Source organism: Plecotus auritus (genome assembly GCF_963455305.1).
Source record: "Plecotus auritus genome assembly, chromosome: 5".
NCBI classification, from domain to species: domain Eukaryota; kingdom Metazoa; phylum Chordata; class Mammalia; order Chiroptera; family Vespertilionidae; genus Plecotus; species Plecotus auritus.
Window position 1 is genome coordinate 31605738 of NC_137776.1, and position 273542 is coordinate 31879279.

Here is a 273542-nt window from a genome sequence, read left to right on the forward strand (position 1 = left end):
TCTGTATCTTTCAGTTGACAAGTAGACACGATGATGATAGTTCTTCAGTCATCTTACTGAACCCTTATGTATCTGTTATATTATTAATTACAGTTTCATCTAAACAGGTTACCAGTCAAGTTTCCCTTAGCTTAGTTATCACTTTGTCACTTGTAGTTCTGTGCAACAGCAGCTTACTTCTGCATGCTGGCTAGAGGACAGGCACAGACATCAACCTGCCTTGTTCTTATGGAAGCCCGATTTACATTTGCTGATTACAAAACCACCATGGAAACAGAAAGATGTAGTAGAATAAAAATATTATACACTATGAGTGCTCTGAATATAGTAATTGACCAGGATGTTGTATAAAAGGAAATAATTGGTAAGCGACAGTCAGGACAAGTATTTGAAATTGATTGGAATGTTTTACTTGTAAATATGTTGATGGCGGATCTCCAATCTTAGTGCACACAAGAATCGACTGATAAGCTTATTTAAAAGACAGGTTTATTGGCCCCATCCCCCAAGATTCCAATTCACTAGGTTTTAAGTAGCCTCAAGAATCTGCATTTAAAATAATATTGGATATAAGTTTTAAATTGAAAAAGCATTATGTGCATAAGGAAAAAAGTCAGACCTACCCAAGTCCCTAAACTTAGCTCACCAGAGCCGACCACTATTCATGTTTTCGTGTGTCTCCTTCCAGAAATGTTCCATACATATAGAGACCCTGTGAATAACTTCCTTTTGTTGTTAACAAAGTACAATTGGGAGTACATTATCTTGCTTTTTTCTTTTGGCAATCTATCTTGGATATTATTTTCCTATTCTATATATAGATATATCTTTAAAACAATAGTTGCATAAGTACCATATTTTATTTAATACTTCCCTAATGATGGAGAATAAAAATGTTTCCAGTCTTTCATATAATAAACAATAAATAATAAAAAAAATTCTGTTCATCTGTCTTCGTCCATGTGTAGGAAAATATTTTAGAAATGCATTCTTTAGATTAAGAGGTGTGTGCATTTTAAATTTAATAGCTGGACTTGGCAGTTTGGACACCCTGGGTGATTCTCTCCAGGTGGTTTTATGACCACACTAATAAAAACTTCCAGGGGCCAGAACCAAACAGATAATCATCAGTTACACTTTAGGAGTTTTCCTTTTAAGGCCAAAAAATTAGAGATTTTATACAAAAACTCACTGACCATCTTTAAACAGGACTACATTTATTTAGTTGAACATAAATAAAAATTACTTGGATACATGAGGGGGAAACTACGAAGCACATAAATACACAATTAACCTTTTATAATATCTTCAAAGAACTGTAAATAATAACATTTTAAACAGGAAGTAATACATGTGCTATAATCCTTTATAGCATTCTCTATTATTCTGTTGTCAATGTGAATATTGCAGGCAGATTTTACCCTATTTTTGTAAAATGAGAACTTCTGTGTGGTAGAAATCACCACAAACAATGGAGCAGGTTTAACTTAGACATGATACTAAAGCCAGGTCATTGGATAAAAGTTGATATTTATGATCGCATAACCAGCAGTGAGCATCAAAATGCATTGGCTAGAGCACCATTCAAAATCTTGAACACTGCCTCTTGTTAATTTGGTGTTGTCAGAACATGAAAGTAATGAAGTTCTGTGGTCAGTTGTAAAACACATGTTTTTCCATCTAACCATCCTAATTTCATCATATATAGATTTAGAAAGAGAGAAAGAGAGAGAGAGAGAGAGAGAAAGAGAGAGAGAGAGAGAGCATTGCCTCAGCATTTAAGATTACCTTTATCAAAATAGAGAGCTGAGTTCTTTAACAGCAGCCAAAGCTGTAATGGTACTAAATAGGTGTTGAACAAAATGGAGTGTGCCATGCCATTTATTAACTAGACTAATTTACAGGCAATTCTCGAATCATTGGAGGTAACATTGAGTGTGTATACTAGCCATGCTCTTGTTTCTCCTTTTCATTAGCTGCCTTTTATTATTATTGTTATTTTCAGGGTCCCTCTCATTGTGCAACCCCTCCCACTAGGCATCAGGGCAGAAAATAATGAAGATGAAAAAAAGGAAATTTATCTCTATGCAATTACATGTCAACAGCTCTGGAGTGTTTCATAGAGTAGGACACTGAAACCACTAGCCAAATTAGGCAGGGGGTAGCATTCTGTGTTTCTAATTACTAGTATCATTCCTGCCTCTAATTTACCAAGGATAACTGAGAATGGTCTGTACTCACTCTAGATAAATTTGACCCAAGACACTGGGCAATGATATTAAAGGATTTTTGTGTGTGATAAGCAAATTGTGAGTAGAAATTTAAACAGTTCTAAAATATGTGTAAACAAGTAAGGCAGCCAGAAATTTCAAAATGATTCTGGGAAGAACATTCTGCAATCTGAAAAATCTTTGGCTTAGAAAAATAGAGCTCTCAGATAAAGGAAGAGAATTTGATGTCATGGATCACAGTTATCTTCTGTAGGAAATAGTTCAGGAGACTTTTTAAATTGTGTATAGCTCAGCCACTGGAGAGGGGCTATTTGCTACCACTGCTCCAAGGTCAGGTGCACAGATACCCACACCAAGGCGACTCCGTTTATTACCCTCACAACATCAGTCTTAAATTCTGGATTTGTAACACATTTTACAAATGATTTAACCACCAACTTCATATCAACCCGCAATTAGTTCTCTATTTTATTTACCAAGCATGAGAACTCAGAAAAAAATAATTTTATAGGCCCCAGATTGTGCTCATAAACAAAGAGGAGGATGATATGAATTAAAGTGCTTGAATCATAGCCCTTGATTCAGAAGTTGTGAGTACAAATACACTTTCACTAAGGAAATTGTTATTTAGGTTTTTGTCTTAGGATTCCATTTATAACTGGATCTTACTGGATTAGGATTGATGGCAAATGCTTTTCTTGGAGGAAGATTGAGAAATTGTACTCCCTAGCTGCAGAATTCTTTCATAAAAATAGAAATTTTTTCTTTAATTGTACTATATGTATTACCTTTGAAATTAGATCCTGTATTTATTTTACAGTGAGAGATCAATGGCTTCCTGTGACAATGAATTTCTGAAATCTAATCATATTCTTGTGCTTAAAACCCATTTATCTGTGAGCTTTCCAGAAGCATTTAGATGTTTTATTTTCACTTTACACAGTACAGGCAGACCTCACAGATATTGCAGGTTTGGTTCCAGACCACTGCAGCAAAGTGAGAGTCACAATAAAGCAAGTCACAATCCTTTTGCTGGTGGAGGGTCTTGCCTTCGATTTGTAAAAAACACAATATCTGTGAAAAGCAATAAAATGAAGCACAATAAAATGAGGTCTGCCAGTAGTTGGGCTGAAAAGCTTTTATCCCTTGTCTCTGTTTTAAAAAGCTGTATCTAAAACCCTAGTCCCAGTGGATGGCGAGAGAGAGCGGTTTTTATGAGGGCATTTCTACCAATTACTAATAGGCTGTCTTTGAAGGACATTGTCACTGCCAAACGCGTGAAGTCCTTATTACCGTTCATCGCTTCTCCCCAAGTGGAAGAAGGCAGTGCTGCTCTTACATGAAGCAATGATGATGGCGTTTACAAATGACAGTGCCAGTGACCGTACAAAAGCGCTTTCCCACGATATGTCATTGGCTCCTCACAGCGACCAGGCGAGGTAGGCGTGAGAACCACAAAGAAATCTCACATGAAACATCATGTGACACTACACCTGTGTGCCACCCATGGATTTCTTTCTGGATTGTTCTATAATCTGAATACATGGTTGAATCAGTAAAAAGAGTATTCCTACCAGGTAAAGTAAACCACATATATAGAAGGAAAAATCATATTTTTGTGTGATGTCGTAGATCCACCCTACAAAACAAAAAAGAATATATTCAGTGTAATATAGTTGCTAAATTAAAGCAAGCACTTATTGTGACTATAAGTATTTCTATAATTTACACGTATGTCATTTAATGCCTTAAACTTTTCCTTTATCCCTTTTTAAGTCTGGGCTGTATGAACCAGAGTCCTCAGTACCTGGGGATGGGTGCATTTATCTTCTAAGCCCTAGGGACACTTTTTAAGGCACTGTAACAGTAGCCTGGGGAACCCACGCTGGAGAATCTTATGCTCATAGCCCTCGGGGTAATTCTCAGGCAGGCACAAAGCCAGCAATGAAAAAGTGAATCTAATGATTTTGTTTTTTTACAAATATAAATACAAATCTTTTCCAAAACCTTCAAAACAGTTTTGAAGAAATTTCTAGTGTATATCAAGAGGCTTATGAGAAGTCACTTGGGTTTTCTGTCATTCTGAAGTGTATGAGGGTAAACATCAGTTTCAGAAAGAATTACATTTCCCAGGTTCTACAAAATTCATATTTACAGCTATAAAACTTAACATTTACGAAACTTTAAATTGCCAAATAGCCTTAAATGTCAATTAAATTATCAGTTCCTTTTAAATAATACTCTAATACTGTAATCTAATACTTTCAGATCATAATTTTACTGTTCACTCTATAAAATACTACAGTATTTCATTGATTCTAAGATACCATGAATTACGTTATTCATTCCTACCTTATGTATCAATAAGAAAGACATATCCTTGTCAATTAAAATATGACTCAATGTTTTGTAGGACTTGGTAAAATGCATTCTGATTTCAGAGTTGTTAAACATGAAAAAGAAAGTCTCAGAAACTATGCTATAAGATGTTTCTTTCCCTTCAGTGATTAATTCTAAGAGTCAATCACACGCCATGGTTCCCACATAGCCAACTATGCAAACTGAGAGGATTAAGCCACACACAAAAATTTTATTTATGGTAAAAATGTAAGCATATAAGCATTTACCTTTTCCATTTCAAGTGCATTAATTAGCAAAGGCATCAGAAAAATATAAATGATTTAATGACCAAACATAGCATTTCATGGCCACATTTCAAAATATGTTTTAAAAACTATATTACTGGCAAATGAATGCATAAATGCAATTTATCCTTCTCCCACCAACAAATAACTACATAAAAGTAACTGTTAAAGGAGGAGCCAGCACCTCCGACTTCCTGGTAGTTCTCCATATCACTTTGTTTACTGTACCTAATGCACAGTGTATGTGTCTGGATCAGTCATGGTAGTCATAAAGAAAAACAAACACTTAATAGCATTAAAAATTATAATTTTTAACTACCCCAAAGCTATACATTCTGGATATACTTTAAGAGTTAACCAAGTTTTGAGTTTGTCATTTGATTAAAAAAAGAAAATATCAGACTCTTTCCAGGTGGCTTAGTAAAATGCTCTATTGTCTTTTCTTAATCTCCAATTTGAGACAAGAGGAACAGAAAAGATTAGACATATAATCTGAAAATAATGACTCTGCCTCAGAACTAAATCAGAAAGGCGCGCTGACATACGAACAAAAAAAAAACACAAAAAAACAAACTTCTGCTCAGTGTCACCATTTGGCCACCGTAGACCACTGTGAATCATGACCAATGAATGAGTCCTTTGCAGATAATGCAGAGAAGTCTGTATATGTAAGTGGAGTATACACACAACAGGACTATCCATAAGTGACCATTTAAAAACATCAATAACTATAAATGAGGTTCTCATACTCCACTCATCCCAGAGGAAAGACGACCTTGTAATTTTAATAGTTAAATCTTCACTTTTCATATGATCAACTGACAGAGTAGAAAATGATGGCTCTAAACCACAAACACCGCTAGCTAAAAGGAGTTGCTGAAATACCATTGCTGCTTAGCACGGACCTCAAAATAGGACAAAATCCTAACTGGCTGGAAAATTAATTTGTTTTTAGTTCAGACGATTTACTTTTTGGGTGAGTGGTTAATCTAAGCTCCAAGGCTCTGTGATGTGGCCTACCCACCATTCTCCCTTACTGCCCTGAGCTGACCATGAGCACAAGCCATACCAAATATTTTAGAGTTTCAAACACATTTCTCTTGGCTCCTCATCTGTACATGTACTATTCCCCCTTCTGGAGGGTATAATAATAAACACCATCACCCTTAGAACACTTTCACATCTCCTTCCCACCACACCATGCTCCCTCTTGTCTCTGCAGACTACAGAAAATGTCTGCTAAGTATCCTATATAATAAAAGCCTAATATGCTAAGTGTCCAGTTGACCAGTTGGCTGTTCAACTAATCAAAAAAAAGGGTAACATGCTAATGATATGCTAAGGCTGCTCAACCGCTCAATATGATATGCACTGACCACCAGGGGGCAGGTGCTCCAACTGGTAGGTTAGCTTGCCAGATGGGCCAGGCACGCCCTGGAGCCCTCCCGCAGTCCCTCCCCAGCCCCGATTGTGCACCAGTGAGGTCCCTGGGCCTGGCCTGTGCCCTCTCGAAATCTGGGACCCCAGTATTTAAAAGTTACTTATTTAAAAAGTAAACCCAACTTCACCAAACAACTTAACAATACAAATTGGATGAATAGTCCCCAATTTTGTGTTCGATTAATCCCATAGGTTTCTCCAATCTACCTTTAGGATTTCTTTTTAAATGACTCTGGATCCTTTTATCTTTCTCTGGCACCTCTAGTTTGCACTCAACTCAGTTTGATTCAGATGCAAAGTAAGTCACGAGATGCTGTACTTGACCATGTGCTTTGACCCAGCAACATGTGGACAAAACTCTTCAGAAACCAGAGGTTTCAGACAAGCTGTCCTTAACCATCTCCCCCTACAGGTCTGATCCTGGTTCCTTGGTTTGCAGCCTGGGATCCTTGGCAACTCCTGATCCAACCATCAATTCAAATCAACAGCTTCAAAGTAAAATTTGGTTCCCTATAAAATTGCATTTCCTTTTCATTTGAGTCTGTCAAATGATGAATGACAGCTGTTTTTCTTATTAAATGCTTTCCCAGCTTTTGGTGGAAAACATTGCAAATTGTTATTAGGTGTTATATTTCAAGCAATTGGAGGAAATATGTGTAGCTTCTTGGTCAGTTAAATCTGTTGGCCGAGTTTGGCTATATTTTATACTGGAAACATCTAGAAAATCTATTATTATTACATCTTTAAAGGAAAACTGAATGCCCAGCAATATTATACATGAATTATCCCAAGAAGTTCATGCTGCTAAGTGACATGGTGAAAATATCTGTTCAATGTCTTTGGTTATACATTCTTCTCCTTAGTGGAAATGTGTGATTGCTACTAAATTGTACCAGAATTTTTGATGCCAGTAGAAACTGCTTTGCAAAATGAAATCCACCTTCATTTCCAAACCCATTTTAAAAAAGGTGATGTGAACAGTAATTTACCTTATAGCAAATCCAGCTAAGTAGTAATTTCTATCCCACCTGAAATTTCTAGCAAGATTTTAATGTTATTGAGTCGCTCATATTGCCAGTCACTTCTGAACTACAATGCATAAAGGCTGGGCTTGCACTTCACTGCAGTGTTGGCTTCTTGGCCTGGAAAGTCAATGACTTAGACACAGTGCAGTTAGCCAGTGATGTGTTCAGCGTTCCTTAGTGCGTGGGTTCGGTGGAAGGAGAAGAAACAAATAAAAAGAAGCAAAGTCTTCTTTAGGCTGCTGGCCTTGACATGCACATGAGAACATTGATTTTAGCATCTCCATAGCAGCATTTGACACACCTTCATAGAAGGTTCTGCACCACTAATAAAACGGTTTCTACCATCATGGTGAACCACATTCATCTAGAGTCCACTTCTAGGGAGGAACCTTGAAGCAGGTAGAGATAACGTCTGATGACTGAAGACTGGGTATAACTAACTCCCTGGCTTCTTCTTCATTTTTTAATAATATATGAAGCCTTTTAAAAGATTTTAATTTAATTTTTTATTGATTAGAGAGAGAGAGAGAAATATCTATCGGTTGCCTCCTGTACATACCCCAACTGGGGATTGAACCCCTAATCTGGGTATGTGCTCTGACCAGGAATCGAACCCACCACCTCTGGTGTATGGGATGATACTCCCACCAACTTAGCCACCCCAACCTGTCTTCTAGCTGCAATTCCTTTCTCTTTCACTCAAGAAAGTGCACTAGAATTCAAATGAGTGAGAAGGACATGACCCTAGGAATGGGACAAGGAAACCAAGCTGGCAAATTTTGGTGCTTTAATTAACATTGATCATGAATTACTTATGCAGCACCTCATAGCTGTGTTGTGATGCTGCTCTTGAAATCTGGTGGTCAGTATAAAGATAATCCCAGACTGACCATTGGAAGCAGAAAGTACCTGTGGATCATGCAAAGGACCATCAATGACAGATTCCATTTCCACATACAATATAAATGAAGGTCCTCCAACAAGAGGGTAGGTGAGCCACAATAACCTCATCCCCTTAATGAATTTTTCAGTTTAATATCTCTGGAAAGTACCATTGGTTGACTGATCCAACACCCAATCCCAATTCTTTTCTCTTTTTCTTCTTCTTGTACAAAGGCTGAAAAGAAAATACTCCAATTCTCAGTCCCCCTGGAAGCTTAGACTAACTGTGCGACACAGTCCTGGCCAATCAGATATAAGTAGAAGTCTGCTGGAATTGAGTCTTTTCTTTCTTCCTCCTTCATATTTAAATGAGAATGTTGTGGTGGAGCCCTATCATCTAGTCCCACTATCATCTAGTCCCAGGACTCTAGATTTCTGGTTACATGACACAATTAAATCTCTGTTTAAGCTACCATTGGCAGGGTGTTCTCTTATAGCCAAAGGTTTCCATGACTGATAGAGAATTCTGTACAATGAGATCAATGAGCAAGTTCAGACTATTCAGCTGCCAATAGTTTACCTAGAAATACTGTGTCTGCGTCTGTGCATAGGCAGAAAAGAGGAGCTGCCTGATCCAGGAGTTCCCGTATATAGCCTTCAAATTTCCTAACGTGATTCTTGGGCCTTAACCTTAGTCAGCCAGTTGCCAGTGCTATTAGCCATGCAGCCAAAATTCATGACTTCTTGAACTTCAAATTGTGATGGGGACTTAAAGATGGGTGTGTCACCATAAGCCTTCCACCAGTGGGTTCCTAGGACAGGCAATAGCGATAGGATATGTAGAAAGAGGGGGAAGGAAGGGACGGGGAAGGTTTTGTCCTGCACCCATGGGTTCCCCACCCACTGGGAAGAGGTATTCCTGCAGACTATGTGAGCAGGGACATCTGAACCGCTGAGGCTCTACCAGGTTAGTTTAAAACACTGCTCACAACCTCTGGCAGCTATGACAATTGCCACCTGCCCTGGCCTGGTCACCCTGATAGCCATCTCCAGACTTTGGCCTCAGTCCCTGCCTTCAATCCTTAGATAGAGGGTAGACCCTGTCATCTTTCCCCAGTACCTGGCCTCTTGGGGATTGAGTCTACCTGCCCAACCCTTATGTGCCTTTCCACAAAGTGTAAACCCGCCCCATAGGAGGCTGCAGAGAGGTACCTGGCCTGACACAGGACTTCTGGTATGCCCATTTGCAAAAAGCAAATTTTCTGTTGAACTGAGGTGAATACATGTGAGAGAACTTATCTTAGATGTCTGTCAACTAAGCCTGAGGTAAGCAGAATGCTCCAACTTTCCCCAAATGCCCAAGTCCCAGTCCCTGGAACCTGTGAATGTTACCTTACGTGGCAAAGGGGATTTTGCTGATGCAATTATGTTAAAGGCTTTGAGATGGGGGATTATCCTGGATGATCTGGTGGACCCAATGTAATCATGGGTGTCTCCATAAGTAAAAGAAGGAGGCAGGAGAGTCTGAATCAGAGAGAGATGAGAAGATGTTGTGCTGCTGGCTTAGAGGTTGGAGGAAGGGGCCAGGGGCCAAAAAACCAGGCAGCCTCCAGAAGCTGTATAAGACAAGGAAACGGATTCCTCCTTAGTTCTGCTGAGACCTTGATTTTAACCCATTGTGATCCAATTTAGCCTGACCTCTACAACTGTAAGATCATAAATCTGTACTGTTTGAAGCCACTACGTTCAAGGTAATTTATTCCAGCAGCAATAGAAAATTACTACAGGGCTAGATCCAGCCCAGAGATGTGTTCTGTTGGATTTACAGTCTTTTGAAAATCTGAAAATGTCACCTAAGTGTTCCAGTCTTAGTTTCTCTTGGGAGACTACAACCCCAACAATAGAAGATCAGGCAATAGTTCTCCATATCGCTTGGTGACAGAAATCAGCTGGAGCTGGGGAGAGGCTGCACCCTTCAGTCCTGGCGGGGCTCTGCACTATCCTGTTGTCTACCCACTTGACTGCTGGCAGCTTACTTCATAGATGAGGATCAAAAGTTCATGTGCATTCTACATGAAAGAATGACCTTTACCTTGCTAAAATGTATAAGTGAGAAATTTGGGGGCAGGAATGAGAAGGAAAAAGGCGTGTACACAAATGGAAACTTCTTTCTTATTTACCTTGGACTTCATAACATCGATGAGAATACAACCTAACAATCTACATGCACTCTAAGCTTTAAAACCTTATATGGTTGCCTGACCAGCGTGGCTCAGTGGTTGTGTGTCGACCTATAAACCAGGTCAGGGTTCGATTCCCCATCAGGGCACATGCCCGGGTTGTGGGCTCGATCACCAGTAGGGGGCATGCAGGAGGCAGCCAATTAATGATTCTCTCTCATCGTGTATGTTTCTTTCTCTTTCTCCCTCTACCTTCCTCTCCGAAATCAATAAAAAAATTAAAAGTAAAATAAAATAAAATAAAACCTTGTACATTACCTGCAAAAGGTGGTCCCAGCAATGCAGAGATGCCGTTAGCACAGATGATGATGCCATAGGCATTGGCCAGGTGCTCAATCCCCACCAAGTCTTCAGTCACTACAGGCATCAGGGAGAAGTAACCACTGGAAAAGCCTATCAGAGCGCAGATGACTGCCAGGCTGGCATATGTGTGCATCAGTGGCAGAAGGAAAATACTGAGCACAAGGGTGAGGTTGGCCATCAGGAAGACATTCCAGACGCTGATGCAGGGCAAGTCCGCCACGATGCCCAGGATCACTTTTCCAAAGATATGGACTATTGCTATAATTGACGTCAGAGGGAAAACGTCGTTTTGCTCTGATAAATCATACAAATTGACTATTTCTGGGAGGTGAATGAAAGGGATGACAAAGCTGCTGTATGCAAACAGAGCCCAGAAAATAAAAGCTACAAACACCCTATTAGTAAAGAGTGAGGCTGCCCCAAAATAACCGGAGTACCATTCCTGGAAGCCCTTCCTGACCCTCAGGGTCAGCTGGCTCACCATCTTCAGCACCCGAAAGGCACACATGTTCTTCCTGTGCCCGGCCTCCTCTGGGCACGCCTGGTCTGCAAGGTCACCCAGGGTCTCCTCGCACCCGGGACTGCCCTCCTTTTCATCTGCCCTGCCCAGCTGTCCACTGGACTTAACAGATTCTGTGGAGTGAGCAGGGGGGACTTGCGCATCTCTCCCTGCTGGGTCCTTTCCCTCCTTCCCAGGAGAGAGGGGCCTCATGAGCGCCCCGCAAACACACAGGTTTAAGGAGACGGCGCCTTGGATGAACATCGCGTTCCGCCACCCATACTCCGCGCACAGGTACTTCAGCAAGACCGTCATGAGGAAGGTGCCAAAGCCGGTCCCCGTGGTGCTGAGGCCCTGGGCAAGGGCGCGCCTTTTCTGAAAGTATCTGCCCACCATGACCACCGCCGGCAGGTAGGCCATCCCGCTCCCAAAGCCTGCGCGGTTGAAAGGGGAAGAAAAAGCACACAGCACAACATAAATGGCCATCTCCAGAATCGGCAGCATTTGAAGATCATCTGCATTGCATTATCTTTGTCTCTATGCTATTTGAAAACAACAACTAATACTTGTTCAAAAATAGCTCGGTGGGTAAGTACCAAGAGGGTCATCCCCAAAGTTTCTAGCCCATCAGTTCCCCCAACAGGCTTTGCAATACAACTTATTTTGATAATAGAATAAGATCAATTCTCACATCAGAATGGAAGCTCTGGAGCAAGGCCGTGCTTTCCTGTCATCCCTGGTACTGTCTCTGACTGCCCACAGTTATTACATGAGCTTATAGGACAGGACTTGGGATGGTTATTCTGGCTCAAGCCCCCCATCAGTCAAAGCTCTGCAAATGTCCTGCCCTGTGAAGGACCCTGGAACAATTATTCACCGCTCTTAGGTTTAGAGGATGGGCTTACAGCCCAAGAGGCGGGTGGAGGAAGGAGGCTCAGAAGGGAGAACATCCTGTGGTTCCAGGTCTGGGTGGTGGGAGAAAAGGTGTCTTCAGAGCCAGGCTTTAAGACAAGGGAGCCCTGGCAAAATTGAAATTTGTCCAGACTTCCTTGGCTAAGTAAAATTGCTCAAACAGACATTAATTTTCTGCTTAATAAGAGAACACTCCCACCCAATTTTAATTGCTGAGGTGTTAAAAATAAAAATGCAGCCAGACTCAGTGGTCGTTGGGGGCATGCAGGAGGCAGCCCATTGATGTTTCTCTCTCATCGATGTTTCTATCTCTCTCTGCCTCTCCCTTCCTCTCTCTCTAAAAACAATAAAAACATATTTTTTAAAAAGAAAGATACAAACAAATATGTCTGAAATGCTTTTAGGAATAAAGGATACCAACAAAGTTTCTTTCAAACACAAACTGTACAGCGATATAAATATATATCCATCACCTGCCTTTGCAGTATATTTTTGCATCTAACTCTTTTCTTTCAAAGCCTTCTAATTTTCTTCCTACTTCTTTGGATCCATAAACATTCATTGACTAAATAAATGGATGAATAAATAAATAAATAAATAAAGAGATATTTGAGGATCAATAAGCAATTAACTGCAAGAAATAAAATTCCATTTAAACAAAGAATGTAACAGAAATCTCTAAATGATGAGAATAAGTCTCAAGTCCTGGTTATTAGGATCAAGTCATAGTCCATATAACCAAACACGACCAGATCAATTGCATAGGGGGGCCCACATGTCTGCCCAGAGACCCCAGTGTGTCTCAGTCTCAGCAGAAAGAGTGTTTATCTCCTTACCTATAATACAAAAATCCTGTGCGAGCTCTATTCATTGGACTGTTACGAGGACAAGTTTCTAAAAAAGCCTGTAGTCAAAAAAGAAAGTCAGCTGGTTCTGGTTCATTTAAGAACAACTGTACCAGTAAGAAACTACTTCTTATCCGTGTGAATTCTGCTACCTGTTGATAAAGGAAATTATGGCTGGGGAGCTATTTGTCAGAACGAATATGCAAACCGTGCTGCCTGGCAGCCAATTTTTACCTCTCCACTGGGGACTACCACTCTAACTGTGCTCTAGATTTGCTTTTTGGTCTCTACATGTAGATGGTTTTGCTGCTATTTCATTAATTTGAACAGGGCTAAAAGACAAAATGATTATTCTGTGATTCATGCTCAATTCTGCAGTTTTTAAATGAGAATGTTATTAATTTCCTGAATATTTAACCTACATCTGTATTTTTACCCCCCTTTTCCTGTTACTTATAAGAGAAAGGATAGTGCTTAGAACCAGGTATGGAAGATTTAATTAAATTCTATTAGTGAGTGCCCTGTTGGTGTTGCTCAATGGGTAGACTGTCTGCCTGTGATATCAAGGGGTTGTGGGTTCAGCTCCTAGGTCCGGTTGGGGTGCATGCGGTAGACAACCAATCAATGTGTCCCTCTCACATCGGTGTTTCTTTCTTCCTCCCTCCCTCCCTCCCTCCCTCCTTTCCTCGCTCTATTAAAAAAAAATCTATTAGACCAAGTACAGTTGTTAGATTGTTCTGGCATACTTAAGGCATATTTAACATATTAAAAAGTATTTCCTGGAGGATAAAATGGGGGTGGGGGGCGGCGATGGAGGAGACAGAAAGACAAAATACTTTAATGGGTCCCTTTTCTGCACAATAAAATGTATTGCCAAAATGCCCAATCAAAACATTTAATGTCAAATTAAAATAAAATCGATATGCTTACCAGCTGTCACTCCGAAGGTAATAAAGAGATAATGAACGTTGGCGGCATAGGCACTCAACACCCAGCCAAGCGAGTTCACGAGTCCTCCGATGATGGCCGTCCCGCGGCAGCCACAGGTGTTAATGAACAGGCCGATGAAAGGTCCTGCCGCAGAACATGGACAAGGGGATTGTCTAAAAGCATTTTATTTTCCTGCTTGCTTAGTAAATCCTCATATAAAGACAAAGAATAAAACTTTTCTAGGTCTAAAAACTTTTCTAGGTATTTCTTCTTCTTTTTTTTTTTTTTTTTTAGCAAGAGAAAATAACCAAATTTAATACATACATATGTATGGAAATCCCGCATACATGAGAGAGTCAGAGACCCCACCTGACCTGAGAGGTTCAGACAGAAAGGGGGATCTAGGTATATAAGACATTCTGAGCTAGGGGGGAGGTAATGCACCTTGAGGACTACAAAGGGTCAAAACCCCATTGCTTTATACGAAAAAAGCCTTCTAGCATGCAAAGATGGGTTTTAATAATTTCACTGGTGAGCACAAGGTTCTAGGCTTTCAAAGAAGGTAGACCTGAAATAGATAAATTGGCTCATTCTCTTAACACAGCAGAAGTCCTAAACTGATGTAGGGGCTCTATTCAGCCTGTCCTTGCATTTTGTTTATCCCAAACAACAAAAAACTCTTAGCTGACTGTGTACCCAAATATGTTTTTAAAATGTTTTGAATGATTGGTCACATTTAAAATTAAGAGAATTAAAAAAAGTTCAGTGGCAGCACATTATCTTCCCACACAGCTCGGGTCAGCTGGAGCTATGCAGTAGCTGGTCCCTTTAGCTGCATCACACCCTCTCTAGCTTGCCCAGTCTCCCCTTCGTTTTAAATCTGGCCTCCTTGCCCTCATTTACATGAACTGTTTGGCTTCTGTGCACATTTCAGCTTTTGACTCCAAACCCAAAGGGAGTACAGGAAGGGGGTTCTCAGGACTCCCAGGCTTCAGGCAAAGAACCTATAGCCTGTTGTCATGAGGATACCAGATGCAAATCACGCTGAAAAGGACTCGTCAGACTGGACCCGTCAGGCTATGCATTTATCACACCATGTGGAGATTCAGGAAAACGCTCGTTATGCAAGATGTCCCAATGCACACAGCCATACAGTATTACATGACACACGTTCTGATTGCTTACTTTACTATGATGCTCTAGTTTTTGTCAATCCTCTTTGTTTTCTTCCTGATTTTGTGGTAATTTCTGATGTCACTGAAGCCTAATGATCAATGATTCCTTGTCCATATAGCAATCCAGATTTTAACAATACAGTACAGTATGAAGCCATACTCAACATTCAGTAAGATGGCACATTTTAAACATAATCTTATTTTTTTATCGTTATTATATTACATAGTTTCATAACTGTATTCAGGTGAAACTATGCAGGTTAAAAACCTGCTGAACTCTAAGGAGCTTCCCCTTTTAGCCCAAACTGAAAAACGTTCGGTAGAGTTCTAACTATATTCATGTGCGTATTTGGGTACACAGTCAGCTAAGAGTTTATTTTTTTGTTGTTTTTGTTTTGATCTAATGGTTTTGAGAGGGCCTAATTCTAAAAATTATGAAGGTAAAGACTTATTCACTTAACCCTATCACATTACAGAAAATAATTCAGTCGATAAATCTCTTAGAATAGATTTAATATAGTAAATATATCTAGATAAATATACTTCTTTAGGTATTATACAATAAGCACATTATACAAATATGTAAACTAAGCATATTGATAAACATCTGGGAGAATTATTGGGAACATCTGAAATTCAAAGTTGAAGATATTTCTTTGATTTCTTTACAAATATTTTTATTTTTCTAAACCCACAGTCATTTCACTACTTGAATCCAAAAGGAAAGGCTAAAAAGAGAAAAATGCATGACTCATGGCTTTGCTGTTAATAGGCCTTTTAGGATCTGAAAGGCCAACAGATCACAGTGCAGTAGCATGAACATATTTTCTACATTACAAGAAGGCCCAGAAGCAAGTATTTCTGCCTGCTTATGAAACTTGCATGAAGAAAGCATTTGAAGAAAAAGGGGGAAACCAAGATGGCGGCATAGGTAAACACCTAAACTGCTGCCTCGCATAACAATTTCAAAACTACAACTAAAAGACAGAATGGACACCATCCAGAACCACAGGAAAGCTGGCTGAGTGAAAATTCTACAACTAGAAGGAAAGAGGAAAGCTCACAGAGAATTGGAGGTACGGCAAAGGGGCTTTGTGCGCGCAGAGAGGAAGGGCGGCTGAGAGCCTGGCTGACTTTCTCTGGCAGAAGGGGGAAGGAAGCTTCCGACCGCACTGAACCCCAGTTCTGACAGCACTGAACCCCAGTTCCGGGCGAACCCCTGGGGACCCACGCTCTTACGGGGGGAGTCTGGACTCTCGGGCGGAGACTCGGGAGCCGGGGAAGGCGGAGGACTGAAAGTGCCCGCGCGCGCGCGCCAGTTCGCACAAAGGCTGCGGAAGTTGCCACAGGCTTTCCCTAGTGAAAGGGAGTCAGAGGCTCCTGACGGCACTGAGCCCCAGTTCTGACCGCAGTGAACCCCAGTTCCAGGCGAGCCCCTGGGGACCCACGCTCTTGTGGGGGGAGTCTGGACTCTCAGGCGGAGACTCGAGCTGGGGAAGGCGGAGGACTGAAAGCGCACATGCGCGCAAGGGCAAGGCTGACAGGAAGCCAAAACTGAGACTCCACCCCATCCAAGCTGAGCACAGAGGCTATTGCAATTTGGCAAGTCTAATCCTATAAGGCTGTCTCCAGCACCGAACTTCTCCCAGCATAGACACAGCTGATCCTTACAGCAAACTGGCCCAGAGGTCAATTCTTCCCAGTGATACCAACAACAATCAAGACTTAATTACAACAAGGCTGTACACACAGTCCACAAAGGGGTGCACCAAGAGTGTCCACCTCAGGTTAACTGGGGAAGCAGACCCACTGGGCCATATTGGAAACCTAGCACAAATATCTACCTTACCAACTCAGGGAATCAGTGAAAATGCGGGGTCAAAGAATCAGATCACAAACGAAAGAAATGGAGGAAAACAAACGACTGGATATAGAATTCAAAACCATGGTTATAAGACTTTTTAAGAATATCCTAGAAAAGGCCGATAAATATAACGAGACCCTCGAAGATATGAAAAAGGACCAACTAGAAATTAAACATACACTGACTGAAATAAAAAATATTATACAGAGACCCAGAAACAGAATAGAGGAACCCAAGAATCAAGTCAAAGAATTGAAATACAAAGAAGCAAAAAACACTCAACCGAAAAAGCAAAAAGCAAAAAAAAAAAAATCCAAAAAGTTGAAGATAATGTAAGAAGATTCTGGGACAACTTCAAGCGTACCAACATCAGAATTATGGGGGTGCCAGAACAAGAGAGAAAGCAAGATACTGAAAACCTATTTGAAGAAATAATGACTGAAAACTTCCCCCACCTGGTGAAAGAAATAGACTTACAAGTCCAGGAAGCCCACAGAACCCCAAACAAAAGGAATCCAAAGAGGACCACACCAAGACACATCATAATTAAGATGCCAAGAGCAAAAGACAAAGAGAGAATATTAAAAGCAGCAAGAGAAAAACAGTTAATTACCTACAAGGGAGCACCCATACGACTGTCAGCTGACTTCTCAACAGAAACTATGCAGGCCAGACGGGAGTGGCAAGAAATTTTCAATGTGATGAATAGCAAGAACCTACAACCAAGATTACTCTACCCAGCAAAGCTATCATTCAGAATTGAAGGGCAGATAAAGAGCTTCACAGATAAGAAAAAGCTGAAGGAGTTCATCACCACCAAACCAGTATTATATGAAATGCTGAAAGGTATTCTTAAAGAAGAGGAAGAAGAAAAAAGTAAAGAGAAAAATTATGAACAACAAATACATATCTATCAACAAGCGAACCTAAAAATCAAGTGAATTAAAAACCTGAGGAACAGAATAATCTGGTGAATATAATAGAATCAGGGGCATAGAAAGGGAGTGGACTGATAATTCTCAGGGGGAAAGGGGTATGGGGGGTTCAGGAAGAGAATGGACAAAAATCATACACCTATGGATGAGGACAGTGGGGGGGAGGTAAGGGCAGAAGGTGGGGTGGGAAATGGGTGGAGGGGAGCTAAGGGGGGAAAAAGGAGAAATAATTGTAATAATCTGAATAAAGATTTATTTTTAAAAAAAAAAGAAAGAAAAAGGGGGAGAAATTCCCAAGTGCAGATATTCCTGTCTACAGGAATATTACATATCAAAAAGCAATATGAATTGTTTTACTGATAGAAACGTTTATTAATAATGGTGTCTGGTTTTGGTTCATCGACTCTCGCCCAATTCAAGCTGGAGCTTCAGTCATTTATGATTTGTAGACGGGCAAAGTCAGACCCAGAAATGCCACGAGTGACTCCTCCACAGTTACAAACTATAGATACATCAGACCCAAGCTTTCTGACTGTTCTGTTTTCTAACCATTGTTTATTGATGGCCAGCAGCATCTCCAAGCTTGCACTGCCATTTCAACAAGATGAGAAGAACTCCCACACAGTCTAAGGAGACGGGGAGAAGACTGAGATACAGTCCTTTGGCTATGATTCCCACTTTTGTAGAGGGATTCTGTGTTTTGGAATGAGATTATTCATCATCAGACTCTCTCTTCTCCAGAAGGAAATCTGAATCTCAGCCCATTTCTCACACAATAAAGTGTTATGTTGTTGCAGGGAACACCCAGAGGAAGTCATGATTTCTTGCCCATCCAAGCATCTCGTAGGTTAAAAACAGTTCAGGTGAGGGCAGAAACAATCTGAAGACAGCCTTGGCATACAATCATAGATGAGGTTAGATATGAACTCCTGGTCTCTTGGACTAACAACCCCTCATGGCAATAGGCGTTAGGAGCCTCTAAATCAGTGGCTCTCTGCCTTAGCTGAACATTGGAGTCATTTAGGAGCTTTTAAACAAACACCTCCCTCCCCCCAAACCCTGATGCTTGGGTCTCATCCCATGAGATCCTGATGTAATGGTCCAGGTGCAGCCCTAGCATTATGGTTATTAAAAGTGCCCAGGGGGCTCTGATGTGCAGCCAGGACTGACCCCACTGCTCTAAATCTGCTTAGCAAGCCAGTGACCTTGTGCAGCCCACAGAGTCCCCTAATAACATGGCTTCCACCAAGAATTATTCTGAGAGCTATCACAAAGTCTGCTGGAAACCTGAATAAGATGTTAAAAATTGGAACCTTCTGCAGAAACTGGCAAAATCCATGCTAGCAAAGAATGAAAAACAAGAATGAAATCATTGAATTTCCCATGTGCAACTCACTGCCCAACAGAGAGATGGCTTTCAAGTTTGTAACATAATTCACAGATTTTTTTTTAATTTAAAAGAGATAACCCAATTGTGCTTATAGTGATTAGAAAACAAAAACAATTTGTATTTATCTACTTCAGATGTATTTTCAGTTCTCATTCGACATCGTGGCGGGCAGTTTGGTATAGTGGGCATCATTTTGGAGTCCAATGGACTAGGTTTAAAGCCGGTCCCGCACATACTGGCTGATCAACCTTAGGTAAGTTACTTAACGTTTCTGAGCATTGCATGTCTTCCTGTCAGGTGGAGATGATGGGCTGGCCTCCAGTATTGCTGTTGGATCAAATCAGATCATGTACATAATATTGGTGTGGCATGTATTAAGTACTAAATAAAGGGGACTGTTCTTGATGGCTTCTGGCTTGGAAAAACACTCAATGCATCTGCAGCTCTCCTGTACCAGGCAGCTCTAGACAGTGAACAGCCATTTAGGGTTATGATAGATAGAATAAAAGACCTTTTGTTGATATAACTATGAGCTTTGCTGTGTTATGATTTCTGAGCCCCACAGCAAAAGATGTTTTTTAGGTACCTTTTCTGTAGAAAGGTTAGTCTACAATCTGAAGTTCCATTGTCTGGAATTCAGGGATTCTGCGCTCTCAAACAGAATTCTGAATACAGTTATCTTCCAATTAAACTGAAGATAACAATCGCATTTCACCATCATTACAAGTTAAGTGTTGTTATTTTGAGGATCAACTTCAAACCTATATTCAGTCATTTCAGGACTAGTTTCTACTGCTTAAGACAGCCTTATCAGGTATTTTGGAAAATGTTGTGATATTATATCCCCTGGCTTTTTGCTGAGTCTTCATTTTTGTTGTAAACACACACTTCCTAGATGGAATCTATAAGTACTTTGTTCAACCTCTTAAAACTTTATTTTTTAAAAGGTAAAAAAACCCACCAGGATTTTAAGTATTCTAGAAGAACAATTTTCTTTTACTGTCTTATTGAGAAGGTAGATTTACATCCAACACAAAACCAGCACATTCCTTACATCACAGTAAAACTTGCATTTTTTGTATGCAAGTTTTGTAGTCCTAGTTTTACCCAACGCAGGGTTGAAGAAGTCAGTTCATCAATGTTATAGGCAAATATAATTTCTTAACATTTCTCTCACACACATAATGATGCCCTTATTTAATTTTAAAGCTAGGTCAGTATTAATGCCCTTAGATAAACACACACATCCCACCCACATCTTGGGAAATAACAGTTTGTCCTTGTTTTCTCTCATTAGTATTATTACTGTATTAATATCATGTGTATTGCCCAAAATAGCAATAATTGAGTGCCAGCCAAGATCAACAAATCTCTGAGTTGGATTCAAGTGATTACTTGTTAATGTAGAAACCACTGAAAAGTCACAGACTCCCATCAAACACACATATGCTTGTCATACACATACTCTCAAAAAACCAGAAAAAGATTTGAGGCCATTTATGTTTCCAGTATAAAATATATCACAAATATTTTAAATTAAAAAAAACTGACATAAAATTATGGTTGTTCCTTTCAAGTGGAGCAAGTGAACATTAAGGTATAGTGGTAGATTGTTAGAATTAAATGAGATAATGTAAAGGAAATAAGTACTGGTATATAATAAGTACTTATTGAATATTAGTTGACAGTGAAAGTTGTTTAGTTCCCAAAATGAAACACATTAGCTATAATAACATATTACATTTATAATAACTTTCTGGTTTAGTATTTCCAATTGGATAAGAATTGGTTTCATAGATTGCTGTATGGGTAGGCTTAACTAGAAAATGCAAGAATATATTACTATTCCTCCCCATTTGCTATATCAGTAACTTTCCTAAAAATAGTTTAATAGATTTTCCAATAGTATATGATCAATTTCAAATTAATTAGAACTATGAAATAAGATTGTTAGTTGACTTTTATAGTGTTTTCTCTAAAATTTTTATCTTTTATAAATATTCATAAGTGTTAAATGAACAGATATTTGTAATGGTATATAATTGTGTTACAACAGTTAAGAAAATGGAGCTTGGGGCAAAAGAGAGTTTTAAAAATGATCAATTTAAAAAATACTCCAAGTGTTCATAATATTCAAATAGCAATATCATACAAAAGGACAAATATTGTATGACTCCACTTATATGAGGTACTTAGAATAATCAAATTCATAGAGACTGAAAACAGAACGGTGGTGGCCAGGGGTTGGGGGAGGAGGAATAGGGAGTTACTTTTCAATGGGTACAGAGTTTCAGTTTGGGAAGATGAAAAAAGTTCTGGAGACGGAGGGTGGTGATGAATGTACTCAATGGCATTAAACTGTTTACCTAAAAATGGTTAAAATGGTAAACTTTATATTATGTACATTTTACCACAATAAATAGTAACATCACTAACATTACTGTTTCAACAATATAAAACATTACTTATGTTGGGGAATTGTCATTTTATAACTATTCAGTTTTATAATAGGTGACAGGCGAACATACCCACAATCAAGGTGATGCCCATGCTGAGGGAGCTGACCCATGCGGTCAGGCCACGGCTCTGATGGAATTCTTCAAGCCATTCCACATTGAGGACCCCCAGGGCCATCTGGGAACCCATGATGAGGATGTGCACAAAGAAAGAGGAAAGGACCATCATCCAAGCCCATCCGCCATCAATGTTTGGGTGGGATTTAAGTGTCTTCTTATCTTTGGGGACATCTTCAAAATCATACCCAATATCTTCATGACTTGTATACATTTTCCAAGATTTTCTGAAATACATATGACAAATCATTTTATTGAATATCAAAACAAAAAGAATTTTTCACCTTCTTTGGACAGCTCTACCTCCTCATCATAACCAAAGTGGTCCCATCATCGTATTAGACCTTCAGATGAATCTTTGTCATCATGCAGATTTGGGAACACTTCTCACTTTTTCTCAGGACCAAGTGCTTTTCTGAAAGTTGTTTAATCTTTAAAGTCACTCTATATGTAAGTATTATAATCCCTATTTTAAATATATGAAAATAGAGAAAGGAGGCAACTTTCCCAAAGTCTCATAGGTAATAAGCAGTGTGGTCAGACAGGAAATGAAGGTTTGAATCCAGCTATTTCTGACTTTAACGCTCATTCCTAAGTCACTTACTGAGATGGATGAAAAAGATATCAGAGAAGGAAGACACCTGGGCTTAGGCAGGCTTGTAGAGTAGCTTCACCTTGGTGGGGCCCTGGCATAATTCTGGTTTTCATTTTGTGGATCCAAGTGCTCAATAGAGCCAGAATGGATTAGCCTCAGGGGGACTGACTTGTGTGTACCCAACTCAGGAGAGATTTACAAAGTAGAAGTCAATTAACTATCTTACAATGGAAACACAGCTCTCTAATTATGGTGATTTGTGCTTTGCATAGATACATCTCTCAAGATTTTCGAACACGAGGAAGGAGGCTGGATGGAGCTGGGAGGGGTTGATGCTAAGTCAGGGAGGACTCTGGTTTTGTTTTATTTTTTAGGATGCGAATTAAGAGGGTGCATAAGAACTGAGGATAAGGAGCAAAAGAAGCAGAGACAGAGGGAGGAGAGAGGATGACTAGTCTTGAAGGTGGTGGGGACCAGAGAGTTGGTCTTGATCAGGGGGAGAAACTTATCCTCCTCTGAGACTGGAGAAAGTAGAGGTGGACAGAGATAAGATTGTGAGTAGAGAGGGTGGAAAGTTACACCTACTGGTCTAATTTTTTTGGTGAAGTAGGATGTTTAGGTCATTGGCTGAGAATGAGAAGGATGGTGGTTATGAAAAGGCCTCAATGTTCAGGATAATGGAAGAGACTGTTGCCTACTACATATGGAAATGATTGTTGGGCAGTTCTAAATGGAGCTGGGTCCTGCAGCACACCATTGCAAGGCCACAGGTAGTGGAGCACCAAGCACAGAGCGGCAGGAGCACTCCGCCCCCAAAGCAAGCAATTAGGTGGAGTATCATCCATAGAGAACTTTAAAACAACAATTGACTTAAAGTTGCTCTGCTTTTTTATGTTCAATATGTGCCAGCAGTGCCCTAGATGGTTTGGCTCAGTGGATAGAGCATTGGACTGAAGGGTCCCAGGTTCCGTTCAAGGGCACATGCCCAGGTTGCAGGCTCGATCCCCAGTAGGGGGTGTGCGGAAGGCAGCCGGTCAATGATTCTCTATCATCATTGATGTTTCTATCTTTCTCTCCCTCTTCCTTCCTCTCTGAAATAAATAAAAATATATTTTAAAAAATATGTGCCAGCAATTCTAGACAATGTCACTAATAAAATACTCCTCTCCAAAAACATCTTCTGCTGGTCAAAGTTCCAAACAGTTATGTTTCAATGTTATACATCTGTAAGCTTCAAATTAGGATGTTTTATTACTCATCCTTTTTTAAGCATTGTATTCTACACAGAAATTATTTCAGGGAACCGCTGGTTATGCAGTTGAGCCCTGGCACAGGTGTGGCCCAGCTACACACACTTGTTTTGAGAGTAAATTCCCAAGAGTGCAGAGTTGTTGGAGCTCACCTCGGCTCAATCTGGGTCTGTGGTCCCTGCATTGCCACATGTCACTGCAGGACATTTGAGTGAACTGTAACAGCAGTTACTGTGGAGATGAAGACCAGAACTCAAGTTACTTCACCCTTCTTCCGCTCTATATGCCCACCTGAAGATTTTATTTTTGTTTAAAATTTAAAATAGCAAAACAGAGTACAAGAGCGAGAGGTGAAAAACTTTGGTTTGGAAAGTAAAATTTGGAGTCAATACATGAAATGGTTTGCTCAATTTGAATAATGTCTTGAAAGCGAAAATCTATTCTTTTTTAGCAATTAATTTATAACAGAAGAACAAATAAAATCATAATTATTACAGACCATTACAAATGATTATTGCTGAAAAATCATTTTGTAGCAATAAAGGATGATGGTATAAAAAATGATCCCAAATACACTGGGAACACGTCCAACTGTGGGAATGTCCCAGGTGTGTACTGACATGAATGGGGAGGACAGAGAAGCAGACTCAGTGAATTGCAGAGCCTCTTTCTGTATGCTCCTAATCACCCCTAAGAATTGTTTTCACCTTTTTAAAGGTCACATGACCTGCAAAATCTAAAATACTTACTTTCCAACCCTTTATAGCAGGGGTGGGGAATGTCCAGTCCTCGGATGGTATAAGGCTTGCAAAATCATTTGGTCTGGCCTTGCCACAGCAACCGCAGGCAGGACTCAAAATTCAATAAATCTAGGAGCTTTTTCATAGCAATATAAACTTGTATTAAGTGAATTATATTAATCGAATGATGTTATAAATATCCAAATGGCCTTTGACAGAAAAAGGTCCCCCACCCATGCTTTGCAGGGAAAGTTTGCTGATCCATGCAATATAGCATTGGTTCTGGTTAAGGGTTTGTCAGGGAGACATGGGCTCCAGGAAACCAGGATGCCTGTGGAAGAGCAATGTCATGGATCTGTCTTGGAGCTCATCTTGATTTTTCCTGTCTCTCATACCTCATTCTTGTATTTTATCTTTTAAATGATTCTATCTCTTAAATAGCTGTCCAGTTCTCAATTGCCACACTTCCTGCTCTCGGCCAGGGTCCTTTCCACTTCTCCTTTATCCAGACTGCTGTCTTGCCATATAATTTTCCCACCTCATCAAATTATCTTTAGGATCAAGTCTCCCACCCCACCCCCCCATAAGGCTGCCAGGTTCTCCTCCTGCACATCTGCCCACCCCCACCTTGGCCTGGTCCCTCCTCCTATCCCCTGACCTTAGCATTTTGCTGTCCAGCCCTGTGAAGCACCTGCAGCTCCCCACACTTGGCACAGTCTCTCTCTCTCTCTCTTTTTTTTAAAAATATTTTTATTGAGTTCAGACAGGAATGGAGAGGGAGAGAGAGATAGAAACATCAATGATGAGAGAGAATCATTGATTGGATGCCTCCTGCCCACCCCCTACTGGGGATCAAGCCCACAACCCAGGCATGTGCCCTAACCCAGAATTGAACCCGGGACCCTTCAGTTCCCAGACCGATGCTCTATCCACTGAGCCAAACTGGGTAGAGTGGCACAGTCTCTTTTAAGCTTTTGTGTGTGACTTTCTCTTCTTCCCTGTTTCTGGAACATGCTTCTCTCCTTCTAACCTCCTGGTCCTCTTCTGCTCATGCTTCAAAATTCAACTAAATTATAACAGTGAACCCAGAAATAGTAAGAAAAAATTCTCCACAAACATGTCAAATATCCAATATTAGATAGAGTAGGTGTTAAATAAATCAGTCATGGTATAGCTGTGCAAAGCAAGTCCACCATTGGAAATCAAATCACACTGAACTTTGAAGACATAGAAAGTGTGAATTATACATAGGGGCTACAAAATGGGACACATGTTATGACCCCTTTTTGTTAAAAATATGTATCTGTAGGAAAGAAGACTAGAGTGAAACAAAGAAAAATGGTGGTCATTATTTTTTGGATGACAGTCTTACAAATAATTTTTGCTCTTTTTAAAAAAATCTCATTGGTAAAAATACACACTAAGTAAACATGCATTAACTTTATAAGAAACTAAAGGTCCCTTTGTCTTTTAAACACCATCTGGGTCAGCTTCCTACCTCCATAGATTAGTGACTAAATGGTAAAAGAGGGGGAAACAGAAGAAAGACAATTAATCCAATAGCCACTTGCCTTGGGAAGTCCAGTCTGTGGTGGACTCTAGGCTTGTGTGTATGTCTGCTACCACCTGCCTAAGGATAGAAAGGGATGGGGAGGTCCCTGAAGATCTACCATAACCATCTGTGTTTCACACCTAAGTCTCTCTAAAAGTAATTCCTGTTTTGACGAATCACAGTCAACTTTCAATCTAGAACTCATAGCCCAGGAAATTGTTGCACTGTCAGAAGGCCAAGAGGATGAACCTAGAAAGGGCTCTGAGGGTGTTTGGTGGTTGTCCTCCCTCAGTCCCTGCTGGCTGTAGGCAGAATCCCAAGGGACCAGAAAGAGCAGTTGGACAACAGGTGTGACTGGCCTATCCTAATATATAAAAAGCCAGGAGCTGTCATGACTGAAACAACCGGACGGACGACCAAACAGCAGGCTGCATGTGGAGACCAGGCTGGCAGGGGGGTTAGTGAGGGACGACCAAACGACTGAACAGCAGGCTGCGTGGGGCAACCAGGCTGGCAGGGGTGGGCAGTTGGGGACAACCAGGCTGGCAGGGGGGGCAGTTGGGGGTTACCAGGCTGGCGGGGGGTGGGGCAGTTAGGGGTGACCAGGCCAGCGGGGCTTGGGGCAGTTGGGGGCAACCAGGCCAGTGGGGCAGGGCAGTTGGGGGCAATCAGGCTGGCAGGCAGAGGTGGTTAGGGGTGATCAGGCTGGCAGGGGGGGGCACTTAGGGGCGATCAGGCAGGCAGGCAGGTGAGCAGTTAGGAGCCAGCAGTCCTGGATTGTGAGAGGGATGTCTGACTGCCGGTTTAGGCCCTAAACCGGCAGTCAGACATCCCCTGAGGGGTCCCGGATTGGAAAGGGTGCAGATTAAGCTGAGGGGACCCTCTTCCCCCCTTCCCCCCCCCCCCCGTGCATGAATTTCGTGCACCAGGCCTCTAGTCTATATATATAAAAGGCTAATATGCTAAGTGTCTGTCCGACTGGTAGCTATGATGTGCACTGACCACCAGGGGGCAGACACTCAATGCAGGAGCTGCCGAGCTGCAGTAACTTGGCAGCAGCGGTTCTCAGGTGACACACCCCTAAATCAGAAAGCGGGGAGCCTGATTCCTCACAGGGCTGCGCGATTCCACCTTCAGCTGGCCATGGGTTATGTTGTTGCTGGAGCACTGTCGGCCCCAAATCTGGGTTACTGCACACTTGCGTTTGTGTTCCACACCCTTTACGACAGCAACTTTGCAGAGTGCCCTTTCACACTCTGGGACTCTTCAGGGGAGAGCCAGTTTCGCCTGATCCCCGCAGGCCGGGCTGAGGGACCCCACCTGCTGGAGGGACCCCCACTCACTCTACAGATGCCCTTCAAGCCATGGCGCCACCCCAGGTGCAGCTGGCTGGGGAGGGACCAAGGGAGGTTGGCTCCAGGGCGTATCCGGTCTGTCTTGCCCAGTCCCACCCCGCCAGCCACCTTCTAATTAATTTCCTTTCAATGTGCACAAATCAGTGCACTGGGTCACTAGTGTAAGTAATAACATCTTTTTTTTTTTTAATATATTTTATTGATATTTCACAGAGAGGAAGGGAGAGGGATAGAGAGCTAGAAACATCGATGAGAGAGTAACATCGATCAGCTGCCTCCTGCACACCTCCCACTGAGGATGTGCCCGCAACCAAGGTACATGCCCTTGACCGGAATCGAACCTGGGACCCTTCAGTCCGCAGGCCGACGCTCTATCCACTGAGCCAAACCGGTTTTGGCAGTAATAACATCTTTTACAATCAGTGGGACAATGCTCAGCTGTTTCATAAAATAAAACAATACTATTTGACATTTTCCTAAAGTCCATCTACATAAGAAACACTTTTGAAATAGTAATACAAAAGTTATAGTTTTCAACCCATGAGTTGAAATAATCATTTTTTTTCTTTTTAAATATATTTTTATTGATTTAAGAGAGGAAGGGAGAGGGAAAAAGAGATAGAAACATCAGTGATAAGAGAGAATCATTGATTGGCTGCCTCCTGCATGCCCTCTATTGGGAATTGAGCCCGCATCCTGGGCATGTGCCCTTGACTGGAATCAAACCTGGGACCCTTCAGTCGCAGGCTGATGCTCTATCCACTGAGCCAAACCAGCTAGAGCAATAATCATTTTCTTAAGCAATGTTAAGAACTTCATAGTCTTAGTGAGTTATTTATTTTATGGGTGAAGAGATGCAGTTGTCATTGAACTGTTCTGATATTTGCAGTTTTATTTGTCATAAGTAAAGATGTTGAATAGCATTTAATGGACCGGTTTTATTCAAGAGGCACAGCCGTGCATGTAGACTTTAGTGTCAGATGGAGAGAGCTGCTGGAGGTGGGGGTGGGTAAATGAAGTTCTGTCAGGTCCTCAGGAGGTCCCTGAAGATCTACCATAACCATCTGTGTTTCACACCTAAGTCTCTCTGAAAGTAATTCCTGTTTTGACGAATCACAGTCAACTTATTGTCCAACCATGTTCACTAAAAAACAAAAGTCAAACCCTGGCCGGTGGCTCAGTTGGTTGGAGTGTTGTCCCATACACCGAAAGGTTGTGGATTCATGCCTGGTCAGGGCACATGTCCAGGTTGCAGGTCCTTCCCCAGTGGGGTGCATGCAGGAGGCAGTGGATAGGTGTTTTGCTCTCACATGGATGTTTCTCTATCCCTCTCCCTTCCTCTCTCTCTAAAATTAATTTTAAAAGTTCCCTTTAAAAAACAAACAAAAAAGCCCAAAAGTCAACAGAAGAAAAATGTCTGTCTATTCCACCAAGTTTGCTTATAGCATGTTAGCATTTCTATAATTATGAGTTAGAAAGAGTTGTTTGCATATTATGATCCTCCTGTGCACCTGGAGAAAAAGGGAGAATTAGGAGAGGTCTCTGGACCACTCTGCCCCAGGCTCCAAGTCTTTCTTCACCTTAAGGCCTTCAAGGCTCCCTCCAAACCTTCCCATGTTCTAACACACATGTAAAATGACAACATGCATGTGGCATACAGGGGTAAATGGAGGCATGGAAACGTGGGTCTTCCACTAAGGGTCAATCTATAATAAATATATTACCCATTCTAAGCTCCCCTGTTGGAAGATCATTAGGACTTCACACTGAAGAAAGCGAAGGAAGTAAATGGAAAGATACTATTGGGACCAATAGTCAACCTTCCATTCTCCCCAAATGTGAGTTCATGAACGGTGAAAAAGAAATCATAAATGGGGGAAATGAAGTAACACATCAGAGATTAAAAAGGAATTAAATTTCCAGAGCTCTGGTACCAGAGTACTTCTCATAAGCAAGTGGTTCATTTTTAATTTGGCTATTGTGATGATGTGAGCATGCGGTGAGCTCATAATAAATAAGAAGCAAAGAGGAAAGTGCCAAGTTAAAATTAAAATGACAATGTTCTGCAAAGGTGGAGAGAGCACATTGGCAGCAGGTTCTTTATTAGATCCCTGCTGAGGCGGAGGGTCCACCTTTTTTTTTTTAAATATATTTTATTGATTTTTTACAGAGAGGAAGGGAGAGGGATAGAGCGTTAGAAACATCGATGAGAGAGGGACATCGATCAGCTGCCTCCTGCACACCTCCCACTGGGGATGTGCCCGCAACCAAGGTACATGCCCTTGACCGGAATCGAACCCGGGACCCCTCAGTCCGCAGGCCGACGCTCTATCCACTGAGCCAAACCGGTCAGGGCCGGAGGGTCCACCTTAACTTGCTCTGTAGAAACTTTGCCTCTAGACCTGGCTGCCCAGGAACTGTTGGGCCTTTGGACCGGCACTTGAGGCCAACGGGCTGAAGAGACTGGAGCAGCCAAGGCTGGTGCTGAGCTTGTGTGGAGAAGACAGCACAGGAGGAACCGGAGGGACCCCGGCTGGGGAAAATAGGCAGATAAATGCCTTCTACGGGCCAGGCACTGCGCTGGGTGGCTTCACCATGATCTTGTCCAGTTGGTATTAATGTCCCATTTCACAGAGGAGGAAACTGAGTCTATTTGTCAAATGGAGGCAATGAAGTTTAGAGAGGACAAACTAAACTAGCAGGTAGTGGAACCCAAACTGGAACCCAGGCCTGCCGGATTCCAAAGCTTATTTTACATCCCGCCCCCGTTCGTTCTTGTCTCCCGCCGCGCCTTCACTCTCACACTCACACTAAACCACAAAGAAGCCAGAGAAAGGGAAAAGGAATCTTTCTAATGGCCACTAATAACCCACACTCATCCTTGCTAAGAGGCTGAATCAACTTTTCCACGGAAAGAAAACGGCTTATCGGGTAAGCAGAGTTGAGCTAAAACAACGTCTGTGGCCTGGGCGGCATTTGGCTCCGAAATGGCCCTCCCGGGTCTCTCGCCTCATTTTAATCATCCCCCCCCCCCCTTTCCTCCCTGGGAGCCTTGATCGGAACCGCTATAGGGGTGGGGGGACCAGCATCTGCACGCCTTGAGCGGCACCCAGCCTCAGCGCCCCCTCCGAGCGCCGCCCCTGCCCCCCTCCGAGGTGCCCAGAGACCCCTCATCCCCTGGCGCGCTCGGAACCCGCCAGCTCCACCGGAAAGCGGCGCGGATCGCAGTCCCGGCAGGATGCGCACCCCCGAATGTCCCCTAGCCTCAGTCCCCGATCTCCCCTCTGCTGGAGGCTGTGAGAGAAGACGGGAAACGGGACCGGGTGCGGGGCAGAGCCGAGTGTAGGTTCCGAGGGGCGCCAGGCCCCTGGACGGTGCGCGCGGGACCGTGGCCACTGGGAGAGCGAGGCGCTCAGCCTCTTGCCCCGCCGCCCAGGTGGCCTCACCAGCAGCTCAGGAGCCCCCCTACCTCCCTCCCCAAAGGCTGCCTGGGCGCGACCACGGCACTTCGAGCAGCCCTGCCCTCGACCGCCAGGCAGCCGTTCCCGACGCTGCCCAGGGTCTGCGCCGCCTCTTCCCGAGGGTCTCCGGGGTGCCACCCACAGCCCCCAATTCCAAGATGCCCCCAGGGCCTCTCCATCTCCCGGGCCCGCGGTGCCGCGCGGCCTCGGGATACTCACCGCCCAGGGCGCGCAGGGCTGCGGCCTCACTGGGCTCCGGGCCCGGATCCCTGGACTTGCTGTTTCCCTCGGAGCCCCCTGAACTGCTGGGCGTAGAGATTTGTTGCAGTGTCGCCTATCATCCTGGATTTGTGGGTGCCTGCGGCTCGGCGCTCCACCCGGCTCCGTGCGCTCGGTGTGGGGCTCCGGACTCCTCTGTCGCTTGATGTCCGGCCAGGTGAGCGTCTGGTGAAGCTTTGAGCTCCAGACCTCGGTCTTTAAAAAGGGTTGGTTTGGAGGTAGCCCGAACCTAACCTGAGCTCCCTTCCAATCAGTGCAATTTCAAATCTCCAGGCTCGTTCATTCCTGTACCGGCTAATTCTGGTTTGGCAGAAAAAAAAATTGCAGTCTCCTCACGTGCACACTCTTGTGGCCGGTCGTAGATTATAGCTTTGGCTGAGGCTCGCTAATGCTCTGCACGTTTTTATTACTGAAGGCGAGGACCTGAAACCGAACCCAAGATGCAGGTGAGAACAGGAGTAACTTCCATTTCTCTGAGATAGGTGACCCGTAATGAAAAAGACCCCCACCCAACTCTGGGCCACAAAATATGGCAGTTTGTAGATGCAAGACAGGACTGGCAGTATTCTTGGCCAAGGAGGACTGAAAAATCCCTTATCCTTTGTCCCATGCTGGGTCCCACGGCTCGCTGCTTTTTCTCCAGTATCTGACAGTTTGTTGTTCATTACCTTCGTTCATGGGCACCAGACACAAATTTCATTTCCATGTATGACTCCCCTGTTCCCAACACAATGATTCGCCAATGCAAAAATTTTAATACCTGTGAGGTGAATGTGGGAATAAAGGAAGCCAGGGCTATTTTACTGTAGTAGTTTCCTATTGCTGGTGTAATAAATTATCACAAACTCAGTGGCTGAAAACAGCACAGATTTATTATCTTGCAGTTCTGGAGGTCAGAAGTCTGAAATAGGTTCTAGCTGGCTAACCTCATGGTGTTGGCAGGGTTGTGTTCCTCCTGGCAGCTCAAGGCAAGAGCCACCAGCTCCTTGGCTCATGGCCACTTCCTCTGTCTTCAAAGCCAGCAATGTTACATCACTGTGTGCCTTTCCCCTATAGTCACACCACCTTCTGTCTCTCCTATTTTCCCACTTCCACTTTGAAAGGCTCTCGGGATTACACTGGGCCTACCCACTGGTTATTGGGTTATTGGATAATCCAAATAATCTCCCTGTTTTAAGGTCAGCTGATTAGCGATCTTAATTCCACCGGTGACCTTAATTTCCCTTTGCCATGTAAGGTAACATACTCACAGGATGCAGGGATTAGGCTGTGGACATCTTTGAGAGACTGTTATTCTATCCACCCACAATTCCTTTCTTTCTTCCTTTCTTGTTTCTTCTTCTTTTGCAAAAAAGAATAGTCACATACATTTCATATAGCCACTTCTTTAAAATCTTGATTAAAAAATAATTGAGAACATTGAGAAATTGTGGCTAAGTGAGGACATTTTGATGAGACACTGGGCTTATGGGTCCAAATGTTTTACGTTTGCTCATCAGAACATGAGCAATTAGGTGCTTAGTGTTCTCTTGGGCTGTCCTCCAATACCATTCATTCCAGCAAGGCTTCTGACGGCAAGTCAAGATTGGGGTTCCTGGCAAACATATCAAGTTCAGATGATTCATTTTGTTTTAAAAGAGGTGTGTAAGGCTTTTAAGTCTGTTTCCCCCCCCCCTCTGAAATCTAATAGATTTATTGAGGGATAATTGATATAGTATGAACTGCACATATTTAAATGTACAATTTGATGAGTTTTAGCATAAGTCTGTGGAACCATCACTTCAAATAACTCCAGAATTTTCCTTGTTCCCTTTGTAATTCAGTCCTTGCTCCTCCACACACCCAGGCAACCTCTCATCTGCTATCTGCAATGCTTCTACTCTGAAAGGTACTTCACATCTAAAATGTCTCTTAGGAGGCTTTTCTCCTCCCTAGCTTTACTGAGATGTAATTCACAAATGAAATTGCATATATTTGAAGTGGACAGTGTGATGATTTTATAAACATATACATTGTGAAATGACTACCACAATCAGGTTGATTAACACATTCATCACTTCACATAGTTACCTTTTAAAAAATATATTTTTATTGATTTCAGAGAGGAAGGGAGAGGGAGAGAGAGATAGAAACATCAATGATGAGAGAGAATCATTGATTGGCTGTCTCCTGCACACCTCCCACAAGGGATCAAGCTCGCAACCCAGGTTATGTGCCCTGACTGACAATTGAACCGGGGAACACTTGATTCCTGGGCTGACACTCAATTGCCGAGCCACACTGGCCAAACTATTTACCTTTTTTAGTGGTGAAAATGCTTAAGGCCTACTCTCAGCAAATTTTAAGAATACAATGTAGTATTGTTAACTATAGTTACCAGGCTATACATTATATCCCTAGAACTTAAAACTGGAAGTTTGTACCCTTTGACCTACATCTCTCCATTTTCCCTATCCCTCAGCCCCTGGCAACCACCGTTGTATTCTCTGTTTTTATGAGTTTGACTTTTGTTTTCAGATTCTACATATGAGTGAGATCATGCAGTCTTCTCTAACTCATTTCACTTAATGTCTTACAATTTCATCCATGTTGTCACAAAAGGCAGGATATTCTTTTTTTTTTTGGAGCTGAATAATAGTCCATTGTATACAGATACCACATTTTCATTAGCCACAGATCCATTGACAGGCATTTAGTTGCTTCCATATCTTGGCTTTGTAAATAATGCTGCAATAAACATGGACATGCAAATGTATCTTCAAGATCCCGATTTTCCTTTCCTGTTAAAGGCTGTTCTGATAAATAATTTGTTTCATCTGTGCTACAACGCAAACAAGTCTTGAAAGCATAATGATAAGTAAAAGAGGTCAGTGTTATGACAACACAGTGCATGATTCCATTTATATGAGATGTCCAGAATAGGAACATCTATAGAGACAGAAGTAGATTGGTGGTTGCCTAGGGCTGAGGGTGTTGGGCAGAAAATAGAGACTGCTAATGGGTATAGGGCTTGTTTCAGAGATGGAAATGCTGTAAAAGTGATTTTGGCGATGGGTTGTGCAAGCCTGTGAATATCCTAAAAACTATTGAATTGTAAAAATACAAACCAAAATCTAAATTTAAAATCTCCCCAAACTGATGAGTAGACCATATATGAACCAGTCCTGAGACTGGGTTATCATTTATAAGTATAATGCTGAATCTACTTCTCTGTGCCTGAAGTCCAAGATACAGTGAATCTTCCTTAAGCAATAATTTTCATGCAGTCATAGTTGTGTTGTTCCGGTTACACATTTGTTTAATGCATACACATAGAAGAATCTACCTGTTTTAAAGTTTATCAGCCTATCTGCTGCTTCGTGGTACCTGCATTTGTCTTGCTGCCCAGACATACCTGTCAGATAGGCAGGCTGCAACAGAGCTCTCATGGTTTCCTGAATATCTGGGGCATGAGATCCTATGAGAAGGCCCTTGCTTTTCAATAGGGGTGTTCTAAGCAAGATCATGAGAGAAGTCCCAGCACTTCAGATTTGAATTTTCTTGCTGGTCTAGGACCTCCCCAGACTTTACCTCGAAGCACGAACAAAACTACTGCCCCTAGTAGTTTCAAACCTACATTTACCAGGAATTGAAATTCAAAGAACAGATCAAGGTGATTAGATACAAAGCAAACTCAGAGACATGTTTCTGTCTTTACATTACATTAGTCTTCAAGTTTTTTACATATTCCTTTCTGATAACCAGTATGCTTATGTAGTAGCATATGATTTCATAAGAGTAGAAGGTCTAAAAATGCCAGATCTGTTACTAACTTGGAAATTAAACACTTTCTCACACCTGGGTCTTAATACAATCCCCATGGACCAAGGCTTGGTTCATGGGGATTGTATTATAGTTTTGTTGATTAATATTATACATTATTTGTTTAACTTTTATGAAATCAATGATGGTATTAGCAAATCATTAAAACTTTTTCCAGCAGCTATAGATTTTTCTACTTCTTTAAAAAATATTTTTTTATTGATTTCAGAGAGGAAGAGAGAGATAGAAATATTAATGATGAGAGAGAATCATTGATCAGCTGCCTCCTGTATGCCTTACAGCGGAGATTGAGCCCGCGACCCGGGCATGTGCTCTGACCAGGAATCGAACTGTGACCTCCCAGTTAATAGGTCGATGCTCAACCATTGAGCAACACCAGCCAGACTAGATTTTTCTTCTTTTATTTAATACCCATTTTCTTGACAAGTTTAATGTAGCCCTTACTGGTTTGGCTCAGTGAATAGAGCATCGGCCTGCAGACTGAAGGGTCCCAGGTTTGATTCCAGTCAAGGGCATGTACCTTGGTTGTGGGCACATCCTCAGTAGGGGTGTACAGGAGGCAGCTGATCGATGTTTTTCTTTCATCGATGTTTCTAACTCTCTATCTCTCTCCCTTCCTCTCTGTAAAAATAAATAAAAAATATTTAAAAAAAAAGAAAAGTTTCATGTAGATCAAATATTATTTTAAATGCTCTCAGGTTATTCAGTAATGCCTGGTGAATCTTTCTGAGACTATAAGAATCCTCATGTACTGGTATATTTATATACCAAATGTATGTTTTATAGGTTAGGATTTAAATTTTATTATTTCTCTTAAACTATACTATTTTTAACATATTTTGAATGTCAAGAAATGGATCATTGGCATTAAACATCCATGCTCAATACTCAAAAGTCAACTGCACATCATATGCTTTGAGAATGTCAATAATAAATAGGATAAATTTGGGACTCCATGAATATGGGTGCGAAATATTTAACACTTCCTCTTGTTAGGTGTGACCACAGTGTGGCCTTCTTTGCAGTAACAAATGTTTCTAATGTAACCAATTGAAGATATGAGATGTGGATGCTGCAAATCTAAGGGGAAAAAAAGGCTTTGGTTGGAGCACTTGAACCATTCTCTTCTTGTGGGACAGGTTATATCTGGTAAAATTAATACAGGATAGTCTTAACCAGTTTGGCTCAGTGGATAGAGCATTGGCCTACGGACTGAAGGGTCCCAGGTTCAATTCTGGTTAAGGGCATGTACCTTGGTTGCGGGCACATCCCCAGTAGGGGGTGTGCAGGAGGCAGCTGATTGATGTTTCTCTCTCATCGATGTTTCTGACTCTCTATCCCTCTCTCTTCCTCTCTGTAAAAAATAAATAAAATATATTAAAAAAAATTAATACAAGGTATTGTGGGATGATGTATAGTTTAAGGGAGACTCAGTAGACAGTTTCTTTTACTTTACACAGGAGGAAGGTAGTTCTCTTTTCTATGATCATTTTTGGTGGATTTTGTATACTTCTACCCTGTACCTTTAAGCTGGACAGACAAACATAGGAAACCTATTAGCCAGAGCTCAATTAGAATGAGCTGCAGCTCTTCAGCCCTGTTATCACAGTGTTCTTGAAAACCTCTGCTCTGTCTTGCCCTTGACTTTGGACTTCCTCCATTCTGTTTGCTACCTCACTCCTATTGACTTGGCCTTGTGACTCAGGTCCCTAGTTTTTCTCTTCACCTTGATAGTAAATCTTCCAGCCCCAGGCTGTTTCTGCAACCTTGTTCACCAGGCCAGTTCCCAAGCTGGGCCTACCCTGGCTCCTTTGCAAGAGAATATCAGATTATTTCAATGTATTGTGAAGGCTGAGGCCAGCATTAGGAAACTATTAGGACTGTGTAACCAGTGATTATGAAAATCAAGGAGCTGGCCTCTTCCTGGTTGCGAAGTGGCAGAGCCTCTGTGACAGAGGCCAAGAACACACAGTGCTTAGGTGTTCAGGTTGTGAGGTCAGTCATATTTGAGCTGGAAGCGCAGCTTCTCTCTTCTGCATCTGTGTGACCTGGGCATGAGCCCTAGCATGGGTCTGATGACAGTACTCATCAAAGGTTTATTGTGAGAATTAACTAAGATAATGCATAGGAAGCACCATCTTGGCATGTAATGAGGGAACTTGTTTCTAAAGTAGCAGTAATGGTGTCATCCAAATCCATTCCACTTGGGAGCAAAAACTGCCTTACAGCAGAGCCCGTTTGAGAGGCAGCATACGTTAGTGGTTGAAAGCATGCACCCTGGAGCTTCGTGGCCTGGATTCAAATCTGAAGGTTCACCACTTACTTCACCTCTTAATGAGGTCACTAAACATCTCTACATTTCAATGTCATCTTCTGTAAAATGGGAAGAAGAAAAAGGAGGAGGAGGAGGAGGAGGAGGAGGAAGAGGAGGCAAGTGTTATAAAGTAAAATTCAGTAGGCTGGGAGGAGTGAGGGGATGGTTGCTCTGTTCTTTTGTACATTTAGGATGGTCTTGACAAGTGGTAGAGTTGCTTTTCAATTCCACTTATGATAGGACACTTACTTTTAAAATAACACTTAAGTGAAATGCTGAGTTCCCATAAGAAAATTATCAGTAAATAATTGTTCAGGAAGATGCTTTGCAAATAACTGACATTTGTCTGGCACTTGCTACTTTTAGGCTGTGTCAATGTTCAGCCTTGGCTGAACATTAGAATCACCTGGGGAGTTTTCAAAATTCCAAATGGTCAAACCATACTCCAGGCCAACTGCATCAGAACAATGTGCCAAGCAACTGCCCACCCCCACCCCACAGGGGATTTGTTTTCTGGAGAAATTGAACTACAGAGTGTTCACACTCAGCTATCAGGCAGGACAGAAGGTGTGAGCTGGAGGACTGACTGAAGTCTGCTCATTGGACAGTGAGACCTTCCAGCACTTTTCACCTGTCCAGACACCATCAATCTGGCTTATAGTTCTCAAACAAGAGACTGGAAGATCCTTTCTTGAAGAAATCAACTGGGTCTAAGAAGAGTAATTTGCAAATAATGATATTTTGAGGATGCCCAATGAAAAAGTTGCCTTTCTACCCAATCATAACCAGCAAAACTTGCCCTTTGGCACACTCTTCCCTGCCCATGAGTTTCTAGTCAGCTTTCCAACAAAGGACTATAGAAAGAAAGTCCAAATATATGCACACTAAGTTAATTGCATTCTAAGAAGTTGGTTACAGCAGTGGAATTGAAGGATGGTCCAATCATGAATTAAGTAGGTTATACAGCAGTAGTAGCTGGCAGGTGGTACCACTCACCTGGCCCATCACTGGGCTGACAGTGAGCCTGGCACTGAGCTATCTCTGTTGAGAAATGAGCTGCTTTTACAGGATTCATGCCCATGCTATGCAGGCATTCTTGCTCTCTGTAGAAATTGGTGTAGGAATGAACTCATGAGCTAAATCATGCTAGTCATCCCTGTCCTAGCTCTTTGGCTGTAACTGTTGGGAAAGAGGCATTCTCTGCTGGACTTGCAAAGCTGGTAGAACCCAAGCCTGATACTGCCAGGGGGGTCTCTTGCTATCTCATGGAGCACAGGGGGTGCACTATTTAAGGTTAAAGTTAGCACAAGAAGAGATCCAAGAGTTGGAAAAGCAAGGAAATGATGCTTTCATTTAAGCAGTTGAGCCCAGCCGTTCTTCCCAGAATCTTCCCGTGCTTTTCTATTACATGAACCAAAATGTGCTCTTAAGCCCGTTTTAATTGAGATTCATCCCTTGCAAGTGTCAGGATCCTGAATCACATATGGCCACTGTGCCTTGTATTACAATGGCATCCATGGCTCTCATGTGTGATTGATTTTCAGTGGCCCCAGGCCCAGAGTGGCCTTCAGTAACATACGGGGCACATTTGAATGAGGCCTACTCCTTGCTGTTGGGTGTGTCAGAAGGTCCCTCTCTGTTCCCAGGGACCTTGGAGAACATCTTCTGGTTTGCTGCTCTTGTCCTCTCTACTTCTATCTCTGGAAATCAGACCTTCTCTAGTTGCCGACAAAGAAACAATTGCTATGGGAAAACATCTTTTCACGTGTTCAGTCCAGAACCAAGGCTCATCTGCTTCTTTTTCCAGAAAAGCTCCACCTTGGGGATTAAAAGGGTATGTCTGTCTTGAAGTTTGCCTCTGGGCATTTTAATCAGCAGCAGTGAGAAGCACAGAGAGGATGAGATTTGCAGGGAGACATTTCTTGAACTGGATAGAGCAGAAGAAAGTCTCAGTATGACTGCCTGAGGTTCAGAATTTAAATGACATGTATGAGCAGGAACAGTGCAGAGCAAAGTTGTCAAGGAAATTAAGAATCTTTGGAGTACAACTCACTCTGAATGCTGTGGCCCACCTTTCCCTTCCTGCTGTTCCTCTCCAGGTAATGCCTCACTCATTAAGTCACAGAGGTCAATTTGTCCTTTAATTGTGTCCAACTGGCTCTGTTACACTATTTACCTTAGACTATTGGAAATTATATTCCTCATCCTCTGGCCAAACTGCCACCTCCTGAGTCCTCAGTGTCTTCATTACCATAATTCATTTCAGAAGTAAATCTCAGATCATGTTACACCTCTGTGGAATCAAGTCTTCCACTTGAAGCACCCACACCCCATCTCCTCCTCCTCTCCCAACCTCAGCCCCCACCATATAGTCCATGGGACTCTGCATGTCCTGGGCTCTAGCCAGACCAAATCCTCCTTCCCTTAATCACCTCAGTCTCTGCATAGGGCCTTACAGTTTTCTACCTGTGTGCCTTTTGTCATATAATTCCCTTTGCCTGAGATGCCCTTCTCTCCTTTCTATACTTCAAGGAACCCTTGACTCTATTCTGTCACTCAGCAAAGATGTTCTTGATAACCCTTGAACTAATCTGTTGACATAAGACGTAAGAACATCCAAGCCTATAGAGAATTTATATAAGAATTTATTTGAACCAAACTGAAGACAATTGCCAGGAAGCACTATCTCAAATACATCAGAGAATAATAGTTTTGCAGCTTCTTTTATGTCCTTGTAAGGTTCATGTTGGGGGAGGGGAGACAGGGTACAAGTAGACCAGTAAACAGATGACCTAACTTCAGATAGTGATGAAAGCAGAGAACTGATAAGTGAAAACACAACAAGATGGGACTTGGAGGCTTTGAGATATATTTTGATCACTCTTAAATGATGCAAGTTGTAGATGTCTTGCCTATTTTCAAGGGTAAAAAACATTTTGCAAAGATGAATAGATGAATGAACAATGAGTTATCACATTTTCCCAAGGGCTGTGTTTATTTTAATTGGTTCTGTAATCTTAAGAAAATCTTATGATTCAGTGGATTTTAGGTGTCTGACAGAAGGTAGGTGAGAGAAGGATATTTTGAGACAGGACTTTTTCTGTGTTTCCCCTCCTCCTTCATTTCATGTGCTGTGATCTCAGGTCAAGTCTGAGTTCTGATGAGGTGGTCCTCAAGTTCAGACATTTAATTCTGACCTAGTCTCACAAAACATGTGAGATGTTTTGCTCTCACATTGATGTTTCTCTCTTCTTCTCTCTCTCCCTTCTTCTCTTTGTAAAAATCAATAAAAATATTAAAAACTTTTCTCCCTTAAAAATCACCCTCCATGGATTTTATTATAGGAGAGGCATTTTATTATTGGATAAAGGTATTTAAAGCATGAGCTGTCTCTTAGTGTAATGGAGGCATCGAAGGGAATGATGCCTGAACAGAGCACCCAGGGGTGAAGGAGGCCTAGGCCAGCGTGAGCGTTCAGGGAGTGGGGGTGAGATAGAGGAGTCACAGAGGCAAGCTTAGTCCATGTGATTTGTCCAAAACTGTTTCCCAGTTCATTTTGAAGACAGCAAGGCTAAGGTTCATCTGGTATTTACAGGATGACCATGCAGAGTATCAACATGTTGACACATTTCTATCATGGTTAATAAATAGGAAAATAGCTGCTTCCTGGCTCCTCACTACAAGCTCCCAGTCCTTGCCAAGTCTGGGTCCATTCTGACTGGTGGGTAACTGCCTTACCAGATATGACATATTTTGAATATCACTTAAAGGATACTTAAGAATGCTGTAGGAATTAGCTATTATTCTTTATTATGTATTTAGACATTTAAAATGACTGAGTTAAACCATTTGTTACCAATTCACACTTTCTGAGTGTCTGCTATGTGTAAACATCCTGATGAAGTCAACATGCTGGGCCAGATAGCACACAGGAGAGGCCCATGTGCCTTCTCAAGGACTCACTTCATCCCACAAAAGCCCAGGTGCTTGCATGTGTCATTCTCTTGTTTCCCCACAGTGAAGAGAAACAGGAAGAGGGAACACAAAAAAATGATACTGTGAAAGCCCAGACAAGGTCTTGCCTCCACTCTCCGGGGACCTGGTGGGGCTCTGGTCCAGCAGAGCCACTTATCAGGAAGCTGGGAAGCAGGTGCCATGAAGTTTTCCCCTCTGGAGGTCTTGAGGTCCAGAGCCACTACAGTGGAAGCATAAAACTATCAAAGGAGTTAACCCACAAGAGAGGCCAGTAGGACCGATTTCTCAGGGTCTGGTGAATACTGAGGCTTTCTGTGTGTGTGTGTGTGTGTGTGTGTGTGAGTGTGTGTGTGTGTGTGTGTGTGTGTGTGTTGGGGAGAGGGGAGGTGGATGGCTGTGTGGCAGAGTCTACAGGATGGGGGCGCCTGACATGGCAGCAGAAATGGGCCAGCATGACTCAGTTATTGCTCCCTCCTATCTGAACTCTGTTTTCCCTAAAGTGCCCAACTCTCCTTGGATGAGCTCAGTGCAGAATGTCATAAAATGAAGGTAATAGGTGGAAAGAATGAAAAAAGAGGCAAAGGGGAAGAAACACACCATTGAAGTTCTTTCAATGTTTTTCCTTGCTACTAGCCCTTTGAAAGCTTTTTTTACTCCACCTCCGTGCCTCTTAGAGAGCTGGTGCTCCTTGTTGAACGGAGGCCCTTACTCTAGGGACTGGCAGGCATCAGCTTTCATCTGCCTCATTATGGAGATGAGAAAATTGGCCTTTCCTCTGCTCTTGCTATGAACACGTTTTAATGTTGTTCATTTTAATACGTGGAAGTTGAAACAAGTAGAGCTCTCTGGGTTCCTGCTCTCCATTTGCTGGTGGGGGTGGGCCAGTATGGAGATGGGCTCTAACAGAAGCTGGCCATATAGGGACCTCCTCTGACTTTAGGTCACCTACATTCTGAAGGTCAAGGAGGTCAGAGTTTTCAGCAGCCCGCTCCTCCTTTGTACATTGAGCTCTCCATGCCCATCCCTGGGCCACCAGTACCCTTTCTCATGGACCTGGATATAAAACTAATTTCAGACTCAAGTTCAAACTGTTAAAGAACCACTTTGGGGGATGTAGGCATTTTGAAGGTTAATTTATCAAAGAATCTAAGGGTTGAAAAAAAATGCCAGAGATTATCTAAGCCAGAGGTCATCACATTGAGCCAAATCCAGCTTAACGCCCATTTTTGGGAAACCAAGTTTTGTTGAAATAAAACATCCACTTATTTATAAATGTTTTTGTGCTATAAAGTAGCAACAATGGCAGAATTGAGCAGTTGTGACAGAGATCATGTGGCCATAAGGCCAAAAATATTTACTACTTATTTACTCCTTTTCATACAGAGTTTGACAAACTTAAACCAACCAAACCCTGTTCACCTCCCTACATGTGACCAATTTTTATTTATTTTTAAGTCTTTATTGTTGAAAGTATTACATATGTTCCCTTTTTCCCCCATTAGCCCCCTCCAGCCTGTCCCCACCCCCCCTGCTCCAGGCCTTCACCACCCTATCTATTGTCTGTGTCCATGGTTATGCATATATGCATACAAAGCATATGACCAATTTTTTCAACAGCAGCTGTGATGGAGAGCCACTTCCTGTTGCTCACTTCCTAACTCACTAGTTGTTTTAAGATTCCTTTTCAAAAAAAAAAAAAAATATATATATATATATATATATTTTTTTTTTTTTTCAATTGATTTTCAGAGAGGAAGGGAGAGGGAGAGAAAGATAGGAACATAAATGATGAGAATCATTTATCTACTGCCTCCTGCACGCCTCACACTGGGGACCAAGTCAGCAACCTGGGCATGTGCCCTGACCAGGAATTGAACCACGACCTCCTGGCTCATAGGTCGGTGCTCAACCACTGAGCACACTGGCCAGGCAGAAGGTTCCTTTTTATGTTAAGCTGCATTAGCTTTCTTGGTTTTCTTTTTGCTGTCACTTTCTTGGAAGACTAAAAAGGCAGATAATTCCAAAGAGCTCTTCATTTCTAATGGTAGAATTACAAAGACTTTTACAGAAAAGAGAGTTGGTGAGAAGGAAAGCAACTTTAGAAGTTTTCAGACCATATGACATAGCTATTTGCCTTTTTTCTACCCACTTGGAAAGTCCACTCTCAAAAATTTGGGGACTGAATCATACCAGCCTTTGGAAGTGGAAGCAACCACAAACCAACATTCCCTTTTCAACCCTTTGAAGGGGGTCCCATCATGGCTGTGATCCACATATATGGAGAGTGTGAAATAATAAAAGAGAAATAATTATGCAAGGGAAGAAAAGTGTCTGAAATTTTGTTAATTTCAGGTTTTTACTCATATACTGTTCCCTTTACTATTGCTGTGTCGCAAATCACCCCCAAACTTAGTGGCTTAAAATAATCATTTAATTTTGCTTGTGATTTAGTGGGTCGGGAACTCGGGAAGGGCTCAGCTGGGCAGTTCTGGTTTGATGCTTCTCATAGGGACAGTCAGATGTCAGCCAGGCTGGACATGCTAGATGGCACAGTCACATAGCCGACTACTGATATTGCCTGACAGCCGGGCTCTCAGCTGGCACCTCCACTGGCCTCTCCAGCTTGGCAGCCTCAGTTTAATTAGACTACTCACATAGCAGCTTGGAGCTCCAAGTACTAGTGTTCCAGAACACGGTGAAGGTGTTCTCTATTGATTGCAGAAGTCATAAGCCCACCAGGATTGGGGTGGGGAGGGGGCATGTAGTCCACCTTTCTTTTTTGAAAGATTTTTAATTGATTTTTAGAGAGAGAGGATGGAAGAGGGAGAGGAAGAGATACCAGTAAAGGAGATCAACCTGCAACCCAGGCATGTGCCCTGATCGAGAATTAAATCAGCAAACCAACTGAGCCACACCAGCCAGGACTGTAGTCCACCTTTCAAGGGCAGGAGTGACAAAGCCATGTGTAGAAGAACCGGTGGGATGGAAGGTATTGTTGTGGCCATCTTCGGAAAATGCAGCCTACCACAGGTATTTTCCTGGAATGCCATTCCATGCTTCTTCAGGAGCAGTGCCACATCCAGAATATGACCCATGAGGGAGAAGCTTTATTCTTTTTTTTTTCCTTTTAAAAATATTTATTTATTAAATTGACTGGGGTGACATTGGTCAACATGAACATATAGGTTTCAGGTGTGAGTTTCTATGTTACAAGATCTGTATATTGTACTGTGTGCCCACTATCCAAAGTCAAATCTTCTCCTGTCACCTTATATTAGGACCCCCTTCTCCCCGATCCCTTTCCCTCTAGCAACCACACACTGCTGTTTTCGTTCATGAGTTTCAGTTTTATATCCCACATAAGAGTGAAATCCTATGGTTCTTAGCTTTTTCTGACTGACTTATTTCACTTAGCATAATGTTCTCAAGGTCCATTCATGTTGTTGCAAAATGGCACTATTTCATCCTTTCTTATGGCTGAGTAGTATTTCATTGTGTGTATATACCACGTCTTCTTTATCCAATCCTCTATCGAGGGACACTTTGGTTGTTTCCATATCTTGGCCTACCATGCATAATGCTGCAATGAACATAGGGGTGCATATATCTTTGTGAATACATGATTTCGAGTTTTTTGGGTATATACCCAAGAGAGGGATTGCTGGGTCATATGGTAGCTCTATTATTTTTTTGAGGAATCACCAGACTGTTTTCCATAGTGGTTGAACCAGTCAATATTCCCACCATTGTGAATGAGAGTTGAGGGAGGAGCTTTTAAAAAAAGGTTTTCTCCACTTTCTATTCCTTAGCCCTCTCTTCTCAATTGCTTCCCAGCCCTCCATGAATAACAAGGATGTGAATGAACTGTCTGGGGAACCCTGGATTAATTTGGTTTTGGATATTGATGGCAGTGCCATTTGGTTCCATTGTGCTTTGATGCAATCATTTTCTCCATTGCATGATGCTTAACAGCTTTGTTTTTCTGATGTTACTAGAGGCCCGGTACACAAAATTAGTGCACGAAAGGGGGATGTCCCTCAGCCTGGCCTGCACCCTGTCCAATCTGGGACCCCTTAGGGGATGTCCAACTGTCCGGGCCTAACCGGCAGTCGGACATCCCTCTCACAATCTGGGACTGCTGGCTCCTAACTGCTCACCTGCCTGCTCCCCTGCTGGCCTGATTGATGCCTAACTGCTCCCCTGACGCCTGATCGCCCTCAATTGTCCTCCCCTGCAGGCCTGGTTGCCCACAACTGCCCTCCCCTGCAGGCCTAGTCCCCCACAACTGCCCTTCCCTGCAGGCCTGGTTGCCCCCAACTTCCCTCCCCTGCAGGCCTGTTCACCCACAACTGCCCTCCCCTGCCGGCCATCTTGTGGCAGCCATCTTGTGGAGGCCATCTTGTGGTGGCCATCTTGTGATGATGTCGTGCGAGGGCGTCAGGCCACCTAGGCTTTTATTATATAGGATATCAGGGTTGGATGACAATAGAGGTTATCTGGAGGATCTTTTGGAAAATTTCCAGGTGAGAGTATTTATTCTTCATCTCTTCCTTCACTAGCCCTCTGCAGGAAATTGTGTTATCTGCTCCAAGAAGGCCACCTGATCCTGAGAACTCTGGATAGTTCGGCCCATATAATCTTTGCATAGGTCCCAGTACAGCCATGAACAGCATGCTTACCTTTCCTCCCCTTTCTCCCTTTTCCTTGGCCTAACAACCATCCTATTGGTTCTTAGAGTTTTTGTTTTGGGAAAAATACAAAACAATGTATTTTTATGTTTATATATTTCATGTGAAATATATAAACATAGGAATCATGTTTAAATATTCCTAACCAGTACCAGAAGTTTGAGTGTTTGGCAAGCCATCCAGAAGAGACAGGTAAGAGCCAGTAGGGTAAAAAGTGGATTATTTACTGATAAGTATCTCATTCATCATTTGCATATGACTAAGTTGTTTTGCAACTTAATGTAAATCAAGTCTATATCAAAATTAAAGGTATAACTTACCAAAGAGAAATAAAATTAGCAATATTTTAGGAAGGCATTAGGCAACTCTGTGTATATGTGTACATATAATGTATGTACACCCACCCCATGCACTGTCACATGGCCTATGTGGAGTTTCCAACCTCCAACTATTGGGAACTTGCTGTGTGTTAGCACGTGAATGTGAACTTGCTATGTCAGCTAGTTCACCGTCTATTTGGCTTTCCTCCAGTGGCCCACCTTCCCTGGCAGCCCTGCGTTAGTCGTCACCAGTGTTCAGATGATCCAGGCAGCAGGTAGAAGATGTCACCAGGGGCCTGTCAGGCCCATGATCTATCTTTGCCATCCCAGAGTTGGAAAGGCATGTTCTTATGTTACAAATGCAACCAAGCATTATTTGCACTAAAAACACTGCAGGTATTTATTTAAAAAGCTTTCTGAGCCCCATCCTGAAACATTCTGGTTTAGTAGGTCTGGCATGGGGACTAGGAATTGTTCAACATCAGCTGCAGAACCCAATTTGCCAAGTGCTCTGTCCATTCCAGCTGACCTTCATGAGAGGTTCTGCTTTGTGCTCGGCACTTGAGTACAGGAAGCCTAACTTGGGTTGCTGTTACATTTATGAACCAGGAAGCCTTATTAGATACCAAATCTGCCAGTGCCTGGATTTTGAACTTCCCAGCCTCCAGACTGTGAGAAATACAAGCCACTAGTATTTTGCTATAGCAGGACTAAGACATCCTCCCACACCCTTTAAAGTAGCTACCTAGTCTCTTGTTATGACTTCACCCCCTTTTTAATTCTCTACATAGCAGTTATTTGATATATTTCTTACATATTTGTTGGTGTATTTCTCTTTCCCACTTATCCTTGAAATACTGTGAAAACTTCCCTATGTAAATTACCTTTGGATCCCCAGTGCCTAAAATGTAGTCTGGCACATATTGGCAGTCAGTCAATCTTTGGTGAATGACAATGACGGGCAGAAATAAGTGTTCTAGCAGTAGTTTTAAAGAGTGTCATACAATGCCCTAGCCTGTTTGGCTCAGTGGATAGAGCATCAGCCTGGGGACTGAAGGGTCCTGGGTTCAATTCTGGTCAAGGGCACATGCCTGGGTTATGGGCTTGATCCCCAGTAGGGGGCATGCAGGAGGCAGCCGATCAATGATTCTCTCTCATCACTGTTTCTATCTCTCTCTCTCTCTCCCTTCTTCTCTGAAATCAATAAAAATATACTTAAAACACACACACACACACATACACACACACACACACACACACACACACACACACACACACACAAGGGTCTCATACATGTTCCAGCAGTAGTTTTAAGGAGTGTTTTGGAAGCACAGAGGAGAGGGCATTTTCTGGTTTGATACTCTTGACACTTTATCAGGTAATTATTTCCTGAAACTGTCATATGGAAGGAATTGATGAATGGCTCTTATGTGCTCTGTGACATGGTCTAAGATAAACAGTCTCCTGACAGAATCTAAATACACACCAGTCCTCCTGCCAATAATCATCCATTACTAGTTGCCACCAGAATTATTTCTCTCTTTTTGAAATGGTCTAAAATCCACCTCAGCTCTCCTGCTGTAAGGCACAGAGCATCCTTCACAACCTCACTGTGTTTTCATGGCCCCAGTTTCCCTCACCCACTGCCCCTTCCCCACAGCTCAAAGGCAGGTTTCAGATTGTTGCCTCTCAGTAGTTGTAGGAGAGGGATTTTTTTTTATGCTTTTCAACCCACAAATACATCTCCCTCAGGGGAATGCCACCTGAATTCCTAAATCTGGGCTGCTTCTGGAACTTCTACAGTCTGCCTATGGAACGCCATCTTCTCCATTTTCTCTTAGCCACATTTTGTCCCTGGGGTATTTACCCTTGCTCTAGTAGACCACAAAGTGTAGACACCCTCTTGTTGTCTCTGGCTAGATCCTGCCAGGAGCCCTGGAAAGAGGCCCCTGCTACTTAAGGTGGGATCTATAGATGGCAGCCTTGGCCTCACCTCAGAGCTTCTTAGAACTAGAGACTCTGAGACCTCCGGCAGCAGAATCTGCATTTGAACTCATTCACCAGCCAATGAGCATAAAAGTGTGAGAAGCACTGGTGTAAAATACATATTTGTGTTGTCTTTGACAGGTGCAAAAGTGCTATTGGGACTCCTGTACCTGTGAGACACAGCCCAGGATCATCTGGTTTACCAAGTATAGCAGGCAGTTGGGTTTTGGCAGCCTGACAACCATCCTCCAACAAAGAGAAGAAGATGCTGGCAGCTGGGAGGAAAGGCATGCAACTAGGATAAATGGAGAGATCAGAGGGAGTGTGGGCAGAGCATAGATTCCTCCTGCCATACTTCTCAGAGGAGCAGACTGGATCTAATTTGATCTCTCCTGATTTTACCCATGATTGCTCATGTTAACCTCCTCTGAGAGGAAGTGAAACACTCAAAACACTCTCTTCACTAGCAGCCAGCTTACCAGCCTTAAAACAATTGTGACCAGGTTGAAGGAACAGGGAGAGACAACGTTAGCAAATCTAATTTCTTTCTCAAAAAGTAAGTAGTCTGTTGCTAAAAATGTTTACTAAGTTGGTGATGTGTGAATGTGCATAGGTACTTAATTGTGTTTTAGAAAATGGTGCATGTAAGTTTTGAGGAAGTAAATGTTCCCTGCTTTTCTTCTTTTGGGGGAATCTCCCCAAATTACAAAAATAAGTTTCAATAATAATGCATTTGATTTTTTTAAAAAAATTAGATTTATTTAGGTATAATTTACATACTGAAAAAATTACCCTTTGAAGCATATAGTTCTCTGAGTTTTAACAAATGTTTATAGTTGTACAGTCATCACCACAACCAAGACATAGAACAATTCCATCAAAACAAAAAGTTCCCTTCCACCTCTTTGTGCCTTTCTCTTCCCCACCCTAACTCTTGGCAACCACTGGGCTGATTTCTGTCTCTAGAGTTTTGCCTTTCCAGAATATCATATAAATGAAATTACTCACTTGGCATCTTTCATGTCTGGTTTCTTTCACTTGGCATAATGTTTTTGAGATTTACCCATATTATGCACGACAGTGGGTATTACTATAGTGTAACCATTCCTTTTTATTGCTGAGTAGTAATCTTGGTATGAATATACCAAGATTTGTTTATCCATTCACCAAACATTAGGATGATTTCGACTTTTGGGCTATTATGCATATTGCTGCTGTGAATATTTGTGTACAAGTTTTTGTGTGGATATGTTTTCATTCTCTTGGGCATATATCTTAGAATGAAATTGCTAGGTCATATAGTAACTCTTTTTTAAAAAAATTTCTCTTTAATTAAAATCTACTTACACCTATATTTTACTTTTGAGATATAAAAATAAGCAAGTGCTTCAGTTTAAAGTGGGAAAAGATTGTCAGTGGAAATTCAGAAGAGGAAAAATATAATAAGCAAATAAATACATGAAAATTAAACACTACTGCACTCTATAAGGTTTGTTTTTTTTAATGGGAATTAAACAGCAATAGGACATAGACAGAGACTTTATTTGTGTTGAAACGTTATCTGTGATGAGGGTTCTGGGTTGAGAGTTTTTTGGGCATTCTCATGCTCTGTTGGTGGGAATATATGAAATAATCTTTTGGGAGGGCCTTTGGCAACATGAGTCAAAAACCTTTTAAGTAGTACACAATCTGACTCAGTAATTTTACATTAGACAGCTATCTTAGGGAAATAACTATGTTCTCTAATATTTAGGATACTCGATGAGAATTGTTTATATAATATGGAAAAACCCAGAAACAATGTAAATGCCCCACAATAGGGGGTTGGATGAGTAATTTAATGTCTGTCCTTATAACAGACTACTCTGAAACAATTAGTAACTTTGTGAAAGTGTATTTATCTTGAAAAGGAAGGGTGGTTGTGATGTATTTTTAAATAGGAAATTATAAACAGTATGTACATTTTTAAATAAAAATAACTACATGAGTCATTTAGGATTCATTTAGTTACAAGTAATAAAGCACTCAATTTATACTGACTTCAACAAGCAAAATTTTTGGTTCATATAACTAGAAGCTCCAGAAGTTAAGACAGATATTGGTGTTAATTTAATTTAGCAGCTCAGAATGTTCTTCAACTGAATTTCTTTTTATATCTCTTTTTGCCTTCTGCACCATCTGCTTTCACCTGAAAGTGATTTTTCTTGTTATGGCAAGATGGCCACCAATAGTTCCCAGAGCCGTTTTGTTCAAACCCTGAGGAATATCTCTCCCCCATCCTTTAACAGTAACCCTAGGCTTCCATCTGATTGGATCATCTTGATCATGTGTTTTTCTGGGCAACTAGGGAAATGCTTTGTATTGCCTGGCTTAGGTCTGAGTTAGGTGCTGGTCCTTAAAATAAACATTGTGCCAAGGTCATATGATTATTGAAATTTTGTTTAGTCAAATCAGGAACTAGTCAGAGCTGGGGATAAGGTTAATCTCTATAAAGTTGCACGAATGTTCCACATTAGTGTGGGGTGGAATGGATGTTGAGAGCTCATCCTAAGATTCACCTCACCACAGAAAAAAGGCTGGAAGGATGTTCAACAAAGTGCCAGCTGTAGTTATTTTCAGGTGATGGAATTATAGGGAATTTTACATGTTCTTTGTTATGCTTGTCTGCATTTTACATTTTGACAACAAACATGTAACTTCAAAAAGAAACAAAGGCTATAAATATGAGGAAAACCTGGTGTGTAACATTTATAATTAGTAGCTTGAGGGATTTAAAGCAGACATGTTGGTCAATAGGAACTATGAGTTTTCAGAATGATACCAATTGTGCTTTGCAGAAGCTTCTAACTTCCTTTCTCTTGCTTCTGTTATGAAACTGTGGTCATTTCCATAAGAGTAGTCTGAGATCTTTTAAGGTTAGTTTGGCTTCAAACCACTGGTTGCAATGGCTTGAATGTTCCCCTTATGTTAGGGTGGGGAAACCTTTTCGCTTTCTCTAGAGACATTTTTTCCCTGTCACCTTTAAATGCCATCAAGTGGGTCCCAACCCCAGAAGGGTACAGAGAGCATGCCTCTCTTTGTAGAGGGATACTGTGCACGGAAGGGGAGGCGCTGGCCCCGGGTTCTTCTGCTTCCTTCTTGGAGAGAAGAGGCTAAGTGTTCTTTCAGGAAGTGACTGTCTCTGAGGTCCAGCAGCTCTCTATGCGGTGAATCACCCTGTGACACGAGCTGCAGGCACCACTGAAGGGGCCCCAGGTCTGAAGGCTCAGGGTTCTGGGAGAATGTGAAATGAGGCATGTCCCTTGATTCACTTCTACTACCTGCTGGGCATTGGGAGTTCTTCCCGGGATTCACAAAGAAACTCCTGCTGCTCTTCCACAAACTTTCTCCTGGGAAACAGAACTCTTTTTTTTTTTTTTTTCATTGGCAGGAAAGATCTCCACCGGGAAAGTAAGGTAAGGATTTTTTGTGTCAGTCTAGATATCTCATTTCTCACTTTTATTTCTGTGTGAAACTGGTTCTCAGTGTTACAGTTTCGGAAACTTGATTTCATCTGATGGTGCCCTTCTGGAATTAGTCTATTGTGATGGTAAGCAATAAACTGGCATCATTATGAAACTGGTTTCATGATGAGAGATACACTTACTGAAAAGATCAGAATGCTCCAGTGTGGTCAGGGCACTCTGTATCCATAGGAAAATATGTGGGAGAGGAAATGAGGCCAGAAGGTGGACACTGGATGGTCTTAAGGTAATATCATTCACACCCCACCAGAATGTAACCTTCACTCAAGTACGGACTTTTTTTTGTCTTGTTCGATGTATCCACAGCATACAGAACAGTTGGAATCACTCGACACATATGTGGTGAATGAATGGAAGGCCGGCTCACTGGATGAATGAATTGTTATTATTTTTTATAGTCACTGTCCTCTGAGAAGTTCTCTCTAACTTTTCTAGGAATATTAGATTCCCTCCTTTGGGTTTCCATGGTACTTTGAATAAAGCACTTTAATTATAGTATTCAAACTATTTGCTTACATAGCTATCTTCCCTAAATGACTGTGAGCTCCACAAATGTAGGGATTCTGCCTTATTTTTCACTTAACTAACTGGAGACACTTCACAGTACTCTGACACATAGTAGATATTCATTGAATAAAATAATAATACTGTGGCAACCTCCTGAATATCTCTCAGCTAATGGGATCTACTTGTTCAGTGTATCAGGATATTCCACTCAACAGGACCTGTTTTCTCTTCAATGTTGGTGATGCATTATTAACTTACTACTCATTGCTTCCAAGTGAACAAGCATCCTTTTATTTTCAACTGTCATTTCAATATCTCTCTGTTGAACCAACAAATACACTGAAAGGTTTCCATGGATTACATTTCCAGGATCAAATTAGTCACCTCCTGATGTTATACAATGAAGCACCGTACTTAATCTCATCGGCAAACCATCTCCACGTCTAAAGGTAGGATGCATTGTTTCTACAGGGCCACCTTGACATAACACATCTCTCCTGTGCTATGTGATTTCCTACAGCTCTGGTCACAAAAAACTGAAGTCTCCAGCCTGGTCCCCACTCACTCTGGCTCATCTCTGTTATCACCTGCGGTCCTCTGTCTGGAGGTTGCACTTCCTTCAATAGGTGCACTTGCCTTCTGAGCAGGTGTTATTTCCTTGGGGGCCAAGATATGTATGGCACCACCCTGAAAACTCTGAAAGAGCAAATGGTTTCATATGGACCCCCATCCTGTATCATCCAGAAATAATATTTGATGTTTTAAGACTAGAAATTTAGGAAGTCAAGTGGCAAACACACGTTTAAGATCAGGACAGACTGAGAGTCTGAAACAAGGTAAATCTTCAAGTTATATAAAATTGGTGATAACCAGGGACTAGTGATGTGAGCCTCTTTCTTTGTCAGAGTTTGCTGTAGCCAAGAATTCTATAGTCTCTGCTCTTTTGTGTGGCCTGACCTAATGGACATGAGTGGTTTGAGTGGCCAAGGAGTGGTGAAGAGGAATTCTATTGGAAGGTTTTTTGTGTGTTGGAGCAAGTCTCACTAGATCAGAGTGATACTGCCATGCATTTGTTGGGCACACACCACTGTGGTTGATATGTTTCCACCTGATTAAGGCCCACCCTCACCTCCCAGGAGGCCTTGCACCCTGCACTTGTGTTGTTGTTGGATTTATCCAGTTGTGTCCTACACTGAGAATCCCTGTGATGACTTCTCATTTGTTCTTTAATGGGGTAGTTTCTCCATACATCTATATCCCGACGGTGTAGAGAACCTCTTAGTCATTTGGGTAAATCCCAACATTGGCCAGTATCTTGATCTAGCTAACTGTCCCCTTCAAACATGTGTTTGCTTAAATTAGAAAAGTCCTTGCCTGTTTTCCTTCTTTAGATGTTATCTGCAAGTTTCCATGAATAGATTTGCCCTCATTTCCTCCCCACAGTACCAGCCTTTGTTATTTATTTATTTATTTATTTATTTACTAGAGGCCTGGTGCACGAATTCGTGCATGGGTGGGGTCCCTTAGCCTGGCCGGCGATTGAGGCCTATCAGGGGGCAGGCAGGCCGGAGGGGAGGAGCCACAGGAGGTTGGCTGGCTGGCTCCCCGCCACATTGGGGCCCAGGGAGATGGGCCGTGGGAAGTTGGCCGGCCGTGGGGAGGGGCCATGGGGAGGTTGGCTGTGGGAGCGCACTGACCACCAAAGGGCAGCTCCTGCATTGAGCATCTGCCCCCTGGTGGTCAGTGCGCATCATCACGACTGGTTGACTGGTCATTCTGGTTGTAACGGTTGCTTAGGCTTTTATATATATAGATTTACTTACTTATTTGCAGTGTGGTTTTCTAGAGGGTGTCTTTACCCTCCTCTGTCATTCTCAAGCAGCCTTACTAAACTTTTTGGTGTCCTTGCTTCTTCCAGAAAGCTTCTGCTAGCTCCATGTCTGTACTGCCTGGGACTTATCTCAACCTTGCCGCTCTGGTTTTCCATGCAAGAAAAGGAACACTTTCCCCAGATCCTCTTCTTGGAAAAAGAACTCACCTTTCTCTAACCAAAGATTTGTGGTTTGTATACATTTTCTCCAATTCACAATATATAAAATTGATCTATGTTTTTGCCATCTCTCTCATAATCAATACCTGTGTTCATTCCTCTCCCACTTCCAAATCAATAAAGTAAATTTTTTGAGAACAGAGGCCATATATCATTCATCTTTGTTAGGCCCAGCATTTAGCACAGTGCCTAACATATGTGGGTGGGTGCACAATATGCTTATTAAATGAAAGAATGAGTGAGTGAATGTATAAATGAAGCAATAAGGATATGGGCATGCATTTTAAAACGCTTATTAAAGAGTTTTGGATCACTCAAAAGTGGTTTAATGATAATTTAGCTAGGGTTTTCAAAGTTAATAATTTCTTTGTCACCAATACTTAGAAAGTGAGGTCTTTTGAAAAAATACAAAATAGAGTTACAAATAATGTTTGCAAAAACTAGCATTAGTGACAATAATATATTTTCTATTTGGCAATAAGTCCATTAAATAAAAAGATAAATATAATGATCACATTTACTGATAATCACAAGGATGAATATTGAAGCAGCCATTTTCTCTATAAATATGATTTAAAATTCTATATTCATTCTATAAAACAAATATAAATGATACTGAAATTAACCAAGAACTTTAATAACTTGGCATAGTGGACTTTGCTATGAAAAAATACAATTCCATCCAAATGGGAATAGAGAATTTGCTGTGATAGGTGGGCTTATATCTCTGCCAAAGGACCTTTATACATAGGTTCTGGCAATAGAGAGAAAACATATAAATAATTAAGTAAAAGTTCAAGTTAATAATCAATTATATGCTAAGTAAAAGTTCTCAGAGCAGGCCAAAGGTTAAGGCACTCCATGAGTTTCCACTTTCAATCATAAGATTTATTTAAAATCATACAGTTTTCAGGTCTCAAAAGTTGACTTTGCAGGACATGTATAATCTGAATGATGCAAAGATACCTAATAAAGAAAGGGGTATTTTAAAAAATACGTTGTTTTAAATGCTTTCAGAGAGGAAGGGAGAGGGAGAGAAAGATAGAAACATCAATGATGAGAATCATTGATTGGCTGCCTCCTGCATGCTCCCTACTGGGGATTGAACCTGCAACCCGGGCATGTGTCCTGACAGGGAATCAAATCTGTGACCTCATGGTTTGTAGGTTGATGCTCAACCACTGAGCCACTCCAGCTGGGCAACACAGGGGTATTTAACCAAGCAATGTAAAGTGTATATAGATTTCAAAACTAAAGGAATTCTTTTTCAACAGTGAAACAAATCACAGCATATAAAAAGGGTTAGTAAGAATAGCTATCATTAAATTGCACCTTAATTTGGGAAATAGAATTAAACTGACAGAAGTTTACAATAATCCTCAGTGCTGAGTCAGAGAGAAAAAAACCAAAGTACTTCTTGGAATCTGTGATTTCTGCTTTGCCAAGATTGCACTGATGATGAAGCATTTGGTTTATGGCTGAAGCCAGGTGTAGTCTGTGAGACAGAGAGGGTATGTCTTGTTGTTTAGGATGGGGCAACTGTCTTATCTGTGCAATGAAAGAAAACCATTGGCTCAGGAGTAGAGGATTACCTACTAGCAAAACACAAAACTTGCCCTAACTGGTTTGGCTCAGTGGATAGAGCATTGGCCTGCGGACTCAAGGGTCCCAGGTTCAATTCTGGTCAAGGGCATGTACCTTGGTTGCGGGCACATCCCCAGTAGGGGGTGTGCAGTAGGCAGCTGATCAATGTCTCTCTCTCATCGATGTTTCTAACTCTCTCTCCCTCTCCCTTCCTCTCTGTAAAAATACAATAAAATATATTTTTAAACCCGCCCACCCCCCCCGCAAAACTCACCATTTGGCTGCTATGTATTATTTTGTAAGCTTTAATAATGTTAAAGTCATATGCAGGTAAAATAACTTTGCACTAGCTTAATAATTGTAGTCATGCAACATTAAAATAGCTAGAGAACAAAATAAACTGAATAAAATAGAAATAGAGGCATGGATACATGGATCAGACTGACAGCTGTCAGAAGTGGGAAGGGGAGGCTGGATGAAAGAAGGTGAAGGGATTAGTAAAAGAACATATAGGCATAACCAATAGACACAGACAACAGTATGGTGATGGCTAGAGGGAAGGGGGTAAGGGGCTGGGTAGGGGTAGGCAAAGGGGGAGAAAATGGGGACAAATGTAATAGTGTCAACAATTAAAAGAAAACCTGGAAAAAATAGCTTCAGCACATTTCAAAAGTAAATGCTACAAGACAAGCTCTTGTTAGAGAAAAACCAAACGACCAAAGACAAAAATACCTCTCAGATTCTGGGGAATAGGATTGGCAATGAATCATTTTCTCAGCAGCAGAATGGTGGCTGTTTGTTCTTTGTGGTTTACAGGTATCAGATTGACCTTTGGCATTCTGGAAAGATAGGGAGGAAGAGAGAATCCATCTGTTTACTACCTGCTAGGTAACTGTCAGAGGATTCAGGAATGTGTAAGCTCCATGACATCAAAGACTTGGTGTGTGTGGATTACTGTGTGTCTCCAGCTCTTAGATTCATGCTGGGGGCACAGAGGTAGTTGGAAATTACCAAATATCGGTCTCTGCCACGTCCGTTCCTTGGATAGTCCCATGCCAATGCAGCGAGCTCCATCCCAGTAGGATTGAATGACTGTTTATTCTAATCAATGTACCATAATTTCATATAAATTCGTTGTTCAAGTTTCTATGGTTCAGAAAAAATGTTATGTTACATATGACACCATTATAGTTAGTGAGTATGGACCAGTCTCTTCCTGAAATCCTGGGAGGGCTCCTGTGCCTGATTTACACCTGCAGTTAGGGCAGTGAAGAGCGTCATGAATTTGTGCCCGCTTTCTTTACACAGATCTCCTTGTTACTGCAATCAGTTGGGTCAGACACATGTATCATGATCTAACTCATAAAATGAAAAAAGCTTTGTCACTATTCTAATGAGATACCTTCTTTCCAATACTGTGTTCTTAAATATTTATTCATATTGCAGGTTTGTGAATTTGTATCACCCTGCCCAGGACCATGGGCAGCCTGCTGTTTTAAAATCTCAAGGTGTTCAGTGAAGGTGCATGTGTACATTGCTTTTTAACATGTGTTTTAGATAACTGAGTAGTTTAGAAAAGGGCAAGCTTTTATTAAAGCAAAATAGTGGGTCTTTAGAGTCAGGAATCCTATGAGTACTTAGAAGACTGTCTGTAGATCAAAATTTTGTTCACAAAAAAATTGGAAGACAAAGCTGGAGGATTTCCCTTTTATAAAAAAATAAAAAAGGGCAGGTTAACACTCAAAAAGTCAACTGCCTGGGAAAGCACTCATTAGGAAAACGTGTAATTTTTCTGTCTTAAGAAGTCACGGGATATACCTACAGAGGCTGTGTAACCTCACCCAGCTCTCTGCATCTCCTCTGAGAGCCTCTTCCAGATGCTTAACAATCATGGCTAATACTTAGAAAGTGCTTGTTCTTGTGGTCAAATGCCTGTGCTCAGGAAGCACTGGTTCCTCCCTCCCTTCCTTCCCCCTCTGAGGAGAAAAACAGAGGAGATCCCCTAGGCTTCACCTACTGAAGTGTTTTTTTTAAATAACAAGGTACAGTGCCAATTAGACCAAAGGAAAAACCACATTTAAAGGGAAGGGGGCATGCTTATTGTGGGAGAGAAGGTCTGGTCTTTCAGAGAGGGTTTAAGAGCCATTTTGGACATGTCCACTTGTCCTCATTGGCCTCTGCCAGAAGCCACTGAGCACTTGAAATCATTTCTGAAGTTTGTTCTCAGCTCATGAGTTCTTCCCATTGGGGGCAGGTCAGACACTGGCCCTGATGGTGGCCGTCACTGCCTGATGGACTGTGAGCATCCGGGAAGGGAAGGTCCTTCTTCCTCTCAGAGATCAGAGATCTTTCCTTCTTCAGAAATTCCCAGGTGTAGTATTGGGCGGATTCTAATAGGACCCATGTGAAGCCATTCTCAGATATAAGGAATAAGGGGGTAGCTGGCAACTGCTTTTCCCTGCTGTATCAGGATGCTAGGGCTGCCATAACAAAATGCCACAGACGGGTAGCTTAAACAAGAGAATAGTGGAGGCTGGAAGTCCAAGATCAAGGTGCTGGCAGAGCTGGTTTCTCTGAGGCCACTCCCTTTGGCTTGCTTGTAGGTGATCTTTCTCTTGCTACCTCTTTATATGGTCTTTTCTCTGTGCACATACATCTCTTGGGGGTCTCTCTATATATATCCTTATGTCCTCTTCTCACAAGACACAAGGGCACTGGTCAGATTGGATTCCTACCCCGTCCCCGCCCCTCCCCCCGCCGCCACCTCCCATGGCCTCATTTTACCTTAATCATCTCTTTGAAGACTCTATCTCCAAATCCAGTCACATTTGGAAGTTCTGGGATTAGAGCTTCAAAATATGGATTTGGTGGGGACATAAATCCAGATCATAACATCATAACACATTTTTTTCTCTCTCTTTTAAAAGAATTTGATTTACACTCTTTAATATGGTAGGTACTTTTAGGAAAAAACTCAACAGACAACAATAACAAAATGTCATCTCAGAAATCAGAAGAGCTAGGTTTGAAGCCAGACTTCACCATCACCCAGCAACTCCCTGAGAAGTATGGAGAGCCCTTCACAGCCTTTAAATATTGGCCTTCACTGACATGGGGGCACCTGGCCCAGAGCTGTAGAGAATGGGCCCTGGGGTTGGACTGCTTGGTCCAAATTCTAGTATCACGGTCATGAACTAATTAACTCTGGCCAAGTTACTTCCTTTCTCTATCAGTGTTTTCTGAAAAATGTGAATAATGATAGTGCCTACTTTATAGGCTTGGTGTTCATATTAAAGAAGTCAGCCCCCACTAGAGCCACCTCAGTGAATAATCAATACATGCTATCTATTAATATATTTTGTCTGCCACCATTAGGGCCAGTGTCATAACCTCTTTTCATATGCTCCCTTCCAGGCCCCCCACTCAAGTTAGCACACATCCAATACTCTCTTGACTTTCTTCTGAAGTGAGGTATTTGTTCAGGAATGGTTGCTTTGTGAACCCTCAGGGGCGAGAGAAGCGGGAAATTCTCCCCGCTCAGTGACCAGATCTCATGATGAGGCCAAGGGGGCAGTTACTCCTCCAGGAAAGGGATCTGCCTTACTCGGCCTGAACTGCCTGACCAGAGGGGCACAGGATGGAGAGGAAGCATGGGGCCTCCACAAATTCATCAGCAAAGCCAATGCCACTAGCACCATCTTTGCATACAGACAAGAGGATAAATCAATACCAATCCAAGGAGAAAAGCAAAGGTTACATATTTGGAGTTTGCTATACCAAGGGAGGCAGCCATCATCACTTAGGTTTTGATGGAGACTGCAAGTCAGACAAAGGAGTGGGAAAGCTTTCTAGTGGGAAAAGGGAAGGATCCAGGTTTTCCCTGAATGGCAGCTGTGGTCCTGGGGAAGTTCTAGTTCTAGGCAGCCAACTAGAAGTGGGTGTCTTATGTGATTGGTTAGGGGTACATATTCGGCTTTCTCTGGTTGGAAGCAGGGACAAAAATTAAGGATGAGACCCAGTCCTGCCCTTTGCACACATCAGCTTCTTTTTGTTTTGTTTTGTGTTTTTTTTTTGTTTTGTTTTGTTTTGTTTTTTAGACAGTGGTGGTGGCCGGTTCTGATTTGTAAGGGCAGTTGTGGTTATAGTGTAATTCTTTGCTGAAATCTCTTAGCACCAGGGTTTTATTTAAAAGCTGAAGCCAAAGTAACATTTTGGGCTAGAAGGAAACAGGTATTCCCCATTTTAGAATTTCAGAAGAAGAAAAAGGCTTTTAGAACTGTCCTTAAGTGGAGATAATATGAATAGATGAGGGCTTATTATATGGGTTTGGTTGCCATGAGCTCTTGATATGCAAATATACCTCTGAAAAGGCATTTAAATTTGGAGATTGAGAGATTCTTTCTGGCTGCATGATCCTGAATACATTACTGATCTTTCTGAGGTCTCATAAATAAAGAAAAGGCAATGATACTAGCCCTCATTGATTTTGTAGATTTGCAGCCCTCCTGGAGATTTCATGTGTACAAAAGTATTCTGAGCCACCTACCATGCTAGCAATGCCTTCATTGTGCAAATCTATCATTGGCCCAGCTGCCTGCTCTGCAGACCTCTTATCAAATGCCACTAGGCAAGCAAGGGTGGGCATCTCATGTTGGCTCTTAACCTATGGCATCTGCTACTCCCAATTTTAATCATACAGGGCTTGCAAAATAAATTTTAAGCCTTGAATTGGTATCAAAGCCCCCAGTCTATCCTTGGTCTTCTAAACAAGCCATCACTCCACCCAAACCAATCTATTCATTGTCCCCTGAACATACCGGGTACGGTCCCATCTTGGCTCCCCATGGCTTTCTGTTGCCTGGAATCTGTACCTCTCCTCTTCCCTCCCCAACTCACCCTTGACCCTGCTTTGCTTTAGTTTTCATTCTTGAAAGGTCAATGCAAGTCTCACTTTTTCCAAGGAGCTTTCTCGCACTGCCTCAGTGATCCATCTATTTCTAAACAACCCTCCCATAGCACACCTAGCTTCTTCATGCTTTTGGTAAATGAATAATAATAGACATGATGTTTCTGGTTATTATCTAATTACACTAGAGGCCCGGTGCATGAAATTCGTGCACGGGGTGGGGGGTGTTCCTCAGCCCAGCCTGCACCCTCTCCAATCTGGGACCCCTCTCACAATCCAGGACTGCTGGCTCCCAACTGCTCGCCTACCTGCCTTCCTGATTGCCCCTAACCGCTTCTGCCTGCCAGCCTGATCACCCCCTAAACACTCCCCTGCCAGCCTGATTGATGCCTAACTGCTCCCCTGCCAGCCTGTTTGCCCCTAACTGCCCTCCCCTGCAGTCCTGGTCACCCCTAACTGCTCCCCTGCAGGCCTGGGTCCCTCCCACCTGCCTTTCCCTGCAGGCCTGGTCACCCCCAACTTCCCTCCTCTGCAGGCTTGGTAACCCCTAACTGTCCTCCCCTGAAGGCTTGATTGCCCCCAACTGCCCTCCCTTGCAGGCCTGGTCCCTCCCAACTGCCCTCCCCTGCTGGCCTGATTACCCACAACTGCCCTCCCTTGCAGGCCTGGTCCCTCCCAACTGCCCTTCCTTGCTGGCCATCTTGTGGTGGCCATCTTGTGTCCACATGGGGGCAGGATCTTTGACCACATAGGGCAGCCATCTTGTGTGTTGGAGTGATGGTCAATCTGCATATTACTCTTTTATTAGATAGGATAGAGGCCTGGTGCACGGGAGGGGGCCAGCTGGTTTGCCCTGAAGGGTGTCCCGGATCAGGGTGGGGGTTCCCTTGGGGTGTGGGGCAGCCTGTGGTGGTTTGCAGGCCGGCCATGCTCCCTGGCGACCCAAGCAGAGGCCCTGGTATCTGGGGTTTATTTATCTTCTACAGTTGAAACTTTGTAGCCTAGAGTGGAGCCAAGCCTTCTGCTTGCTCTGTGGCAGCAGCCATTTCTGTTGGGATTTATGTATCTTCTATAATTGAAACTTTGTAGCCTTAAGCGGAGGCCTGGGCCAGCTAGGGCTGCAGAAACTTGGCTTCCTCCATCACCACGGGCAACCCTAGCCTCCTGCTCTTTCCAGCTCCATGGCTGCAGCCATTTCTGTTTGGATTTATGTATCTTCTATTATTGAAACTTTGTAGCATTGAGTGGAGGCCTGGGCCGGCAAGGGCAGGCAGAAAGCTTGGCTTCCTCCATTGCTGGGGAAACCCAAGCCTCCCTCCTGCTCTCTGTGGCGTAGCCATCTTGGTTGGGTTTATTTGCATATTCACTCCTGATTGGCTGTTGGGCGTGGCTTATGGGTATAATGGAGTGATGGTTAATTTGCATATTACTCTTTTATTAGATTGGATTGTATTCTGCATCTTCACTGAACAGGAAGCTTCTGTATGTTAGCAATGGTGTTTTATCACCTTTAAAAATATATTTTTATTTATTTCAGAGAGGAAGGGAGAGGGAGAGAGAGATAGAAACATCAATGATGAGAGAGAATCGTTGATCAGCTGCCTCCTGCATGCCCCCCACTGGGTATAGTGCCCAAAACCTGGGCACATGCCCTGACCAGCAATCAAATCATGGCTACCTTGTTCATAGGTCGATGCTCAACCACTGAGCAACACTGGCCGGGCAGTGTTTTCCCACTTTTAACCTTACTATTGAGGATTATATGTTGTGTGTTTCATGGCTCGATGAAGATTGGTTGAGTGAAATGATGAACAAGGTGCCACATTGATTAGTGTGTTAAACATATTGGAAAGCCAGAGGAAGTAGTTCTTGCTTGATCTCAATAAATAGTTGCTTGAAAGCACTTCAGATCAGGATGGAGAGCGGTTGGTAGTTTCATCTTTATTATAGCTGCAGCTGCAGTAATTCATGGGGGAAGGAACAGCTTTTAGAATTTTATTCTAAAGGAAGCACAATGACAGTCACTCATGCTCAGTGTAGGGTTTCAAGTCTTAGAATACAGATAGGCCAAGCCTAGCTCATTACTATTGGAGAGGTGTTGTCAAATAAACTAGACAGGTGTGTGTGTGGGGGGGGGAGGGGGACAGATGAGCCCCACCAGGTGCAGGGAAGTCATTTCAAGCAAGAATCCAGCTGGGATGCTATAGCTGATGACAGATTCTGGGCAGAATGGTGTGTGGGGAGCAAGACTGAATAATGAGGAATATAGCCCATCAGCTGGGCCAATCCCGCAACACTGAGCCCAGGAGTGGGTGTTGTTGGGAGGCCCAAGGAGACAAGGAGGCCTCCACCATTGTAGAGCCTGCCAGCAGTGACCACCCTAAGTTGGGGCTCAGATGCTGGGTTTCAGGTCCTGACAGGGGGCCTGGCAGGATGAGGTAGACCCTGTCCTAGAGAGCTTAGGGTTCTATTTATGGCTCCAGCATGGGAATAAGATACTATATCTGGGATAGAGGTGGAGACAATCTTGTTCTCAAGAGTAAGGTAAAAACCCAGATACTCCAGGTCCAAGTTTAGAGTTGGCCTCTGAGGATGTGAGTGAGGATGACTGTAGATATAAAGAGAAAGGATGTGGAGCTTGATGATGCTGTATGGCTGTGATATAAGGAACCGAGGACCAGAGAAGTGTGGTGATTTCAATGTCCAGTCACATTCCTTGTTAGCAGTTGATCTAGGCTTAGAGCCCAGTTCATGTGATGCCCCCAGGCCAATGGTAGAGAACTTATTTCAGCTTACCAGGGTTTTCAGTGGGGTCCTCAGTTTCCATGGTGGTGCCCTGAGGCCAGTTACAGGGGTGTGCTCTGGGAGTGAGCGATTAGGAGGAAGCATTCAATGTGCACAGATTGCACTTTTCTGTTTATTATTGAAGGATTCTTATGTAAGATTTTTTATAAAATATTTTTATTGATTTCAGAGAGAAAGGGAGAGGGAGAAAGAGATAGAAACATCAATGATGAGAGAGAATCCTTGACTGGCTGCCTCCTGCACCCACACTGGGGATTGAGCCCACAACCTGGAATATTCACTGACTGGGAATTGAACCCTGACCTCCGGGTTCATAGGTCAAAGCTCAACCACTGAGCCATGCTGGCTGGACTGGTATAAGATTTTGATTGAAAAATACACAGCTAAAAAAAGCTTGATGGTGAGTTTGACAATGACAGTTATAATTTCTATCCCTCTCTGAAGAGCTGGAGGGTAGAGAAAAATAGATGCCTGGAGCTCAACAGCATGACAATATAAAAAAATAAAAATCCATCAGCATAGGAAAAATTCTCCACAAAGGGTGACAATACAATAGGCAGAAAAAAATGTGTGCTTTCACCAAGGGATTTTGTAAGGAGCTATGACATTTTAGATTCTCAGGAAGTTGCAATAGTTGTGTCTCCATTGTGACATGACCTTTAGGAAATCAATAAAATTTATTGTACCTTTTCAGGGTCCATTTTATATACTTTGAACTCTAGAGGCAAGAATAAAACCATTTGAGCTAGGTCAAATAATATATGGGTGCGTTATGTTTTTAGAACCCAAGGACAGAAAATGCAGAGCATCTCGGTGGAATCAAAAGTCAAGGTTCTTCTCTTTGTTGTGCAAGGGCTTTTATGGCCTCTAAGGGGTTTTCTGGCCTCTATTATTACTCATATACCAAAAGCATAAGGAAGCTAGGTGTGCTATGGGAGGGTTGTTTAGAAATAGAGGGATCACTGAAGCAGTGAGAGAAAGCTCCTTGGAGAAAGTGAGACTTGCATTGACCTTTCAAGAATGAAAACTAGAGCAAATATCTCTCCCTTTCTCTTTCTTCTACTCATCTACACTCCATAATAACTGGCAGGTCACTTATATGACATCCCACTTGGATTACATTCTCTATGTGAAAATCCTTGGGTCAAATTTTTTAGAGACAGACATTAACTCAGCACAGTCTACAGAATGATTTTCTATAACCGATATCTCTACATCAGGTCCAATTAAGTTTGATGGAGGAAGAGGTGATGTTATAGGTCATGAGGAAGCAAGGCTATGGTAGGCTCCTGACCTTGGATGCAGGTGGGGAGGCAACAGTTGTTGTCTCTACAACAGACTTCCACAGAGACAACAAAGATCCTGTACTTTGGAGGGTTCCCCAGGCTATCACAAAGTGTACTATTCATTGCTGTGCATGTTTGAGAATATTTTAGAAGCTACCAGACGGCTCTTACCATTTTAGTAGTCATAGTCCATCAGAAATCCTGAGATACCAGCATTTCCCTAGACGGTCAGTCTTCCAGCTTCTTCACAATAGAAACAATATTCCTACAAATGGGGTCTAGTTGTCAAGTCAAATGACATTAACCAAAGAAGACCTCAGGGAATGTATTCATTTGGCTTTACATTAGACATAAACTTCCTTGTAGTGGTTGAGAGAATGGGCTCTGGAGTTCTACCAAATGCAGATCCTGGCCTACTAGGCAATAATCACACAGCCTGGAGCAGATTAGTTAGCCTCTCCAAATCCCCATATCCCCGTTTGTGAAAACTACATGGTGGAAAAGAAAATAACCTCCAGGGTTTGTGAGGAATATGCCCTGAGAACAATTTTGATCCCTAGAAATTACTCAGTAAATATTCCCCAGGATTGTCATCATTACTGTTAATCTCCCTTTCATGTCTTATGGACTCAAATGAATTCAAGTCTCCACATCAATGACTTCTCTGCCTTCTTCACAGCTCTTGCCCTCACTTCTTCCCCAGATCTTTGCAAGTGCTAAGTGTTAACAAGGGCTTGTTAGTTAACCAATCGACTTCAGCAGTGTTGTGATTTATGCTTTGAACTTAAATCATTCTTACAATCAAAGATGGGAAAGAGAATGCATAAGGAGTAGAAGCTTGACCTGATTTTGGGCAATTTGATGAGTATAGAGAGCATGTCTTTCAAATCCTCCTTTTAGATGATTTGAATGTATGCCTCTCTCCTGAAATAAAGAGAAGGCCCCTGATGATTTCTCCAGTTTATTGATCCATGTCAATAAGATCTAAAATTGTCATCCTCTGTACTGAAAAACATGCAATCTGTCCCTTGAGACTGTGCACAAGATCAGAGAGCTGGAAAACCACAGGAGATGCTTTAAGCTAGATTCACTCTTGTTCTTCTCTCCTTCAGGAGCCAAGTTGCCCTGATGATCATGAACTTGACTTCTGAGCACTGCAACATCTCAGATTGGCTGAGGCTCGAAGCAACAGTGAAGGCCTCTGTGTACATGGTCACTTTCTCCTTTGCCACATTCATCACGATCATCATCATCGCAATAGTGGCACAGAATTCAAAACTTAGGAAAGAGGTCCGATACATCTTCCTTTGCCACCATCTGCTGTGCATCTCCTCCTATTGTGGCCTGGGAATGGTTTTCCAAGGGATGCGGGCCCTGACAGCCAACAGCCCTGTTCTGATGTGCTGGTTGGTGTTTGGGGCCCAGATAAGTTTTGGAGAAGGGATCCTCTTTACTCTGGCCTTGATGGCTGTCAACACTTACCTGGTCATTTGTTGGCCATTGAAATCTCTGTCCTTTGTAGATTCAGTTAAGTATAGAATCCTGGCTGGGACTTGGATAATGATTATACTCAAGAATGTTTGCTTATTCGTCATAGAGGGCACCAACTCCACTTCGGTTGCTGTTTTAAAATTAGAGCCCCTTTGCCCAGTGATTTTCAATGGTACTCCTGCCAGAGCCATTGGCATGATTTTCTTTCTCCTTCCTCTAGCTATAATTCTTATAAGTTACTCTCTAATATATCAAGAAGGCAAATGTGCTGGCCATTTTAATAGGTCAAATATCAAAGCAAGGAAAACAGTCCTAATTCATTTTTTGCAGATTGCCTTACATGTAATACCAACCCTGATATTTATAGGTTTGGGAAAGATGTGTGGAGTGTTTTTCTTTGCTTTAAATCTGGTGCTTTTTGGAGTCTTTTCATTTGGCCAGTGTTTTAATCCTCTGATCTATGGGCTCTGGAATACCGAGCTGCAAAGCAGATTATGTTATTGGATATGCTGTCAACTGTGGTATAGTAGTCACACAATGAACAGCAGAGGGCAAGTTTAAACAAAAACTCAGCCATTTTGGGTCAATGGTAGTCCTAGTGGACCACCAATTTTAGGACTTGCCTTTTACTCAACCTAAAATTGGTGCATTGACTTGATCTTGAAAATAATATTAGTAAGTCAAAGTTTCATCTGGCTTACAAACTTTGCTGCTGCATACACTGATCTGTCCTCAGTGAAATCGTTTTATGTCTTTCATTTTAAACCCAGATCAACATTTTGGCAGCATGCCTTCTTTTGTTGCAGTAGTTGAGCAACTTTTGAAGATGCTCCTGTTTTTAGAGACTGAGAAATAGTCCATAGTTGATATGAAGGGAAGAAGTTTGGCTGTTCCCCTTATGGTAATTAGGGATAAGTTATAATAGAGCAGCGACAAAATAACAGTGACTTTCAAAAGTTAGAGATTATTATTTTTTCTTATGTAAAAGAAATCTGGAGGTACACAATCCAAACCTATGTGGCAAATTGTTCTCAGGGCATATTCTCTTTTCCTTTGGCACGATCTGCATACTACCTAATGACCCCAGATGGCTGTTAGTGCTATCATCACACTCTCACTCCAGCCAACAGGGAAGAGCAAGGGGCAAAGAAGGGTTAGTACTCTTCTTCTGAAGACACTTTCCAGGAGTTACAGAAAACATTTTTTCTTACATGTAACTGGCCAAAATTTAGTCATATGGCTATGGGAAAGTCATATAGCTTTAAGGGAGAGTGGGGAGAAATTTTAGCTCAGTAGTAGTGCCTCCAACTACCCAGTTAAAAATTAGAGTTCTTAAAACTAAGAAAGAAAGAAAGAATGGATATCAGGAAGCAAAACTATCTCAGGGGTCATTTACTCAATAAAATAAAGTATAAAGGCATACACTGGATGCATTATGATTGTCACAAAAATATATTCTGCCTTACAACATGATATACAAATACAGCGTTAACTGTTCAGGATTCCACGAAACTTTAATTGTGTCGTGTCAACAGCTCTCAAAGAGAATGGCATGAATAAAGAGAACACTGAACTGGTTTAAATAGAATTAACACATTATTTAAATCTAAGAAAGTTTGAGGCAGCAGTATGACATAAATTCTTTCAGATAAGTTTATATATGAAATTTCTTTACATGAGACATTCATCTGTGAATCAGTCAGGATTCATTTCTAGAAACAGGAATTACCACTTTAGGTATTTAAACATAAAGGAGCTAATACAGGAATTAGGTGCTTACAGAGTCACTGGAAGGGTTGGAGGAGTGGAAGTCAGGGCCACCATTCACTGATGTCAAGAGTCATCTACTGCAGCTGTGATCTGGAGGTCAAGCAGCTGCTTCCACCATGGCCCCTGCTGCCGCATGCCACTCATAGCTCTGTGTTTTGTTTGTCAAAATAAACAGCAACAGGAAGACATTCCATCCTCCAGTTCTTACATGATTGCCTCTAAATTGGTGGAACATACCTGGCATCCAGACTCTAAGAGCAAAGTAGTTTGGGAAATGTAGTTACCTCAAAAGGAGTGTGACATGAGGATTGAATGAGATCCATCATTACAATATTTGGCTTCATTTACAGGTAGCAACAACAACAACCACAATAACTATGATGACAACAGAGAAAATAGATGCCATGTATTGGGCAACTATTATGCTCCCAACACAATGTAAGCCATTTTATATACACTATGCCAAATCCTCACAACAATTTTATATGCAGGTATTGTTATTCCTGACTTAGAGATGAGAAATGCTGAGGCTTAGCAAAGCCTTGCAGGAGTTCAGAAGGCCAGGACCTTCCCTTTAAGACAGGACTTGGCCCAAGGTGATCATTTTATCATTACTAAGAGCTGGACCAATTGCTGGGGAAATTTGAGTCTTGCTTCTTCACTTTGCTTTGGGCGCAGACACCTGGCTTGTGGAAAAGAGCCTTTTCTCACCTTTTGCTTTGACTACATTCTCCCATCCATAGTACCTGCCCCCCATTTTATTTGTTTGTTTGTTTGTTTGTTTATGTAAAAAAGCTATTCTTTTAATTTTTATTTAATTTGTTGGGGTGACATTGGTTAATAAAATTGCATAGGTTTCACTTGTACAATTCTCTAATATGTTATCTATAAATTGTATTGTATGTTCACCACCCAAAGTCAAGTCTCCTTTTGTTACCATTTACCCCCTCCCCCTTTTACTCTCTTTTATCTCCCCTCACCTTCCTTTCCCTCTGGTAATCAGCATATTGTTGTCTGTGTCTATGAGTTTTTTGTTGTTTTTTCTTTTCCTTAATCCCTTCACTTTTTTGACCCAGTCCTCCAACTCCCCTCCCCTCTGACAACTGTCAATCTGTTTTCTGTATCTATGAATCTGTTTCTATTTTGTTCATTAGATTCCGCATACTAGTATAAGTGAGATCACATGGTACTTGTTTTTCTCTGACTGACATATTTCACTTAGCATAATGCTCTCCAGGTCCATCCATGCTGTTGCAAAAATTAAGATTTCCTTCATTTTTACTGCCAAGTAGTAGTCTATTGTGTAAATGTACCACAGCTTTTTTATCCACTCAGTTACTGAGGGGCACTTGAGCTGCTTCCAAATCTTGGCTATTGTAAGTAACACTGCAATAAACGTAGGGGTGAAGACCCCTGTTGTATTTAGATTCTAGTGGCTTCTGTGTCATGCGTAGACTCCACTTTGACTTCAAGTTCTTCTTGACTTCTCTGTTCAGTCTAAGGCTTCCCTCTTCCTCCAACCCCAACTCTGAGAATTCAAAATATCACCTACTCTTTCCTGATATGCAAGTCTTCTCCAGGGTGGGCACCAGGGCTTATTACCTTTGTCTCCCTGGTAGACGTCAGGCCCTTGACAAAAGATGAAAAGGACTCATTGGTCCATAAGACATGCCTTTCTACAAACTCCCTCTTCCTAAAATTCAAGCTGTTTGTTATTGTTGTTGTTTTGTTAATCTTCACCTGAGGATATATTTCCATTGATTTTTAGAGAGAGTGGAAGGGAGAGGGAGAGACAGAGAAACATCGATGTGAGAAAGACACATTGATTGGTTGCCTTCCAACCAGGGTGAGGAAACTTGCAACCAAGGTACATGCCCTTGACCAGAATCGAACCCAGGGCCCTTCAGCCCATGGGCCGATGCTCTATCCACTAAGCCAAACCAGGTAGGGCTGTCTCTTTGTTTTTGTTGAAATTTTAAGCAATCTGAGATTGGGAGAAAATTTCAAAAAATTACCAAGCTTAACTCAGTTAAGATTGTGTAGATCTAATATACACAATTTAATTTATCCTTAAAACTTTTTTTTTTATCCTTAAAACTTAAGCTCTATTTTCTAATATCAAAAGGTAACTTCTACTGATAACATTGAGTATCAGAATGATAGTTTTTCTTTTCAAAAGCAAATTATTAATTTAAAAACATTTTTTAAAAGTTGAGACTGTGTAGTATAAAATTCAAAAGGTTCAAAATTATATTTACTGAAAAGTAAGTCTTTCTCCTCCCCATTTTCCCAGGTCTACAGTTCTCTCTCTCTTTTTTTTAAATAAGTTTTTATTGATTTTTAAGAGAGAGGAAGTGGGAGATAGAAATATTGATGAGAAACATCAACATCTATGGGCTCTGTCTCCTACATGCACCCTGCTGGAGATGGAGCATGAAACCCAGGCATGTGCCCTGATTTGGAATTAAAGCAGTGACCTTTTGGTCCCTGGTTCAATGTTCAACCACTGAGACACACTGGCTGGGCTCCAGTTCTCTTTTGACAGTCAACAACTGTTACTGGTTTCCCGTGTTTTCCTCAAGTAATTATCTCAAACTAATAAGAATGATCTATAAACTATTGAGACTTTCTCATTTGTGAGATAATTTTGGTTTTGATATCCTGAACTTGGATTGGGAAGTTGTTTAAATTTGATATTTAGAATAATTAATAATTTATGTCATGAATGACATCAGCAATAATCTGTGTTCTGATGTGAAAATCCTTTGTACCCCTAGAGAACCTTAAAGTTGGGCAAGATGCAGGAGAGAAGGAGAGAGATGAAGAGGGGCCTAAAGTTACTGGCAATTAGTTGCAAGTTCTTGTAAAATGTTATTTTCCCTCATAGGAATGTGCAATGATATTGAATTTAAAGTCAGAAAGGGTTTTGGGGAAATGTTCAGATAAGACATATTTCTTAAAAAATAAATCACCTAAGGAAAAAAATGTGAATTATCTCAAAATTTCTAAGTTTTTAAAAACATTTTATCCACTCTAATTGAAACTATTATCACTATATAAAACTATTTCTGGCTTTTATGTACATACGCCATATAATCGCATGTTGACTAACTAAGAATGAACTTGGGCAAAATCCCTAAAGGCAAGAACAGAAAAGTAGTTCATAGTGTCCATCCTAAGAAAATGTTGAATGAATCCAGGCTATTGTTTAGAGAACACTGCTCATACACCCTGGCAGGCGAGGGGAAAGGAAGCCAGAGTGTTCTTGTGAGCCAAGAAAACCTGTGGGAAGGATCTGGCCTTGGGGTTGTTGGAAAAGGCTCATACCAAAGGGGAGGGGCTCTCAGCAGAAGGAGGCTGGAGGTTACCATTGGCTGCTGCAGAGGCTGAAAATGGGATGAAAAGGAGCTAGCCAGAGAGGCTAACTTTGACTGAGGACCCCACAACATGCTATAAAAGCGAAAGAATCACCATTGGGAATCTGCTCCACCCAGAAGATGCAAACATATTACATCTGCCTTCAGGAAGGATGGTCTTTCCTGCTTCTTATATCTCCTCCCAGCCTTCATCTCTCTAAATCTGGAGGAGTCACAGGTAATCTGGGGTAGAGTGCAGTGATTAGAAACTTTAATTCCATCTGCAATCTTAATTCCCCCTTATAATGTAACTTAATATATCCATAGGATTAGGGCCTCTTTGTGGGAAAGGGGGTGTTATTCTGCTTATTATGTTTTATAGAATGAGATTGTTCTTTGAAGCTGAAAATAACCAAAGGACTTTTTAAAATTTAAGACAAGACAAAATACAAATCTAAACCACAATGAGATAACACCTCACACCCATTCGGATGGCTATAAATATATATATTCGGGGGATATATATATATATATATATATATATATATATATCCCTAGAAAAATAGCAAGTTAAAGAGGATGTGAAGAAATTGGAATCTTTGTGAGACTGTAAAATGGTGCAATTGCTAAAGAAAACAGCATGACGTTTCCTAAAAAAAATTAAAAATAGAACTACCATATAATCTAGGATTTCCATTTCTGAGTATATATCCAAAAGAATTGCAAGCAGAGTCTACTAGTAGATGAGATATTTGTATACACAGGTTCATAGCAGCACGATTCACCATAGTCAAGAGGTAAAAGCACCCCAAATTATCAATGGATGAATAGATAAACAAAATGTGGCCCTAACCGGTTTGGCTCAGTGGATAGAGTGTCGGCCTGCGGACTGAAGGGTCCCGGGTTCAATTCCGGTCCGGGGCATGTATCTTGGTTGCAGGCACATCCCCAGTGGGGGGTGTGAGGAGGCAACTCATCGATGTTTCTCTCTCATCAATGTTTCTACCTCTCTATCCCTCTCCCTTCCTCTCTGTAAAAAACCAATAAAATATATTAAAAAAACAAAAAACAAAAACAAAATGTGGTTTATTTTTACAATAGACTACTATTCAGCCTTCAAAAGGAAGGAAATCCTATCATGGTCTACATGAATGAACCTTGAGGACATTATGCTAAGTGAAATAAGCAAGTCTTACAAAAACAAATGCTGCCTAACTCCACTTATATAAGGTATCTCAAGTAGGCCAATTCATAGAAACGAAAAATAGGTCACCAAGGGCTGAGCGGAGGGGGAAATGGGAGTTGCTTAATGGCTGTAGTTTCAGATGAACACTTTTTTTCAGATGAAACTGCTCTGGAGATCTGTTTCACAACAATGTGAATATCCTATATAATAAAAGGCTAATATGCAAATTGTCCCCTTGACTGGGAGTTTGACTGGGAGTTCAACTGGGAATATGACCAGGGGGTGGGGCTGGCAGGCTAACTGCCCATGGTCCCTACCCCCACCAGCCTGGCCCGATCTACCCGATCAGGGCGGGCTGGCTGGACCCCACCCATGCACAAATTTGTGCACCCGGTCTCTAGTATTTAACATGACTGAGCTGTACACTTAAAAATGGTTGAGATGTCATATGTTATGTGGGGTTTTTTTTTGGTCACAATTAAAAAAGAAAAGAGCAAGAGTCAAAAGTATGGGGTTCAATATCTCACCCAAGGTTTTATCAGAGGACAGGTAAAAGCTGAATCTACAAATGGGGTTTGAATGGACCTGGGGAAAAGAATAAAGTTGTTTCCTACTCACATCCTATCATGTTCTGCCATTTCAATGTTGTGGCTAACAAGGCCAGTATTCATTATTAAGGTTTGTTAAATGAGGTCATATGGGTGGGGCCCTAATCCAATCTGACAGAAGAGGGAGACATCAAGGATGAACATGCACAGAGGAAGGACCATGTGAGGATACAGCCAGAAGGCAGAGTCAGCAAGCCAGGAAGCAAGAGCTCTTACCAGAAACCAATTCTTCCAAAACTTCCACTCTCCAGAATTGTGCGAAATTAACTTATGTTGTTTAAGCCACCCAGTCTGTGGTATTCCGTTAAGACAATCCTGGCAGACTAATAACACTGGTTTTCTGAATCTCACTTTTTTTCAATTAGTACAATGCTCTTGGGACTCATCCATGTTGTTGCATTTATCAGTAGTTCATTATTTTTTATTGCTGAGTAGTATTCCATTGTACAAATGTACTATAGTTTATTTAATGATTCACCTGTTGATGGACATTTGAGTTATTTTCAGCTTTTGACCATTACAAATAAAAGCTACTATGAACATCCTGTGTAGGTCTTTGTAAAGACTTATATGTTTTTCATTGTACTACCTAGAAGGGGGTTGCTGGATCAAATGATAAGCATATGTTTAATTTTATAAAAACTACCAGACTATTTTTCAATATGGCTGTACTATTTTGCATTTCCATTAGCCATGTATGAGATTTCTAGTTGCTCAGCATCCTTGCCTACTCTTGGTATTTCCCTGATGACTAGTGATATTGAACATCTTTTTATATGCTTAATTTGTCCTTTGTATATCTTCTTTGAGGAAGTGTCTGTCGAATCTTTTGTCCTCCCACTTTAAAAAAAAATTTGGGTCTTCTGATTTCTAAATTATTGAGTTATAAGATTTAATATATATATTATGGATTCAAGTCCTTCAACAGATATGTGTTTTACAGATATTTTCTTCTGGTCTTGGCTTGGTTCTTTAAATTTTATTTTCTTAAAAGTATCTTCAAAGAACAGATGGTTTTAATTTTAATGAAGTTCAATTTATCCAAAATTTTCCCTTGCAGTTTATGTTTTTTATATCTTATCTTAGAAATCTTTGTCTAACTCAAGGTCTCTTTATTAATTTTCTGTTACTCTCATAACAAATTACCACCAATTTAGTGTCAAAAGACAACACAAATTTATTATCTAACAGTTCTATAGGTCAGAATAGATAAAGAAGAAAAGTGGGTTCTTTGGCTGGTTTCTCACAAGGCCCAAACCAAGGTGTTGGTTCACTGGGTTCATATTGAGAATCTTGAGAAGAACCTACTTCCAAGTTCATTCAGATTGTTGTCAGAATCCTGTTTCTTGAAGTTGTAAAACCGAGGTCCCCATTTCCTTGCTGGGGCTGCCCCTCACTCCTGAAGGCCTCTCTCTGATCCTTGAATACGGGGTCCCTTACTCTTAATAAAAACAAATGGAATCCTTCTCATGCTTGGAAACTCTAATTTTCCCCTCTGCCACAGATGGAGAAAGTTCTGTTTTTAAGGGGTCATAAGCTTAGATTAGGCCCACCTGGATAATCCAGAATACTTTCCATATTTTATTTTATTTTTAATTTTTAAAATATTTTTATTGATTTCAGAGAGGAAGGGAGAGGAAGAGATAGAAACATCAATGATGAGAGAGAATCATTGATCAGCTGCCTCCTGCACACCCCCCACAGGGTTATTGAGCCTACAACCCAGGCATGTGCCCTGACTGGGAGTTGAACCGGGGACCTCTTGGTTCCAGGGTTGAAACCACTGACTAACACTGGCTGGGCAATTTTCATATTTTAAAGTATTTAACCTTAATTACATCTGCAAAGTCCCTTTTGCTATATCACATAACATATTCACAGGTTCTGGGGTTAGAGAGTGGACATCTTTGGGAATTCTTTGCATATGATATCTAATTGTTCTAGAACAACTTGTTGAACAAGTTAGGTGTTTGATTTCTATCATGATGAGAAATTATGATTTTCATAGTTTCCGAACAAACAGAACCATGACTCATGTTTCATAATTGTTATTGCTGATTTCATGGAAAGTCCTATCACATTTTTGGCATTTACAAAACATATTTTTCTCTGGGAATTTTTAGGAGTGGGGCATGTGAAACTCCATTTTTGTCCTTATTTTCCACACACATCCAACATTCCAGATGGCCAAGGAATCCATAACTTAGTGGCCAATTCTACATTTATGCTACTTAAAGGCAGAGCCAGCAAATCATGGGCCAGCTCTTTGGCTGCTTACAAGTTTCTGCCTCTTGTCTGGATTGTCACTGAGGCTGGACCTTGGGATGGATCAAGAATTTCCACCCTGGGAGCTGGTGGAGGGATGGGGTGGGAAGTGAGGCAGGAATGACGCCTTGCTATGAATGTCTCTGAGAAAAACATCACCCCTCTTTTTTTTAAAAAAAGTTTCTCACAGTAAAAACTGTATCTAGGAAAATAAGAACAGAAGGTGGGCAGTCTCAGAAATTCTACCCTCCCAGCTTTCCTTAGTCCCCAGTCAGCTCACTCCCTGGGCAGATGGTCTCCTCTGGGCTGGGACTGGGTCACTGTTATCTCTGAGGATCCCACCTCCTGACCCTAGCCAGGGTCATGGATTCTGGTCAGCCTGTCAGGAGCTGGTTACTTGTTTTGTAGTGGGGCCAAAGCATGAAGCATGATGGGACCTCAGCTCCACAGGCACAGAAGGGCAGGAGGGTCGGGAGGACCTGGGACAACTCAGGTCAAGGGCAAGGAACTCTCACTTATCTCAGGCAATGGCAATGACTTAGCTTTATGAGTGGCCACTGTGTGCCAGGCACTTCGCATATGTGATTAGATGAAATGACACTTCTTCCTTACTGAGAAACTAGGATGATTAATTGGGGGCTGGGCACCCTGCATTATCTGTCAGTGAAAAAACTTTATATACTCCAGGGCCAAGGGCAGGTGTTCTTTCAGCAGAATAAAGCCCAAGCCAGGCTTAGTAGTTCTCAAGAAATGACTTGTGAAATAGACCATGTTAGTTAAATGGAAGGAACTTAGGTTGAAGGACGCAGCTAAATAGAACTATAAATCTTTCCTGGGGATCAGGAGCAGGAGTCAGAAGGAAATGAATTCTTCAGGGTAAGGTGTGCTTTGGTTTTAGGTATTTGGGGAGTGAAGCGGGAGCCCACAACTATACACCTTTTCCTCCCTCCCCTGGGTATAGCGTCCCTTCTCTCCAACCCCCTTTTCACCCCCTAAAAAGCAGAACAGTGGGAATTGATCCTTTGAAGCACTCAGAGGGAAAGGGGTTGTTATGCTAGGGACGCTCCTTTCCCCTCCAGTCTCCCCTCCTCACTCCTCATGGGTCTCTGGAAGGTGGGTGTGCCCAGTGCTTCTTTCAAGGTGTGGCTGTCACTGCTTCACTGCCACCTTGGGGCCTCTGGTCCTCAGCTCTGGCCCCTCCTGTTGTCACTTTGTGTTTCTCCATGCAGCCACTGCAGGAAAGCATTTCGGTCTGGACCTGTCAATAGCCTGGCTCCCATGATGTTTACAACTGCCTGTAGCCTGAATATAATGGGGGTGTCTGGCAGCCAGCTCAGGGCGATTTCACATTGAAATAGAATACCAGCTCACCATCCAAAATAGCTTCAGCACGAGCATTTCAAGGAAACATCTCAAGTCTCTCAAGATTGGCCCTAGCAAAGCATCTTGAAGATCCTCTCCACTCACCCATCTCTGAAGTCCTTTTGACAGCTGCTCAATAATAGTCTTTTTTCCTCTCATATGCTCACGATGCACCCCCCCCCGCCAAAACCTGGCCCACACTGCTGCTTTTCCTCTTACTCTTCCCTATCTTCTTACTCTCAACTCCTTTCTCTTCCTGGAAGCCTTAAATTTGTTCCCTTGTCAAAAGGTTAAGTCAGACAAAAGACCAATCTTCTCTTAGTGCAATGGATGCCAAGCATAACAGTGCCAAAAAAGGGTCATCTGGTAAACTTGCTAAACTTGTTAAAAACACCACTTCCTGGGCATCAAACCTAGAGATTCTTATCCAGGGTTGGGAATCCCAGAATCTTCATTTAAACAAGCTCCCTGGTGATTCTGAAGTGGTTGACCATTTTGTAGGGAAGCAGGATTCCACCCCAAAATATGTCTCTTTGGATGAGAATTCTTTTAGGCTGATTATTTTTAGGAAACAAAGGCTTTGGAAGAACTTCTCATCTCCTCCTTAACTGACTAAAATGAATTTAGATGGAGGGCCGGTTTTAGGAAGAGAGCTATCACCAGAAATAACTACAAAGAATGTGTGGGCTAGGTGTGGTGGGATTGGGGTTGCCTGCAGGGCCTGGAGATCTAATTCCTTTCTGTGTCCCATTGCCTCTGCAGGGCATGGCAAACATTTATTTACCAACATTTGCCCTTCCCATCTTCTTGTGCATTGCCTTCCTCCCTAAGTCCCAGCCCCTACCCCCTTCTCCTTAGTTCAGAATGGCATGTAAGCCTCAATTACATGACTGTCTGTGGACCCCCATATTCTTATGGAGCCTCCTTACGTACAAAGTTAAATTTGTTTTTTCTCCTGTTACTCTCTCTTGTCAGTTTAATTATTAGACCTTGAATGGCAGAGGAGAAAGTTTTCCTCCTCAACAAGTTCAATGGGAAGCAGACAGATGTACAACCATCTCAGAGGGCCCCTTTATAAACACCATTTGGTCAGGTTTACTTTATTAGGACCAAAGACCCCTCTAGCAATGAGGACCTGATCCTTGGCCTGCAGCATCCTGGAGAGCAGGTCATGTTCTTGCAAATGGGAGGGTCAGTAATTCAGGTCTGAGTGAGCTGTTGGCCATCTCCACGGGGCTGGGCCTACCATGTGACCACAACCTGTTTGATGCAAAACTAGACCACATGGCCCTCTTTCCAGTTCACATTGATTAGTACACCTCAGTTGTTGCATTATGCTAGCTGTGAGGTCCCAAGCTTATGATACAGAAGGTACCTCTGCAGAGGGGAGGCAGGGATAGGTAGGTGGAGGGGAAGAGATCAACCAAAGAACTTGTATGTATATATGCATAACCTATGGACATAGACAATAGCGGGGTGGAGGCCTGGGGTGTGGGGTTGGGGTGGGCTATAAGGGGTTAAAGGGAGAAAAAAGAGAACATATGTACTCTTTTCAACAATAAAGATTTAAAAATTAATTAATTTAAGAAAAAGAAGAGACCTCTGGCCTCTGTCCCAGTAAGAAAATCCTCACTTAAAGTTTTTCCAGACATAAGCACGTGCCTAACCATGACAGTCTAACTGGTTATTCTTAGCCAACCTAATCTGGTTTTTGGTTGGTGCTCCTGTTACTGGATACTCAATCACAAAGTCATTGAGAGCAGCTTTGCCCCTTAAAAGCCCTCTCTACTTCTTTCTAGTTCCTACTTCCCACTTTCACTATCTTTACTTCCTTTCTGCCTCTGGAGAGGATCCACACTGCCCTCTGGTGGTGGAACAGCATTGTACAGTCGCCTGCAGAAGTCCATCATGCAACTAATCTCAGCCTGACTCTGCAGGAGCCTGGAAAGCACCAGAGACAAGTAGTACTCAGCCCAGATGCTGATTGCCAATGAAGTCTACCTCTCCTGAGGACAGATGTACTTGCCCAGGGGATCACACCTTCCCAGCTCCTAAAAATGAGTTTTCCAAGGTTGAATTCTGGTGTCAGCTGGAGGGGGGGCATAAATTCTTACATAGAATTCCTTCAGGCATTTTTCTGCAAAGCTTTTCTTTGTTCCATTTTTGCAGCTTTAGCATTGCCAAGCTTCAGGGAACCATTGTAGTCATTTATAATCTCTTGTCTCACAATTTGGGTGGAGGCAGTCCTGAGTTGACCTGGGCTCTCAGCAGCCCTGGCCAGTGCGGGAGGGAAGGAATAAAACCCAGCTGGACCAGGAAGAGAGAAATAGCCTGGGTACAGGGCTAAAAGAGATCCCTGGGGAGAGGTAATTGGCGTTGTCTGCCAGGTTGTCACTTACACTGGTTTCATTAAGAGTCATTAATGTGTAAGTTGTGTGTCAGAACTGGGTGGGCCTGGGCAGCAGGAGACCAAAAGAGGATGGCCTGAGCCTACAGCTCATAGAGAATGGGGGAAGGCCAGCTGAACTCAGCAGAATAAACCAAATTCTGCTTTTGGGGGTGGAAATAGTTTGAAAACCAGAAGAGCAGTACAGCAATAAAAGGGAGCCAAAGGGGAGAAACAGTCTCAGAGATAGGGGTCTTGGTTGTCATGGCAACCAGACTGCTAGTGGTTGAAACTTCCCACTCAAAAGAAATAAATGGCTCTTTACTGTGTTTTTTTCCCCCTTTTTTAGTGATAGAGCAGCCAAGACCCATGATGGGGGTGAGGGGAGGGGAGGGAAAAGGAGGGGAGAAGAGAGAGAGAGAAAAGAGAGAGAGAGTGAGAGAGTGAGTTTATTTAGCTGCTCTGCTGATTTAGCAGAATTGAACCGGGGGACTCCGGGCGCTCCCGGACCTCAGAATGAAAGGGTCACAAATGGATGCAAGATCATGTAGACCACAGCAATTCTGCCCACTGGGAACCAGGAGGGTGGAAGATCTTTTATCATAACACTCTAGGGAGAGAAAGCTTTAGTGCTTCCATTAGAAGAATTTGGAAATCCAAAGATAATCCCAAGAGAATTATCATCTCTAGGACTCACCATTCCCTCCCAGAATAGCACCAGGAGTGGCAATCTTTAAGGCCATATTTGCCATCTTCTTTATATAATAAAGCAATTCTGTTTAATTATATGCTTTTCTTAAGTTCTCAAACTGCCTCTGCCCTTTTCTGGATAATAGGTGAAGTCAGTCCATGTCACACTTCACATTATTATGGAAACACTTGTAAACAGGACCTAAGAGATGTCTATACATTTTCTACTTATCATCCTGTGACACTAGGCACCTCCTTGGGAACTCCAACACACTATCCTCCCAGTTCCTCACTGGGAGACTGGGAGATCCTGTTGGACAGTTCTGCCTGGTTTTGGGGAGAGATGGGCTATGGTGGTGTTGAAGCATCCATCTTATATAAATACTGCTGTTTGAAATTTTAACCCTGCTATTTGGCTTCTGTAAATTCTTGCTTGCTAAGACTACTCCCACTTCAGAGAGGCCATTAAACCTTCCCCAGACAAGGTTATCAGTGCTGGCGCCAGGCCAGGCCTCTGGTTGAGGTCTCAAGACCCCAGCACATACGGGCTCTTTAAGAACTTGCAAAAGAGGCCAGAAACACCCCATATTTGGGAGACAAAGAAGGTAAAAACATATAAATAGGGAAAATTCCTGCATGTTGGGGCCCAGAATTTGAGAGACATTTTCCTCTGGACCCGCGTGTAATAAATGTAACTCCATCTCTCTAAGTATTGCTTTGTTCTTCTTCGGTTTTCTGTAACATTATTGGTTCCCTACCCGGGAACAACTGTGCTTGGCCTTTTGGCCTCCAGTGAATGAGCCAGGTTTGGGGCCTGGGGAGCCGGATAGGCCTCTGCGAGGTGCTGCTCTGCTGATTTAGCAGAATTGAACCGGGGGACTCTGGGCGCTCCCGGACCTCAGCCCAGGACCCAGCCGGCATCTGGAGAGAGTGGACGGACACTTCTGGACCTGTCGACAGAATCTGTAAGGTAGGGGCCCCGTCAGTTCAGCCCACTCCAAGTGAGTGGAAGGGGGAGCTTGATCACCACCCCAGGAGCCATACGGCTTCCTCAGGCAAATTAATCAGGAGTCAGGAATCAGGTAACTGTTTAAACTCTGGGTAAATATCTGGTAGAAGTCAAAAACTTGGACTAGCTAGTATATAAATGTGGGACTCTGGAGGTGAATGAATTCAGATTCGAAGGAATTATGAGTTCACTCTGCTGTTTGTGTGGGACTAACCAATTTGCTACCGAGAAGGGGGACTGGACACAGTCTTAACTCCTCAGTAGGTTCTCACCAAGACGTTGGTTGAGAATTCTGTTCTGGGGCATGGGTGCTGGGAGTGCCCCATGCCCATCTGGGGAGTTGGGCATTGTTTCGTTTATCTGCTCAGCTCCAGTTTGGGCTAGTCTACTGAGAGAGTGTGAGTATGGATGTTTGTCTGTCTTGGCATAATTATCTGCTCATTAACTGGTCTGTGTGAAGCGAAAGCTACTTTGATTTATTCTGCATTTCTGTTGATTCATCTGGCTAAAATGTTTTATTTATTAAAGGCTGAACCTGTAATGGTCTACAAACATCTTAAGCAGCACTGCTGAGTTATTTTTCTCAGAGATGTTTGCTCTCTATCACAGTGGGAGGGAACCAGTCCACTTAGCTAATAAAAATTTCTCTCTAATTTTGTATAAGTAAGGGTTTCAGTTTGCTCTGATTTGTGAATTTGCTGTATTAAATTGAAATTTTAAAGTCCTAGGGTTAATTTAAAGGTATAAATTTATGACATTTCAAAGAACTTTTATTTATGGCTTTCTTATCTCTTTTGGTGATCGGAGACTTCCAGGGGCAGGGCTTACAGCTCCGCAGGGTGGAGAGATTTACAGGCCCTGTCCCTGCCTGTGACATCATAATCCAACGTGAGCCACCTGTGGTGGAACTAAGGCTGAAGTTATTATTAACTATCTATGGACCCCCGATACTAATAGCATCTGTAACTGGATTAAAGATCTTTTCTTTTAGGAGGCCTTCCAGGCTTTCAGTTTGTAAGAAATCTCCCTACACACCCTTATCTTCTTCCTCCCTATCTTTCCAGGCTGACTAAGAGTCATTTTTCTCCACAGGTCGGACCTCAGCCTTCGAAAGGGAGGACTACTACAGCGGTAGTCTGTAGTTTTCTCTGAAACTCCCACTGTTTCTATTTCTCCCCTCTGTAGGAATTGTCTTCCTCTGACTCACAATCGGGAGGAGAGACAAGCAACTGGACTGGGGGACAGGACGGAGGAGGGGGAGTTGTCGGCAGTTAATTATGAAGCAGGGAAAGATAGGTTTTTGTTGATTTTACTGGCTGCCGACGGCTCTGCTGGCGTAGGGGTATGGTCCAGGTGTCTTATCAGAACTTCACTAGATTCAAGGTCGCAAGTTTTCTGCAAGCATAATTAATCTAGCTGCCCTGGTGATTTAAAACTGGTTGCTAGGCAGACTCAGCCCCCAAGAGCCAGGTGAAAGAAGGGGATGAGAGAGGGGCTGGATGCCTGAGCTGCCTGCAGTGGCCCTGGAAGAAGCCACAGCAGCGAGAAAAGCGGGGGACAGCAGACATTTACCTGACACTAGAGCTACCCTGCTGCTGCCCAGTGAGTTATGAGCATTTTACAACAAGCAATACAAGACTTAGGCCTTTGGCTTGCTGGCTGCAGCAGTTAAACCAGAAGCCAGTGACTGCTACTAGCCTTCCTGCAGCCCCAGGAATAGAGCAGTGAGCCTGGGATCTGTGAAAGCAGCAGATAGAGCTAGTGAAATCTCCATGTTTGCAAATGTACTGAAAGTGTTCAGTACCTGTTGCTGCTGGAAGAGGAGAGGCTGAGATCCCCTTCCAGTGCACTCCCTTGGGAGAGGCCTGGTCTCTGCTCTTCCACAAAGGGGACTGGCAGGAAGACAAGGGGCCTAATACCCAAGCCACTGCCACAGAAGCGCTTTGTAATATGCAAAACTGTTTCTAAATGCAACTCTGGCTGTTTTGGACTGGCAGCTTAAAGTCAAAGAGCAAAGGAAAGGCACTCTCCCTGGATCCGGGAGCCTTCAGGACTTTGAGATTCTCCAAGAGAGGAGGAGTCTGACTGAGGGATGGCAGAGACCCTATTGGGTTAGAAGGACCTAAGGCCACATGTTAAACTTATAAATTACGGCTTTCTAGGCAGATGTCCAAGCCCAGATATGTAGGGGTTAAGCTGCCTGTTTACAGCAAAACAACTTTCTCCCATGCCAGAATAAAATTTAGGGAAATTAGGCTGTGTTTGTGGCTAGAAAGAAGAACTGGCCACCATGCACAGTCCTGACAGTGACCTGCAGAAAGCTGTATAATAGATTTAGATGATGTTTGTGTCTTCATGGACATGACTCCAGAAAGACAAGGACAATTTTGCTTAGTGTGGGAAGGTCAAGAATAAACTTTAGTCACCTCCCTAAGATATTTGTATAGCTCTACCATATGTCATATATGGTAGCAGAAGATTTGGCTACCTAAGGTGGCCACAGTGCCAATGTTACTGTCTTGCAGGCCTGTGTGACCATGCCCATGTCAGGGGTGGCACAAACCTCAACTTTAGGAAACTGGGGAAGGCCTGTTTGGAACAGAGGGAAGTAGTGAGTACCAGCCCTTTGTTACAGGAATTACAGACCCCGTGAGGTCCTGTGACATATGAGACCTTGTAAAGCAATAAAGCTCCCTTAGTCCTTTCTCAGAGGGCATGTCACCCCTCCCAGAGACCATATGAAATTTTAAGGACAAGTTAAGTAGGGGGAACCCTACTACAAGGACAGCTGTAATTGTCTACTTGAATATAGACACATTTTGAATTTCTCCTTGTCATTTGAAGATAGTTATATTACTCTGAAGAATCCATAGAAAGGACTAACAAGGAAAATCAGAAGATCGTAAAGCAGGTCAGTATATTTTTCTCCGTATATAATTCCTCTGAAATTTGGCAATGCTTAATAAATCATGGCAATACATTTCTCTGCATAAATTCAATAAGACCGGTTTCTAATAGTGGTTTTATTGACTGGAAACTTTGACTGGAGTGTCATGTTTTAAAGAGCCCTGTCTGAACTCTGAAGACTTGAAGCCAATAAGAGTGCCAAGGAAAAGCCTGGTATCCTGCTTGGGAGCCCTGAAAATGGCTGGCGCTGGAGCGTCAGGCCCATGCCCTACCATCACTGGTGGTTGGTCAGAGTAGAAGGGGAGCAATAAGGATGCCTCTGTGTCCCTGCAGAACCCCACACAATCTAGGCCATGATGAGTAGGAGGGCTACTGAGATGGGCCTTAAAACCTAGGGCGTCGGCCCAGGTGGAGTCGCTGCAGGTGAGGGATTCACCTAACTCAGCAGATACTACAGGCAGGCCTGACGGCAGCTGGATGGCTTGGCTTCTTGGCCCTATGGTGCACAATAAGATTCAATCATGAACTTCCGGCAAAGATAGTCAGTTACCATTCTTGTTGTGTTTATGCAAACAATCAGGCCAAATTAAATACAATAGGTAAATTAGTCTTTATCTGGCTCTTTTGATAAACATAGAGGTAATTTTGAGGAGAAAAATTCTATTTCAATAGAGGTCATTAAAACTGAAATGTTTTCTTTCCCTTCCACTGGACCATTTGTTACAGTTTGTCTCTGCCAGGTCACAAGCCCACCTCCTTCTGGGCCCAGGCCTCATTGTCCCTGTGACAGACAGCAAGGATCTCTTGGCTCTGAGAGAAAACTCCGTCCCTCCTCAGCACGAAGCAGCTACAGAAGAAATTCAACGTTCATTTTCCCTAAAAGAATTCAGACAGAGCCAGGATCCTTGAGGTAATATATTAGGCAGTTAGACAGACATGAGCAGAGCAGGGACAATGGGCCAACTAGCACTACAGAATGTAACTAAATCTTTCCACCTCTAAGTATGTGAGACAAGAGGCATTGGCAAAAAGGTACTCACCAAAGTCTCAGCCCTTAGAAACGGCTGGTAGCCTATTTGTCCAAAAGACTTGACCCCTTTGCATTAGGGTGACCTACTTGCCTCTGGGCGGTAGCAGCCACAGCTATGCTTATTAAAAAATCAAATAAGTTAACCCTAGGGCAGTAACTAATCCTAACTGCCCCACATGAGGTCGAGGTTTTACTCCAGAACACACTAGAGCACTGGATGTCAAACACTTGAGTCACCCAGTTTCAGGATCTCTGGTAGACAAAAGCAAAATCAGTAACAATTTATACTGATAGCAGGTACGCATTTACAACAAGGTAAGGGTTCTCCACAGAAGCAAGTGGGAACCGGGCCACAGATGAAGCTGCCCGGGAGGCTGCCCTAAAACCAGTGGGGCCTCTACAGATTCTAGTGACTCTTCCAGATCCTGACCTACCCAATTTAGAAAAAGCTAAAATCCATAACCAGTCTTTATTCATATTCTTACAGGCTTTACAGTCTACCCAGAAAGCAATCCAGAGACACTCTGCCTGTACCAACTTCTGATCTGGTTCATCCCTTCCACCCTGGTGACTGTTTGGGTAAAGAAATTTGCCACCCAAGGACTGACTCCTACCTGAAAAGGACCACCTCCATGGCAGTCAATGTCAACGGAATCCCAACGTGGCTTCATCACACCCGGCTTAAGTCAGCCCAGGAAAAATTGAGAATCCAGGACTCTTCGGACTCTCTAAAGATTACTCCTGGCCCTCATTCCGGGCCCTTATCTTATAAGCAGGCCCACTAACTTTATTAGGCAGAAAATTAAGATTATAGTCCTCAGGGGTAAATATAACTACAATGACTAAGAGTCAATGATTTGACTCATGTACATAAATCCAGTGGGAAATGAAGCATCCATCTTATATAAATACTGCTGTTTGAAATTTTAACCCTGCTATTTGGCTTCTGTAAATTCTTGCTTGCTAAGACTACTCCCACTTCAGAGAGGCCATTAAACCTTCCCCAGACAAGGTTATCAGTGCTGGCGCCAGGCCAGGCCTCTGGTTGAGGTCTCAAGGCCCCAGCACAAACGGGCTCTTTAAGAACTTACAGAAGAGGCCGGAAACACCCCATATTTGGGAGACAAAGAAGGTAAAAACATATAAATAGGGAAAATTCCTGCATGTTGGGGCCCAGAATTTGAGAGACATTTTCCTCTGGACCCGCGTGTAATAAATGTAACTCCATCTCTCTAAGTATTGCTTTGTTCTTCTTCGGTTTTCTGTAACAGTGTCACTCATTCTTTGGATTGGTCATCTTGGGCTGCCATAACAAATCCACAGACTGGGTGGCTTCAACAACAGACCAAGGTGCCAGATGATTCAGTTACTGGTGAGAGTGCTCTAGGGGCTTGCAGATGGCCACCTGCTTGCTGCGTCCTCACATGGCCTTTCCTCTGTGCCTATGTGGAGAGACATCTCTGCTGCCTCTTTCTCCTCTTACAAGGGCACACATTTGATCCGAATCAGGCCTTACCCTTTTGACCTCATTTAATCTTTTCCCTCTTTCTTTTCAAAATTTTCCAATATTGCTGGCAACATGAGAGAGCAGTAGGTCATCCATAAAAATCTGCTTTTACCCCCTCCCCCCATCCATAAGCCAGCTGCTTATATTGGGTAGAAAGATAAAGATTACATGGGGAGGTAGGCAAAAGGAATAAGAATGGGTATAATGGTTACAGGTTACAGGCAATGTGGGCTAAGGGGTGCAACGGACAGGCAACTGACCTCATTTCACCTTTAAATGTCTCCTTATAGGCCCTCTCTCCAAATATAGTCACATTGGGGATTAGGGCTTCAACCTATGAATTTGGGGGGACACAAATCAGTCCATAAAAATCTTTCATTGACACTAAATAAGAATGAAAACTCAGAAACACAGATCAGGACAACTTTGTAAGTTGCAATGACCTTTTTCTATTTTTATGTTGAGGAAAGGAATGCATTGTGATGAAAAGTTTACATCCTTTGATGCTTGGTTAATAGCAATTCACATTATTAAAATGCTGAAGAGTCATCCAATTTAAAACATTGACATAGAATTACAATAATTTTAAGTTAATATATTTAAGTCTCATACTAATGACCTAAGAGGAGGAGTGCTTTCTGGAACTTTCTTCTTTTTTTTATTGATAAATAAGGAGGACAAAGAATAGATAGTCAGCATATGGGTAATAGATGTTCTTGAAAGTGAGCCCAGAATAAATGGATCAGAAAGATTTAATGGAACTGAAAAAAGAACCAGTTATGTATATTGAAAGGGCTCAGCACGCCAGGCAAGATCAATGATAACAATATTACATTGAATCCTATCCTGTCAAAAATAACTAAAGACATAGCTAAAGAGGTAAAGGGGAAAATCCTATACGTGTCCACACACTAACAAAGAGATAGAATTCTGGCTGAACTCAGACTTCAGGGTTGTAGAACAAAATGCCCCAAGGCAGTGGAACAAAGTCTAAGTCAATTCTGAAGGTCAGAAATTGTGATAAGATATATATTGTAGCACAATACGTGGTTAATGATGAAAACAATAAAGGGCATTCTGAGTATGCAAAGAAAGCATGCCACCCATATACTCTTCTTTAAAAATTACTTAAAGATACATTTCAGTTGACTGAAAGATGGAACAAAAATGAAGTATGGAAAAGTCATGCAAGAAAAGACCAGTGGGGAAACCTGAACTGTAAAACATAAATACATCAATATTATTTTAATGACTATGGATTATGATATAACACAAAATTTGATGTTACCAAATAAATAATTGATGTAATATAAAAATAACAAAATAATGACATCCTATTTAATAAAGAGGGAATATGCTAATTGACTGTCATGCCCTCACAAAGATGGTGGCACCAATAGCCAATAAGGAGGAAATATGCTAATTGACTGCCACGCCCTCAAAGATGGAAGATGGCGGTGCCCACAGCCACAAGATGGCGGCACCCAGTCCCCTCATCCCTGCCAGGGCAGCAGGCGCACGGCTCCCAGGCGGGTCCTGCTGTGCTGTGCGCCTGCCTCCAGAGTTCCCCAGTCCCCTCAGCTCCCAGACTGTGAGAGTGGGCAGGCCGGGCTGAGGGATGCCCCCGCTCCAGTGCTTGAATTTTCATGCACCGGGACTCTGGTATAATATAATTAAATACAATTAAAATAATTAGAGTAAAAGATACAAATATTAGTAATGTAATGAATAGCAAATAGACAGGAATTAGGGAGCTGAGGGATATAAGAGGGACAAGCACTTTAGTTTAAACATGTGGCACATTAAAGATATTTTATTTTTAGCTCTGGCATTTAAAACATAGATTACAATGCACTTGGAAAATTTTCAGGTATTAGAAGAACTAAAAACTCTTACAATGCTTCCAGAATAGAAGGTAAAAATAAAGAAATATAGGCAAAAAAAAAATAAAAGTATTCAAAATGGAAAGAATAAAATAAGACTTAAATAAGGCTGACTATAAAAAACACACAAATGCAATGGATTACTTCTTAGAAAAAATATAAAAGTGGAATTGATTAAAAAAGCAATAGAATACCTGAATAGTCTAATCACCATGAAAAAAACAGAGAAAACAGTCAATAAGTGCCCCTCTAAAGGACTCTAGATTATATAATTTTATGAATTTAAAACACTATATGTTATTCCAGAACATATAAAATGGTAGAAAGTTTTATGAGTTATTTTACCAAGCAAGGATAACCCTATGCCTAACTATGGCAAAATACAAAAATTTATAGACCAATCTCATTTATAAATACAAATGTGAAATCCTAAAAAAATACTCTCTGCAATGGTATATTAAATATTTAACAAACAAAAATAGATTCCATACAAACTTAGAATTCAACTTAGTAAATTTTTCATAATGGTATGAGTGTACAAAAGCCCAGAATATGAAAAAATTTATAGGTTAAGGGCCCCAGGCTCTCCAATGAATAGTTGGCAAGGAATAAAATTGGCAAACTTATAGAATAGAAAGGGACTTAAGAGACAGAGTAGCCAAATGCAATGTGTGGAACTTGTTTGAATCTTGATTGAAAGAAATCAATTGTAAAAAGATTTATAAGAAATGAGGAGAATGTGAACTATGATGGCTATTTAAAGAAGTATTCAATTTTTTAAGTGTGAGGTATAATTTTTTAGTTGCAAAAAAAAACCCCACACAAAAAACACTAAAAGGAGGTAGAAGGTGTGATGATTCTATAAGGGCCTGGATTTGAGTCAATGGGACAGCCTCCCAGACTCACTGGCAATCTAAGGATGACCAAGGTCACATCATCTGGATCCTGAAGTGGAGGTGCCTCAGTCCTTCCAGAATGGGATCAAGGAGGAGCCTGGAAACTGTTCTCACTGGCTTCATGAAAAATAAACACTTCTTTGAGATCCTTTTCAAAATTTGCCTCTAAATCCAGTCCTATCTGACCCAAGTCAGAAGCCTGAAAGAGAAAACAGCAAATGCATAGATATGAAGATAGAAATAAAGAAATATAGGCAAAAATAATATGAAAGTACTCAAAATGGAAAGAATAAAATAAGACTTAAATAAAGCCAACTATAAAAAACAAATGCAATGGATTACTTCTAGAAGAGATTTTCCCCTGGGCCTCCCCTAAAATCTTCTCCCTTAAAATCCTTAGGAAGGAGGACCCAATGTGCTCTCCCTTCTGGGAGCTTGCCCAAACCATGCCTTTCCTTTCTGTCCCCCTCCTCTTCCCTACCCCAGGCACCTTTTCAATTGCTTCCTCAATCCTAAACTCCAAGGGCCCCTCCTGTGCTGGAAGCAAATTCCAGTAATTAGCATAATAAATGTGAGAAGTTAATCAGAAGGCTGATGGACAGCTTCAGCAGGGCTGAAAATCTGCATATATTATTGTCTGCTGCTGAAACAGCCAAGGCAGTTCCCCCAACCTGATAATCTTTTTTATTGTTCACCAAACTTTACCTTTGATATGTATATCTGCTTTGCTAGAGGGCAAGAGGTGTGAATAAAAAGCCCTGGGTGCGGAGATTCGAGGAACTTAGTCACTAGAACTAAGCTTCTTCTGGATCCCCCAATATGCCTTCCAAATTTATATTTTATGTCTAGTCTCTTTATTCATTTACGCGCAGCTCCTTTTCTGGATTCCTGAACCCTTGTCGATGCTGAGAAAGACCCTGGCACTCCTTTATCTCTAGAACTTGTTTCCTAAGCCCATTTCTTTCAGAATTACTTCTTCTACCTCTATGATTTACCAAATAAATGTTCTCTTACAGTTTGGGCCATGGCTCTGAATTCTTTCCTAGCCAGCACCCAAGTACCCAGGATGATGGACCCAGGTTTGCTCTGATTCCACTGGTCAGACACCTGGTGCTATTCCCGCTGCCTACAACCTAAGGACATTGAATTAGGACCATTCAATCACTCCAGCACTCAGGCAGAATGGGTGGGGAGATGCTACTGCTACAGTGAAATGGATGAGACTCTGCCTGGTTGGTAACTTGGACCTGACAGGTGGTCTGCACTGAAGAGCTGGTTCTGATCACTGAGAAGCTCAAGATTGGTGTTACATAGGGAAAGTAAAGCCATTTCTTGAAAGCCCACTCTTTGAAGGAAGGATGAACCTCCTGTTCTCCAAGGCTAAGACTGTGTCAGGTGTAAAGGCACTCTCGGGTCCACTCTGCTACCTCCAGCTCCATGTATAGACACAATTTATGGCTTGTGAACATGCTGAATTGTGGCATGCAGGAGGGAGGGAGGCTGGGTGAAGGTGAGAATCTTCTTTAGCTACCTCCCCAAATATGTCTGTACAAGTTAGAGTAAAAACCAGGAGATACTCAAGTAACCAAAGTTAATGATGTCTTGGGGTTGAAGGGGTCAATTGGGAAAAAAAGGGGGGGACATATATAATACTTTCAACAATAAAGATTTAAATTGAAAAATACCTCAACTAATTGTCTCTCCCTACAAAGGAAGGTGGAAGACAATAAGAGCTAAGGACAATTTTGCATGATGTTTAAGTTCACTGGGAAATTTAGGTGTCATAAGTGTAAGCATGCACATCCTGGAAGTTTAATTAACTCATCTATTTCTATATTCCTGGGGCATGAAGAATAATGGAAACATAAATTGCCCTTCTTCTCAGTTTGAACAAGGAGGCTGGGGAAATTGTCTCAGTGGGAGCAGCCTGCCAATCTGGAAACTGAGGATGGATTTTTTTCAGGCACTGTTTACAAGAATTCTTCCCAGTCCTGCGTGTGGCTCTTTTTGACATTCAGCCCTGTAATCCTTGTCTTCTGAGGACAATTCTTGCAAAATTCTGTCATCCCGGAAATTAGGGCAAAGTAGAAAGGATGTGAGAAGGAAGCAGGACATGTCCTTTCTACTTTACCTTGTAAAAAGTTTTATGGTTATGAAAGATCAGGCGTATGTCCCGTACGAACCATTCCACTGAATACACTTTCTCGGTCAGCCTTTCCTTCACCAGGTCCAACCACATGGCTTCCTTAAAGGGCTCGGCATAATCTCGGATCTAGGGACAAAGTCATCAAAGGGGTGATGTTAGCACAGCTATCATGACGGGATGGATCCAATTTAAATATAAGACAAGTCTTTATTTCCAGGATAATGATAATACCACCTGACACCTAGATGCCAAGCTATGTTCTGAGAACTGCCACGGTAATAACATGTGGTCTCTACAACAACCCTATGAGATAGGTACTATAATAACTACCATTTTACAGATGAGGAAACTGAGGGAGGGAGAGGTTAAGTAACTTATCTAAGATGTCACAGCAAAAAAGTGGTAGACCTGGGACTTGAACCCACAGTTTGGCTCCTGAGTTTGAGCTCTTAATCTGTAAGCTATCCTTAAGAAAGACATTGCCCTGTAGAGACAGTAAAACTAGGACCCAAGGGAGATGAAGCTAGCACAGTGGGGTGGAGTTGGTCCCACTCTAGCATCTGCAGCTGAAGGTTCTGCTCCCTGCTGACAGTAGCCTCTGCAGGACCCATATTCCAGGTTTCCAGGTTGAGTTTTACACCAGAGAGATGACTGGAGGATGAGAATCATCCAATGTGACACTTACGTTACCTGGGGTCTTTGCAAAAAAGGCACTTTGTGGGTGACAGTAGGCCTTCAAGAGGAGGAACTCACATTTCTGTAAAATATCAAGAGGGTTTTAAAGGCAAATGCAGCTGGTAGACAGTGGAGAGAGCCTGTATCCAGACAAGCATGCATGCTGCGCAAGCAGACACTCAGGCACCCCAACTGTATTTGTCAAAGTGTCCTGAAGTGGGTTCAATTCTGTCCAGACTCCATTTTGGGGCACTGAATTACCATCCTCTGAAGCCAGACACCCTTAGGTGCCTGTCCCCTGAGCCTGTTGACTTCTCACATGTGAGCAGAAAGGAGAGATCTTGGGGTTTGAATTTGACTCACCAGCTGTTCCTCAGGCCCCATCTGCCTCGTCAAGACCTCAGATCTCCTGAGACACTGCTGACTTCCTGAATACTCCTTCATCCTGCAGAAGGTGCAACTCCACGGGCTCCTGAGAGGTTGGGGATAAGTGAGAAAGGCAAGACCTCAGAAACAACCACCATTCCTACAGCTGCCACTGTTCCTCCTTTCAGGAGTGGCTGGTGGACACAGCCAGAGGTTGAAGGGGACACTTCCCAGTGTCCAAGACCCTTAGGTGGGGTGTGACCCTATGAACCTCCGCCCATTGAGGGTAGCATCTGTGGGTCAGTAGATGGAAGGCGGTGTCAGGGTGAGTGGTGGGCTCTCCTTTCCCCATCTGAGCTGCTGGGAGCACAAGGAGCCCTGTGCACCAGGTCTGAGTGTTGGAGGCTGGGCCTTAACCTCTGGGGGCCTTGGGCCCCAATAGCCCATTGATAATGTAGCAAAACGAAAGAACCAGGCCATGTTTCCTGCATTTTCTGAGTAAGCACAGAACACAGACCATTGGCATTTCCCATCTCCATCCCCCTTGGAGTTGGAGTCAAGAGTCTGTGCTGCAAACCTAGGAGAGGACATCTCCCTGGGGCAGTGGCAGCCTAGCCTCACAGACACAGGCTATCACTGACACGAGAGGGGACAGAGGCTGTGCCCCATCAGGTTGCTCTGAGCACACCTGCGCCCACCATGCTCATGGGCCTGCTCTTCCCTCTGGAGCTGAGAGACAAGAGACAGAACCCGGAAGAGGGTGTGCATGAGGTTGCTGTGTCTCACTAACCTCTTAGCCTCTGTGGGCGGGATGTGACAGTCCTCATGAAAGGCTCGTGGACAGGCATCACAGCAGAGCAGCTGTCCCCCTCTGCAGCACACCTCACATTCAATCGCATTTTCCCACTGGAAGAGGAGATAATGCCGGCATGCCTGGGATCAGCAAGATCCGCTGAGTACTAACACTGTGGGGCTCTGGGACACACCATCCTTGCCTGTCCCAGAAGGGACTGGAAGGTCATGGAAGCCCTTTCTACACAGTATGGCTTGAGGGCCAGTGGCCTTAGCATCATCAAGGAGCTGGTTAGAAACACAGACCTACTGAATCAAACCTGCATTCTAAAGGATCCTAGGTGGTTGGCATGTGAAATTTGAGAAAACATGGCTGTAGGCAACTCCCTCCTTTTACCAGCCTGGGAAGATGAAATGCTTTGATTCCTGCAGGAATCAAACTTAGTACCTGAGCCAGACTGGCACTCAGACCTACATGGGATCAGAGCTGTTCCCACCTGCTGGGTGCCATCCCAGGCAAGCCTGTGGACCACTCAGAACTGTCCCTAAGGCCATGGCTGACAGGACACAAAGACAGCTGCTGTGCAATGGGTCATTGTGTGGACTTGAGAACTCATACGGAGCTTTCTTGTGGCCTTATAATGGGATCCAGTAAATTCTGCAAGTGATTTAGGTGAGGAACCCCATTTTCACTGCTGAGTAAAGCACTGGTTCTGCTACTGATGCCCCCCCCCCCCCCCGAGACAGACAGCAAGGGCTCTACATGGACAAGAGACCACTTTATCTGTGCTGAAGGTAGGAGCCAGGAAGTGGCATTCATCCTTCTGTGCCCATCTGTGGCATTGTGTACCCCAGACAGATGGTGGGGGTAAAAATGTGGGAAACAGATCACCAGGAGCTGGAGGAAAGGATCCAAGGGGCTGGGACAGGCCACTACCCTCAACTGTCCATAAGGCAAGCATGAGGACCTGGGTAAAAGCTCAGAGAGGGAAATGTTTCTCCATTCTCAACACTGGCCACTCAGCCACAGTGAAAATTCCCTTTGATTTTGGGATGGTGTTCTTCTTTCTTGTAACTGAGAGGAGGCTTCTCAGAAGCTCCCTCCATTGACTGGGCCCCAGGACTTCATAAAGAGGGATCCTTCCACCCTGAAGTACAGTGGATCTTTCTGGCCTTCCCATGCTGAATTCTCCAGTCTGCTTTTCTTTGTCCTTGGGGTTGATACTCTATGGCCATTCTTGCCCTCTGACTGGATGCCTGGCCTTCTCTGGACCAGGGTGCAGATTCCAAGGTAGCCTAGACCTACCCACTCTTCCTAGTTAAGACTCTAGTTGGATCCAGAGTCTTGAGCCACCAGCACCCCCTACTCCCATATACTCTGGAATGAAATTGTTTCAAGCACACATGATATGATAGAAAAGTAATAGAGAAAGGACATACAATTCCTCAACCCCCTGATCTCTAAAAAGAGTCTGACTCTGGTTTTTGTGATGACCATTGATAGTTTCAAGCCCCACCCTCCCTCTTGCCACATCTGTGCGAGTTGATAAGAAAGCTATGGGTTTATAAAGATAATTTTTTTAAAGCTATGGGTTCCTTTCCTCAGCCCTAGTAGAAAGTCCAAACCATATAGGCCCTGCCCCAGCAAGAGAATCCTCACCCTATTGCTAACTGTCCTCCTCAACCCCACACTACACTTTCATATAGTAGCAACTATTGCCTACACATTAGGACCTTGGAGATGGAGGCTCTCACAAGCTCTGAGCCAGGGATCTGCACCAGCCACCCATTGTGGGAAGCCACAAAACACGTTTGCAATATCAGCATTAGGTGTCTTGATGGTACACACGTACAGAGTTCCACACCAGTGGGACTTGGTCTATTGCAGAGCAACAGTGATGTACAGAGTGATGGGGCCAGGGAAAGGCCTGTGTTAGACTATTTGAAGTCAGAACTAGATTTCATTCTCATTATCCCAATGTGGCTCCTTCTAGGTGGGATGGAAGGTCGGATCAAGTGTACTCCTGGCTATCATGTGCTGACATGTGGCATTACGAACGAGTAAGAAGAAACTATAATGTTGGGGCCATGAATTAATAATTTGGATTTTAAATATCTTTATTGTTGTTTTTTTATGATTACAAAAGTAATAAGTGGTTATTTAAAAATTTCCACATGTGCATAAATGTGTAATATGGAAGGCAAATTTACCCTATAATCCTGTCCCATAATAGCTAGCTCTTTCAGATTTTTTAAAGGCATAGACCTACATATTTACATAAACAAAACATAGTACTACCAGTTTGAGCTTCCAAAAGCTTTCCTGACCTCAAAACCTGTGTGTGGTTTTCCATTGACTGAAGGATGAATCTTCACCTATGCATTTAAAAAATACCATTCTGTAGATGTCTTAGGTTATTTTATAATACTGATGGACATTTGTAGTCTTCCCCCCCCCCTTTTTTTTTTTTTTTTTTTGCTATTACAATGAGCATCCTGTACATATCAAGGTGTTTCAAATCAGTATGGAAAAGACAGTTTATACAAGAAATGGCATTGGGGGACCATTGTTTCACACATTTTGAAAGGAGCCAGGCAAGGGTCAAGGTAGCCTACAGGGCAAGATGGGAGTGACACCATTGCCTCTGCTGGAGGCTCAGATCTAATGAGAAGCCCATGAATGGGACTTGTGAGGAGGCATCTAAGCAAGTAAAGAAGGCTGAGGAAAAGCAGCTGGTACAGCCAGTGGACTGCCATTTTCACCTGGAGGGAGGCTCTGCAGACACAAAGGTTAGTTCAAACACATTCTTCCATTCTGATGCCCTTTATAAAGAGCATGTTGAGTTAGGATGACTTGGTGTTCAATCAAGGATGATCATCTTTCCTTTTCTGTTCTTATCTATTTCAACACTATATTTACTTTTCAAACTAGAGCACTCAATTTCTGACACCCTGGGCTTGCCATCATCCAAATATCCAGATCTTTGTTTACAATATATACATCATCAGCTTTTGTCCTGATCTTTATTCTAAAGAATTATTTGCCCCCATCTCAAATCAGCTATGAAAATAGTGGTGGCATGTACAGGTATCAGAGTACTAAAGCAGTCAACATGAAGACGCAGTGTCTAAATGTGAAGGTCACTCAGAGCTGGGAAACTCCAGGATTCAAGGATGAGCCTTTGGACATAAAAAGTTGGCAACTTGGTGATCGAAAATGTGGTAGAAATTCACTTTCTATTTATCTCTCTCTTGAAATTTATTCTTGGAGGACAGAACAAAAGTCCTTTCTGAAAGAGAGAAGAGGTCAATGAATTAGGTTATTCTGGAGACTTTTCTTTTGTAATTATTGAAGTCTTCACTTCCTAGTGAATATTTGTACCTGGACATCCTACTGGGTCTCAAACCCTAAATGAGCTCTAAAAGAAAAATGAGCTCCTTTCTCCAATCAGTTCTTCTTCTGGACTTGATAAAATCATTTTCCCCTATTACTCAAATCCAAGCCCTGTCAGTCTTTTTTTCTCAGTCCCTTCCCCACCCACCCCTTTTCATTTGCATTTTTTCCTCTCTAAATAAAATCCTATGGTTTCATTCCAGTGATAATTTCTGAGTGTAATTGAGAGGCTTTGTGTTGGGATCACTAGGACCCTAGTGTGTTGCTCATGGAATGGAATAGTGTGCTGGGAAGTACAGAGGAGAAACTGACCATGGACAGAACGGCCTGGAAACACTTCACTGAGGGGTCCAGATGGAACTGTGTCTTGAGGAGCGTTTAGCGGGTGGAGGACACTGGGAAGCTGTGGCTGAGGTCTGTTTTCACCCACTTTCCTTCTAGCCAACCCTACCTAATACCACCAGGGAAAGCTACTTAAATCTCTCCTGACTTCAAAACCCTTTGCTTGCACTTAAAGTTCTTCGCTATCAGCACCAATCTGCATTTTTAGCTTTATCACACACATCTTTTTTTCTACTAAGGTTTACCTCTTTCTCAATCATGCTGTGGAATCCTAATGGGAATTTCTTCACACTTCTGTTATTGACATTTCCCTCATCCTTCAAGAAATTAAACCCATCACCTATCTGCCCCTTGTCCTTATCATACCTCCATCAGCTGTTGTAGGGTCTGTCCTTTGCAACGCACATTCCGCTTCCAGTTCTTTGATTTTGTTCCTCTTCCTTTAATTTCAAATTCTCTTGGTGTGAACCAAACTCCCTCCTCATTCTGAATGCACTTCTCTGAGGATCCTATAAAATAAAGACAGCCCATCCCACCATCTACTTCCATCCTCTGAATTCACCCTAAACTCCAACCCCCTGATTGTGGTGTTCTACCTTTCTGGGTTCGGGGAAACTCCCTGGGAGGCAGAACCAGTAGCAGGGAGTCTGGGTTCCTTCTCTCTCAGATTGAAGGAAGCCCTAAAACCTGTCTGAGTGGTGAGGGGTTGGGAGAGAATTGGCATTTTATGTGACACCTTCATGTGGCAAGGACATGATCAGTGTCCCAGGGTCCATGGATGGATGACTCCTTTGGGGGAGTGCAGTAGCCACCAGGTGTACCACAGCGAGGAAAAGTTTGAAAATTCCTTTTTAACAAACACTGTTTTCCCCTTTTTTTCTGCAGCCTGGCTTGCAGGGCTCATTTCCTGAACAATCACACACCTGGGTACGTTCCTCCCCTCTAGTGATTCCTTTGTTAGGGCAGGGGCAGGGAACCTTTTTTCTGCCAAGGACCACTTGGACATTTATGACATCATTCGAGGGCCATACAAAATTATCAACTTAAAAATTAGCCTGCTATATTTAGTCAAACATTTAATTAACTCAGCCCTAATGCCTTGATAGGGCCTGACCAAATGATTTTTCAGGCCTTATATAGCCCTCGGTCCGGACATTCCCCACCCCTGGTCTAAGGGTTCCAAAGAGCAGACTATCAAGGAACTCACCTTTTTCCATTTTCTCCTTATGTAAATTCCCCGTCTCCCTACCACAGGTCACAGGAAGTGTAGGAGACTGAAAATCCACAGCATCATCGTTGGGTTTTTCTGAAAGTGGACGAAGAGCACAGTTCATTACTCAATCCTTATTCTATCTCTCTCATGAATCTTTCTTTCCATGAGCATAAGCAGCAAACCTTCCTTTACTTGGTGCAGGCAGCTCACTGAGTCATGGGGACCTTGTGTCCCCAGTACTTCAGAAACGACAACCCTGCCGCTAAGGGAGAGAAACAACTTTCTGAAGTGTTCCCCCAAATCTTGTGTCTGGCTCAGCCTTCCTCACACATTTCAGCAAACAGGCCTTTAAGGGTGGACCCCTGCCTGGAGCGCTCCAATGTGGATTAGGTCACCATTAGTAAGTGTGAGCCAATAGGAGGAGCCTGCTATGAAAGTGAGCAACTAAAAAACAAAGAGAGTCCATGTAAACAGAAAGCACTGTGGAGGAAATGAAAAGAAAAGCCTCACAGAGAGAAGGAAGAGCAGAATGGAAAAAAACAACAAAATCATTAGCCATGGGAAGACTAACTCCAGGAATTCTTACAGAACATAGGGAAAGGGCACTAGGTGAAAATGATATAGAAAGACACTACCTGGACAAAGGTCTGGGAGCTTTATGATCAGCACACACATTGTACTGTTTATTTTCACAACAATCTGTGAAACAGGGAAGGCAATGATGATCCCCATTTTACAGGTGGGGATGCAGACTTAGATCTAGAGAGAATTCCTGCTGGTCACCACATTTCATAAGAGGCAGCTGGCTTTGGGATCCAGACATACCATCTAGTCTAATGCTCTTCCCATGCCATCCAAAGGGCCTCAACAAGACTCCCTAATATATAATTGATAACAGTACAGGGTCACTGTTAACTCAGAAGGCACAGCCAGGGTGGAAATGTTAAGGAAGCAGGAGAAGCTGATGCTGGTGGATAACTGTCAGTGTTTGCCTGGATTCTTGCTTACACTAGTGTTTTCTAAAAAGACCAGGGCTTTTTTTTTTTTTTTTAAAAAAAAGAAGAACTTGAAGTTTGAACACCTAGGTTTTTAGCTCATGAAAGTTCTTTTCTATTCTAATTGACTATAAAATGAGTTGAATCATACTTACTTGAGGGTTAAATGATAAAATGTAGAGCAAAGTGATTTGACAGTTGTAAAGTGATGTACACACTTATATTGTTGTCAGGGCCTCTGTATAAGGTTGTGTGGGTTGTGCACTGAGCAAGGATTCCACCTTGGAGGGGGCTCTGATTTGCATCCAAGGCAGAATCCATCTGTACACTTCCTACAGCAATCTTCCAGCAGAGGGCAGAAAAGGCCGTGCCTTCAGGAATCAGCTCCAAGGGATGTGGGGAACATGATTGAGGAAGAAGCACCCTTTTCTAGTTCACAGGGGCATCATATGGGTAAATGGAGGCCCTGATGTTGTTGGTATTCATCCTTGATGAGGAAGAATGAATATAAGGTTTTGATGACTTGACGGTTACTTAAGCATCAAAAGTGTGAGGCACAGGGGAGACAGCAAGACTGACCCACTTACTTACTTCATTTGACTTTCACATAGTGAACAGAACCTACACAGACGGTTAATTATAGTTGTGATAAGTACCATAGAGAAAAAAATACAGGAAGCCCTACTCCTGCCTGCAGAGTGGAGAATACTCTATTCAAGGTGAGGCCTGAGGATGTATAGCAAAGGGAGGGATGAGGATGAGGGAGCCTGTGTGTATGTGTGGGTTGTGGGGGGCAGGGGCACACCGAGCAGGCCCTGAACAGGAAGGAAAATAAAGCATTCAGTGTCAAAGGAACCTATGTGTTGAGAAATCAGGCTGGTGGCCACCGAGGGGTGTGGGTAGGGATTGTGTTCTGTTTCTTGACTCGGTGCTGGGTACACATGGGCTCTTGCTTTGTATTAATTCCTCAAGCTGTACAGGTATGGTGCATGCATTTGTCCGTAAGCACATCATACCAGTGCTACTAAGCATGTGGCCTGTGATGAGACAGGGGCTTGACCAGGATAGAAATTAGTGCACTGCTGCTTCCACTGGGTAGGTCTGGCCACAAAAAAACAGTGTGTTCAATGTCATAGTTGGTTCACAAGCTCTGCAGACCTGCAACAAACAGGCCTGTAGTGGCACCAGTCTGTAGACCCCACTTTGAATAGCACCTGCTATATACTTTAATAATAAGTTAATGGGACTAAAAAGACCCATGTTGCTTGTGCCAGAGAGGAAGGAGAGGGTGACAAGAAAGAATGCTGAAGAAGTAAGTTATAAAAGCAGAAGAAAAGTGAGTACAGGAAGAGGAGGAGAAGAGAAAGGAGGAGGAGGAGGGGAGGACAGTCACCCCAGGAGGCAGAAGAGTTCAGAGGGACAGAAGCAAACCCAGAGCCTGACCCACAGAGACCAGACCTGCACTCCTGACTAACTCAGGAAAAGAAAGTCGGTCCCACCAGAAATGAGAACACGCTCGGCTTTGCTTAGATTAGGACTTTCACCAGTTCCTAGAATGAAGAAAGTAGATGTTTATATTAAACTGGACTTATGTGTTCCGTCATTTTCCCTTATTGTTTCTGGGTCTCTATAGTACTGTGTTGAAGAGTGGTTGCCAGGGCACAACTTGGATAGATTAGGTGGGCAGCGGGGCAGCACTCCTTATGTCATTCACTGGGAGTGTGTCACATGTGGCACCTAGTTGGAGTGGAGAAGAGACCTAGGAGGAGGACAAGGTCAGTGGGAGGGAGTGCAGAGGAGGGGAGGGAGAAAGGAGCTTTCAGCAGCAGGTCTGAGCCCTGGGGCACCTAAGGGCAAGTCTCTGCCTCGCTTACTTACCCTTTTGGGGAATATTTTTCTGACAACTTATTGTTGAACTTGAACAGACATCTTTTTTTTTCTTTTCTAAAAAAAAAAAAGTCAATTATAATTGGAAACATACATTTACATGCTTTATATGTCAACTACATTGAATTAATATTTCTTGTCTTTATTCCAGTTTGGAGAAAGACAGATATGAATGCTTATGAAAGGAAAATCATAGCATTGACCAAGAAAAAATAGCAAGCTCATGTTAATAGATAGGAAGGCTAAAATATTACAGAAGTCAAAATGTCAAATTATTATATATAGTAATATGTATAATAATGTGTATGTAAACATTTAATACAAATACTAGGAGTTAATAAAGGATTAGCCTTTTACATATTATATAGGAAGGACTTTTTAAGGCAGAAGTACAGGGCATAAAGCAGTGAATCTCAACGCTGGGTGATTTTGCCATTCAGGGGCTATATGGCATGTTGGGACTTTTTTTTTTTTTTTTTTTGTCATGACTGGGAGGCAAGTGCTATTGGCCTCTGATTGGTAGAGGCCAAGAATACCAAGTTGTAAAACTCTGGCATAAACCATACTGGAAAAGATAAACTGATTTGTCTAACACAAATTTAAAAAAGGTTTCTATAACCAAAAATTTCTTAAGTTAGAAGACAAAAACAAAATAAGAAAAATTGCAATAACAAAGTGTTAATTTTGATTAAACAGCAACAACAACAAAAAGAATATTCTTATACAAAAATGGCATATATGAATAGGTGATCCTTAAAAAAAATTCTAATAAAAATTTTATTAAAAAATAGGTTCTGATCATTTATGATCGTCCCAAACTTCGGTGGTTTATTTATAGGTATCATCAAACTACAGCCTGAGGGCCAAATTGGCTCAATGCCGATTTTGTAAATAAAGTTTTATTGGAACACAGCCAGGTCCATTTGTTTATATATATTTATTTCTGGTGGCTTTTGTGCAACTATGACAGTGTTGAGTAGCTGCAAAGAGACAGTAAGATCAGCAAAGCCTAAACTATTTATTATTGGTCCCATTTTAGAAAAAGTTTGCTAAACTCTGGTTTAGAAAAACACAGGTTTACTTCTCCCTCGTGTTGTTTATTAATCACAAGTTAGATGAGGTCCCGCTCCATTGACACTCATGGAGCGTGGGACAGAGATGCCTCTGTCTAGAACATTGCTGGCCCCATGGCAGAGAATGACAACACAGGGGCTCTTAAAGCTTTGGTTTGGAAGTGACCCTCTCACTTCTGCCCACTTTTCTTTGTCATGTCAAGTCACATGGCCATCCCTGAGTACACAGAGCAGGGATATACACTGAGTGGCCAGATTATTATGATCTCTGAACACATAATAATCTGGCCAGTATATATATATGAGGCCCGGTGCATGAATTTGTGCATGGGTGGGGTCTGGCCAGCCTGGCCAGGGAGAGGGGATATGGGCGGTTGGCCGGCCTGCCTGCTGGATGAACTCCTGGTTGAGGGGACAATTTGCATATTAGCCTTTTATATATAGGATATACACTGAGTGGCCAGATTATTATGCATTCAGAGATCATAATAATCTGGCCACTCAGTGTATAATCTTCTGAAATATTGATGAGCAGTAATATAACCTGTCACAGCATGTTAACCACATGCATGATGCAAAGAAATTCAAAGAGAAACATTGGTGGAATATCATTCCATGCTTTTCATTTGTCAAACACAGAAGTCTCATTAGTTCTAGTATTGTGAAGGTGTAGGGAAGAGCGTGTCCATATCTCATTAATGGGAGCCTAAAGTGGCAATTATTTGGTCATCACTATATGCTCATTTTAAATATGCAGACTCATTGACCAATTGACTTCACTTTTAGAAGTTCACTAGTAAGAAATACTACTGAGAATGTGTCCACTTTGGGGATTGGTGACAGTCTCCTCACTGGGTCACCTTGAATCAGAGAGGAGCCCCAGACTCAGTGGAGCAGTGGTGACTCTACCAATAGAAATGTAAACAGTAGACACTGGGAAGTGGTCATGTGAGTCCACAGGGCACAGCTGAGGTCAACTGAACCCAGGGGACATACTTACTTCTTCCAACAACCACTCAGACCAACAGATCTTTGCTGTCTTCATTCCCTTCTTGTCTACACTGTGTTCTTCTTCTCATATTAACTTTTCATGTCTACCTAACCCTGTGCCTGCTGCGTGAGAAACCCTCCCACACTGAGCCTTCAAATGATAGATTCTGTCACCAGCCTTACCCTCAGGTCCAGATGTTTGGGCACATTCAGTCCTTGCCTTTTGGGCCCTTGTCATCATCCTTGAGTTTCTGGTTGAGTTGTTCTTTTGAGTTGCCTGATCCACCATTTGAAGCTTCTCTTGGGTTCTGTGCACAGGTGAGGTGGTTCCTGGGCCAAATAGTGATTTGTGAGTAGTTTCCATTGGGGTCCCTAATGAAGCTCCTCTTTCCCGTTAGTGACCTTCTGATGCTCCCTGTCTCCACACTGCCAGGAAATCCTGCATCCCTATACCTCACTTTATCTTACTGTTTTTCTATAAATACTCCTCTCCTTTCTCACAATACACCTTCTGGTTCTGTATCCCCCTTCGACTCCTCTTTTTGTCTGTTAATTACATGTGCACCAGTGAGAATGTAAGCTCCATGTCTGTTTTGCTCTCAGATGATTTCCCAAGACCTAGGACACGTGCCTGGCACCTACCTCAACTCAATTTATCTTTGTTGAATGAATATACAAGGGCATTTAATATTTTTTAAATTACTAGAATTATGAATTTTTCATCCTTATAAATCCCAGTGTCCTAGGGTTCCCTAATTATTAAGTCAATAAGTCTCAGGGGAGGGCAGATGCTGGCTAGAACCGAGAAGTCATGGCTCAGTTGAAACCATTTTGGAGACATTACACATCCTGAAGCACAGAATTTGCTGAGAACGAAGGGAATTTTTAAGTTCCGAAAATTTTCTTCAGGTACCAAGAAGAAAGGTTTGGAAGTCTGAATGTAAAATTTTCATAGAAGTCACTGGTAACAAAAAACTCAGTATTTGGCCAAAACCGGTTTGGCTCAGTGGATAGAGCGTCAGCCTGCGGACTGAAAGGTCCCAGGTTCGATTCCGGTCAAGGGCATGTAACTTGGTTGCGGGCACATCCCCAGTAGGAGGTGTGCAAGAGGCAGCTGATCCATGTTTCTCTCTCATCGATGTTTCTGACTATCTATCACTCTTCCTTCCTCTCTGTAAAAAATCAATAAAATATATTAAAAACAAAACAAAACAAAACAAAAACTCAGCATTTGACAAAGAGTAAGTTTCCTCCAGCCTAGGCAGGCACTAGGGTTGGGAGTTGGGAGAAAAGACAAGGGTTGGAGGAGGGCACAGAGGAGGTCTGAGTCCCTTCATCCCCAAGGTTGAGGGTCTTGGAAAGAAGCAGAAAAATGGGGTATGTCCAAAGCAGGGAAGCTCATGTGATGCTGCATGTTTGGAAGTTGAGATAAGGTCCCCTCAGAGGGTACCCAGGACCTCATAAGGTAGGGAATCCAAGAGATTCCTCACCCACTAGCATACCTTCAGCTACAGAAAAAGGAAAGGAGAAAGGAGAGGAAAGAGGGAAGAGGGACAGAATGCAGAGGAGAAGGAGAACAGGGTGATGAAGACAGCAGAGAGAATAAAGGAGCCAGAAAAATGCAGTTTCATGAATTTTTATTTCCTGTAGGAAAATAACACAAGTTTCATGGTAGATGCATGATAAGTTGGTGGTTTGGTGCACTCAGTGACTATAAATCTAACTCCAGCTTGATGTGGGGAATCTGAATCCTTCCTGCACATTCAGATTTGTTTTGTCTATTCTTCCTGGCTCTGAACTTGCACTAGACACAGTCCTAATCTCAAAATTGTCTGATGCCTCTTGTCCACCCCTCCCCCATTCCTTTCCAATGGTAAGAAGCGAAGCTTTTGGAACCAACAGAATGTCTGGGTTCTCTCTTTGTGAGGAGGAGTCCTTTCACAGGGTGGCTTAAGGGGCAGGGATGGGACTAGCCTCCTTCCCGTGACACCAGGTGACCATGTGCCTGGAAAAGAGGCCATGCTTGTCATGCAAGTGAGGGCCCTCATGAATAGCAAGGAAGTGATGATTTCACTCTTCTTGCTTACTTTTCAGGAGCCTTTTTTTCTGTCTTGTTTTTGTCCTTGAGCAGCTATATTTTTTTCTTCTGTTTTCTAAAACAGAAAAAATATATCTCATGGCTATACAGATTGATCTACAAGATCAAGATGTCAATACTTTATAAATCAATTTACTTCTGTTTCCCATCACTTTGGGGAAGCAGAAAATCATGAGATCTATGTAAAAAAAAGTACTCCATTTTATTTGGAAGTTAAAAAAAGTTGAATAAAGAAGTAATAAAGATATACTAAATTATTAACGTTTAATTTAGGTCTTTTTATTTTCAAATTTATCACCTGGTTTTTCAAGACTTGAAGAATATATATGGATAGATTATTATAAGCTTTAGATATAAAATATTTCTTAGCCAAAACTCAAGGCCTGAAATCATAAAGGTAAAAGATAGATTTGACCATTAAAAAAATTAAAAATGTCCACATTTCAGAAAACATCCCCACAATATTAAAACAAAAAATAAAAAATTGCAATATAGTAAAATATAGAGGGTTGATATCCTTAATAAATAACACTAAAGATGGATAACACAAGAAAAATGGGCCAAGAACATAAATTGAAAATTATTAAAGTAGAAATACAAATAATAAATTTATTTAGAAATTATCTTTAGACCACTAAAAATAAAAAATGCATTGTTTGGTTTTAAGGATACCCCACACTTTAAAAAGTTTATCCTATCTAAGTTGATGAGGATATAGTTAATGAGCACTCATGTACTGTTAAAGAGAATGTAAGCAATTGCATTTTTGACAGAACAATTTGGTGACATATATGAAATTTAAGATAAGAAGATTCAAACCAAGTAATCTCACATTTAGAAATTACGAGGAAATTATTAGAGAAGTGTGGAAAGATACAAATACATGTGAACATGATTTCTATTTTCATATAAAAATTGACAGTAGCCTAACTGTTCATCAATAGTGATGACTTAAATTGTTAATCATACAATAATGTGCTATGCAGCTAAGAGAAAGGAAATAGGGAACACTGACATGAAGATATGTGCATGAAATTTGCAATAAAAAAGTATTAATAAAATAGACTAATAGTATGAGTATACACACACACACACACACACACACACAGTATATGACAACCAGTAAGAGTGACGTGGAACCCACCTAGACAGAGAACACCCAGGTTCTACACTTACGCTTTTTCCCTGGAGATTTCCCCGGAGACAGTCTGCTTCCATCATCCAGGGGATCTACAAAGTAATGACAAAGTTACTTTTAAATAAGCAGGCTTTACATTTGTTGACCACACTCATTTCAGACAATATTAAGATGACAAAGCTTTGACAATGCTATTTCTGTCCCTTCCTTTCTGATGGGGAATCATGGCTCCAAGGCATGAGTCCTGTACGCAGAGAATAGTCTAAAACCCATTCACCTTTTACACATCTCAGTGTTCTCATCTGTAAAACTGAATAAACTACTCACACTTCTCCAAGGGCAGTTGTGAAAATAAATAGAATTTATCCACAAGAAAACTGGAAGTGCAAGAAAATAGAAGTCAGTGCAATGGAGGAGAAATTGTTAAAATGATCATTTATTTCAAAGGTGGTCAAATTTAACACATTCTTTGCGGCAATGACTAGATATTTGTTGTTTGTGAGTCAATGTGGGATTTGTAAGTTGTGATTTGTAAGTTGTGATAATAATGACCAAAATCACCAACAAACAGAAGGATGTTCAGCTTTTTCCCCTCCAAGGACAGTGATTACAAGGAGCATAACAGTAGCCATGGCGAGAATGAATTAACATGCACTCGTTCACCAGCCCATGCCAACATCATCATCAGTTGCTTGTGCCCAGTTATACTATTATGTTTGTGTTTATGATGAGATGTTCTCTTCCCAAGCATGGAGATTGGGACTTAAGAAAAAACTTGATCTAAGGCTTGGGCACTTCCAATAAAGTACCAAGAATATGCTTAGTGCATGAATTCTCAGTAGTGGTGATGCTGCCCAAAAATTGATTCCTGGGGGGAAAATCTTACTCTTTTTTATGTATAAGGCATAATAAATATATGCAGTCCCTAAATCAATATATAATATCTTTGTGATATTAAAATGTCATGGGGTGTGTGTTCTTGATTAGGTAAAAAACACATGCAAGTGGGCTCCCAAGGGCAGTGATAATGAAAAGAGGGCTGAGAAACTCTTGCTTAGAGTAAAAACAGTTCTGAATCTGGGCTCCAGAGACTGCACTCTGAGATTCGCAATCCCTCATCTGTACCTTGTGTGATTCTTGGTGGCGTGTTGGGTGGGTCCTGGGGACTCTTTGCTTCATTCATATCTGAAGTGTCATCAATGACCTCTCAAATAAAAAATGGCATTCTGTTCAGATCTCAGTAAACATACCCTAGAAAAATCTCATGGGGAATCTCACAGAGATCCAGGGAGGAACCTTGCACACCCTGCAGCTGACGGCTGGGGGTTGCACATCTTCTAGAGCCTCCACGGTGCCCTCCTGTGTATCTATCACTGGGTATCTCCCACTCAGGACAGCAGAACATCCAATGAGAGAGCAGTCATCTGAACCCTTGGACCAGAGGCTCAAAGTGAGGTTATGAACCCCTGAGGGGTCTTGGAAACCCTTTCAGGAGATTTTTGAGGTCAAAACTGTTTTCATAACAAGGTGTCCTTTGTCTTTGTCACTATGGAGATCTTTCTAAACATGGATCAAGAACTGCTGGTGCCTTAGGACAAATCAAAGCAGTGTCTCCAAACTGTAGGAGTGGTTACTCCTCAACTGTCACTCACCAGAAAAAAGAAAAAAAAAAAAAAAAGCAGGTTTTAAGAATGTTCTTGATGAGGCAGTAAAAACTATTAATTTTATTAAATTTCTATTTTTGAGTACACATCCTTTTAATAGTCTTTGTGCCCTAAGTCCCAGCTGGGGTCAGCTGTACCCTATAATCACAGCTGTTTCTTTAACCAAAACTCCTCAGATGTAACCTGTATTTGTGCCTTCTCTGTTGCTCCTGTCATATTTCATCGTCTTTCCCTGCATTGCTCCCTCCTTCTCATATTAACTTCTCATGTCCACCTAACCCTGTGCCTGCTGCACAAGAGACCCATACTGAGCCTTCAAATGACAGATTCTGTCACCAGTCTTACCCTCAGGTCCAGACGTCTGGGCACATTCAGTCCTTGCCTTTTGGGTCCTTATCACCACCTTTGAGTTCTTGGTTGAGTCATCCTTCCTTTGAGTCACCTGATCCACCATTTGGAACTTCTCTTGGATTCTGTGACCAGGTGAGGCCAGTCCTGGGCCAAATAGGGATTTGTGAGTAGTTTCCATTGGGATCCCCTCTTAGTGACCTTCCTTCTCATGCCTCCAGCCCCCAAATGTTGAGATCTCTGTACCCCTGTGCCTCACTTTTCTCCTGCTATTTCTCTGTAATTATATATTTTTTCTTGTGTGCGCCTTACTTCCCTTCCCCCATCCTCAAATTCACCACCTGGTCTCACTCTTTGTACCTATTGAAATGACCCAGAGAAATTTGGGAGAATCCCAGAGCAGTGGGGCTTATTTACTGGTTCCTGTGTCTGAGTTACAGCTGCCACAAGGAGGTGGCCACATCTGAGTAAAAATGGCCTGGTGGTTTGTTTCAGCAGAGGAGGAACTTTCTAAAGTTACTTCCCCAGGATCCCCAGGGCCCATGTGTGGTATGGGAGAGATGGGGGTGTGGGGAGAGGTGTCTGTGTGCAGGGCGAGTCCGCCTCATTGTTGAAGAGATCACAATTTTCACTGACTGTGGACTTTAGAAGCTGATCCCAGTAGAGCAAGAATATCTCTTTGAAAGCCAGGGGGACAGTATACGCCCTCTCCTAAAAGATAGACAGATAAACTTAAAAAATTTTTTTTTTTTAACATTCAAGTGCCACTTATGGAGGAAGCAGGAGTCGCTAAAAGTTGGAGAGGAGGTATCCAGGGAGTTCAGTCATGGCAATTACTGAGTATTTATCCAAAAGTCACTGGGGCCACCTAAAAGAGCCTAACAGTTTCCTTTAACATGTTTTCGTGACATGTTTTTCCCCTGTCACAAAAGGAGGGTTTCAGAGATGTTAAAACTGTTACCAAAAATAAAGACTACCACCTTTTTTTTTGCATTCAAGAGTATAACAGGTACATTTTTAGTAGGACCATGTGTGTTCTTTTTTTCTCAAAATTTGGTATCTCTTTTCAGGTGTTATTAGTATTTTTAATAAAGATGATTAATTAAATGCAAAGTAAATAATATAGGAACAAAGCCAAATCTGGAAGGGCCTGGCATCTTCTTAGCAGAGGGAAGTCTCAGTAGGGAAGTTACCCAAACAGAACAGCTTAACACAAGCCCCGGAAGCTCCCCATTTCTAACAAGGCCACTCTGACTGGGGAGTGTGTGCTGTTGCATAGTCACATAGATGTTCCTGCCCTCAGTCCCATAAACCTTTAGAGCACTATGAGAGTGGATGCCTCAGTATTGGAATGCTGGCCAGAGGGCATGCAAACCATCCATGCCTAGTCTAAACTAGGGATAACAAGAAAGAGGATTATGTGGGTTCTATTTCTCTGCCGTGAGATTTCCCTCCAATAACTCTTAGTTTATATCAAGATTACATGCTGCTAGTGGTACCTGTGACTCTGCATAGCATAATAATAAATCACAAACCATCTTTTGTCAGATCATTCTTCAAATTATGGGATATAGGAAATATGGTTTCTTTCATTTTTTTTTTTCATTCAGGTAATAATTAATGTCGCATTTGTGCCCAGAGATTACCATCTAGCTTAGAAGAGACACATTACTTAAGTAGTAATTACAATGGAGTATGTGTAATCTTCCCAAAGGGCCAGTGCTGAGTGCTATAGGAACATGCAATGTGACCACCTTATCTAATTTAGCATCAGAGAATTAGACATTGAAGCCAACACCAGTGATGAACAGGAGATAGCCAAACATTTATGGGAAGTAGTGTAGGGTCAGAATGTAGCATTCAAAGAGAGGAGCATATACCAAGGATCAAAGAGGAGAGAAATGAAACAGGAGGAATAAAAGTTCAGAGTGTCAGCTGGAGTTTTGAGTGGGAAAAGATGGAGTTGAAGAGGAAGAGACGGGCTGGATTGGAGAGAGCATTGTCAATCACACTAAGAACTATGAGCATTATTCTAAAAGCACTAGGAGGTCACGGATAAGTTGTAAACATGGGAATGAAACCATCAGATTTTAGTGTAGCAAAGAGGAGACAGAATCAATAGAACTTGTCAATATACTAAGGTAGATAATCAGGTAGTCAAGGATGGCTTACTTTTTGGCTTGGCAACAGGGTAACTAATTTCAAGTTAAATAAACTCCAAATTCCTCCCAATGGCCTGTGAGGGCCACATGATCTGGCCCCTCTCTACCCTCACCTTGTACCACTTTCTCCTTTCCTTATCATAGCCCAGGTCAAAAGGAATGAGACCAGAACCTGGAGACACCTCTATGTAAAAGACAAGGACACCTAGGGTTTTTATGGCTCTTGGAAAGACACATTTAAATTCCAAAAAATTAGGGTACGGACCCAGGATGCTGTCCTAGTCCTGTATATAAACAGCAAACCCATCATTCTCCATTCCTTGTCTATGGAATGTAATCTGCCACTCACATAGAAAGATTCCATCAGCTCTCTTCTTGCTGCCTGTGGGTATGCACGTGGGGGATATACGCTGCAATGTTAGTCTGTCTATTGAGATGCTGATTGTGATTATCAATAAAAAAATTATTTCCCCTGACCCAGGTGACTTGTGTTTCTGTAGTAGTCATATATCTAAAAAATATGACTATACAAGTGGGGTAACATTTCATCCTGTCACAGTTCTTGGCAAAGCACATATTGGGCACAACTGCATAGATGGTTAGATCTTGAAATGGACAGGTAAAAAACTGAATTATAAAATCTCCCCCCAAATATATTGTATCCTTTCTCAGCAATGGGAACCACCATTCACCCAGACATTCAAGCCAGAAATTGAAGAGCAAGCCTTGAGATCACTGTCTTTTTCATCCTGTTTCCAGTTTATCAAGTCCTGTCAACTCAACCTCCAAACTGACTTTGAATTGGTCCTCTTCTCTCCATCTTCACTGCTCGATCTGAATCCAGGTTACTATCAACTCTCATGACATCTGCTCTCCAAATGGTTTCCCTATTTCCATTCTTTCCTATTTCCAATTCATTCTTTACACAGCACCCAAATCAGCCTTGTCTAGTTTAAAATTGGATAGTGTCATTCACTGATTATATCTGTCAATGGCTCCACATTACATTTAGAATACAATTCACCTTCCCACACCTTGACCTACAAGCATGAGCTGCCTCCAGCCTCCAGCCTCCTCTTCTACTGTCATCTTACCTCTTGGAAGTCTTTTTTTCGGTCTTTTTTTATGAACTGACCACATACTTCTTTTTCTTTTCTTTCCTAAAAAGACAGAATACATATAATCTTTTATAGCTACACACATAGATCTCCCAATTGTCTATGTCAACAATTCTCAACTTTTATGTTTGGTCTTCAAACGACAATGGCTAGGTGGTCATTGGTGACCTTAGGTGATGCTGCTTCATGGATTAATGGCAGAGAAGAAATTCTAAAGTGGCAGAGGCAGGAGAGACATGAAGAAAAGGAGACAATGAGTCCAGGTAATGCAGTTCTAGAAGCTTTGTTGTGAACTGGAGGGAAGGGCTATGGAGGCAAGTGAAGAGAGATGGGGATCAAGAGAAATTTCCTTTATGAGCTGGGTAGGTGTGGGCATTGGTTAGGATGCAGATCCTTGTGAGAGGTTGATGCTAAATTCTATAGTCAGGCAAGGTGGAAGGATTGCCTTGGAGAGAAGGAGGGAACCAGAGAGGAGGAAATTCCCACCTGATGGGTTTCTATGAATTAGGAGGAAAATTAATCTCTTGAGAAAAAAAGGAGGCATCAAGAAGGGCAGAAGTTTGAAAAAAAAAGAGCTCAACGTTTGAAAGGATCATCACAGGAAGTGGGATTGTCTCTAGGTGTGGAGGGATCATTTAGCTGAAACTGTGAAGACACAGTGGGTGTAGTCTGCTTTGCTGTGTGCCTCTTCCCAGCAGTGCCTGCTTTTAGATGCAGTGTGCAGAAAGCAGTAATAGGTTCCTTCCAGACCGTCCAGAGAGTTCTAGGAAAAGAGAGAGAGTCAAGGCAGGTTAAGTATCTGCCATAGGTTACTGAAATGGTGGCTCTTGGACTCCAAGCCTGTATGAAGGGGTGTGAGGAAAGGCAGATGATGGACTGAACAAGGGAAAGGCCAGTGGACTGGTCATCCCAATGAGGTTGAAGGACAGCTACAGAGGGAACACATTGTAGGAAGAAATCAGGGAAGGATATTTTAAAATTAATTTTTTAAGATTGTGCTGAGAAGGGGAAATCAGAGGTTGAATGATTGTTGTAGAAGGAACAAACTCAAGGATTTGGTGTCAAAAAAGGAATTATTAATCCTTAATTATTGGGAAGTTGAGCCAGGTTTGAGTGATGAAAGAGCCTGTGGATAGTCTTAGGGTGCAGGAGGCAAAGAATTGGTGGAGGAAAAATAATTGGAAATTATCAGGTGAAGGATGGGAGAAATCAGAGTATTGGATGGGCCTATTATTCATATACTAGAGTCCTGGTGTATGAAATTCATGCACTGGGGTGGGGGGGGGTGTCCCTCAGCCCAGCCAGCATCCTCTCCAATCTGGGACCCCTCAGGGGATGTTTGACTGATGGTTCGGACATCCCTCTCACAATCCGGGACTGCTGGCTCCCAACCACTCACCTGCCTGCCTGCCTGATTGCCCCTTGGTGATTGCAGAACATTTCTGCCTGCCAGCTTGATCACCCCCTAACCACTCCCCTGCCAGCCCGATTGCCTCCAACTGCCCTCCCCTGCTGGCTGGATTGCCCCCAACTACCCTTCCCTGCCAGCCCAGTCACCCCCAATTGCCCTCCTCTGCTAGCCTGGTCGCCCACAACTGCCCTTCCCTGCCAGCCATCTTGTGGTGGCCATCTTGTGACCACATGGGGGTGGCCATCTTATGACCACATGTGGGCGGCCATTTTGTGACCACAAGTCTTGCATATTACCTCTTTATTATATAGGATACATTGAAGGTGTCCAGGATGATGGCAAGACTTGAAAAAGAAAAACTCTAAGTCAGCTTTGAGTTCTGCTGGGGAGTGGAGGGAAAGTCCAGGGATGATACTGATGAAGTAGTGAATAATTCACTCAATGGTTAAGCCTCATCAAAGGGAATGGGGAGCAAGGGGCTGGCTGGGTACAGTGGGGAGCAAGGTGTGACATACAGCCTGCCTTCCACATTGAGGTGAGTGATAGCAGAGAGAATATGCAGCCATGTCTTAAGAGAAAGCAGTGTGCTCTTGGGAAACCACCTTTCATTTAAAGGAGGTGCAATTAACCCTTTATGAAGTTGTGGATATAGGAGAGCTTGGTGATTGCGGAACAGGCAATTTCAAGGGGTGCATATTATAATGGCTCTAAATGCCTTTCGCTTTTCCTATCATTTAATAAAGGCCTCAAAGGAAGAGGCAGTGAACGGGAGTTGCAGAAACAAATAGTACTGAGCGTCATGAGTACAATCACAGAGAGAGTGCCCATGACATGATTCAATCAGAAAAACAGGTCGCAGCTTTGCATTCCCCCTCCCGATGCCTGTAAGAGGATGGCAATCCTTACCTTTCCTCATGAGAGGTGTGCTGGCTGCCTCCTGGGGCTCTGCTGGCTCATTTGGTTCAGGAGAATAATTTCTTATCACTGATAAGGGAAATAGAATTCATTTCAGAGGTCAGATGGGCTAAAGAGAAAGTACTGAAGGAGCTCGATGTGAGAATAAGAGGATGGAGGACATGTGTGGCCCAGGGCTGGGGACCCGCCAGTACAGGGTTTCCTGGCTCTGCCCTGAGTCAATCAAACTTGTGGTTATTGTGACTTGCATGACTATCCCAGAACCAGGGAGCAATTGTCCGTAGAGGAGGGTTCAGTTTGGCCCATTGGATGGATTCCCCTTACTCAATGGAAGATGAATACAGGGACTCTCAGTAGCCCTCACTCAGGGATTGAGGCTGAGAGCAGTGGAAGTGGTGACCTTGAATTTTGTCAGCCACAGTGAAGGTGAATGTCTGCCATATAAAAAGATATATGTTATTGCTTAGATGTCTATGAATGGATATTTTTAATATCCATTAATGCTCTACCTGATTATTTCACCTTGAGAAACAGTGAAGGAGGCTAAGTGCCTTAAATATATCAGCTGAAGAAAGCAGGAGCCAGGGGGTACTTGCTAGCACTTGTTAACAGCAAATAAATACAACTGTTCTTAGTTTCTGCTGCACTAAGAAAGCTAGAAGGGCTCAAAGCCAAAACAAACAGAGGCCCATCTCAAGAAAGCTGCCACCTTTTTGTCTTCACAAGGCTATGACATCCATCTCAAATTCTGGCCTATTTAGGAACAGGTAACTGGGACAGGTGGCAAGCAGTCCCTAGACCCTTGAAACAGTTTGTTGCATTTAAAACTATTTAAATAATATCAATTTTTAAAAATCCAAACATACAGAAATTTTGAGGGTTGACAGTGAGTGTTTCCCACAGTTAGGGTGGGGACTGGGAAGGAGGGCCATCCATGTCTGGGGCACTGATTCAGTGTTAGGGCCACACAGTGGTTTTGCTTGCTTTGCATTTTGATGGATCAGTTTTGAGCCTTGCCTTATTTAAGTGGCCTCAAAGGGTGGTTGAGTCAAACAGTCCTGCCCTGGCTCAGTGCTTCGTGCTTTCCCCGGTGTTCCCACCACAACCCCTCTGAAAGATGATTGTTCCCCCTTTGCAGACCCCTTAGTGGTGTTTGAGTCCAGGTCCAGTGGGTATTAGGAGGGCTCCCATCCCTTGTCATTGGTGTCCCCTTCCCAGTCCACCTTGCCTTCCCCAGGGACTCTGTCTCACTCTAGCACAGTGGTTCTCAACCTTTCTAATGCTGCGACCCTTTAATACAGTTCCTCATGTTGTGGTGACCCCCAACCATAAAATTATTTTCATTGCTACTTCATAACTGTAATTTTGCTACTGTTATGAATCGTAATTAAATATCTGTGTTTTCCAATGGTCTTAGGCGACCCTGGTAGCGGTTCTCAACCTGTGGGTCACGACCCACAGGTTGAGAACCGCTGCTGTAGAGCCTAAGACCATCAGAAAACACAGATATTTAATTACGACTCATAACAGTAGCAAAATTACAGTTATGAAGTAGCAACGAAAATAATTTTATGGTTGGCGGTCACCACACACGAGGAACTGTATTTAAGGGTCGTGGCATTAGAAAAGTTGAGAACCACTGCTCTAGGAGCTCAGGTCTCCTGTCTGTCCAAGCCTCCAAGGGCTGGGTGAGCAGCCAGGAGCTGCACCGTGATGGTGGTCAGGAGCAGTGAGGAGAGCCCTGTCTCTATAAGATTCAAATGGATTCTCCTCTTTGCAGACATAAAAACTAAGGTGGACTTAAGTTGCCTAAATCAAAATGACCTGGCTCGTGGGCTGAGGGAGCCTGGGGCATCTCTTGAGCCTCTTCTTTATCTTTTGCTTGAGGGGTCGGGTGGTCACTGGACACTGAGCAGAAGAAGAAAAGGAAATTCAGATGGCAGGACCAGCAAGCAGGGATCAGAGAAGGGGGAAAGAGAACAATCTATTCTATCAGGAGAAAACGATGGGGCCCAGACTGAACACCAAGGCCTGGTGAGGGTGAGGCAGAGTGGGAGAGTGAGCCATCATTTGCTTTCAATGACTACTTACTAATTTAATTATGGTACCTATTTTTTTCTTTGAAAAATCTAGAATATGGAATCTTACAATGTTATTCACTCTATGATGATGTTAACCTTAATCATATATTAAGATTATATGTGTGTATATATATATATATATATATATACACACATATATATATTATCATATATATTAGAGGTGTGGAGGAAACATTATTTGGACTAAACAGGACTCCTAATTCTCAAAATTAATGACACCATTTCTGGCAGCACCTAAAATATACCATGGTATATTTAACAAACTCCAACTCCTTTATAATGACGCTTTGCGGTTGATAAGTGACACAGTCTCAGAAACTAAATCAGGTCCAGCAGACCTTTAAACATGTTATCCTCTTTTCTAATAATTTTAATATCATTGCTCTTAGAATTCAAACCACATGAAGATGAATACGGTTGAAACTGAAAGGCCTGTAATCAATCAGAGGGTGGGCAATCAGGTGAGGATGGTGGATGTGACTGTTGCCCAAGTTACTTGTCAATCAGAACAGTGTGTTTGAGTGTTGGTTGGACAGAGCTGTTGGACATCAGAGTCGACTGGCTGTGGCAGCAACCCTGACAAGTGGTCCTGTGCCAAGTCGGTGCATTGGTTCCCCTCTGTCTTTTTCTTTCTCTCAGGGTTCTTACCACCAGCCTCCTGGTTGGCAGGTGTGTATCCTCCCTTCGCAGCTACCTTGAGCTAAACTAAGCCAGCCTCAAGTACATTACCTTGCACAGTAGCAGGGGGAGTGCTGGGCACCTGTTGTGACTCTTCTTCATCATTTATGTGGGATGTTAAGTTGGCCACTGAAGAGAGGAAGGAAAATCATTACAGGTTCAGCCTTGGGCAAACTACGGCCCGCAGGCCGGATCCGGCTGTTCTATCCGGTTCTCTTGCTCTCCCCTCCGCTCCTTTACTTTGAATTTATATTAGTTCACACAAACACTCCATCCATGCTTTTGTTCCGGCCCTCCGGTCCAGTTTAAGAACCCATTGTGGCCCTCGAGTCAAAAAGTTTGCCCACCCCTGGGTTAGATGGACAGGGTGTGGGGGAGGAGAGTGAAGAGTAAAAATGCCTGGGGCAGATGGAGCACCAAGGTCCAAGGGAAGAGGGATAGGTGGTTCCAGGGATGGAAGCAGGGCTCTGGGCCCCACACCCAGGCCCCTCCCAGTGTACATAATCCGTCTTAGAAAAGGCTGTATATGGGAGGTGGGTGTATGGAAGGGGCAGATTAACACAAAGGTGGGACCTTGGGGTTGTAGATATGGCCACAGGCACCCAGGCTGGCGATGTCCAGGTGTTGGACTGAGTCTGTTTCTCACCTGGAATGGTCCTTCCTTCCTGGATGACTCTTGGGAGAGCGTTGGCAGGGCCAGCAGAGCTGGGTGGCTTGTCCAGGACCTTATTGCTGTGCTGTGGGATTGCTCTGGGCTGATTGACTCTGGGCACAGGGGTCGGGCATCTCAGTGGGGGGCGCTGAGGTGCAGGCAGTGGCAGCAGGTTCTGATGGGGGCTTCTACCTGTTGAGTTGGCTGGGATTTCAAAGATGGCCACTGTGGCTCTTCTCCATCCTCCACAGGAAGCGACAACTAGAATTGGTAAAGGAGCACACATCAGCACCCTAGAGACTCAGAATTATGTGGGAAAGGGATTTCTTTACACACATGACTTCCAACAGGTTGGGGGGCACAGAGGTATTCATTCTCCCCCCAGGTGCAGAGAATTGATTCATCCTCATTGCCATGCATTTGTGGCCTCTTTTTAATTTATGAATTTGAGCAGTGCTATCTACACTAACTGTATCTAGCCTCGTTCTAACAACAAAGTAGTTTCACACATGAAGTTGAGTTTCACTTTGTCCCCAGGGATTTAAATTTTTTAGATTTTCCTTAATTTTGGTTTCAGAATTTAGACAATTATGAACAATGCTTTAATTGAATAGATGTCCCTGTTTTAATAAATAAACACATCGTACTTCCCTGTAGCAAATAAGATAAAATATAAATTTCTTTTCATAGTGTTTCTTGTTTCTGCAGACTCAGCTTCCGTGCCTCCTCACCTTGTACCCTGTGATCTGGCCACACCCAACTTCCTTCCCATCCCTAGTACCCCAGGCCCATGACTTTTCCCAGGCTGTTCCCTGGCAAGGCCAATGGTGGGTTTCTCTTATGATTCTTCTCCATCATTTATTTCAGAAGTAAAGTTGTTTCAATCAGTAAACAGAAAAAAGCAAGTAAGGTGGGATTTTGGAGAGGGACCCAGAAAAAAAAAAATCTCAGAGTAATAGATCAAGAAGGAAGTTTGAGCTCAGCTAGGTCAGGGGGCATGTTGGTACGTGGTCCCTCTGACTGTCAGACTTGCTTGGCATGGCCTTTGAGAACAACATTTCTCCCAGAAATGCCCCAATGCTGCCAGGAGCATGGGCCCACATACCTGCCTGAAGGATGACTTTTCTCTTTTGAGGCCCCTTGAGCCCAAGAATTCATTTCTCCCTTTGGGAAGGAGCCTCTGGATGGAAAAGTGTTGGAGAGCAGATGAAGAGCTGTCAACAATAGCGCTCTACTGCTCTCTCCCCTGCCGTTCTCAGATAAGTGGACCTTGTGTTTCTCCTCAAACCTGAAATAGTTTTACCATCTGCTCCTCTTACTTCTTTTTTCCCGATCTCTATCACTGTTCTTTTATCTACTCCTTTATTTATTCAGTTCTTTCTCCCTCTAAGTGTGCTTCATGCTCCATGTCTTTCTCATATCCTCTTTCTGCCTCTGTGTCCCCAATTCCCCTCCCTTTTCTCTCTCCTCCAATGTCACACTTTGCCTCCCAGCTATCAGCTTTAGTAGAGTGATTAACATTCCAGGCCCTGGTATTAGGAGATCCAGGTAGGAATTCTGGCTCTGCTCTTAACAGACAAATAACTTTGGGAAAGTTACTTTTACTTTGAGCTTTAATTTCCTTATGTGTTATATGGGGATAATTGTGACTCCACAGGATTGTTTTAAATATGATATGAGATAATCATATGAAGTGCCTGAGATATTGCCTGGCACATACCAAGCACTCAAAAAGAAAACAATACCACCACCAAAAGATATACTTACTATTATCTCTCCTTACCCATTACCTTTCCTCCCTTGCTCTCCTTGTCCTACCATTAGAAAGGGTCTCTGGAACTTCGCATTTCCTCATATTATGCATTCCTTAGAGACTGTCCAGTATGCTAATCTGTACAATTTTCCCAAATTCTTAGAACAGGTCAGACAGAAACATACTATGTGCCCTCTAGAAAGTCATCTTAGAGAACCAGGGCTAGAGGCTACTCTTGCTGCCACATCTGTGAGAGAGCATGGCCCACACCTTCCCAAAGAGAAAGTGGGCAATTAAAGTGCCTCTTCCCCGGGGCTGGAAAACAACCCGAACTTTCAGCATAGCAACCCCCCTCATGCTTCTATAGCCCCAGAGGTATTTAAGAAGTCTCATACCATTTCTGAAGCTCCTGTGAATCGCCTCCAGGTTGGGGTATTCACGTAGATTGATCTGACTGAACAACATTTCCAGAAATGACAGATTAAATGGCTTCTCCAGTTTGGTGAGAATATTGTATACCACTTTGGATACAGGGACCATATTTCTACAGGCTTCCATAGACTCCTTAAGAAACAGAATGAAGGATTATTATACATGATTGTGAAGATAAATAGAGGTTTGTTATACATTTGTGGTTTTCTAAGTTGTAATAGAGCTATTTTGCTCTTTTAAGAAGGAATTTAATGCAAAATGTATATTCAAACTCTCTAACGTAGAGAAATCACAGTTCTACCTGTTTACTTGGGAACTTCATATATACGTATTTTGATAGCATAGAAATAAATAATTTAGCCTTCTGTAAAATAAGTCTGTTTTGTAAACCTTATTTTAGGTCTATTTGAGGGAATAGAGAAATTTTAAGAAAGGAAGGTGGAGTCAAAGGCTGTTATGGTATAATTAATTCTCTAAGGCTCTGGGCAGGACACTTCAGCAACTGACCCAGTGGTCAGTAACTAGTTGTTACTCTGTTGACTTTTGTTAGCCTGTGTTCTCTCTTTGCCTGTTGGACTTGAGATGGCCCGAATAGGTTCCAGCCATAGGGAAATGACCCAGAGAATTCTTCTTGATGAGAGGATGGCTAAGAAGACAAATATGGCAAGAGAGAATTGATTGCAAAATGTTTATGGAACACCTACTGGTCTAGTCCTTTAGTACAAAGCAATGGAGAAGATTAACATGGTGCTCCCCTTATTGGTGGAAGGGCACTGTCAGGCAAAGAAGATAGGCATCTTATATAACAAAAGGCTAATATGCAAATTGTTCCCTCGACCAGGAATTTGACTGGGAGTTCGACCAGGGGGCAGGGCCGGCTGGCCAACCACCTGCAGCCCCTCCCCGGCCAATCCCACCTCTGATCAGCCCCCCCACCCTGATTGGGGCCAGCCTGCCAGAACCCACCTGTACACAAATTCGTGCACCAAGCCTCTAGTTAAATAATAAACACAAATTAAATAAATATCCAATTATTGTTGAGAGAAGTTTTATTAAGGGAAATCATAGGAAGAATAATGAGGGGGTTCTTAATTAGGAGTAGGTCAAGGAGACATCTCTGAGAAGTGACAGCTGGGCTATGATCTAGCGAGGGCTTAGACCCAACCAGGCCAAGACTGGGGGGAGATGGTTCTATCACTGCTAACACTTCCCTAGGCTCAGGAAATGCTTTAAACACCCCCAAATTATATGAAAAGAGTGCAATTTTTATACATATAGAAATATCCCATTGCCTGCCTTTCTTCACATTAGAATGGACCATGGGTGCCATGCTCATAGGAATTAAAATGGTGCCATTAGTGTCCCCTCCCTCCAAAGATATGTCCACTTGAAACCTGTGAATGTGATCTTATTCGAAAAAAAAAAAAAAGGTATTTGCTGATATAATTAAGGATCATTTTGGATTATGTGGGCCCTAAGTCACAATGAAAAGTGTTCTTAGAAGAGAGAGAGAGGAAGGGAGAAGACACACAAACAAATAAAGTTATGTAGAGATGGAAGCAGCGATTAGATGTTTTTATAAGTAAAGAATACCAAACATTGCTGATACCACCAGAAGAAAGTCAGGGAACAGACTCCCTCAGAATCTCTAGAAAAAAATCAACCCTGCCAACACCTTGATTTTTGATTTCTGGCCTCCAGAACTGTGGGAGAATACATTAAATTTTTTTTTTTTGATTTAGTGATTTTTTTGGAGAGAGAGAGAGAAACATTGACTTGTTGTTCCACTTATTTATGTATTCACTGGTTGATTCCTGTATGTTCCCTGACTAGGGATTGAACCCCCAACCTTGGTGTATCAGGATGATGCTCCAACTAACTGAGTTACTCAGCCAGAGCCATTATTTCTTTTAAGTCACCTGGTTTGAGATCACTCTATGATATCCTTTTTTTTTCTGCCAATGAACATTTGAGTCCAGGCCTCCTAAACTCTAGAAATCCAGGGTGTGTGTGTGGGGGGAGGGGGGAGGGAGGTATTGGTTTGGGACTTCAACAATTGGGCATTCTTGATGAGAACTGGGCTGCTATGTGAACGTGGTCAATATGACTCACCATGTACATTTTCTCAGAGATGAAGGATTTGTCTCGGAGGCCTTCCAAGAAGGGAAATGGCTTGCATATGGCATAGGAGATCTCCAGCTTCTGGAAGATGAAGTGCTGGCGAAGAGTTTCTTTTAAGTCTCGGGTGATGTTGAACATCCTATGGAAAGGGCAGAAGAAAAAAAAAGGGGGGGGGAAGCAAAGACATTGTGGAGCGTGGGAAGCTGCCCTCTTTGTTTAGTGAGCATTCTGGTCTCAAAGGCATCCCTGAGCAGTCCGCAAAGCAACATCTGCCTCAAAGACTCTGGGTATATAGGACAACACCTAACAATAATGGAGGCTAAAAGTGACCAGCAACATGACTCTGAAATCCCAAAGGAGCTGCTGGTTAAACATCAGGCAGGTATTAAAAATAGCTAATATTAATTGACAGCTTCCAGTGTGCCAGATTTTAAGGGTTTCCCACGAAGTGACTTATTTGACCTTCACAAAACCTTTGATTACTATGATCATTGCCATTTTTATTGTCAAGGACACTGAGACATAGAGGGGTTTAATAACTCACCCTAAGTTGTGCAACCTGGAAGTGGTGCAGGTGAATAAATCCTGACTTTCTGGTTCCTGGCTCCCAGACATAAGCACTATGGTCTGTGGATACATTGAGCTGAGTTATGATTTCCTAGACTGCAGCTTAAGGCACACCCAAGCAATGCTTATGTAAAAGGGATGGCCCCAAACAGGCAAAAAGATGGAAACATGATAAATCTTAGAAACTTTAATAAACCACCTACAGTCTTCAACACACAGATAAGCAAAACATAAATAAAAACACAAAGAATATAAAAGGCATGATTAGTAAAGGTGACTTAACTGATTTATGTATCAATTTCATATCTTAGACATGTGCCTTTTCCCATGCCCATGTAACATTTATAAAATTCACCATTTGTAGGTCATGAGAAAATAGTAAGTTTAATAGGCAGGAAATTGACAGATGACATTTCCTGACAAATTGTCAAGAAGAGGGAGGGATTGACAAAATATTCATTCATCTGGAGATATTTAAAAAACAAAACGAACAGAGATCCCATTTTTCCAACACCATTTTATGTCCAAGAGAAAATGGAACTGTAATTAATGACTATTTCCCAGGATTTAATCCCAGCGGCAGATTGAGTACCCCATCTCTCTCTTTCTTCATTCTCAAATCCTTTAAGTTGACAGAAAAAAAAAAAAGATTTTATAAAAAAGAAAATACAGAACAGTACTAGAAAACAAGAAAAAATGCCAGGGGGGTTGGGGGGTGGTGGGCGTCTATAATTGTGAAGAAATCCTGGAAGATAGAGAACAACTGGGAAAGAAATCTACCATCCACGACATGCATGAGTGAGGATAGTGCAAAGAGCACAGAGCTAGAGAAAGTCAGAATGAACACACGACAAGCTAAGAGGAAGGGGCCCTGGGGTTACATTTAGGATGACTAATTATACAACAGCTTTCAGAACAGATCACTCCGCTGGTTCCTCTTTAAAAAGTGTTTTCTATGATTGTTCAGTTACAGTTGACATTCATTATTATATTAATTTTCAGTGTTCAGCATAGTGATTAGATATTTATATAATTAATGACGTGACCCCCTCATTCCTTGTCTGTTATGATTCCCAGGGATGAAGCACAGAGAGGTTAAGTATCCCGCCCAAGGTATTCAGTGGCAAAGGAGAGCTCATCTGACCAAAGCCGCGTTTCTCACCAGCACCTGATACCACGTCTCATCTATGAGTGCTCAGATTTTTATTACGTGAAAAAGTCTTAAAATGAGCAAACAAAAGACAAACATCCACGCAGAAAAAAAGCAAAAGACATAAACAGGCAATTATATAGTTGTGCAATAAATATAATAAAAAACAGGGTAACTCACTAGTAGTCAGGACAGTACAAATAAAGACAACTTAATAATATCTTTGCATCTCAAATGGACCACGATAGAATCACAGACTCTCCTGGTGGAAGCTGAAGGCTAACTTAGTAATCATGGCCAAATGTCCTAAAATATGTGCTCCCTTGAGTCCCAGATTCCACTTCTAGGAATTTATTTCAGGTAAATAATTATGGATATGCTTAAAGAAAAACTATAAGAAGTTTACAATACACCACAGAGGAAATGAAACGTACCCTCCTTATTTTCTCCTTTCTCCCAGCTTCCCAACTACCTCGAGTCACTGGCACAGTGGATAATGAATAAGTTGTCATTTGGGGCAGAGTGCAGGATCACAGAGCGAGGATGAGCATGGTGGCGAGCAAATCTTGTCTCACCCACAACAATAGGCTAGAATTTAGGGAAGAGAGAGTTGAGCTGTGTGTGTGCTGCCCTTCTATGTCTGTCCCCCTGTTCAGTAGTCTCCTATTAAATCCCACACACCCGCTATCTCTATGGAAAACACAGTTTTACAGAGAGTGCGCGCACAGTTTAAGCAGTGGAGTTTCACGCTGCAGCTGCTGCCAGGAAATGAAACTTAAAAGCCCAATCACCAAACATGAACAAAGCAGCTAAGTGGAAAACCCACCTGGATGCTGAGTTTTCCACCTGCTCCTTCCTTTCCCTGGTGCAGGGACCAGCCAGGGGTCGCTCCTGGAAGACTGGAAGACAGGCAGGGAGATACCAGCGGGTGAGGCAGGAAGTCTGTGCTTGGCACACGAAGCAGAGAGGGCCAGGCTTCCCAGGAAAGAAAAGTGAAAGTATTTTGAGCAGTTTGTGCAGGAAGCTGAAGGCTGAACTTGCAGCTTCACTCCACCCCTCCGGAAACTTGTAAGGTTACTAGAGGACCTGGGGTTGCTGCTGCTAGTAAACTTGTGAGGTTACTAGGGTACCAGGGGTTGCTGGTGGTGGGGTGCTCCCCATCCAGTCCAGCCTGGGAGGGGGAACAGAGGGGAGGAGGTGTAGGGGTTCAACTCCAGGGTCCTGGGGATTTGAGAAGCCACCGTGGGTCTGCTTCCCTACCCACCTTTATTTCCCATGACTTGTCCTTCTATACTTTTTGGGTAATGAAAATGTTTTACAACTGGATTGTGGTGATGGTGACAGTCACACAACTGAGTACATTTACTGGAAACCATCAAAGTTTAAAAAACAAGCAAGAAATTAAAGGGGAAGTGAGGCAGCTCAGCTATGCTTATAACACACTTTATAACGCTGAGCATTGGGGCTGTCCCCAGCCGCCTGTCTGGACCTACCTCCTCCAGTCCCAGGCTCCCTGCTGTGCCAGGCCAGCTGTCCCTTTTCTTTCTCAAGCCACTTCAGCAAGGGGAAGGGACAGATGCGAAGCACACTTAGTCCCCATACAAAGTTACTGCCTCACCTCAGAACAACTTCGATTCCTTTGAATTAGGCTTCCCCGCCTTCTTTCCTTTGGGTAAACAAGTGGCCCCCTGTCTTCCTCCTAGATCTGGCCATGCTCCTCCTCCCCAGAACTGAGAACGCCCTCTGAGGTTGAGGGGAGGGACAGATACCACAGACGCTGATCTGCCTTTTCACTTTCCTTTTACCCTTTGAGTGCCGCACGTGAAGGATCCTTCAATGGACAGCTGTTCTACCTAGAGCTGTGGGAAGACGGTCAGGGAAAGTCTAACCAAGGGTGATCCTAGGCCAGTCCCATGGCCCAGTCGGGCCAGCAGATGGCAGATGGAGATTGTGATTTCAACTGCAGGTCAGTCCTCGTGTCCTCTCCTGTCCTTCATTTCTGGTAAGGTGGGCATCTGCTCTTGTTATTTCTGTCTACCCAGCCTCATTCTACAGGTATGCAAGAGAAGGAGATTACAAATAAATACATAATGAGCGCATTAGGTTTTTAAAATTAAAGTGGGAAAATTTAAGGCCACATGACTCACATTACATATTTCCTTTTCTCACACCCCTGAACCCTCTCATTGTCCCCATGCCTCCTCTATCCCCACCCAAAGACAGCTCTGTCCAGAAAAGGTCTTTTTAGAAAAATTAAATCCCAGTCAAATGCCTTATTATTGTCAAACCTTTTCCAGTTTCCAGGTAGTTGGGAACCAGTTTTATTCAGAGCCCGAGAGTAGATTCAGTGCCTCTGAACACTTGATAAGAGGAACTGAAATAGGTGGTGCCCAACAGGGACTAATATAATCAAGTGGGGAGTGAGTGTTGCCTTTTTTTTTTTTTAATTCTAGGATGTAATACCCATCTGATTAGAGAAGGAAGCAAATATTCTTTTAAAATGCACAATTAAAAACCCTATATAATAAAGAGGTAATATGCAAATTGACTGTCACCCCAACACACAAGATGGCCGTCCCCATGTGGACACAAGATGGCTGCCACAAGATGGCTGGCAGGGGAGGGCAATTGGGGGCAACCAGGCCTGCAGGGGAGGGCAGTTAGGGGCAATCGGGCTGGCCGGGGAGCAGTTAGGTGTCGATCAGGCTGACAGGGGAGTGGTTAGGGGGTGATCAGGCTGGCAGGCAGAAGCGGTTAGGGACAATCAGGCAGGCAGGCAGGTGAACGTTTGGGAGCCAGCAGTCCTGGATTGTGAGAGGGATGTCTGACTGCTTGTTTAGGCCCGATCTTGGGATTGGGCCTAAATGAGCAGTCGGACATCCCCCAAGAGGTCCCAGATTGGAGAGGGTGCAGGCTGGGCTGAGGGACACCCCCCATGCACGCATTTTGTGCACTGGGCCTCTAGTATAATTTAAAAAGGCAAGATAAATACATCAATATGTTCTTGTTGGTAAAAATTAAAACAATGTATAATTTATGGAAACTTATGCAATGTGGTGGGTCCGCAACACCCAGTACAATCTCCTGGCAGCAGAGAACATGTCCTGACCACCACTCCTCCAGTTGCTCCCATGACATTTGAAGATGAGTGAGTAGAGCTAGTAGTCCAGTCAGCCTTTGGCCTTCAGGCAGAGAAAGAAAGGCAGTGAGAAGTGAGGTCAGGGGTAATGCTGGCCTCATAAGATCATTTAGGAGGTAATGCCCTTGTTTCCATTTTCTGGAAGAGATTGCAGTTGAAATGGTTTGGTGGAATTCACTAGTGATACCATCTGGGCCTGGTGCTTTCTTTTGGAGAGGGGCTATTAATTATTGACCCAATTCCTTGAACAGATATAGGTCTATTCAGAGGATCTATTTTTCCTTGTTGAGTTTTGGTAGTGTGTGTCTTTTAAGGAATTTGTTCATTTCATATTTTATCAAATTTGTAGACATAGTTGTCCATATTATTTCTGTATTATTCTTTTAACATCCATGGGATGGATAGTGATTTATTTGTTTCTTTTTTTATTTTTTTTTTAATAAATCTTTATTCAGATTATTACAATTGTTTCTCCTTTTTCCCCCCATAGCTCCCCTCCACCTGGTTCCCACCCCACCTTCTTCCCTTACCTCCCCCCCACTGTCCTCATCCATAGGTGTATGATTTTTGTCCAGTCTCTTCCTGAACGCCCCCATACCCCTTTCCCCCTGAGAATTATCAGTCCATTCCCTTTCTATGCCCCTGATTCTATTATATTCACCAGATTATTCTGTTCATCAGGTTTTTAATTCACTTGATTTTTAGGTTCACTTGTTGATAGATATGTATTTGTTGTTCATAATTTTTATCTTTACTTTTTTCTTCTTCCTCTTCTTTAAGAATACCTTTCAGCATTTCATATAACACTGGTTTGGTGGTGATGAACTCCTTTAGCTTTTTCTTATCTGTGAAGCTCTTTATCTGCCCTTCAATTCTGAATGATAGCTTTGCTGGGTAGAGTAGTCTTGGTTGTAGGTTCTTGCTATTCATCACTTTGAAAATTTCTTGCCACTCCCATCTGGCCTGCATAGTTTCTGTTGAGAAATCAGCTGACAATCGTATGGGTGCTCCCTTGTAGGTAATTAACTGTTTTTCTCTTGCTGCTTTTAAGATTCTCTCTTTGTCTTTTGCTCTTGGCATTTTAATTATGATGTGTCTTGGTGTGGTCCTCTTTGGATTCCTTTTGTTTGGGGTTCTGTGGGCTTCCTGGACTTGTAAGTCTATTTCACCAGGTGGGGGAAGTTTTCAGTCATTATTTCTTCAAATAGGTTTTCAGTATCTTGCTCTCTCTCTTCTTCTGGCACCCCCATAATTCTGATGTTGGTACGCTTGAAGTTGTCCCAGAGGCTTCTTACACTATCTTCAACTTTTTGGATTTTTTTTTCTTTTGCTTTTTCGGTTGAGTGTTTTTTGCTTCTTTGTGTTTCAATTCTTTGACTTGATTCTTGTGTTCCTCTAGTCTGTTGTTGGGTCTCTGTATAATATTTTTTATTTCAGTCAGTGTCTGTTTAATTTCTAGTTGGTCCTTTTTCATATCTTCGAGGGTCTCGTTATATTTATCGGCCTTTTCTAGGATATTCTTGAACAGCCTTATAACTGTGGTTTTGAATTCTATATCCAGTCGTTTGTTTTCCTCCATTTCTTTCGTTTGTGATATGTTTCTTTGTCACCGCATTTTCACTGCTTCCCTGAGTTGGTAGGGTAGCTTTGTGTGCTAGGTTTCCTATATGGCCCAGTGGGTCGGCCTCCCCAGTTAACCTGAGGTGGATACTCTTGGTGCACCCCTTTGTGGACTGTGTGTACAGCCTTGTTGTAGTTAAGTCTTTTTTTTTTAAAAAAATATATTTTATTGATATTTTACAGAGAGGAAGGGAGAGGTATAGAGAGCTAGAAACATCGATGAGAGAGAAACATCAATCAGCTGCCTCCTGCTCACCTCCCACTGGGGATGTTCCCGCAACCAAGGTACATGCCCTTGACTGGAATCGAATCCGGGACCCTTAAGTCCGCAGGCTGACGCTCCATCCACTGAGCCAAACTGGTTTCAGCTGTAGTTAAGTCTTGATTGTTGTTGGTATCACTGGGAGGAATTGACCTCCAGGCCAGTTGGCTGTAAGGATCAGCTGTGTCTACGCTGGGAGAAGTTCGGTGCTGGAGACAGCCTTATAGGATTAGACTTGCCAAATTGCAAAAGCCTCTGTGCTCAGCTTGGATGGGGTGGAGTCTCAGGGCGGAGCAGACAGTCTTGGCTTCCCATCAGCCTTGCCCTTGCGTGCGTGCCTCCAAACCTCTGCCTTCCCTGGCTCCCGAGTCTCTGCCTGAGAGTTCAGATTCCCCCCGCAAGAGCATGGGTCCCCAGGGGCTCGCCTGGAACTGGGGTTCAGTGCAGTCAGAACTGGGGTTCAGTGCAGTCAGGAGCTTCTGACTCCCTTCCACTAGGGAAAGCCTGTGGCAACCTCCGCAGTCTTTGTGCACACTGGCGCAAGCGCCTCCAGACCCCTGCCCGCCGGGGGTCCCCTGGGTCTCCCCTTGATCTCCAAGTCTCCGGGTGCCTTTCTCTCTACCTGACAGTCCAGACTCCCCCTGTATGAGCCTGGGTCCACAGGGTTTCGCCCAGAACTGGGGTTCAGTGTAGTTGGAAATGGGGTTCAGTGTAGTTGGGGGCTTCCTTCCCCCTCCTGCCAGAGAAAGTCAGCCAGGCTCTCAGCCGCCCTTCCTCTCTGCGTGCACAAAGACCCTTTGCCCTACCTCCAATTCTCTGTGAGCTTTAGAATTTCCACTCAGCCAGCTTTCCTGTGGTTCTGGATGGTGTCCGTTCTGACTTTTAGTTGTAGTTTGGAAATTGTTGTGCGAGGCAGCAGTTTAGGTGCTTACATATGCCGCCATCTTGGTTTCTCTCCTATTTGTTTCTGTTATTAATAATTTGCCTTCTCTGTTTTCTTTGTTAGCCTGGCTAGAAGTTTGTCAATTTTACTGAATTTTTTTTCTAAAAAATTATCTTTTGGTTTTATTGATTTTCTCTAATGTTTTTCTGTTTCAATTTCATTGAGTTCTACTCAAACTTTTATGATTACTTTTCTAGTGCTTGCATTAAGCTTATATTTCACTTTTTACCCCTTTAGGTTCCTTAGGTGGTACACTTTAAGTTGTCCCAGAGGCTCCTTACACTGTCCTTATTTTTTTGGAATTTTTTTTTCTTTTTTCTTTTTGTTGTTCTGATTAGGTGTTTTTTGCTTCCTTATATTCCAAATCACTGTTTTGATTATTGGCTTCATCTACTCTACTGTTGATTTCCTGTAAATTATTCTTCATTTCAGTTAGTGTATCCGTCATTTATGATTGATTCTTTTTTATGGTTTCCATGTCCTTTTTTATGCTGTTGAAGTTCTCTCTAAGTTCATATACACTTTCCCTAAGATCACTGAGCATCCTTTTAACCAGTGTTTTGAACTCTGCATCTAGTAGATTGCTTGTCTCCATTTTGTTTAGTACTTTTTCTGGAGTTTTGTTCTGTCCCTTTATTTTGGACATGTTTCTTTGTGTCCTTATTTTAGCAGTCCTGTGTTTGTTTCTATGTATTAGGTAGAGCTGCTATGTCTCCTGAGCTTGGTAGAATGGCCTAATTTAGTAGGTGTCCTACAGGGTCCAGTGACACAATCTCCTGGTTCACCCGAGCTGGGCCTCCAGGTGCAACCCCATTGTGGGCTGTGTACATCGTCCTGCTGTGGTTGAACCTTTATTGCTGTTGGTACACCCATGATAGATATTTATCCCCAGGCTGATCGGTGACTGGATCCAACCATTGTGGATGATCAGCTGTGCAGAGCTCTGGTGCTTGCTGAATCCATCCCTTGAGTGTGTTAATAGTGGGTGGTACTTCAATGTGGTTTGAAGCTGCCTACTGGGTGTACTGGTTCTGGGGCCACCTGGCATAGCTACAAAGAGGTCTGCAGATGGTTGCTACTTATGCTGGTCTTGGAGGTGCCTAGGAGAGACCAAGCTATGAACCAAAGCTGGCTGCCACTAGTGCCGGGCCTGGGGCAACTTAACAAGAGATACCAGGCACATGGAAGCCAGGTGCTGCTTGTTTGGGAAATTTTAAGAAAGTCTGAAGCATGAGCCAAGGCAGGCCATTGGTATGGAAAAGCTACTGGGAACAGCTTAGATAGGCTCAGAAGTTGGATGGAGCAGGATCTCAGGGAATCACCAGGATGGGGGTGGGGAGTTGGGGGAGTGGGGAGGAAATGGTTACTGACAGCTCTGTGGGGTGGGTTTCAGAAAATGTACCCACCTAATTGTTATCTACACATGTGGGTGGGATCAGCCTATTCTGCATTTCTGCCCCTCCTATTAGTCTCAATATGGCTTATTTTTTAATTCCCTAGTTGTAGGACTTCCATTTAGTTAGATTTCAGGTGGTTCTGAATGATGGTTCTGTTTAGTTTAGTTGCAATTTTGATGTGGTTGTAAAAGGATGCTAGTACTGCATACCAATGCCACCATCTTGACTGGAAGTCAGTGCTACTTTTTAAATTGTATACACATTAAGGATTGCCATGAAATTCACCCCTCTTGTAATCCGGGACCCCTCAGAGGATGTCGGAGAGCCAGTTTTAGCCAGATCCTGCAGGCCAGGCTGAGGGACCCCACTGGTGCACGAATTCTTGCACCGTGCCTCTTGTCATTATATAATGCCCTTCCTATCTCTGACAATTATACTTGTTCTGAAGTCTGCTTAGTCTGAAATTAATATAGCTACTATAGTTTTCCTTTGATTAATGTTGGCATGGTATATCTTTCTTCATCCCTTCATTTTTAACCTATCTGTGTTTTTGTATTTAAAGTGACTTGTTTATAAACAGCATATAGTTGGATGTTGTCTTTTTTTCTCTGTCAAAGTCTATGTTTTATTTATTTATTTATTTATTTATTTATTTATTTATTTAATATATTTTATTGATTTTTTACAGAGAGGAAGGAAGAGTGATAGATAGTCAGAAACATCGATGAGAGAGAAACATCGATCAGCTGCCTCTTGCATACCTCCTACTGGGGATGTGCCCGCAACCAAGTTACATGCCCTTGACCAAATCGAACCTGGGACCTTTCAGTCCGCAGGCTGACGCTCTATCCACTGAGCCAAACCGGTTTTGGCAAAGTCTATGTTTTAATCAGTATATTTAGACCATTCATATTTAAAGTGATTATTCATGTTGTTGGACTAATATCTATAATTTTATAACTGTTTTCTATTCATTGTATTTGTTTCTATTTGTTTTTCCCTTTTTCTTTTTTGTTTTTGTTTTAATTGAGCATTTTATGATTCCATCTTTCAGTATATCAATTATACTTCATTTAAAACATTTTTATTGCTTTACCTAGAGTTTGCAATAAATATTTACAACTAGCTACATCCATTTTAAATAATAGTGTACTGCTTCATGGTTAGTGCATGCATCTTATAATAGGATGTAACAAATTCTTCCCTCCTGTCCTTTATAGCACTACTACCAGTCATTTCACTTATTCATATGCTGTAATAACAACATAGTTATTGTTATTACTTTGAACAAACAGTTATCTATTAGATCAGTTTATAATAGGAAAAAATGATTGTACATACATTAATTTCTTTCTGATATTCTTCCTTTCTTTATGTAGATCTGAGTTTCTGATCCATATAATTTTTCTTCTGCCTGTAGAACTTTTTAAAAAAATTTTTTTCTGGGTATTTCTTCAAGAAAGGAATTACCTCAGTGCTTGTTTGAGAAAATATTTATTTCTCTTTCACTTTGAAGGTTAATTTCAAAGACTAAAAATTTTTAGATTGGTGGTTTTTTTTTTTCATCACTTCAACTATTTCTTTTCACTTTCTTGCATGGCTTCTGATGAGAAATTTGATATAAGTTTTATCCTTGTTCTTCCATAGATAAGATTTTTTTCGCCTCATCCTTTTGGATTCTTTTAATAATTTTCTTTGTCTTTGCCTTCTGCAGTTTGAATATGAAAAGACTTGTTATAGATTATTTGGCATTTATCCAGTTTGATATTTACTAAGGTTCCTGACTCTGTGGTTTGTTGTCTATTATTAATTTTGAAAAACATATTTGGCAATTACTACTTGAACCATTTCTTCTGATTTCTCTTTTATTCCCTAGTATCCAACTTAAACATCTGTTATACTTTTTGAGATTGTTTCATCATTCTTAGATAGTGTGTTCTGTGTGGTTTTTTTCCCCTTATATTTTTTTCTCTTTGTTGTTTAATTTGAGAGGTGTCCATTGGCATATCTTCAACTCGCTGATTCATTCCTTGGTCATGTCCAGTCTGCTGATGAGCCCATCAAAGGCATTCTTTTTTTCTGTTGTAGTATTTTTGATTCCTAGCATTTTCTTTTTTATTATTTCTTTGAGTTTCTATCTCTTTGCTTATTTCACCCTCTGTTCTTGCATGTTGTTTGCTTTATCCATTAAAGCCCTTAACATTTTAATTAGTCATAGTTATTTTAAATTCTTGTTTGATAATTTGAAAACCTTTCATATCTGAGTCTCACTTTGATGATTGTTTTGTCTTTTCAGACTTTAGCATGCCTTATAATTTTTTTGAAAGCAAGATGTGATGTATCAGGTAATAAGAACTAAGGCAAATAAGTGACTAATATGAGGTATAATGTTAATTTGGCTAGCAGATGGGTCATGGTTAATATTTGTTCTAACTGTCAGAGGCAGAGCCTTCAAAGTCTCCCAGTGTTCTTGTTGTTGTCTCCCCTATTTTTTAAAATTTTTATTCTCTGGGAACTCTTTCTTAAATCTGGTCTTGTAGCCTTTTCAGCTGTAATCCAGTTATTTACTGGAACCCTGTTGGTGTAGCAGTAAGGTGTTGGGAGAGAAAGCATTCTATAATGTTATGATTAAATCTCAGTCTTTTAGTGGAACTGTGTCCCTGGACTGTACATTATAAAATGATTTCATAGCTGTATCCCTTTTCCATGCATCATTTGGATGATACTGAAAGGCTAGAAAGGTCTTAATTTTGGAAACTGCCCTTCCCCTAGGTCAGATAAGTCTGGGTAAAGTGTTTTCCCCGGAGAGTAGGCCTTTGTTATGGAGAATGCTCTGGTTGTTTCAAAGGTTTTGTTTTCTCATCTTCATGCCAGAAACTCTGGGGATTTTTCTTAGTACTTCCCCATGACTACCTGGCGAGGTCCTGGGGGAAAACTGACAAAAGGTTCTCACTGTCATATACAGTAAGTCAATAGTCAGTCTCCAGCAATTCATCAAACTTACCATTTAAGTGTTTCTATTGGTTTATGGATCTGGTTACTTCTGGTTCAGGCAGCTGATCTTATATGTGATTCTCCAAATTTGCGTCCAATAGAGATTTGGGGTGGCAGTTTGCCCTGTGACCTGGATTTTCTGTTAGGTACATGACAAGTCATTGATTTTTAGTTTGTTGACTTTTTCTTTCCGTGAGGATGTAAGTGATGACTTGCAAAGCATTTGCATTTTAAAATCTCCATATGTTTAGTTTTTTTCTTTAAAAAATATTCTTTTTGTTTTAAAATTTGATCTTGTTGTAATATGATCTTATAGCCAGAACATGTAACTGTTCATTTTCTCCATATTATTTATTTAGTTTAATTCAAGGCCAAATAATTGATATAAATATATTTTTCTAATTTGTAAAACATATCGTGTGTGTGTGTGTGTGTGTGTGTGTGTGTGTGCAAATACTTTAGGAGTTAAGGATAGGATGTAAAGTGGTTTTTAATCACAATGAAAAATTTGTCTATTCATAGTCTTAAATTTTACTTTGAAAATATAAATATTGTTATTTTTGTTTTTGATCTTGTTTGCTTTTGTCTAATGTAACTTGCCCATCTTTTTCCGTTTAAAATTTTTAATGTCACTTTGTTTTTGTTGCATCTTTTGTAGTTAGATTTTATTTTGGCCATTTGTACCTTAAGATGATAATTTAATCTATTTTAAATGACATATATCTCCTTGCTTATAATTTTTTGCACTTTTTATGTCTTATGCCTCTTTGTTTTTTAACAGAGTATATTTTCTTCACTTTTTTTTGTTTTGTTTGTTAATCCTCACCTGAGGATATTTTTCCATTGATTTTTAGAGAAAGTGGGAGGGAGAGGAGAGACAGAGAGAGACACATTGATTAGTTGCCTCCCCCATGCACTCTGACTGGGGCTACGGATTGAGCCTGCACCTGAGGTATGTATCCCTGACCAGAATCAAACATTGACTCTTCAGTCTGTAGGCCGACACTCTATCCACTGAGACAAATCAGCCAGGGCTTTTTTTTTTTTATTGTTTGAAGTATTACAAATAGTAGTACATATGTCTCCTTCCCCCCCCCCCCCCCGTCTCCCCTACCCCCCCCAGGACATGCCTTTACCTGCCACCACCCCCCCGCCCCCCAGTGTCTTGTATCCATTGGTTATGCTTATATGCATGCGTACAAGTCCTTCAGTTGATCTCTTACAGCCCCACCCCCAACCTCCTCTGCCTTCCTGCTGTAGTTTGACAGTGTGTTCAATGCTTCTTTGCCTTTGTATCTATTTTTTCCTCATTTCTTTCCTTTAAAAAATCTTGCCTCTGCAGACTAGAAATAAACATATAATAACAAAAAATGTTTGAGTCCCAATTTCAATGTCCAACAGTTCTGAGTCCCCGTTTCAATGTCAAACAGTTCCTTATGTGTACATGTCAGCAGTGATATCTGGATGGTGGGCACATGGTGGCAATGCAGGTCCGACCCTCTCTGGTTTGGTCTTAGGCAACCTGCTGCGACGTACAGCTTCTGACTGCTAGTGTGGCAAGGCGTCGTCAGCGTCTTCCATCTCTGGACTGTTTCTCCTCTTGTTTTCATGGTTGGAGCAGACCTGTCAATTCCTCTCTGTTGCAGGAATCCACATGGTCTTGGAGTTGTTTTCTGAAAATATACAAACATATTCTTGACCAAAAGTTAATAAAGGAATCTTTTCTATATAATTGATTTGGGATCCTTTTTATTTTTGCCCAAACGATTTTCCTTTGTCTTATTTAGACACCATGTGTGTTTTTCATGGGTGTCTTGCTCTTAGCATTACAAATGAAAATTAATTTTGTAAAGTAAAAATTTTCTAGATGTAATTTACTTATAGGATATTTTCCCTTACATGATATTACCCTACTATCCCCCCTTTTTTTGATTAATGGAGGCTTTTGTAAATTTTATAATGCAGACTTGATAACTTTAAATTTTAATTTTTTGCACAAATATATGACTGCTTTAGGTTCATTGCATGTTCAGGAATTTTACCATGAGATGAACTACCAATAGAAATTTTAGTTACTATAGTCATGTAATTAAATTTTGTCTAGTGAAATATAAGTGGAAATGTTGTGTGCCACTTCAGAGAATTCTCCTTAAATATGGGGACCTATACTTTTTTAAAATTTATTTTTATTAATTTCAGAGTGGAAGGAAGAGGGAGAGAGAGATAGAAACATCAATGATGAGAGAATCTTTGATTGTCTGCCTCCTGTACACTCCCCACTGGGGATCGAGCCTGCAACCCCGCGCATGTGCCCTTGACCAGAATTGAACTTAGGACCCTTTAGTCCACAGGTTGACGCTCTACCCACTGAGCCAAACTGGCTAGGACGGGGACCTATACTTCTTGACTCCTTTATCCATACTTCTTGACTCTTTCATTCTGCTGCCTGAAATATGGATATAAGCTGGTGCTCAAGCAGACTTCCAAGAAATAATAGAGCAGTGAGCAGGAAAGACTACAGGTCTCTGATGAGTTCACGGAGCCATTGTGCTAGCTCTGGACTTTTATTATTTGAGAGAGCAATAAACTTTAAACTTGTTAAAAATAAAAAAAAAAATAAAAAAAAATAAAAAATAAAAAAGATAAAGTTACAGGAAGGTAAACCAGTAAAGATGTCATTGCAACAATCTAGGCAAGAAATTATAGTGGCTTAGAGTCAAGTGGTAGCAGGAGAGGTGGCAAAATTGTTCACATTTTCAACATATTTAGGATGTGGACAGAGCAGGATTTCTGGATGGATTAATGCAAAGATTGACCCCGGTATTTTTAAGTGAGCACCTACAAGCATAATGTTAATGTTAATGTTAATGTTAATGTTAATGTTAATGTTAATGTTAATGTTAATGTTATTGTTAATGTTAATGTTAATGTTGTTAATGTTAATGTTAACTGAGATGAGGAAGAAATAAATAGATGAGGTGAGGGGGATGAAAAAAAAAAAGAAATAGAAATTTTAGTTACTACTTTAGGAACAGCTTTTTGTCCAGTACAATTAAATTTTCTTGAATATTCACTTATTTCAATTAGCCTATTTAAATTAATCTGAAAACTTGATTATTATTTTACTGTCAAATTTAATACTCTATCAACAATCTTAGCTTACCCTGTAAATATTAGTGGAAAGGATTATTTGCATTCTTGAGTAGGCCCTGAGCATTCCTGGTGCTAGGCTGGATTTAGATATAGGGCAGCTGCTGTCGGCCAAGTCTCTGTCTGTTACCTGGGTCCCAATCTGAGCTGGGTAAAGTCACTGTCTGTCACCTGTGTCCCGATCTGAGCTGGGCATGGGAAGCAAAGCAGCCATGGGGGCAGACCTCCCTCAGACGGGGTGAGGGTTCAGGCCCCTGCAAGGTTGGGGGGGGGTGAGGGTCTGTGCCCCACTTCTGTTGACCCCCAAGTTCTCTCCTGATGGCCCCTCTGTGACTGTGCCTGTCTTAGGTTGTTCCTTCCCTGAGGAATCTTACCCGTCTCTGGCTAACCAGCCATCCTCCGGGGCCAAGCAGGGTGATGTGAGGTTCAGTTCTGTCTCCTTGGTAGCCTATGCCCCCGTGGCCTCCATGCCCAGCACCTGCCTTGGGATCCCCTGGCCTGCTGGAGGGGTAGCCAGGGCTTCTTTACTTTTATTTTTTGTAAGATTTATAGTCTCATTTTTTGTGCTATTTGTTACCCTTAAGTTTTCTAATTAATTCTCAGATATATATTTCTCTAATTGATAGCATCAAATGTGAAACCATAGCATTTGAGTTTACTGTAGTTTAAAATAAGTTATTTAACTGAGTTTTTTAATTGCTCCGTTCAATTAAAAATTTTAAATATAATCTTATGTTTTACTTTAAAATTATTATGATTTTACGATTATATCCTCTCTTTTTAGAACAGTGCTTCTCAAAGTCTTTGGATTCAAGACCCCTGTGTATACTTCCATATCACTGAGAGCCCTAAAGAGCTAGCTTTTGTTCATGTGGGTTATATCTATTGATATTTACCACATAGGAATTAAAACTTTGAACACTTAACATATTTATTTATTCATTAAAAATAGTAATGAACTCATTACCTGCTAACATAAATAACATATTTTATGAAAATGACACATTTTATGAAAGTATGTTTTTTAAAATAAAATAAATTTTATTTAAAAGATAGCAATGTTTTACACTTTTACAAGTCTCTTTAGTAGCTGGTTCAGTGGAAGACAGATTTTACTGTCTGCTTCTGAGTTCAATCTGTTGTGATACTATAGGCCATGTATTCTCTGGAAAATTCCACTTGACATTTGTCAGAATGTAAGAAACAAGAAGGGTAAATATATCTTTGTATTATTATGAAAGAGTTTTTTTTTTTTTTTTTTTTTTTTTTTTCAATTCTCACCCAAGGATATTTTCCACTGATTTTTTACAGAGAGTGAAAGAGAGGGGTAAAGACAGAGAGAAATATTGATGTGAGAGAAACACATCGATTGGTTGCCTCCTGCACGAGCCCGGACCAGGGTCAGGGAGAAGCCTGCAACCAAGGTACATGCTGTTGACCAGAATCTAACCCAGGACCAGTGGATAGAGCATCCCCTGTTCACAGGCGGACGCTCTATCCACTGAACCAAACCAGCTAGGGCTGAAAACAGATTTTACTTTGATGACACATGAAAGGGGATTTTTTGCACAATCCCAGGATATTGTCAACGTAAGAATGTGCAAGCCTATACAGCACCTATTAGAGTTTATGTGACCCAAACTGAGGACATGTCCAGAAGCAAGCTCTTAACTAATTAATAAAATGCTCCAGAGAATGGCAGTTTTGCAGCCTTCATTTATTTTTGTACATGTGAAATGAAAGGAAGAAGGAAGATTGCATGATGTACATTGTTGATAGATTAAGGAAACAGAAAAAGCAAGGTGGGAAACCCATATGATTGAATAAAATGTAAAATGGAGAGATATACTTCTTTTACATTGGTGGATGTAAGATAGTTAACATTTAACATTTACAGTGAATAAGGGTGGTATACAGGCAACAAGACCATTTGCTCTCTTGAGCAGTTATATCTCTAAGCACACTTTTTAATGTAGTTATACCTCTTAGGAATCTGAAAAGAGTATTATTCTGGTATTTCAAAGGTAACCTTTGAACACAGAAACAATGCACATAAACAATGGACAGGGCTTGCTTAAGGCAAAGATAAACTTTTTAGTAAAGAAGTTATATGTCTTGGGCATGACTACCCACTATGAGCTGCCCAGTAGGAATTTATGTTCAGATCACCCTGTGAGGTGGCTTTCTGTATAACCCCCCCTTTTTTGTTGTTCACAGTTTTTAAATTTTTATAACCTTTTTTGTCTTATATTTGTTTAGTCACAATTTTCTGAGAGAGAGAGAGAGAAAGAGAAAGAGAGAGAGAGAGAGAGAGAGAGAGAGAGAGAGAGAGAGAGAGAGAGAGAGGAGAGAGAGAGATTTGAAATATGTATTACAAGGAGTTGGCTCACATGATATGGAGGCTGGCAAATCCAAAATCCTCAGTGTGGGTCAGTAGGCTGGAGACCCAAAGAGCTGATAGTGCATTTCCATCTGAAAGCAGTCTGCTGGAGGATTTCTTCTTACCCAGGGAAGCTGGTCTTTTGGTTCTATTCATGCTTTCAACTGATTGGATGAGGCCAACCCACATTAGGGAGGACAAACTGCTTACACTAAGTTTACCAACTTAAATGTTAGTCTTGTCCCCAAATATTCTCCTAGTTGACACATAAAATCAACCATTACTGCTGCAACCTGTTGCAGCAAGGATTCAGGAATCTGGAGAAGGGGCTGTGACATAAATGAAGAGACTAGACAAGAAATATAAATTTGGAAGGCACTGGGGGAAGCCAGGCGAATCACTTCCCTCTAGTGGAGAAACTCACTGAATCTCCAGATTCACGGCTTTTTATTTACTGGAATACACATTTGCCCTTTAGCAAAGCAAACACACATCAATGGTAAGGTTTGGTAAACAATAAAGGATTATCAGGTTAGGGGAATTGCCTTCAGTTGTTCAGCCAGCAGCAGGTAATAATATGCAGATTTTCAGCCCTTCTGAATATCAAAGTCCCAAGGTCCACCAGCCTTCTGAAGGACTTCTTGCATAATTATGACCTGTTGGTCTTAGCCTCTAGCACATTACAATATCATATTAATTTCTGTAAAAAGTTTAATGTTTAAAAAATTCCTTGTCTTCTCTAGAGCGTTCGGGTGAAAGTCTTTTTATAGTAGCTTTGATTGGCACAGGGTGAACTCTTTCACTTTTCTATGTACAAGTCTCTCTTAAGCTCAGTGTTTTCTTCTATTGCACCCTTGATTATTCTTTAAATAAGTAAATTCCATTTATTCTGGTCTTGCCACAAGAACACTATTTTACATGTTTTGGCTCTCCATTAACTATCTTTCAAGTCTCAGATCTTCTAGCCCACCACAAGCCTCCTAGAAACCCAATGTCTAGGGAGGTAAGATATCAACCAAAGGACTTGTATGGATGTATATAAGCATAACCAATGGACATAGACATTAGGGGGGTGAGGGCATGGGCTGACGGGGCGGGGGGGGGGAAGATAGGAGTGGCCAGGGAGAGGTCAATGGGGGAAAAAAGAGACATATGTAATACTTTCAACAATAAATAATTTAAATTTAAAAATAAAAAAGAAACGCAATGTCTATTTTTACATCATGTCTTTGTTTCTCAGGGACCAGAGCCCAGAGGACCAGAATCCAGAGGAGCAGGTTTTCTATGAGTTCATTTTTAGGCTCTTCAAGGAAAATAAGGTGGAGATTGCAAGTGCAATAACGAAGCCATTTCCTTTTCTTATGGGCCTCCGAGACCGTGGCTTTATCCCTGAAACGATGTATAATGTAAGTGAAGGGGCTTTCCTCCTGATAAACAGCCCCTCACTGTATTATTACAAAATTTGGGATGCGGTGGACAGGCTAAGGGGCTCCCTGTGAATGTGGACCTTCATCATCTTATACTTTAGGAGGTGACAGGAGAAGCAGCACCACATAAAGCATTCTCTCTTCTGTAGTAAGTGTTGGTGGAGGGGCATGGGATGGAGATGTGGCAGGATTGGAAATGGAAATACTCCGTAGGTACAGAGAATCTCAGTTATATTGAAGACAAGCCTTCTCTCTATTTGTGAATTTTCTTTGTGCTTTGGCCAGGTCCAGAGCAGGGAAGAGTGGTTGTCTGGAAACTTCAGGCCAATGGAGGGCATTGGGGTATTGTCTAGACACCAAAATAGCCACTCATTACCAGTCAGACCAACTCTTGAAGCATTCTGGCCAGACTCTTAGAGCCCCCCCACAATATTCAACTTTGAAACCACTTTTATTCTTCAAAATAGCTCTCTCAAGCATACATCAATGTTAGAGAGTCAGGGTCACAGAATAAGTGTATTTTTCTAGTGGGGAATATTTAAGGAGTCTTCTAAATATATGTGACATTCTAATATTTTCCAAGAGAACAAATATTTTATTTATAATCTAAATATTCTCTAACCTATAAATGCGCATCTATAAAATTGTCCATTTAATATTTTTAAGCATTTTCAAGAAGCTTGTAGAAATCTGGTCCCCATGGATAGAGTGGCATATAAAGTTCTCAGTGAACTGGAGAAGAAATTTGACATGACAGTTCTGAATGCCTTGTTCAGCGCGGTTAATCTGAAGGCTTATTCTGGTTTACGTGAGATTTGCGAAAGCTTCCAAAATGGTAATTATAACTTTCAATGAAATTTGGGGATTCAAGTCCATTTCATTCACTGATTCATGTATTCATCCACTCTTCATTAATATCTGACAATTGTCCTTGTTGGGTAGTTCAGTTGTTTAGAACGTCGTCCCAATACACCAAGGTTATGGATTTCATCCCTGATCGGAGCACATACAAAAATCAACCAATGAATGCAATAAGTGGAACAAGTTGATCTCTCTCTCTCTCTCTCTCTCTCTCTCTCTCTCTCTCTCTCTCTCTCCTTCTCTTTCAATATATATTTGACAATTATTTTGAGTAACTACTATGTGGTAAGCATGAGATAATGCAGTGTTGAAGAAAACACATACCTGTGTCCTCATGGAGTTCACACATAGTGGGGTGACAGAGGTTAACAAAGAAATCCCATAAATGATTCCTCAGTCATGGCTTGAATTTGGTGCTAAAAACCATAGTATTTGAGTCTCTACTTTATGGGCGGAAGATATGAATTATGCTCCTTTATAAGGAAGAAGAAAACCCTTTCTGATATTTGCAGAAATGTCAAAAAATGAAAAGGTTTCCTTTGTATTAGAAAAGTTGTAATTAAATTCAGACCTTTACTAATTTACTTCTCCAAACAAAGAGTGGAGAAGTCACAAGAGTCCATCAGCACACACCCATAAATAGGGAGGGGCAGCATGTGAAAGCTACAAAATGCAAAAGAAACTTAAAGTATCCTCTGGCTAAAGAAATAGAACATGGGAAAGAGTGCTAGGAAGCTAATTCTGAAAAGGGAAGTTGGAAAGAATTTTTGAGGGTCCACCACTTTGTGCCAAGGAAAGAAATAAAAAGGTAATAAAGATTTTTAAACAGAGAAAAAGTAAAAGAAGTCAGTGTAAAGAATGGATGTGTTGATTTGTGAAAGCCATATCTTGTTAATAAGAGCCACCTCATTTTCACACTATGATATATCTCAGTCAGAGAAGTGATTAAAGAATTCAAATACTTTGTCACAAATTTTAAGCATGTCCCTGGACCATAGGTATAAATAGAATGGCAGTTTCCTTTACTCCCTACATCTTAGGGTCTGTAATTCTTTCCATGGATTGTGGGGTTACCCCTACCTTGGCCCCAGCACCCACATCACACATGTAAGTTTCTGGGGTTTCCTAGCAGGGATATGGCTGCGCTGCTCACTGCCTGGTCCAGTGCGGCTTGCCCACTTGCCCCCAGAGGAGGTTGCTGCTGGTACCTCCCAGGCCCGGATGTACATGGGAGCTGTGGGTCTTCAGCCCAAAGCCCAAGCTATTAGAAGGGTGGCATGCAGGTGTAGAGAGGACCACCTCATTTTTGAAATGCCTGTGCTTGGGTTCCCCCTTTATGTTCTCTAGACCCTACAGCATTTACATGCCATGTCCTCCTCCAGACTTTGCTTGGACATGAAGTCAACATGTCCTTGGTGTGGCAAATGCATCTGTTGTTCTGCTAGGAAGTTTCTACCTTCATCCCCTCACTAGTGCCCTGATCCCTCAGTGGGATTTGTACCCAGAAAGTCTGCTCCAGTTACCTCTTCTTCTAGGCCAGCATCTTTCTATATTTCTTGGATGTTTTTCTCATGTCTTGGGAGTCTGGCTTTATTTATTTATTTATTTTTTAAAAAATATATTTTATTGATTTTCTACAGAGAGGAAGGGAGAGGGATAGAGAGCTAGAGCTAGAAACATTGATGAGAGAGAAACATCGATCAGCTGCCTCCTGAACACCTCCTACTGGGGATGTGCCCGCAACCAAGGTACATGCCCTTGATTGAAATCGAACCTGGGACCTTCCAGTCCGCAGGCCGACGCTCTATCCACTGAGCCAGTTAGGGCGAGTCTGGCTTTTTTAAAATCTGTTTTCTGAGTTACCTCAGCATGCATCTTTGAAGTGTACTGCCCTGGACTGGTTTCTTGAAATTCTTGTTACCACTTCCTGGGTCACTGGTACAGCTGTGCTATATTCACTTCCGGTTTGTGCCTCTCAGAAAATATTCATTCCTGCCCTGACCAGGTGGCTCTGTTTGTTGGAGTGTTGTCCCATACAACAAAAAGTTTGAGGGTTCAAGCCCAGTTGGGCACATAAGGAAGGCAACCTATCTATGTTTCTCTCTCACATCAATGTTTGATGTTTCTCTCTCTCTCTCTCTCTTTCAAAATTAATAAAAAGATAACCTCAGGTGAAAATTAATCCTATATAATAAAACCTTAATATGCAGTCAACCGAACGGTGGAATGACAGGTCGCTATGATGTGCACTGACCACCAGGACCACCAGGGCACAGGTGCTCAATGTAGGAGCTGCCCCCTGGTGGTCAGTGTGCTCCCATAGGAGGAGTGCCGCTCAGCCAGAAGCCAGGCTCATGGCTGGTGAGCACAGTGGGGGTGGTGGGAGCCTCTCCCGCCTTCTCTGCAGGAGGGCGGTAAGGAGGGAGGGATCATGGACTGTGAGAGGGATGTCCAACTCCCAATGGGGAGCAGGCCTAAGCTGGCAGTCAGACATCCCCTGAGGGGTCCTGGACTGAGAGAGGGCACAGGCCGGGGTAAGGGACCCCCCCAGTGCATGAAATTTTGTGCACCGGGCCTCTAGTAGTAGTAGTAATAATAATAATAATAATAATAATAATAATAATAATAATAAAATATTATTCTCGTTTGTGCCTTAGAGAAAGTATCTTTCCTTTGTTTCCTGGATTCCTCCCACCCATTCCACCTTGGGGGAAGTTCTAGTTTCTTTTTAGTTTTATATATCTTTCTTTGTAACCAGGTAATCTTCCCTGACCCAAGATATACTTCCTTCCCTCCTTTCTTTTAAATTCTCCATCCTTAAAGATGTAGGGGCTTTTTTTTTTTTTTTAAAAAAAAAAGTAGGTCTGTTTCACTATAAGCATTACCTTTTTCCTGAGGAAATCCCTGTGCTTCTTCTCTATTCCTAATGTATGTAGGATTTACAAAACATATTATTTGTTTTAAATTGGCTTTCACCATTCTATGATTATTCTGAAGGGGTTTAACCCTGATTCACAACTTGTTCACTGTCCATCATTTTTAAACCTTGAGAGGTGCATCTCTGTGTGGAACAGCTATAGGATTCCAGGAAAAACATCAAATCACAGTTTATGTGAGACCCTCAAAAGCCCAGGGTTCCCTGAGGGCTGGAAGGTTCCCTCTGAATTACTGGAGTCCGGAATGTACCTGGATGTGCAACTGTGAGATGCATCCTCTGGTCATTGCCAGAGACTTATAATTGCCTTTTCCTTCTTCTCAGTGATTCATGGTGAATTCCATTACCAAGCTATTGATGATGAAGAAACAACAGAGATGCTCAACTGCCAACAAAGCTGTGAACAAGGTAATTATGACTTGATAGAAACATGTTTTCTCATCTACCAAGAGGTAAGGAGATCACAGATCAGGAGACTGCATTCCTGAGGGGAGAGTATACCCCGGGGAAGGGATGCAGAAGGAGATGGGAAGCCAGAGCAGTGGTGTATTGTATGGATTCATAATTAACCACTCAGATGTGGAATCCAAGAATATTTTCAGACAGAAATAACAACTAAGAAGTTGGAACATACACTCAAGAGAGATGTTACTGTGACCAAAAGGCAGAATTAAGGGAAGAACTGACAGCAGTATTTGTGAGTTACGAATTCAGTGGTTCTGGGAAGGAGTAAGGGTTTGGTCCTTTGTAACAAGTCCAAAGAGGAAGGCTTTGGTATGTCAAAAGAAGGAACTGTTATAAATATGCCTAATAATCTAGGAAAATAGAGAAGTGAGTGAGTAGTAATTGTGTGTAAAAGAGAATGTAGAAGGAGTGGTGCTGTGTAGAAGAGAAGAGAGGAAAAAGGAAAAGAGTAAAAAGAGGAGAAGAGAATAAAGGGCAGTAATAATTTTTAACAATGATGGTAGTAACAACACTTAACTTTTATGGGCATAAGATCAGCACTTCATATGGATCAACTCATTTAATGCTTACATATGAACTATGTACAATTGTAACCAATAACCACCAATTCTAACTATTTAATCACCCTTTCATTTGTATTATTACTAATAATTAATCATTAAATTATAACACATAAGACATTAATACTGAAAATGGTGATCTCTCGCAAAGTTACTATAGCCCAGATATCTCTTTATGGGTAGCATCTCACTTAATCCTCATAACAATGCTGTCATGGGGGTTCATTATTCCCATTTTTTCAGAAGAAGTGAAATGTGAGGGAGGATGGTTAGTGATGTGTGCAGGTAACATAAATAGGAATTGTGCTATCTAGGACTCAAACCTTCCTCTCCACACTGGTTGAGGGCAAAGACTCTGAGACCCCACTGCCAAGCTTAAATCTTGGCTGTACCATTTGCTTACTTGGGCAAGTTACTTAATTTCTGTGTTTGAATAGCCTTGTCTGTAAATCTGTATCTGTACCTCAAATAATATTGTAAGAATTAAATGACTTAATTTATGCAAAGCACTTAGTCATTATTGGCACAAAATAGCCCAATAATTCATGGCACAAAGTAATTGCTCTGTGTTTACTACTGTTATTATTATGTATACCTGACTGCAACAACTAGGCATTTAGTCAATGCTCTACACTTTGAAATTTGTTTTCTCAGAGACCCACTGAAGAAAACATTATTTTTCAGACTAGAGTAGCAGTGAGTGAAACAGCTTTAAAGCCCAAGAAAATGTCATTCTTAGGCCAAATGGTCTACAATAAATTTATTTACTTGTTAAATGTTGATATTTTCCCTTGGAAATAGTCAATGTAAGAAAAACCATAAGAATATAGTCAGCTTTGCCATTTAATATGTGTTCTTTAATTTGGATGTATACCTCAGGTATTTTTAACTGTATTAATATATTTATATAAAATTTGGATCTATTTTAATAATCATACTTATTATTTTGAATACAGACAAATTGCTAAGAGTATAAAGTATATATTAAAAAGTAGAAAATATATCAAAAGTAAGCTTAGAGAGCCGTCTACTGCTAGGGTAGGGGAAAGGAGAATGGGCTGCTAGAGGGATTAGTAGTAGATATTAGTAAAGAGTAAAAGAGGTTTATCATGAAAGAGAAAACAAATTCTTTAATACTCCTAATGTGATCCAGGTGAAGCCCTACCTGGAGCTAGAATCTCAGAGTATCTCAGTGATGGACATCAAATGAGTATAAAGGAAGAAGATTCATCTCATGACCTAAGTAGTTCAATACAAACCCGGGAAATGACAAATGAATCCGCCCAAGAATCTCAACAACTAGGTAAGGTTCACCGGGATGACTCTGAGTGAATCGAGCACATATTGGGGGGAGGGGAAGGGCTGTGTCATGTGGTTATAATTCAGAAAGAAGGTCCCAAGGAGCCTGAAATAGCGCAGAAGAGTAGACCAGAGTCTAATGTAAGGAGACATATTTACCAAAAAAGGGTCTCCAGTTTATATGGCAAAGGAGAGAGGGGGGAAAGCACAAAGAGACAGAAAAGGTGGGATGCTCAAGTAGCATAGAGAGAGCTGGAAGGGAAAAACTAGAGACAAAGGGGAAAGAGTTGGAAGCCTCCTTGGGGGAAGACAGAGGCAAAAACACAAAGTGATAGTAGTGCTAAGGAGAGAGAAGCCCTCAGAACTAAAGTTGCACCAACAGTTTCTCAGGCTGAGGCAGCAATGGGAGCCCATCTAGAACTAGAATTGTGAGAAGTGGCGAGAAGTAGAATGAGCTGTAAAAAGACTGAAAAGAGGCAGAGCAAACATGAAAAAATGACCCTTCACTCCTGTTTCACACCATTCACAAAAGATAATTCAGGTTGGATCACAAATCTAAAAGTCAAGGCTAAAACTATGAAGCTTCTAGAAGAAAACACAGGAGAATATCTTTGTAACTTAACTAGGCAAAATTTTGTTTTACAGGACACAAAAAACATGGGTTGCAAAATAAAAACTTGGTAAATTGGACTTCATTAAGACTAAAAACTTTTTCTACCCAAAGACATCATTAAGAAAAAGAAAGGCATGTTGAGAGAATGGGAGAAAATATGTGCAATATACATACCTGACAAAAGGTTTTACCCAAAATATTTAAAGAAGTCCTATGAGCAAATAATAAAAAGACACACCACTAATTCAAAAAATAGACCAAAGACTTGAACAGACACTTCATGCAGAAGCTATAACATGACCAACAAGAACATAAAGTATACTATGTCATTAATCATCAGGGAAGTGCAAATTTAAAACCACAACAGACTACCATTTATTCACCAGAAATGCTAAAATTAAATATACTGAAAACACCACGTTGGTGAGAATAAGAAGCAATTCAAACTTTTGCATTAATTTAGAAAACTGTTTTTGCAGTCTTATACACTTAACCTATGTACTAGTATGTCTCAGCCAATCCACTCCTAAGAGTGAGAGATGAAATTGTATGTGCACACAAAGATTTGTATAAGAATATTTATAGTAGTTATTTTTCAAATAGCTAAAATCTGAAACCAAACAAAATGTTTATCAACAGAACAGTAAACAAACTATGATATACTTACAGAGTGGAATACCAATCAGCAACAAAGATATATGTAATAACATGAACACATCCCTAAAACATTACATTAAACAAAAGAATCCAGTCACAAGAGTATATGCTATGTGATCATATAACAGTATGTATGAGCCCCAGTACAGGCAAGTGCTGTACCAGAAAGGAAGAGCTTATTAACAGTGATGGAAGTCAAAATCAAAACTGTGGTTACTTACAGTGGAAACTGACTAGAACACAAAGGAAACTTCCTGGCATGGTGGAAATGTTTCAAATCTATTTTTTTTTTATACTCACAGTTACATTTATTACAGGAAAAAGATACATTAAAATTAGCCAACAATTAGTCTGGGAGGCCTCCAAAGGGTTCCAAACTCAAAGTTTCCTTTTTTCTCAAGATGCATTACCCACCTGACATTGATGTGTAACCATGCACACAGAAGATTGCCGTCAATATTCCATGCATATTATCAATTCAGGAAGCTCACCCACATTTTGGTATTTAGAGTTTTTATTAGGGCTTTATTATATAAGTATTAGAAGCCAGGTGCACAAAATTTGTGCACTTGGGGGAGGGGTCACTCAGCCTGGCTTGCGCCCTCTCACAGTCCGGGAGCCCTCAGGGGATGTTCGACTGCCACAAAGAGGGGAGAGGCTCCCGCCACCACCGCTGTGCTCACCAGCCATGAGCCTGGCTTCTGGCTGAGTGGTGCTCCCCCTGTGGGAGCTCACTGACCACCAGGGGGCAGCTCCTGCGTTGAGCGTCTGTCCCTTGGTGGTCAGTGCACATCATAAACAGGCTCTCCGATATCCCCCAAGGAGTCCTGGAGTGTGAGAGGGCCCAGGCCAGACCAAGGGATCCCACAGTGCATGATTGGGTCCAAGGAGGGACACAGAAGGTTGGCTAGCTGGGGAGGGACTGTGGGAGGGCTCCAGGGCATGTCTGGCCCATCTCACTCAGCCTGGACACCAGCAGCAAGCTAATCTACTAGTCGGAGTGTCTGCCTCCTGGTGGTCAGTGCATGTCATAGTAAGCACTTGAGTGGCTTTAGCATATTACGCTTTGATTGGTTGAATGACCAACCTGACGACCAGACACTTAGCATATTAGGCTTTTATTATATAGGATGATTGATTGGGGTTGAACTGAATCTTTAGCCCCCACCTCCCATCACATGGTTAGTCTTTCTAAAGTGGCCAACCCACACAGAAAATCTATCTAGTATGGCTGGCTCTACCCTTAGTCATCTTATTAACATAAACTATCAGGTGTGGTCCAAGGAGCCCACTATGAATAACAAAGACACTTCTATCTATCACTTGGGAATTTCCAAGGGTTTAGAAGTTACCTCCAAGAGCCAGGACAAAAACCAGACCACTCTTTTAGCAAGGCCACGTTCTTTACAGCATAGGGCCCTTTCTCCTTTTTCCCCACTTTATTTATTTAATTATTTACCTTTTTATTGAATTCATTGGGGTAGCATTGGTTAATAAAATTATATAGGTTTCAGGTGTACAATTCTATGCGACATCATCTGTATATTGTATTGTATGTTCACCACCCCAACTCAAGTCTTCGTCCATCACCATTTATCCCCCCTATACCCTTTTCTACCTCCACCCACCCCCTGAAATATTCCAAATCTAGACTGTGATGTTGGTTACACAACTGTTTTTCAATAAGGTAATGTGCATCTCAGTGAAAAAGGGGAACAAGGCTCTGTTGGGTGTAGTCTTTGGTGCTTGAACATCAGAGTTCAGCTTGAGCACACAGAGGTCTCTTCTCTGATCACTGTGTTCTGTCATTTTTCTTGTTACTCTCTTTAGTGTGCTGTGAACACTCACCTGTCCAAGTGAATAATGAAAGAGGGTTAGAAGATAGACCCAGCTTGCTGCCACATGATGGACAAGGTAACTATTATTTAACTTATCAATTCAGTATTAAATCTTTCTTTTCTTGACCTCATGGAAGCAAAGATGGACATTTTATTTCCTATTCTAGGCCTGTGCTGGCCCCACTTTTCCTAAAAGTCCTTATCTGCCCACAGATGTTAAAGAGACCAGGAGAAAAGGAATCTGAGCTTCCGAGTAGACAGAGTATTTATTGATGAAATACATAAAAAGATAAATTAGAAAAGGTAGACAGATGGCAATATATGACAAATTACATGAATGGATCCAGTTTTTTAAAGAGAACATGCAATTCTACCATTCCAGGTTGGGATGGGGATAATTTTCAATTAACTTCCCAGAACAATTTAGAGTACCTTTGAAATAATGTGACATGTCAGTTTCACATGGGTAACTCTCATTATGCAACTGGACAGTTGGAGGTCCCTGGTTCTTTTTTTTTTTTTTTTAATATATTTTATTGGTATTTTACAGAGAGGAAAGGAGAGGGATAGAAAGCTAGAAACATCGATGAGAGAGAAACATCGATGAGAGAGAAACCTCAATCAGCTGCCTCCTGCACACCTCCCACTGGGGATGTGCCCACAACCAAGGTACATGCCCTTGACCGGAATCGAACCCGGGACCCTTCAGTCTGCAGGCCGACGCTCTATCCACTGAGCCAAACAATTCCGGCTGGAGGTCCCTGGTTCTATAGTCAAAGTCCAAGAGGAGACTTTTGGAGATGATGAGAGAAGGGAACCTGGAGGATTAAATCACATGGAGAGACAAAAGTTAAAACAATATTGGCAGACAGAAGGTCAAGGTAAAGTCAGAAATAAATGAAAAAGGAAAAAGTATAAGACATCATAGAACAGATAAGCAAAAAAAAAAAAATAGTTCAATGATCAGAGATCAAAATTTAGAGAAAAACATCTAGAAAGGGAGAAATGGAGAAGAAAAGAAATACTAAGAAATAGGGAAAGTGGTGGAGAAGTACAAAGGTAACACGTGGAAAAAGAATTAAAGGAGAATGGATGGAAAATAGGTTGAGAGTGAAAGAGGATAATGGAAATAGAGGCATAGACTAGGACATAATAGGTTTGAGGTATAAGCATCTTTGGGTACAAGAGTTGACCACATTAGTTGTGAGGTTTCAGATGGAACTGTCCTTAATTATCAAAGTGGCCCTTGCAAAATACTCAGATTGCAACTGGCTTTTCCTGAATATTCCAAATCTCCACTCAGGTTATCTCAGATTCCATTTACCCATGGACTTGAGGACCAGGGATCTGATAGAGATCTGCACTTGAATTTTTTTCAAGAACCTTAAACTAGGCAATTCCAGACCTGAAAGCATATAGATTAACAGAGGAATTGTATTTAAAAGAAATATGAGAAAAGAAAAATCTGTAAGTTTTACAGATAGAGGAATGGAATGTTATTTTTAATGTTGATTTATGGAGTGACAAAATGGCTTTGCTGGCACTCAAAGCTTCTCACTATTTTTTTTGAGATGTTAGGAGTTGCAAGGTATGATTGCAAGACTAATCTAACCATAAACACTACATGACTGCTGTAGCCTCAAAATAACAAGTTAAGGCTTCCCACTAATTCCAATGATACAGCTTTTATGCAAAACATTTCTAAAACTCCAGTTTTCAAATTCATGATGAATTCTCTCCCTTTTAGAATTTAGTTGATTTAAAGTGGAAAATTTATTCAGAATAATAGCATTGATGAAAAGGGGGACAGTTTTTGCTCATTTAAAATACAGAAATGAGCTCTCTCTCATCCATGTTTCCCTCTCTTCCTCTCCTTTTCTTTTTTTTTTTTAAATTAATCTTTATTGTTGAGATTATTACAGATGTCCCTCTTTTTTCTCCCATAGCTTCCCTCCACCCAGTTCCCACCCCACCCCACCCCAGGCCCTCGCCACCCTATTGTCTGTGTCCATAGGTAATGCATACATGCATATAAGATCTTTGTCTAATCTCTTCCCACACAGCCCCTACAGTCCCTTCCCTCTGAGAATCATCAGTCTGTTCCATTTCCATGCCCTGATTCTATTCCATTCACCAGTTTATTCTGTCCATCAGATTTTTTATTCATTTAATTTTTAGATTCACTTGTTGATAGATATGTATTTGTTGTCACTTTGTTGTTCATATTTTTTATCTTTACCTTTTTCTTCTTCCTCTTCTTAAAGAATACCCTTCAGCATTTCAGATAATACTGGTTTGGTGGTGATGAACTCCTTTAGCTTTTTTCTTGTCTGTGAAGCTCTTTATGTGATCTTCAATTCCAAGTGATACCTTTGATGGGTAGAGTATTTTTGGTTGTAGGTTCTTGCAGCTATTCATCACTTTGAATATGTCTTGCCACTCCTTTCTGGCCTGCATAGTTTCTGTTGAGAAATCAGCTGACAGTCGTATGGGTACTCCCTTGTAGGTAACTAACTGTTTTTCTCTTGCTGCTTTTAAGATTCTCTCTTGGTCTTTTGCCCTGGGTATTTTAATTATGATGTGTCTTGGTGTGGTCCTCTTTGGATTCTTCTTGTTTGGGATTCTCTGTACTTCCTGAACTTATAAGTCTATTTCTTTCACCAAGTAGGGGAAGTTTTCTGTCATTATTTCTTCAAATAGGTTTTCAGTATCTTGCTCTCTCTCTTCTTCTAGCACCCCCATAATTCAGATGTTGGAACGCTTGAAGTTGTCCCAGAGGCTCCTTACACTATCTTTATATTTTTGGATTTTTTTTTCTTTTTGATCTTCTAGTTGGGTGTTTTTTGCTTCCTCATATTTCAAATCATTGATTTGATTCTCAAGATCCTCTAATCTACTGTTGAATCTCTGTATATTATTCTGTATATTATTCTTTATTTCAGTCAGTGTATGCTTAATTTCTGACTGGCCCTTTTCCATTTTTTTGGCATTCTCACTAAGATCCTTGAAAGTCTCACTAAGTTTCTCGGAGGTTTCCAGAAGATTCTTGAGTAACCTTATAAAAGTGGTTTTGAACTCTATATCCAGTAGTTTACCTTATTCCCCATTTCTTTTATTTGTGACATGTTTATTTGTCTCTGCATTTTGGCTGCTTCCCTATGTTTGTTTCTATGTGTTGGGTAGCTGCTAAGTCTCCTTGAGTTGATAGAGAGACCCTGTATAGTAGGTGTCCTATAGGCCAGGTGGCTCAGCCTCCCCAGTCACCCGAGGTGGACACTCTTGGTGCACCCCTTTGTGGGCTGTGTGAAGAGTTTTGTTGTAGTTGAGCCTTGATTGCTGTTGGTGTAAAACTTGGAGGGATTGACTTCCAGGCCAGTTGGCTGTGGGGACCAGCTGCAACTACAGTGGGAGAGCTGTTGTGCAGGAGACACCCTTATGGAGCAGGACTTGCTTCAGTCAGGCTTTGGTGCTCACTGAGTCTGCCCCTTGAGTGTGTCACTTATAGATGTGAAGAATTGTAATCTGGTATGCTCTCACACTGACCACTGGTACACTGGCTCTTGGGGTCTCCAGGGAGATGCAAAGTCAGCCACTGCCTGGGGCCATCCAGCAGGAGCTACAGAGAGATCTGCAGATTTCTCCTCTTTGTATATGGTTTGGAAGTGCCCAGACAAGGCCTAGCTGTGAAGCAAGGCAGGCTGGTGCTGGTGCCAGTTATGGGCCTTTTATTGACAGGTTTGGGGCTCCCTGACCCAGTTGCAGCTTGTTTAACAGGTTTTTTTGCCTGAGAAAGGACAGACCATTCATATACAAAAGCCACTGCTCACAGCTTGGGTGGAGTTGTAAATTGGGTATGGCGGGGTCTTGGGGAATCACCAGGGTGGAGCAAACAGAAATGGCTGCTAGTCAGCTCTGCACCAGGGAGGTCCCAGCATGGGAACAATGACCGCTGTGAGCACCTCCATCTGGAAGAAAGCCGCCCCTGCATTCCTGTCCCGATGCCAGACAGTCCAGTTTCTCCCCGTATGTGTCTTAGTGCCCCAGAGCCTCTCCCAGCACTGGAGCTCAAAGGAAGTGGGAACTTGTAAATTCAGTTTGTGGTGCCAGCCTTTTAAGAGGAGCAGCTGGGTCTCCAGCAGCCTGTGTGTTACTCAGCCCCCAATCTACACTGGTTTTTACAGTCCATAGTTCTTAAGGCCCATAGGGACTTCTTTCCCCAGTTCTGGGGCCCTGGGCTGGGAGTCTGGTGTGGGGTTGGGATCCCTCCCTCCTCCAGGCAGCCTCTGCAGAGGCCATCTCCCTCCCGATTAAAGAAGCAGCACACCCAGGTGCTGGACCAGCCCGCTCCGTGCCTCCGCACCTCCTGCCCGTCTCAGTGTGCTTTCTTCTTTACCTCTCTAGTTATAGTACTTCCACTCAACCAGCTTTCCTATGGTTCTGGATGATAGTTGTTCTGTATTTTAGTTGTAATTTTGATGTGGTTGTGGGAGGCAGCAAGTACAGGCATTTACCTATGCTGCCATCTTGGTTCTTCCTCTCTCCCTCTCCTTTTCTTTCTTTCTCTCTCTCTCTCTCTCTCTCTCTCTCCCCCTCTTTAAAATCAATAAAAACATATTAAAAAATAAAGTACAGATGTAAAACATACAAAATAGGGCTGATTATTATGACTAACTCAGAAATTCCAAAATATGAATTTGAATAGCAGCATTGCTGGCTTAAGGATCTAGCAAAGGAACTGAATCTGACAAAATAAAAGTCTGGTATTTATGTTTTAAAATACTCTTGTATAGTCAGACTCTAAGTAAAGCAATACGTATGTTAGGTTCTCATATTTTAGGAATATAATTTTTTTCTGAAGCTGACAGGATTTATTAAAATAATTCTCTTTGTAACATTTATTAGTGCACACGATTCTATAGCAAAGATCTAAGCCCTGACCTAAGCCCTGCTCAGCATTCTTCTCTCAGTAAGGGATCATTATTGTATGGGGTTTTTCAAACCTAGGAGTCACCCATGACTGCTCTTTCCCTCAAGTACATGCCCGTGTCTCACTTAACCTAGTCATTTGACTTGCAGAATATCTCCCACCTGTCCTCTCACATCCCCATGCACAAGTCTCTAATCCAGATCTGAGTCATGATTCTCAGAACAGCCACCTGCTCATCTCCTCTTTCTAATCTTGCTCCCATGAAATAAGTTATTTGCATTTTAACTAGATATAACAGGCGACCTCAAACTACAGCCCGAGGGCCACATGCGGCCCACCGAGGACATTTATCCGGCCCGCCGGGTGCCTCTGCCTGTCCTGCTTAGCAGCCGACTTGTCCCGGGCCCGCAGTGCGCATAGGAATTTGTTCATAGTTGTTTTTTTTAAACTATAGTCTGGCCCTCCAACGGTCTGAGGGACAGTGAACTGGCCCCCTGTTTAAAAAGTTTGAGGACCCCTGAGATAGAACATTTGAAAATAAAAATTAGATTGTATTATTTTTGTACTTACCTTATTAATAGATGAGGATTAAGTATTTCTTTCAGTGGCATCTAGAGTCATCCACAATGAGCTACTGTCTATTTCCCCAGCCTCATTACCTGCCTCCTACACTATTCAACATAGCAAAAACCTTCTTTCCAAATCATTTTAATTGTTAAATTTTTCTTTCATTTCTGAGTCTTCTCATATGTCTTTTTCCTTTTTGTTCCACTACCATCCAATTACCCTTTCTAGTCTGGTTAAAGCGTGTTTAAAACAGACTCTCTCAGAGAGGACTTTATTTTATTTTTTTTAGAGAGAGAGAAAGCTAGAAAGAACAATTGCGAGACGAAGGGTAGGAGAGAAAGAGCAGTATCACAGAAAGCAAGAGACAAAAGGAGCAGAGGAGGGAGAGAAACACACCAAGAGAAAGAGAAGCTCCAAGAGACACCAGCAGAAACAGGCAGACCTTGATAAAATGTACAGAATGAAATGGGAAGGGAAGATAAAGAGAATGAGAAATTTTCCCCATGATGAGTGAATCATTCTTAGTCTGTAGGAAAACTACTGAAGCAAAGATAACCATTAGGTCGGGTCATTTTGCAGAATGGGGCATTCCAGATTATCAACCTTCTTGGTTTTCTCGTTATTTTCTTGTGGTGATTCCTTCTTGGTCATAAATTGAGATGCCAGTGGGTTTTCAATCCTTTCTGAAGAGAATAGCAAGGCCTGTTGTGGGGAAGAGCCCCAGGAAGCTTTGAGCTCCCCACAGAGACATGAACCAGGTAAGAAAGGGGAAATTGGCAGCTCTGGGCTGGAGGTGGCTAAATTCAGAACTGGCATTTCCTGATGCGTCAAATTGTGAACACACTTCACTGTCAAAAGATTCTGTGTGCCCTAAAACTTCATGAGTCATATTAATGTTTCTAAATGTATATTCTAGTGCAAATATGTAAAGAAAGAAGGTGCTTTTTATATCTATTAATACTAAAGACTCGAATTTATACCTACCTACCCTTTCTCTTCCCTATAGAATAAAAACTAAGTATTATTCTCTTTGTTTATAATGTTACTAGAGGCCCGGGGCACGAATTTATGCACCAGTGGGGTCCCTCAGCCTGGCCTGTGTGATCGGGCTGAAACTGGCTCTCTGACATCTCCCAAGGGGTCCGGGATTGTGAGAGGGCACAGGCCAGGCAAAGGGACCCCAGTGGTGCATGATCGGGGCTGGGGAGGGACGCAGGAGGTTGGCCAGCTGGGGAGGGACCGCGGGAGGGCTCCAGGGTGTGTCCGGCCCATCTCCCTCAGTCCCGATCAGCTGAATCCCAGCAGCAAGCTAACCTACCAGTTGGAGCATCTGCCCCCTGGTCATCAGTGCACATCATAGCAACTGATCAATCGGTTGACTGTCTTCCCCCTGGTGGTCAGTGCACATCATAGTGAGCGGTTGAGCAGCCTTAGCATATAATTAGCATATTACACTTTGATTGGTTGAATGGATGACCAGACGACTGGACACTTAGCATATTAGGCTTTTATATATAGAATTATTTTTGTGCCTAACTTTGGAAAACCCTCGTAGGAAACATGGTCCTTCAGATCAACTGCTCTCAAATCTAAATTATAATTTTTGTCAATAGTTTTGCATTATATTATTTAATTTTTCAAAGAATTTTGGCAAACAAGGTGTCATTTTATCTGAAATATAGAAGGGTCTTTTACTGTTTCAAATTAGTCAGGCAAGTTGGTGGACCAGAATCCTTGATGACTCGGTGTGGTTATGGTCATGTGGGGCTGACAAAGGGTCAGGGCAACCAGGGTCACCTGTGCTGAGTTCATTCAGGAGAACCCATTTTCTGCAGGTACCAGGGTAGTGGCATAGGGCTTGATGCAAGGAGACTGTCATTCAACAGGTATATTTTGTTGGCAAAAGCAGGGAAAAGCAGAAAGAGATGGCAGGAAGGGACTTGCCATGAGGGATGCAAGAGATCTAGAGAGAGCTAAAAAGCAAAAGGGAGACATAAGCTGGAAAAGGGATAAAGAGCAATGCAGCAGTAAAGGACTGAGAGGAAAGCCAGAAAGTCAAGGAGATGAACAATCCTTCATGGTACAGAAGCGAAGTATGTGGTGATAGAAAATGAGGTGACTGAGGGAAAACACAAAGGAAAAGAGGTAATGTAAGGCTATAGGAGCAACTGTACCTTTTGCCCAAGGAGAAGCTCACCTGAGCACTGAACACCAGAATTCAGCTGAGCTCTCTGAGTCTGTGCCCAGTTCACCATGACTGGTTAGTCATTTCCGTGTTTCTCTTCAGTTTCTTGTGAGCACGAAGCTCTCCAAAGGACTAGTGGAGGTGATTCTGAAGCGATACCAATACTGCTTCCAGTCCATGGGAAAGGTAATCATGCTTTAAATGACTAAATACCTCACTGTATTTGTTTGACTTTCTGTATGCAAGGGAAGCTTTCTTTCCTTCCCTCAAACATAAGCTCACACTTTTTCTCTTTCTCTCTGGTTGCACTCCCTGGGCATGTGGAGGCAAGGAGGAAAGCACCTTAATGAAGGGTCTCCTGGGAGGACAATTGAAGAGCACAAAATAATAAAAATGTAGATTTGTGGAATCCAATGGAGTTGTCTAATTAAGCTGAATTTGATCTAAATGTATATGAAATCTAAATACTACCAGTTTAGAGTTTGGAAAGAAAGAGAATTTTAAACTCACTCTTTAGGGATTGAATGGGAATAATGAAATACTATGTATAGGAAAGACAAAGAGGAAGTGAGTTAAAAGAATAAATAGAAATACAATGGAGCAAAAAGCTGAAGAATATCATGGAGAAAGGAGACAGAAATGCAGAGATGGTAGAAGTCAGGGATAGAAAGTCATAGTCAAAGGGATCCACAAATAGCCCCGTGGTACAGATGCAGCAATATGTAGAAACTAGAGGCCCAGTGCATGAAATTTGTGCATGGAGGTCAGGGGGTGTCCCTCAGCCCAGCCTGCACCCTCTCCAATCTGGGACCCCTCGAGGAATGTCTGACTACCCGTTTAGGCCCGATCCTAGTAGGCCCTATCCTACTAGGATCGGGCCTAAACGGGCAGTCGGACATCCCTCTCACAATCCAGCACTGCTGGCTCCCAACTGCTCGCCTGCCTGCCTTCCTGATTGCCCCTAACTGCTCTGCCTGCCAGCCTGATCACCCCCTAACCACTCCCCTGCCAGCCTGATTGATGCCTAACTGCTCCCCTGCCAGCCTGTTTGTCCCTCCCCTGCAGGCCTGGTCCCCCCAACTGCCCTTCCTTGCAGACCCGGTCACCCCCAACTTCCCTCCTCTGCCGGCCTGGTCACCCCTAACTGCCCTCCCCTACAGGCTTGATCGCCCCCAACTGCCCTCCCTTGCAGGCCTGGTCCCTCCCAACTGCCCTCCCCTGCTGGCCATCTTGTGGTGGCCATCTTGTGTCCACATGGGGGCAGTCATCTTTGACCACATGGGGGCAGCCATCTTGTGTGTTGGAGTGATAGTCAATTTGCATATTATTCTTTTATTATATAGGATTAGATAGGATAGAGGCCTGGTGAACAGGTGGGGGCCGGCTGGTTTGCCCTGAAGGGTGTCCCAGATCAGGGTGAGTGTTCCCTTGGGGTGTGGGGTGGCCTGGCCAAGGGGCCTATGGTGGTTTGCAGGCCGGCCACGTCCCCTGGTGACCCAAGCGGAGGCCCTGGTATCTGGGATTTATTTATCTTCTATAATTGAAACTTTGTAGCCCTGAGCGGAGCCAAGCCTCCTGCTTGCTCCATGGCTGCAGCCATTTTTGTTGGGATTTATTTATCTTCTATCATTGAAACTTTATAGCCTGGAGTGGGGGCCTGGGCCAGCCAGGGCAGGTGGAAAGCTTGGCTTCCTCCATTGCCAGGGAAACCCAAGCCTCCCTCCTGCTCTCCGTGGCCACAGCCACCTTGGTTGGGTTTATTTGCATATTCGCTCCTGATTGGCTGGTGGGAGTGGCTTGTGGGTGTAGCAGAGGTACGGTCAATTTGCATATTACTCTTTTATTAGATAGGATAGGGTCAGAGGGATAAAAAAAGAGGAGAAAGGGGAAAAGGGCCTAACAAAGTGCTCAGGGGTGCAGAGCAAAGCTGGTTTGGTGCAACATACTTTTATTCCCAAGGAGTAGTTCTCCCATGCTCGGAACATCAGAGCTCCAATGCACTCTGGACATGACCACGTTGAGGTAGAGTTCAGGTGACTCTCAATTGCTCATCATGGTCCTGTTTCTTTCTTCAGTGCCTTTGGAACTTGATCTACAAATGGATGAAAGAGGAGAAATAGAAGCAATGCCCAAGTTACTGCCTTATGATGGAGACGGTAATTAGTATTTAAATGCTCTATTTTGTAATTAAAGCTTGACTTTCTTGTCAGTATAGAGCAGTGGTTCCCAACATGAGGCACACGCCCCACAGGGGGGGCAATTTGATTTTTAAGGGGGGCAATTTGAGAGTGAGTTATTAACAGTGAATTTTTTGCATTTCTTGTGGTTCTTGGGGCCTCGTATACTGTATATAAAAATTTATTGTGACATATTTATGCATTTCAGTTCTCTATTATTTGTTTTGAAACTTTATTTGCTATTTTTTCATATCACTTCATATTATTTTTTAAAACAATTTCTTAGTGATTTCTTCCTCAGTACTTCAACTTTCCTTTTGTTCTTTTATTTTTCTCTTTCATGGATGCCATGTTTTTTGGAAGCTTGTTTAGAGCAAGTTAATGGACTTTTAGGTTTCCTCCATGTGAATAGGAGTTCACTTTTTGAATAATAAGAATTATATGTCATGGCAGGGGGCGGGGATCGGGATGCTTAGGTAAGGCATGGCAAAAAAAAGGTGGGGAACCACTGGTATAGAGAAAGACCAATTCTTTCTTCTCCTTTCCTGCCTCTCCTGTTATCACTTCAAAACTTTGGGTAAAATGCCAGGAATTTTGATTTTTTGCCCTCTCTTTCTCATCTGAGCCTTTGCACATGTGTAGCTCTGTGCCTGGAACTGGTGTTTGTTTGTGTGTTTGTTTTGCCCCATTCTGCTTTCCATTTTGCTCATTAATTTGGTAAATTTATGTGGAAATTACATACTATCTCAAAGATGCCTTTTCTGACTGATAGTTCGGGAAAGCTGCAGAATCAGACAGGTGAAGACATAACACACTGCTTAGGGAAGCAGGAGGGAAAAGAGGGAGGTGGGAACAGACATGGTAAAAGAAACAAATTGGGCAAAGAGAAGTGACAAGAGATTCCATCAGCAAGAATCAGAGGTAGAAATAGAAGAAGCAGAGACAGGTGGAAAGGATGAAAATGAGAAAGAACAGGGGTAGAAGACAAGGATGCAAGGTTTCTGACAGTCTCCATCAGATTACTGGATTATGCAAGGCCTTTAACCTTTACAAAACATAAGACACAGACATGCAAACTACTGTAACTCTATTTTTATGGACAAGGAAATAAAGCACAGAAAGTCATGCAGGTCAGTTTTTAAGGTCAAAGTAGAAAAGGAAGAGTGGCACAAGAGTTCCCAGTGTGTCACTGAGGGTGACAGTTTAGGGAAGCCTGCAGGTGGTCAGGGTGAGTTCACAGGGTCAGAAGAGAATCAGGAAGTCTAGGAATTCTGCAGGTTCCCATGTAGTACACCCAGTTTCCAATGTAAGAACCTAATTAAGAAAAAAAAGAATGTTGATGAGTAGGAAAGGGAAACCACTGAGAGAGCATAGGAATGCTCCAACCACCTGGCCTAAGAGAGGTCTGGAATCAGAGAGATAGAAAACATAATTGGAGAAATGACATGCTACCCCTGAAAAAACAAAAGCCAAAAACTAGACCTAAAAAGAAGAGATGCGGAGAAAAAGCTGACTATCAAAACAATGCACAGTGAGGAAACAGAAATGCATGGATGCAGAGCTGTAGGAAGGACACAGAATCAGAGAGAAGGAGAAGGAGGTGTCATACAATGGCAAAAAAGCAGAAGATGGCATGGCTCTCAGGACCCATGTTCGGGGCAGACTCACCACTTCCTCATCATGGTGGGCACAAAAATCCTGAGGTCAGTTTCTGATCGCCCTCCAGGGTCCATCATGTTCTTGTTTCTCTGCAGTGACCTGTGATCTCAAAGCTTCAGAAATGACTAATGAAGGAGAAGTACAGAAGGTGCTCAGCCTACAACCTGCTGAGGGAGAAGGTAATTATGATTTAAATTCCCAGCTTCCTCAATGGATCTTTGTTTTCTGGTCAGCAGGGGAAAAATATCTCCCCTTTTCCCCAACTTCCCATCTTCTTCCTCATATCCACATTCATACAGATGGGGTTGCTTTGCTTTTTCCAAACTGTGAGAGCGACAAAGAATAAAGGTGAGCTCAGCTACTGGGAGGAGTGGGGATCCCTTCATGGAGAACGGAGAAAGACAGAATATGCCAAAGGCAGGCTGAGGCCTTTGCCTGGACAATTTTATTAAATGCATGCAAAATGCAGATATCAGCAGGTTATGGCAAATCAGGCAAAGAGATCATTTTCAGCCTACTTCTGGAAATAACAGGAACACGGAAATAAGTTTTGTGACTGATTGAGGAGGCTTGTAATTTAGAAAGGCTCTTTAGACTGTTAGGATAGAACTGATTAGGGAAGGCTCCCTGGCACTGTGGTCCATGTGAAATGGAAGAATTTTTGTCAGTTTGGGAGAAGGGAGCTGTGAGAATGAGGAAAATATATAAAATAATGGAAATTTTTACAGGCATCCAGAAGGTGAAGACTCAGAGATAGAAAAAAAGAAAGTGGCAGACAAAGTAGAAAGGGTATAATTTCAATAAAGAAATGAGATACAGAGATAAAAACTAGAAAAATTACATAGAGAGGCTAATAAATACCCAAAATAATAATAAAGTAACGTGGAGGAAGCACAAAGGGAACTACGTGAGAGAAAGAGTTCTATCAAAATAGTTTTAGAATCAACAAAGAGTTAAGGAGGAGAGGAGAGGAGTTGGATCCTGTAAGGCTCAAGTACAAGTCACTAGAGAAGCATCTTCTAGAAAAAGTAGGCATCTTAGTAGTGAGTTTTCAGATTAAGGTCTCCCCAGGTAGAGTAGTGCCCATAACATACTCAGAATAATGCTCTTCTCCCTGGCACCCTCAGCTACTCTCCAGTAACAGAATGAGTCTGAAGAGCATGTCTGCTAGGTATACCTGTCTCCCAAGATCATCAATCTATGAACTGATGGCATTTATCCCAAGACCTTGTCCATTTGTATGTCTTTCAGGAACTGACACTGCCAAGATTGAAGCCAACATTTTCTTTTGTGAGACAGAAACTTTTCCTTCTCCAGGGTTGGCTTCCCCTCTTCCTTACCTGACTCATATCTGGGTGTGGAGTACCCCATTTCTCTTGCTCCCAGCCCACCCATTTTCTTCACTTTAGCATGATTGCTATTTGCAAGATGTAAATCAGATCATATTATTTTCCCACATAAACCTGATGACCTTTGCTGCCCTTGGATTAAATTAGTTATCCTTCTTCTTGGGGATTTCTTTGCCTTCCATTCACCATGGGGCTCCAACTTATGACTTCTGCCTCATCTCTAATGAAAGTATAAATATTTTCAGTTATTGCAATGCTCTTATCTTTCTTTTATATGTGGGCCTTTGAACAACTCTTCCTTGTGTTTGGTGGTATTGCCTTGGCTTATTCTGTTCCCTATCCCATTCCCTGATCAGGTTATATTATACTATTTCAAAGATGCCTTTCCTGAAAGGGAGTGAGATGGAGATAAGTGAGATGAGAAAAGTCAACAAAGAGCAGTGTCAGGAGCTCAAGAGAAAAAGAGATAGGAACAGGGGAAACAGAAACACATCATAAACAACTAGAAGCATCAGGACACTGGCAGCAGGAAACAGGGCAGAGACAGAAACAATGTGCAAAGGCAATGGGGCTGGGAAAGAAGTAGAGAGAGAGGATTAGGTGTACTGAAGGGAGGAAGATGGTGGATGGTTCTCAGCCCCTGGGGACAGTGATAGAGGAGGGCCAGTCTTCAGAACAGGTGAATGCAAAGGGCAGACCAGGATGATCTGGGACATGGACAGTCCCAATTAGGGGATACCTGAGCTTCCCACATCTTCACTATGAGTTTTATTGCCATGATTCCCCCTGGTTGTATATGGAGACCTCTGAGGAAGTTCAATTCTTTCTGCAGAGGACAGCAATGCCTCTTGGGAGCCCTGTGATGGAGAAGAGCTTGAGGAAGACTTAAGCTCCCCACCCAGATGTGAGCCAGGTAAGGAAGGGGACATTACCAGCCCTTGGCTGCAGGGTGTCAGGAGGCTGAATCCAGAGCTGAACAGCAGGACCCTTAGTGTTAGAATAGGTGTGTTACCTATTCATTTTGTGGTAGATAAATAAATACCAAGGAAGGATAGCATTTTTCACATTCTTTATTCTTATTGATACTAAAGACTCAATACTGTGATTTTAACCCTGCCCACGTTTATTTTCTATATAAAGTATAAAAATTTAATGTTTATTTGGTGCTTAATAATAATATTATTAAGCTGCTGTAACCTTAGGTAGGCTTCAAAAGAAACATGGTTCTGAGATCTGCTTGTTAAAAAACAACAACAATGAGTCTCAAGATCAAATTACAGTTTTTCTCCCACATATTCTTCATAAGATTATTGGATTACATAGCACTTCTTTCTTTCAAAGTACTTGGGCAAATGTGACTTCCTCACAAAACTTTAGGACTTAGCCAGGGAAACTGTTACTGTCCCTCCTTAAAGATAAGTACATGGGATACTTGTTTCCCCCAAGATCAAAGTAGGTGGAAGAGCAGAGACCCATGATCCAAGTATTTCACTGCAAGTGATGGCTGTGTGAGGCTAGTGGGGGTTAATGTGGTGACACAGTTGGATTCCAAAGGGGGACTTGCAGGCTCCCAGGGAAAGAACAAGGCTTGATGCAGAGACACTTCTACTTCACAAATAAAGCATGTCCATAGGGAGGAGAGAAATCCAGACAGTGAGACAGGGACCAGATTCTGGTGTAGGGACTGGAGAGACCTGGGAGAATAGAACTAGAGAAAATAAGCTGAAAAGATGAGATCAAGATCACCATTGAGGAAAAAAGAAGATAGAAAAGTAACAAGATAGGAGAAGTCAGTGGGAGCAGAGCCCACAAAATGAAAGATGCACAAATATACCCCTCGTGCAGAAGAAAAATATCTGGAGACAGGTCTATAGATAACTGAGAAGCAGAGAGCAGGAAAGTGAGATGAATGAGATGGAAACAGAGGCAGACCAGGGCTTGGTTGGATCTCAGGTGAGGTCCTTGTAGCAGCTGTCCCATTCTCCCCTGGTTGTGTACTGAGACCTCTGAGGGAGTTCAATTCTTTCTGCAGAGGACAGCAATACCTCTTGGGAGCCCTGTGATGGAGAAAAACTGGAGAAATACTTGAGCTCCCCACCCAGATGTGAGCCAGGTAAGGAAGGGAAGATTGTTTGCCATTGAAACCCAAAGTCATCGTCTGTGAAGTTTTGTCATTTATTAAGATACTAGAGGCCCGGTGAATGAAAATTTGTGCCCTCAGGGGGTGGGGGTGTCCCTCAGCCCCTCCTGCGCCCTCTCACAGTCCGGGACCCCTCGGAGGATGTCTACCTGCCAGCTTAGGCCCACTCCTCGGGGGATGGGGCCTAAGCTGGCAGTCAGACATTTCTCTGGCAGCGTGGGAGCCCTTGGGGGATGTCTGACTCTGGTGTAGGCCTGCTCCCAGTGGGGAGGGGCCTAAGCCGCAGTCAGACATCCTTAGCACTGCCCAGCTTGTGGCTGAGCGGAGCTCCCGCTGTGGGACCGCGCTGACCACCAGGGGGCAGCTCCTTCATTGAGCGTCTGCCCCCTGGTGGTCAATGCGTGTCATAGTGACCAGTTGTTCCCGTTCTGCCATTAGGGTCTATTTGCATAATACTCTTTTATTATATAGGATGTGCCACAGTTAGAATCACAGTGAGAGTACAAAAAAGAAGTGGAGTTCTACCAGTGGGAAATAGTAGCATTGGCAAAGACAAGCTCATGACAAACAGCAAAGAGGCCACAATGTTCAGTTAAGTGTGAATGGTGTCCTGCATGTGAATGGAGTACTGAGCTCATCTACCAAGCAGAGATTTAAAAAGAGACATATGGTCAATTATATGATAATAATTGATCTCAGATTATGTGTTAAACAAAATTAATTTCCTTACAATTTGATAGGATGTCAAGTGCCTTCATGAAAAGTTTGGTGAGCGACTCAAGACAAAATGACCAAATCTCTTTGTACAAATTGGCTACTGTCTAATGGACCTATACCCATTAATTAGTCTCTTGGACTGGCTTGGATAAGGGACTTATCAGGTCTATGCCTCCTTCCATTTGCTTTGGATCACTTTCTTCTAACATTCAAGAAGCACAGGAAAATAAAGAACAAATACATGTGAAATAAGACTTTTTACAATAGACAAGAGAGTGAGAGTAAATGAAGTAGTAAAAGAATAAGCACATTACCGAAATATTTGTTAAATGGTACACCTCCAAAGCAAATGTCCAACTAACTACTTTGCATCTAATTACATGCACATCATTAAATAATAAGATAAATTCAGGAATAAGAGCTCATAAAACTGCTCATAGCTTAAGTAGTTGTTGATACTGAAGATTAACACTTATTGGCTCAAGGTGCCACACAACTTTTCTAAGCAAAAGTCTTTAAGGTGATCTTGGTGGGATCTCCATTGTGAAGGGATCATCTTTATACAATATCCAAAGCTGAAAGAGAGACTTATTTCTTGCTTAACAAGGCACACAGTAGGAGGAGGCAGTGTACTTATTGGACACTGTTTCTTAAAAAAAATGGAAACTATTGATTTTATGTGGAGTTTTGGAAAGCATGTAGTTCAGGGACTGCAGACTTTCAGAAATAGGAGTGATCGTAAACAGACTAGCATTTAGCCATAGACTCAGGCTTTCTGGAGTGTGGTTGTTGCTGACTGGCTGATTTTCAAAATGTAAGGCTACATCTGATGTGGTTGGTGATGTAAGCAGTCATTAGTCAATTAGCATGAGTTTAAAAGTGGTTCTGGTAGATACTTATACAATTTTCAAAGAACAGTTAGTTTTTTCCTGAAAGAATATAATCTTTATTTTTCTTAAGGCTGCAAGTAGAAAAATAAAAGTACAGGAAGCAGAATAAGGGGTAAAAGATAGGAAAATCATGGCTCTGTGGGATCTCAAGTGTGATTATTGGAGCAGGTATATTTTTTCTGAGGAAGCAGAATATCAGTGTGCTGCATGAGAGCACCAGGAACTCTTCCCTAATCACTGTCTTAGGATCCATAAATTGTAACTTTCTTATTTTTCTTTAGTATCTGGTGAACTAGCAGCTCCCCAAATGGGTAGAGAAGGAGAATCTGAAGAGCTTACCTCTAGCCCACTACCCTGTGATAGACAAGGTAAGCATGACTTAAAGAAACAGAGTTCTGATAAAGAGAAAAAGACAAGAGAGAAAAATAGGAGATTTAAAGGAAGAATCAGAAGTAGGGTGGATCAATGGAAGATTTTGAAGGAATCAGTAGAAAATGGGGATCAACAAATTTACATAAAAGAAGGTCCCTAGTGCAAATGAAAGGTCTTCATAAATCATAATTTTGTTCCAGGAGCAGAGCTACCAGCAGGTGGAAATGAGAAGTATGCCTGTGTTATGTGCTTCTCAAATGACATGCTAGAAGGTCCAGAAGCAAGGACTGAAAGTAGTGAAGCATGTGACACAATAGGTAAGGCTGTCCAAAGGTCAAGTCATGAGGGTAGATCTACAGGCAATACAGACCCCAGGTAGAGTATGACAGGTGGTCCAGTCCATCCCACTATCCTGTTCTCGGCATTTTCTCAACCTGCCCCTTTTGGGAACAGCGCGGAGGCAAAACATCTCTCATTGTAGAGATGTTTAACAGGATGAGCCCTGTTGATTTTACATAGTTGATTATAGTAAAATTACACTCTTAAAATGACTGTATCTACTTTACTACATTAGTATATTAGTAATAGATTTTGTATTTATACAGTGATTTCCATCCTGGTCCCACCCAGAATCCAAAAAAAGGGAGAGTGTACTTCTGCTAGTAGATAATAGTATCATTTTTTTCACAACCTTAGAAAGACCTAAAAGATAACTGATCCTGCCATTTAATTTTCAGTAGGAAAGACTTCAGATCAACTGCTCTTAACCCAGCACATATTTTTGATGGATGTCCTCCAGCATGTCACAAATTTATATATTGTTTTCCTACAAACTTTTGCACATAAGATGTTATTTAATTCTCACAAAAATATCTTTAGACCTAGACAGAATAGGATAACTGGTTCTATCCCTGAATTAATTGAAGTATAGAGACATTTAAGAGTGTTTTTCAAGATCCTATTGAGAAATAAAGGAAGACCCTAGGCCCATCCTGGACTCCTACTTCTCAGTTCAGAAGATTTTTAGTCCCTTTAGAAGGAAGAGAAGAATGATAGTCCAAATATCTTTAAAAACTTAAGCCTTCTGTAGTATGAATGACCTTAGGATTGGCAACTTTTAGTTATTAATTTGTTTCCTTACATAAACCTCTTATTTTCTAGATAATGTGGATCTTGGAAATAACTCTACTTTGGGAAAACTCAAGAGGAAAAGAAGTAAGAATGCATTACATTTTACTTGATTTTGATGTTAAAATGAGCTTTTTAATGCCAGAGTTTTAAATTACTACTAGAGGCCCAATGCACGAAATTCGTGTAAGAGTAGGCCTTCCTTCCCCTGGCTGCCGGCACTGGATTCCCTCTGGCACCCAGGACTTGGGCTTTCCTCCGGCTGCTGGCAAGTACCCAGGACTCGGGCTTCCCTCACAGCCCTGGCTTTGTCTGCAAGGTCGTCTGGAAGGACGTCTGGTCTAATTAGCATATTATGCTTTTATTATTATAGATTTACAATAATAAGTGATAATAAAAAATAAGTGATAATAATATGATAGTTATTCAAACCTGTTTATATCCTAATCTCTAGAACCTATAATGTGTTTTCTCCCATGGCAAAAGGGATTTTACACATATAATAAAGCTAGGGTCCTTGAAAGGGGAGCATATCCTGGATATTTGGGTGCCACCAATGCAATCAATGAGCTTTAGAGTGAAGAACTGTTCTCAGATATGGCGAGAGGAAGATAGTCACAGAGAGATGCAAGCTTTGTGAAGGTGGAAAAGCGGAACAAGGAATATGGGTTATATGTAGAAGTTGCAAGAGTCATGGGAATAGCTTCTCTTGTATCACCTCCAGAAAGAAATGAGAGCCCACTGAAACCTTTATTTTAGCCCTGTAAGACTCTAGACCCTTGTCAGACTTCTAACTGACATATCTGTAAGATAATAAATTTGAATTGTTTTAAGCCACTAAATTTGTGGTCATTTGTATGGCATCAATAGAAGAGCAATACAAATTTTGGTTATTATACAACTATAACACATTCCTAAAAAGGTGGAAGTGGTTTAGGAATTGAGCAATGGACAGAGAGAAACTGGGCAATGCGAAGAATTTTAGGTAGAATGATAGAAACTGTCCACATGGCCTGGAACAGTTTGTTAGTAGAAATGTGGAAAGACTACTAGTGAGGACTCGGAAGGAGGTGAAGAACTTGGGGGAGAGAAAGCCTATATTGAGCTCCCCACCCAGATGTGAGCCAGGTAAGGAAGGGGGCATTGTGAGATAAGTGAGATGGAGCTCAAGTGAGGTAAGTGTCAGGAGCTCAAGACACTTAGAGGATACATAAGTCATGCTCAACAGATGTTAGTAGAAATATGGAGGTTAAAGGAGTGGCTGGTGAAGACTGAGAAGGGAACAAGGAACATGTTTTGGGAAACTGGAGAAAGGATTCTTATTAAGTAAAGGCAGAGAGCTTAGTGAAATTCTTCCTAAAGATATGTGGGAAGCAAACCTTTTTTAGGTGTACAGCTTAGGATATTTGTAAACAAGTGATAAAGATTCAGCTGTTTTGTTTGCTTGTTTTTGTTTCTTCGAGTAAAATATGTGAAGAAAGAGATAAACCCATAGAAGAACTGCTCAACAACAACATCAAAAAATTAGGACTTGATGATCTGAACAATTCTTAGCTTATTCAGGTTGCAAAAGATGCTAAAATTAGAAGATCCACTGTCAGGAAAGTGTGCTCTGTAGAAGTGATCAAGAATGTGGCTTAATAACTTTTTGCTGATGCCTCAGAAATAACAAAAGATCAGAATATTCATTCACATAAAAGGTTCTTCGAAGAAATTAAATGTGTGATTCACAAGTCCCCCCATGCCATCTCAGCAGAGATTAAAAAATAGATATGTAATTATGTAGGAAAGACCTGTGGAAGAGCTCTTGTCTATGGAGTAATTCTCCATGACATACATGGAGATCTATAAGGTTCTTGAGAATTATGTATGGACAGAAACAAAACTCTCCCTGTCTAATCCCTAGAACCTATGGTTCTTTACATGGTGAAAGAGAGTTTTAGGAATCTTTAGATGGGGAAGTTATCTTGGATTATGTTGGTGGCCCCAATCAAATCACATGGGTTCTTACAATCAGAAAACGTTTCCTGCTGTGCAGAGAACGATATGTACACATGAAATAATCAGAGCTACAATGACCTGGCTTTGAAGATGCCGACATGGGATAATGAATGAAGAAACTGGAAGCTGAAAAAGAAAATGTAATCTCTCATAGCCTTCAGAAATGAAAAAAAGCCCTGTGGACACCTAGGTTTTAGCCCAGTGAGACTTGTGTCACATTTCTGACCTTCAGATCCATAAAATAATAAATTTGTGTTGTTTTAAGCCACAAATTTTATGATAACTTATTACAGCAGCCATGACAACTAATATCTTTTGTAAAAAAACAAACAAAAAAGAATATTTCACCTTTATATGTTAGATTGCATCTTTTAAAATAGCAATTGATATTTTTAAATGCTCACATCTTTGCATGTCTTTTTAATTTTAAAACATATGAACTTTGTAAATGTGGCATATATATTTCTAGATTTTTTTTATGCATTTATGAACACATTTAGAATTATATCATATATCTAAAAAAATCTATTGATACTGTTAATTTCCCTTACTTTAAATGAGTATATCATGTACAAGACATTATAAACATTTAATGTATTGCCAACTTACCTTGAAAATGTTTTTTGAGATAAATTTACAATGAAATGTAATAAAGTTGGGAATATCATTTGATGTGTTCTGACAGATGCATTGTCCTGTGTAATCCAAATCCTATCAAGATACAGAACATGACCATTACCCTACCCTTCTGGTATATCCTCAACCCTCACTCCCCTCACTCATCAAATGCAATTACCTATTCTTACTTTTTCATGATAACTTAATTTGGCTTGTTTTCAAACTTTAAATAAATAAGGTTTTAGCGCATATTCTCTTTTGGTGCAGTATTGCACTCAGCCTAATGTTCTTTGAGTTTAACCACATTGTTGAATGTATCAGTAGCTTTTTTTCTTTTGATTGCAGTTAATGAACATTGTATGAATATACCAAACATTGAGTATATATTCTCCTATTGACGGAGAGCACAAGTGTGCCAGTTTGGGGCTAATATGAAAAAGCTGCAATGAACATTTTTCTGGAAGTCTTTCTGTGGCTCCATGCTTTCATATCTCTTATATAAATTTCTAGAAATAAATTTTATGAGATATGGTATAGGTGCATCAGTCTTTTGTCCCCCAAACCCAAGTAGGGGCTATACAGCACATAGAAATGGTGCCAAGCTGAGAAATAGAATGCTTCAGGAACTGTTTCTACCGGTCAGAAACCCCTGCCTTAAAAGGAGGCTATTAGTAAACCTGCTCAAACCTTATTCCTCAGGGAGACATTATTTATAAGCAGATCTCCTCTGAGGGGAGGAGGAAAACATTACTATTCCAGAATATTTCTAATGAGGGAGATGTTCTTTATTTTATACTGGTCAGGAAACCAATCTGCTCTCTGATCTTGATGGCCACATTAGATACTCGGAAGCATGTGGAAATGCCACCAAGAATTACCTCTGAACAAATCCACCTTACCCAGCAAACTCTGGCAAATTTCCCCATGAAGACACCACTCACAAGCCATTCCAATTATTCTGACCAGTGGGGGTAGGACCAAATCCATTTGATTTGTTTCTTGCACCATTTAACATATTTCATAAACCATAAATGCTGTAGGTCTCTATGGACCACCCTAATCTGCAGTTCACCATGTTTGCATGAGGGAGACAAGTGAGTACCTGGCTTTCTCTTAAGAAGTATCATCTCAAGGGCACACACAGTGACCCTGGAAGGGAAGCTTTTATAGTTATTGAGCCCCCTAGTGTGATGTACACCACCAGGAGGAAGATGGACAGTGCCCCCAGTGTGGGCCCTGGTTATAAGCCTTATAGTTCCCAGTTCCATTTACTGTGTCTAGTCCTTGATGTTCAGAGGGGCTCTGCATGGATGTACAGATGCAGGGGCCAGCCCTGTTTTCTCGTGTCTGGAGCTGAATGGCAGGCTTAGCATCTCCCTGGTGGGAGAGCTGGACCATGCACATGGTCCTGGAAGAAGGATTCAGGACAATTCTGAAGGACAGATATTATTAATGCTTCTCCCTCCCTCAAATGTCTTAAGTTGTATGGTGTTCCTTCCTCAGATGCCTAGATCTTTGCTCTTCCTTCAGTGCCACAAAATCTATGTGTACCATTTCAGTGGCTGTACTTCATCTTTCTTTCCCAATCATCTTTAATTGTCACTCAGACCTTTTTTTTACATAAGGACCAGATACAAGCAGGAAAATACATTTTCATAAGGTGTAACCAGAATTAAATCTGCCTCCACTAGACACTCCGAGGCTGGTTGGGGGAAGAAGGAAGCATCATCCCCAGGGATGTTCAGAACAGAATCCTGAATTTTTAGAATTTGTCTATTTAACAGCATTTATCCCGCACTGCTTTTGTCCTGGTCCTGATGCAGACACAAGTTGATCCTTTTCTGGGAACAGCTGTCTTCAGTGACCAAAGAGCCTTACAGAGGTGTGTGGACAGGAGGAGATGAGGAATGTTAAGTCAGTCAATCAGTGCTTTGGGAGTAGTTTTTGATAAAGGGCATACCACTGTTAGACTCAGATGGTCCAGCCAGCCAGGTTCATGACACCCGTGAGTTCCCAGGGTCACAATGGTGTGGCCAGAATAAGTTGCTTTGTAAGTTGAAGTGTGGACTATGTTGATGCACTACCCATAGCCCCAAGAGGGGTTTGAAGCCTGATCAGTGTGTCAGGAGCAGGCAGAGCAACGCCCCTTGTGATGGGGCTCCCTGACCATGGAATGAACAGGTAAACATTAGCAGGAATCATGAGCCTGGCACACAGCTGCAGTCCCTGATCACAGTCATGGTGTCATCCTGTCAGCAGGTACTTGGGTATCTCCATGAGGGGTCCAGACTGGTCTGTCAGCACCACAAGTTCATTTATGCAGTCATGCCTGAGAGAAAGGCATCTTAACTTTGCCAGCCTATTGCTTTCCACTTGGCCAACAAAACATCTAGGCCACGTGTAGAGAAGCACAGTTGTCTGAGTGCTGCCAACCAGAGGAGTGACCAAATTTGCTTTTGGTTCTACAAAGTTGGCTCTGAGGCCAAGCAGCCACAGTAGCTCAGTGGGTACTGGCTGTCAGCTTAGCCAGGCATTAAAGCACCAGGCGCAGCCACCAGGGGAATCTTGCTGAATTGAGGACCCTGCAAGGCCAATGTTTGCTTCAGGCTTTGAAGGAGAATAGAAAGCCAAGGTGACATTGGGCAACATCCCCACATTCTTGAAAATACCATTTCCACTTGAAGAGCAAGGCTTTCAGGCCCTTCTTACACTGTAACTCCTAGAGTTGAGTTGACCCACCTCAAAATGGGAATCTTGGGAGAAAGAGTTACAGGCCTTCCTCCATGAATTTTTACTTTCAGCAGTAAACATCTAGTAGCTGGCTGTTATGATATTAATAATAATAGTAACAACAAGACATGATCTCTACCCAGTGCCAATGGTCTTCTCACATTAACATGTTTTCATATAATTCACGAGAAAGCAAAATCACAATCACACAAAACCTGCTGTGGGTCTTCAAATTCTCCAGGAGCTTCAGGTACGAGGTTAAATATAAGTGAGAGGATCAGCTTTATACCTGCAAAAGCTCAGAGATTATTTCATGAAAACACTCCACATGGAAGTTGAGACTGTTTCCTTGCTTTCTAGCCCAGTATATGATCCATGATATTATTTAGGAATCCTATATAATAAAAGCCTAATATGCAAATCAACCAAACGGCGAAACAACCTGTGGAATGACTGGTCACTATGATGCGCACTGACCACCAGGGGGACAGATGCTCAATGCAGGAGCTGCCCCCAGCCCACAGGGCCTAGGCCAACCAAGACGGATGCCAGTGGGGGCCTCCCAATTGCCCCATTGGTCACCTCACAGATCGGCCCTGATCGCCAGCCCGGCCTAGGGACCCTACGCGTGCACAAATTTTGTGCACTGGGCCTCTAGTATAATAATGATTCCCCATTGCACATTTGAATCAACATTTGAAAAGGGAAAATATTGCTATCTTGCCATAGTTGTCTGTCTAAGGCATCAGCAGGAGTTTATTTTCTAACTTAAAGAAATAATTTTAAATGCAGATCATCTCTTATTGTCTTCTGAGTCCTTGCAGCATAAAATATAACTCCATAATCAACTTCGTGCTGCTACATTGGTAGTTAAGAATTTTGTCCCATTATTTTGTGGATCAAAGACTGAAAAGAGTACTTGAACACTACTAAACTATGAGGCTTTGAGAATTATAGTCATGGTTTTGAATAATTAACTTTGTTCTCTTCCTTTTTGAAGAAAAAAAGAAAAGGTATTCCTGGACAAGAATTAAAAGGAAATGTTCGAGAAATATATATCGAAAAGGTAAGTGGGCAAAGTGAAGTAGTCACACCTTTTGAGTTTACTAAGGCACTGCTTATTGTATCCTTGCATCCTGCAGTCTCCTGAGGGCCATGATAGTTTCCCAGCTACGATATCAGGTAGTATATAGGCTAAGACACTGTAACAAAGAGGCCTAAAAATGCAGTGACTTCAACAAAATGGTTTATTTCTGATACATGTATGTAATCCTCCAGAGCTAATTGATCCGGGGCTAATAGGGAGACACTGCCATCCTCACTACATGGCTTCTTTCTGGGTCAGTCCATTTTTATTAATTTAGAAAGATGTCCCAAAGAAGGCTAAATGAAGAAAGCAGACTGTATGTGTGGGTGTACATGTGGTAAACAATATATACATATAAACATATATAGAGAGAGAAGCAAAGATATAGATATATAGAAGAATCAATGGCAATTCATCCATAAAAATATATGCAGTGATTACATTTGGTCATTGAAATATAAGTAATGTTTATTATTTTGTTTGTGTTTTAAGCTATATGTACATATTCATAATAGTAAACACATTCAACTATTGTAATGAAAAAATATTACTCAAATAGTAACATATGCAAAGAAAAATTCTAAAATGATGCTTTGAACAAGTTAATTGTGGTTAGTCCCAGATGGTGATGTTTCATACTATTTCTATTTTCTAATTTTTCAATAATGTATATTTATTACTTCTGATCAGATACCTGAGAGCTTGTTTATTTCTGTAGTTATTTATGGTAAGGAACTCCTTTCTTCTAGACAATAAGGGTGAGGACTCATTTTCTGGATGATTGACAATTTTGAATCAGTAGAACTATATAAGATTTTAAAGTCTAATTAAAACTCATTAATTTTCACCAACCTAAATATCTTATGTTCTTAACAATTTACATGGCTGCTTTGTTGGGGAATGTATGCAATTTTTGTTTGGAAAGAAAGGAAAAATGATTGAATCCATTTTAAAATTATTTTCCAAATACCAAATATTGGGATTTAATCATTATAACGTTTCATTTAAGTGTACAAATGAGTAAAAAAAAATTCTAAACCACTTCTTTCCAAAGTACAATGAAATCTTGCATGCAATTGAAAATTGTCTCTCCCAAAAGGAGAGAATATTCTGGAAACCCAAGACCCTTTACCATCAATTTGCTTTCTTGTCTGAATATAGAGTGAAGGTGTTCAGAACTGAATCCAGGATTCCCACACTTACTTTTGGCCTCATATCAGCTGCTGTTTTGCCCAATTCTGTATTTTCCTTGCCTATCCCTAGAGAACAACAAAACTGTTGGCCAGTTAGTTGTTCTTGAGTAGAAAGAAGGTGGGAATGAATCTGCAGGATCCTGTCAAGATTAGGCAAAGACAAACTTTGTGTCACTCTTCTTTGCTCTATGTATGGGTCTATACAATATTTGCTAAGGTTTTGAGGAACATAGATTCTCCTTATTTTTTTACTAGTCAAACTTACCAGTCAATCTGAGAGCCATGAAACCTAAAAAGCAAGCCCAGTGTTGCAAATGGTTTGTGTTTATATTGTAGCTCTTATCTGCCCAAAGCCTATAAGTTTTTTCCTCCGAGTTTTATCTACTTTTTATGGAAATTCCTTTACCTTACATCACTGGCTTATTGAAGCGACTGGACTTGGTGCATTGTTTATAGCAGTTAGGACTGAATAGTCTGGAAAATAATTCTTCTTGGGGTCTATATGACCCCACCCAGAGCCAACAGATGGTGGTCAATGGATGGTAGGCATTGAACACAGAAAGAAGAAAATGAATTTGTCTCCCTGCCTTAGAAAATAAGACATATTTGAATGACAACAGACATTGAAATGTCCATTCACAGCCAGCCAATTAGCTTACAAAATAGAGGAACATTCTCTGCTGCATCATCTATTAAGCCAATCCTTAATTGTTATTTGAAAGTAAGATGTTTGGAGAACCCAATTCTACCCATTACTCTTCATTAGACTTCTTGTTGGTTGTAGACAAAATTCCATATTGGGAAAAGAACAAAAGATCTGCACAAAAGTTCAATTAACTTTACTGGAATATACTACCTCTTGCTATTTACTGTTATTTTCCAAGAATATTTATATTCACTTTTTCAGCACAGAATCATAGTCTTTCACTTATGCAGGATAGAGCAAAAGTAGGTTTACAGTTGTGGGTATGTGAAACACAGCTTATTCTTGTATTATTTATTAATTTTTGCATTATTTTCCACATGAACAACTGTAAATCTATAAAGGAAATGTAAGGGAATTGGACAACCAGCCTGGTATTTTTATTTTATTTTGTTTTACTTTATTTTTATTTTAAAAACAATACTTATCACCAAATAATATTAAGTCATGATTTACTAGTAGCATGAAAGTATCCCAAATATCTTTTCTGGAGTGCACATTGGAAGCAAAATCCCCTTCATTGAATGATAGAATTATAGAGTTGCTAGATGGAGAATTATTTTGTCTGCACAGGATGACAGAAGAAAGATAAAGTAGTGACGTTTTATAAATAGTTAATTGGATGGCAGAACACTGGTGAATACCTTCAATTAACAACAGAGTTGTACAGTATGTAATCCATCATATGTAAAGGAGATGCAAGTCCAAATATAAAAAAGCCAAAACTAATGGCCATCTGCAATTGTTTTGAGGCAACCAAAATAAGCTGTGGCTGCTGGCAATGAGCTTTTGATGTCTGTCATGGTTTGAACTAATACCCCTAGAGCCTGGCCTATTTTCTTATGTACATATAAAACAAAAGGATTGTGGTAATATGAGGGATCCAGTGTAGATGGCTATTGAGGGAATATTTTGAGAGCATGAAGGTATTTTCAATTTGTGCATTCCATGAGAGTGGCTCTAAGATATTTGATGTAGTCAAATGTAGGAATGCTATTACAGAAAAGTTTGATACCCATTGTCTTCAATAGCAAGTTAATTCTATATTTCCCCTTATTTGTTTTTTAGTAATTGTTTTGAGTAACTGTGGATACTCTGTAACATTTCTTTATATAATGTTTTTCTTTAGCCAATATATTATGGCTTATTTTCAAGGGTAAGGCTGTAACCTATTAGCTTGCTTTAAATGTGGTTGGCAATGTAAGCAGTCACTGGCCAATTGGCATGAGTTTAAAAGTGGTTCTGGTATCAGTAGATGAGTGGATAAAAAAGCTGTGGTACATTTACACCATGGAATACTATGCAGCTGTAAAAAAGAAGAATCTCTTACCCTTTGAGAGAGCATGGAGGGAACCTGGAGAGTATTATGCTAAGTGAGATAAACCAGTCAGAGAAAGACAAGTATCACATGATCTCACTCATATGTCAATCTAATGAACAAAATAAACTGATGAACAAAATAGATCCAGAGACATAGAAGCATGAGACTGTTGAATCTCAGAGGGAAGGTGGTGGTGAGTGGGTGGGAAGAGATCAACCAAAGAACTCATATGCATATATGCATAACCCATAAACACAGACAAGAGTGTGATGAAAGCTTGGGGAAGCAGGTGAGGAGAGCTAGAAGGGGTCAATGGGGAAAAAAGGGGGACATATGTAATAGTTTTAACAACAAAGATAAAAATATGTAAATGGAGATTAAATGTAAACATAGCCTAGGCTACATAAAATACAAAAAGGATTTCTTAAACAAATGAATGAAAATGGTTCTGGTAGTTACTTTCACAATTTTCAAAAAACAGTTGTTGTTTTTTCCTGGAAGAATACAATATTTTTATTTATTCTTAGGGCAACAAGTAGAAAAATTAAAAGTCAAGGAAGCACAATGAGGTACAAAAGATGGGATAAGCATGGCTCTGTCAGAACTCAGGAGTGATTATTGGAGCAGATGTATTTTTCTGAGGAAACAGCTCATCTTAGCTCAGAATATCAGTGTGCCGCATAGGAGCACCAGGAACAATTCCCTAATCACTGTCCCAGGATCCATAAACAGTAAATTTCTTGTTTTTCTTTAGTATCTGGTGAACTAGAAGATCCCCAAATGGATAGAGAAGGAGAACCTGAAGAACTTACCTCTGGCCCACTACCCTGTGATGGACAAGGTAAGCATGACTTAAATAAACAGAGTTCTGATAAAGAGAAAAAGACAAGAGAAGAAAAAAGGGAGACATAAAGGAAGAGTCAGATGTAAAGAGGATTAATGTTATATTTCAGAGGAAGAAGTAGTAAAACAGAAATTCACAAGGGTACCAAAAATAGAATCACTGGGGCATATGAAAAGAGTCTTCATATCTTACAATTTTGTTCCAGGAGCAGAGCTGCCGACACATGAAAATGAGAGGTGTTCCTGTGTTATGTGCTTCATAAATTATGATTTGGGTCCAGAATCAGAGCAACCAGCACATAAAAATAGTAAGTGTTCCTGCATTGTGTGTCTCTAAAAATATGTGCCAGGAGGTCCAGAAGCAAGGGCTGAAGGCAGACAAGGTAAGGCACTACACAGGGGTCATGGTGTGAGGGTGAATCCATAGTTACCCAGGACCCCAGGTAGAGTGGAGCAGGTGGTCCAGTCCATCCCACTCTCCTGTTCTCTGCATTTTCTTGACCTGACCCTTTAGGGAACAGCAGGGAGGCAAGAGATAATTATAATGTCATATTTAACAGGATGAGTCCTATTGATTATTATGGATGATGTAGTAGAAATACACTCTTAAAATGGCAATATACAGTTTGGTATATTAGCAATAATACCTTGAATTTATTCAGCTATTTCCACTGCTGTCATACCCAATATTTTATGGAACCCAAGAAAACAAGGTGTACTTCTGCTAGTAGATAATAGTGTCATTTTTTCCACAACCTTAGAAAGACCTCAAAGACAACTGATCCTGCCACTTAATTGTCAGGAGGGAAGACGTCAAATCAACTTTGATTAACATAGCACATATTTTTGTTGGATGTTCTCTGAATGTCACCAATTTATACATTTTTTTCCCTACAAACGTTTGCACATAAGATGTTATTTGTTCCTCACAAAAATCTTAAGACTTGGATAGGATAGAACACCTGTTCTTATCCGTGAATGAATTGAAGTTTGTAGGTATTGAAGAGTTTTTTAAGAGTCCCATTGAGTAAAAAAAGAAGGAAGATCCCAGGCCCATCCTGGACTCCTACTTCTCAATTCAGGAGATATCTAGTTCCTTTAGAAGGAAGAGAAAAATGATAATCCAAACAACTTTATAAACTCAAGCCTTCTGTAGTATGGGTCATCATAGGATTTGGTAACTTTAGCTATTAATATCTGTTTTCTTACATCAACCTCTTTTTCCAGGTACTATGGATCTTGGAAACAACTCTACTTTGGGAAAACTCAAGAGGAAAAGAAGTAAGAGAGCATAAGATTTTACTTGATATTAATATTAAACTGAGGTTATTAATGCCAGAGTTTCAATTATTATAATAGTAAGTGATAATAACATGCTGATCCCTCAAACATGTGCATTTCCTAATCTCTGGAACCTGTAATGTGTTTTCTTCCATGGCAAAAGGGATTTTACAGATATAACAAAACCAGAGACCTTGAAAGGGAAGTTTATTTTAGATATCTGTGTGCCACCAGTAGAATCAATTGGCCTTAAAAATTGGAGAACAGTGGGGAGAGGGAGGAGTAACTCTGGAAGATATAAAGAACTACAATATTGCTGGCTCTGAAGATGGAGGAAATTAACAAAGATACGGGTAACTTGTAGAAGCTGAAAAGTCACGGAAATAGCTTCTCCTCCACAGCCTCCTGAAAGGAATAAAGGCCTATGTTTTAGCCCAGAGAGACCCTTGTCAGACTTCTCACCAACATATCTGTAAGATAATAAGTTTGCATTGTTTTAAGCCACTAAATTTGTATTCATTTGTTATGGCAGCTATAGAAGAGTAATACAGATTTTAGCTATTGGAAGTGGGGTGCAGCTATAACACATCCCTGAAAAGGTAGAGTTGGCTTAGGAATTGGGCAGTGGGAAGAATTTTAAGTAGAATTATAGAGAATGTCTTCATGGCCTGGAGCAGTTTGTTAGTAGAAATGTGGATGCCAAAGACAGAAATCATGGCAGAAAGCTTAGCGAAGTTTAGTCTGTAGACATGCGGAAAGTAGACTTTTTTGAGTATATATGAGGAAATTTCTAAACCAAATGATAAAGGTGACAAGGGTTTCATTTCACAGTTTAACGTAAAATGGGAGAGGAAAGAGATAAATTAAGGGAAGAACTGCTAAACAAAATAAAGCAGGACTTGATGATTGGAAAATTCTCAGCCTATTCAGGTTGCAAAAGAGGCTAAAATTAGGAGAGCCACTGTCCGGAAAGTGTGCTCTGAAGAATGAATAAGATCTGGCCTAATGAATTTTTGCTTATGCCTCAGAAGTAGCAAAAGGCCAGGGTATTCAGTCACATAAAAGGTTCTTTGACAAGATTAAGTATGTGACTCACAGGTCCCCTCATGCCGTCTCAGTAGAAGTAAAACACAGATATATAATTATATAGGAAAGATATGTGTAGGAGCCTCTTTTTAGTGGAGTAAATCCCCACAATATACAGGAGAGATTCGTAAGAATCTTAAGAATTTTATACCAACAGAAACAGAACTCTCCATGTCTAATCCCTGGAACCTATAATCTGTTTCTTTACATGGAGAAGAGAATTTAAGGATGTGATTAGGGATCTTAAAATGGGGAGATTATTCTGGATTATTTAGGTGGCCCTAAAAAATTCATAGGTGTCCTTAAAATCAGAAAACATTTCCAGCTGTGGAGAGAAGGATGTGTACCCATGAAATAACCAGAGATTCAATGTAGTTGGCTTTAAAGATGCAGACAACGAACCAAGAAATGCGAGCAGTTTCATAAGTTAGAAAAGATCAAGATTGTCCCCGATAGCCTCCAGAAAGGAACAAAGCCTGTGGACACCTTGATTTAGCCCAGTGAGAGTTGTGTCAGTTTCTGACTCCAGCACCAATAGACAATTAATATGGTTAAATCAGATATTTTAAAATAGCAACTTATATTTTTCATTATAACTTAATTTGGCTGGTTTTAAAACTATTTTATTGAAAAGTTTACTTTTACTCAGCGTAATTTTTCTCTCAGCATGTTTTTGAGTTTAATACACTTTGTTGAATGTATCAGTATCTTTTATCTTTTTTATTTTAAAGTAGTGCACATTGTATGAATGTACTCAATTTTGTGTATATATTCTTCTATTGATGGACACCACAAGTGTGTCTGTTTTTGACTAATATGAGAAGGCTGCAGTGAATATTCTTATAGAAGTCTTTCTGTGGCTCTTGTATAATTTCCTAGGAATGAAATTGCTAGGATATGGGATAAATGCAAACCCACGTAAGGGTTATGCAGCACATAGAGGCTGTGCCGAACTGAAGAATAAAATGCTTCAGGAACTGTTCTTATCTATCAAAAAACCCCAGTCTTAGAAGGGATTTAATAAACCTGTTAGTAAACCTGCTCAAACCTTACCCCTGAAGGAGACATTATCTTATTAGCTGGAACCTAAGCAAATTTTGTCTGAGGCGAGGAGGGAGACTTTACTATCCTGGAATACTTCTAGGGAGGGGGATATTCTCTGGTTTTATACTGGTCAGTAAACAAATCTGCCCTCTGACCTGGAGGGCTCCTTATCTCTGCTTTCCAATGCAGTTTTTGAAACATCCTTGAAAAGATACGCTGAGGCATGTAGAAATGCCACGGCGAATTGCCTTTGCATGTATCTGTTCAGTTTTCTCAACATCATTTATTGAGGAGACTGTCTTTTCCCCACTATATATTCTTGCCTCCCTTGTCATAGATTAATTGACCATATAAGTATGGGTTTATTTCTACCTAAGCAATTTACAGATTCAGTGCAATCCCTATCAAAATATCAATGGCATGTTTCATAGATCTAGAACAAATAATCTTAAAATTTATATAAAACCAGAGAAGACCCTGAATAGCCAAAGCAATCTTGAGAAAAAAGAAAATGAAGTTGGAGATATATAATGCTCCCTGATTTAAAACTATACTACAAAGCTATGGTAATCAAAACAGTATGGCACTAGCATAAAAACAGACACAGAGATCGGTGGGACAGCAGAGAAATTTCAGAAATAAACCCATGCTTACATGTCACTTATTTTTAATTGTCAAATAAAGGTAATTTCCTACAGTCTCCCAAGTCCACACACAGTAATTCCATAAACAACCTCATGCTGCAACACTGGTAATTAAGACTTTTGCTTCATTTTTGTGGATCAAAGTTTGAAAAAAATACTTGGACACTACTGACCTATGAGGCTTTGAGAATTATATTCATGGTTCTGCATAATTAACTTTGTTCTCTTCTTTTTTGAAGGAAAAAAGAAAGGGTATTCCTGGACAAGAATTAAAAGGAAATGGCCGAGAAACATATATGGAAAAGGTAAGTGGGCAAAGTGAAGTAGTCACACCTTTTGAGTTTACTAAGGTACTGCTTATTGTATCCTTGCATCCTGCAGTCTCCTGAGGGCCATGATAGTTTCCCAGCTACGATATCAGGTAGTATATAGGCTAAGACACTGTAACAAAGAGGCCTAAAAATGCCGTGACTTCAACAAAATGGTTTATTTCTGATACATGTATGTAATCCTCCAGAGCTAATTGATCTGGGGCTAATAGGGAGACACTGCCATCCTCCCTACATGGCTTCTTTCTGGGTCAATACATTTTTATTAATTTAGAAAGATGTTCCAAAGAAGGCTGAGTATGAAAGCAGACTGAGTATGTATGTATGTATATATACTATAAAATATATACATATAAGCATATATATGTGCAAATATGTTTTATATATGTATAAATGCTTATTTATACTAGTACATATTATCAATCTCTATAGAGAAACATAGATACAGATATATAGAAAAGTCAATGGAAGTTCATCCATAAAAATATATGCAGCAGTTTTATTTGGTCATTAGTAATCTTTATATTTTTATTTGTGTTTTTAAAATGTATGTGTGCATATTAACAATAGTAAACACATTCAACTTTTGTAATACAAAAGTGTTATTTCATTAGTAACATGTGAAAAGAGAAAAGCCTAGGAGGATGCTTTTGAACAAGTTAATTGTGGCTTCTTCTAATCAGACTCCTGACATTTTATTTATTTTTATAGTGATTCAAGCAACTCTTTTCTCTGAAACAATGAGGTTGAGATCTCATTTTCTATATCATTGAAAATTCTGAATCAGTAGATCTACATAATAAGATTTCAGAGTCCAATGAAAAATTCCCAATTTTCACCAATCTGCATATCTTACATTTTTGCCAATTTACTTGGCTGTCCTGTTAGTGGATTTGTATAATTTCTTTTGAGGAAAAAGGAAGTGGTTCCATCCATTTTAAGAATGGTTATTTTCAAAATATCAAATATTGGGAATTAATTATGATAATATTTTTATATGTATATAGATGGATTTTGAACTATTTCTTTCTACAGTACAATAAAATTTTATGTTATTTAAATGTTGTCCTTCTTCAAAATAGAGAATGTTCTGGACACCTTCTTGAGATCCCTTATTGTTAACTTGCTTTCTTGTCTTGAGTGTAGAGTGAAGGTGGTCTCACATGTCAGTTGCAGTTTTGCCCAATTTGATGTTACCGCCTATTTCAGCAAAGCTGTTGGCAAGTTGGTCTTGAGTAGAAAGACGGTGAAAATGAATCTGCAGGATTCTGCCAAGATTTTGGCAAAAGATAAACTTTGTGCCACTTCCACTTTGCACTATGTATGGGTCAGTGCAAATTTTGCTAAGCTTTTGGGGATCATAGAGTCTACTTAAATTTTTACTACTCAAGCTTACCAGGCAATTTGTGAGCTATGAAATCTAGAAAGCCAATCTGTTTGGAGCTATGGTTGTCAATTGTTTGCATTTATATCATAGCTCTGCCAAAACCTATGATTTTTCCCCTCTGAATTTTATCTGCTTTTCATGGAAATTCCTTTACCTTACATAATTGGTTTATGAAAGTGGCTGAAATTGGTAACTATAAACAGAAAGAAGGTTCATTCTCTCGCTGACCTTTCAAATCTACCCTGTAGATGAGTTCCTTCACTCTTGGGCAGGCCTGGTAACTTCTCTGTTCTCTTGTTCAATAGTTGAGAGTCCTTCCTTGTCTAGTATTAAAACTTCAATATGTTCTTTGACTCAAAGCACCTGGGCAAGCCTTGGACACCTGCAGTGGGAAGGTGGAAATGTCCAGCTCTTCTCTCTCTCTCTTGGCTCTACCCCCACTCAAGAGCTATTGGTTTGGGTCCATCAGGATGGGGAGGTGGAAGAGCCAGGAGAGAGAAGAGTGTGGAAGTGTCTTATGTGATGGGCACAGTTGTGAGATGACATTGGATATGAACAGTGCACAATCACTAGCTCTTTCTTCCACCAGATGCTCTCATCAACTCCACGGGGAAGGTAAGGGCAGAGTCAAACACCACGGCTTAACCTCTTTCAAAAGAAATGTAGCATTTCTTCTACTGCCTGGATATGACGGAAGACCTAGAGCCCATATAACCAGTTCCACCAATACTTTGTATGGTAGCTTAATAGGTGGTTTGGTGCATTGCCTTTAGGATGTGAGGTGACCAACTCAACTTGGTATACCCAGGACTTTCCCATTTTTGCCACTGAAAATCCTGGACCCTGTGTACCACATAGTTCTGAACAGACTGGGGCAGTTGGTCACCCTTTTTGGCACTTAGTGAATTATTCCCAACTGTTGAAACTTCTATTAAAATTTTGAGAAAATAAGAAGGAATTTAAAATTCTGTCACACTTACTTCTAGAGATTAATTAATACCAACTATAATAAATTTTTAAAAAGAACCTTAAGTTATAATCTGACTGCCATAGTATTTATTAGGGTTTGTGATGAGGTTTCAGTGTTATTAAATGGGTTTTACAACCTGAGAACACAAAAAATAGTTTAATCCTGCTTTGCTTAGCCAATATATTAGGAGAGTAAAACACAATAATGCTATGTTATGAATTAACTGGTTTTATTTTTTTATTTTTATTTTTTTATTGTTTAAAGTATTACACATAGTAGTACATATATCTCCTTCCCCCCTGCCCCCCGCCACATTGACTTTCCCCCAGCCTCCCTTATCCCCTGTTTTAAACTCCAAATCTCTTTAGCTCCATAGGCTAGAGTGGACTTCAATGTAGTTTTTTCCCCCCTTAAAAATATTAGGCCTAACAAGTTTGATAAAAGCTAAATCCAATATATCCACTGGTCTCAGGAAAAATTAACTAGAGAGACACAGAAAGAACTATGTATTTTCTGAATCCTCCAAGGTTGTAATTAGAGCTTTGTGCCAGGCCTGACTGGAATATGGAGGAGGCAGGAATAAGATGTGTGAATCTCTTCTAATTGGGCTGAGCATGGCCTTTCAGAAGAGGAGGCAGGAATGAGAGAGGCAGAGATGTCCTGGCCTTCCAAAGTCCCTAACTACTTTGGCATCTTGGGTGAAAGAGGAGGGGAGGAGAGCCTTTCTGAGAGCTGTGCCTGCATGGATGACCTTCTATTGCCTGGTGACCTCACCTTCCAGAAGGAGGAAGGGAGAGGGAGCAGGAAAAAAAATTAATCTGCCTCTTCAAAAAACACATTTTCTCCTTTTTAGCAGTTCTCCTTTGCTCATGGCTATTTATATGCAAGTCCTCCACTTTCTTACACAAGTTTTCTCTGTAGACATCTTGTTTGAGCTGCTATTATCTTGTTTACATAATAATAAGGTAACAATTAGCCAGTCTATAACTTGTCTGATCTTGTGAAAAAGTCTAATTATTAATATTTGTCCTATGGGGCCATTTTGATGTTGAAGAGATAAAAACCCTCTCAGTAACTGTTTTGTCTAAAGACCAGAAAGTGGGGTTATTTTACCAAGTAATAAGTCCATTTTAGGTTTTATTGAAGGAAATAACCCTTTTATTTTGCTGGTCTAATATGCTCATAATGTGCTTAGTGTTTACTGTACCTACGGTGGGCAAGTCCACATAACTTCACCTAGCACCACCAGATGGTGGTCATTGGATAGTATGCATTGAACACAGAGAGAAGGAAATTAATTTGTCTTCCTGCCCTAAAGAATAAAACACACTTAAATGACAGCAAACATTGAGATGCACATCCATAGCCAATTAACTTACAAATAGAAGAACATTCTCTGCTGCAACATCTACCAAGTCAATCCTTAGTTACTATTTGAAACCAAGTTTTTATAAGACTCAATTCTATCCATTTCTGTTGATTAGCCTTCTGATAGTAGTTTCTTAGACGATAATATCTTTGTTCAAAACAAGGTGAACAAAGCCCTTGGTCACATTTACTTTGCTTTTATATCATGTTCTGCACAAATGTACAAATAACTCTATTCAAGATAATGTGCTGCTCACCTGTAAGCCCACCATAGGGTTTTCCTTAATGCACAGAATTTCTATTTTTTCTATCTCTCCATCAAAAAATTCCTAAATGTCCACTTAATTTTGCAGTTTTTGCCTCAATTTTCTCAGAATATTTTTAGTTTCTGTAATGGGAGTAATCATCATCTTAATATATATTTATTGGAAAGATGAAATAAATTGGTAAATATATAATTGACATCTATTAAGCACTTAACACATGGCAATTTGAGATATAAGTGAAATGATGATTTCAATTGTGTTATGAAAAATAAAATAGAAGATGAATTTAAGATTAGCCATTTATTTCTTGGTAGTTTAAAAGCTAGGGATTATATATTTTTCTTTATGCATTAGACAGGCTTAGGGGAAGTTACATTTAAATGGAAAATTTGAAAAGCATTGATATCTGCAAAGAAACTCCATGTCGGCAACTGTGATTATATTTTTTCATTTTGTCAGGGAAAAGAGAGGCAGATCTAGAATTTACTTAATTCATAGGAACAGAGCCCTAAAGAAGAGTCCAGTTAAGAGGCAATGAAGGAAAGGAGGATATACTTTCAATAAATAAACATCTAATTTCCTGCGCTCTAGTCTGTGTTTTTAGTAATAAACTAATTTCCTAATTGCTTCATGTAGCTTGACTAACTGTTGAGAAATTTATATGATTTGGTCTGTTTCCAAAATGTGTCAGGTACAGAAAGAAGATAATTCCACACACCTATTACCTGGTGACAGATCTAAACCAGGCCCTGGGGTCCCGGGTCCAATGCAGTGCTGCTGTTTCCACTGAACTGATAGCTTTCAAGCTGTTGCCAAATAAAGGATATATATAACCCACAAATTATTTAGCTGCTCTTCTCCTGTTACATGGAGTCACTGGTTGCATATCGCAGGTGGCCCAGAGTAGTGGTCAGAAGTCCGTGTCCTCTGTTTTGACTGTCTGGGCTTGTGCCAGTCACTTGATCACTTTTGCTTCAGTTTCCTCATCCGTAAATCAAGAGAGTGAATTAGGGCAACCATCATTCTCAGTCCATCCTAGTTCTAATAGTCTGCCTATCTCAAAATAAGAACATGGATAAGATATCCATGTTCCCATCAAGGCTCTAAAATGTTGGCTGAAAGGGCAGGATTAACTACACATCCTTCTTGAGTTAGTTCATTTGAAAAACTTTCATTCTTCTGTGTAGTCAGGTCTCTAGCCCTCAACCCCCATACAATTTTCAGATTATTATAGAGTTTCCTGAGCTCCTCTTTCTTTCTTTTTTTGCCTACGTGTTTTTTTTATTATAATACCATTTTATTTTTTTATAGTTGAATTATGTTTTTTTTCTTTTTTTAAACTTTATTATTTTTTTATTAAGGTATTATATGTGTACATATCTTACAATTGCCCCACCCCACTCCCATACATGCCCTCACCCCCCAATGTTTTGCATCTGTTGGTTATTCTTATATGCATGCATATAAGTCCTTTGGTTGATCTCTTATTTCCCCCTCCTCTCCTTGACCTTCACGCCGTAATTTGACAGTCTGTTTGATGCTTTACTGCCTCTGTATCTATCTTTTTGTTCATCAGTTTATAATGTTTTTTATCATCCACAAATGAGTGAGATCATGTGGTATTTTTCTTTCATTGACTGGCTTATTTCACTTAGCATAATGTTCTCCAATTCTATCTAGGTTGCTGCAAATGGTAAGAATTCCTTCTTTTTTATGGCAGCATAGTATTCCATTGTGTAGATGTACCATAGCTTTCTGATCCAGTCATCTGCTGAGGGGCACCTAGGCTGTTTCCAAATCTTAGCTATTGTAAATTGAGCTGCTATGAACATAGGGGTGCATATATCCTTTCTGATTGGTGTTTCTAGTTTCTTAGGATATATTCCTAGGAGTGGAATAACTGGGTCAAATGGGAGTTCCATTTTCAGTTTTTTGAGGAAACTCCATACTGTTCTCCACAGTGGCTGCACCAGTCTGCATTCCCACCAACAGTGTACTATGGTTCCTTTTTCTCCCCATCCTTGCCAACACTTATCGTTTGTTGATTTGTTGATGATAGCCATTCTGACAGGTGTGAGATGGTATCGCATTGTCGTTTTGATTTGCATCTCTCAGATAATTAGTGACTTTGAGCATGTTTTCATGTGTCTTTTGGCCTTCCTTCTGTCTTCTTTCGAAAAGATTCTATTTAGGTCCGATGCCCATTTTTTTATTGGATCATTTATCTTCCTTTTATTAAGTTGTATAAGCTGCCTGTAGATGTTGGAGATTAAACCTTTATCAGTGATAACATTTGCAAATATGTTCTCCCATACAGTGGGGTTTCTTGTTGTTTTGTTGATGGTTTCTTTTGCTGTGCAAAAGCTTTTTATTTTGATGTTGTCCCATTTGTTTATTTTCCCTTTGGCTTCCATTGCCCTAGGGGCAGTATCAATGAAGAAGTTCTTTCAGCATATGTCTGAGATTTTGCTGCCTGTGGATTCCTCTAGTATTTTTATGGTTTCCCGTCTTATGTTTAAGTCCTGTATCCATTTTGAGTTTATTTTTGTGTATGGTGTAAGTTGGTGATCTAGTTTCATTTTTTTGCATGTATCTGTCCAATTTTTCCAACACCATTTATTGAAGAGACTGTCTTGACTCCATTGTATGTTCATGCCTCCTTTGTCAAATATTAATTGCGCATAGTGGTTTGGGTCGATATCTGGATTCTTTATTCTATACCATTGGTCTATATGTCTGTCCTTGTGCCAGTACCAGGCTGTTTTGAGGACAGTGGCTTTGTAATACAGCTTGAAATCTGGTATTGTGATCCCTCCAACTTTATTCTTCTTTCTCAGGATTGCTGTGGCTATTCGGGGTCTTTTTTTATTCTGGATGAATTTTTGGAGAGTTCTTTCTAGGTCTGAGAAATATGCCGTTTGTATTTTAATGGGGAGTGCATTGAATCTATAGATTGCTTTGGGTAGTATGGACATTTTAATGATGTTGATTCTACCAATCCATGCACATGGTATGTCCTTCCATCTATTTACGTATTTCTTTATCTCTTTTTTCAGTGTCCTGTAGTTTTCTGCATATAGGTCTTTTACCTCCTTGGTTAAGTTTATTCCTAGGTATCTTAATTTTTTTTGGTGCTATGGTAAATGGGATTGCTTTTTTAGTCTCTCTTTCTGTAAGTTCACTATTGGTGTATAGAAATGCCATAGATTTCTTGGCATTAATTTTGTATCCTGCTACATTGCTGAATTCATTTATTATGTCTGTTAGTTTTTTGATGGAGTCTTTCGGGTTTTTTATGTACAATATCATGTCATCTGCAAATAAGGACAGCTTTACTTCTTCTTTTCCAATTTGGATGTTTTTTATTTCTTCTTCTTGTCTAATTGCAATGGCTAATACTTCCAGTACTATGGCAAACAGGAGTGGTGAGAGTGGGCATCCCTGTCTTGTTCCTGTTCTTAGGGGAAATGGTTTTAGTTTTTGCCCATTGAGTATGATGTTAGCTGTGGGTTTATCATATATAGCTTTTATTATGTTGAGGTATGAGCCTTCTATTCCCACCTTGTTGAGAGTTTTTATCAAGAAAGGGTGTTGGATTTTGTCAAATGCTTTTTCTGCATCAATTGATATGACTATGTGATTGTTATCTCTCAATTTGTTTATGAGATGTATCACGTTAATTGGTTTGAGGATATTGTACCATCCTTGCATTCCTGGGATAAATCCTACTTGTTCATGGTGTATGATCTTTCTGATGTTGTGCTGGATCCGATTTGCTAGAATTTGGTTGAGGATTTTGGCATCTACGTTCATGAGGGATATTGGCCTGTAATTCTCCTTCATTGTGTTGTCTTTATCTGGTTTTGGTATTAGGGTGATGCTGGCTTCAAGAAGGAGCTTGGAAGTGTTCCTTCCTCTTTAATTTTTTGGAATAGTCTGAGGAGGAAGGTTTTAGTACTTCCTTGAATGTTTGGTAAAACTCTCCTGTGAAGCCGTCTAGCCCCGGGCTTTTGTTTGCCGGAAGCTTTTAGATGACTGCTTCAATTTCTTCCATAGTTACTGGTCTATTAAGCTGTTTAGATTCTTCCTGACTGAGTTTTGGAAGGTTATATTTTTTCTAGGAATATGTCCATTTCCTCCAGGTTGTCCAGTTTGTTGGAATGGAGTTGTTCGTAGAATTTTCTAACAATCCTTTGTATTTCGACGGGATCTGTTGTTATTTCACCTCTTTCATTTCTGATTTTGTTTATTTGAGTCCTCTCTCTTTGCTTCTTGGTGAGCCTGGCTAGAGGTTCATCAATCTTGTTTATCCTTTCAAAGAACCTGCTCTTGGTTTTGTTGATCTTTTGTATTGTTTCCTTGGTCTCTAGGTCGTTTATCTCCACTCTAATCTTTATTATTTCCTTCTTTCTGCTTACACTGGGTTTTTCTTGTTGATCTTTTTCTAACTCTTTGAGTTGTAGGGTTAGTTATTTTATTACCATTGTTTCTTGTTTTTTGCAGTATGCTTGTAGAACTATGAACTTCTCTCTCAAGACTGCTTTTGCTGTGTCCCTTAGATTTCGGATTGTTGTGTTTTCATTGTCATTTGTTGCCATGATGTTTTTTTAATTCTTCCTTAATCTCTCTGGTAACCCAATCATTGTTTAATAGCATGCTGTTTAGTCTCCATGTGTTTGATTTCTTTGGGTTTTTTTTATTGTAGTTGATTTCCAGTTTTATGCCACTGTGGTATGAGATGCTTGATATGATTTCTATCTTCTTGAATTTGAAGAGACTTTGCCTATGTCCCAACATATGGTCTATCTTTGAAAATATCCCATGTGAACTTGAGAAGAATGTATATTCTGTGGCTTTGGGGTGAAATGTTCTGAAGATGTCAATTAATTCCATCTGGTCTAGTGAGTCATTTAGGATTGATGTTTCTTTGCTGATTTTTTGTTTAGAGGATTTGTCCAATGGTGATAGTGGGGTATTAAAGTCTCCTACTATGATTGTATTGCTGTCAATCTCTCCCTTGATATCCTCCAGGAGTTTTTTTATGTATTTGGGTGCTCCTGTATTGGGTGCGTATATGTTTACCAAAGTTATTTCTTCTTGTTGGATTGCTCCTTTTAGTATTATGAAGTGGCTTTCCTTATCTCTTGTTATGTCCTTCACATTGAGAACTAATTTGTCAGATATAAGTATTGCTACCCCAGCTTTTTTTTCATTTCCATTCACCTGAAAAACATTTTTTCATCCCTTCACCCTTAGTCTGTGTGCGTATTTTTTCTGAGGTGGGTTTCTTATAGACTACAAATATATAGATCGTGTTTTCTCATCCAATCCATTACCCTATGTCTTTTGATTGGGGCATTTAATCCTTTTACATTTAAAGTTATTATTAATAGGTACTTATTTGTCGCCATTTTTATTCTTTATGCCTGTGTTCCTTTCACTTTCTATTTCTTTTATTTTTTTTTTACAGCAGACCCTTTAACATTTTTTGCATTGCTGGTTTGGTGGTAATAAATTCCCTTAGTCCTTTTTCGTCTGTGAGGCTCCTGATTTCACCTTTAATTTTCATTGATAGTTTTGCTGGGTACAGTATTCTTGGATTCAGACCGTTCTTTGCATGACTTTGTATATTTCATTCCACTCCTTTCTGCCCTGATGAGTTTCTGTTGAGAAATCAGTTGCTAGTCTGATGGGGGTTCCTTTGTATGTAACTTTCTGTGTGTCTCTTGCTGCTTTTAAGATTCTTACTTTGTTGTTGGTGTTTGCCAATTTAATTATAATGTGCCTTTGCGTCGGTCTTTTGGGGTTCATTTTGCTTGGGACTCTGTGAGCTTCTTGGATTTGTGTGGGTTTTTTCTTTCCTATATGAGGGAAGTTTTCTGTCATTATTTCTTCAAACAGGTTTTCTATTCCTTGCTCAGTTGCCTTTCCTTCTGGAACCCCCATTATGCGGATGTTGTTTTGTTTCGTGTTGTCCAAAGTTCCGTTAGGCTCTCCTCCTGCTTTTTAATTTTTTTTTCCAGCAGCTACTCTACTTTGCTATTTTTTCCTACCTTGTCTTCTAGCTCACTGATGCAGTCCTCTGCTTCTCTAGTATACTCTTGATGCTTTCTATTGAGGTCTTTACAGCAGTAATGTCATTTTTCATTTCTTCTTGGTTCTTCTTCACTTCCTCTTGGATCTTACTCATATTGTCGAATTTGTCTTTCATTCTTTTCGGCCACCTTATGACAATTTCTCTAAATTCTTTCTCTGGTAGGTTGCTTGCCTCCATTTTGTTTACTTCCTTTTCTGGTGATGCCTGCTTTTCTTTCATATGCGAGCTGTTTCTTTGTCTCCCCATGGTCTCTCTTCTCCGGATGTCTGGTTATGTAGTTCTCTCTCTCCTGCATTGATTTAAAGGCACAATATGTAACACAACCAGGTACAACACACAAGGCACTGAACAGAAATGTATTCACAATATTAATAAACTCCAATAAAGGTGACCACCAGAGAAAGGCAAATTAGGGGATAGGAGAGAAGGAAGAAGAGGACAAAGAAAGAAAGAAAGAAAAAAAGAAAGAAAGAAAGAAAGAAATAGGAGTGTCAAAATGAAATTGGGAAAAGGAAAAAAACAGTAAGTGAGACAAGAAAGAGACTAAGAGAGAAAGGGGAACAAACTATATATATGGGGAGAAAACTCCAATAGAACAACCACTAATCCCAGCAAATGCCAGCAACAAGTACCTGGGGATTAATACAAACTACAACACCAACTAATATCAAGCGAGGCAAGGGAAAACAGAAGCAAAAAATAAATAAAAACAAAGCAAACAAAAAAACAAAAAAACAAAAAATAATAAGCAAAGCAATCTCACAAAAAAGCATGAAAATTTGATATAATCAACATTCAAGCAAACAACAACAAAAGGACAGAAAGAAAGACAATTATTTGGATAGTTAAGATAGCAAAGAGAGCGGTGTATATGGACTTGGAGCCGGGGATTGTAGATTAGATATATAAGTAGGGTGAAATTTTATCAGGGGTAAACAGAAAGAATAGGGAAAATCTAAAGCAGGAAAGGGATAAGATAAACAGGACACCAAAAGGGGAAAGGTTAGGAAGAGTGTGATGGCATAAAGGTAGAGTTGAGATAGAGTAAAATGATGCTAAAGGAAAGATGAAAATAGAATGTAGAACACTAATCCCAAAGTAAAATAAAGAGAAAATAAAATGATACTTAAAAAAAAGGTAAAATAGTAGTAGTAATGATACTGATTGAAAATAAAAATGTAATAATTAAAAAGGTAAAATCAAGTGAGGAAAAAAGAAAAAAATTAGTTTCTTGAGTAAAAGATGCAAAAAATGAAAATAAAAAAAATAAAAATTAAAAATAAAAAATATATAAAATGTGCAGTAGTGAAAGTCATTCACTTCCTCTATTGTTCTGTTTGGCACGCCTGTTTTTCAGTCAGGACAGTATTGCAGTTCCCTGCGTTCCACTGCTCCTCAGTGTTGTAAGCCAGTCCTTATCCCAGGAGAAATCTGACCTTTCCGTGGTGGAGTGTAGAGCTCCTCTGAATTCGCATGTTTGTGACAACTGGGAAGCGGTGTTCTGGGGTTCGTAGCTGTTCAGTGGGTACCACAGTTGTGGATTTTCAGGCTTCGGATAGGCTCCACTTTCCCTTTCAAGATGGTGCAGTCTCTGGGTCCGAGCCCATAGCTCCGGGAGGGGACCCAGCCGCAGTGGGGGCTGCCCGGTCAGGGGAACCCCGTCTAGCAGTCCCCCACCTTCTCCTGGAGTTTAGCTGTCCCTTAACTTGCCAACAAACACTCCTCGTGCGACCCTCAGCTGTTCTTTCTTTCTGCTCCAGGACAAGGCTCAGAACAGGTCTGTCTATTTCGCCGCCATTTTTTTTTCTGCCCCTGAGCTCCTCTTTCATCTTTGGAGAAAGTTGACATGAGGAAAAAATAAGGCAAAGCAGATAACACATATACTAGTAGACACCATCTTCATTAAATTATCCCATTATTATCCTCTCTGCTCACTGAGTCAGAGCTCAAACAGGGAGATACAAATACAGTCTTTGACTTTGTCTTTAGCTACCTAACTACAACTGTGTGTCTCATTGTAAGAATGTAAAGAATGTAAGAATCAGGGGGGCTGACTGGATTGGGAGTTATGACAGTTTATTGAAGCTCTATCTTTCTGCTAAGGCAGTGATTGGCAAACTCATTAGTCAACAGAGCCAAATATCAACAGTACAACGTTTGAAATTTCTTTTGAGAGCCAAATTTTTTAAACTTAAACTTCTTCTAATGCCACTTCTTCAAAATAGACTTGCCCAGGCCGTGGTATTTTGTGGAAGAGCCACACTCAAGGGGCCAAAGAGCCGCATGTGGCTCGCGAGCCACGGTTTGCTGACCACTGTGCTAAGGCATTCTGATTGTGTGGGGTTTGAGGGTAGAAGTGGACACTCTATGGTTATGTATTAAAAATGTCACTTGAAAGACAGACTTTGACCCCAGAAATCTGTTGAATAAAGTTTCTGAAGTGCCCCTATGTGTTTCTAGAAACAGCCTCAACATAGGAAGAGGGGTACATGTGCAACTGAAAATGATACAGAATGAAGAAATCTTCTGTTTTAGGGTCAAGAAGGCACAGAGGTGAAAGTGTGGATTTTCGCTCTGAAATACTTCCTGTGACCTGTGGTGCGGTGAAAGGGATGTTACATAAGAAGAAATTGAAACAAGGTGGGTTTCATGGTCTCATTTGCAGCTCTTATGTGAAGGAATGACAAGAAGTCATAGAATTACCCATCATTCAAGGAATTGAGGACCCACTGTGGCTTGAGAGAAGGAGGAAGGAATCCCAAAGATTGTATTTTCACACTTTAAGAAACTATACGTTTTATATGTCCACTTCCACATGGCAGTGACCACGGAAATGCCCAAAGAACCAAAGAGAAGTGAATCAGAAATAAAAGGCAAGAGGCTCTCGGCTTTCTTCCTTCTGGATCATAATCACAAGGTCAAGGTGTTTGATGTAGTGAGAAGATGACAGAATTTAGAGTCAGAAAACCTGAGTCCCAGCCTCAGCTATGCCAAGAGTGAATGATTCATCTAAGTAGAGAAGGGGACTTTTCTTGACCCTGAAATACTTCATCTAAAAAATAGATGATCTGCTTCATGGTATAGCTATAAGGAATTATTTCACATAATTGATGTATAATATTTAAATAGCTTTCCTGATACAATTCATAAATCATACAATTCACCACTTACAGTATATGATTCATTGTTGAGTTTTGTTTGCATATTCATAGGATTGTGAATTTACAGTCTAACTTTAGAACTTTTTTGCCCCCCATTAAAGAAAACCCCATGTCTCTCAGTAGTCAATGACCATTTGTACCTCAACCCACCACCCAGCCATAAGCAATCACTAACCTCTTTTCTGCTATGTAAATTGGCATATTCACATAAATGGAATTTCATATAAATGGAATCATATCATATGAGCCCTTTTGTGACTGCATCTTTCACCTAGCATGATGTTTCCAAGGTTCATTCGTGTAATAGCATGAATAGTACTTTATTACTTTTTATTATCAAATAATATGATATTACATGGTATGACTATACTTTATTTTGTTTATCTCGTCATCAGTTTGGGTTATTTTCATTCTTTGGGATTAAGTATAGTGCTGTTTTAAAAATCTATGTGAAAGTTTTTGTTTTAACGCATGTTTTTAATTCTTTTGGATATATTCCCAGGAGGGAAAGTATTGGTTCATATGGTAATTTTATGTTTAACATATTGAGAAAACACTAAAATATTCTCTATAGTGGCTGCACTATTTTATATTCCCACCAGTATGGTATGAAGGCTCCAATATCTCTCTCTTTTTGCCAACACTTGTAATTGTCTGACTTTTAAATTATGGCCCTACTAGTGGATGTGAAGTGATATCTCATTGTGGATTTGATTTGCGTTTCTCTAATGGCTAATAATGTTTAGCATATGATTATATTTTACATATAACTTAAAATTTCCACTGCATACATGTCACAATTATTTTTATTATCAGCTGTTCATGAATTCAGGAATGAAAAAACTCACTGATCAATAATGACATGAAACTGGATGAAGCATGTTGAAATAAAGGACACAGATGTTTCTGTGGTTCCATTCTGAGCTGCAGGGCCACCACCTGAGATCTCAGCCCACCCAGAGGTTCTGCCTCCACATTGACCCAGGGCCATCAGAGAGTCTGACCTAGACTCTATTCCCAAAATTCAACAGCAAATTGAAATCCTCTCATTGTTCAGAATGAGAGGATTCTTGGAGGATTCCTTATAGGTGATTTTTGGAATCCTTTTATAATGTTGATTTTTATGGTAATGATAAATTTTGTTGTACAAAAGTTAAAGAAATGTGTGCCCAAAGCAGGAAATCTCCTGGGAGGGAACTTACAGGCTGGGTTTGGGGATTCTGAAGTCTGAGAAGGAAGGACAGACTCTTCTGCTGGTGATCTTGAACCCAAATTGGGTGACTCCAGATCTAGTGTGGTGGGAGGCAACTGTCTGGGTTATGAGGACAAAAGGCCCAGGATCAACTTATCCTGTTCTTATAGGATCCACCATGAAGTGCATACAGACTGAGGATGGAAATTGGTTCACTCCCAGAGAATTTGAAGTCAAAGGAGGCCGTGCAGGATGGAAGAACTGGAAGAACAGCCTGTGCTGTGGTGGGAGAACCCTAAAATGGCTGATAGAGGTATTCCACTGACAGGAGCTTGGATGTGGTTTTCCTGGTTGCACCCTAAGATAGGTCACTTTTTCTTCACCACATATATGTTGAGTTATAGCTAAAACCCTAAGCCCCTGACTTTATGCTTATCCCACACTCATACCTTAGTACAAGGCAGCACATTGATTAGAGGCTCTTTCGGGGTAGATGCAGGATCCTGGAGGAGGGAAAAGTCATCCTGACTCAGGCGCTTGCAGACAACTTTAGGCACTGACAGAAAGGAGACAGTCTATGGCCAAACAAGTGGTCAGAAGGCACTCCAGAGAAAGAATGGCGTGAAACCAGAACCATGACTAATGTGGCTCCGTGGATTGAGGTAGATGGATTGTGTGTGATATGGCATAACCTATCAATTTGTGGAGGGATTTCATGCCAGGCTAAGGAGTTCAAACTCATAGCATATACAATGCAGAACCAGGGAGTCCCCTGAGGTATGAAATGACATGTTTAAAAAACAGTATCTCAGACAACATGGGGCCTGGAAAGGGCTTCATTGTTTTTCAGCCCAAGAAGCCTATAATCAACCTACAGTGCTCAACTCCAGTGTCACCCCTCTTTGAATATTCCCTGACTGACCTGCCTTGTCATCCCTTCCTTGGGCCCCCTGACCCCATTATTAAGGCCCTTCTCACACTATTTAATATTTATCATTCCATGAATTCTCTTTGTGTCTTAGATCCCACTAGGGTTTGTACATCTTTGTGTGTCCAACATTGTCCAGAGTGTCTGACACCCTGTAGGTGTGGGTTACATTTGTATTGGTTGAATAGCCCTGATGTGAGGATGCGATTTTGAATGGAACTTGTGGGAATAGAAAGGAGATAAAAAGTATCCTAGGGATTGTGAAGGAAAACCTCTTAAAACATAGGGGAAAAGCACAAAATCAAGGAAGAAGGTTCTAAAGGTGATATTTCTGGGTACTGTTGATGAATTTTAGAAGAAGAACAGGTGAGGACAGGGAGATGGTGTATCATTTAGATACCTGGGTTTTAACTGACAGTGGGATATCAAGCTAGAAATATTTGGGAGGAGGTTGGAAATGGCAGACTCACAAACCAGACCCACAGGCTAATCATATACTTGGATCTTTTTATTTTTCAGGAAGGATTTCTAAAAAATCCCCCAATAATACACAGAGGGAGAAAAAAGGTAATGATTATATAACTTTCTACAAATTCTCATTGCATAACTGATTTTACATATGCACTATGTTATTTTATGGTTTCTCATTTGGGTAATTATAATTAAGTATCCTTTATTTTTTGCATGCACCTTCAGAGTTCCTACTTTGGACATTATATTGTACACAAGGTCTCCTTTGAATAGCAAATCATTTGAGATGGATATGATAAGGAGGTATCAAAATAGATCTCATAGATGAGTTTTAGCCATAGATGTAAATGCTATAAGGGTGTCAAAGTTGTAAAGGCAATCATAATTATGAAATACACAAATGCATTTAATAACAAAGTCACAGGGTCACCTTCAATTCAAGCTTAGATTTTTAAAAATTAGGGTTACTATTTTCTAACTATATTAAAATCTGATGGTGCAAAAGTTTGCTCACCATCATCCCTATGACCCCCTGGTCTAGTAGTATATCTTGGACCATCTCCCCAAAATATATACACACACTTTGAATAATTATAAAGGCAGTGTTTATTAAAGTGCATTTCCTTTTCAAAATTGAGCTAACAGCTATTAAAGTGTGTATACATTATTTTGGAACAACCTGTCATACACCATTTCATGAGAGAGGCAACTAAAATCCTATTTCTTTTCAGATCCTTTACATCTTCTTCCACCTTCCAATAAAACATGCACAGAGAAACTCAGAATTCTTTTTCAGGGGGAAATAATTTGCCTTCATGAGGCTAGTGCTTTTGGGGAAGAAACTTTTGGGAGATCCATGAATATAGGAAGCCTGACCTGAAAAATTGTGTACTTTGATGCTAACAAACAAATACATAATGCACAGTTCAGATTCAGGACAAAGTGATGGCTTTTCCAAGATTGGGTATGAATGAGAACTTGAGGTAGAGGGGGAGAAAGGAAATAACATTCTTATATACTTCAGGTTAAGACATTCTCGAATCCTAAGATAGGTCACACATAGCTGGTCAATGAGATTTATCTTTCACTGGGGATGTGAGGGCCAGGCCTTTATATTGTCTGATGATTTGAATGGTTTAAACTGTCAGTCCTTGGGACATTTTATTCACTGAATTTCCTCTTTGGAAACTTACTAGACTTATTTAGTGAGTAAGTTAAAGATGAGCATCTGTACCATTCCTCAAGTGTCAAGATTTATTCAAGTAGAGCACCCAAGTAAGCTGGCAACTTCCTTTCACTAGGCTCTACCCTCATTTATGAGTCAAACACTTTACAGTAACAAGCTGCAGTTGCCTCTGTATTTTGTCTCTCCTTGATCAAAAACAGAAGCTCCCCAAATTGGCATATCTCAGGACCAGTAACTACCGCTGTGGGTTCTCTGTGTCTCTCAGAACCTCTCTTGCTGATGGAGCCCATTGGTTTCTGGAAACTTCAATGTCACTCTTAGCACCACAAGACAGCTTCCCTGGCTCCTGAAGAGGGCCTCTAATATCTTTTGGTGACAATATTTTGTGAAATAACATACTCCTCAAGAAGAATTGTTTATTGTATGCTAATATTTATTTAGGAGAGAGCAAGTAATCTCTTTTTCTAAGTAAAACAATACTTATCCATTCACTTGTTTAACATAAAATTGTCAAGGGCATACTAAATGCCCACTAGCCATTAAAGAAGATTCAAACAATAACCTTGACTTCAAGGATTGTTTCAACTCATTGTCTAATATGGAACTATAACTTCTAATATGGAGTAATAACTTCCATAGTAGACAATATGAAAGGAATCTAGGCCACACAGAGATGTGGGCAGTGACATGGCCACCTGTCAGGTGATTGTCTAGTGGATCACTCTTGTCTATGACCTCTGTGCCCTGGGCTGAAGATAAAGGCTGAGGCTACCTGAATCCAGAAGGGAAGGACATCAATTCATTCCAGTGAGTATGCGCAAGCAACGTAAGTCTGGTAGGTGGTAGTCAGTTACCTCTGAAATGTCACCAGCTGACATTTTGGGATTTGAATGGAGAGAAGAGTGTGACCTTCAGGAAGAAGAGTTGCAACACTGGGGCCCTTGAGCACATTTTTTTTTTTAAAGCTACACCCTAGAAGAGTTTCAAAGGGTGGTGGAATTCTTCTTTGGGACATTTGCATGGATTCCAGGAATCTGGGCTCTGAGGTTGCTGGAGGCTGTTAGCTTGATACTTTCATTGCAGCTACTCTGGTGGGGTTATACTTATTAATCTGGAGAAGAAGGCCTGAGGGCCTCTCAAAGTAGGAGAACCAGAAGAGCTCTTCCAATTTCACCTGTGGAAACCAGGGCCAGACAACCTGCATAACTTCACAATGGCCTGCCTTGGGTCTGAGAGCCAGAGGATGTAACTAGATTGGGCCAAATGGTGGTACTTTGGCACTTTTTATTCTCCTTGTAGATATATTTATGAAATAATGGATACATTGTGAATTGAATCCCTCAAAAGATGGCTGTTTACATAAGTTATGGATGCAAACATTACATTCAGCATTGTCACACAATCTTTCTCTCTTTGTAGCGGAGAATCTCGCAGTCTCATGACAATACCTTAGTTGACCCATATGTAAGTACTAACTCCAACCTGTAACCCTAGAATAATCTAGACCTTTTCCCTTGGTACATTATCTCTGCCACTACTGCCTTTCCTTGAAGCATGCTCATACTCAGTTGGAACATATCCCTGTGTGTGATGAGCAGAGAACAGCAAATGCATTACCCATACCAGGTAGATGGTTCTGGAGTTGAGTGTCGCAGCATAAAAGCATTCCTTTCATTTGTTTGGAGGAAAGTTTGTTTTCTTATTAGCATGGGAGTTAGAGCTCTACACCACTGGAGAAGGGATTTTAAGTGGAAATGGGCAGGGCTGGCCTGCAGATTAAGGGTAGGGAGCAAATTTGAGATAGTAGTATTTTAAAGAAGGCAGGGGGGAGGGGAAAAAACACAAATATTCACTCCATGGTGCAGGCAGAACTAAGATGGTTTCATGCATCAGACAGAAGAAACAGGCCAGGCAAAGCTAGTGAGTTCAAGGTATGCATCCTGTCATGAGTCCTGCAGAAAATGTACTCAGGGCAAGTGGGTCCTTTGCAGAGGACCTGCATCCAACCTCAAGGGAACCATTAAGGTACTGAGCTGGTGTTTAGGAATAAAACCATTACCACTTAGTGAATCATGGGCATTTTTACTCAGACTGGTTCTATATGCCAACCTGCTTTAAGGTCTGCAAAATTATAGAAGATTCTGCTCCCTAAGCTAACTCATACATTGATTTCTGTCATTTCAACAAGATGGGTATTTTAAGCACACTTGCCCTTGCACAACTCCAGTGAGCAGCACTCCATAGGATACGATGCAGTAATAATGATATATGACATTCAACAGAGGAGGGATAGTCAAATAGATTTACATACACTTTACCTTAAAAGCAATCCTCCAACAAGGTTTAGATCTCATCCACATTGATTTTGACCCTTGGCCAACTGAGGAAGTATTCAATCATGTCAACAGCCCTGGAGTCCAGTGTTTGTGTGGCTTATTTGGGACGGATGCAGACACAGAGGGCCAGGCCACACTGCTCACAGCCAAAGGATGAGAGTACAAGAGTACCCTCAACCCTGTTAATATCTTTCATGGGATATACATTACAGGCCAATTCAATATTGACTTAAAATCTCCCCCTGCCTTAGTAACTAGACTCTGCTCAGGCCAAATCTCTGGGTTGCACACTGGAATCATCTGAAGACCTGGATTTCCCGCAAAGGAAATCTGATTTAATTAATCTGTGCTATGAGTTGGACATTAGGATTAAGTCCCAGATGATTCAGATACACAAAATTATCCATTTTATGACTCAAAGAAGAATACCAATGCCTGTGCCCCACCCAGACCAACTGATTCATAATCTCTGGGGTCTTCACTTTTGGAGAATGATGCTGGTAATCTGTGAGTGTCTGTACAGATAAGGAGAAAAATGGTCCAGGCCTCCCTGCTAGAGCATTTCAGTGCTCACTGGGGATATGTGTCAGGACCCCCATCCCCTCCAGAACATTTAATGGGAGCTCTTGGCAAGATATTCCTTGGGGCTAGCACTTCCTCATATATGACCATTTTTAAGAACAAGAAATGGTCATGAACCCAATTCAGCCAACACAAATATTTTCACCCAAAAGCCTAGAAAACAACTCAAAATAACTGTGAATTAGTGTCTTTTCATCTTTGATTACTTCCAGCACTAAGAAATTTTTTCCATCTTATCAAATTCTCAATACATTATCCTTTTCCATTGTCTACCCAATATATTATGTCATTGTGGTGTAGGCCAGTGGTAGGCAAACTCAGTAGTCAACGGAGCGGCAAACTGTGGCTCCCGAGCTGCATGTGGCTCACAAGCCACAGTTTGCTGACCACTGGTGTAGACAAATAGACTTAACAGTATTTCAGGAACTTGTTTTATCTGCATGGTAATGAAATTATTCAGATCCCATGAATCATCCTCTTGTTTTGTTGCCTGTGTTTCTGTATTAGAATCTCTGGTTTTATAGGAAAATCTTTTCTGGTCTGGCATACAGATCCTTCCTCCTGAACCACTGCAGATTACAGTTCTTTCTTCTGAAACCGCCACTCCTATGCTGTTCCTTCACAACTTAGGGAGAAGCACATAAGGGTCTGCATATTCACACTAACGCAATGAGTGCTAGATACCTACAATGCTGGTCTTCAGGGTCTCACTGGAGATATGAATATTGTTTTACCTTCTAGCTAGGAAATTCAGACATATGTGAGATCTGCCGTTATGGAGGAAAGCTATTCTGCTGTGATACTTGTTCGAGATCCTTTCATGAGGACTGTCACCTCCCACCTGTGGACATTGAGAGGTTTGTGAGATGCAGCCTTATAATCATTTAGGGACCCTTCCTCCTGCCATGCACAATCCCCCAGCATAGTTCCTCCTTGTGTTCTGATGGAGAAAGAGCAGGGTCAGAGGTACAGGATCTAGCATTATGATCCTGGGAACTGTTTAAAGATGCTGTCAACTGGAGGCTAATGTTCCCCTCTCTTTTCTGGGAGGCTGAGGCTGGTGGCTGGGTGCTTTGCCTAAATACTGCCAATTGTCCTTACCAGAATGTCCCCAGCATGGAATACTGTCTATGGGAGTGGAAATGCCAGCTGTTTGTGTTCTGTGCTTTTTTAGAAAAATCAGGAAACATGGACAGGTTCCCTCATTTCACCACTTTTTCAGCTGGCTGATGAAGGCCTGAGGTCCCCATGGGTTAAGCCCCAGTCTCCAACATTTGGGCTTGGTGGGCAGAGCTCTTTGTGCTCCCAGCAGCTCAGATGGGGAAAGAGAGCTCACCACTCACCATGACACCAGCCTCCACCTACTTACCCCCTGCTGCTACCCTTGATGGGAGGAAGGTTATTGGCTCAGATCACATCTAGGGGTCTTGGAGTATCCCTTCATCTGCTGGCTGTATCCATTGGTCATTCCTGAAAGGAGGAACAGTGGCAGCCGTAGGAATGGTGGCTGTTTCTGAGGTTTTGCCTTGCTCACTTATGCCCAACCTCTCAGGAGCCCGTGGAGTTGCATCTTCTGCAGGATGAAGGAGTATTCAGGAAGTCAGCAGTGTCTGAGGGAATCTGAGGTCCTGGCGAGGCAGATGGGGCCCGAGGAGCAGCTGGTGAGTCATATTTAAACCCCACAACCTTTCCTTTCTGCTCACATGTGAGAAGTCAAGAGTCATTGGGTGATGGGTGGGGTGCCAACGGGTGTCTGCTCTTCTGACTGTGCCTCTCACCAGAACTTGTCTGCAGAAAAATAATGATTTAGCCATTGCACAATTCTTGTAGAGCAATAGTTGTTTGAGGAAACTTCCAGAAGATCCTTAAGCAATCTTATAACCATTGTTTTGAACTCTGTATCTAGAAGTATGCTTGCTTACATTTCATTTAGTTCTTTTTTTCCTGGAGATTTCTTTGTTCTTTTATTTGTGACATGTCGCTTTGTCCTTACATTTTGGCTGCTTCAATATGCTTGTTTCTATGTATTAGGTAGAGCTGCTATGTCTCCTGGAATTGGTAGAGTGGCCTTCTATAGTAGGTTTCCTGCAGGACCCAGTGGCTCAGCCTCCCCAGTCACCTGAGCTGGGCACTCTGGGTGCATCCATGTGTGGGCTATGTGCACAGTCTTGCTGTAGTTGAGCCTTGATTGTTGTTGACATCACGAGGAGGAGTTGACCTCCAGGCCAATTGGCTATGAGGACCAGCTGTGACTATAGTGGAAGAGCTGCTGTGCAGGAGATACCCCTATGGAGCAGGACTTGCTTCAGTGGGACTTTACTGAGTTTACCCCTTGAGTGTGTTGCCCATGGATGTGTAAAGTTGTAATCTAGCCTGTTAAAAGGTGTCTACTGGGTGCACTGGCTCTGGGTCCTCCCGGGAGGTGTAAAGTCAGCCACTGCCTATGGCCACTTGGCAGGAACTACAGAGTAATCTGCAGATGGCTGCTGCTTTTGTTGTGCTTGGAAATGCCCAGACAAAGCCAAGCTGTCTAGGGCCTCTTATTGGTAAGTATGGGGTATACTGATGCCAGTGCTGGTTTTTTTTTTTTTTTTTTTTTTTTTTTTTTTTTTTTCTGGAGGATTTTATTTTTTTTTTTTTTTATTTTTTATTTTTTTCAAATTTTTATTAAGGTATTATATGTGTACATATCTTACCATTGCCCCCCCCACCCCACTCCCATACCTGCCCTCACCCCCCAATGTTTTGCATCCGTTGGTTACTCTTATATGCATGCATACAAGTCCTTCAGTTGATCTCTTATTTCCCCCACCTCTCCCTAACCTTACCGCTGTAATTAGACACTCTGTTTGATGCTTTACTGCCTCTGTAACTATCTTTTGGTTCATCAGTTTATAATGTTTTTTATCCCTAAATGAGTGAGATCATGTGGTATTTTTCTTTCATTGACTGGCTTATTTCACTTAGCATAATGTTCTCTAATTCCATCCAGGTGTCTATAAATGGTAGTAATTCCTTCTTTTTTATGGCAGCATAGTATTCCATTGTGTAGATGTACCATAGTTTTCTGATCCAGTCATCTGCTGACGGGCACCTAGGCTGTTTCCAAATCTTAGCTATTGTAAATTGTGCTGCTATGAACATAGGGGTGCATATATCCTTTCTGATTGGTGTTTCTGGTTTCTTAGGATATATTCCTAGGAGTGGGATTACTGGGTCAAATGGGAGTTCCATTTTCAGTTTTTTGAGGAAACTCCATACTGTTCTCCACAGTGGCTGCACCAGTCTGCATTCCCACCAGCAGTGCACGAGGGTTCCTTTTTCTCCGCATCCTCGCCAACACTTGTCGTTTGTTGATTTGTTGATGATAGCCATTCTGACAGGTGTGAGATGGTATCGCATTGTCGTTTTGATTTGCATCTCTCGGATAATAAGTGACTTTGAGCATGTTTTCATGTGTCTCTTGGCCTTCCTTCTGTCTTCTTTCGAAAAGATTCTATTTAGGTCCGTTGCCCATTTTTTTATTGGATCATTTATCTTCCTTTTATTAAGTTGTATAAGCTGCCTGTAGATGTTGGAAATTAAACCTTTATCAGTGATACCATTTGCAAATATGTTCTCCCATACAGTGGGGTTTCTTGTTGTTTTGTTGATGGTTTCTTTTGCTGTGCAAAAGCTTTTTATTTTGATGTAGTCCCATTTGTTTATTTTCTCTTTGGCTTCCATTGCCCTAGGGGCAGTATCACTGAAAAAGTTCTTTTGGCATGTGTCTGAGATTTTGCTGCCTGTGGATTCCTCTAGTATTTTTATGGTTTCCCGTCTTATATTTAAGTCCTGTACCCATTTTGAGTTTATTTTTGTGTATGGTGTAAGTTGGTGATCTAGTTTCATTTTTTTGCATGTATCTGTCCAGTTTTCCCAACACCATTTATTGAAGAGACTGTCTTGACTCCATTGTATGCTCATGCCTCCTTTGTCAAATATTAATTGCGCATATTGGTTTGGGTCGATATCTGGATTCTCTATTCTATTCCATTGATCTATATGTCTGTTCTTGTGCCAGTACCAGGCTGTTTTGAGGACAGTGGCTTTGTAATACAGTTTGAAATCTGGTATTGAGATCCCTCCTACTTTATTCTTCTTTCTCAGGATTGCTGTGGCTATTCGGGGTCTTTTTTTATTCCAGATGAATTTTTGGAGAGTTCTTTCTAGGTCTGTGAAATATGCTGTTGGTATTTTAATGGGGAGTGCATTGAATCTATAGATTGCTTTGGGTAGTATGGACATTTTGATGATGTTGATTCTACCAATCCATGAACATGGTATGTTCTTCCATCTGTTTACATCTTCCTCTATCTCTTTTTTCAGTGTCCTGTAGTTTTCCGCATATAGGTCTTTTACCTTCTTGGTTAGGTTTATTCCTAAGTATCTTAATTTTTTTGGTGCGATGGAAAATGGGATTGCTTTTTTAGTCTCTCTTTCTGTAAGTTCACTGTTGGTGTATAGAAATGCCATAGATTTCTTGGCGTTAATTTTGTATCCTGCTACATTGCCAAATTCATTTATTAAGTCTGTTAGTTTTTTGATAGAGTCTTTCGGGTTTTTTATGTACAATATCATGTCATCTGCAAATAAGGACAGCTTTACTTCTTCTTTTCCAATTTGGATGCCTTTTATTTCTTCTTCTTGTCTAATTGCAATGGCTAATACTTCCAGTACTATGTCAAACAGGAGTGGTGAGAGTGGGCATCCTTGTCTTGTTCCTGTTCTTAGGGGAAATGGTTTTAGTTTTTGCCCATTGAGTATGATGTTAGCTGTGGGTTTATCATATATAGCTTTTATTATGTTGAGGTATGATCCTTCTATTCCCACCTTGTTGAGAGTTTTTATCAAGAAAGGGTGTTGGATTTTGTCAAATGCTTTTTCTGCATCAATTGATATGACTATGTGATTTTTATCTTTCAATTTGTTTATGTGATGTATCACATTTATTGATTTTCAGATATTGAACCATCCTTGCATTCCTGGGATAAACCCTACTTGGTCATGGTGTATGATCTTTCTGATGTACTGCTGGATCCGATTTGCCAGAATTTTGTTGAGGATTTTGGCATCTACATTCATGAGGGATATTGGCCTGTAATTCTCTTTCATTGTGTTGTCTTTATCTGGTTTTGGTATTAGGGTGATGCTGGCTTCATAGAAGGAGCTTGGAAGTGTTCCTTCCTCTTGAATTTTTTGGAATAGTCTGAGGAGGATAGGTTTTATTTCTTCCTTGAATGTTTGGTAAAACTCTCCTGTGAAGCCGTCTGGCCCCGGGCTTTTGTTTGCCGGGAGCTCTTTGATGACTGCTTCAATTTCTTCCATAGTTACTGGCATATTGAGCTGTTTAGATTCTTCCTGATTGAGTTTTGGAAGGTTATATTTTTCTAGGAATATGTCCATTTCCTCCAGGTTGTCCAGTTTGTTGGAATAGAGTTGTTCGTAGTATTTTTTAACAATCCTTTGTATTTCGGCGGGATCTGTTGTTATTTCACCTCTTTCATTTCTGATTTTGTTTATTTGGGTCCTCTCTCTTTGCTTCTTGGTGAGCCTGGCTAGAGGTTCATCAATCTTGTTTATCCTTTCAAAGAACCAGCTCTTGGTTTTGTTGATCTTTTGTATTGTTTCTTTGGTCTCTATGTCGTTTATCTGTGCTCTGATCTTTATTATTTCCTTCCTTCTGCTTACACTGGGCTTTTCTTGTTGCTCTTTTTCTAACTCTTTGAGTTGTTGGGTTAGGTAATTTATTACCCCTGTTTCTTGTTTTTTGCAGTAGGCTTGTAGAGCTATGAACTTCCCCCTCAAGACTGCTTTCGCTGTGTCCCATAGATTTTGGATTGTAGTGTTTTCATTGTCATTTGTTGCCATGATGTTTTTTATTTCTTCTTTGATCTCTCTGGTAACCCAGTCATGGTTTAATAGCATGCTGTTTAGCCTCCATGTGTTTGACTTCTTTGGGTTGTTTTTATTGTAGTTGATTTCCAGTTTTATGCCACTGTGGTCTGAGAAGATGCTTGATATGATTTCTATCTTCTTGAATTTGAAGAGACTTTGCCTATGTCCCAACATATGGTCTATCTTTGAAAATGACCCATGTGCACTTGAGAAGAATGTATATTCTGTGGCTTTGGGGTGAAATGTTCTGAAGATGTCAATTAATTCCATCTGGTCTAGTGAGTCATTTAGGATTGATGTTTCTTTGCTGATTTTTTGCTTAGAGGATTTGTCCAATGGTGATAGTGGGGTATTAAAGTCTCCTACTATGATTGTATTGCTGTCAATCTCTCCCTTGATATCCTCCAGGAGTTTTTTTATGTATTTGGGTGCTCCTGTATTGGGTGCATATATGTTTACCAGAGTTATTTCTTCTTGTTGGATTGCTCCCTTTAGTATTATGAAGTGGCCTTCCTTATCTCTTGTTATGTCCTTCACTTTGAGATCTAATTTGTCAGATATAAGTATTGCTACCCCAGCTTTTTTTTCAGTTCCATTTGCCTGGAAAACCTTTTTCCATCCCTTCACCCTCAGTCTGTGTGTGTCTTTTTTTCTGAGGTGGGTTTCTTGTAGACAGCAGATATATGGGTCATGTTTTCTTATCCAATCCGTTACCCTATGTCTTTTGATTGGGGCATTTAATCCATTTACATTTAAAGTTATTATTGATAGGTACTTATTTGTCGCCATTCCTATTCTTTACACCTGTGTTCCTTCTTCGCTTCCTATTTCTTTTTTTTTTTACAGCAGACCCTTTAGCATTTCTTGCATTGCTGGTTTGGTGGTAATAAATTCCCTTAGTCCTTTTTTGTCTGTGAAGCTCCTGATTTCACCTTCAATTTTGATTGACAGCCTTGCTGGGTACAGTATTCTTGGATTCAGACCCTTCCTTTGCATGACTTTGTATATTTCATTCCATTCCCTTCTGGCCTGATGAGTTTCTGTTGAGAAATCAGTTGCTAGTCTGATGGGGGTTCCTTTGTATGTAACTTTCTGTCTCTCTCTGGCCGCTTTTAAGATTCTTACTTTGTCGTTAGTGTTTGCCAATTTAATTATGATGTGCCTTGGCGTCGGTCTTTTGGGGTTCATTTTGCTTGGGACTCTGTGAGCTTCTTGGATTTGTGTGGGTTTTTTCTTCTCTATATCAGGGAAATTTTCTGTCATTATTTCTTCAAATAGGTTTTCTATTCCTTGCTCAGCTTCCTTTCCTTCTGGAACCCCTATTATGCGGATGTTGTTTTGTTTCGTGTTGTCCCAAAGTTCCCTTAGGCTCTCCTCCTGCCTTTTAATTTTTTTTTTCTAGAAGTTGCTCTACTTGGGTATTTTTTCCCATCTTGTCTTCTAGCTCACTGATGCGGTCCTCTGCTTCTTCTAGTCTACTCTTGATGCTTTCTATTGAGTTCTTTACAGCAGCGATGTCATTTTTCATTTCTTCTTGGTTCTTCTTCATTTCCTCTTGGTTCTTGCTCATATTGTCGAATTTGTCTTCCATTCTTTTCAGCCACCTTATGACCATTTCTCTGAATTCTTTTTCTGGCAGGTTGCTTGCTTCCATTTCGTTTACTTCCTTTTCTGGTGATGCCTGCTTTTCTTTCATATGCGGGCTGTGTCTTTGTCTCCCCATGGTCTCTCTTCTCTGGGTGTCTGGTTATGTAGTTCTCTCTCTCCTGCGTCAATTTAAAGGCACAAAATACAGCACTACCAGGTACAACACACAAGGCACTGAACAGGAATGTATTCACGATATTAATAACCTCCAATAAAGGTGACCACCGAAGAAAGGCAAATTAGGGGATATTAGAGAAAGAAGAAGAGGAAAAAGAAAGAAAGAAGAAGAAAAAAAAAGGGGGGTGTCAAAATGAAATTGGGAAAAGGGAAAAAAAAAAGAAGAAAAAAAAGTAAGAGAGACAAGAAAGAGACTAAGAGAGAAAGGAAAACAGACTATATATATTGGGGATAAAACTCCAATAGAACAATCACTTATCCCAGCAAATGCCAGCAACAAGTACCTGGGGATTAATACAAACTACAACACCAACTAATATTGAGTGAGGCAAGGGAAAGCTGAAGCACTAAACAAACAAAAAAATAAACAAAAGAAGAATAAGCAAAACAATCTCACAAAAAAGCATAAAAATTCGATATAATCTACATTCAAGCGAACAACAACAAAAGGACAGAGAGAAACACAATTTTTTGGATAGTTAAGACAGCGAAGAGAGAGGTGTGTATGGACTTGGAGCAGGGGATTGGAGATTAGATATATAAGTAGGGTGAAATTTTAAAAGGGGGTAAACAGAAAGAATAGGGAAAATCTAAAGCAGGAAAGGGGTAAGATAAACAGGACACTGAAAAGGGAAAAGTGAGGAAGAGAGTGATGGCATAAAGGTAGATTTGAGATAGAGTAAAATGATGCTAAAGGAAAGATAAAAATAGAATGTAGAACATTAATCCCAAAACAAAATGAAGAGAAAATAAAATGACACTTAAAAAAAAAAAAAAAAAGATAAAATAGCAGTAGTAATAATACGGATTGAAAATAAAAATGTAATAATTAAAAAGGTAAAATCAAGTGAGGAAAAAAATTAGTTTCTTGAGTAAAAGATGCAAAAAATGAAAATAAAAAAGTAAAAAATAAAAATAAAATGTGGGGTAGTGAAGGTCATTCACTTCCTCTGTTGTTCTGTTTGGCACGCCTGTTTCTCAGTCCGGACAGTATTGCAGTTCCCTGCGTTCCACTGCTCTTCAGTGATGTAAGCCAGTCCTGATTTTAAGCAGGCGGTGTGTCTTAATTCGTATTCCTTTATTTTTGATTACACAAGAGTCAATTTGTGATTCAGCCCCTGGGTGGCAGTGTTTCTGGATTGACTTCCGGGTTTATCTATGGCCTCTCTAGGGAGTGTTAGAGCCGGTTTGTGGGAGTGGGCTGCCTCAGAGCTGGCTCTCCGATGGTCACTCCCCGCTCCGAACCCCAGGTTCCAGAAAAACAACTTTCCCCTGCAGTCTCCCAGGGTGTCCCCAACTGGGTGAACCTATGAATTGGGCTTAGTAATCAGAAGCAAGAATTTCAAGAGGAAAAAGCCCAAGTGTGCGCACTCCGTGGCTGCGAGTAAGTCTAGCACACCCCTGAAATTCTTAGGGTGTCCCTGCACTTCAGATCAAAATGGGTTGCTTTTTAGAGAGCCCTTCTGTTAGCAGCTCTGAGGACCCCCTTCCACATTCACAGATCACGCCAGCCCCAGCAGTCACCGATTTTTCTAGGCACAGACTTCCCTGGTCCTCCAGCTCCCGCAAAACGCGCGTTCCTCTCTCGCGCTGGGACCAGAGACCTCACCTTATTCTAGGCGAAATCTGACCTTTCCGTGGTGGAGTGTAGAGCTCCTCTGAACCCGTGTGTTTGCGCCAATTGGGGAGCGTTGTTCTGGGGCTCACAGCTGTTCCGTGGGTGCCGCAGTTGTGGATTCTCAGGCTTCCCATAAGCTCCACTTTCCGGTTCCAGATGGCGGCGACTCCGCGTCCAAGCCCGCAGCTCCGGGAGGGGACCCAGCCGCAGTGGGAGCTGCCAGGTCAGGGGAACCCCGTCTAGCAGTCTCCCACCTTCTTCTGGAGTTCAGCTGTCCCCCAACTTGCCAATAAACACTCCTAGTGCGACCCTCAGCTGTTCTTTCTTTCTGCTCCGGGACAAGGCTTGGAACACGTCTGTCTATTCCGCCGCCATTTTTCTCCTCCCTCAGGAAGTGATCTGTTTGTTTGTTTTTTGATAAATTTTAGAAAAGTCTGAAGCCTAAACCAAGAAAGGCCATTCATATGGAAAAGCTGCTGCAAATAGCTTGAGTGGGGCTGCAAATTGAATGGGGCAGGGTCTCAGGAATCAACAGGGTGGAGCAAACAATATGAGCCAGGTTGATGGATAATCAGATATGGCTGCCCGGCAGTTCTTCAATGGGGGAGGTCTCAGCATAGGAACAATGACCCTTGTGAGCACCCCTGTCTGGGAGAAAGCTGCCCCCAAGTTCTTGCTCCAGTGTCACACAAACCGGTTCTTCCCATATGTCCCTGGTGCTGGAGCTTAAAGAGAATGAGTCCAAGTAAGTTCATGCCCTGGTTCTTTAAGAGGAACTGCCTGAGGATCCAGTAGCCTCTGTGTTACTCAGCCATAATCCCCAGTTGTTTTTACAGCCTGAAGTTATGGAAACTTCTCTTCCCAGCACTGGAATCCTGGTGTGGGGCTGGGACCCCTTGCTCCTCTGCCGCTGAGATATTTCTCCTGATTAAAAACTCACGCCACATATGGATGTTGAACCAGCCAGTTCTGTGCTTCTACCCCTCTTATCAGTCTAAATGTGCTTTCTTCTTTACTTCTCCAGTTGTAGGACTTCCATTCAGCCAGCTTCAAGTGGTTCTGAATGATGGTTGTTCTGTATCATAGTTGTAATTTTGATGTGGTTGTGGGAGGTGGCGAGTATCAGAGTTTACTTACCTATGCTGCAATCTTGGTTCTCTCTCTCCAAGTTGCTTTTCATTCACATCTTCTTTCTTTTGTAGAAATGTGAGTTCCTCCTCTTGAAAGTCTATTGCGATTCAGAGAGCACGTTTTTTTCGAAGATTCCATATTATTATTATGTAAGTAACAACAACAAAAACCATGATTACAGGCTGCCCTGGTGTTACCTGACCTTGACATGGGCTCTTGTGGGATTTGTGACATGAAGCCCACAGGAGGGATAGTGTGAGCTGCCTTTATCTTTACCTGGTATTTCTGCTGGACTTTAAGGGAATCTACAGAAGGCAGATATTGAATTGTGTCAGTAATTGTTTCAATGATATTTTCCCCCACTAGATTAAAGAGACTTCTCAATATCTAAAGGAACCCATGTGGTTGGACAAGATCAAAAAGAGGCTAAGTAAGCTTGGTTACCCTCAAGTGGAAGGGTTTGTGAAGGACATGCGCCTCATCTTTCAGAACCACAGGGCATCTTACAAGGTAAGTGGCTCTCCCTGCTTTCATTTCCTTTTCTTTCAGTTGAGTCACTCTGCCCTCATTTCCTGGTGCTGGGAAATTTTAGAGTTTCCCTCACCTTTTATGATGAGCCTATATAAGCAAGGGTTCAGGAAGTGAGTGGGTTTTTAAATTGAGGATTTAAGCTCATCAGGGAGAGTAACGGTGAGTCAGGAGGTGTACCTGCAACCAGACTGCAGGTCCCTGAGAGCTCATCCTCTTCAGAAAAGGCAACAGTGAGAAGAGTCTCTTCCTCCCTGTTCCAAACCCAAGTAGAAGAAGACTGAGTCCTAAAGTCATGTTATTCTTATCTCTCTCAAATGTACTCAATCAAACCTCTCAGAAATCTCAAATTCCAGAATCCTTTACATATGAATGGACCATATAGTTAACAGGGATCACCAGAGGGGAATATAAGTGACAATATGAAAGGAAGATTGTACTTAGACATCTGTAATATTTGATTGTTACAAAGAACATGGATTATTCAACAACCCAAACTAATAAGTGAGAGTCCCCACATGTGATCATGATTTCCCATTTCTGTCTAGTTAACAAGAATTAATTATGCACTTAAGACACAAAATTTACTCTTAGCCACAAGAGTATTTTTATTTTAACCTGGTTAATGTAACTTAGGTGTTTAAGGAAGTTATTCTTAAATGCAATGTTTCTAAACACTGGTAATGAGTGGCATTACTTTTGTTATTATTTATCTTTTTTTTTTTTCCAGTACAATGACTTTGGCCTAATGGGACTTAGACTGGAGGCAGAATTTGAGAAGAATTTCAAGGAAGTGTTTGCTATTCAGGAAACAAATGAGAGCAGTTCACTTGAGTAGTGGATACTGTTGGGACCCTAGAAAATCCCCTCATCCTGTAAGTGCTATGAAGGTTGGCTGCCAATCCATCTCTCCCCAGAGCAATGTTACATTGAGCCCAATCAATGGAGCCAGTATTGCATGGAGATTATATTGGTGGAAGTGGAGTTCCTGAAGTGCCATGAGGAAAAGAATTTCCTGAGGCCCCCATGGGAGGATGGGGTTTCATGGAAAGCTTTTTTGATGATGTAAAATTAAGGGGGTTTCCCTCCAAGGTCCCATCTTCATCTGTCTCACCATGCAAGGAGTCCAATCTTGCCTTTAGTATGGCTAGAATTAAGGCCAATGCCCATAATTTCTGTTTCATATTAAAATACAGGCTAGTCCATTCCAGCATCTGGCTAGCTTAGCTTGTGTTCTCAGCTTCAATCCAGGGGTCTTCATGGCCCATCGCCATGTGGCTGTTTAAGGCCACATGGCTATGGAGAGAAAACAGTTGCACGGGCAAGTGTGGGACAAGGAGCAAGAGAGAACCAGAGTAAATAAGAGAGAAGGAACTGTCTGGTGATTTTACCCTTCCAAGATTTTGTGCACTTGCCGTGGCTCCACCCTTCCAGCCAATGATCTTTTTCCTGGGCTAGATGGCAGGCAAGCACTTTCCCTACATCACCCTGACTTCACTGCGCATGCACCTATCTCCCCCATTGTTCCATCCCTTCCTCCGGTAATCTGCAGGGAATGGACTGGTGGTTTCTGGGGAGCATGAAGCTATAGCTTCCTAGTGAAGCTGCCCAGATAACCATGCTTATAATGCCTGGCCTCCCCTTTGCTCTCTTCCTATGATTAATATTGACAAACTAGCTAATTGCAACAATAACAGTTACACCTCTTTGGCCTTGGGTCTAGCTTCAATGAGTGGCATGATTCATGCTCCCCACTAGGATTACGTTAGAGCTAGTCCAAGCTGTGGTCACATCCTTGCTTAGCTTTCCCATCAGGCACTCCTGTTTCCCTCTCCACTTCTCCATCTGAGAGAATTATCAGAATAAACCATTTACTTAAGGAACTTCATCTCAGGTTCTGCTTCTAGGGAACTTAACATAATAGTCCTAGCAAGAAGGCCCTAAAGTGGGGTTTGTGAGTTGGATCACTGTCTAGCCAGAGGGTAGCAGGAAGAATATTGATAGTTTCTGTAATAGTGTCATTGACAAAACTTTTATCTGTAGGAAACTGGATGATATAGAGGGGAAGAGGTATGCCAGCTGGTACAGGTCTCTGGCATTTATAATAATAACTATAAGAAGGACTTAAATGTAAGATGGGAAATAAAAAGACATAAAAATCCTATAAGACTCCATAGGCAGCAAAATAGCAGACATATGTCGTAGCAATATCATTACAGACACAGCTCCTAGGGCAATGGAGACTAAGGAGAAAATAAACAAATGGGACTACATCAAAATAAAAAGCTTTTGCACAGCAAAAGAAACCATCAACAAAACAACAAGAAACCCCACTGTATGGGAGAACATATTTGCAAATGTTATCACTGATAAAGGTTTAATCTCCAACATCTACAGGCAGCTTATACAACTTAATGAAAGGAAGATAAATGATCCAATAAAAAAATGGGCAACGGACCTAAATAGAATCTTTTCGAAAGAAGACAGAAGGAAGGCCAAGAGACACATGAAAACATGCTCAAAATCACTAATTATCTGAGAGATGCAAATCAAAACGACAATGCGATACCATCTCACACCTGTCAGAATGGCTATCATCAACAAATCAACAAACGACAAGTGTTGGCGAGGATGCGGAGAAAAAGGAACCCTCGTGCACTGCTGGTGGGATTGCAGACTGGTGCAGCCACTGTGGAGAACAGTATGGAGTTTCCTCAAAAAACTGAAAATGGAACTTCCATTTGACCCAGTAATTCCACTCCTAGGAATATATCCTAAGAAACTAGAAACACCAATCAGAAAGGATATATGCACCCCTATGTTCATAGCAGCACAATTTACAATAGCTAAGATTTGGAAACAGCCTAAGTGCCCGTCAGCAGATGACTGGATCAGAAAGCTATGGTACATCTACACAATGGAATACTATGCTGCCATAAAAAGGAAGGAATTACTACCATTTGTAGGCACCTGGATGGAATTAGAGAACATTATGCTAAGTGAAATAAGCCAGTCAATGAAAGAAAAATACCACATGATCTCACTCATTTGGGGATAATGAAAAACATTATAAACTGATGAACAAAAAGATAGATACAGAGGCAGTAAAGCATCAAACAGACTGTTAAATTACAGCGGTAAGGTTAGGGAGAGGTGGGGGAATTAAGAGATCAACTGAAGGACTTATATGCATGCATATAAGAGTAACCAATGGATGCAAAACATTGGGGGGTGAGGGCTTGTATGGGAGTGGGGGAGGGGGGGCAATGGTAAGATATGTACACATATAATACCTTAATAAAAAAAATTAAAAAGAAGAGAAATAAAAATGAAAAAATGTGAAATGCAAAAAAAATAAATAAATTAAAAAAAAAATAAAAAGCTTCTGCACAGCAAAAGAAATCATCAACAAAACAACAAGAAAGCCCACTGCATGGGAGAACATATTTGCCAATGATATTTCAGATAAGGGTTTAATCTCCAAAATTTACAGAGAACTTATACAACTTAACAAAAGGAAGATAAATGATCCAATCAAATAATGGGCAAAGGATCTAAATAGACAATTTTCAAAAGAGGACATACAGAAGGCCCAGAGACATATGAAAACATGCTCAAAGTCACTAATCATCCAAGAGCTGCAAATCAAAACAACAATGCAGTACCACATCACACCTGTCAGAATGGCTATCATCAACAACTCAACAAACAACAAGTGCTGACGAGGATGTGGAGAAAAAGGAACCCTCCTGCACTCTGGTGGGAATGCAGATTGGTGCAGCCACTGTGGAAGACAGTATGGAGTTTCCTCAAAAAGTTAAAAATGGAACTCCCATTTGACCCTGTAATCCCACTTCTAGGAATATATCCCAAGAAACCAGAAACACCAATCAGAATGGATATATGCACCCCTATGTTCATAGCAGCACAAATTACAATAGCTAACATTTGGAAACAGCCTAAGTGCCCATCAGCAGATGAGTGGATTAAAAACCTGTGGTACATCTACACAATGGAATACTATGCCGCTATAAAAAAGAAGGAATGTTTACCATTTGCAATAGTATGGATGGAACTGTAGAGCAATGTGAAGCGAAATAAGCCAGTTGGAGAAAGATAAATATCACATGATCTCACTCATATGTGGGATATAATGATAAACATAATTTGATGAATAAGAATAAATCCAGAGACAAATGATAGGAGGAGGGGGGTAGAGAGCAACCAAAGGACTTGTATGCATAACCAATGGACACAGACACTGGGGCGGTGAGGGCTTGCCCGGGGTGGGAATGGCTGGGGTGGGGGTGTCAGTTGGGGAAAAAGGAGACCTATGTAAAACTTTAGACAATAAAAAAATAAAATTTAATTTAAAAAATAACTATAAGAAGTGTGTATTTTGTCTGGCCGGTGTGTCTCAGTGGTTGAGCATTGAACCACGAACCAGTAGGTCATGGTTTGATTACTGGTCAGGTGCATGCCCAGGTTGCAGGCTGGATCTCCAGTAGGGGGTTTGCAGGAGGAAGCCAATTGATGATTCTCTCTCATCATTGATGTTTCTACATCTCTATCTCCCTTTCTTTTCTTCTGAAATCAATAAAAACATTAAAAAGAAAAGAACTGTGGATTTTGGTGCCTATTGCTAAGTGAGATGAATGTATTGAAAAGAGTACATGATAGGCTTAAATCCATTAGTCACCACCTAAAACAAAGAGATCCTCATACATGCAGCTGGAAGACAATAGTTCTAGGCCTAAAACAGGCCCTAATTTTAAGAATTATAGAACTTCACAGTAGGCTGAATTCTAAGCCCAATTGGGCCTCTATTCCAGTCAGGGCCCTGATATAGGAGTGAAGCCCTGAAGCTCAGAATGGGGGTTTCTAAGAAGTTGTACATGAGAGCTCCGAACTCCAGGTACCTCTGAACCCACTCACATGCAAAGGAGTCTCCTGCCCTTTGTTGTAAGACAGACCCCCTACCCAGCCTCCCTTCTTGCTTGAATAGAGAATATGCAGAGTCCTCACAGCATGACTCAATAGGCAAGACCTAGGTGGGGCAGCTAGGCAAGGAGAGGGTTTCTATTCCTTTTTTAAAAAATTAAATTTATTGGGGTAACATTGGTCAACATGAACACATAGCTTTCAGGTGTGGGTTTCTATGTTACAAATCTTTATCTTGTACCATGTCCCCGCCACCCAAAGTCAACTTCTGTCACCATATATTAGGACCCCCTTCTCCTCCCACCCCCTTCCCTCTGGCAACCACTACATTGCAGTTTGTGTTCATAAGTTTCAGTTTTATATCCCACATATGAGCAAAATTATATGGTTCTTTGCTTTTGCTGACTAACTTATTTCATTTAACATAACATTTTCAAGGTCCATCCATGTTGTTGCAAATGGCACTATTTCATTCTTTCTTATGGCTGAGTAGTGTTCCATTGTGTATATGTACCACATCTTCTTTATGCAGTTCTCTATCACAGGACACTTTGGTTGTTTCCATGTCTTGGCCACCATGAATAATGCTGCAATGAACATAGGGGTGTATATATCTTTGTGAATACAAGATTTTGAGGTTTTCAGGTATATACCCAAGAAAGGGATTGATGGATCGTATGGTAGCTCTATTTTCAATTTTTTGAGGAATCTCCAGTCTACATTCCCACCAGCAGTGAATGAGGGTTCCTTTTCCCCCATCACCTCTCCAACATTTATTTTGCTTGTCTTATTGATCATGGCCATTCTTATAGGTGTGAGGTGGTAGCTCATTATAGTTTTGATTAATGTTTCCCAACTATTCTTTTAATTTCTTAACGAACTTTATCGGAGTCCATCTCAAAGAGCCTGGCTGCCCTGGCTGGCTCAAGGGCCAATATGATGAACAATCCCTCCACTGGTGCACACCACAGGAAGAAGTCATCTGCTAAAAGAAAACTGGGTGCTGTTAGGGAAGGGGAGGAGGCTGGCTGGCCAAGGAAAATATGACTGATCGACACAACCTATCCAGAGGACCCCCAGAGGTGGGCCCAGAAACCTAACAGTAAGGATGGGGCAGTCCCAGGCCAGTCAGAGGGGCCACAGAGCCTGGGGATTCCTTAATGGAACTGTGGTCCTGTTTTCCTGTGCTACAGAGATAAAGGCTGAGTTGGTCATTATGCTAGTAGGTAGGGTTTCCACCCCACTCCACTAGACAGCCTAGGGCAAGGAAGGCCACTTAAGCCTGTCATTTGCTCAGTCCCATTTACCTGGACTCAGATACCAGCTGCTTCTTATGATGCTAGGGAGCTCAGCTGTGGTCTTACCTGGGACAGTGTGGCTGCAGGAGGACCTGGAGCTCCCGAGGTCCAGGGGCTCTTGGTAACCACCCCTCAGCCTGAACCTCCCAGAGTGGCTTCTCTGGGCATCAGCACATGCCCTGCTCTGCTTTGCTAGAGAGAAGTGCCTTCTGTCTGGAAGGAGGGGCCAGGGATTCTCCTGTTCTCTCTGTGTAAACTGGGTGGGTAGACATCCCTATGAGGACAATATTCAGAGAACAGCTGGCTGAGGCTTCTGGACCATGAACAAAGGCAGCGCACTGCGGAGGGAAGTCCATCTCAGAAGCAGGCAGTACAAGGTATTTCCTGCTTATTATCCCCCAGCTGGGTGAGCAGCCACAGGTTTGCATGAGATGGTCAAAATTTGGTAAGAAAGTCGACTATCTTTCTGGTCACCTGAGCCAGGGAAGAAGCCAAAGATCCCCAGGCTTTTTGGGGAGGGAAATTTCAGAAAGAAGAAAATCATGGGAAGAACCACAAAATCTGTGTACAACTCCCCCCGCCAGCCTCCCACCCCAAGTTTCCTTTACCTGAGTTCCAAACCAACTGACAGGCAAAAAGTGAGACAGAGATGGGGTTAAAAATATCAGGTTTCTTACCCGGCCAGCCTGGCTCAGTGATTGAACATCCACCAAGGAACCAGGAAGTCCCTGGTTCAGTTCCCAGTCAGGGCACTGCCCGGGTTGCAGGCTCCATCCCCAGTAGGGGGCGTGCAGGAGACAGCCAATCAATGATTCTCTCTCATCATTGATGTTTCTATCTCTCCCTCTCCCTTCCTCTCTGAAATCAATAAAAATATTTTTTTACAAAAATCAGCTTTCTTCCTGGTAAAAGCTGGATAAGGGTCATGGTGTAGATGGGGGCTACAAAAAGAATTCCTAAGTCTGGATCCCAGAATGGGGCTTAGCCTCAAGTCCCCAGGCTGCTCTAGTCAATCACACACATTCCCCACATCCCCAGGCCACTGTCCCTTGCACTGGAGCTAAGAGGAGCACAGAGCCCTGGCCCCTCCAGCAGGATGAACCCAGGGAGACCCACCAAGGAGCAGACTCACCTTCACAGAACTCCCAGCCTCAGAGTCTCCCAGGAAGAAGGGAGGGCAGGGGGGCCATGAGTCCTGCTGACTGATGGGCCACCTCCCAGAAGGGGACATTGGTGTGGGGCCCGAGTGCTCCCACTTGGGTCCCAGGTGCCCCTCCTCTCCATTTCTGCATCCACAGAGCTGCCAGGTCTTCATCCTCTGGGCCAGTGGCTGCTGATGCTGTTGCCTCCGCTTCCTCCTGCCCCTGAATTCTTAGATCTGTGACTCCCTCCCTCCTCTCAAGGACAAACCCTGTCCCCATAGGGTCTCCCAGGCTGGAGACTCAGCCAACTAGTGACATCTGAATAGAAGCTGCTCCTAGTGAAGCTGAGGAAGCCCATCTCCCTGGCATGTCCTCCATCCCCTGCCCCTCCTCAGTCACTGCCTCTCCTGCTCTTCCGGTTTCCAGGCCCCTAGCTCAGGTACTTCCTGACAACAGAAATGGTCTCTGTTGTCAGTGCCCCTGTTACCATGCACAATGTCCCAGGCCCTCCTTTCTTCCCTCCATATCAGCCCAGCAGATTGTCCAGGATTCAACCTGCTTCTGAAGATGGTCTCATCGCATTCCTAACCAGGTGGGTCTGACATTGTTTTCTGGACAAAAACCTTTGCTTTCTCCACAGAGACCTCCAGTTCCCACAGAAACCACTGCTGTTCACAGAGTGGGGTGCTGCCTAACTCTCTCTGGCCCCACAGGAACGTGTCCTTCCCTTGGCCAAGGCAGCCCCAGTTTGGGGTGTCCACCTAGGAGGCTGGACCCTGTGGATTTCCCGGCCAGCTGACTGCTATCAGCCCCCAATTCATGTGGTGATCTTGGTGACTCTAAACTGGCATATTTATGCCAAAACCCAGCATGGTGGTGGCCTAGTCAGCCTACTTCCCATGGACAGAGGAGAGAGAGGGGACACTAGAAAAAGCTGGTGTGGTCTGTGTGAGACCTTGTCTGGGCCCCAAGCACCATGAGAGCAGAAGCATGTGACAGCTGTGTGCTACAGAGGTCCAGCTGGAGGGAAGGGAGATCCTTGTGTGTGCAGCTGCTGGGACACACAAGAGACCCTGCCCACTGGTACCGATGTCCTCATCAGGGTCCTGAAATCTGTCCCAATGAGACTGATACTCACTTTTTTTTTTGGGGGGGGGGGGGAGAAGGAACATATATGGAGAGTGGGTAGAATCTTCCCCTGTATCTTAAATGTAATTGGGTGAGAACCCTTAGATACAGCTGGAGGAAGTCAGACTCAGAGATCAAATGTGGAATCCATCCCTCTACAATGTATAGTCTACATACTGTCTGCTTCTCCAGCCCACGTCCAAACACTGGAAACCATTCAGTTGGCTGCAGGCTCTCCAAAGGCCTCAGTGAAGATTTGTAGTTTCTGTCTTTCCCCACAGCCATCTCCACAAGGGCAAGGGGCAACATGGAGTTCACTGCCCATCCTATCTAATAAAAGAGTAATATGCAAATTGACAGTCACTCCAACACACAAGATGGCCACACCCATGTGGTCAAAGATGGCTGCCTCCATGTGGACACAAGATGGCCACCACAAGATGGTCAGCAGGGGAGGGCAGTTGTGGGCAATCAGGCCAGCAGGGGAGGGCAGTTGGGAGGGACCAGGCCTGCAAGGGAGGGCAGTTGGAGGCCATCAGGCCTACAGGGGAGGGCAGTTAGGGGTCCGGGCCAGCAGGGGAGGGCAGTTGGGGGAAACCATGCCTGCAGGGGAGGACAGTTGGGGGCAATCAGGCCAGCAGGGGAGCAGTTAGGCGTCAATCAGGCTAGCAGGGGAGTGGTTAGGGGGTGATCGGCTGGCAGGAAGAAGCAGTTAGGGGCAATCAGGCAGGCAAGCAGGTGAGTGGTTGGGTGCCAGTAGTCCTGGATTATGAGAGGGATGTCCCAGATTGGAGAGGGTGCAGGCTGGGCTGAGGGACACACACACATACACCAATGCAAGAATTTCGTGCACCGGGATTCTAGTCTCATAATCTCTTCACCACCTTAGAAGGTTGGGGCAGCTGGGAACAGGGGGAATCCCATGATGTTTTTGACGTCTTTGCACAAATGAATGAACCTCTGGCAGCTGGCCTTACTCTCCCTGGAGGTCCTACTCCCTTGGCCTCCAGCTCCTGACTGTCCCTCCTTGTCATCCATTCCTGCTGCCATATGTCCTGATGGCTGAGAACCACCCCCGGGATGCAGGAGGAGGGAGATAACACATGACTGCATGTGGTAGTTATTTTCACTTCCCTTTTCCCCATTTGGTTGGAGTCTTCTCTGGGTGTGAGTTCACTCACTTCCTGTCAAGGCTGGCAGCCACACTGGTCCCCAGCCGGGGACATGGCAGGGCTCAGAGGCCCAGGCAGGGCACAGGGCAGGACAATGGCCAGTGAGGGCACCAACCTCAGCACCAGGTCAGTTTCTGTTTCCTTTTCCTTAACTTCCTCTCTGGCTGTGCTGCTGTTTTAGTGTCATTAGACACTCCTCTAAATCTTGACCTCATCCTGCTTTATAAGAACACTTGTGTGCAATGTAATGAAATGCAGGAACACGAGTGAGGAAGTTGGATCTTTAAACTGCAGAGGGACAACTGCTGGTGTGAGTGCAGCTGCCACAACCCACAGGACTCTTGTCTTACCAGCTACTGCTCAGCTGGTGGGCCATCTGGACTCGGCTGTCCTTCCTGATGCTCTGAGAAAGTGATTTGTTTTTTTCCCCTCATGACCTCTGAACCCTTTCATTTTCCTCAGGTTTCTTCTGGGCCATTTTAAAGAAGGTAGTTTTAAAAAAATCTAAAATTCAGGATAACCACCTGACTTATTTTCAGTCACATGATGGTGTGTGTGGTCTCATGCCTGACCTGTGGAGAGGCCTCTACAAAGAAAGGTCTAGAAATCCAATTTTTTCTCTAGTATTGGGTTCAGAAATAACATTACTTAATATATTTAATTTTTAAAATTTTAATACAAAAGAAATATATTATATATTTTTAGTCATACAATTTCAAATGATATGGATGTATGTAGAGGGAAAAAAGTCCTATTCATCCTCCACTCCCGCTGCAGCTTCCAATCTGGCCCTGTTAAGTGCTGTGCACATAGCCTTCTACACCTTTCTTTGTACATTTACACATATAACTTATCTTCCTAAATGCATAATTGTGTTCCTGTTTTTTAATAAGTGAGGTAGTATTGTATATACTTTCTGTATTTTTACATATTTTAATATTAAGTAGTTTAGAGATCTTTTTAACAAACACATAGACCTACCTCATTCTTTTTATCAGATACTATTCCAGGCTTACTATATCAAAATTCTAAACCATTTCCCCCTCTACTGACTGACATTCAGGTTCTTTTCAATTGTTCACTTTTACCAGGAAGTGGTGGAAACATGTACTATATAAGCTTGTGTCAAACACCAAAAGATGAAATCGTTGAAACAAAGGTATAATATTTACTTGTTTACAGATCCTGCTAAATTGCCTTTCAACATGGCTGAACCGATACATCCTCATACAAAAAGCAAATAAGATGAGCCATCTCCCCACACCAAACATTGTGAAAGTGATGGATTAAAAGTTCCATCTTGGTTTAAGTTGCATTTTCCTGATTATATGGGAGGTTGAACATTTTTTCATGTCTATAGGCCATTAAAATGGCCATCAATTTTCTATGAATTGCTGGTTCATTTACTGCCATTGTTATTCAGTTGAGCTGGATTAATATCCACCATGTTTGTAAGCGTTCTTTATTCATTGTATTCCTTTTTCCCCTCCTCTTTTTCTGCCTTCTCTAGTTTTACTTTAACATTCTATATCATTCTACCTTATCTCCATTCATAACATATACATTCAATTTATTGAAAAAAAAAATCACCCCAAAGTTAGTGGCATAAAATAACACAAAATTATCATCTTACATTTATGGAGGTCTGAACTACAAAATTAATAAAACTGGACTAAATTTAAGTATTGTCAGGGTTGAATTCTTTCAGGAGGCTCATAGGAGTGACTCTTTTTCTTGCCTTTTCTAGCCTTAGAAGCCACCAGCATTCATGAGATCATGGCCACTTCCTTCATCTTCAAAGCCAGCAACATAGCATCTTCAAATCTCTTTCTGACTTTAATTTTTCTGCATCCTTCTTCAACTTATAAAGTCACCTGTGATTACATTGGGCTCACTTAGAAAATCCCGAACAATATAATTTCCCCCTCTCAAGATCCTTAACTTTTTCTTTTCTTACTGAAGTGTAATTGACACATAACATTATGCTAATTTCAGGTGTATAACAACATAATAATTCAATATTTATTTATATTGTAAAATGATGAACAGAATAAGTCAAGTTAACATCCATCACCACACATAGTTACACAATTTTTTTCTTGTGATTAGAAGTTATGAGATCTATTCTCTTAGCAACTTTTAAATATGCAATACAGTATTATTAACTTTCATCTCTATGCTGTACATTCCATCACCATGACTTATTTATTTTATAACTGAAAGTTGCACCTTTTGTCCAACTTTACTAATTTTACCACTCTTCACCCACTGTCTCTGGCAATCACCAATCTATTCTCTGTATTATGTGCTTGTTTTTTGTTTGTTTGTTTTAGATTCCACATATAAGTGAGATCACGTGTATTTTTCTCTGTCTGATTTATTTCACTTACCATAATGCTCTTGAAGTCCATTCATGTTGTTGCATTCATTCTGTTTTACAGTTAAATAATATTCCATTATATACATATACCACTTTTTTTTTTTCAAATGCTCACCTGAGAATATGTTTTACTAATTTTGGAGAGAGGGGAAGAGCGAGAGAGAGAGAGGGAGAGAGAAACATCAATGTATGAGAGAACCATCAATCAGTGACCTCCTGTCCGGGGACAGAACCCACAACCTAGATATGTGCCCTGACCACATATCAAACCAACAACTTTTTGGTCCATGGGACAATGTTCCAACCAACTGAGCCACACAGGCTAGGTGTATCACATTTTCTTTATCCGTTCACCCATCAGTGAACACTCACCCCCCACCCCCATATCTTGGCTATCCTATATAATAAGGAGGTAATATGCAAATTGACCATCACTCCAACACACAAGATGGCCACCCCCATGTGGTCAAAGATGGCTGCCCCCATGTGGACACAAGATGGTCAGAGGGGAGGGCATTTGGAGGGGAACAGGCATACAAGGGGGCAGTTGGGGGCAACCAGGCCTGCAGGGGAGGACAGTTAGTGGCAACCAGGCCAGCAGGGAAGGGCAGTTAGGGTTGACCAGGCTGGCAAGGGAGGGCAGTTGGGGGCGACCAGGCCTATAGGGGAGGGCAGTTGGAGGCAACCAGGCCGGCAGGGGAGGGCAGTTAGGGGTGACCAGGTCAGCAGGGGAGGGCAGTTAGGGGCAATCAGGTCAGCAGCGGAGCAGTTAGGCATTGATCAGGCTGTCAGGGGAGTGGTTAAGGGGTGATCAGGCTGGCAGGCAGGCAAGTGGTTGGGAGCCAGCAGTCTTGGATTGTGACAGGAATGTCCGACTGCCCGTTTAGGGGATCCGGCCTAAACGGACAGTTGGACATCCCTCGAGGGTTATCAGATTGAAGAGGGTGCAGGCTGGGCTGAGGGACACCCCCCCACACCCTGTGCACAAATTTTGGGCACCGGGCCTCTAGTCCTATATAATAAAGAGGTAATATGCAAATTGACCATCACTCCAACACATAAGATGGCCTCCCCCATGTGGACACAAGATGGCCACCACAAGATGGCCAGTAGGGGAGGGCAGCTGAGAGGGACCAGGCCTGAAAGGGAGGGCAGTTAGGGGTGACCAGGCCAGCAGAGGAGGGCAGTTGGGGGTGACCCAGCCTGCAGGGGAGGGCAGTTGGGGGGAACAAGGCCTGCAGGGGAGGGCAGTTAGAGGCAACCAGGCCAGTAAGGGAGCAATTAGACATTGATCAGGCTGTCAGGGGAGTAGTGAGGGGGTGATCAGGCTGTCAGGCAGAAGTGGTTAGGGGCAATCAGACAGGCAGGCAGGCAAGCAGTTGGGAGCCAGCAGTCCTAGATTGTGAGAGGGATGTCCGACTGCCTGTTTAGGCCCGAAACAACTGGGATTGGGCCTAAATGGGCAGTTGGACATCCCCTGAGGGGTCCCAGATTGGAGAGGATGCAGGCTGGGCTGAGGGACAACCCCCTCCCCCGTGCACGAATTTTGTGCACTGGGCCTCTAGTTTTAAATAATGTTATAATGAACATAAGGGTGCATATATCTTTTTGAGTTAGTGCTTTCATTTTTTGGGAAAAAAAAAAAAACACCAAAGAAAAACAAAACAAAAACAAGTGTGTTGCTGGATCATATGGTAGTTTTATTTTTAATTTTTGGAGGAAACGCCATACTGTTTTTCATAGTGTTTGCATCAATTTACATTACCACTACAGTGAACAATTATTCTGTTTTCTTCACATCCTCACCTATATTTTTTGTTTGTTTGTTTGTTTTTTGTCTTTCTGATAATAGCCATTCTAACAGGTACTTCTTTTAGAATGTTTTTAGTAGCAGCCTGAAGTTCAAAACATACAATTTATGCCACTTCACCTGTAGCTCAGGCACCCTATAACAGTATTTCCAATTACTGCTTTTCATCCCTTATGACATTGCTGTCATTTGTTGCACTTATCTATGTGCTATAATCATCACCTTTTTCAATCAGAGACAACTGGGTTCTCTGTCTGCTGCTGAACTGCCATCTTGGATTTCTCTTTAATGTCTCCAAGGTTGAATTCATTGCCTTCTTATTTTCACATCTTTCTCATTTCAGTTTGCTTTTCTGTTTTTCTGCAATCCATCCTATTGTATTTTCCTAAGAGTGAGAGTGTAATGCACAATATTCTACATGAAATAAATAAATAAACAAATAAACAAACTAGAATCATACTAGATGACAGAGAATTTTTGCAACATATTAATGTATAAAAATTGATGCAGAAAAGCAGTGTATGATGCAGAGAAAGAAAGTAATGTTTTCCCTTTTAACCTGTTTACTTAATTTTCTAGGAAATCTCCTGTACTTTTTTTTACAATCATTTTAGTGAATATCCAAAAATTAACAAATTTCTAACCACTATCTCTTTCTCTGTAAACCTTTTCTTTTTTTTTTTTTTTTTTGCATTTGGGGGTACAATATGTATTTTCAAATCTCTCTAAATATATTAGAGTTTCTAAAAGTGTTCTCTTATTTTCAACAATATCCTTGTCTGTCCTGAGGTAACCCTTTTAATATTATCCCTTCTTTCATTTATTGGAGAATATCCTCAAATTACTGTTGAATTGTAGTTGTACTTACTTAAGAGAAGACTCTAAAGATCAATAAGAATCGATTGAATATTAAAGTATAAAGATGAAAAACCATATGAATAGCTCAGTAGATGCAATTTATAATATTTAATATCTCTTTATCATAAAACTCTCAGTGAAGTACAAATAAACAGAACTTCCCTGTAAAAAACATACAGCAAATATCATAATTATGATACTGAATGCTTTTTCTCTGAGATTGGAAACAAGACAAGAAAGTTCATGCTTATCACTTCTCTTCAACATTATATTTAAACTCCTAACCACTGTAATAAGACAAGAAAAATAAATAATTGTTGGAAAAGAATAAGTAAGAGTTTTATTTGCTAATGACATGAATATTTTCTATAAAAGCCAAAAGGAATCTACAATACTTTATTAGAACTAATAAATGAATTTAGGCAAGTTGTGAATACATAGTTAATACTTTCAAAACCAATTCCAAACCCATATAATAATAATAACAAGCAATTTAAAAAGCAATACCATTTAAAGTAGCATAAAATAACCAGAAGTAAGTTTCATAAAAAACGTGCATTACTTCTATACTGAAAACTATAAATAGTGCTAGGCAAATTAAAGAAAACTGAATAAATGGAGAGTTATACCATGTTCAAGGATTGGAAATTCAGAATTGTTAACATATCAGTTCTCAAAAAAATTATCTATATGCTCAATGTAAATCCAATAAAAATTAAAAAAACTTTTCAAGTAGAAATTGGCCAACTGATTATAAAAGATATGTGGACAACCAAAGGACCTAGCAAGTCCAAGACAATATTTCCATAATTGATTTTAAGACTTTTTCTAAGCTATAGTACTCAAGCCAATATGCTATTGGCATAAGAATAAACAAAGAGATTAATGGTATAGAATAGAATACCCACAAATATATGCATTCTTATATATTGTAAATTGCTTTTCAAATATTTTCATTAACTTAGAATAAACAAAGATTTCTTAGATAATACATTAAATTCACTAACCACAAAAGAAAAATACCTGATGATAATACTTCATCAAAATTAAAATTTTCACCAAAACCGGTTTGGCTCGGTGGATAGAGCATCGGCCTGCAGACTGAGGGGTCCCTGGTTCGATTCCGGTCAAGGGCATGTAACTTGGTTGTGGGCACATCCCCAGTAGGAGGTGTGCAAGAGGCAGCTGATCGATGTTCCTCTCTCATCGATGTTTCTGACTATCTATCCTTCTTCCTTCATCTCTGTAAAAAATCAATAAAATATATTTTAAAAAAAAATTAAAATTTTCTCCTGATCAAAAGATATGGTCAAAAAGTAAATGCAGGCCACAGTCTGAAAAATTATTCATTTATACATCAGTCAAAACATTGTTTTGTTTAACAAAGTCCTATACATCAATAAGTAAAAGATAACCCAAGTACATATATAGGCAATCAGTCAATGAAAAGTTCACAAAAGAAGATATATTGCCAATGAATTTCCAAACATGTGAAACTGTGAAAACATCATTAATCATTAAAAAATAAAAATTAATACTGAACCACATGTATTAGCATGGCTACTTTCACAAACTTTGAAAAACTATTTGGCTGGTTCTAAAATGGTTAAACATACTCCTGCATAATCATCCAGAAATTTCTCTTCTGGTTATTTATACAAAAGTTATAGAATCATTATGCTACCAAAGAGCTTTACAAGGCAGCAGCTTTATTCATAACTAGAGGCCCATTGCACTATATTTGTGCAAGAATAGGCCTTCTTTCCCCTGGCTTCACTCCCAGCCGTCCAGGAGCCGGCATGTCCCCGCTCCAGGCCCACCCGGGAGCCAGCAAGTCCCAGTTACCTGGCCCTCCCGGGAGCTGGCAAGTTCCAACTCTCCAGCCCATCCAGGAGCTGGCAAGTCCCCACTCCCAGCCCGCCCGGCAGCCGACATGTCCCCACTCCCAGCCCACCAGGAGCCGGCAAGTCCCCACTCCCTGGCCACCTGGCAGCCGGCATGTCCCCACTTCCAGCCCACGAGGAGCTGGCAAGTCCCCACTCCCTGGCCGCCAGGGAGCCGGCATGTCCCCGCTCCCAGCCCGCCCGGAGCCAGCAAGTCCAGGGGAGTCAGCAAGTCCTTGCTTCTGTCAGGAGCATGGCTCCAGAAGTTCCCTCCTCCGCCCCCCTTCCCCTCATAGCAGGCGTCACGCCCTTCCTGGCTGCTCTGCGCCTGCATATGCAAATTAACCTCCATCTTTGTTGGGTTAATTTGCATACTAACTCTGATTGGCTGTGGGCGTAGCGGAGTGATGGTTAATTTTCATGTTTCTCTTTTATTAGGTAAGACTAGAGGCCCGGTGCACGAAATTTGTACATGGGGGGGGGTGGTGTCCCTCAGCCCAGCCTGCACCCTCTCCTATCTGGGACCCCTCGAGAGATGTCGACTGCCCGTTTAGGCACGATCCCAGTGGGCAGTGAACAATTATCCACTAAACGGGCAGTCGGACATCCCTATCACAATCCAGGACTGCTGGCTCCCAAATGCTTGCCTGCCTGCCTTCCTGATTGCCCCTAACTGCTTCTGCCTGCCAGCCTGATCACCCCCTAACCACTCCCCTGCCAGCCTGATTGATGCCTAACTGCTCCCCTGCCAGCTTGTTTGCCCCTAATTGCCCTCCCCTGCAGGCCTGGTCCCCCCCAACTGCCCTCCCCTGCAAGCCTGGTCCCCCCCAACTGCCCTCCCCTGCAGGCCTGGTCATCCCTAACTGCCCTCCCCTGCAGGCCTGGGTCCCTCCCAACTGCTCTCCCCTGCAGGCCTGGTCCCCCCCAACTTCCCTCCTCTGCTGGCTTGGTCACCCCTAACTGCCCTCCCCTGCAGGCTTGATTGTCCCCAACTGCCCTCCCTTGCAGGCCTAGTCCCTCCCAAATGCCCTCCTTTGCTGGCCATCTTGTGGTGGCCATTTTGTGTCCATATGGGGGAGGATCTTTGACCACATGGGGGCAGCCATCTTGTGTGTTGGAGTGATGGTCAATCTGCATATTACTCTTTTATTAGATAGGATAGAGGCCTGGTGCATGGGTGGGGGCCAGCTGGTTTGCACTGAAGGGTGTCCCGGATCAGTGTGGGGGCTCCCTTGGGGCGTGGAGTGGCCTGGGCGAGGGGCCTGTGGTGGTTTGCAGGCTGGCCACGCTCCCTGGCGACCCAAGCGGAGGCCCTGGTATCTGGGGTTTATTTATCTTCTACAATTGAAACTTTGTAGCCTTGAGCAGAGCCAAGCCTTCTGCTTGCTCCGTGGCGACAGCCATTTCTGTTTGGTTTTATGTATCTTCTACCATTGAAACTTTGTAGCCTTGAGTGGAGGCCTAGGCCAGCAAGGGCAGGTGGAAAGCTTGGCTTCCTCCATTGCCGGGGAAACCCAAGCCTCCCTCCTGCTCTCTGTGGCTGTAGCCGTCTTGGTTGGGTTTATTTGCATATTTGCTCCTGATTGGCTGGTTGGCGTGGCTTGTGGATGTAGCAGAGTGATGGTTAATTTGCATATTACTCTTTTATTAGATAGGATAGTCCCAATCTAGAACCAACCCAAATGTCCATCAATAAGAAAACAAATAGATTGTGGTAGATATACACAATGGAATACCACTCAGCAATAAAAAGAACAAACTTCTAATCATCTAACCACATGGATGATGAGCAAAAGAAGTCAGACACAAAAGCATACATGATGTATTATTCCATACATAAAATCCAATAACAGGCAACAGTAACATGCTGATAGAAAAATAGTAATGTTTGCCTCAGAGGCCGCAGGTGGTCAGCTTGTAGGTTGTGGGGTAGAGGATGCACTGCTCTGTACTTCATTTTTCAAATAAAAAGTCAGTTTTCAGCACATTATTTCCCTTGCAATCCTCAATCCTCTTCAGGATCCACAGGGTACACTGGTTGCTTTCCTGATCACTGGGAGCATCCTCCACCTACAATAGCGATTACTGCTCCTTTGACCGCATTTAGTCCTATAGATGTTGGTTGAAATCTCTCATCTACTCATTGTCCCACCATTCCCTTTGTCACTGTGAACCCAGTTCCTTTATTATCATTAGTGAAGTTCTCAATACAAGAGAAGAAAAATGCTTCTCTTCATCTTCTATCGTTAACCAAACATTTTTTTACACAGTATTCAATACTATTTTACATTATTATTTTCTGATTCATGTTGGGTAGTGGGAAGTGCCAGTGATTCTCTTCTGGTATGAGAAAAGAAAGCTTATGAATCTTCATAAATTTTAGAAATACAAAATGTCAATTAAAACATTATTATTAGAGCAAAAAAAAGACCAACTAAGAACTAGAATTATATACCCGGGTTTAAAATGTCCTTCACAGGAAATAGCAGCAATTTATGAAATTCAGATCCCTGAAGTTATTTACTATGAACAATAATAGCATAGACAGGTTTATATTGACACAAAGTAAAAAATCCCAGGAGAAATTATCAACACTCTTGTGAAATCCTCAGTTTATACTTTATCAGACGATTATTAATCCACATCATATGTGTTATGAACTAGTTTTACAATGCAGGATGGTATTTCCTCAACTAGTTTTATGTCAGAGAGGGGTACCTGGTTTTCATCTTTCTGAGATTTATTTTCTCTTAGTTGTTAATTAAGAAACACTTTCAAAATTAGATTTTCAGTAAGTTGTTTTCCAGTCTTAGGTTTACTTTGAATTTGTATGTATTTAAGTTTTTATTTTTTATTTTTTATTTTTTAATTTCTTTATTGATTAAGGTATTACATATGTGTCCTTATTCCCCAATTACCCCCCACCTCTCATTCATGCCCCCACCCCCCTGTTGTCTGTGTCCATTGATTAGGCTTACATGCATGCATATAAGTCCTTTGGTTGATCTCTCCCCCTTACCCCCACCCTCCACTTCCTTCCCTGAGGTTTGACATTCTGATTGATGTTTCTCTGTCTCTGGATCTATTTTTGTTCATCAGTTTATGTTGTTCATTATATTCCACAAATGAGTGAGATCATGTGATATTTATCTTTTTCTGCCTGGCTTATTTCACTTAGCATAATGCTCTCCATCTCCATCCATGTTGTTGCAAATGGTAAGAACTCCTTTTTTACCGCAGCATAGTATTCCATTGTATAGTACCACAGGTTTTTAATCCACTCATATGCCGATGGGCACTTAGGCTGTTTCCAAATCTTAGCTATGGTGAATTGTGCTGCTATGAACATAGGGGTGCATATATCCTTTCTGATTGGTGTTTCTAGTTTCTTGGGATATATTCCTAGAAGTGGGATCACTGGGTCAAATGGGAGTTCCATTTTTAGTTTTTTGAGGAAACTCCATACTGTTCTCCACAGTGGCTGCACCAGTCTGCATTCCCACCAGCAGTGCACGAGGGTTCCTTTTTCTCCGCATCCTCGCCAGCACTTGTCATTTGTTGATTTGTTGATAATAGCCATTCTGACAGGTGTGAGATGGTACCGCATTGTTGTTTTGAATCTCTCTGATGATTAGTGACTTTGAGCAGGTTTTCATATGTCTCTTGGCCTTCCATCTGTCTTCTTAGAAAAGTGTCTATTTAGATCAGTTGCCCATTTATTTGATTGGGTTGTTTATCTTCTTTTTGTTAAGCTGCATGAGTTCACTGTAAATCTTGGAGATTAAACCCTTATCGTTGATATCATTGGCAAATATGTTCTCCCATGCAGTGGGCTTTCTTGTTATTTTATTGATGGTATCCTTTGCTGTGCAAAAGCTTTTTATTTTGATGTAGTCCCATTTATTTTCTCTTTAGTTTCCATTGCCCCAGGAGCAGTATCAGTGAAGAAATTGCTTTGGCATATGTCAGAGAATTTTCTGCCTGTGGATTCCTCTAGTATTTTATGGTTTCCCGTCTTAAAGTCCTTGATCCATTTTGAATTTATTTTTGTGTATGGTGTAAGTTGGTGGTCTAATTTCATTTTTTGCATGTATCTGTCCAATTTTCCCAACACCATTTGTTGAAGAGACTGTCTTGACTCCATTATATGTTCATGCCTCCTTTGTCCAATATTACTTGGGCATAGTGATTTTTGTCGATTTCTGGGTTCTCTATTCTATTCCACTGATCTATATGTCTGTTCTTGTGCCAGTACCAGGCTGTTTTGAGAACAGTGGCTTTGTAATACAGCTTGAAATCTGGTATTGAGATCCCACCTACTTTGTTCTTCTTTCTCAGGATTGCTGCGCCTATTTGGGGTCTTTTTTTATTCCAGATGAATTTTTGGAGAGTTCTTTCTAGGTCTTTGAAATATGCTGTTGGTATTTTAATGGGGAGTGCATTGAATATATAGATTGCTTTGGGTAGTATGGACATTTTAATGATGTTGATTCTACCAATCCATGAACATGGTAAGTTCTTCCATCTGTTTATGTCTTCCTCTATCTCTTTTTTCAGTGTCCTGTAGTTTTTTGCATATAGGTCTTTTACCTCCTTAGTTAAGTTTATTCCTAGGTATCTTAATTTTTTTGGTGCGATGGTAAATGGGATTGCTTTTTTAGTCTCTCTTTCTGAAGTTCACTATTGGTGTATAGAAATGCCATAGATTTCTTGGCGTTAATTTTGTATCCTGCTACATTGCCGAATTCATGTATTAAGTCTCTTCGTTTTTTGATGGAGTCTTTCGGGTTTTTTACGTACAATATCATGTCATCTGCAAATAAGGACAGCTTTACTTCTTCTTTTCCAATTTGGATGCCTTTTATTTCTTCTTCTTGTCTAATTGCAATGGCTAATACTTCCAGTAGTATGTCGAACAGCAGTGGTGAGAGTGGGCATCCCTGTCTTCTTCCTGTTCTTAGGGAAAATGGTTTTAGTTTTTGCCCATTGAGCATGATGTTAGCCGTGGGTTTATCATATATAGCTTTTATTATGTTGAGGTATGATCCTTCTATTCCCACCTTGTTGAGAGTTTTTATCAAGTAAGGGTGTTGGATTTTGTCAAATGCTTTTTCTGCATCAATTGATATGACTATGTGATTTTTATCTCTCAATTTGTTTATGAGATGTATCACGTTAATTGATTTGCGGATATTGTACCATCCTTGCATTCCTTGGATAAATCCTACTTGTTCATGGTGTATGATCTTTCTGATGTACTGCTGGATCCGATTTGCTAGAATTTTGTTGAGGATTTTGGCATCTATGTTCATGAGGGATATAGGCCTGTAATTCTCTTTTATTGTGTTGTCTTTATCTGGTTTTGGTATTAGGGTGATGCTGGATTCAAAGAAGGAGCTTGGAAGTGTTCCTTCCTCTTTAAATTTTTGGAATGGTCTGAGGAGGAAGGTTTTAGTTCTTCCTTGAATATTTGGTAAAACTCCCCTGTGAAGCTGTCTGGCCCAGGCTTTTGTTTGCTGGAAGCTTTTGGATGACTGCTTCAATTTCTTCCATAGTTATTGGCCTATTGAGATGTTTAGATTCTTCCTGATTGAGTTTTGGAAGGTTGTATTTTTCTAGGAATATGTCCATTTCCTCCAAGTTGTCCAGTTTGTTGGAATAGAGTTGTTCATAGTATTTTTTAACAATCCTTTGTATTTCCGTGGGGTCTGTTGTTATTTCACCTCTTTCATTTCTGATTTTTTAAATTTGGGTCCTTTCTCTTTGCTTCTTGGTGAGGCTGGCTAGACGTTCATCAATCTTGTTTATCCTTTCAAAGAACCAGCTCTTGGTTTTATTTATCTTTTGTATTGTTTTTTTGGTCTCAATGTCATTTATCTCCTCTCTGATCGTTATTATTTCCTTCCTTCTGCTTACACTGGGTTTTTCTTGTTGCTCTCTTTCTAACTCTTTGAGTTTTAGGGTTAGGTAATTTATTACCATTGTTTCTTGTTTTTTGCAGTATGCTTGTAGAGCTATAAACTTCCCTCTCAAGACTGCTTTAGCTGTGTCCCATAGATTTTGGATTGTTGTGTTTTCATTGTCATTTGTTGCCAAGATGTTTTTTATTTCTTCCTTGGTCTCTCTGGTAACCCAGTCACTGTCTAATAGCATGCTGTTTCATCTCCATGTGTTTGATTTCTTTGGATTGTTTTTATTGTAGTTGATTTCCAGTTTTATGCCACTGTGATCTGAGAAGATGCTTGATATGATTTCTATCTTCTTGAATTTGAAGAGACTTTGCCTATGTCCCAACATATGGTCTATCTTTGAAAATAACCCATGTTCACTTGAGAAGAATGTATATTCTGTGGCTTTGGGGTGAAATGTTCTGAAGATGTCAATTAATTCCATCTGGTTTAGTGAGTCATTTAGGATTGATGTTTCTTTGCTGATTTTTTGTTTAGAGGATTTGTCCAATGGTGATAGTGGGGTATTAAAGTCTCCTACTATGATTGTATTGCTGTCAATCTCTCCCTTGATATCCTCCAGGAGATTTTTTATGTATTTGGGTGCTCCTGTATTGGGTGCATATATGTTTACCAGAGTTATTTCTTCTTGTTGGATTGCTCCCTTTAGTATTATGAAGTGGCCTTCCTTATCTCTTGTTATGTCCTTCACTTTGAGATCTAATTTGTCAGATATAAGTATTGCTACCCCAGCTTTTTTTTTTTTTCATTTCCGTTCGCCTGGAAAACCTTTTTCCATCCCTTCACCCTCAGTCTGTGTGCGCCTTTTTTTCTGAGGTGGGATTCTTGTAGACAGCAGATATATGGGTCTTGTTTTCTTATCCAATCCATTACCCTATGTCTTTTGATTGGGGCATTTAATCCATTTACATTTAAAGTTATTATTGATGGGTACTTATTTGTCACCATTTTTATTCTTTACCCCTGTGTTCCTTCTACACTTCCTATTTCTTTTTTTACAGCAGACCCTTTAGCATTTTTTACATTGCTGGTTTGGTGGTAATAAATTCCCTTAGTCCTTTTTTGTCTGTGAAGCTGCTGATTTTACCTTCAATTTTGACTGATAGCCTTGCTGGGTACAGTATTCTTGGATTCAGACCCTTCCTTTGCATGACTTTGTATATTTCATTCCATTCCCTTCTGGCCTGATGAGTTTCTGTTGAGAAATCAGTTGCTACTCTGATGGTGTTCCTTTGTAGGTAACTTTCTGTCTCTCCCTCTTGCCACTTTTAAGATTCTTATTTTGTGGTTGGTGTTTGCCAATTTAATTATAATGTGCCTTGGCATCGGTCTTTTGCAGTTCATTTAGCTTGGTACTCTGTGAGCTTCTTGGATTTGTGTGAATTTTTTCTTCCCTATATCAGGGAAGTTTTCTGTCATTATTTCTTCAAACAGGTTTTCTATTCCTTGCTCAGTTTCCTTTCCTTCTGGAACCCCTATTATGCGGATGTTGTTTTGTTTCATGTTGTCCCAAAGTTCCCTTAGGCTCTCCTCCTGCTTTTTAATTTTTTTTTTCTAGAAGCTGCTCTACTTCGGTATTTTTTCTTATCTTGTCTTCTAGCTCACTAATGCGGTCCTCTACTTCTTCTAGTCTACTCTTGATGCTTTCTATTGAGTTCTTTACAGCCGCGATGTCATTTTTCATTTCTTCTTGGTTCTTCTTCATTTCCATTGGTTCTTACTCATATTGTCGAATTTGTCTTCCATTCTTTTCAGCCACCTAATGACCATTTCTCTGAATTCTTTCTCTGTAAAGTTGCTTGCCTCCATTTCGTTTACTTCCTTTTCTGGTGATGCCTGCTTTTCTTTCATATGCGAGCTGGTGCTTTGTCTCCCCATGGTCTCTCTTCTCCGGATGTCTGGTTATGTAGTTCTCTCTCTCCTGCGTTGATTTAAAGGCACAAAATACAACACAACCAGGTACAAGACACAAGGCACTGAACAGAAATTATTCATGATATTAATAACTCCAATGAAGGTGACCACCAGAGATTGGCAAATTATATGATAGTAGAGAACGAGAAGAGGGAAAAGAACGAAAGATGAAAGAAAGAAAGAAAGAAAGAAAGAAAGAAAGAAAGAAAGAAAAAGGAGTGTCAAAATGAAATTGGGAAAGGGAAAAAAAAAGTAAGAGAGACAAGGAAGAGACTAAGAGAGAAAGGGGAACAAACTATATATATCGGGAGAAAACTCCAATAGAACAACCACTAGCCCAGGAAATGCCAGCAACAAGTACCTGGGGATTAATACAAACTACAACACCAACTAATATCAAGCAAGGCAAGGGAAAACAGAAGCAAAAAACAAACAAAAACAAAACAAACAAACAAAAAAAGAATAAGCAAAACAATCTCACAATAAAGCATAAAAATTTGATACAATGAACATTCAAGCAAACAACAACAAAAGTTCAGAGTGAAAGACCATTTTTTGTATAGTTAAGACAGCGAAGAGAGAGGTGTGTATGGACTTGGAGCACGGGAATATAGATTAGATATATAAGTAGGGTGAAATTTTATCAGAGGGTAAACAGAAAGAATAGGGAAAATCTAAAGCAGGAAATGGGTAAGATAAACAGGACACCAAAAGGGGAAAGGTTAGGAAGAGAGTGCTGGCATAAAGGTAGAGTTGAGATAGAGTAAAATGATGCTAAAGGAAAGATGAAACTAGAATGTAGAACACTAATCCCAAAGTAAAATAAAGAGAAAATAAAATGATATTTAAAAAAAAGGTAAAATAGTAGTAGTAATGATACTGATTGAAAATAAAAATGTAATAATTAAAAGGATAAAAACCAAGTGAGGAAAAAAGAAAAAAATTAGTTTCTTGAGTAAAAGATGCAAAAAATGAAAATAAAAAAATAAAAAATAAAAATAAATAAAATGTTCAGTAGTGAAGGTCACTAACTTCCTCTATTGTTCTGTCTCAGTCCAGACAGTATTGCAGTTCCCTGCGTTCCACTGCTCCTCAGTGTTGTAAGCCAGTCCTTATTTTTAAGCAGGCTCTGTGTCTTAATTTATCATATTCCTTTATTTTTTATTACACAAGAGTCAATTTGTGATTCAGCCCCTGGGTGGCAGTGTTTTTGGATTGACTTCTGGATCTTTTTGGCCTCTATAGCCTGTATTTAGATCTTTCTCGCCCTGTGGCACTGAATACCGGTTTGTGGAAGTGGGCTGCCTCAGAGCTGGCTCTCCAATGGTCACTCCCTTCTCCCATCCCCAGATTCCTGAAAAATACTTTCCCCTGCAGTCTCCCAGGGTGTCCCCAACTGGGTGATCCTATGTATTGGGCTTAGTAATCAGAAGCAAGGATTTCAAGAGGAAAAAGCCCAAGTGTGCGAACAATGGGTCTGCGCGCAAGTCTAAGCAGCCAGCACACCTTTGAAATTATTAGGCTGTCCCTGCACATCAGATCAAAATGGGTTGCTTTTTAGAGATCCCTTCTGTTAGCAGCTCTGAGGACCCCTTCCACATTCACGGATCACGCCAGCCCCAACAGCCACAGATTTTTCTAGGCACAGACTTCCCTGGTCCTCCAGATCCCGCAACACACACTTTTATCTCTCCCTCTGGTACCAGAGACCTCACCTTAATCCAGGCAAAATCTGACCTTTCTGTGGTGGAGTGTAGAGCTCCTCTGAATCTGCATGTTTGCGCCAATGGGGACCGGTGCTCTGGGATTCACAGCTGTTCAGTGGGTGCCGCAGTTGTGGATTTTCAGGCTTCTGATAAGCTCCACATTCCCTTTCAAGATGGCGCGGTCTCCGCTACCCAGCCCATAGCTCCGGGAGGGGACCCAGTCACAGTGGGGGCTACCCAGACAGGGGAACCCTGTCTAGCAGTCCCCCACCTTCTCCTGGAGTTTAGCTGTCCCTTAACTTGCCAACAAACACTCCTCCTGTGACCCTCAGCTGTTATTTCTTTCTGCTCCGGGACAAGGCTCAGAATACTTCTGTCTATTTCGCTGCCATTTTTTCCCTCCTCGTCACTTCTTTTCACAAAAACCTTAGCAGGGAGATAAGTAAGTAGTTTATGCCTTCATTGTAGTGTAGGAGATGATAATGTTTGAGGGCCATTTTCAAATTCACAGGGAAAGTAAATGAGAGTACCAGGTAGGAGCCAAGCATTATGGTGCTCAGGGGAGCACCAGAACTGGGTTCAAGTAAGAGAAAGAGGAAGATAATCATCTCAACATTGACATTATCACAAACCCTATCTGCTGTGTGAGTTGTCACAGACTCTGTAAGACCACTGCAAACAAATACTGTTCTCTCTCTTTTACTTTATAGAGTCCATGGATTTCAGAAAATCACATACATCTGGAAAAATACTTTGCAAAACAGGTAAGAGCAAGCAAATAAGAACTTTTCATGGTGACAAATGAACAGTGTTTTCTACAAAAGATTCATTCTAATTTTTGCTACTTAGTTTACAGTAAAATACAAATTTGTTTTAATATAAGATAGTTCATATTTTCACTTTTGTATGAGTTAGGCTAATGGCTGTGACAAATAAACCTAAAGAGGCCAATCACTCAAACACAATATTATTTCAATATTTTTATCATGTAAACTTTACATACAGTTTTAGAAAGGTGGTCGGGGGGCCGGGGGCTGGGGGGGAAGTGGGGGATGAACTTTATTTCACAGAGTCATTCTGGGAAGCATACAAATGAGCAATCTGCCTTCTTCAATACCAGCTTTATAAGACCACGTTGGGAAAGAAGCAGAGCTAACATATAATATAATTACAGACGTGAACACTAATCCATAAGCTACATGTAAAAGAAGAAACTGAATGTAGAGCATAATACAGGTCACCAAAAGAAAACAGAGAAACGCTGGCCAGAGTGGCTGAGTTGGCTGAGCATCCTCACATGCACCAGAGGTCGCTGATTTGATTCCCCATCAGGGCACATGCCAGGGTTGCAGGGTCCATGCCCAGTAGGGGTGTGTGCAGGAGGCAGCTGATCCATGATGTTCCTCTCTCATTGATGTTTATATAACTATTCTCTCTCTGTCTTTCTCTCTCTCTCTCTCTCGCTCTCTCGCTCTCTCTCTCGCTCTCTCAATCAATCAATAAAAATATGTTGTTGTTGTTTTTAAGAGAGGCACAGAGAAAGGACAGGGTTGAGCAGCTGATGGGGGAGCTTACCCCTGCAGTGGAAGTACAGGGAGAAGGGCTTGTTGATTGTCATGAGGGTGCTCACTCCCTTAGGGGAGGCTAAGGAAATTCTTCATTTCTTACAATTCTATCCTGGAGCAGAGCTACTCCACCATGGAAACCAAACCAAATCCTGCTCTGTAGACCCAGTGGATATAAAGAAGGAAAAACAATTTTTAAATTCACGAGTTAAATGTGAAGCCTAAGCAAGGACTGACTATAACCAGGCGTCTGACATAATAGGTAAGGCTGACTGAAAGAATGTGTGATGTGAATCCAAGTACCAGGCAAGGGTCTGGGACATGTCATCAGGACCCATGGAGACAGTGCTGGTGACCTTGGTTAAAGGTAGAAAGGGGAGGGAACAAGTGCCTTATGCAGGGAGTTCAGCAGGAAAATGTCCCCAGTAATTTGAAAAAATATCAAAAACAGGAATGGTAAATGTAAATATTGATATCAGAGAGTATATTTCTATATTCAAAGACAGAAAGAACAAGGAAAAGTTTCGGAGAGATAAGATATTCATGAAAGGATAAGAAAAAAAACTCACAAACGACGTCTAAGAAAGGTATAAAGAGATACCTGTGCCAGAAACAGGCATATTTAGCAAAAATGAATTGAACCAAGAGACTTTGCTCAGGGTGATGTGCAATTGATGCAATGTGCAAACCCATAAATTAAATTTAAAATGATATTAAATAAATAAACATATTAAAATATATAATTTGATGCCACTGTTAAAGTTAGGCTTTATATATGTATACTTCTCTCTGAAACATCTTTCTAGTTTAGTGAATATAGAGATATGTTTGAAATGATGCAAAGAAAGAAAGAGGTACACTGAGGGTGGAGATAATAGAAAGACAATGGAGGTAAGAGGTAAAGTGAAAATCTGAGTTGAGGTAGAATGTGGATGGGGATAGCAGGTTGAGCAAGGGGGTAGGGGGTAAGAAAAGTGCTGCAGGATGAGCAAAGCTGCCCTCAGTGCATGAACTTCACCACCATCTGGGTAGGACCTGGGGAAACATGCAAGTCACTCACATCAGGCACAACCAGAGGGACCTGAGTTAACGTGGCTTCTAGGTCTTCCCATTCATCTCATAAAGGGTTTCCAACCAGGGGCTATGTGGCCCCACGCCAAGACACTAGGGGTTTTGTTTTGTTTTGTTTAGTTTTTATCTTGTTTTTTTTTTTCTCATTTTTGTAGTGATCGACAGTCAGGACTTTGAAGAATTTACTGATGAAGATGAGCCTCCCAAAGGATCCACGTCAGCATTGAAATGGGAGACAGGTGAGGAGGTGGGACCTCAAGGCTTGGGGTGCAGGAACCTCAATTAAGAGGCACTGTTTCCTGAGGCATCAATTCTCAGTTCATCTTATACCACAGACTCAGTTTATCCTGGAATCCCATTCTCTGTGTTTATTTTACCTGACCTTTGGGATGTGCAAGGTAATAAATCATTATATTTGTATTTTTAAAATATGTGGCCTATTAATTCATAGGTCCTATAAATCAACCAATGCACCCATCTATTGATTATATAGTAGTAATAGGCCAGCGAAGTAGTGAATTTATTTAAAAACTAATTCTGTGACTATAAAGTGTTGGGTTTATACAGTGATTTCTACAGGGAAGAGAAAGCTAAATATTTCTTTATTGGAAGGTCATATTGTCATCTAATCACAAAGTTTGAATAGTGTTGAGGGTCAATTCCTCCAGCTCTCCTGTGTTAGCAGAAATGGATAAGGTGTTTTGAAACCCAAAAAGTTGTTTTTTAGAGAGTTCTCCAGCAAGTAATGACATATAGAATGACTTTACAAAGGATCTTTGCAAATAGTGTCTTACCTTTTCCTTTACAACAACCCTGAGGAGTGAGAAAGATGGCCATTATTGCTCTTGTTTCTAGATGAGAAAACAAAATCACACAAATGTTTCAAATCTTCCTCAGAGTCTCATGGAGATAAAGGGAACGACAAGACTAGCTTCCTGGATTCCGTGTTATTTCCTTTGTAAATCTGGAGCTCAAAACAGTTTTCAAAATGTTGTTTCCTCAATCCTGTGTGTAGCATGAGTGGTCATCAGCTCTGCAGCACTTTAGTGCACAAAGTGGTGATTGCTTTTCCCTTCCTACTTTGCCAGAGGTATTAGAAACATGTCTTTTGAGGTAAACCCACTAGGAGAAGAGCAAAACACAAATAAAGATGTTACCTAGTCTTGATGTTACAACAAGACAATATTGTAAATAATACTTTTATTCTAATAGTTCTCAATATCTATCAATGTAAAACGTAAGTTTCCTTCAGTTTATAGAGAGTGCACATTGTGACTGTGGCTTAGTGTAGGCAAAGTGCTCTGAAAAGTGGTTCCAAAATAGGGCTATGGCTCAGACACAAGAGATTATTTCAAGGGGCACCAGGGGGTAGAAGAGGCTCCCTACCAAGTTTCTCAGCACGAGATTTCCAAGGTCTGCCCACAAAGAAACAGCAGAAGAAGGAAGTGTGTAATGTCAATAGAAGGGTAATAAGTAGAACAGAGAGAAGTGTAGGAAGGTAAGGTTCAAACAGAGCACTTGTGCTCTTTGCCATTGCCTTGTCTCTGCTATGGGGACAGAGAATGGAGCATCACTAACCCATAAGGCAGGTGACTTAAAGGGACAAGCCAGGTGTCCTGTTTGCAGGCCATGGTATACATGGATTTTCAAGGTTTTCCAAGTTGTATTAGGGAATTCCATGCTACATCAATTCCCTGGGCACACAGTGAGAAATCTAAGAATCCTATTGCTTGTGCAGTGATCAATAAACTAGATTCCTTAGAATCAAATAAAGGAAGAGAGTTCCAAGAAGCCACCTGTTCATGACTCTAAACTGTATCAGATAAGATTGTATTTCTGGACAAATATCCAGAGTCTAAATCTGGAGCTCTGTTTTCATGATGAATCTCTTTCTGAAGTTCTCTATATTCATTGATTCATTACTTCTGGGATACCATTTTAAGCGTTTAGCTTTATCAATCCTATTGCTAAATAGGGGGAGGCAAGGATCATTCTAAATGGTTGTTTGACTGGATGATCATAATCAATTGATACATTATAAATGTAGCAATAATATACTGGTAAATAATAGTCTTTTTCACTACACACTACCATATATTAATAGTAAAGAGTTTATATTCTATGACGCAGAGTGAGTATAATATTTCACTAACTGTTGACAATTGTGTCATTAATAGGCACCTTAGAATGTTTCGAAGTATATTTTGTGCTGCTTTTAATTATTAATGGGAAAAATGGTTTAGACCAACTACTTTCAAACTGAAATGATACTTAAACGAATGACTTACATTTTGAATTTTCACATGATTTTGTGAATTAAATTTCACTTCTTTTCACAAAAACCTTAGCGGGGAGATAAGTAAGTAGTTTATGCCATCATTGTAGTGTAGGAGATGATAATGTTTGAGGATCATTTTCAAATTCACAGGGAAAGTAAATGAGAGCACCAGGCAGGAGCCCAGCATTATGGTGCTCAGGGGAGCACCAGAACTGGGTTCAAGTAAGAGAAAGAGGAAGAAAATCATCTCAACATTGACATTATCACAAACTCTATCTGCTGTGTGAGTTGTCACAGACTCTGTAAGACCACTGCAAACAAATACTGTCCTCTCTCTTTTACTTTATAGAGTCCATGGATTTCAGAAAATCACATACATCTGGAAAAATACTTTGCAAAACAGGTAAGAGCAAGCAAATAAGAACTTTTCATGGTGACAAATGAACAGTGTTTTCTACAAAAGATTCATTCTAATTTTTGCTACTTAGTTTACAGTAAAATACAAATTTGTTTTAATATAAGATAGTTCATATTTTCACTTTTGTATGAGTTAGGCTAATGGCTGTGACAAATAAACCTAAAGAGGCCAATCACTCAAACACAATATTATTTCAATATTTTTATCAAGTAAACTTTACATACAGTTTTAGAAAGGTGGTCGGGGGCTGGGGGGGAAGGGGGGGAACGAACTCTATTTCACAAAGTCATTCTGGGCAGCATACAAATGAGCGATCTGCCTTCTTCAATACCAGATTTCTAAGACCACCTTGGGAAAGAAGCCGAGCTAAAATAGAATATAATGACAGACATGAACACAAATCCATAAGCTACATGTAAAAGAAGGAGAATGTAGTGCAAAATACAGAGGGCCAAAAAAACACACAGAGAGAAACCCTGGCTGTTGTGGCTCAGTTGGCTTAGCAGCCTCCCATGCACGCAGAAGTCTCTGGTTTGATTTCCCATCAGGGCACTTGCCAAGAGTTGCAGATTTTGTGCCCAATAAGGTTGTGTTTAGGAGGCAGCTGATCCATGATGTTCTTCTCTCATAGATGGTTCTCTCCCTCTCCCACACACTCTCTCTAAAGTCAATAAGAAAATATATTTTTTAAAAGATAGAAATCAGAGAAGCCCACTGAGAGTGAAATATCTTAGTTCAGGCTCAGGGGACAGTGAGGGATAAAATATTGACCTATATGTCATGAGAGTACAGAAGGCAGATCATGTAGGTCTGAGAAATTGATATTCTACACATGGGTTTTTAGAGCTTCCCACACTTTTTATTCTTTCCGTTACTATGTCATACACTGAGATCTTTAAGAAACATTTGTTCCTTCTGCAGGGAGAAGTATTGAAGACTCTTCAGGACTCTGTGTAGTGAAGAAGCCTCTAGTAACCTGTGGCAGGGCAGTGAAAATTCTTGAAGTGTCTCCAGGATTTGGTGCACAGAATCAGCCCCCAGGAGCCTGTAGCTCTGCAGTGAGAGTTTCTGAAGTGTCCTCAGGATTCAGTGCACAGAATCAGCCACCAGGTCCCTGTAGATCTGCAGTGAGAGTTTCTGAAGTGCCTTCAGGATTCAATGCTCAGAATCAGCCCCCAGGAACCTGTAGCTCTGCAGTGAGAAACCCTAAAGTGTCTTCAGGATTCAGTGCTCAGAATCAGCCCCCAGGACCCTGTAGCTCTGCAGTGAGAAACCCTAAAATGTCTTCAGGATTCAGTGCACATAATCAGCCACCAGGATCCTGTAGATCTGCAGTGAGAATTGTGAGAGTTTCTGAAGTGTCTTCAGGGTTCAGTGCACAGAATAAGCCCCCAGGATCCTGCAGCTAGGCAATGAGAAGTTCTGAAGTGTCTTCAGGATTCGGTGCACAAAATAAGCTCCCAGAACCCTGTAGCTCTGCAGTGAGAAGTCTTGAAGGTTCTTCAGGATTCGGTGCACAGGATAAGCCCCCGGGAGCCTGTAGCTCTGCACTGAGAATTGGTCCTGATGAGAAGGGTAAGGACTGCCATTGCTGGGCTTTAGGACATCAGGAGTCTGAGCTCAGAGCTCCTGTTTCTCTGAACACACACCAAGGACTGGGAGCCTATTACTGCCTTGATCTCATGCCATTCAAAAAAAATTATTGTTCAAAGTATTACATATGTTCCTCTCTTTTCCCCCTTTAATCCCATTGGTCCCTAAACCCCTTATAGAAAACTGTAAGAATAAAATAAACTAACAAACAAAACAGGAAATGACCTATAGATTCAGAGACCAGAGTGACAGCTGTCAGATGTGAGTTGGGGTTGAGGGACTGGGTGATAAGGGTAAGGAAATTAAGCAAAGGGAAAAAACCCTCTTATATACAGACACAGACAGCAGTATGGTGATTAACAGCAGGAGGATGGAGTAGGGGAGGTACAAGAGGGTAAAGGGGGAGGGAATGGTGATGGAAGGAGACTTGACTTGGGGTGGTGAACACACAATTCAGTATACAGATGACACACTGTAGCACTGTATACCTGAGACCTGTTTAATTTCATTAACCAATGTCACCTCAATAAATTCAATAAAATAAAATAAACAAAACTACAAAGAAAGAAATCACTAAAAATTGACACTTAAGATGGCTCTATTTGTTGTTGTTTTTTTTTGTTTGTTTGTTTTTTAAATATATATTTTATTGATATTTTACAGAGAGGAAGGGAAAGGGATAGAGAGCTAGAAACATCGATGAGAGAGAAATATTGATCAGCTGCCTCCTGCACACCTCCCACTGGGGATGTGCCCGCAACCAAGGTACAAGCCCTTGACCGGAATCGAACCCGGGACCCTTGACTCCGCAGGCCGACGCTCTATCCACTGAGCCAAACCGGTTTCGGCAAGATGGCTCTATTTGAATGGCAGTGTGTCTTACTCCTGTTATTAGACATAAAATCTCCCAATGTGGTGGATTACATAGTGATGTCCACCTACTCACCACCTATTCTGTATAGAGTAGAGAAAGTGGGAGAGTCAGCTATTGGTTAAATTTTTCACAAACCTGTTCAAAATTAAATAGACTCTAATTATTGATAGAAGAAAAAGCTTCTGGCTATTACTATCAAATCCATTTATGGCTTTTGACGGTGATCCCCAGCATAACATTGGTCTTTATAGTGATACTAGAGACCCAGTGCACGAAACTCATGCACTGGGTGGGGTGGGGGGGTCCCTCAGCCCGGCCTGCATCCTCTGAAGTCCAAGAGCCCTCAGGGGATGTCCGCCTGCTGGCTTAGGCCTGCTCCTTCCAGGGAACGGGCCTAAGCCGGCAGGCAGACATCCTTCTCATAGTCTGGGACCCCTCACTTCTTACCAGCCACCTGCTCACTGCTACTTACTGCTCAGCTTGCTGTTTTTTAGCACTGCTGGAGCTGGGACAGGCTCCCACCACCACCCCTGTGCTCGCCAGCCGTGAGCCCCATCATTCCGCCAGTTGTTTCAATGTTTGGTCAATTTGCATATTAGGGTTTTATTATATGGGATTTAAATGTCTTTGCAAACAAGATATCTATTTATGCTTACAACAACCAAAATGTTAGGCCAGATAACTGTATAAGATTCGCAACTCTTTTGGTTAAGGCTTTGTTTTCCTTTACTTTCAAATCCTGTGAACATTGAAAACAAGTCTATTTAGGGGCAGCAACCTGAAAAGACCTAAGAGCAAATGTAACAAATAGCTTAATAGCTTTCTTTGCTACACAAGCTTTGTTCAACTATTTTTGTTTTTTCTTTAAAATGAAAAAAAGAATATGTTGTGATTTTAAGTGATACTCATTAAACATTCTGCATTGGTGGGTCGGGCTAAATGGTATAAAAGGTCAATGGTACAAGAGCAATGCAAGTGCATTTCTATGCAAATAAAAGGATAAAGTAGTTCCATTATTCTTTGAGGGCCCAGATGAGGGGACTCTGACATCTCATAAAAACTGAAGACCTGGACAGGATAAGATACCTGTTCCTATCCCTACATAAAATGAAGTACTAAGGTATTCAAGGTGTTTTTCAAAGTCCTATTGAGAAATAAAGGAAGTCTCATGGCCAATCCTGGAATCCTCAATGTAATGTGTTTTTAGTTTCTTTAGAAGAAAGAGAGAATCAATAAATGAAACACCCTTATAAACTAAGGTTTCTGCACTATAAATTATGCTAAGATCTGCAACTTCTATTTATTTATTTTTATTTTCTCACTACCACCTTTTTTTTTTTTTTTTTTTTAGGTACTGTGCATCTTGGGGAAAAATCTACTTTAGAAAAAGCTGAGAGTAAAAAAAGTAAGAGTGAATATATTTTGCTTGCTTTGATGTAGAAATGAGTTTTTAAATACCAGAGTTTCATCATTATTATTATTTATAATATTGTGGTAGCTAGAATGATGGCTTCTCAAAGGTGTCTGTGCCCTAATCCCTGGAACCTGCAATCTGTTATCTTACATGGCAAGTGGACTTTGCAGATTTAATTTAACTAGGGAACTTAAAATGAGAGAGATTATCCTGGATTCTCTGGGTCGCCTCAATATATTCTCCTAATCATCCCACTTTCTTGGCTATGGAGAGAGGGATAGTGATATGGAAGAATGGTCAGAGAGATGCTATATTGCTGGCTCTGAAGATGGAAGAAGGGAATAGGATATGTGGGTGACCTTAAGAAGCAGAAAAATCAAGGAAACAGATTGGCCCCTACAGCCTCCAGAAAGGAATGAAAGCCTGTTACAAACTGGATTTTAGCCCAGTGAGGCCATGTCATAATTCTGACATTAATTGTAAGATAATGAATTTGTGTTGTTTAAGCCTACTATTTATAGTAAATTATTATGGCAGAAATATGAAAATAATATAGACTTTAGTTATTAAAAGTGGGTTGTGGCTTTAAAACATTTCTAAAAATGTGGCAATGGCTTTGGGCAGTGGGTAGAGGCTAGAAGAATTTTAAGTAGAATGATTAGAAGGAAAAAAAAGTCTAGATATCCATGAGCAGTTTGTAGAAATGTGGATGCCGAAGACCCAGGGAGGACTCCGAAGGAAGAAAGACATGGAGGAGAATATCTATGTTGTCTCAGAGAATTCATAAGTCATCCTGAACAGCACAAGTATGTACAAACATGGAGGTTAAAGGTGTGACTGGTGAGGGCGCAGAAGGGAATAAAGAATATGTTTTTGTAAATGTGAGGAAGAGGAGTCTTATTATATAGTGACAGAAAGTGGAGCAAAATCCTGTCCTGCAGATATATGGAAAGCAGAACTTTCTGGATATACACTAAGGAGGTTTCTAGGTGATGAAGATGAAGCTGGTTTCTTTTTTGCTGCTTAAAGTAAAATGTGAGAAGAACAAAATAAACTGAAGGGAGGAGAACTGCTCAACAAAAAGAAATCAGGACTTGATGATTTGGATTGTCTTAGCTTACACAGACTACCAAAAGATGCTAAAATTGAGATTCTCTGTCAGGTTAAGTGTGCTCTGTAGAATGACCAAGAGTGTGGCTGGACAACTTTTTGCTAGAGCTTCGGAAGCAGCGAAAGATCAGAATATTTAGTCACAGAAAGGTTCTTTGATGAGACTAAGCATGTAGCTCATAGATCTCCTCAGCCATCTCAGCTGAACTAAAATATAGATATGTGATTATATTGGAAACATCTGTGGAGGAGCCTCTTGTCTAATGGAGCAAATCCCCATGACATACATGGGAGACCTATAAGGTTCTTGAGAATTTTATACCAACAGAAACAGAGATGTCCATGTCTAGTCCCTGGAGCCTCTAATCTGTCTCTTTACATGGTGAAAGAGAGTTTGAAAATGTGATTAAGGTAATGAAATGGTGCCATTATCTGGATAATCTGGGTGGCCCCAGACAAATCATGTAGATGCTTAAAATCAGAAAAACTCTCCTGCTGTGCAGATTTGTGTCTATGGAATAATAATCAGAGATGTAATGTGGCTGTGTTTGAAGATGAAAGCAGAAGGCAATGAGTCAAGAAATGTGTGCAGCACTTAGAGCTGGAAAAGCTAAAAAAAAAAAAAAAAAAAAAAAAAGGATTCTTTCTTACTATAGCCTCCAGAAAAGAACAAAGCCCTGTGGGCACCTTGATGTGAGGCCAGTGAAACTTAATTCAGAAATTCAGACCTTTAGAATTATAAGATAAAAACCTGTGTTGCTTTAGGTTACAAAGTTTTGGGGAATTTATTACAGCCACAACAGAGAACTACCACCTTTCATGAGATTAAAAAAAAGAGAGAGAATATTTTACCTTTATATGATTACTTTACATCTTTCGAATCAGTAATTTATATGTTTTTAAAAGCTCACATCTTTGTTGCTTTTCAATGTTAAAATCTATGAACTGTTTTGGATATCTTCTCAGATTTTTTCTGCCCAAGTATTAACATATTTAGAATTATATTACTTATCTGAGTTAATCTATTCATAGTGTTACATTTCCCTTATTTTAATCAGTATATCAAGCACACATTTTGCCAATTTAACAGTAGATACTTTTATTTCATTCCCATTTTAATTTGCATTACTATAATTTTTTAGTGTAGTTGAGCACTTTTCACTGGTTATTGGTCATTTGTTCTCTTCTACAAATGACTGGTATCTGTCTTACTAGTGTTTCTGCTATGTTGGTCATTTTTTAACCATGCTGTCCAAGAATATGTATCCTATCTAATAAAGAGGGAATATACTAATTGACCCTCACACCGTCACAAAGATGGCGGTGCCCACATTCAATAAGGAGGGAATATGCTAATTGCTGCCCCACCCTCAAAGATGGCAGCATCCAATCCCCTCAGCCCCGCCAGGGCACGCCTGCCTCTGGAGTCCCTAGTCCCCTCAGCCCCCCAGCCGCCCAGGGCTGGCCCAAGGTGCAGGCAAGCCTCGGATGGCTGCTGCTCAGCCACCCAGGGCCACCGGAGGCTCAGGTAACCAGGGCCGGCCAAAGCTTGTGCTGCCAGCAGTGGTAGCAGCAAAGGTCTGATGGGGCATTGCCTTCCCCTGATCGCCAGATTGCCTCCCACCCCTGAGGGCTCCCGGACTGTGAGAGGGGGCAGGCTGGGCTCAGGGACCCCACCTCCATTGCATGAATTTTCATACACCAGGCCTCTAGTATTAATATATTACATGATGAATTTTGCAAATGTATACTGTTCATATTTTGTCTAGTTTAATGTTAATTTTTAGGTTTTTAATTGTATGTTTTTTTCGAAAGAAGTTTGAAAAGAACCATAATAGAGAAGTGTGTGGACAGGAGATGAGGTCATAGAGTTAGACAATCAGAGCATTGGAAGTAGCTTTTGATAAAGGGCACACCATTGTCAGACAGCAATAGTCCAGCTAGCCATGCCATTTGAAGATTGCTCTAAAGTTACCTGAGCTCCACTTTCAGCTTTGGAGAAAGCTGATGTGGAGAAGAAATCAGATAAAGCAACAGAACACAAATATCAGGCAGACACCATCTCCCTTAGGTTACCCCATCATTATCCTCTCTGCCAGTGAGTCAGAGCTCAAACAGGAGCTGCATGCACAGTGTTTGACTCTGTCTCCAGCTACCTAACTACAATGGAATAGCATAGCTGGAGAGCTTCCTGCAGAACATGACAGCACCTGTGTGTTTCATTGTCACGTAAGAATCAAGGGAGCTGACTGGATTAGGAGTTAAGACAATTTTTTTGTTGGTGTTGTTAATCCTTGTACAAGGGTATTTTTCCCATTGGTTTTTAGAGGAGTGGAAGGGAGGGAGGGGGAGGCAGAGAGATAGATAGAAACATTGACGTTAGAGAGACACATCGATTTGTTGCCTCCGGTGAGTACCACAACTGGGGCCTGGATGAACCTGCAACCCCGGTATGTGCCCTTGACCAGGAATCAAACCTGAGACCTATTAGTGCACAGGCCAATGCTCTACCATTGAAGGACACTGGCCAAGGTGGGAATTAAGACAATTTTATTGATGCCTGGTATCTCTGGTAAAGCATTCTGTTTGGTGTGAGATTTGAGAAGTAAAATCTCTGGTTATGTATAAAAAATGCCACTGAAAGAAAGACTTTGAAACTCTGGAGATCTGTGGAATAAAGTTTTCTAAGTAGTACTTCTATGTCTTTATAGAAACAAACCCAACATTGGAGGAAGTTGTACATGTACAATTGTAAAATGAAATAGACTAAAGAATATTCTTTTTCAGGGACAAGAGAGCACAAAGAAGAAAGTGTGAATTTTCACTCTGAAATATTTCCAGTGACCTGTGGGGAGATAAAAGGCATGTTATATATTAAGGAGTTCGAACAAGGTGGGTTTTATAGTCTACTTTAATTTATAATACCTATATGAAGAAATCGTATGTAGTAATGGAATTACCCTTTGTTCAGAGAATTGAGGCCCCACTGTGGCCTGAAAGAAGGAAAGGATCCCTAAGATGATATTTTTATACTTTAAGAAATGGTGCTTATTAAGTGCTCACTCCCACATGGAAGTGTCCATGAGACTAGTCACAGAATCAAAGAGAAGTGCAGAAGCATCAGTCTATGGGAGGAAAATATTTCATATTTTACTTTTTATCAGATATGAAAGAAAAGAAGCCTTCAGTGCCCACCTTCATATCCTATACCCCTTCTAGATAATCATCACAGGATAGGAGGTTTGATGTAGTGAGATGACCACAGAATTTAGAATCAGAAAATATGGCCTGGTCTCAACTATGCCAAGAGTGACTGAGTAAAGAATACTTCCACCCAGCCAGTGTTGCTCAGTATTTGAGCATTGATTTATGAACCAGGAGGTCATGGTTGGATTCCAGGTCAGAGCACATGCCTGGGTTGCAGGCTTGATCGCAAGTTTGGGGCATGCAGGAGACAGCCAGTCAATGATTCTCTCTCATTATTGACGTTTCTATCTCTCCCTCTTCCTTTCTCTCTAAAATCAACAATATATTTTTAAAAAGAACAGTTCCTGAGCCTGCAATTTCTAATCTAAAAATGGGATAGTAACAAAAAAAAACCTGCCTCATGGTATAACGTTGAGAGTCAATTTACAAAATAAATACAAAATGTTTTGTGATTTTTTTTAATTATAAAGCTTTACAATAATTGTCTTTTATAATAAACTTAATATGAGATTTCTCTTAATATGACTAGTGAACACCAATTAACATAAATGTTCACATCATAACTATTTTTTAAACAACTTTCCTGAGATATAACTCATATATCACACAATTCACCACTTGCAGTGTAGAATTCATTGTTTGGGATTTTTGTTTCTTTCTTTTTACTTACTGTATAAGATTATGTAACCATTATCAAAATCTAATTTTAGAACATTTTTCCCCCACTAGAGGAATCGCCATGTCTCCCAGTGGTCAATGCCCATTCCAACCTCACCCCACCACCCAACCCTAAGCAACCATTAATCTATTTTCTGATCTATAAACTGGATTATTCTTAGCATTTCATATCAATTAACTCATGTAACATGTGCCTTTCTGTGACTGGTTCTTTCACACAACATAATGTTTTCAAAGTTCATCCATGTAGTAACATCCCATATAATAAAAGGTTAATATGCAAATCGACCAAATGGTGGAACGACCATAAGCTATGACGCACACTGACCACCAGGGGGCAGACGCTCAACACAGGAGCTGTCCCCTGGTGGTCAGTGCACTCCCACAGGGGAGCACCACTCAGCCAGAAGCCACGCTCACAGCTGGCGAGCACAGTGGTGGTGGCAGGAGCCTCTCCCACCTCCGCGGCAGTACTAAGGATGTCCAACTGCCTGCATAGGCCCATGGGAAGCACACTGACCACCCGTGTGGAGCAGGCCTAAGCCATCAGTCAGATATCTCCCGAGGGCTCCCGGACTGTGAAAGGGTGCAGGCTAGGCTGAGGGACCGCCCCCCACCCCAAGTGCACAAATTTTGTGCAGTGGGCCTCTAGTTTATAGTATTCCCTTCTTTTTACTGCCAAATAACATAATATTCCATAGTATAGATAGGCTATATTTTGTTTATCTATTTATTAGTTGGAGTTTAGCCACTCTTCGGCTAGTATAAATAATGCTGTTTTGAACATTCATGTGAATTTTTTGTGTGAACATAAAAATTCGGTATATTTGGGAATATACCGAGGAGTAGAATTGCTGGGTTATATGGTAATGCTATGTTGGTATTTATTGAGGAAAAACTAAATTATTTTCCATAGTACTTCACCAGTTTATATTCCCACTAGTAAAGTCTCAGGGCTCCAATTTCTCTACATTCTCACCAACACTTGTTATTATCTGTCTTTCTTATTACAGCCATCTTAGTGCATATAATGTAGTACCTTATTGTGGTTTTGATTTCCATTTCTCTGATGACTAATGTTGTTACAACTATCTTTTATGTATAACAAATTTTCCACTGAATGATATTTCACAATTATTTTAATGTCCATTATTTCAGGGATGGAAAAATCTTTTCTCAATAATGACTTTAAACTTAGATGAAAAAAACGGTGTAATACAGAGCACAGATGTTGCCATGGTGCCATTCTGAGCAGCAGAGATCTCAGTCGAACTTGAGTTTCTGCCTCCACACTGACCCAGGGCCATCAGAGAGTCTGGCCTGTCCTCTATCTCCAGAATTCAATGACAAGTTGCAATCCTCTCATTGTTCAGAATCACTTGCTTTTCCTTGTAGGTGATTTTGGAATATTTTTATTATGTTGATTTTTATGCTAACGGTCATGTTTTTTTTGTTGCACAACTGTCAAAGAAATGTGTGCACAAAGCAGTAAATCTCCTTGGAATGGACTTACAGGCTGAGTTTGGGGGATTCTGAAGTCTGAGAGGGGAAGCCAGAGTCTTCTGCTAGTGATCTTGAGCCTAAATTGGGTGTCTCTAGATCCAGTGTGATGGGAGGCCAATGTCTGAGCTCTGAGGACAAAGAGATTTCACGATCAACTTGCCTGGGTCTTACAGGAACCAAAAGAAAGTGTATAGGAGGCCAGGATGGAAATTGGTTCACCCCTAAGGAATTTGAAGAGAAAGCGGGCTACGGAACCTCACACAGTCGTTGGAAGACCCGTGTGCACAACAATGGGTATACCCTACAATGGCTGATGAAGGTATTCCAGTGATGGAGAGAAGTTATGCCTTTTTTTTTGTTGTAATCGAAGATAAGGTCACTATTAGGTTATGGCTAGAGCCCCAAGGCTCCTGACTTCATCCTTTTCCCTGGGAGAGGTGCCAGACCCTCAGACCTCAGTACAAGGCAGCACATCAATTTGTCAAAAGGGATCTATTGGAGTAGATGCAGGAACCTGAAGCAGAGATAGGTCATTCTGACTCAGGTGCTTGCTGACAACTTTAGGCACTGAAAGAAAGAAGACAGTCCACAAGCGGGCATAAGGAACTCCAAAGAAAGAATGTGTGAGAGAGGAGAAAAATGGCGGCGGAATAGACAGACGTGTTCCGAGCCTAGTCCCGGAGCAGAAAGAAAGAATAGCTGAGGGTCGCACTAGGAGTGTTTGTTGGCAAGTTGGGGGACAGCTGAACTCCAGAAGAAGGTGGGGGACTGCTAGACGGGGTTCCCCTGACTTGGCAGCTCTCACTGCGGCTGGGTCCCCTCCCAGAGCTGCGGGCTTGGACGCGGAGTCGCCGCCATCTGGAACCGGAAAGTGGAGCTTATGGGAAGCTTGAGAATCCACAACTGCGGCACCCACGGAACAGCTGCGAGCCCCAGAACAACGCTCCCCAATTGGCGCAAACACACGGGTTCAGAGGAGCTCTACACTCCACCACGGAAAGGTCAGATTTCGCCTAGGATAAGGTGAGGTCTCTGGTCCCAGCGCGAGAGAGGAACGCGCGTTTTGCGGGAGCTGGAGGACCAGGGAAGTCTGTGCCTAGAAAAATCCGTGGCTGTTGGGGCTGGCGTGATCTGTGAATGTGGAAGGGGGTCCTCAGAGCTGCTAACAGAAGGGCTCTCTAAAAAGCAACCTATTTTGATCTGAAGTGCAGGGACACCCTAAGAATTTCAGGGGTGTGCTAGACTTACTCGCAGCCACGGAGTGCGCACACTTGGGCTTTTTCCTCTTGAAATTCTTGCTTCTGATTACTAAGCCCAATACATAGGATCACCCAGTTGGGGACACCCTGGAAGACTGCAGGGGAAAGTTGTTTTTCTGGAACCTGGGGACTGGAGCGGGGAGTGACCATTGGAGAGCCAGCTCTGAGGCAGCCCACTCCCACAAACCGGTAGTGAGTGCCACAGGGAAAGAAGATTCTAACACTCCCTAGAGAGGCCATAGATAAACCCGGAAGTCAATCCAGAAACACTGCCACCCAGGGGCTGAATCACAAATTGACTCTTGTGTAATCAAAAATAAAGGAATACGAATTAAGACACACTGCCTGCTTAAAATCAGGACTGGCTTACATCACTGAAGAGCAGTGGAACGCAGGGAACTGCAATACTGTCCGGACTGAGAAACAGGTGTGCCAAACAGAACAACAGAGGAAGCGAATGACCTTCACTACTCCACATTTTATTTTTATTTTTTATTTTTTTATTTTCATTTTTTGCATCTTTTACTCAAGAAACTAATTTTTTTCTTTTTTCCGCACTTGATTTTACCTTTTTAATTATTACATTTTTATTTTCAATCCATATTATTACTACTGCTATTTTATCTTTTTTTTTTTTAAGTGTCATTTTATTTTCTCTTCATTTTGTTTTGGGATTAATGTTCTACATTCTATTTTTATCTTTCCTTTAGCAGCATTTTACTCTATCTCAACTCTACCTTTATGCCATCACTCTCTTCCTCACTTTTCCCTTTTCGGTGTCCTGTTTATCTTACCCCTTTCCTGCTTTAGATTTCCCTATTCTTTCTGTTTACCCCCTGTTAAAATTTCACCCTACTTATATATCTAATCTCCAATCCCCTGCTCCAAGTCCATACACACCTCTCTCTTCGCTGTCTTAACTATCCAAAAAATTGTTTTTCTCTCTGTCCTTTCGTTGTTGTTCGCTTGAATGTAGATTACATCGAATTTTTATGCTTTTTTGTGAGATTGTTTTGCTTATTCTTCTTTTGTTTATTTTTTTGTGTGTTTAGTGCTTCTGTTTTCCCTTGCCTCACTCAATATTAGTTGGTGTTGTAGTTTGTATTAATCCCCAGGTACTTGTTGCTGGCATTTGCTGGGATAAGTGATTGTTCTATTGGAGTTTTATCCCCAATATAGATAGTCTGTTTCCCTTTCTTGTCTCTCTTACTTTTTTTTTCTTCTTTTTTTCCCTTTTCCCAATTTCATTTTGACACTCCTTTTTTTCTTCTTCTTCTTTCTTTCTTTTCCCTCTTCTTCTTTCTCTCCTATCCCCTAATTTGCCTTTCTCTGGTGGTCACCTTTATTGGAGGTTATTAATATCGTGAATACATTCCTGTTCAGTGCCTTGTGTGTTGTACCTGGTAGTGCTGTATTTTGTGCCTTTAAATAAACGCAGGAGAGAGAGAACTACATAACCAGACACCCACAGAAGAGAGACCATGGGGAGACAAAGACACAGCCCGCATATGAAAGAAAAGCAGGCATCACCAGAAAAGGAAGTAAATGAAATGGAGGCAAGAAACCTGCCAGAGAAAGAATTCAGAGAAATGGTCATAAAGTGGCTGAAAAGAATGGAAGACAAATTCGACAATATGAGCAAGAACCAAGAGGAAATGAAGAAGAACCAAGAAGAAATGAAAAATGACATCGCTGCTGTAAAGAACTCAATAGAAAGCATCAAGAGTAGACTAGAAGAAGCAGAGGACCGCATCAGTGAGCTAGAAGACAAGATGGGAAAAAATACCCAAGTAGAGCAACTTCTAGAAAAAAAAAATTAAAAGGCAGGAGGAGAGCCTAAGGGAACTTTGGGACAACACAAAACAAAACAACATCCGCATAATAGGGGTTCCAGAAGGAAAGGAAGCTGAGCAAGGAATAGAAACCCTATTTGAAGAAATAATGACAGAAAATTTCCCTGATATAGAGAAGAAAAAACCCACACAAATCCAAGAAGCTCACAGAGTCCCAAACAAAATGAACCCCAAAAGACCGACGCAAAGGCACATTATAATTAAATTGGCAAACACCAACGACAAAGTAAGAATCTTAAAAGCAGCAAGAGAGAGACAGAAAGTTACATATAAAGGAACCCCCATCAGACTAGCAACTGATTTCTCAAAAGAAACTCATCAGGCCAGAAGGGAATGGAATAAAATATACAAAGTCATGCAAAGGAAGGGTCTGAATCCAAGAATACTGTACCCAGCAAGGCTATCAATCAAAATTGAAGGTGAAATCAGGAGCTTCACAGACAAAAAAGGACTAAGGGAATTTATTACCACCAAACCAGCAATGCAAGAAATGCTAAAGGGTCTGCTTTAAAAAAAAAATAAAAGAAATAGGAAGCGAAGAAGGAACACAGGTGTAAAGAATAGGAATAGCAACAAATAAGTACCTATCAATAATAACTTTAAATGTAAAGGGATTAAATGCCCCAATCAAAAGACATAGGGTAATGGATTGGATAAGAAAACATGACCCATATATCTGCTGTCTACAAGAAACCCACCTCAGAAAAAAAGACGCACACAGACTGAGGGTGAAAGGATGGAAAAAGGTTTTCCAGGCAAATGGAACTGAAAAAAAAGCTGGGGTAGCAATACTTATATCTGACAAATTAGATCTCAAACTGAAGGACATAACAAGCGATAAGGAAGGCCACTTCATAATACTAAAGGGAGCATTCCAACAAGAAGAAATAACTCAGGTAAACATATATGCACCCAATACAGGAGCACCCAAATACATAAAAAAACTCCTGGAGGATATCAAGGGAGAGATTGACAGCAATACAATCATAGTAGGAGACTTTAATACCCCACTATCACCATTGGACAAATCCTCTAAACAAAAAATCAGCAAAGAAACATCAATCCTAAATGACTCACTAGACCAGATGGAATTAATTGACATCTTCAGAACATTTCACCCCAAAGCCACAGAATATACATTCTTCTCAAGGGCACATGGGTCATTTTCAAAGATAGACCATATGTTGGGACATAGGCAAAGTCTCTTCAAATTCAAGAAGATAGAAATCATATCAAGCATCTTCTCAGACCACAGTGGCATAAAACTGGAAATCGACTACAATAAAAACAACCCAAAGAAATCAAACACGTGGAGGCTAAACAGCATGCTATTAAACCATGACTGGGTTACCAGAGAGATCAAAGAAGAAATAAAAAACATCATGGCAACAAATGACAATAAAAACACTACAATCCAAAATCTATGGGACACAGCGAAAGCAGTCTTGAGAGGGAAGTTCATAGCTCTACAAGCATACTGCAAAAAACAAGAAAAAATGGTAATAAATTACCTAACCCAACAACTCAAAGAGTTAGAAAAAGAGCAACAAGAAAAGCCCAGTGTAAGCAGAAGGAAGGAAATAATAAAGATCAGAGCGGAGATAAACGACATAGAGACCAAAGAAACAATACAAAAGATCAACAAAACCAAGAGCTGGTTCTTTGAAAGGATAAACAAGATTGATAAACCTCTAGCCAGGCTCACCAAAAAGCAAAGTGAGAGGACCCAAATAAACAAAATCAGAAATGAAAGAGGTGAAATAACAACAGATCCCGCCGAAATACAAAGGATTGTTAAAAAATACTACGAACAACTCTATTCCAACAAACTGGACAACCTGGAGGAAATGGACATATTCCTAGAAAAATATAACCTTCCAAAACTCAATCAAGAAGAATCTAAACAGCTCAATATGCCAGTAACTATGGAAGAAATTGAAGCAGTCATCAAAGAGTTTCCGTCAAACAAAAGCCCGGGGCCAGACGGCTTTACAGGAGAGTTTTACCAAATATTCAAGGAAGAACTAAAGCCTAACCTCCTCAGACTATTCCAAAAAATTCAAGAGGAAGGAACACTTCTAAGCTCTTTCTATGAAGCCAGCATCACCCTAATACCAAAACCAGATAAAGACAACACAATGAAGGAGAATTACAGGCCAATATCCCTCATGAATGTAGATGCCAAAATCCTCAACAAAATTCTAGCAAATCGGATCTAGCAGTACATCAGAAAGATCATACACCATGACCAAGTAGGGTTTATCCCAGGAATGCAAGGATGGTACAATATCCGAAAATCAATAAATGTGATACATCACATAAACAAATTGAAAGATAAAAATCACATAGTCATATCAATTGATGCAGAAAAAGCATTTGACAAAATCCAACACCCTTTCTTGATAAAAACTCTCAACAAGGTGGGAATAGAAGGATCATACCTCAACATAATAAAAGCTATATATGATAAACCCACAGCTAACATCATACTCAATGGGCAAAAACTAAAACCATTTCCCCTAAGAACAGGAACCAGACAAGGATGCCCACTCTCACCACTCCTGTTTGACATAGTACTGGAAGTATTAGCCATTGCAATTAGACAAGAAGAAGAAATAAAAGGCATCCAAATTGGAAAAGAAGAAGTAAAGCTGTCCTTATTTGCAGATGACATGATATTGTACATAAAAAACCCGAAAGACTCCATCAAAAAACTAACAGACTTAATAAATGAATTCGGCAATGTAGCAGGATACAAAATTAACGCCAAGAAATCTATGGCATTTCTATACACCAACAGTGAACTTACAGAAAGAGAGACTAAAAAAGCAATCTCATTTTCCATCGCACCAAAAAAATTAAGATACTTAGGAATAAACCTAACCAAGGAGGTAAAAGACCTATATGCAGAAAACTACAGGACACTTAAAAAAGAGATAGAGGAAGATGTAAACAGATGGAAGAACATACCATGTTCATGGATTGGTAGAATCAACATCATCAAAAAGTCCATACTACCCAAAGCAATCTATAGATTCAATGCAATCCCCATTAAAATACCAACAGCATATTTCACAGACCTAGAAAGAACTCTCCAAAAATTCATCTGGAATAAAAAAAGACCCCGAATAGCCACAGCAATCCTGAGAAAGAAGAACAAAGTAGGGGGGATCTCAATACCAGATTTCAAGCTGTATTACAAAGCCACTGTCCTCAAAACAGCCTGGTACTGGCACAAGAACAGACATATAGATCAGTGGAATAGAATAGAGAATCCAGATATCGACCCAAACCAATATGCTCAATTAATATTTGACAAAGGAGGCATGAGCATACAATGGAGTCAAGACAGTCTCTTCAATAAATGGTGTTGGGAAAACTGGACAGATACATGCAAAAAAATGAAACTAGATCACCAACTTACACCATACACAAAAATAAACTCAAAATGGATACAGGACTTAAATATAAGACGGGAAACCATAAAAATACTAGAGGAATCCACAGGCAGCAAAATCTCAGACATATGCCAAAAGAACTTTTTCAGTGATACTGCCCCTAGGGCAATGGAAGCCAAAGTGAAAATAAACAAATGGGACTACATCAAAATAAAAAGCTTTTGCACAGCAAAAGAAACCATCAACAAAACAACAAGAAACCCCACTGTATGGGAGAACAAATTTGCAAATGGTATCACTGATAAAGTTTTAATTTCCAACATCTACAGGCAGCTTATACAACTTAATAAAAGGAAGATAAAGGATCCAATAAAAAAATGGGCAACGGACCTAAATAGAATCTTTTCGAAAGAAGACAGAAGGAAGGCCAAGAGACACATGAAAACATGCTCAAAGTCACTAATTATCTGAGAGATGCAAATCAAAACGACAATGCGATACCATCTCACACCTGTCAGAATGGCTATCATCAACAAATCAACAAACGAGAAGTGTTGGCGAGGATGCAGAGAAAAAGGAACCCTTGTGCACTGCTGGTGGGAATGCAGACTGGTGCAGCCACTGTAGAGAACAGTATGGAGTTTCCTCAAAAAACTGAAAATGGAACTCCCATTTGACCCAGTAATCTCACTCCTAGGAATATATCCTAAGAAACCAGAAACACCAATCAGAAAGGATATATGCACCCCTATGTTCATAGCAGCACAATTTACAATAGCTAAGATTTGGAAATAGCCTAGGTGCCCATCAGCAGATGACTGGATCAGAAAACTATGGTACATGTACACAATGGAATACTATGCTGCCATAAAAAAGAAGGAATTACTACCATTTGTAGGCACCTGGATGGAATTAGAGAACATTATGCTAAGTGAAATAAGTCACTCAATGAAAGAAAAATACCACATGATCCCACTCATTTGGGGATAATGAAAAACATTATAAACTGATGAACCAAAAGATAGTTACAGAGGCAGTAAAGCATCAAACAGACTGTCTAATTACAGCGGTAAGGTTAGGGAGAGGTGGGGGAAATAAGATATCAACTGAAGGACTTGTATGCATGCATATAAGAGTAACCAACGGATGCAAAACATTGGGGGGTGAGGGCATGTATGGGAGTGGGGTGGGGGTGGGGGGCAATGGTAAGATATGTACACATATAATACCTTAATAAAAATTTGAAAAAAAAAAAAAGAAAGAAAGAATGTGTGAAAACCAGAAACACGACTATTGTGGCTCCATGGGTTGAGGAAGACGAATTATGTATAATATGGCATAATCCATCCATTGGGATTGTTTGTGGAGTGATTTAATGCCAGGTTAAGGAGTTTATTTTTTTTATTTATTTATTTTTAAAGATAAAATTTTTATTTTTATTTATTTTTTTTACATTTTTTAATTGTTGGAAGTATTAAAAATAGTAGTACATATGTCTCTTTTTTTTCCCCCATTGACCTCCCCCACCCTCCCCTTCCCCCCAGTACATGCCTTTACCTGCCCCCCCCCCCCCGCCCCCCAGTGTCTTTTATCCATTGGTTATGCTTATATGCATGCGTACAAGTCCTTCGGTTGATCTCTTACACCCTCCCCCCCCACAAAACCTCCTCTGTCTTCCCACTGTAGTTTGACAGTCTGTTCAATGCTTCTTTGCTTCTGTATCTATTTTTCCCCCTTTTCTTTCCTTTAAAAAATCTTGCCTCTGCAGACTAGAAATAAACATATAATAACAAAAAATGTTTGAGTCCCAATTTCAATGTCCAACAGTTCTGATTCCCCGTTTCAATGTCAAACAGTTCCTTATGTGTACATGTCAGCAATGATATCTGGATGGTGGGCACATGGTGGCAATGCAGGTTCAACCCTCTCTGGTTTGGTCCTAGGCAACCTGCTGCGATGCACAACTGCTGACTGCTGGCGTGGCAAGGCGTCGTCAGCGTCTCCCATCTCTGGACTGTTTCTCCTCTTGTCTTCATGGTTGGAGCAGACCTGTCAATTCCTCTCTGTTGCAGGAATCCACATGGTCTTGGAGTTGTTTTCTGAAAATATACAAACATATTCTCGACCAAAAGTTAATAAAGGAATCTTTTCTATATAATTGATTTGGGATCCTTTTTATTTTTGCCCAAACGATTTTCCTTTGTCTTATTTAGACACCATGTGTGTTTTTCATGGGTGTCTTGCTGTTAGCATTACAAATGAAAATTAATTTTGTAAAGTAAAAATTTTCTAGATGTAATTTACTTATAGGATATTTTCCCTTACATAATATTACCCTACTATCCCCCGTTTTTTAGATTAATGGAGGCTTTTGTACTTTATTTAGTGACTACTTTAAACAGCAGTGTCTCTACTATTCTCCATGTGTCTAAAGTTACTCAATATGGATTACCTAAAAGAGCTAGCAACTTCCAACTCACAGGTTCTATCCTTATCAATGGGTATAACACTTAGCGGCTTCAAGGTTCAATTGCCCCTATGTTTTGTGTCTTCTTGATTAAGAACCAAAATGACCCAAAGTGACAGATCTCAGGACCCATTACTACCTCAGTGGATCCTCTTTGCCTTCTAGAACTTTACTTGCTGATGGAGCCCCCAGTTTCTGGAAACTTCAGTGTTGCACTTGGCACCACACAACACATCCCTGTCTCCTGATGAGAGTCAATTTTACTTTCTTGTGACAGTTGCTGTGTTGTCAACCTGAAATGCTAAGGCAAATAATCATTTATTATATGCTAATATTAGCTTAAGAGATAGCATATAATCTCTTTTCCTAAATGAAACAATAATCATTTATTTACTCATTCAACATACAATTATTGAGTGCATAAACAATGCCCAATGTCCATTGAAGAAGACTGAAATAGTATCCCTGGCCTTAAGGATTGCTTCAACTTTGTTGTCTACCATGGAAGGATAACTACTGGGAAGCAGGAGATTCTGTGCTACCCAGAGAGGCAGACAGTGACATGACCATTTCTTAGGTCATTTTCCAGTGGCTCAGACTTGTCTATGATTTCTCTGCCCTGGGTGAAGATAAAAGCTGAGACTGCCTGAAAGGAAAGAGGCCAAGTCATTCTATTGAATATACAAAAGCAATGTAAGTGTAATACCTGGTAGTCAGTTTTCTGTGAAAAGTCAGTCAGGTGCAATCTTGGGATTTGGATAAATGGGAGATGAAGATAAAAGAAGAATTGTAGTACCAAGGGCCTTGGATTAATTTTAACTTTGGGCAGTGCCCCAGAAGAGCCATAGGAGGTAGTGGAGTTATCTCTGGGCTACTGTATGGTTCCCAGAACTCTGAATGATAGATGGTTATGCAGAGGGTCATGTCATACTACTCATGGTCAAGATTCCATGGGGAGAGAAGGCAACTCTTCCAGCATGAGTACCCTCACTCTTGTTAATAGTGTTTTCTAGGATAGACATTACAAGCCGATTCAACATTGCCTTACAATATCTTATGCATTAATAACCACACTTGTTCAGGCTAAATCTCAACTCAAGTTACATACTGCAATCACCTGAAGACCTTTGAAAAATAACATTGCCTGAATCCCACTCTAGAAAAAATTTTGATTAAATCATTCTGAGTTATGACTTGGACAATAGAACTTTTAAAATGTCTCCAGATGATTTTGATACACAAGTTACTCATTCTATGACTTAAGGAGAATACCAATGCCTATGCCTCAAACCAGACCAATTAATTTAGAATCTCTGATGTCGGGACCAGGAATTTAGTATTTTACATACTCTCCTCAGATAATTCAAATAGGCAGCCAAGCCACGAAACAAAAAGCCAAAGAGAAAAGGGTTCTAAACTTCATTAAAGATTAGGGATGCAAGATTCTTATGCGTTGGTTGCATATGTTATTTCCTTGTTCTTGGAAGAGGGTCACTACTTTCTAGAGAATGATGATAATCTGTGCATCTCTCCAGTGAGGAGAAGGAAAATGGCACTAGGTCTTGATGCTAGAGCAGTCTCAGTCCCCAATGAGGATGTGATTCAGTATTCTTCCAGAACACAGAGTGGGAGCTCTTGGCAAGACATTCTCTGTTTTGATCTTTCTCATAAATGGCCATTTTAAAAAGCAAAATAAATGACCAGACTCTAAATTTGCCCAACACAAGATGTTTGCCCAAAAGTCCAGATCAATATTCAAAATAACTGTTAATTAATAACTTCTCATTTTTACTACTTTCTACACAAAGAGAAATAAAATAACTCTGTTTCAAATTACTCTGTCATTTGCTTCAGGAAAGACATTTCTGAACTTTGTGTGTTGCTAACTGAGATATAACACAGACTTTGAGAAACAGACCACTTTTCTCTCTGCATTAAGGTGGATCTATTCATTAGGGTCTCAGCATCCCGGTATGGAGTGGAACCTATAGGAATAATGGAACTAGCAAAAGAAGTTTAAAAATTACTGTGAAACGTGGGCATAGATATGATTTGGGATATGAGTGAGAGTACAGACCCAGGATGGATTCTCAGATTTGCGGTCAAAGGTGAATGAAAAGGAAGCACTAAGAATGAACATGTAGTGGGTGTGAGGACAGATGCATACATGAGGTTTTGCCTGGATGAGTTTGGGGTGTTCTTTAAAGCCCCAGGAGGAAACACTGAGTGAGCATAAGGATGTGCACAAATGCAGAAGACAGGCTGGACATCTGGGAGGTGGAGACATAGCAATGTAACTGCAGCTTTGAGCATGATTTGATGGAAACCTGAGGGATTCTGTCTAAATGTTGGAGGAAGAGAAGGATGAGAAATAAAGGAGATACAGCAGTGAGGCTGATACAGTGATGGCACAGTCCACACATGTTTGGAGAAAGGAGAAATAGTTAGAGCAGAGAAAGTTGGACGCTGTCATCCCTATCTCTTCCTGCTCCTCAATGGACCACTTTCCCTCCACCCAGCACTCATCAGTGGGTGGGAAAAACCCCAAGCCAATCTCATTTGTGCTAATTCAGATGATCACAAGAGGGTAGGAATTTCTCCAATAGACCATGGAGTAGACAGGATGTTTCTACCTGGGATAGAACTACCCCCAAGATGTTTTCAAGATGTCTGAAGTCTCTCAGAAGGCAGAAAAGCAACCATGGCCAAATATAGTTTATTTTTTTAACTTTTATTTTAGTTTTTTTTCCCCAAATAATTTCTGATACTTCCTGATTCATATGTGTTCTTCCAGGTTCACAAAAGGTTGTGCATTCTAGATTCTCATAGTGGTGGCCTTCTGGGTTCTCACTGGGAATACATTGTTTTACCTTCTAGCTGAGAAGTTCAGACGTATGTAAGGTCTGCTGCCATGAAGGAAATCTCTTCTGCTGTATTACTTGTTTGAGCTTCTTTCATGGGGACTGCCACCTCCCACCTGTGGAAACTGAGAGGTTTGTGAGATGCAGCCCTGGCTCCCTTTAGGGACTTTTCCTCCTGTCATGCACACTCCCCCTGCAGAGTTCCTCCTTGTGTCCGGATGGGGAAGAAGCAGGGTTGAAGGTGTGGGGTCCAATGGTATGATCCTGGGATCTGTTTAAAGACCTGTGAGCTGGAGGGTAATGTTTTCCTCTTTCCTCTGGAAGGCTGAGGCCGGTAGCTGGGTTTTTGCCTACATACCACTACTGTCCTTTCCAAAACTTTCTCAGCACAGATTCCTGTTCACAGGAATGGAAATGACAGTGGTTTATGTTCTGTGCTATTCAGAAATGGCAGGAAACATGGACTTTTTGCCATGTTCTCAACTGGTTTACTGAAGCCCAAGAGCCCAAGGATTAAGGCCCAGTCTCTGGCACTCAGGCCTGGTGGGCAAGGCTCCTTGTGCTCCCAGCAGCTCAGACAGGGAAAGGAGAGCCCACCACTCACTCTGACACCAACCTCTATGCCCTCAACTCCTACTGCTACCCTTGATGGGAGGAGGGTCATTGGCTCAGACCCCACATGTAGGTCTTGGGGAATCCCCTTCATTCTCAGGTTGTGCCCATTGGCCACTCCTGAAAGGAAAACAGTGGCAGCCATAGGGACAGTGACTGTTTCTGGGGATTTGCCTTGCTCACCTATGCCGAATCTCTCAGGAGCCCGTGGAGTTGCACCTTGTGCAGGGTGAAGGAGTCTTCAGGAAATCAGCAATCTGCCATGGAATCTGAGGTCCTGGCGAGGCAGATGGGTCCTGAGGAGCAGCTGGTGAGTCAAATTCAAACCCCAAGATCACTCCTTTCTGCTTGCATGTGAGAAGTCAACAGTCATAGGGTGGGAGGAGGGCACCAAAGGGAGTCTGCTCTTCTGACCAGATCTCAACATGCTGAACACTCACCAGAACCTGTTTGCAGAAAAGAAAAAAAAAAATCAGCCATTACATGTCTATTTCCTAGAGCCATACCTGTTTGAGAAAACTTCTGGAAAACTAGTGTGGCCATGTCTCTGCTCTGAATGCATATGGGCTCATGCTCTCTAAGCTGCTTTTCATTCAAATCCTTCTTCTTTTCTAGAAATGTGAGTTCCTCCTCTTGATGCTTGATTGCCATTCAGAGAGCAATGCTTTTCAGAATAGTCAACATGATAACTATGTGAGTAACAACAACAAAACATTATTTCAGGCCTCCATAATGTTATCTGAGCTTGACACGGGTTCTTGTGGGATTGGTGATCTGAAAGTGATGGGCGTGAGAACACGAGATGCTGTTTTTCTTACTATGTATTTCATCTGGATTTTTTTAGGAATCCACAGAAGGCAGACATTGTACTGTATCAGAAATTCTCTCAATGATATTATTTTTTTTCATCAGAGAATAGAGAATTTTCAAAGCATGGCAGATTATTTGATGCTGAATGAAATCTAAGTGAGCGAGGTTACCTCAGCGTGATGGGGTTTATGCAGGACATGTGCCGCATCTTTCAGGAACACAGAGCATCTAAAAAGGTAAGTGGCTTTCCCTGTTTCTATTTCATTTTCTTTCCATTGAGTCACTTTGCCCTCACATTTTAGAGTAGGGAAATTTTATAGTTTATCTCATCCTATCATAAGCCTATACAATCAAGGGACCCAAAAGTGAGTGACTTTTACAATTCAAGATAGAGCATCACAGGCCCCTGAGAGCTCATTCCTCTCCTCAAAGGCAAGAGGTGCCCATTGAGAACACTGTGTCCTCCCTGCTTCAAACAAACCGATAAGAGAATTGCATCCTAAAGTTATATTGTGCTTCTTATCTCTCTCCAAACATTCTCAATCAAACTTCTCAGAAATTTCAAACTCCAGGTTCCTTTGCATGTAAATGAATATATAGTTAACAGACAGGAATAGAAGTGACAACGTGAAAGGAAGATAACTGATTATACTTAGACATCTGTAATATTTGATAGTTACACAGACCTTAGATTACTTTTTCAATTATCACTAAAGTAAACAACCCAAACCAAATGAGTAAGAGTCCCCAAGTATGGTAATGATTTTTCATTTTTGCCTAGATAATCCAATATAATGAAAAGGTAATATGCAAATTGACCATCACTCCAACACACAAGATGGCAGCCCCCATGTGGTCAAAGATGGCTGCCCCCATGTGGACACAAGATTGCCAGCAGGGGAGGGGAGTTGTGGGCGATTAGACCAGCAGTGGAGGGCAGTTGTGAGGGACCAGGACTGCAAGGGAGGGCAGTTGTTGGTGACCAGGCCTGTGGGGGAGGGCAGTTGGGGGGATCAGGCCTGCAGGGGGGGACCAGTTCTGCAGGGGAGGGCAGTTGTGGGGGACAAGGCCTGCAACAGAGGGCAGTTGGGGGCAACCAGGCCATCAGGGGAGGGCAGTTAGGGGAGACCAGGCCGGTAGGGGAGGGCAGTTTGGGGTGACTGGGCAAGCAGGGAAGGGCACTTATGAGCAACTGGGCCTGCAGGGGAGGGCAGTTGTGAGCGACCAGGTCTGCAGGAGAGGCAGTTGGGGGGACCAGGTCTGCAGGGAAGGGCAGTTGGGAGCAGCCAGACCAGCAGAGGAGGGCAGTTAGGAGTGACCAGGCCAGCAGGGGAGGGCTAGGCCTGCAGGGGAGGGCTGTTAGGTACGACCAGGATGGCAAGGTAGGGCAGTTAGGGGTGACTGGGCAAGCAGGATAGGGAGTTGGTGTGACCAGGCCTGCAGAGGAGGACAGTTAGGGGCAATGGGGCCTGCAGGGGAGGGCAGTTAGGGGCGACCAGGCTGGCAAGGGAGGGAAGTTAGGGGTGACCGGGCCAGCAGGGGAAGGCAGTTAGGGGCAATCGGGCCAGCAGGGGAGCAGTTAGGCATTGATCAGGCTGGCAGGGGAGTGGTTAGGGGGTGATCAGGCTGGCAGGAAGAAGCGGTTAGGAGCAATCAGGCAGGCAGGCAGGCGAACAGTTGGGAGCCAGCAGTCCTGGATTGTGAGAGGGATCCCAGATTGGAGAGGGTGCAGGCTGGGCTGAGGGACACACAAACACACACACACACACACACACACACACACACAAAACAACCCTTCCCCCCACCCCACCCCCCCATGCACCGGGCTTCTAGTAGTAAATAATCATGCACTTAGGACAAGGAAATTACTCTTAGCTACATGAGTTTTTAATCTTAACCTGGTTAATGTAATTTAGGGTTTTAGGCAAGAGTTCTGATCAGGGGTCCTCAAACTTTTTAAACAGGAGGCCAGTTCACTGTCCCTCTGACCGTTGGAGGGCCGGACTATAGTTTAAAAAAAAAAAAAACTATGAACAAATTCCTATGCGCACTGCGGGCCTGGGACCAGTCGGCTGCTAAGCAGGACAGGCAGTGGCACCCGGCGGGCCGGATAAATGTTCTCGGCGGGCTGCATGTGGCCCGCGGGCCATAGTTTGAGGACGCCTGGTTCTGATCATACTCAAATTGCAAGGTATCTAATCACACTGATAATAAATATCATTATTTTTGTCTTTTTTTTTTTTCAGTGCAATAACTTTTGCTGGGGAATGAGACTGGAGGAGCAATTTGAGCTGAATTTCAAGCAAGTGTTTGCTGTTCAGGAAACAGAACAAGAACATACAACAAAATTAAATTAGAAAACAAAATTAGAAGTTCAACAAAGAAGAAACTATGTCACATACAACGGAGCCCTCACAAGACTATCAGAAAATTACTCAACAGACATTTTGCAGATCAAGAGAGAGAGGATGATATATTGAAAACATTGAAAGAAAATAATTGTCCTTTAGAATTAAAGGAGAAATAGACCCATCAAAAGGAACTTGAGAAAGTTCATGACCACTAGAATTTCTTTATAAGAAGTGCTAAAGCAGTGGTTCTCAACCTTCCTAATGACGCGACCCTTTAATACAGTTCCTCATGTTGTGGTGACCCCCAACCATAAAATTATTTTTGATGCTACTTCATAACTGTAATTTTGCTACTGTTATGAATCCTAATGTAAATATCTGTGTTTTCCGATGGTGTTAGGCAACCACTGTGAAAGGGTCTTTGGACCCCCAAAGGGGTTGAGACCCACAGGTTGAGAACCTCTGTGCTAAAGGATGTTTTTCAAGCTAAAATAAAAGGAAAGTAATTAACATTGTAAAAACATGACCTGAACTCTCAGCTATGCACAGTTGGGTGCCCTTTCTTCCTTTGTTACAGGCACTGGGAATTTAGAGCAGGTAGGAGGCAAAAGGAAGGCTGTGGCCCAAATCACTTGGGAAGAGATGGCTGCCTAAACATGTCCTTGAAACAAAATACCAGATTCAAAAACCATAACTCAACCTCCTTCTTTAACAAAGAAAAATATACTCTTAAGCTTTTTGGCAACAAGTTTTATGTCTCATATGTATAAATGGTTTTTAAGTATTAACGCCAACTGAAATTCTAGAATAAACCATGTCTTTTTTAGGCATACTACTTGTTCTGTTATTTTGTTTATGAAACAAGCCCACTCTAAGTAGGTGTGTGTGTGCTCTTGTGATCACAGAAGTACAAAATGTACCTAGCCCTGCTTGTGTATCTCCTAACAGGTGTGCCTCTGATGCATGGCACAGAGGCATGTCTCTTCCTTGGTGGGCAGGGGCTTGGGGGCACAGCAACCACTGTCATCTAAGAAGCCAGAAGCAGGCTGGGCTTGGGAGTGGGCAGGGTTGGTCTGCATCTAGTGGGGATGGAGAGTTCTGTTTCTGATCTGCGGAGTGAGCTCCTACCCAACGCATTGCTTGCAGAGAACAAAAACTGGGTGAGTCTGGAAGTAGAGTGAACCTCACAAGCAGCTAGCAGATGTTTTCTGCTTAGTATTGCCTGACTCTGAGAGCAGCCAGGCTTGGGTGGCTGGCTCAAACTTTGGTAGAAAGTTCTTTTTTTTTTTCTGGTCAGCAGAGTCAGGGAAGAAGCCATGGCAACCATGCTCACTGTGAATGAAGGGAGAAGAAATCCCAGAAGGTCCAAAGTCACCAAGATGAGTCTCAAATTCTGTGTATGCTGACATGAGTTCTAAAACAATTGCCAGGCAGAAGGTGAGACAGATGGGGATCAAAATACCATCTTTCTTCCTGATAAAAGCTGAATCAGGGGACATGGTTTAGATGGGTGCCAAAAAAGAATTCCTAAGACTGAACCCCAGAACAGGGCTTAGCCTCAAGGTCTCAGGCTGTTCCAGTCAACAACACACATTCACCACATCCCCAGGCCACTGTCCCTTGCACTGGCACTCAGAGGAGCACAGAGCCCTGTCCCCTCCAGCAGGATGAGCTCAGGGAGACGCACCAATGAGCAGACTCACCTTCACAGAACTCCCTGCCTCAGAGTTTCCCCAGGAAGAAGGGAGGGCAGGGGGGCCAGGAGTCCTGCTGACTGATGGGCCACCTCCTAGAAGGGGACATTGGTGTGGGGCCTGAGTGCTCCCACTTGGGTCCCAGGTGCCCCTCCTCTCCATTTCTGCATCCGCAGAGGTGCCAGGTCTTCATCCCCTGGGCCAGTAGCTACTGTTGCTGCTGCCAACACTCAGCATGGTGGTGGCCTAGTCAGCCTATTGCTCAGGGATGAGGAGAGAGGGGCACTAGAAAAGGCTGGTGTCATTGGTGTCAAATTCTGTCTGGTCCCAAAGCATCATGAAGGTCGGGAACAGAGGACAGCTGTGCTCAGCAGAGGCTCAGCTTACTGGTCCTTC

General features: G+C 41.4%; 5 protein-coding genes and 1 long non-coding RNA gene across 14 annotated transcripts; 3 read left to right on the plus strand and 3 right to left on the minus strand.

Annotated features, from left to right (window-relative positions):
• Positions 1–478: 478 nt before the first annotated feature.
• On the minus strand, positions 479–32024 carry SLC16A14 (solute carrier family 16 member 14). Its single transcript, XM_080670674.1, has 5 exons — positions 31062–32024; positions 21845–22116; positions 13953–14096; positions 10722–11699; positions 479–3870 (listed from the first exon to the last, which is right to left on the minus strand). Exons 2-5 carry the CDS (start codon positions 22101–22103, stop codon positions 3719–3721), a joined length of 1533 nt encoding a protein of 510 aa, XP_080526800.1. The 5' UTR covers positions 22104–22116; positions 31062–32024; the 3' UTR covers positions 479–3718.
• Positions 29548–54443, plus strand: LOC308249348. Its single transcript, XR_013960712.1, has 5 exons — positions 29548–30312; positions 48368–48782; positions 51657–51681; positions 52627–52706; positions 54176–54443. It is a non-coding gene; the product is annotated as an uncharacterized lncRNA (long non-coding RNA).
• An 11579-nt stretch (positions 54444–66022) lies between these two features.
• On the plus strand, positions 66023–67707 carry LOC308249347 (putative G-protein coupled receptor 148; the record flags this gene model as incomplete). The annotated part of the gene is made up of 1 exon (XM_080670675.1): positions 66023–67707. The coding sequence occupies one exon, from the start codon at positions 66023–66025 to the stop codon at positions 66938–66940; it is 918 nt and encodes a 305-aa protein (XP_080526801.1). The 3' UTR covers positions 66941–67707.
• A 20532-nt stretch (positions 67708–88239) lies between these two features.
• On the minus strand, positions 88240–93321 carry LOC308248039 (nuclear body protein SP140-like protein). The gene is made up of 5 exons (XM_080667971.1): positions 93212–93321; positions 92419–92527; positions 92066–92137; positions 91366–91506; positions 88240–89433 (listed from the first exon to the last, which is right to left on the minus strand). The coding sequence occupies exons 2-5, from the start codon at positions 92497–92499 to the stop codon at positions 89320–89322; spliced, it is 408 nt and encodes a 135-aa protein (XP_080524097.1). The 5' UTR covers positions 92500–92527; positions 93212–93321; the 3' UTR covers positions 88240–89319.
• A 1987-nt stretch (positions 93322–95308) lies between these two features.
• Positions 95309–125148, minus strand: SP110 (SP110 nuclear body protein). Of its 7 annotated transcripts, XM_080667958.1 has the most exons (18): positions 125035–125148; positions 124243–124391; positions 122244–122326; positions 121691–121838; positions 119542–119710; positions 117388–117654; positions 116793–116870; positions 115786–115869; positions 113953–114030; positions 111612–111677; positions 108353–108502; positions 106382–106435; positions 105195–105260; positions 103291–103437; positions 101036–101101; positions 98157–98255; positions 97316–97458; positions 95309–96503 (listed from the first exon to the last, which is right to left on the minus strand). In XM_080667958.1, exons 3-18 carry the CDS (start codon positions 122312–122314, stop codon positions 96444–96446), a joined length of 1746 nt encoding a protein of 581 aa, XP_080524084.1. In that variant the 5' UTR covers positions 122315–122326; positions 124243–124391; positions 125035–125148; the 3' UTR covers positions 95309–96443. The 7 variants fall into 7 exon arrangements, with proteins under 7 accessions (XP_080524084.1, XP_080524087.1, XP_080524085.1 ...); XM_080667961.1 differs by lacking the exon at positions 122244–122326 and having other exon boundaries at positions 124243–124315; XM_080667959.1 differs by lacking the exon at positions 122244–122326.
• On the plus strand, positions 124422–217225 carry SP140 (SP140 nuclear body protein). 3 transcript variants are annotated; one of them, XM_080667952.1, is made up of 31 exons: positions 124422–124484; positions 125230–125382; positions 140542–140707; positions 141395–141563; positions 144849–144932; positions 146703–146852; positions 149949–150032; positions 156110–156208; positions 157738–157821; positions 159711–159791; positions 161567–161650; positions 163653–163733; positions 164853–164933; positions 166849–166935; positions 167140–167256; positions 168101–168154; positions 174417–174482; positions 178475–178561; positions 178770–178871; positions 179791–179844; positions 182858–182923; positions 195571–195675; positions 197559–197701; positions 198836–198883; positions 201393–201437; positions 203633–203748; positions 204444–204552; positions 213473–213550; positions 213768–213911; positions 214660–214804; positions 216327–217225. In XM_080667952.1, the coding sequence occupies exons 2-30, from the start codon at positions 125330–125332 to the stop codon at positions 214765–214767; spliced, it is 2745 nt and encodes a 914-aa protein (XP_080524078.1). In that variant the 5' UTR covers positions 124422–124484; positions 125230–125329; the 3' UTR covers positions 214768–214804; positions 216327–217225. The 3 variants fall into 3 exon arrangements, with proteins under 3 accessions (XP_080524078.1, XP_080524079.1, XP_080524080.1); XM_080667953.1 differs by lacking the exons at positions 124422–124484; positions 156110–156208; positions 216327–217225 and having other exon boundaries at positions 125196–125382; positions 214660–215810; XM_080667954.1 differs by lacking the exons at positions 124422–124484; positions 156110–156208; positions 167140–167256; positions 216327–217225 and having other exon boundaries at positions 125220–125382; positions 214660–215810.
• The last annotated feature ends 56317 nt before the right edge of the window (positions 217226–273542 follow it).

What these genes read in the sequence shown, in the direction of transcription:
- LOC308248039 (XM_080667971.1), bottom strand. Translation starts at nt 92,499, where the DNA reads ATGAAGGAGTATTCAGGAAGTCAGCAGTGTCTCAGGAGATCTGAGGTC. An exon ending in TTGCAAAGACCCCAGGTAAC is followed by an intron (nt 91,507 to 92,065) that starts GTAAGTGTCACA and finishes CTTTGTCCCTAG; the next exon opens with ATCCGAGATTATGCCGAGCC. An exon ending in ACCATAAAACTTTTTACAAG is followed by an intron (nt 89,434 to 91,365) that starts GTAAAGTAGAAA and finishes TTTCTCTTTCAG; the next exon opens with GCTTCTGACTTGGGTCAGAT.
- SLC16A14 (XM_080670674.1), bottom strand. Translation starts at nt 22,103, where the DNA reads ATGTATACAAGTCATGAAGATATTGGGTATGATTTTGAAGATGTCCCC. An exon ending in GGGCATCACCTTGATTGTGG is followed by an intron (nt 14,097 to 21,844) that starts GTATGTTCGCCT and finishes GTTCTGCGGCAG; the next exon opens with GACCTTTCATCGGCCTGTTC. An exon ending in GCTGGGACCACCTTTTGCAG is followed by an intron (nt 3,871 to 10,721) that starts GTAATGTACAAG and finishes TTTGTTTTGTAG; the next exon opens with GGTGGATCTACGACATCACA.
- SP110 (XM_080667957.1), bottom strand. Translation starts at nt 123,928, where the DNA reads ATGACAACTTATTCATTATCCACTGTGCCAGTGACTCGAGGTAGTTGG. An exon ending in CACACCTCTCATGAGGAAAG is followed by an intron (nt 111,678 to 113,952) that starts GTAAGGATTGCC and finishes CTGTCTTTTTAG; the next exon opens with GAAAGAAAAGAAAAAGAAGT. An exon ending in TAAGGAGAAAATGGAAAAAG is followed by an intron (nt 97,459 to 98,156) that starts GTGAGTTCCTTG and finishes TTTATTTTATAG; the next exon opens with GATCCTCAGAGAAGTGCATT.
- SP140 (XM_080667952.1), top strand. Translation starts at nt 125,330, where the DNA reads ATGGCCCAGTCGGGCCAGCAGATGGCAGATGGAGATTGTGATTTCAAC. An exon ending in GCTGCCACATGATGGACAAG is followed by an intron (nt 150,033 to 156,109) that starts GTAACTATTATT and finishes TCATAAATTGAG; the next exon opens with ATGCCAGTGGGTTTTCAATC. An exon ending in CCACCTGTGGACATTGAGAG is followed by an intron (nt 203,749 to 204,443) that starts GTTTGTGAGATG and finishes CCAACCTCTCAG; the next exon opens with GAGCCCGTGGAGTTGCATCT.